General features: G+C 44.9%; 5 protein-coding genes, 1 long non-coding RNA gene and 1 pseudogene across 14 annotated transcripts; 3 read left to right on the top strand and 4 right to left on the bottom strand.

The window, feature by feature from the left end:
• Positions 1–10,645: 10,645 nt before the first annotated feature.
• On the bottom strand, positions 10,646–22,158 carry SPINDOC (spindlin interactor and repressor of chromatin binding). 2 transcript variants are annotated; one of them, XM_026483405.4, is made up of 6 exons: positions 21,816–22,158; positions 18,106–18,435; positions 17,849–17,998; positions 17,580–17,717; positions 17,212–17,412; positions 10,646–11,456 (listed from the first exon to the last, which is right to left on the bottom strand). In XM_026483405.4, exons 1-6 carry the CDS (start codon positions 21,940–21,942, stop codon positions 11,245–11,247), a joined length of 1,158 nt encoding a protein of 385 aa, XP_026339190.1. In that variant the 5' UTR covers positions 21,943–22,158; the 3' UTR covers positions 10,646–11,244. The 2 variants fall into 2 exon arrangements, with proteins under 2 accessions (XP_026339190.1, XP_057173087.1); XM_057317104.1 differs by lacking the exon at positions 10,646–11,456 and adding an exon at positions 14,454–15,682.
• Positions 22,159–47,344: 25,186 nt separating this feature from the next.
• LOC123000258 (uncharacterized) lies at positions 47,345–61,402 on the bottom strand. The gene is made up of 4 exons (XR_006408125.3): positions 61,243–61,402; positions 60,877–60,931; positions 48,514–48,650; positions 47,345–47,457 (listed from the first exon to the last, which is right to left on the bottom strand). It is a non-coding gene; the product is annotated as an uncharacterized LOC123000258 (long non-coding RNA).
• A 4,135-nt stretch (positions 61,403–65,537) lies between these two features.
• Positions 65,538–74,344, top strand: ZFTA (zinc finger translocation associated). Its single transcript, XM_026482881.4, has 5 exons — positions 65,538–65,721; positions 67,935–68,432; positions 68,994–69,380; positions 69,657–70,220; positions 70,459–74,344. The coding sequence occupies exons 1-5, from the start codon at positions 65,583–65,585 to the stop codon at positions 70,917–70,919; spliced, it is 2,049 nt and encodes a 682-aa protein (XP_026338666.2). The 5' UTR covers positions 65,538–65,582; the 3' UTR covers positions 70,920–74,344.
• On the bottom strand, positions 74,338–135,433 carry RTN3 (reticulon 3). Of its 3 annotated transcripts, XM_057317102.1 has the most exons (8): positions 121,747–122,224; positions 110,751–113,111; positions 83,300–83,507; positions 81,042–81,180; positions 80,525–80,594; positions 79,702–79,748; positions 77,928–77,986; positions 74,338–76,501 (listed from the first exon to the last, which is right to left on the bottom strand). In XM_057317102.1, the coding sequence occupies exons 2-8, from the start codon at positions 113,065–113,067 to the stop codon at positions 76,456–76,458; spliced, it is 2,886 nt and encodes a 961-aa protein (XP_057173085.1). In that variant the 5' UTR covers positions 113,068–113,111; positions 121,747–122,224; the 3' UTR covers positions 74,338–76,455. The 3 variants fall into 3 exon arrangements, with proteins under 3 accessions (XP_057173085.1, XP_026339192.1, XP_057173086.1); XM_026483407.4 differs by lacking the exons at positions 110,751–113,111; positions 121,747–122,224 and adding an exon at positions 135,036–135,433; XM_057317103.1 differs by having other exon boundaries at positions 110,751–124,699.
• A 6,444-nt stretch (positions 135,434–141,877) lies between these two features.
• On the top strand, positions 141,878–185,782 carry ATL3 (atlastin GTPase 3). The gene is made up of 13 exons (XM_026483408.4): positions 141,878–142,294; positions 152,828–153,042; positions 153,183–153,326; positions 161,132–161,236; positions 161,719–161,769; positions 169,506–169,562; positions 170,958–171,050; positions 171,754–171,892; positions 180,687–180,814; positions 181,434–181,490; positions 182,802–182,873; positions 183,253–183,684; positions 184,447–185,782. Exons 1-13 carry the CDS (start codon positions 142,249–142,251, stop codon positions 184,531–184,533), a joined length of 1,626 nt encoding a protein of 541 aa, XP_026339193.1. The 5' UTR covers positions 141,878–142,248; the 3' UTR covers positions 184,534–185,782.
• Positions 185,783–192,153: 6,371 nt separating this feature from the next.
• On the top strand, positions 192,154–222,702 carry PLAAT3 (phospholipase A and acyltransferase 3). Of its 6 annotated transcripts, XR_008961156.1 has the most exons (6): positions 192,215–192,368; positions 192,805–192,882; positions 208,319–208,421; positions 215,281–215,549; positions 217,986–218,170; positions 221,365–221,460. XR_008961156.1 is itself a non-coding variant. In XM_026483411.4 (5 exons), exons 2-5 carry the CDS (start codon positions 192,868–192,870, stop codon positions 221,464–221,466), a joined length of 489 nt encoding a protein of 162 aa, XP_026339196.1. In that variant the 5' UTR covers positions 192,154–192,368; positions 192,805–192,867; the 3' UTR covers positions 221,467–222,702. The 6 variants fall into 6 exon arrangements, 5 of the variants coding, with proteins under 5 accessions (XP_026339196.1, XP_026339197.1, XP_026339198.1 ...); XM_026483411.4 differs by lacking the exon at positions 217,986–218,170 and having other exon boundaries at positions 192,154–192,368; positions 221,365–222,702; XM_026483412.4 differs by lacking the exon at positions 217,986–218,170 and having other exon boundaries at positions 192,261–192,404; positions 221,365–222,702.
• Positions 210,977–211,554, bottom strand: LOC123000252 (peroxiredoxin-1-like; annotated as a pseudogene).
• Positions 222,703–226,539: the final 3,837 nt, after the last annotated feature.

Here is a 226,539-nt window from a genome sequence, read left to right as displayed (position 1 = left end):
AGACCAGGCTCAAGCAGCAATTTCCCAAAGGTACAGGAGCATAGAGGCCCCAGGAATTGTGGGGGAAAGTGCAGGAGGGACCTCTGACACTTGACTTTCAACTCCCATCTTGAGCAGAGCCCTTGGCCAAGTCACCCAGAGAAATAGGCAGCTGGACAGATGCAATGAGGGAGGGTATGGAGTACTTCCTAAGGCTACCAGTGCCACCTACAGTACTCCGGGGCACCTCCCCATGGCCCATTCTGGCTCCAGTCAGGCTCCCAGTCATTGAGGAAGAAGTTGATGAAGGAGCACACAAGGAGGTGAGAGGAAAAGAGAGGAAGAGGTGAGGACAGGGGATAGTCCATTCCCCCCACCCCAAATTCATCCAGAAAATCCATGAGAATGATCTGCCCTCTGGTGGCCAAAGGGAGACACACCATTGATTCCTGTGCCCCGCACGGCTCCCAGGCTTGGGTCTGGAAAAGAGGGGAAGGGGTTGGAGGAGCAAAGGAAGGTGCCCTCGGGGTCTTTCCTGGCCATGTTCTTGTCTGAGCAAACTCTACCTCCTCCATGCTTCTAACTCGCTCCAGCTCTCACCCTGCCCTCCGTCCTTTAGCACCCACCCCCAGCTCACCTGTCCCCTCCTCTTCCTCACAAGGCCGTCTAACTGGTCTCCCTGCCTAGACTCTCTCCGACCTAATCCCACCAGATGTGCCAGAATAGTCCGCCTAAAGTCCAGCTCCAATTACATTTCTGCGCTGCTAGAAAATCTCTTACCAGCTCCCGTGTAGGATAGGCAGAGCTGGCTTCCTGGGCCCGGGACCCATACAGTCACACAGAGCCCTACTCTTAGAAGGGCCTTGAGCTTGATTTAATACTCTGCTGTTACCCTTTTGAAATTTTTACCAAGGGGGCCCTGCATTTTCATTTTGCATCAGGCCCCACAAATTTGGGGGCCGGTCCTGGTGGTAAGAAAAATGTTAGCCTGCATTCAAAGCATTGCACAGTCTAGCCTCAACTTACCTTGCTAATATCCTCTCTAGCTTGGTATCATTGGTTGACACCTCCCCCAATTCCTGCCACCAAGCTCCCTCACCTGCGCCACCCTCGGCTTCCAGATGAACTTCAAGTTTCTGTTCAAATGTCACTTTCTTAAATCCCCTAACCTACCTAGTTCTCCTCAGAGATTAATTATTGCCACACAGTTACCCCTCTTCAATCTGCAAACTCGTCCATTCATAAATCTCTATGGAGCCCCTACTATGTGTAAGACATTGTTCTAGTTTCCTCAACTATGTCAGTGAACAAAATAGAAAAAGATCTCTGTGCTTAAGGAGCTTATATCTCAATCAGAGGAAGACAGACACCAAAATCACAGTAAGGATTAAGGGCCATGGGAAATAAAGGCAGTCAGCTAAAGACGATCAGAATTGCAGGGGTGAGTGGGAGGAATATGAGTTGCAGTACTAAGGTCCTCAGAGTTGGCCTCACCTAGAAGTTAACAGTTGAAGTGAGCTCCGTGGATATCTAGGGTAAGAGGTTTCTAGGCAGAGGGGACGGTCAGTGCAAAGGCCCTGAAGCAGGAGAACAAAAAGGCCACTGGGACTGGAGCAGAGAGGGGGTGAGTAGTAGAAGAGGGCAGAAAGGCATCCTGAGGCCAGGCCTGGTGGACCACTGCTCTGGCTTTCCCTCAGAATGGATGGGGAGCCACGGCAGTGACATGATCAGACCGGCTGCTGAGTTGAGAAGAGGGTAAAGGGGCAGGGCAGGAGCAGAAGCCTGGAGACCAAGAAGGAGACTTTTAGGATAATTCGAGGGTGAGGTAACAGCAGCTTGGAGAGGAGAAGCAGTAGCGGAAGTAGTGAGAAGTGGTTGGCTTTAGGATATATTTGGAAGATAGGGCTGACAGGATTTCTTGATGGATTGGCTTAGGGGTTGTGTGAGAGAGAATTTAAGGGTACCTCCAAGCTTTCTAACCTGAATAAACCAAAACAAACACAAAAAAGCCATCTACCACAGGCCTCAGACCAGGTAGAAACCAATCAACAGGACCAGGGTTCCAGAGCAGTCACGAGGCCCCCTGGAATCAGGGAAGGCAGGGTTGTGGGATTCCCAGCCCCAGCAGGCACAAAGGGGTTAGAGTAGCTCTCCCACCATGGGCAGGCAGTGAGGAAAGAAGTCAAAGGGAGGTAGGGGTGCTCAAATGGTACTACTCGCACCCCTACGAAACAATGCAACTCTTCAACTTTCTCCTCCCAAGCAGGGGGGCCAGAGAGCATGCTCATTCCAGGCAGGCCACTCTCCAGGGTGGGAGGCAAGGTCCAGAATTACTCTCTGATCAAGAGTCAGATGTTTGGGGTGAGGCAAGACCCGCACGTGCGCCCTCTGACTCGCCACAGACCCTCCCATCTCGCAGAGCTTTATCCTATTTTTCTTGATGTCTCTGAATTTCCATCATGCACTTTATCACCATTGCCAGACACCATACTGAAGTCAGGCCATTTCAGAGATGTTGGAGTGTGAAAAAAATGTGCATCGAAGCACTCACAGACTAGAATGTTCATTATCAGAGCCCCGGCCCAACCACCTCCAGGGCTGGCGCTACCATTCACATCCCCCGTCTTGGTTTTGCTAACAGGCCCTGAGAGCTGTGTACCGTGTGGACGCTATCGCAGTTACGATGAGCAGACAGCTCCGTGATTTCCCCCAGCCGACTAAGAAGGAAGTCAAAGTGCGGAGAAGCTCGGTTCCTTGATGCGGGAGTGGGACTAGGGGGTCACGCTCAGGCTTCCTCGCCCATGAGAGGCGAATGGGGTAGCCAGTGAACACACACGTCCTGCCACAGAGGTGCTCCTTTTTTTTTTTTTTAAAGATTTTATTTATTTATTTGACAGAGAGACAGCCAGCGAGAGAGGGAACACAGGCAGGGGGAGTGGGAGAGGGAGAAGCAGGCTCCCAGCAGAGGAGCCCGATGTGGGGCTCGATCCCAGAACTCCATGATCAAGCCCTGAGCCGAAGGCAGATGCTTAACGACTGAACCACCCAGGTGCCCCCACCGAGGTGCTCCTTAGTAGCTATGTGATCTTAGGCAAGCCTCTGAACCTCTACCTTCATTTTCCCATCTCTTAAATAGGGAGAATAAAAGTACCTACTTCATAAGGTTGATTGGTGAGGATATGAGTTAATATATGAAACATGCTTAGACAGAGTCCGGTGGAGGGCCAGCCCTTCGTGTGGGCTGCTGTGATTATAAGGCATATTCTAGCCAGCGTCCCTGAGTCTCCTTTCAATTCTCTCTGCTATAACCTCCCTACTTCCCCGGAGAACAACACTAAACTAGAAGTAAGAGAGCCCATTCTGGTCGCAGCTCTGTCACTAATGGATCACGTGAGCCATTAGGTAACTCGCTTCCCCCTTTGGGGTCTCAGGCTCCTTGTCTGTACGAGGAAGGGGAGCTAGACTCGCTGCTCTCTATGGGGTCGTCTATAATGGTATTGTCTGAGTGTCTATGTTCCCCCCGGGATTCCTATGCTGCAATCCTAACCCCCAAGGTGATGGTGATGGCCTTGGGAGGTGATGAGGTCGTGAGGGCCCTGCATGACCTACTGGGCAGAGTGGGATTAGTACCCTCATAAAAGGGGCCCCACAGGCCTCTCCAGTCCCTTCCACCACGTGAACCGGGAAGCAGGCTCTGAATCTGTCAGCGCTTTGATCTCGGACTTGCAGCTTTCAGAACTGTAATAGTGTATAAGCCACGAGTCTATGGTATTGTTACGGCAGCTCGAGGTCTAAGACAGTCTCTGAAACCCAAACCGAGCAACCCTATCCCTCTCTCCCTTCCTCAGCCATGGCCTGGGACCACCTCGCCTGGGATGGAGGGGACGGTGTCCCTGCCGGCCTCGCTCACGTGTGCTCCCAGTGCAGTAGGATGACCAGTGCGTACCACCCTGGGGGAGGGTTGGGTGGGGAAGGGGCATCATTGGGCAGAGAAGCCACCTTCAGAGTCTGTTCTCCTGGGAGCAGGTGCCCTTTGGAGCAACCCATGCTCCCACAGTGGGTCACTGTCCCTGGGCAGGGTTCTGCTGCCACTGTCACTGGAAAAGCTGGGCAGCCACATTGGCTGAGGTCCTGGGAGAAGCCCAGTTGAAAGCGGAAGTGGGCAGTTTTTAATGGGGCTGAGAGGGAGCATGGGAACTGGAGGGAGTAGCATGGAAGGCTGCTTAGAGGAGGTGATGCGGAGTCTGACCCCAAGGAGAGGTGAGCGCTGCAAGGAAGAACTGGCAGAAATTGGAGCAGCCTGCGGTGGCATGAAGAAGACATGCCCTCAAGGAGTTCCCGTCGCAGGAGGATGTCGGGGGGGCCTTGGACCCGCCGACTTGGAGCTGGTAGAGGAAGTTGGTACCAGCTGGTGTCCAGGGCTCTCACTGGCTTCCTGGCAGAGATGGGGGGCAGGCTGGGCCAGACTCCCCAGTGTGCCAAGGTGATGTCCCCACGTACCCACGGGAGTATAGTCACACCTGGAGCCATCAGGCAGGGTGTCTGCAGATGAAGTTCCCACTTTCCTCCCCTGCTGCCCTCCCTGGGAAGAAGAGCCCAAGCCCCAAGGACAGCAGGGACATGGTGTGGTTCCTGGGAGTAATTCTTGGTGTCTCCTGCAGGGCCTGGATGTAGCAGGCTGTCTGTGACTCCCTCGGGAATGAAAGCCACACAGCTTTGGCTCACCTTGTCCCCGCTGCCCGGAATTCCCTTTCTCCATTTAACTGCATGACTCCCTGCTTAAATGTCCCCTCCCAAGGAAGCGCTCTGCAGCCCCCACCTCAAAACCACATGCCTCCACGGATGAACATGCCAAATCGTGTCATAGGGGTGCAATCAGCCAAATCCCGAATGGAGGAAATTCTGTTCACAGAACAAGACACCATGGTTCTCAAACAAGAAAAGAGAAAATAAACAAGGGGAAAACAGGAAAGAAAGTCTGTCACAGGTTGAAATGCAACGTGTGGCCCTTACTTAGCTCCTGATTCAAACAGATCAGCTGTGAAGAGACTAACGGAAGATTCTGGAGATTGCTTGCGCACCACTGTGAGTGTACTTGCTACCCATACCCTTGCAGATGGTTCAGACAGCAAATTTTATGGCAGGTGTATTTTCACCGCAATTAGAAAATTAAAAACAAAAAGATATTGATGGACCAATTGGGCAATATGAACACTGATTGGATATTAGATGACATTAAGGGATTATTAATTTTTTTCATATATTTTATTTATTCATTTGAGAGAGAGAGTGCAAGTGAGGGGAGGGGCAGAAGAAGAGGGAGAGTCTCTAGCAGACAGGCTGCTGAGCAGGGAGCCTGACTGACTCGGGGCTCAATCCCAGGACCCTGAGATCATAACCTGAGCCGAAATCAAGAGTCGGGATGCTCGACCAACTGGGCCACCCAGGTGCCCCATTTTTTTTTTTTTTTTTAAGTAGGCCCCATGCCCAGCTTTGGGCTTGAACTCACGACCCATGTTCTACCTACTGAGTCAGTCAGGTGCTTTAAGGGATTATTAATTTTTATCTTTTTAATTTATTTTAATTAATTTATTTTTTAACTTTTTATTTATTTATTTGCCAGAGAGAGAGAGCATGAGAGTACCAGCAGGGGGAGCGGCAGGCTCCCCGCTGAGCAAGGAGCCCAACTTGGGACTCAATCCCAGAATCTGGTATCACGACCTGAGCAGAAGGCAGACGCTTAACTGACTGAGCCACCCAGGTGTCCCGGGATTATTAATTTTTTTTTTAAAGATTTTATTTATTTGACAGAGATAGAGACAGCCAGTGAGAGAGGGAACACAAGCAGGGGGAGTGGGAGAGGAAGAAGCAGGCTCCCAGCAGAAGAGGAGCCTGATGTGGGGCTCGATCCCATAACACCGGGATCACGCCCTGAGCCAAAGGCAGACACTTAACCGCTGTGCCACCCAGGCGCCCCTCAGGATTATTAATTTTTAAAGTGTGATATTGATGCGTTTCACTGAAGACTGTCTCTTGTAGATACAAGCAAACGTATTTACAGATGAAATGACACCCTGTCTGGGATTTGCTTTAAACAATTTTTTTTTAAAGATTTTATTTATTTATGTGACAGAGAGACAGCCAGCGAGAGAGGGAACACAGCAGAGGAATGGGAGAGGAAGAAGCAGGCTCCCAGCGGAGGAGCCTGATGTGGGACTCGATCCCGGAACTCCGGGATCACACCCTGAGCCGAAGGCAGATGCTTAACGACTGAGCCACCCAGGCGCCCCTGGGATTTGCTTTAAAACAATCCAGAAGGGAGGCGTCTGGGTGGCTTGGTTGGTTGAGTGTCTGACTCTTGAGCTCAGCTCAGGTCTTGATCTCAGGGTTATGAGTTCAAGCCTCAAGTTGGGCTCCATGCTGGGTGTGAAGCCTACTTAATTTTTTTTTTTTTAATTAAAACATTAGGGGCGCCTGTGTGGCTCAGTTGGTTAAGCAACTGCCTTTGGCTCAGGTCCTGATCCCAGGATCGAGCCCCACATCTGGCTCCTTGCTTGGTGGGGAGCCTGCTTCTCCCTCTCCCTGTTACTCTGCCTGCTTGTGCTCTCTGTCAAATAAATAAATAAAAATCTAAAAAAAAAAAAAACCTTACTAAAAAAATAGGAGCCCGATGCAGAACTAGATCCCAGGACCTTGGGATCATGACCCAGGCCGAAGGCAAACGCTTAACGGACTGAGCCACCCAGGCGCCCCTTCTCTTCTTTTGGGTGTGTTTGAAAATGTCTATGATCAAAAAAGAAATCAAGAAGAAAAAGAAGAAAAAATCGTGCCCCTCCATCATGCCCTGTCTTCCTTCCAGGCCCTCATCCTGGCTGGACGTACTGAGAACCTCGTTTGCCGCCCATCTCACCCGGAATGGCTCTTGGTTTTCTTGTCCACATCGGTGTCCCGAGTGCCCGGAACGGCGAGTGCGAGCCTCTCCCGCAGCACACAGCTTGAGCCTCAGCTTTGAACCACCAGACACGTGCAGTTATCTCGACCCCAGTTGTGACTTCAGAGGGCTGTGAGTGTGTCTCAGAGGCAAACGGCTCAGCCAGGAAGATGTGGGTGCCATGGGCAAGTGGACTTGCTCTAGGTCAGGGAGGGGTGGAAGGGAAAGGGCAGGTTCTGGGATAGGAGAGGCTCCCCCTGCCCTGCCCCCTAGAGCCCCCCAAGCTCACGTGGACACTGTTGTACGCGTCCCTGCTTTTGTAGCTCCCAGATACCAAGCCCAGCCTGTTTCAGGGTCAGAGGTCACTGAGTGAGGCCAGGACCAGCAAGCAGGGCCCACCCAAGGGGCCAGGAGGCATTTTCTGGAAAAGGGACAGGGGAGGAGCAGGACTCCTTCCATCTCAAAGCCCTCAGCTTGGTTCCCAGACACTGCCACCTGGGACGGGTGAGATGAGCACCGTTCTGCATCTGGTGTGAGCCCTTCTGTTGGCACTGCCAGGTGCCAGGTATGACCCCAGCAGGTGCTAGGACCTGGGGGGGCAGTCTGGAAATCGGCATGGCGAGGGCACTGGGCACCGCCCTCTGAGTAGACCAAAGGAGGTGCTGAGTGGGTTGTCACCATGAATGACCTTCCCCTCCTCCCGACTCCATTCCTGCCTCACACCCTGAACCCACTGCAGGTCCCCAGGCTCTCAAGGGAAGATATATCAGTCCTCCTGGAGCCGAAACAGGTCATGTGGCACGGGAGACAAGAGCTCGGGGGTCAGACAGATCCAGCTCAGCCTGGCTCGGCTCCTTCACCAGCCCCGTCTGTGCTCCGCAGTCCTAGCACGGTGCCTGGCCCCGGGGGCCCTCCGTCACGTTTGTGGGATCGGAGCCCTGCAGGGTAGTCGCCCCAGCCCCTGCTCCCGTGCTGCTCCTGCTTCCTCGGGCCACCCAGACGTGGGGTCTGAGGGGACCAGAGGCACTGATGGTGCTGGTGGGGAGACCAAAAGTCCTGCGCAGCTTCCTCCTGTGAAGACTGGTGCACTCTCCGGGGGGAATGAGGCTGTTCCCTCTAGAGGGGAGAGGGACTGCTTGGATTTGGTGTAAAGGCTCTGGGCCCAGGCACCTGGCTCCAGGAAGGCTGGAAGACAGACACACCTTACCTGTAGCCCCCTCCCTGCCTGGGCTGCCCCAGGGAGGTCAGCTGGTGCCTCCTTCCCCAGAGAGCCGGTGGGGTCTGCGGTCCTGTCACAGGTGCTCTCCCCCTCCAGCTCCCCATCCTTCAACCACACCTCGGGGGTGTGAGGACTCCACAGTCTCTGGTGAGCCGCACAGCGACCCCGCTGTGTGCGGGAGAGGCGGGGCGGGGCGGGGCGACGACCAGATTTTCTGCAGAGGAACGGGAGGTCGGACTGCAGAAGCGGCTCGGGACCAGACCAGTGATGCAGCTGGGGAGCCACACAGGGCCCAGCCGGTGTCTTCCCTTCCCAACCGCACCCTTACACACACCAGTCTCTCTTCGAGGAGGGAAGGGGCTGCTTCTTCCCTTGTCTTTGACCAGCTTGAACTATGCAGCTATTGCTGGTATCTAGAAAGATCTCCCCATCCTGGATCCTGAGGAGGGCAGCTGGGAACAGCAGGAGGTGTCCCTTTCAGAGAGCAAAGGGGACTAGAGGCAAGGGTATCAGGAGCTGGGGGCAGTGGCACCTTCTCCCCCCCACCCTCCCCTTCACTCAGCGTCGTGATTGGGCCTCAGCATCACAGCTGGAGAAAGTTGCCACCACCAGCCCTGGGTCGCTGATAGCGTGGGAGGTTTCCTTGGTGTTTGGGCAAACGGCTGCGGCAGCACCTGGTCTGGGGTTGGGGGAGATGAGGGGGAGGGCACACATACCCCCCAGAGCACTGAGTCATGGATGTTCAGAAACTTCTGCACTTGGGGCGGAGTCATGCCCTTGGCTCCTCTCCCCACCTCTCCCTGGAAGCGCAGAGGTGCGCTCTGGGAGCTCCCAGCCACACACACTCACATAGTCCCTAAGGTCCTGGCCGAGGCTGGGCAGACCGGGATGTGGGCATGAAGTCATGGGACAATCCTGCCACCCACAGCCACTGTGACCGCCAACCCTGTGCGGGGAGGCGCACACACTCTGGGGACCGCCTTGCGCTGGGAGAATGTCGCATAGGAAGACACACCAAGAGGGCACTTTACAAACATTTATTGAGCACCTACGATGTGCCCCAAGCAGGGCCCTAGGAAAACGAGGTCAATGCAGCCTAGTCCTTGCCCGAAAGGAGCTCACAGTCTAGTGGGCCGGCCACCAATCACATCAACAGCAGCAAAGGCGCATTGAACTTCACGACTTTACAGCGAGCTTTAGACGTTTTCTCACTTGTAAACACCCAGCGACACAGCCACATTGATTTAAAAGCACACTGGCATAAATGTAAACACAAGTCACACGATTGGAAGGACGGAAAGAAATCGCCTGCAATGACTCACATTCGTGTTTCAAAGCCCGATTCACAGCCTTATTTATTCCTTCCTGCTACGGGGGATGGAAGTTTTATCGATTTGCAGAAACGGGTGGAGACGCAGGGGAGTTCTGTGGCCCACCTGTCACACACCAGGGAAGTCACCCTAGACACAAGGTCTACTGCCTTTTCTCCACAATGTGCCACACCCATGTCTTGTAATTCCCCCCTGACAAGGGCCCCACATCCTTGCACTCCTTCCCCCAAGCTTGTCAGACAGGGAGACGGGACCACATCCCAGGAAGCCACCATGCGGAGATCGCCCACACCTGGCCCACACCAGCTCAGAGAAGCACACAGCACGGTGTCTGCTCATACCCAGATCCTTCCTGAGTTAAAGACGAGCTTTCTGGTTAGTCTCAAAACCTGGTTGTATCAGTGTTGTAGGCAAACTCCCCCTCTGGAGGCCTCCCCCTCCCCCGTCCCCAGATGCCCAGGAATTATGAGGAGCAGCGAAGCAGTCCCAGAGCTGGGGCTGGATTGTCCCGGTGCTCCCCGTGCCTCTGGACTCTACATGCGACAGTAGGGTTTGGGGTCTGACAGGGAGCTCCCCGTACCCCCTCTTCAGTGCCTCTCTCATCAGTGGGAGAGAAACGAAATCCCACATAGATTTGGCCTGCGACATTTGTTTAGGAGGACAAGTGATCTGGTGAAAAACCCAAAGTGGGCCATCTCTCGGATCAGGGAACAGGAAAACCGGGCAAAAGAGGGAGTTTCCTGAAGCCAAGGAGAGAGTGGGTTGGAGTAAGGTGCCACATGCCTGCCTCCTCATCCTGGGGCAGGGGAGGGCAGGCAGACCTCCTCCCCGCAGGCTGGCCACAACCACTTCACTTCAGAAAGGTCAGCGACTAGGGGGTAAGCGCCCCATCCCCCCACCACGGCCTCTCTTGGATACAGGCTTACCAAGACAGGCAGAAGGCACACAATGTTAAAGAAAAGGTGTTTCTGACCCCATTTCAAGGGCACTGGGAAGGGGCGAGGTGTCCCTCTGTGACTGGCACTGAGTCAGCCCCAGTCCTCCAGCCAATGAAGCCCTGCCCTGGCCCTGCTCTGCCCTCCCTCCCAGGACCATCTTTCGGCCCTCCTGCCCCTCAGGGTCGCTCCAGGAGCCTGGATATCCTGCGAGCAAATCCCTTCCCCCAATGATGGCCCAGACGGAACTCTCTTAATAAAAAAAAATAATTTATTGTCAACAAAGGAGATATATACAACAGGAAAACAGGTGAAAAGGAGGAAGTGAGTGAACAAAGCCCCCAGGTGGGCTGTTTGGGCCTCCTGCAGGGATGGAGCGGGAAGAGGTAATGGAGGCCTCCTGGTTTAGGAGCCTGAACGGGTGGGGGAGGAGAGGCGTCCCCCGAGGTAGTGGGACTCAGTTCAAACCCCATCGTGACCACCTCTTGTGTAAGGCACTGTGCCAAGGGAGAATGGTGGGGGGCTAAGAGGGGGAAAGGAGGGGGGACAGAGAGGTCTGGGTCAGCGAAAGGATTGGGGTAGGTGTTCTCCACAGGCCCAATGCCCTACCACGCGACAGCCCTGAGGCCAGCCTTGCCCATCTCAGGGCCTGGCCTTGTGCCTTGCCAGGGGTAGACACCTTCCAGGGCCCCCAAGCAGCAGTGGGTGCTGCCCCCTTTCCTCTCCTCCATCCTGCCTTGGCACCTGGTTTTACTCTCTCCATCAGGCGGCCGAGCTGGGCAGCTCTGAGTGATAAGCCAAAGGGGGACCCTGCCTCCTCCCTCCCTCCCTCCCTCGGAAAGCGAGAAACTACACACCACTCCCTGCCTCTGGCTGCCCCCCCACAGTGGTGCTGGAGTCTGACAGAACCGCAGGCCAGTTGGGGGTGTCACCTGCTCCCACACTCTTGGTGCCCTGGGGGTGCTTGGACCAGTCTTGCAGGAGGCTGACTGCCGGGGGCTCCTCCATCCGTACGCGGATAACCTGGAGATCCAGTGTCCCGCGAAGCCCCGGAGGGGGAGCTGGGCAGGGGTGGGGGCAGAGAGCAGAAGTCAGGGCCCTCGGGACCCCCACCGAGGATGTCCCCCAAAGGCCTCTGCAAACCGCACCTCCACTCCCAGGCCTTCACTCCCACGGTCCAGGGCCTGGTATGATGGGAGAGCCCAAGGGACAGGGGAAGCTCCACTCTTGGTTCATCAGAGGACCACGACCAACCAGGAAATGAGGTCACGGCCCCTTAGGCATAAGTCAGACCCACCCCATGGGCTTCCTCCCCCGTGTTTGGGTACACAGACGCTCAGTGCCATCTACTTCCCTTGGCTCTTCCCTTCGGGCCTCACCGGGCTCTTCCCCTCCTGTCACGACCTACCCCACGGCGATCAGATGTCCCCACCTCAGCAGTGGGGAGCAGCTGCTCAGAACAGGCAAAACCGGGCCCCAGGAGAGGGGAGAGCAGACTCCCCGTGGCTTTCACGCGGCCACAAAAATGTCCCCTGCTACATGGGCACGCACAAAAGTACTTTACGTTGAAAAACAAAACCGAACACTGCACCTCTCAGGACGTCTGTTTCGAGAAGGATCGTTTGCGGCCTTTTGCCTACACTGTCTTTAGAGACGCGACCTAATAGGTGGCCGGGAACCCAGGCACCGTCTTGCCGGACGTTTGCTGAGGTTCGAAACCACGTACTAGCGGCCATCGTCAATTCTGCTCTGTATCTGCATTAGCTGGTCTGCGTCGGACAAACTCTAAGCTCCGGGAGGGCAGGCGGGATCCCGAGCTCAACAGTAAGTTAGTGGGCACCCAGGCTGTGCCCGGCACTGCTCCTGCTGCCAGGGGTCCAGCAGCGCACGGAGCAGACCACGGGGCCTCCTGGGAGCTCCCGATCCAGTGGCGGAAGCCGAAAGGATGAACAAGCGCAAGATGCGATGTGTTACGTATGGACGGAAACAAAGTGAAATAAGAAAACACACCAGGGAAGGGGACAGGATAGCATGGAGGGCCTCATGGAGCGGGTCTGTGAGCAAAGATGTACAGAAAGTGAGAGTCTGCTATGCGGGTGGCTGGGGAACAGCACTCCGGGCAGAAGGAAGGGCAAAAGCAGATGCTCGGGGGTGTCTGCCTGCGGTTGTAGGAACAGCAGCCCCGTGCCTGTGCAGAGCGGGCAGGCTGGGCTAGGAGAGTCAGGATCCTGGGGTGAGCATCCCTGGTCACCATGAGGACTCTTTTTATCTGGAGTGCGAAAGGAACAGCAGGGACAGCATCCAACTTGGTTTACACTGGGGACCCTGGCTACCGGAGGAGAGGAGACCAGAGTGGGCAAAGACCAGAAGCCGGGAGGCCAGGGAGATGGCTGTTCAGGAACGAGGCAAGAGATGGCTTGGACCGGAGTAGCCGCAGTGGAGGGGGTGGCAGGATGGTGAATTCTGATCCGATTTTGGAGGTGGGGCTAACACGATTTGTCGAAGGCTTGATGTGGAGTCTGGGAAACGGGAAGAGGATGACTGAGGGTTTAGCCCAGCAAAGTGCAGAATGGAAAAGGGGAGAGGAGGCTGGGGAGGAGGAGAGTGGCTGAGAGTGGGGGTTCTGTTTGGATAAGCCAGTTCGACAATCTTATGGACAACCCCAGACATGTCACATGGGCATCTGGAAGAGAGGCTGGAACCAGGGGGAGCTGGGTGGGAGCTGGGGGCACATGAACTTGGACTGGATCCCTCCGGGAATGAGAAAGGCCCTGCCCCGGGACTGAGGCATCCAGTCCCTCACTTAACCACTCACTCACCGAACACATAAGCAGCACCTGGACCCTATGCCAGGCGCTGGGGAGATCACAGGAAATGAAACAGACACACATCCTGACCTGAAGCAGCGCACATTCGAGAAAAGAGGAGAGATAACCGTCAGATCTGACTTAGGGAGCCATGTGTGAAAGAACAGGCCCGAGAAACAGAGCAGCCAGTGAAGCTGGAAGGAGACCCGGCCAGTGGCCTGGGGAGCCCAAGATGGACAGGGTCTCCAGAAAGGAGTGAGCGCCGGTGTCACAGTTACAGTCACGTCAGGGAACAGCAGGCACTGAGAACTGACCGCTGGATTTTCATTTTGGGCAAGTCAATGGTGACCTTGCCAAAAAAGTAATTTTAGCACGAGATGGGAGGATGAGAATAGGACTCCCAGAGAGAGGAGGGCCAATTAGTGTAGAAAGTGCTCCCCAGCCTCCCTGAAAAGGTCTGGGGACAAATGGGACAGTGGCTAGGGCGGGATGAGGTCAAGAAAGGAGAAATCACAGCTCTGCATAGGCTGCCTGGTAAGATCTAGAGGAGAGGGAAACATGGACGGTGGACAAAGAGGAGAGGACAGAGAGGAGAGTGGCTGGCAGGGTAGGGGATGGGCTCTAGCGAGGGGTCCGGGGGGCCAGGCTTTGCCAGCAGCAGAGAGAAGGCAGAGAATGTGGCTTGGATGCTGGAGAGGGGTGGGCACAGGTGGAAACACATGGAGGCTGCCGCTTACTAGGTGAGGGGCCCTGAGAGAGGTGTGTGTGTGGGGGGGGGCCTGAGTCCTTTTCTTGGGGCGGGGGTGGGGAGCCCTCCGAGGCTGTGTCTTCTCCGAAATGGAAATCATAATACTGTGGATGGTGGCTGTGGGGATTTAAGGGGACAGATGACACGCTAAGATGTTGAAAGAGTTCAGCACGTGGTAAGAGCTCACTGACTTTGGGACTGTTCAAAGCAATGGAATTATGTACCAATTCTTGCTGGTGGCATGGAGGGCAGAGGAGAGGGTGGGTGTAGTAGGGAGCATCAGGACAGTGTGGCCTGACGTGCGATGCCCTTCCAGAAAGCAGGCATGATCAGAGCCCCAGGGTCATCCAAGAGCAGGCCAGGAGGACTACCAGTCCGGGGCCAAGCTGAGCCCCTTTTGCACTCCAAACCTAGGGCTGGCCCCCCTCCCTCCCGGGAAGCCCAAGCCCCTCTGCTTCCCCAGCCCCATTCCTCCCTTCCTCTACATCTGGGCAGGTGTGTGTGTACACACACACACACCTTCTCCAGAGGGTGGGCCCGAGTCCTTTTCTCTTGTTTCTCATTAAGGCTTGTTTCTGATCGGCGACTCTGAAAATGTCACCACACGTGACAAGCGAAGGCAGCCGCTATCCACCCTTCTTTTTCTGTGCCAGGCACGGTACTGGGCGCTGAGGACGTAGCAGTGAACAAAACAAAGACCCTGTCCCTGTGAAGCTCACACAAGCTCACACTCATGAGCACATGCACGTGCATACACATACACACACATCTTGTTTCCTGGTCCAGCCTGGAGACATACTGAGCCTGGCAGACGTATCCTAAGAGCGGCTGTCTAGGTCTTACTCAGATTAAACAGTAGCCAAGACCAAGAGGCTCTTTTTCGCACGATTTGTGAGTGGGGTCCTCAAGGCTCACCTTCTCTCCTGGCTTGGATGCCTCCCCACCCTCATCCTGCAAGGCCCTTGGAAAGTTCCAGAAAGTTTTCTCTGCTTTACACTCCTATCCATCAGCTCAGCTGACCTTACCACAGTGACCTTTTCCAATTTCTAAATCCTTGACTTTAGAACTTTTTTAAAGTGAAAGAATCTTTACTCAAAATCTTCCAGGAACTTCAATATGTAAAACAGCTCCATGTGAGGACAGTCTGGTTGAAGCCTCAGGGTTTGGAGAAATCTCTGGGATCCCCGAGACAGTCTGTGACCACCACTCCAGAGCCTTTGCTCTGCACAGAACTATAGTGGCTGCGTCACTGCCTCCGACCTGTACCCCCAAACAGACAGTAAGTTTCTTGGGGACAAAGAAACTCTGTCCTCACTCATGTCATCTTCCAGAGTGCTTCCCTCGGGGCTGAACCACTGGGGGTTCTGGCCACCTCCAACCTCCCTAGATCCTGCCACCTGCTGAGAAAAACCCTCTCACGTCCATCAGATTGGTGAACCCCAAGGCCTCAGAGACTTTGCCCACGTACCCCAAAGGAACCTGAGATCTCAGGGACTCCCTTCTCAGCTACTCACCACTCCAGAAAGGTGGAATTTGGGCACAGGGTATCCGAGGACTCAAAATGAAGGCTCCCTTTCGAGAATGAAACCAGAAGACCCACTAAACAGTGGAAGCAGTCAGCCATTTAGAGCAGTGATCCACCAAAGAGAACGAGGACGCTCGGGCAACGCTCAAGTCCAAGCAGAGCGCACAGTCTCGGGGAGGCAGGACTGGCATGTGGCTCAAGCTGAAACTTGAGACAGTTAAAACCGTGATCTACGTGAAGGGCTGACGCCTGCCTCAAGATGAGAAAAAGCGGAGCCCATTTCGGTAAAATAAAATTAAGCGAAAGTACGTGTGTGTGCATACACGCACACGCACCGACCTTCGTCTAAGGTCTCAAGGGTACAAACTGAACTATTAACAGTGCTCACCGCTGGTGAGTGGGGGGGGGGGGCACGACAAGGGGCACATTTGCTTTTTTCTTTCTGCAAGTCCACCTCCTTTTTGAGAGCCCTGCTCTGGGGAGCCCCTGGTACCTCCCGGGCTATCTTCCCTGGGCTCTAACTCCGAATGCACATTTCAGACAGGCCGGGACAAGGCGCTGTGTGTCACTCGGTCACTCCTTCAAGAGCCATTTCCCGAGCCCGAGATGCCTGGCATGGAGAGATGAAGGGGAACCAGACTCAGCCTCTGCCCTCCCAGAATGCACTCTGGTCTAACCTGAATCCTGCCACTGCTTGGCTACGTGACTGTGTTGCCAAGGACGTCCACACACTCATCCCCGGGATCTGTGACTACGGTATATTACACGGCAAGGAAAAATTAAGGCTACAGATGAAATTAATGTTGCTGATTCATCAGCTGACTTCAAACTAAAGACATTGTCCTGGATGATCTGGGTGGGCTCCATGTAATACCAAGGGTCCCAGTGGGGAAGAGGGAGGCAGAAGAGTCAGGCCAAAGATGGCATCCTCAGAAGGACTCTCCTGGTGGCTGCTGGCTTTGGGAGATGGAAGGAGACCAAAAGCCAAGGAATGCACGCAGCTTCTAAGAAGCTGGCAGGACAAGAAAATGGACACCCCTCACCCCTGCCACCGGAGCCTCCAGAAAGGAACGTGAGCCTGCCAACACCCAGATTTTAGCTCAGAGAGGCCCATTCCAGACCTCTGACCTCTGGAACTGAAAAGTAATAAAGCATGTTCCTGGAAGCCACTAACGTTTGTTATAGGAGCCACAGGAAACGAATAAAGGGAAGGAGGAACCAGCTCTGAGACTCAGCCTTCCCACTTCCTTCTCCCCTGCGGAAAACAGACTTTTCTAAGGGCCAGATGAATCACGTATAGAAGTTTCTGGAAATCGGTTAAACATGATACAAACACAAGCGCTTACTGCTATCATTAGACAAAAGTCACTGAATTGCTTTCTCCACGGGTCTGTTCTCCTGTTACAGTCCCACTCGGGCCTTTGCTCCAACAGGGCGAGCTGGGCACCTCAGGTTCCAGGTGGGATCAGCCTGAAGTATGGTGCTGGCTGTCTGGCTTTGGGGAGCACTGGCCTAGCCCAACCTAACGACCAATTCCAGGACACTCCCCAGGAGCTAGCAGAGCACCTCAGCGTTCTGGCCGGTCCCTGTCATTCAGGTCTGTCCTCGGCCCCCTCTCTCAGGGGACCCGAGGAGCTAACCACCCTTGGCTCTGCTACAGAGTAGCCTCGAGGAGGCCAGACCCCAGGGACGCAGCCTGCCTGACCCTCCCTTGTCGTCCCCTCTCAGGAGCTCACCTGGAGAGGGGCTTTCCGGCTGGGGAAGGCCTCCTTCTGCAGCTCTCCCCTCTTTGGGTGAGTCCTTGCTGTCTGAGGCCCTGAGCTGGGTGTGGGAGAAGAGCTGGAGGACGAAGCCCGGGGGGAAGCTGCCGTCAGTGAAGTGTCGGACCTCAGCGGGAGCGGCAAAAGTCTCCATGGGTGAGTCGGGTGACGGGGGGTCTGGAAGGAAGGACAGGATGGAACTGTGAGTCTGGGAGGCTGAGCTGTCTATCATCACTGAAGCCAGAATTCAAAGGCCTGGACCACCCCCCCTCCCCGGTTTGGCTTTCCCCCTGGGGCACTGTGGCCAGAGCCATGCCCACAGCCGCACTGGGCCTCCCTCTCACCTGGGTCAGGGTCTGGGTCCAGGTCCAAGTTTTTGGTCATGGGTCTGCCTCTTTTCTTTCTGACCGGCTCTTCCCCAGGGGGCTCCTTCCATCTCTGACCACGGGGCTTCCTATTTCCTGGCTCTGAGACAGGGGCAGCTGCAGAATGAGAAGACCCCAGACCTTTAAAAGGGGGTCACGCCTGAGCCGCGCAGCCCCTCTCCACACAGAACACAGAGTGCGTGCTCCCCTCTCCCCAGCTCAGCCTCAAAGGCTTCCTGAAGACTGACCAGGAAGCTCGAGGGGGCGGAGTCCCCTGGGCCGGCTCCTTTTTGGGAGAGCTGGGTTGTCCTCAGAGTCGAGGAGAACGACGATCTCTGCTGGCATTTTGGCAGGGTCTGGGTCGGAGTCCGGGTCAGCTTCGACATCCTGGCCTGAGTCTGAAGAGGGCAAACACCCAGTGAGCTCCAAATGCTCCGAGAGGCTGACTTCTCCCTCCACCCTCCACTCCTGCCCCACCCCCTGCCATCCCCACCATTCCAACTACCCGAGGTGGGTGAAGAAGGCTGCTCAGCTCTGACGTCTTGCAGAAGGGCCACGCCCTCACTCCAGGCCTCCAGGATGTTGCTCTTCTCTGAAGGGCTCAGGTCCAGGGTGTGAGGGTGCTGTTCCAGGATGTGCATGCGTGCCGTGTCCGCGGAGGGGGACCGGATTTCGGCCCCACATACCATGCACAGCGCCCGCCCGCTGCCTCCTGGGCTGTTTCCCACCAGGAACTCCTGCTCCCAAGACACCTGCTCCTTGGGCTCCTCACAGCCATCGCCGCCCGCCTCCAGCAGGTTGGGCCGAGGTGGTGGGGTCTTCTCCTGCTGGGCCACTACAGGGGAAGAGGGACAGGAGGGTGTCAGCAGTAAAGGCACCCACGGCCCAGAATATGTACAACATGGGCCCCCCAACTTGGTGGAGTGCTGCAGGGTGGAAGTAGGAACATTCCCACCCAAAGTCTTTCTCTCCCTTCCCCAGCAGCCCACAAGATGCTAACCGTATGAAACACAACCTGTGTGCCTGGCCATTCCGCTATCTCCCGGCATATCTCCTCTCAACCTGGGCTCGGACCACAGGTCCACGTGCTTTTCCAATAGGCTGTGTTCCTGCAGGTCTTCAGCCTTGGCACGTCCGTCCAGACCACCCTGATCCGTCCGACATTCCTATACTTCCTTCAGGGCTCTGCTCGCATCGTCACTCCTGGGAAGCCTTCCTGACCTCCCACCCCTGGTGGGGGAAGTATATCCACATCTGACTTCCAGGCCACACTGCGTACTCTCTTGAGAACAAGAATGGTACCTCTGATCATCTGTTGTCCCCACAGGGCCTGGCACGCAGGAGATGCTCAGTGGGCCTTCAGTCAGCCAGTGATGGGCATGCCTGTTTCTCTACCCGGCAAGGCCCCTTCAGCAGGCCACCTCGCCCTGTCACAATCCCTTCCCCATCTCCCAGGGCGTTTGCAGGTGTGATCTCGGGCCCACAGGTCTGCCTGGCATCTGCTGTGCGCACACGGACCACAAGCTCTGGCAGGACAGGAACTCTTCCCAGCTCGACAAAGAAGGCAGGCTTGGACCCACGTTAGCCTGGCAGCTCAGCGCTTCTGCGGAGTCTCTATGATCTCCCATGGCCGCACCTCTCTCCCACCTGAGAAGATGGGATGAAGTAAAATAGGGGAGGCCCTAACACCTAGGGACAGTATGGGGAGGTGGCATTTGAAATGGGTCTGAGAACAGGCCAGGACTCAGAAGATCCAGGTGCACGGCTGGGCTGTACCTATTTCCCACGTGACTGGGCACAGAAACCTTGACCTCTTGGTTGCCGTAGGGCTTTCTTTCCCACCATTCCTCCAAAGCAGCTCGCCAAGGTCACCAATGCTACACCCAGCGGTCAGTTCTTAAACTTCGTCATTTGACTCATCGCTTCTTCCACCTTGATTTTTGTCGCTCGGCTTCTAGGCACCACCTCCCATTGGTTCGTCTCTTACTTCCCTAGGACTCTCTTGGGGTCACGTGTGCTGGTTCCTCTCATCTCTTCTCATGGCTCTCTCACTTCTTCTAGGGTGTAGTTGAAGAACCATCTTCTTACAACGGCCTTCTCTGTCCCCTGCGGAAAGCTGGGCACCCCATCCCCCTTCCCCCCTCATGTCCTCCTTAGCCATACCGCCACTGGGCCTAACATGGTGTTACTGGTGCACGTGTCTCCCCACTGCACGGCAGGCTGCAGGACAGCATGACTTCTGACCGTCCACACCTGCACCCCCAGCATCAAGTACAGCGCCTGGCAGGTAGCGGCATTCAGAAATCTCTGATGAGGGACTGATGCCATCTCCAACGTGCAGTCGCCGGAGAGAGCCCCGCAGCTCCATTCTTGGACCCCTTCTGTCTCCCTCCTTCCTCTGATGGTCTCCTCCCATGGCCTGCCTGCTGATGACTCCCGTATTTGTACCTCCAGCCAGACTCTCCTGTGGCATCTAAACGCACGTGTCTGATGCCTATCTGGCCATACCACTTGAATGTGTCACAGGCATCTCAAACTCGCCCTGTTCAAACCTTAACTCCCTATCTCCACACGCCTGCATCCCGGTCCTCTTGTTTTTGTACGTGGGAGGCCCTCCTCCCAGGCGCTCAGGCCCAAGACCTTGAATTTATCCTTTCCCCTCTTACCCCAAATCTTTCAAAAAGCTTCTGCTTCAAGACATTTATACTTGCTATTCTCTCTGCCTAAAATGCTTTCCCTTGCATTACCCACACGGTTCATTCCCTCATGTCCTTTGGGTCTGTGCTCAAAATTCACATTACAGAAGCCTTTCCTGACCACTTGATATTCTAAGTATGACACTCCCACCCTCTTTTCTCCTCCCTTTGCTCTGGTGTTCTCTGAGCCACCTATCTGCACCTGACACCCTATGCGTTTAATTATATTTATGTTTGGTCATTCATATATATATATATATATATATATATATTCCAGAAGAGATGTTTCATCTTTGTTTACAGCTGTTTGCACGCCCAGCCTAAAAATGCCTGGTTTACAGTAGGAGCCTCATTAAGACCTGTTGAATGAATTAACTTCTCAGGACTTCCATTTCCTCATCCCCAACAGTGGGGAATAGGGTCTCTCTTGCAGGGTTGTTGAGAGGATTAACTGAGACAGCCTGGCATCCAGCACTCAGTAAATACAAGCACAAGTAGGGAAATGAACCTCTGCTGGATGCAAAGCTCTGAGGAGAGTAGCAGCCTTTATTTCCCTGACTTGTTTTATATCCCTCCAGATTCCAGAAAGGAGAGGCAGTGCAGGGAGACAGCGTGTGGGGCTGAGGTTAAACACATGGCCATGCTCTCAACCTGTTTGGGGTACAATCCCCCCATGGGAAGAGGTATTTGAGAATAAAAAGACATTTGCATTTCCATGAAATTTTTTGGGGGGTGCATTTTCATGAGTATTAAGTTTTCCACTGAAATGGCCCTTTGTTTTCCAATGGTCTGCAAGATCCTGCGGACTAAAGAAACTGGTAAAGGGGGAGGGGAAATCAAGTGTTCCCAGATTGTTCCTCGAATCCTTTCCCAAAGCCAGTCTCCTTTCTGCGTGGCAGAAGGTACCCCTAGCAAGCATTTCTCTTCCGAAACGGAGTATGCCGTATGCCATCCCATTCACCCCTGTAGCGCAAGAATCTGACACCTGTGGCTCACGCAAGCGGAAGGCCGGGGATGCAAGGGGAGTTGGGGGACAGGAAAGCTTTCTGCGTAGAGGACCCTGAAAAATCCTCCTTTCGGCGGGCGGCATCCTCGGATCTCTCCGGACACCAGGCTGCCGCGCCCAGCCTCGGGCCTGGAGGCCTTGCTGCCCCTCGGCCTAAAACACAGCCTGGCCCCTGCGTCTGCCTGTGCCTCCGCGGGGCGGGAGACCGCGGCCGCCGGTGCGGGGCCGGGAGAGGGGGCGCTCGGGCACCGGAAGATCCGGAGCGCGCGGGGTGTGGATCGAAGGCTCCAGACCCCGGACGGGGGCGGGGGAGAGGGAATTCGGGGAGGCCCCAGATTCCAAACCCTGGAGGGGGCGGAGCGAGAGCGCGCCCGGGCCCCAGGCCGGAGGGGGAGGGGGCGCCCAGGTCCCAGGCCGGAGGGGGAGGGGGCGCTGGAGCCCCTGACTGAGGAGGGGGAGGGGGCGCCTGGGCCCGGACCGTGACGCGGAAGTGGGGTCCCCTTCCATCCTCACCTCTGAGCATCGGCTCGGGCCGCGGAATCACGGCCACCACCATGGCCTCCTCCTCGTCCTCCCCTTCCTCGCATTTGAGCGTCACCTCGAAGCAGTCGAGCGCGGCGCCCTCGGCCTTCAGGGCCATGGTGCGGCCGGTGGGGGGGGGGATCGCGGTGACCGGACGCCGGAGGCCGGGCGCGCAGCCAGGGGCCGCCTCCCGCCCCGCGCAGCCCCCTCCCCGCCGCCCGCCGCTCACCGCCCGGCCTGCGACGGGCGCGTCCGGGCCTCCCCGAGACCGAGCGCGTCGGGACCCCGGGCGGGGAGGGCTCAATCCGGGGCCCCAGGCCCCCGCCGCTCCCTTTTATGGAGGCTCATTGTCGGCGCCCGCCCGGCCGGCCCGCCGCGGGCCCGCCCCCGACCCCGCGCGGCCAATCGCGCGTGGCCCCGCCCCGGGCACGCGGCTCCGTTAGCCTCCCGGGGACCCGCAGGGCGGCGGGGAGGGCCGCGGGCTCCCGGCCGGCCTCCAGCGCGGAGGCGGGCATTGCCGGCCGGCGGAGAGGCCCCCAGACCCCGCGGGCGGGGGGCGTCCTCCCTCGGGCTGCCGATCGGGCCCGATTGCGGGCGTCGAGAGCGCTACCAGGTGTCCTGGGGTGTTGCTGGGGGTCGCTTTTGCCTTTCCCGAACGAGCCCTCCTCCACCAGGAGATGCCCCAGGCGGGAAAAGAATCGGTGGGGCAGCGAGAAGGGACTTGCCGTGGAAAGGGGGGAGACGGAGTTCCTTTTGATGTTTGCCGGCGCTGTGACCTTGGGCACGTTATCTGTTTCCTTAGAAGACCTCATCCTTTCTCAGAAAACATTGTGGAGCCTTCTGGACAAGGGGATGCGAAGACGGAAGAGCCAAGTGGAGCGTGGGAACACGCAAACCACCCCCGATGGTTTTGATTTCCATTTTTTAAAACGTGAGTCTAGAGATTTTGAATCTCCCCAAGGGCACACAGATTCTTGAGAGCCCCAAGACCAGAGTCCAGTTGCCATGACGCTGCTACACCCTAATCCTACTCGGGGTGAGCTTTTTACGTCCGTGACATAGAAGGGGCATCTCCCTCTGCTGTAGTTCTCCTGAGATTTCGGTTGAGAAAATGTCTGACATTGGAAATCCATCTTAAAATGCCACCATATCAGACCAGACACAGGGGTAATTCAGAATAATGTATGTAGTAGGTTGGGGGCTGGAGAGCAGATAGGAACTAGAGTATCTGGATTACTGTAGGTCTTTAAGTGAATAATTTTGTTACTTCCAACTGTATCTGGTACTTTAAAGGTTTTACAAATAAAGGTATTAGCAAGCCGGTTTCAGTCCTTTCTATCTCATGATCGCCTGGTAACCCTTGCAGGGATCCCTTCCTTGACCTTCTGCTCTCCTCTGTACTGCCCTGTGCGGTGCTGATTCTCAGGCTCCCGGGACTGGGGCCTTCAGGTCTGGGTTTGGCCAGTGGGAGACAGTGGCAGGAGACTGGAGGATAGGAGGAAGGCTAAAGCCAGTGTGTTTGTTCTCTTTCTCTCGTTTGCCCGGGCTTGGGCAGGTCTCCAGTGGAGGTAAAGCTCCTCTGTGGTTCCAACTTCTGGGGAATGATCCTCTCTTCCAGGCTACATTCATTCCATCGCCTCCATTTGTCCCTCCAGTTTAAGAGTGGTGGGGAGTGTCCTGTGTTTGCTAATCTCTGGGTTGCCTCTCTGTCCCCTCTTAGATTGCTCAGCCCTTCCATCACCCCTGTCACCAGGGGGTCACCGATACCCTGCATTCAATTCTTTGTTTTACATACTTAGAGTGGTTCCTATTTCCCCCCTTGGACTCTGAGTGATACAGGCACTTTGTCCTCACAGGTCTTATGTGGTAGACTGTATTGTTCCCATTTTACAGAGCAGGAAGTTGAGGCTTAAAGGGGTAAATTACTTGCCCAAAGTAATACAGCAAGAATCCTATGTCATCAAATCTAAGATGAGTGTTTTCTCTACATTTTAACATCCTTGAAATGGGGATGCTTTCTATAATGGACATCACTGTGAAGTTTTAGGAATATCGAGAAAGTTTAAGATCGCCCTTCCGATATTCAGACCGTGGTGTTACCAGCAGAAATAAATCACGCCCAGAATGAGACATAGATGAGGCCCCTTGGTGACCACAAAGATGACTCTGAGTGGTTGCTGCTTCCTTACCACAGATAACTCCAACCCTGCTTGCACCCTCCTGCCTCCTAGATGAATGTTATAAAGATACCCAGTCTCCAAGTTGCCCCTGCTTTTTGACAGCATTCAGTCCACAACTGGTCCCCCACTTCCCTAATCCCTCCACAGAACCATGGCTTGCCAGCCCAAATTTAAAGAGACTCATATGAAGGTTTCCCTAGGGTACATTCTCCTTTACGAAGCAAGTTAAATAAACCTAACTTTTTTTGACAACAGCTGTGTTCCTGGTGGTCTTCGATCAGAGGGCTTTGACAACCTTAGCCAATTTATTTTGCATACATTTTCATTTTTATGTAAACGAAGAGTGATCTACACGAATAGACATTTTTCCAAAGAAGACATCCAGATGGCCAACAGACACATGAAGAGAAGCTCAACCTCACTCATCACCGGGGAAATACAAATCAAAACCGTGATGAGACAGCACCTCACACCTGTCAGAATGGCTAAAATTAACAACAAGGAAGCAACAGATGTTGGCGAGGATGCGGAGAAAGGGGAACCCTCTTACACTGTTGGTGGGAATGCAAATTGGTGCAGCCCCCCTGGAAAACAGTATGGAGCTTCCTCAAAAAGTTAGAAATAGAACTACCCTACAACCCAGCAATTGCAATTCTAGGTATTTACCCAAAGGGTATAAAAATACAGATTCAAAGGGGCACATGCACTCCAATGTTCACAGCAGCGTTATCAACAATAGTCAAATTATGTAAAGAGCCCAAATGTCCATTGACTGTTGAATGGATAAAGATGTGAGATATAGATATAGATATATATATATATATATATATATAATATTTATAAAAGTTATATAAAATGGAATATATAAAATGGAATATTACTCAGCCATCAAAAAAAATGAAATCTTGCCACTTGCAGCAGTGTGGATGGAGCTAGAGTGTATTATGCTAAGCGAAATAAGTCCATCAGAGAAAGACAACTACCATATGATTTCAGTCATATGTGGAATTTAAGAAACAAAACAAATGAACATAGGGGAAGGGGAAAAAAAAGAGAGGGAAGCAAGCCGTAAGAGACTTTTAACTATAGGAAACCAAACTGAAGGTTGATGGAAGGAAGTGGGGGGATGGGCTAAATGGGTGATGGGCATTAAGGAGGGCACTTGTTGTGATGAGCACTGGGTGTTATATGTAAGTGATGAATCACTAAATTCTACTCCCGAAACCAATATTCCACTATATGACAGCTAGCTAGAATTTAATAAAAATTTGAAAAAAGTAAAAAAAATTAAAAATTCAATCTTTGAATTGGGAAGGAAAAAAAAGAGTGATATAATAAAAGTCTATGTCAAGGGGCACCTGGGTGGCTCAGTTGGTTAAGCATCTGCCTTTGGCTCAGGTCATGATCCCAGGGTCCTGGGATCGAGCACGGCGTTGGGCTCTCTGTTCAGCAGGGAGCCTGCTTCTCCCTTTCCCTCTGCTGCTCCCTCTGCTTGTGCGCTCGCTCTCTCTGTGTCAAATAAATAAATAAAATCTTAAAAAAAATAAAAAATAAAGAAAAATCTGTCAAAATATCAAGAAGTCTGGAAGAGAGCTTTAACTATAAAATACAATGCAAAGAGATAAGAAATTGTGTCTGATGGGGCGCCTGGGTGGCACAGCAGTTAAGTGTCTGCCTTCGGCTCAGGGCGTGATCCCAGCGTTCTGGGATCGAGCCCCACATCAGGCTCCTCCGTTATGAGCCTGCTTCTTCCTCTCCCACTCCCCCTGCTTGTGTTCCCTCTCTCGCTGGTTGTCTCTATCTCTGTCAAAGAAATAAATAAAATCTTAAAAAAAAAAAAAAAAGAAAAGAAATTGTGTCCGAATTTGGCAGGTTGTTTTGTTTTGTTTTGTTTTTTAAGTAGGCTCCACACCCAAGGTGGGCTTGAACTCATGACCCGGAGATCAAGAGTCACGTGCTGTACTCTGAGTCAAGCAGGTGCCCCTTAGCACTGTTGTTTCTTAAGGGTACATAAGATAATGGCTTCCCTTGCAATCTGTGATAGCTCAGATTTAATGAAATATGGTTAGTTGCAAAAGCAGGACTCTGCTCTGGGTCTGCCTGTCCCCTGTCCTTGCTCTTTCCATCACCGTTCTGCTCTGCTTCTCAGTGGACTTGAAGCCCTTGTTAAACGAATGAAAGGGATGATACTATTAGCACCAATATATACACGAAGACATCCAATCTGAGAGAAATCAGTCCTTTGAAATCGAACAACTTGCGAGTCGCAGAGCAGTTCTGTCCCGCTGCACGACCTGGGCTCTTTTCCATCCCACCGGCCGCTGAGCTGGAGGGGGAGCTCCAGACCATCGTGGGTGGAGTTCCCACCCACTGGCTACGTAGTCAGTGCCTTGCTGAAGGAAGTGGAATCTTTTCTCTTTTTTTAAGATTTATTTATTTATTTGAGAGAGAGAGAGAGAGAGAGAAGGAGTAGGGGGAGGGGCAGAGGGAGAGGAAGAAACAGACTCCGGGGCGAGCACGGAGCCTGACGTGGGGCTTGATCCCGGGCCTCTGAGATCATGACCTGAGCCCAAGGCAGACACTTAACCGACTGAGGCACCCAGGCGCTGGAAGGAAGTGGAATCTCAATTGTTGAGCTAGCCCGCCGTGCAGGAGAGAGGGTAGGTATTTCCTGGGCAAGTACATCTGTAACTCGTCTTTTGACTTGGTAAATTTGGCTTTGGAGGATGAGATTCCTAAACAGGAAGGACAGCCTGGAGAGGAGAGGGATGGGAATGGACGGCCTGTTCCAGCAATTAGCTGCTCCAGGCCATTCTCCAGAGTATCCCCTGGGCTGGAGGCCCGAGCTGGGATGAAGCATTTCCTCTTAGTACAGCTTTTGCTATTGGTGGCGTTTTAGGGCCTCGGTGGTGACGCAGACAGCGAGCAGAGTGCTGTAGGTAATAAAGCCGTAGGAAGCTCTAAATGTGGAGAGGGCTGTCGAAGGCTAAGTAAGAGGATAGATGTGTGGATTCACTTCTAACTTGCTTGGCATTTTGTAGTGATTTTCAGCAAAAGCCATAATAAATATTTGTCCGTGCTCTTCGGCTCAGTAATCCTATTGCCAACAGGGCACTGGGTGGCTCAGTCAGTTAAGTGTCTGACTCTTGATCTCAGCTCAGGTTTCGTGAGTTCAAGCCCTGCATTGGGCTCCCACTGTGGAGCCTGCTTAAAAAAAAAAAAAAAGAGTTACCCTGAAGTCATCCAAAAGTAGAAAAATACTGACCCCACACAGATATATCATAGCAGTGTTTGCCACTTGAACTACTCATTCCCTAAAACTTAGTATACTCTCACTCCTAGGTGCTGGGTGAAATGTTACTCAGTTCTTGCACGTAGTCCGAGGTCCCCTTCTCTTGGCTCTTGACTCAGTTGGGACAGCTCTCCTATGAAACCGGGCATCACACACTCTGATGATTTGTTTGCGTGTCCCAGCCCTCTGTGGTCTCCGGGCTCCTAGAGGGCAGGTGCATTTTTCTGTCCATCTTTCTAGTTCCAGCGTTGGCCCGGGGGCTGGGGTGTCAGCACTGGCTTGGTGCCTGCACATCAGGGCTCTTGTTGCAAAAAATGTCAACTCAAAGGAGCTCAGACAAAACGGGGGGTTTGTGGATCGTGGATTTCAAAGAAGTGCTGAGTCCCCGGTCATGGAAGGGCGGGGACACAGGCAGGCTTTGGGGATAACTGGACCCAGGTTACGAATGCCACTAGGACATTCTTTTCATCTCTGGTCTCTGCCTCTTTCTGTATAGAAGCCTTATTTTCTCCATGTCAGTGGGCTTTTCCCACATAGCAGGCGATGTGGCTGCTCTTTCCCTAGACCAGCGTCTAGCTCTGTACATTGCAAATCTTGTTTCTCTTCCACTGCCCGCGTGACCTTCCGGTGCTGGGCTCTGTGTGACACACTCACATCAGCAAATGACGTCTGGCTCTGCACTTTGGTGCTGGGAAATGAGCCGAATCAACTTAACGGGCAGCAGGAGAATCTCTGGAAGCCATTCCTACTGAGGACGGCTATCAACCACTGTGTAGGGAAGTGGCTTCCAAATTTGTAAATCTAGGGCAGTGAACTGTTCTTCCTGACCTGCTGAACTACTACCGATCTCAACCGCTGGAAGATGCCAGCAACTGGCCCACCCCAACTCCACAGGAACGGAGGAATGGTGGAAAAGAAGGCAAAACCAAAAAACAATCAAAACCCCACCCAATCAATGCCATAAGAATTTCTGGGATGAATGAATATAACAGTGAAATACTAGCAATAACCACAGTGTCTAACAACAGGAACTGGCTGACAAATGATGGTGTGTTAGCACCAAAAAGAATATCCAGATTGTAACAACATGGAAAAGCATTTATGAAATGATGTGAAGTGTGGAAACCCACAAACACATACGCGATAATTTTGTTGAAGCAAAAAATTTAAAAACATTGATACAGATTGAAAGTAAACACGAGAAATGGAAATAAATGGGTCATGATCACAGAATTATTGATGAAAAATGTTTATAAACACATGCAAAATGTGGTAAGTACAGTAAGATTCATAAGAACATTAGAAATAATGATCTAGGGTGCCTGGGTGGCTCAGTTGGTTAAGCACTCAACCCTTGATTTCAGCTCAGATCATGATCTCAGGGTCGTGGGATCGAGCCCCACGTTGGACTCTGTCCTGGGCGTGGAGCCTGCTTAAGATTCTCTCTCTCCCTCTCCCTCTGCCCTTCTCCACCCCTGGTGACTTGCTCTCTCTCTAAAATAAATAAATGAATAAATGAATGAATGAATGAATGAATGAATAAATAAATGAAAAGAATAATGATCTAAGTTTTTTAAAAAAAGATTTTATTTATTTAACAGAGAGAGAGAGAGAGAGACAACAAGAGAGGGAACACAAGTAGGGGGAGTATGAGAGGGAGAAACAGGTTTCCTGCTAAGCAGGGAGCCTGATGCGGGGCTCGATCCCAGGACCCTGAGATCAGGACCTGAGCTGAAGGCAGACGTTTAACGACTGATGACTGAGCCATCCAGGCACCCCGTGGTCTATGTCTTTGTATAGAAAGGTATTCTCGAAATTTTAACTGACAATAGAGATTACAAAACAGTACGTCTATCATGACCCTGATTATGTTAAACATAGCACCAGTGTGAATATATATATATATGTTATATATGTATACATTATATGTATATATGTAAGATTACATAAGAATGAACAGGAAGCTATTAACATTGTCTAACCCTGAATGGTGGGGTTCTGGCTAATTTTTACATTTGAAGGTTTTCTGTATTGTCTGATATTTTTACTTTTATAATCATAATCTTAAGTATAGTAATTTCTATTAAAGAAAAAAAGATCCCATGCAGCAGACATTAGACAAATGTCTCATAAGGCAGGAATGGCAAGTATGTGGCCCAGTAGCTGTGGTAGATTGGCTTGTTTTCAACTATTCCACTCCCCCTGTAATAAGATTACACGCCCAGCCCCATTACCTTGAGAATTTTCAGTGCCTCTGACTAGGCGGTGAATATTTTCCCATCCCACTGACTCTGGGCTTGGCAACGTGACTTGTCTTGGCCAATAGAGCGTGAGCAGGGGTGAGGTAAGCTATATCCTGGCTGAGGCTTAATGGATATTTACATGGTGTGGCTTGGCCTCTCTTATGGTGCCGTCCACCATGAGAAGAGTGTGCCCTAGGGTGATGCTGCTCCTTCAGCCTGGGTCCTTGCATGGGAGACACCCCAGTCCCCTTGTGCCCAGCTGGCCTACGAGAGGCCCAGGTCACCCACAGACCTGTGAGCAAGAAATAAACGTTTGCCTCTGTACACAGCATTGCCACGACAAGCTTATACTCCAGGCTCTGCGTTCTCTCCCCAAACTCCTTGTTATTATTTTTTAAAATGTTTTATGGCTGCGGGCAGCCCAAGGGGAACCAGCCCTCCTGGTTTGCCCTAGTGACAGAGGGGTTTCCCGGGACATGGGATTTTCAGGTTATTATTATTATTTTTTAAAGATTTGTTAGGGGAGTCAGACCTGGGCCCGAACCCAGGACCCCGGGATCTTCACCCAAGCCGAAATCAAGAGTCTCTCGCTCAACCAGCTGAGCCACACAGACGCCCCTCAATAGAGCTATTTTTAATAACCTGAAAGGTGAGGGAGCCTGAGCGGCTCAGTCGGTTGGATGGGGCAATGGACCCTTGATTTCGTCTGGGGTCATGATCTCAGGGGCATGATATCGAGTCCCCCTGCCAATCTCCACACTGGGTATAAAGCCTGCTTAAGATTCTCTCTCTCCTTCTGCCCCTCCACAACCTCTTTCTCAAAAAGAAAGAAAGAAAGAAAGAAAGAAAGAAAGAAAGAAAGAAAGAAAGAAAAATAGCTTTATTGAGATCGAATTTACATCCCGTACAATTCACTCATCTAAAGCGTACAGTTCCACGTGCAATCGACTTCACTACGATGTGATTTTAGAACATTTTCGTTCCTCCTAAAAGAAACCCCGCACCCATTAGCAGTCACTACTCTGTCCCCAACACCACTTTCATCCCATAGCAACCGCTTGCCCATCTACTTTCTGTCTCTAAACATTTGCATATTCTGGGCATTTCATATAAATGGAATCATACAGTATGGCCTTTTGTGATTGGTTTTTAATTAGCATAATGTCTCCCAAGTTCACTCTTGTAACGTGTATCAGTACTTCATTTCTTTTTATTGCTGGACAAAATTCAATTGTGCACACACGCCACATTTTATCTACCCATTCATAAACGACATTTGAGTCGTTTCCGCCTTTCGGTTATTGTGAATAGCGCTGCTGTGAACGTACATGTACAGTCTTTGTTTGGACACCTGTTTTCAGTTCTTCGGGGTGTAGACCTAGGAGTGGAGTTGCTGGGTCATAGGCTGGTTCTAGGGTCAGCTTTTTGAGGAATTGCCAATATGGTTTTCCACAGCGGCTGCACCCTGCGTTCCCAGCAGCAGTGCGGGAGGGACCCAACTTCCCACAACCTTGCCCACACTGGTGATTGCCCATCGTTTCTATTACAGCCACCCTACTGGATGCCCGGTGGTCTACCAATCACACGGCTGATCCCATGAATCCTCTTGTAATGGATTGGACTCAACGGAGTGAACCTGAGAGTTCAGGAAGCAGACATTCCGGGAGCTCTCTGTGCGTTACTTCAAATCCTCTCAGCCGTGTCTATTTTTCGGTTTTTTAAAAAATTTATTTTTATATTTTAAATTTATTATTATTATTTTCTTTTTCTTTTTCTTATTTTCGTCAACTTTGCGTAGGTACAACCTGATGGCCCCTCCCCCACACCTTGTACCTTTCACACCGTGTACCTTTCACTTTTTGCCCTGGGGTTTCTGCGACAGCTGGGCACGGGGCGCTTGTGGGCACCTACTCAGCACTAACACACGTGCATCCTAAAAGTGGGTGGCCTGTGACCGGGACCAATAGGGACCGGAGGAGCTAATGAACGAATAAACGTGTTTCCTCAATGGATACCGAAAGACAGGGTGAAGGAGGCTGAACAGGTATAAACCACAGCTTCTACTCTTTCTACAAAATCAGAATCTATAGCAGGATTCCAGAAATCTGTATTTGTAATAAGCCTTATAGGTGATTCCTACGCAAGCTAAAAAATTTGCAAAACACTGAATTAGGCCGTTTTCAGAAGGAATTTACATTATAAAGGGAGCAATGATTATAATTCGGCTCCCTTGCACAGTCCCTTGTACGACACAGAAAAGCACCATAGGACGAGACTGCTTTCTGTCTTCATTCTCCGGATGCTTCTCTCGGTCTGACTGCTTTGCGGTCCTCAGGTTCACCCTGCATGTGTACGTGAACTTCCTTCTTAGTCTCTCAATAAGACAACTGTCTTCCTAAGGAAGACTCCACCCCTCTCCACAGGAGGAGATTGTGCTTCTGTGTTCCTTCCTGCATCCTGTTGTCTAGAGTGGGTCCTGGGCTTCAGCGGCAAGGTCACTGATGTTCACTTCCTGCAGGGCCAGCAAGCTCTGGGTGGTGAATGGCCTCTAGCACCCAGAGTAAGGATGAACGTGGAGAACCCACCAATTTTAACTCAGTTGAAAGAGTCGAAGCTGCAGAGCCTGCTGGTTCCTTATTAGGTTTCTTCTTAAGTAAGCACATCTTTCAACCCCCGCCTCCGAAGTTTCTGGAAGTAATAAGTATAGATATGTATCTAAAAAGACATCCCGGGGCGCCTGGGTGGCACAGCGGTTAAGCATCTGCCTTCGACTCAGGGTGTGATCCTGGCGTTATGGGATTGAGCCCCACATCGGGCTCCTTCGCTATGAGCCTGCTTCTTCCTCTCCCACTCCCCCTGCTTGTGTTCCCTCTCTCGCTGTCTCTATCTCTGTCAAATAAATAAATAAATAAAATCTTAAAAAAAAAAAAAAAGACATCCCCCTGCCCACTTGCATGGCTCTCAACTTATCTTTTCAGATAATATTCCTTCCTGCACTGCCTGGGTCTTGGGGGTGGTATAAATCCATACATACTTTTAATGGCCACTTGGTTTCTTACCCAGGGGGTGGTACCCACACTCATTAAAGTCTTTTGATTTAGAGTCTACCTCTGATAAAGCTGATGGTGGGATTTGGGATTTGAGGACCAGTGTAACGGGGAGTGGACCTGGCTTTGGCCTGGGGCAGAGGGATGGGCTCTGCAATTTCTGTAACAAGGACCATGTTTTTCCCCTGCTTAAAAGCCCTCCATGGTTCCCAGCTACCCCAGGCTAAGGTCCAAACTGATTAGCCTCACATTCCAGTCTTACAGGATCTGACCCCTGCTTGTTTCCCACATGTATCACTTGGGACTCTTCCATTGTAGACGATAGAAACCAAATGCCAACCAGATCGAGTGAAAAAGAGCAAGCATGGCTCATGGATCAGAAAGCCCTGAGCTCTGCTGACTTCAGACACTGCTGGATTCAGGAGCACACATGGTAGTTTCAGCAATGTCCTTTCTCTCCATCTCCAGGCTCAGGCTTCAGCAGTGTGTTTGTTTTCAGGCAAAATCCAGCATGCGGTGGCAAAGATGAACACCATAGCTGATGTGGAGAACAAAGGCGAAAGAAAAAAATGTAACTTCCTTACAACTTGTAGCCCATTGACAAGTACTTTAGACAGGCAGGTGACCTTCCTCAAGGAGCTTGGCTGCCTAGGGGCGCCTGGGTGGCTCAGTCAGTTAAGCTTTTGACTCTTTTTTTTTTTTTTTTTTAAGATTTTATTTATTTATTTGTAAGAGAGAGAGCGCGAGTGTGAGCACAAGCAAGGGGGAGAAGCAGGCTCCCTTCTGAGCAAGGAGCCTGATGTGGGAACCGAACCCAAGACCATGGGATCATGAATTGAGCTGAAGGCAGACACTTCACCAACTGAGCCACCCAGGTGTCCCAAGCTTTAGACTCGTGATCTCACAGGTCTGAGTTCAGTCCCCACATTGGGCTCTATGCTGGGTGTGGAGCTGACTTAAAAACAAAAAGGAGTTTAGCTGCCTCAATGTTAATACTTTGCTAGAGGCAAAAAGCAACCTTAGCTTGACATTAGCCCGACCTCCAGGATCCTGTAAAAAATCCCTTTGGAAACTTCCTTTATCTCTACCCGCTCCCCCCAAGATACGTGTTAGCAATCATCTAAACATATGGCGCACTGATCTACATCTGTGGGTCTCATGACTAAGGTTTTACTAGACAGTAGTACATGGCCTTTTCCGAACCACAGCCAGCCCCTCAAAGTCCTGGAAACCTGGAAACCTTGCTTCCAAATTCCTTAGAGACTTACTCTATCCCTAACTCCCTCCCAACTTGAAAGGATATAATCAGTCCCCCCTCACAAGCCCAGTGCAGCTCTTCCGACCCACGGGTCCTGTCCCTGTGCTTTAATAAAAAGCACCCTTTTTGCACCAAAGACGTCTCAAGAATTTTTTCTTGACTGTTTGTCCCTGACCCCAACATTCCACATCAATAGCCATCTCAAGTTTACAATCTGGTACTTCAGTAAGCTCAACACAGAGTAAATGCATCTTGCCCAGGAAATTCCAGGAAAGTTCAGAGGATACCTCTTAACTAGGGAGACTAGGTTATATGGCCAGCCTTGAACCATCACTGTGACTCTTGTTGTCCCCGCCTGAGGCTTGGGGGTAGGATCATCCCATTTGAACGACTTTTTTGAGAGTGATGTAGGGGAGTTTCCAACGTATCTGTGGGATGGTATTACCGTAGAAGAAGGATGTGGCATACCCCACCGTCCGCCTATCAAATAGCTTTGTCCCTCTTTTTCCTTGCTAAGAGAGTCCAAATTCTGTTCAGCAGCAATGTGCTAAGGGAAGGAGAGCCCTTCGCTCAGCCTCAGATGCACTGTAACTTGTCTAACCCAAGCACCAGAATCCCATTTCTTTGTAGTTTCTGGTTTATGGGTCTGCATGTGATGGGGCTTTAGTCAATGAGATTCTAAGAGACAGTCTGCTGGAGGGCTTTTGGAAGGGTTTTCCTCTCTAAGAAAAGGATATTGTCATGTGAGTATGGGACACTTTAAAGCTGTGGCAGCCATCTTGAAACCATTAAGGGGAAACCGATTCGCCAGCAGAGCTAACCTGTCAAGCTGCCTTTGCTGAGAAGCTGAATTATCCAACCTTACCGCTCCCTTTAAGACTTCCTTTTAAAGAAAAAAACTTGTGCTCGAATATACAGAACATAAATTCACCATTTTAACTGTTTTAAAGCCTATAATTCGGTGGTATTTGGTACATTCACAATGTATGAAACCATCAGGACAGTCTAGTTCCAGAATATTTTCATCACCCCAAAAGCAAACCCTCGTACCTATCAAGCAATCGCTCCCAATTCTCTTTGCCCCAGCTTCTGGCAACCACTGCTCTATTTTCTGTCTCTCTCCATTTGCCTATTCTGAATAGATCATATAAATGGAATCATACAATACATGGCCTGTTCTGTCTGGCTTCTCTCCTTCAGCATAATGTTTTCAAGATTCATCCATGTTGTAGCATACGTATCAGTACTTCTTCCTTCCTCTCTCTCTCTCTCATTGTTTGTTAGTTTGCTTATTTATTTATTTATTTATTTATTTATTTATTTATTTATTTATTTATTTAAAGTAGGCTCCATGCCCAGGGCGGAGCCAAACATGCAGCCCAATGTGGGGCTTGAACTCACAACCTTCAGATCAAGATCTGAGCTGAGATCAAGAGTTGGACGCTCAACTACTGAACCACACAGGTATCCCTGAAGACTTTATTTTTAAGTAATCTCTACACCCAATGTGGGGCTCGAACTTGCCACCCTGAGATCAAGAGTTTCACACTCTACCGAATGAGCCAGCCAGATGCACCATGCCCATTTTTTATTTATTTTTATTTTTTAATTTTTATAAAGATTTTTATTTATTTATCTATCTATCTGAGAGAGAGTGAGCATGAGTGGGGGGAGGGAAAGAGAGAGGGAGAAGCAGACTCCCTGCTCAGCAGAAAGCCTGTTGCAGGGCTTGATCCCCAGACCCTGGGCTCATGACCTGAGCTGTGGGCAGATGCTTAACCAGCTGAGCCACCCAGGTGCCCCCATGCCCATTTTTTAATTGGGTATTTTCTTTTTGTGGTTGATTTGTAAGGATTCTTTATACATTATAGGCACAGATTCTTCAGATACATAATTTGCAAATATTTTTTCCTATTCTATTGTCTTTCCACCTTCTTGAGAATGTTTTTCGAGTTTTAAAAAATTTCGATGAAGTCTCATTTGTCTATTTTTTCTTTTGTTGCTTCTGCCTTTGGTGTCAGATCTAAGACACCATTGCCAAGTGCAAGGGCATGATGATTACTGTAGGTTTTATTCCAAGAGTTTTATAGTTTTAGCTATTTATTATATATTTATATATAGTTTTAACTTATATTTAAGTAACTGATCCATTTTGAGTTAATTTGTGCAAATGATGTGAGGAAAGGTCCAACTTCATTATTTTGCATGTGGAAATCCAGTTGTCCCATCACCATTTGTTGAAGACACTGTTCTTTCCCCATTGAATGTTTTTGGCATCCTTGTCAAAAATCCATGGACGTAAATATACAGGTTTCTTTCTGGACTTTCAATTCCATTTAATCGATCTGTTTGTCTTTCCATGCCAATACCATACTGTTTTGATTACTATCATTTTATAGGAAGTTTTGAAATCGGAAAGTATGAGTTCTACAACTTTGTTCTTCTTTTTCAATATTGTTTTGGCTATTTGGAGCCCCTTGAGGTCCCACATGAATTTTAGGGTGCGTGTAAGTATCTGTGGTTAGACTCCTGATGTTGAGTGTGACCCACTCCCCTTCTCTTCTGCTGCAGTTCACAGTAGGTATGACAGCAGGTGTCCTAGGAGTGGCCTGGCTGCTGCAGCCCTCGCCAGGAGCCAGAAGGAAGCAGGAAAATCAGTAAGTCAAGGAATTGTCCTGATAGCAACAGTTTCTTGTGGAGAAATCTTGCTTAGCCAGCTGGTGTGGAATTCAGTTTATTGATTTCACTCTGTTCTGTGGTCACTTAGGCTTATTTTAAGGGAGCTATGTAAAAGCACAGAAAGATTTTATTTGGGGAAATGCAGCATAATGTGGTTTCTACATTAGTTGGACTCTGTTATGAACTGAAAACGCCCCCCCCCCCCCAGCAATTCATATTGAAGCCCTAACTCCCAATGTGATGGGACTTGGAGGTGATGCCTTTGAGACGTAATTAGGATTAGATGAGGTGAGGATGGGCCCCCCACGATGGGAGAGTGTCCTTAGAAGAATAAGAAAGACAAGAGTTCTCTTCTCCCTACCTCCTTGCAAAAACACAGTGAGAAGGCAGCTGTCTGCAAGCCAGGAAGAGGGTCTTCACCAGGAACTGTATCCGCTGGCCCCTTGATCTTGGACTTCCGGCCTCCAGAACAGTGAGAAGATAAATTTCTGTTGTTTAAGTCACCTAGTACGTGGCTTTTTTTTTTTTTTTTTTTAATGGCAGCCCTGACTGCCTAAGACACCCTTGATTTCCAGGGGAATAATTCTAATATTTCTCCTTTTAGGATGAGGTTTTCATTTATTTTAATTTTGAGAATTGATGTTAAACTTACATACAATGAAGCGTACAAAGAGTCCGTGTATACCTCGATAAACTTTTACATATCTGTACACCTGTGTAAACGAATCAGATCAAGACAGAACATTTCAAATACTCTAGAAGGTGCCATCATGTATCCTCCTAGTCAATACCCATTATTCTTTAAAAATTTTTTTTAAATTTAAATTCAATTTAATTAACATGTAGTGTATTATTACTTTCAGGGGTAGAATTTAGTGATTCATCAGTTGCATATAACACCCAGCTCATTACATCATGGGCCCTCCTTAATGCCATCGCCCAGGTACCCCATCCCCCCACTTCCCTCCCGTCCAGCAACCCTCAGTTTGTTCTCTCTCATTAAGAGTCTCTTATGGTTTGCCTCCCTCTCTGTTTTTATCTTATTTTATTTTTCCTTCCCTTCACCTGTGTTCATCTGTTTTGTTTCTTAAATTCCACATGAGTGAAATCATATGATATTGTCTTTCTCTGACTTATTTCACTTAGCATCATACCCTTTAGTTCCATCCACATGTTGATATTGGCAAGACTTCGTTCTCTTTGGTGTCTGAGTGATGTTCCATTGTGTATATACTGCGTCTCCTTCTCCGTTCATCTGTTGATGGACATCTGCGCTCTTTCCATAGTTTGGCTATTGTGGACACTGCTTCTATAAACATTGGGGGGCAGGTGCCCTTTCAAATCACTATTTTTGTATCCTTTGGATATAAAGCCTAGTAGTATAGTTGCTGGGTCTAGGGTAGTTCTATTTTAACTTTTTGAGAAAATTCCACACTGTTTTCCAGCGTGGCTGAACCAGTTTGCAGTTTCACCAACAGTGTCAGAGAACTCCCCTTTCTCCACATCCTCTCCAACATCTGTTGTTGCCTGAGTTGTTAATTTTAGCCATTCTGACCCGTGTGAGGTGGTACAATACCCATTATTCTGACCTCTAATCTATAGGTTAGTTTTGTTTGTTTTTAATGTAATATCAGTGAAATAAGCAAAAATAAAAAATAATAAAAACTGCTCTTTGCATCTGACTTTAAAATATTTATTTATTTATTTTAGAGAGAGAAAGAAAGAGCATGTGAGTGGGAGGAGGGGCAGCGGGAGAGGGAAAGAAAGAGGGAGAGAAGCAGGCTCCCCGCTGAGTGAGGAGCCCTACACAGGGCTCAATCCCACCACCCCAAGATCATCACCTGAGCTGAAATCAAGAGTTAGATGTTCAACCAACTGAACCACCTGGTGCTACACATCTGACTTTTTTTTTTTTTTAACTCAACATTATGTGTATAAAATCCTTCCCCATGTATGGACCAAAATTTCAGTAAGCTGTGAATAACAAAATATGATTAATGCAATTCTGTGATCTGGGATTTAAAAAAGAAAGAGAAAGAAAAAAGATGTGGGTGTATGTATGTGTTTCTGAAATGAGTAGTGTTTCATCAGAGAAACCTGGATTTTATCATTTTATCATGAGAGAATTCTACAGAAGCCATCTCATAATTAAAAAATAAATATGTAATATTACCAGTGTGATGTGATTGTGGGCAAAATATTATCTTCCAGCTGCTTCACTTAATAAAATATCTGTTTTTAACACTAAAAAAAAAAGTTCCTCCACATTATTATGTGTAGCAGTATTTTTTTGTTCATTGCTTTGTAGTATTCCATTGAAATCAGCATGGTTTTTACTTTAGAACTATTCATATAAGCCTGCTAGGAGCGTTCACGTACACATCTCTTGGTGAACATATGCAATTATTTTTGTGGAATTGCCAGATTATAGGGTGTAGCTATATTTAGTTCCACTAGGGCCTTCTAAACATTTTCCTAGTGTGGAGGTACTAATTTACACTCTCACCAGGAATATAAGAGTTCCAGTTGTCCACATCCTCACCCACACTTTTTATTTCCAGTCTTTTCAATCTGAGCCATGCTGGTGAGTACGCATTGGTATCTCCTTGTGCTTTTATTTCTATTTCTCTAATGGCTAATGATGCAAAACCCATTTAAAAATATTTACCAGCCATCTGAGTATCTTTTTTTCCTCCTGATGCAAAAAGGTGTTTTAATTAAAGCATGGGAATAGGACCCAGGGGTAGAAAGAACTGCCTGAATATCTTTAAAATTTTTTTTAACTTGTTCAAGTGTTTTGCCCATTTTTAGTGGGCTATTGGTTTTTCCTGTGAGTATTCACATGGAGCAAAACATCGTTATATTCTGTGCCCCTTCAGAGATTCCATCCACCCATCTCTTCCCTAGACCTCCTTGCTTCCAATTTTCCCTTCATGTTTCTCTAAAGTCCCTGACTAACCCATTTTTAAATCTTCATGAATCAGTGTATACCCGTACCTCTGGCTATCTCTATTTCTAGGAAAAAATGGGCCACCAAGTACATTTCTCGAGCTTCTGTCTCCTGGCAGTCTTCCCTTCACCCCAACTGTCAGGGCCAACCCCAAGTGGGGCTGTGGGGCTACAGGTGTGCACATTCAGACAGTGCCAACATCGTATGCCAAATAACTTGTAAACCAGGCCCAAAGGTTTTCTTCCTCAGTGAGCAGCTCATAGCAATATCCTATGAGGCTAGAAGGACAGTTTGAGAGCGAAGACAAAATGTATGAGAGTAGATGCCATGCGGATCTTGGAAGTCAGGCACAACCAGCTGCCAGACTTGGACCCGAGACAATAGCTGGTATAGATATCTATGGCAGGCTGCTGCCTCTGCATCGGGTGCTGGACTGGGTGTCACTGTTGGTAAGAGGCCAGGGGCTGGAAAGAAGAGCTGGACAATGTAGGATCCGCTGGCGTCTTTTTTTTTTTTTTTTTAATGTGACAGAGAGACAGCCAGCGAGAGAGGGAACACAGCAGGGGAGTGGGAGAGGAAGAAGCAGGCTCCCAGCGGAGGAGCCTGATATGGGACTCGATCCCGGAACGCCAGGATCACGCCCTGAGCCAAAGGCAGACGCTCAACGACTGCGCCACCCAGGCGTCCCCGCTGGCGTCTTTAACCAAAGTGCAGAGGCTGCTTTATCACTTTCGCCTTCCCAAATTCTCAAAGATGTCTCTTTGGGCCAACTTAAACCAGGACCACATGAGAAAGGGGACTTGGGGACACGTGGTTCTATCTTAGTCAAACACACAGCACAACGTTACTTACATCCATCCAATGAGTTCTTACTTTCGGAAACTATATAACTTCCATTTGATTTTTTTTGGTAATAGATTCTGACTCTTTATGGAAATTCTATTACATTTTTTCCATCTGTTTCCTTATTTTCCTGAACTTTCTTTAATATATTAATGGCAAAGTCCATATCTGTTTACTGCAATATCTGAATTATCTGTGAGCCTGCTTCTCATTTCTATTCTTATTTTTCCCTTTGAATAGTGGTCATATTTTCCTGCCTCTTTGCATGTCTAGTAAATGTTGACTGTATGTTGGACATTTTCTTTAAAAGAACAATTGTCTTTTTTAAAAAATAGACTTTAAGGGGCGCCTGGGTGGCACAGCGGTTAAGCGTCTGCCTTCGGCTCAGGGCATGATCCTGGAGTTATGGGATCGAGCCCCACATCAGGCTCCTCCGCTATGAGCCTGCTTCTTCCTCTCCCACTCCCCCTACTTGTGTTCCCTCTCTCGCTGGCTGTCTCTATCTCTGTCGAGTAAACAAATAAAATCTTTAAAAAAAAATAGACTTTACTTTTTGAAGCAGTTTTAGGTTCACAGAAAAACTGAGAGGAAGTTACAGTGATTTTTCACATACCTCTTGCCCTGTCCCCCTGCTTTCCCCATTATCAATACCACCCACCAGAGTGGCACATTTGCTACAATTGATTACTTACCTTGACACATCATTATCACCCAAACTCCATACTTTATGTTAGAGCTCACTCTTGGTGTTGTCCATTTTATGGTTTTAGACAAATGTATAAAAACATGTATCTGCCACTATAGTATCATCCTTAGTAATACATTGGCTTAAAAATCCTCTGTGTCGGGGCGCCTGGGTGGCGCAGTCGTTAAGCGTCTGCCTTCGGTTCAGGGCGTGATCCCGGCGTTCTGGGATCGAGCCCCACATCAGGCTCTTCCACTGGGAGCCTGCTTCTTCCTCTCCCACTCCCCCTGCTTGTGTTCCCTCTCTCGCTGGCTGTCTCTCTCTGTCAAATAAATAAATAAAATCTTTTAAAAAAATCCTCTGTGCTGGACCTATACATTCCTTTCTCCCCTCTAACTCCAGGAAAATAATGATATTTTTATGGTCTCCAAAGTTTTGACTTTTCCAGAATGTCATGTGGTTGGAACCATAATGTATGTAACCTTTTTAGATTGGCTCCTTTCACTTGGCAATATGCATTTAAGGTTCCTGTATGTCTTTCCATGGCTTGATAACTAATTTCTTTTTAGGGCTGAATAATATTCCATTATCTGGATGCACCACAGTTTATTTGTCTACTCACCTACTGAGGGATATCTTGGTTGCTTCTAAGTTTTGGCAATTATGAATAAAGATTCTACAAACATCCTTGTGCAGGGTTTGTGTGATCATGTTTTCATAAATACCAAGCACACAATTGCTGGATCATATAGTAAGAGTATGTTTAGATTTGTAAGAAACTGCCAAGCTGTCTTCCAAAGTGGTTGTACCATTTTACATTCCCACCAACAATGAATGAGAGTTCCTGTTGCACCACATCCTTGTCAGCATTTGGTGTTGTCATTGTCCTGAATTTTTGCCGTTTTATTTTTATTTATTTTTGTTTTTTAAAGATTTTATTTATTTATTTGATAGAGAGAGCAAGCAAGAAAGCAGGGGGGGGCAGAAGGAGGGGGAGAAAGAATCCTCAAGCAGACTCCCCACTGAGCATGGAGCCTGACACAGGGCTGGATTCCAGGACCCGGAGATCATGACCTGAGCCGAAATCAAGAGTCTGAGGCTCAACTGACTGAGCCACCCAGGCGCCCTGATTTTTGCCATTTTAACAGCTAGGTAGTGGTATCTTACTGTTTTAATTTGCATTTCCCTGATGACATATGATGTGAAGCGTCTTTTCATGTGCTTATTTGCCATCTGTATATCTTCTTTCGTGTCTGTTAAAGTCTTGGGCCCTACTATAGACTGGATGTTTGCGTCTCCTCAAAATTCATATGTTGAAATCCTAATCCCCAATGTGATGGCTTTAGAAGGTGGTGCCTTTGGGATATGCTTCAGTCATAAGAACAGAGCCCTCATGAATGGGATTAATGCCTTCACAAAAGAGACCCCAGAGAGCCCTCTAACCCCTTCCACCACATGAGGTTACAGTGAGAAGATGTCTATTATGAACTGGCAATCAAGCCCTTACCAGAACCTGACCATGCTTGCACCTTGATCTTAGACTTCCAGTCTCCAGAACTGTTAAGAAATAAATTTCTGTTGTTTATAAGCCACCCAATCTATTGTATTCTGTTATAGCAGCCCAAAAGGATTAAGATAGGCCCATATTTTAATCAGGTTGTTTGTTTTCTAATTGTTGAGTTTTAAGAGTTCTTTGTATATGTTGGGTAATGGTCCTTTATTACATATGTATTTTGCAAATATTTCTCAATGCATACAAATATCAAATCATGCTGTACACCTGAAACTAATATGTTATATGTTAATTATACCTCAATTAAAAACATATTTTAAAAAGATTAAATAATATCCCACTGTATGTATATACCACATTTGTTATCCATTCATCTGTCAATGGACACTTGGTTGTTTCCGCACTTTAGCTATTGTGGATGATGTGGCTATGAACATGGGTGTGCAAATATCTCATTAACACCCTGCTTTCAATTCTTTTGGGTATATACACAGACATGGAAATTCTGAGTCATGTAATAATTCTATATTTAACTTTTTGAGGAAATGCCATACTGTTTTCCACCACCACTGCACCATTTACATTCCCACCAATAGTTCCAATTTCTCCACATCCTTGCCAACACTTGACTATATGATAGATTACATTAATTTGATGTGATAGATTACATTGATTTTTGAATATTGAGTCTTATCCCTGTCTTGCATACCTGGGATAAGTCCTATTTGGTGGTGGTATATAATTCTTTTTGTACATTGTTTGATTTGATTTATTAATAATTTGTTGAGGATTTTTGCATCTATATTCCTGAGAGATATTGGCCTGTAGTTTTCTTTTCCTGCAATATCTTTGGTTTTGGTATGATGATAATGAATGAGTTAGGAAGTATTCCCTCTGTTTCTATCCTCTGAAAGAGATCATAGAGAATTGACATCATTTTTCCTTCAATGTTTGTTAGAATTCACCAGTGAACCCGTCTGGGCCTGCTGCTTTCTTTTTTGGGAGGTTATTAGTGACTGATTCAATATCTTTAATAGATAAGTCCTTTTAGGATTATCTATTTCTTCCTGTGTGAGTTTTAGTGCATTGTGCCTTTTAAGGAATTGGTCCATTTTCTATAAGTTATTAAGTTTGTAGCCATAGAGGTGGCTATAGTGTTCCTTCATTTTTCTTTTAATGTCCATAGGATCTGTACTGATGTCTCCTCTTTCATTTCTGATATTACTAATTTGTGTCCTCTCTCTTTTTTTTCTTAGTTAGCCTGGCTAGAGGCTTATCAATTTCATCGATCTTTTCAAAGAATCAGCTTTTAGTTTCATTGGTTTTTCTTTATTGATTCCTGATTTCAACTTCATTGACTTCTGCTCTAATTCTTTTTAAAAAAATATTTAATTAATTTATTTACAAGCAGGGGGAGCAAAGGGCAGAGGGAGAAGCAGACTCCCCACTGAGCAGGGAGCCTGATGCCGGGCTCCATCCCAGGGACCCAGGATCATGACCCAAGTCGAAGGCAGATGCTTAATCGACTGAGCCACCCAGGCACCATGTCTTGTCAGTTTTTCTTGAATATCAGACGTGATGTACTGGGTATAAGGAACTGCAGTAGATTAGCCTGTAGTAATGTGGTGGTAAGGTGGGGAGGAGGAGGCATGCTATAGTCCCATGATTAGATCTCAGTCTTTTAGTCAGCCCTTACCTCTAGACTGTGAACTTCACATGTGCTTCTTGAATCGTCATCATTGTTGTTATTGTTGTTTTCCCCTCCTCCCTTAGGTGGGACAGCATGGCTAGAGCTCTCTGGGGTGGGGTATTTTCCTTCCCCCAGGTCAGTTAGGCTCTGAAAAAACCCCAGCAGGTTAGGCTCTGGTTAAATAGTTTTGTTGTTGTTTTTTATTCTTTATGTAGACTTCGGGCCCCACATGGGGCTTGAACTATGACCCCGAGATCAAGAGTACTTGCTCTACTGACTGAACCAGCCAGGTGCCTCTAGTTTTTCTTGAAGGCAGATCTTGTTAAGAAGGACAGAATACTTGGCATATTTCAAAATGGTTACTTTTCCTCTCTCCCTGCCGGAAGCATGAGGGGATTTTTCTCTGATACTCACTGTGAAAACCAGGTCAAGTTCCTGGAGATAAAACTTACAAAAGTGTGGAGGCTCCCTTATGGCTGAGTTCCCCCCAGCGATTTTAACTCTCAGAGCTGTCCACACTGAGCCTCCAACAATTTGTCACTAACATTTCAGATTTCCCTACCCCTGTGCTGCTTCCAGAATGTGGAGGTATCAACTTGTGGGTTTCTGCTCTGGTAGGTTGTGACTCTCTGTTTTCATCTGTCAGTTTCTACAGTTCGTGAGGATGGGTACATACTGGACCCAAAGAACCACTGTCTTTTATACAGATGATTTTACCTCCCACCAGAGAATGGTCTACCTGTATTCTTTTAGGCTCATGCACTAAGAAACTGATCATATCCATCCAGTAAGGGATGGAGCTGGACTGGTGAGGAGATCCAGTTTTACCAAGACGTCTACCTTTGTTTCATCCTCATTCTCCAGGCATGGTCCTTCCTCGGGTCTGGAAGCTCTCCGTCTCAGCCTATGGACTGTGGGAGATTTTATTTTGAGTATTGGAGGTTTTGAGCTTAACTCTCCTGCCTCCTGCCCCACACATCCTCAAAATCTGGCAAATATCCTTTGTTTCAAGCGGCTCTTTCTCGAATTGGACTTTGTCTTCTAAACACCAGGAGACTGCAGAAGATTTCAGTCTTTTATTTAGGAGCTTGCAGGAACCTGCAGCTCCTCATGGCCATCAAAATCTCCACTGGGTTCTCTTTCTCCCAGTAGAGTCCCTTTGCCTGAGCTAAACTTTGGTGCCCAGAATTGGCAATTGCCCCAGGGAAGAATATTTGGGCAGTGATCCTCAGTTCATTCAGGGAGGAAAGCCTCTCCACTCTGAAATTTTAGTTCATCTCATTTATTCATAGCATTGCATTTATAGCTCTCTGCTATCTTTAAAAAGATGGTTCTTGCAATTTTTCTGCTTTTTCTTTTTTCCTTCTAATTCTTGCAGTGGGAGCACTGACCTGTTGAAAACTCTATATCTTGGTTGGAAACAGAGCCTTTAAAATTTTTTTAAAATTTAAATTCTAGTTAGTTAACATAAGTGCAATATGGTTTCAGGAGTAGAATTCAGTGATTCATCACTTACATACAACACCCAGTGCTCATCACATCAAGTGTCCTCCTTAATGCCCATCACCCATCTAGCCCATCCCCCACCCACCTCTCTCTATCAACCCTCAGCTTGTTCTCCATCATTAAGAGTCTCTTATGGTTTGTTTTCCGTTCTCTTTTTCCCCACCTTCCCATATGTTCATCTGTTTTGTTTCTTAAATTCCACATATGAGTGAAATCATATGATATTTGTCTTTCCCTGACTGACTTATTTCGCTTAGCATTATACACTCTAGCTCCATCCACGTTGTTGCAAATGGCAAGATTTCATTCTTTTTGATGGCTGAGTGATATTCCATTGCATGTATATGTGTGTGTGTATATATATATATATATATATATATATATATATATATATATATAATCTCACATCTTCTTGGACATTTGGGCTTTTTACATAATTTAACTATTGTTGATAATGTTGCTATAAACATTGGGGTGCACGTGACCTTTTGAATCTGTATTTTTACATCCTTTGGGTAAATACCTAGAATTGCAATGGCTCGGTCATAGTTTAGTTCTATTTTTAACTTTTTGAGGAACCTCCACACTGTTTCCCAGCGTGGCTGCACCATTTTGCATTCCCACCAACAGTGTAAGAGGGTTTCCCTTTCTCTGTATCCTCACCAACATCTGTTGTTTCCTGAGTTGTTAATTTTAGCCACTCTGACAGGTGTGAGGTGGTCTCTCTCAGGGTTTTGATGTGTATTTCCCTGATGATGAGTGACGATGAGCATCTTTTCATGTGTCTGTTGGCCATCTGGGTGTCTTCTTTGGAAGAATGTCTATTCATGTCTTCTGCCCGTTTCTTAACTGGATTGTTTGTTTTTTTGGGTGTTGAGGGAAACAGAGTCTTTTGATCTTTTAAAAACTTCTAGTAAATTCATCTTTTAAAAAATTTCTTCCAATATTTTCTCTTATCCATTTTTATGTTTCTCTTTTTGAAATGTTATTATCTGGGTATTTGTACTTCCACCTCTACCCTCTGTATCTTATGTTTTTCTTTTATATTTTCTATTATTTTTGTTTTTTGCTTCTTCCTTCTGGGAAAATTCCTCAATTTGATCTCCCAGTTCACTATCGTTTTCTTCAGCTGTATTCATTCTATTTAACCCATCTACCTTGACTGGTCAGAACTTCTGGTTTTAGGGGCACCTGGGTGGCTCAATCGGTTAAGCATCCAACTCTTGATTTCAGCTGGGATCATGATCTCAGAGTCATGGGATCAAGCCCCGTGTCGCCCTCCAATATCGGCAGGGAGTCTGCTTGGGATTCTCTCTCTCCCTCTCCCTTTGCCCCTCCCCCCACTCCCACACACTCTCTCTCAAATAAGAATAAATAAATAAAGTCTTAAAGAAAAAGAACTTTGGTTTTATTTTTTTTTAAAGATTTTATTTATTTATTTGACAGAGATAGAGACAGCCAGCAAGAGAGGGAACACAAGCAGGGGGAGTGGGAGAGGAAGAGCAGGCTCCCAGCAGAGGAGCCTGATGTGGGGCTCGATCCCATAACGCCGGGATCACGCCCTGAGCCGAAGGCAGGCGCTTAACCGCTGTGCCACCCAGGCGCCCCAGAACTTTGGTTTTAAAGGGCTACTAAGGAATAATCAGACTGCTATATTCATTCATTCATTCATTCATTCATTCATATGTTAATTGAATCCTTACCTTGTGCCAGGCTGGGCTCCAGGCATGAGGAATTTAATCACCATCTATAAAAGGAGAACTGTCCATTTAAACCTCCAGCTCAGACCCATAGAGGCAACAGCCTATTTGACATCAGAGGTATCTCAAAGTCAACATGTACAAAATTGAACCAGGGATCTTCCTCTAATCAGGATTCTCTTGGAGGCAAGTGGCAGAATTCCAAATCAAACTGGTTCAAGCCATAAAGGAAAGTTATTGGCTCAGTTAATTAAAAAGTTCAGGGTGACTTCAGACCTGGCTGATAGTAGGGGCTCATGTGATATAGACAAGACTCAGTGTCCATCTTTCTATCTCTTGCTCCTGCTGGCTTTCAGGCCTATGCTCCTCACATGGGCACCAGCAGCCCCAGGCTTACATTCTTCCAGTTCAGCAACACCAGAACACAGAGATATCTCTTCCTGATAATTCCATCATTAGCTCCGTGCTTGACTCTTGCTGACTTTGCTTGGAGTTGTGTCCAGCTATGAACCAAGCATTGTTATTGGAAGGAATATTCAGATGGGCCAGATCTGGGTCTCGGGCCCACTCCTGCAGTTGATGTTATGTTCCGCTAGCTTTACAACCTAGTGGAATATGAAAGTCTCTTTTCTGAGAGCTCCACTGAATGTCCAAAGGGGAGCCATCATCAGCCTGGCTTAGGATTCATGGCCTTTTCCAAGCCAACCTCTGTGTCCTCTTAGTAGGCCTGGGTCTAGAGCTGCCAGTTACATTTTAATTTCAGATAAACAATTAATAAAGTTTGAAGATCTGTACGTGCCAAGTGCGCTTCCTGTACTTTATTTGGCAGCCCTACCTGACTTACGCCACCTCTTCGGTCTGCAGGACGAGACCAGTCACACCCAAACCACTTGGTTTGAGTGTGTGAAGAGGAAGAATTTCAAAAGGGAAAATGGTGGTGCTGTTTCCAAAAAGAAGCATGGCTGTGGGCTGAACAAATGATATTTGTCCTTGCTGCTCCTGCCTGTCCAGCTCATAGCAACCTGCTAGCCCTTCCCCAGCAACTTTACCCCTGGAACCTCCCTCTCCTTCCCCAGTCCGTCCCCCTGTTGTGTTGAACGTACCCCTGCAGGAACTCTGGAATCTGCCTCCTTTCTGCATTTCTCACCACCACCGCTGTCTTCCTTGTGGCTCCTCATTTCTGTCCTGGTCCAATTCCATAGACTTCTATCCAGTCTTCCCGCCTCTACTCTTTGTTCTCCTGCAATATATTTCCACAGTTATCTTTTCAAATTATAAATCTGATAATCACACACGCACACACACACACACACACACACACGCACACACACACTGTTTAAAAACCCTTCAGTTCCCTCCCCTTGCACTTAGAAAAAAGATCAAAATCCTTAAGAGAGCCTTTAAAACCCTGCATGCTTGGCCCTGCCTCACACCATACCTCATCCAGGCTACTTCACTTTTTTTTTTTTTTTAAGATTTTATTTATTTGACAGAGACACACAGCGAGAGAGGGAACACAAGCAGGGGGAGAGGAAGAGGGAGACGCAGGCTTCCCGCCGAGCAGGAAGCCTGACACAGGCCTCGACGCCAGGACCCTGGGATCATGACCTGAGCTGAAGGCAGATGCTTAACCTACTGAGCCACCCAGGTGCCCCAGTTCTTTCTTCTTAATAGGAGTCTGTTCCCTTTGCACATGCTAGAATGCCTGGAATGATCTTCCCCACCTGCACTCACCTGATCCCCTCATGCCTTTCGATCTCTCCATTACTCTAACTTTCTCAGGTGAGTCTTTTTCTAACCACCCAGACCCACTGCTGGACCCACTTTTTCAGAGCTCAACAAACTTCTCCTTGAGTACAACCCACAGAGACCTTCCCCATTGCTCCCAAGTCCACAGGCATCCCTTCCCTGCCTCCCCTGGAATCTTCTCAGAACCTCCTTCAACTCCTGAGATCTTTCCCTTCTGGAACAATCCTGCTACTCTGCTTCTATTAACGCAAACTCAGTGGTCTTCAAACTCAGTGGCCTTCTAATTCTCCCACGGCAGTGAGAATAAAAAACAATACACCCTCTTCCCCTGAAAAAATGTTTTTAAAATCAGTTTGAGTTGGGTTTTCTGTCATTTACCACAAAAGTTGTTCTGACTCATACTAACAGCTAGGATTAATGAAACATTAAGCAACTATTGAAATGCTCTGTGTTGGGTGACAGGTTATGGAAAAGGGACAGAGGAATCCCAAATGGCCAGTTTTGACACATTTAAAGAGAGGCAGGAATGAAGACCTTGCTAGTCAATTACTCCTCGTTCTCCATTTCTACTTGTGGCCAAATCAAGGAGTTGGATCATTGGGGGACATGTCCTGAGTAGGGTGGAGAAGCAGTGGGAAGACTAAAATCCTCAAATGTTTATGCCAGATCCGGAAGAGTAGGACATTGGGACCATCTTGGAGACATCCCTGCAACCAGGAGCAGGGGACCCAGCAGCAGGCCAGGCTGGCTCTGAGGACCTTCCGATGCATCTATCTAAGGCTTTCTGCACTGGCGGGAGACCAGGTCACTTAAGCCCTAGCTCTTAGAATTATCCTTCCTTTGGATAGGGGCACGTAGGTCATCCTGTATGTTCTCACTGATCATGTCACCCCAATTAATTGTACAGCATGGGCCTTGAGTGCTTCATCAGACCAGGTGCTCTGGAAGCCGAATCAGAAATCAGAGAGCCAGAGCTAAGGTTTTTTTTTTTTTTTTTTTTTTTTTTTTTAAGATTTTATTTATTTATGTGATAGAGAGACAGCCAGCGAGAGAGGGAACACAGCAGGCGAGTGAGAGAGGAAGAAGCAGGCTCCCAGCGGAGGAGCCCGATGTGGGACTCGATCCCGGAACGCCGGGATCACGCCCTGAGCCGAAGGCAGACGCTTTTAACGACTGCGCTACCCAGGCGCCCACAGAGCTAAGGTTTTTATCTGTGAGTCAACCTCGGTGGCAATATCTGTCACAGATGTTCAAGACACAAGAGTTGCATGAAAGAGTAAATGAAAAAATGAACAAGTTTGAAAATAAACTCTATGGTGTGGGGAAGCACAAGAAATTTGGAAAGTTCCAGGATTAACACTATAGAGGGATACCATTTATTTAAACCTTACAAACACGAAAGTCATTGATTTATGTTGTTGATGGATACATGGGCAGTGAAAGTATCAGAGTGGTATGGGAATGACAAGCAGGGCACAGGAAGGGTTCTCCTGGGGAGGGAGGAAGGGGGGAAGGGAGCCGGAAGGCTTGGGGAGGAGCTCAACTCTCTCTGAAATACTTTCTTTCTTTTTTTTTTTTTTTTAAAGATTTTATTTATTTATGTGACAGAGAGACAGCCAGCAAGAGAGGGAACACAGCAGGGGAGTGGGAGAGGAAGAAGCAGGCTCCCAGCGGAGAAGCCCGATGTGGGACTGGATCCCGGAACGCCGGGATCACGCCCTGAGCCGAAGGCAGATGCTTAACGACTGCGCTACCCAGGCGCCCCTGAAATACTTCATTTCTTAGCAAATGTTATGTAGCAAATATGTCACAATGTTTAGGGGCGCCTGGGTGGTTCAGTTGGTTAAGCTTCTTCCTTCGACTCAGGTTATGATCCTGGGGTCCTGAGATCGAACCCCCACATGTCAGGCTCCCTGCTCAGTGGGGAGTCTGCTTCTCCCTCTCCCTCTGCCTGCCACTCCCCTCTGCTTGTGCTCTCTCTCTCTTTATCACTCTCACTCTCTATCTCAAATAAATAAAATCTTTTAAAAAATGTTTAGATTTGTAAAAGCTGAGAGGTATGAGTATATATATAATATATTATATATATATGAATATAATAGCTATTTTCCCCATACATTTGAAATATTTTATAATAAAAAAGTGTTTTTAAGTGTCAGAGATTTGGAGACTGCCAGTCTAGGGATTAAGTCTTCCCTACACCTATTACTAGCTGTGTGGGTTTTTAAAAGTCTTTTTATTTAAATTCAATTTCATTAATATGTACTGTATTATTGGTTTCAGAAGTAGACTTGAGTGATTCATCAGTTGCATATAAGACCCAGTGCTCTTATTTCAATTGTCCTCCTTGATGCCCGTCACCCAGTTACCCCTCCCCCCATTAGCTGGGTTTTTGGACAAGTTACTTCTTTCCCATCTGTAACTGTCCCTCTTGGGACGTCACATCCTATTCACCTGCATGGAACACTGGATTAAGTTAACACTGGGGAATAGCTTGCCAGTTTTCTCTTTTGTTAAAACAAAAGAGTTACTGGCTGCTTCATTTTCAGATTGAAGTGCTGGGGTTGAAACTCCTCTCCTCCTTCTCCCACAGGACACGCATACAAAGTTGGAAGTTTTACTTTACACTGGGAGATACTCTTTACATTTGCAATTCCTTTGGAATTTTACAAGGGATGATTTATTTTTTATTTTGTTGTTGTTGTTGTTTAAGTAATCTCTACACCCAGCGTAGAGCTTGAACTCACAACCCCGAAATCAAGAGCTTCGTGCTCCACCAACTGAGCCCGCCGGGCGCCCCCCAGGTGATTTAATTTACAATCTACATGCAAAGCCCCTTTGACACTCACAGGCTTCACGGCCAACTGACTCTTGTTTTGTTAAGATTTTATTTATTTATCAGAGAGAGAGAGAGAGACAGCAGGAGTAGAGGGCAAAGGGAGAAGCAGGCTCCCCTGCTGAGCAGGGTGCCCGACGACTTGGGGCTCGATCCCAGGACCCTGGGATCGCAATCTGAGCCGAAGGCAGACACTTAACCAACTGAGCCCCCCAGGAGCCAGCCCCCTGACTCCTGTTCTTTGAAAGAGTTCAGGTCTACCCTTTGGAGAACATGGCAAATCTACTTTTCGGAACCAGTATTTGCTTTATAGTTCTGAGACCTATTGAAAAGTAGAATCCAGGGGCACCTGGAGACTCAGTTGGTTAAGTGTCTGACTCTTGATTTGGGCTCAGGTCATGATCTCAGGGTCCTGAGACAGAGGCCCATGTTGTGCTCTGCACTGGGCATGGAGCTCGCTTCTTAGGATTCGCTCTCTCCCTCTCCCTTTGCTCTCCTACCCCTTGTTCATGCTCACATGCACAGGCTCTCTCTCTCTCTTAAAAAAAAAAAAAAGAAAGAAAGAAGAAAAGAAAAGAAAGAAAAAGGTTGAATCCAGAATTTGTGGCAAATTTGGGTCTAATGAGGTTGACATATGGCTGCCTTATAAACTTCCTTTAGGAGGAGCGCCTGGGGGGCTCAGTTGGTTACATGCCCGCCTTTGGCTCAGGTCATGATCTCAGGGTCCTGGGATCGAGTCCAGCATTGGGCTCCCTGCTCAGCAGGGAGCCTGCTTTTCCCTCTCCCTCTGCCTCTTCCCTCCAGTTGTTCTCTCTCTGAAATAAATAAATAAAATCTTTAAAAAACAAAAACTCCCTTTAGGAACATTTTCCAGCTCCTCTGTTACAGTTATCAGCCAGGCTCTTTCTTCAGTGGGACTGCCCAAGGAGCCCCTGAGGCACTGGGGATGGATGGCTCCAATGTGCCCTGAGTAACCCTGGCCCTTGCAGGCTGGGACCAGCCACCTCAAAAGGAGCCTGTGCTCGCTGCAGACACAACACAGTGGACTAAGGATCTGAGTCAGAGAATCAAAGGGAAGAGATGACGTGCAATAAACAAGGGGTTCTAGATTTGATACAGGCTCCAAAGGTTCTAGCTTGTGACCTGTTCACTGAATTAAACATGGCGGCCGTTAGACAGAGGTGGTTCTATTGGCGCGGCGCTTGCGGAAGCAAACCTAAACCCAAGCCTGTAAGTCCCTCAAGGTTATGAAAGCAAAACCTAAGAACCACCACTCACAATCCCTAACTAGGATGTAAGCTATAGCCAATCAATAATTTCCTCTCTTTGCTTCCACCTTTTCCCCATAAGTAAAGTTTCTCCCAGCTCCCCCTGATGGAGTGCTTCTAACTCATGTGGAGAACAAAGGTAAGAGAAATAAAGAAAAATATTAAACTTCCTTACAACTGACAGCCCATTGGCAAGTGCTTGGGGTAGGCAGAGTGACCTAGTGACCTTCCTCCAGGAATTCGACTGCCTCCATGTTAACACTTTGCCAGAGGCAAAAGGCAACCCTAGCTTGACATTAGCCCGACCTCCAGGATCTTCTACGTCTCCTTTAACATATGAAAATCCCTTTGGAAATGTCCTTCATCTCTACACCCCCCCCCCAAGATACATGTTAGCAATCATCCTCCAAGCATATGGGCCACTGATCTCCATCTGAAGGGTCTCATGACTAAGGTTTTATTAGACAGTAGTAAACGACCCCTCAAGGTCTCGGAAACCTTAAAGACTTACAGTCCCCCTAACCCCCTCCCAACTTGCAAGTCACTCCTCACAACCCCAGTGCAGCTTTTCCTGCCCACAGGTCCTGTCCCTGTGCTTTAATAAAACCACCTTTTTTTGCATCAAAGACGTCTCGAAAATTCTTTCTTGACCGTTCGCTCCCAGACCCTAGTGTTTCATATCATTACTACTTCCACTTCGGCGCCGCCCAGTTTGAGTTGATTTTTGCACGTATAAACACCTAAAATTGTAATATGCCTCAGTTTATCTTTTCATAGTTTTAGTCAGCAGGGGGATCCGAATGAGACCCCCAAAGGCCCAGGAGCAGCGAGCAGCCAGCCGCCGGCATTCACGGGCCCATTGAGCTCACTGCTTTCTCACTGGCTCTGGTGGTGTCCACGGGTCCCTCTCTGATTTGACCTCCTTAGGTTTTTGTGTTTAAAAGACCTCTCTGAATTTCTTCGTGTTTCCTTCTCCGGACTGGGCTAACGCAAAACAAACTGGACTGAGTCCAGGATCAGACTAGGTCCAACTTAGAAACTGGACTGGGTCCAAGGTCAGCCTGGGTCTGACTTAACCTGGACTGGGTCCAGTGCAAGGCCTCGGGTAACAAGGGAAAAAAAAAAAGAGAAAAAAATCTGTTCCTCTGAATCCAAACAATCTGGGCCTCCTGCACCTGGGACCCCAGCTGACTATATGTATAAAAATTATGGGCCCAGAACCTGTGTTTTTCTGAACCAGTGGGCTAACCTTACTAAAGATAATCTGAAAATTCCTCTAGAGAAAAAAGATCCCAAACTTCCCCAAAACAAAGGGTGCATTTTTTTTATTGGTATGAAGAAGCTTCTAAGAAACGAGGTGAATAAGGGACCTGGGTGGCTCAGTAGGTTAAGCGTCTGACTTCAGCTCAGGTCATGATCTCAGGGTCCTGGGATCAAGTCCTGCATCCCGCTTCCTGCTCAGTGGGGAGTCTGTTTCCCCCTCCCCCTCTACCTCTCCCTTCCCTGTGCTCACACCCTCTCTCAAATAAATAAATAAAATCTTAAAAAAAAAAAAAGCCAGGTGAATAAACAATTGCCTCTTTAAAAGATTCTTTACAAAAGGCAAATGAAAACCTCAAGCGAGAAGCCGATGGCGAATGTATGGGGCACACGGACTAACTTGTCCGAGTGCTCCTTCCCTCTACCCCTCTCCCTGAATATTCTGAACCTACAAATCCCTTTACTCAATTGCCTTTTCACTCAGATGAGCTAGAGTTTATTTCATCTACTTATTTTTTTTTTAAGATTTTATTTATGTATTTGAGAGAGAGACAGAAAGCTCACTCAAGAGAGCCCCAGTAAGGGGGAGAGGCAGAGGGAACGGGAGAAGCAGACTCCCTGCTGAGCATGGAGCTTGATGTGGGGCTCCCCACCTGGACCCTAAGATCACGACCTGAGCCGAAGGCAGACACTTAACTGACTGAGCCACCCAGGTGCCCCCATCTACTTATTTTGGAAGTAAATGCTACCCCCAACGTGGGACTTGAACTCATGACCCCAAGATCATGACCCTGCATGATCTACCAGCTGAGTCAGCTAGGCGTCCCAGGAATTGAGAATTCTAATTGGAGCTTACCATCTGGGGCTCCTGGATCTCTACCGAGTTATTAATATGACATTAGGACCTGGTGTCACCCAAAAATGGATGGCTGAAGCCAAATGGGAAGACACGGAGAGCCTATTAAAGACCCACATAGTACTCGCTCCACCAAGGACGGGCCAAACCGCGCTAGAAAAGTAATCCAAGACCTATCGGAGAGCATTGAGAAAACATTTCCTCAAAAGACTGACGGGTCTATCACCCGATCTTGCAAACAAAGGAAAGATGAACCAGTCTCCGACTATAAGACAAGTTTGGAAACACTTTTTGTGAAACACTCCAGGCTTTATGACACATGGGCACAGAAAAGTGTCCTGACTTCCTTACTCATTAGCAGGCTCCGGTCCAAACTAATCGCCCGATAAAAGGCACAGAAGCTGGGCTGGAAAGCCGCCCCCCTTGCTGAGCATTTTGAAAAAACTTCAAAGCCAGACACAATGCAAAAGTCAATAAGCTTATGGCCCTGAAGATATACAACAGCTCCAAGGGCGGAACCTGGAGGTTCACGCAGGAATACTGCACCCCGAAACGTCCGCCTGCGTTGTAACCCACCAGGGGCGTGGTCATTAACGCCCCCGCAGAACCCGTCTTTTCATAGACCTGCACCTACGCATCCAGATTGTTTCTCCACTGGGGGAAGTCTTGCAAAATTAGATTACCAGAATAATCGTAAGCATTGATGGGGCTCCGAGGAGCCTCGGGTAAATTGCTCCCCGCGACGCCTCTAAATAGAGCAAGGGGGGCACGAAGGTAAACCTTCGGGGAGGAGCCTGTTTGATACCAGTGGAGCCCAGAGCCACTTGATCTACGCAAGACCCTGCTTCATAAAGGGGCAAACCCCTCGGAGTAAAGACAGTATTTCTGTAGTGGGGGTTTCTAAGCAAATTCGAAGGATGAATCTCAACCAGTCCGATGACACCAGGACCATTTTCGGGGACCCATACTCTCTTCCCGTGTGGCACTGCCCCCAGTAAACCTGTGAGGACGAGATTTGCTTTCCAAATTGAGGAGTCATACCAAATTTAACTCAGAAGGAGGAATGACCTTAGGGGCACCTGGGTGGCGTTGTCTGTTAAGCTTCTGGCTCTTGAACTCGGCTCAGGTCCTGATCTCAGGGTCGTGAAATGGAGCCCGTGTGGGGTTCCCCGCTGGGCGCGGAGTTGGCTTGGGATTCTCTCTCTCCCTCTGTCTCTGCCCCTCCTGCTGCTCTCGTCCTCTCTAAATAAATAGATAGATAGATAAATAAATAAAATCTTAAAGAATAAGAAGAATTTAAAAAATAAAATAAAAAAGAAAGCATGAGAGCCCCGATCTCTCAGAAGTGCCTCAATCCCTATGGGCTTTTTCTTCAACCAACAAAGGCAAAATGTTAAGAGAGCTGAACCCATAAAAATATTCCAAGCCCCTGCCTAAATTGACTCAATATCCACTAAAACCAGAAGGTATCTGAGGCCTCTTGCCGATTGGAGAAGACTAAATGAAGCAAGGGAGCCTCCTGCAATGCTCCCATCTTACCCATTAAAAAGTCAAACAGGCGCCTGGGTGACTCAGTCAGTTAAGCATCTGCCTTCACTCAGGTCATGGTCTCAGGGTCCTGGGATCCAGCCCCGTGTTGGGCTCCCTGCTCAGCGGGAGAGTCTGCTTCTCCCTCTGCCTCTGCCCCTGCCTGTGTGCTCTCACTCTTGCTCACTCTCTCTCTCAAATAAATAAATAAAATCTTAAAAAAAATCAAATGGATGAGATTGGAGTTTTGCCCGGGATCTGGGTGCAGCCAGGAAAATTGTGATACCAAGGCTCCCGGGAATTCCAAATCCCAACACCTTGCTGTCCTAACTTACCTAGAGACTCACAATGGTTCACATCTCTGCTCTGCTTTCTGTAGTAGCCCAGTGGACAAGAAGAATCAATATTCATCCACCTTCACTTGGAAAAACCAACAAAATACCTGGATTGCTGAAGGCCTGTCCTTATTTTTCTATGGTTTTTGTTTTTGTTTTTGTTTTTTTAACATCAAGGCTCGGCAAACTTACAGTTCCCTAACAACTCCGCAGTCACTCCATATGTAGATAACCTACTGGTACGTCCCCCCCAGAAGGGAGGCCTAAGAAATACATTTGATTTTATTACAGCAATTAGCTTGCAAAGACCATAGGTCTCCAAGGAAAAACTGCGGTTCTCAAAAGGCAAGGCCCACAACCTAGGACATGATTTGATTGCAAAAGGCAGTCTCTCTCACCTGAAAGAAAAAAGACTATCCCAGACTTTCCCAGACTGACAGCTAATTAAGGAGTGTCCTTGGACTTGCAGGATACTGTGGCTCTTGGGTTCCAACTTTTTCTCTGATCGCAACTCCCCTGGATGAGCTTACAAGGATCCCAAATTCCAGAGCCCTTGCCCTGGGAAGAGAACCGTGAGCCAGGCTTTAGCCAACCAACATTAGCCCTGCAACAAATTCTAGCCCTGGGGCTCCTAAATTACACTAAATCTTTGATCTTATTTGTCCCCCAGCACGATAAGCAGGCTCTAGGAGCTCCAACACAGCAGCTTGGAGGAAAACAGACCGATTGCTTCCTACGGCTTACAGTTAGCCCCCGTAGCCATACCGTATCCAAACGGCTAGACAGCAGCAGCCACAGCGGCTAGACTGGCGGGACTGGTATTAGGACATGACTTAACACTTATGAGTACCCCATGCTCTCTGATCAGGCTCAACGTCTCTCAGCAGGCAGACTTCTGTCTTACGAGAACCTTCTCCTCTCATGTTGTAAGCTCCATCTTAAGCACCTGGCAACTTGCTTAGCCAGCTCTGCCGCACAACTGCCCCTGCCTGACAAAGGTACGGGCCACCACACCCGGGTGGCCGTGAGGTCGTGGCTCGTACTGACTCACAGGACACCCTGGAAAACCCAGATGTGATATTCTTGGTCGATGGGTCCCAAGCTAAGAATTCGCTAGGGAAATATCGAGCGCGATATGTTGTAACAACTCAATATAAACTATTGGAGAGGGGGGCGCCTGGGTGGCTCAGTCGATCAAGCGTCTTCCTTCAGTTCAGGTCATGATCCGGGGTCCTGGGATCGAGCCCCACATCGGGCTTCTTGCTCAGCAGGGAGTCTTCTCCTCCCTCTCCCTCTGCAGCTCCCCCTGCTCATGCTAGCTCTCTCTCTCTGTCAGATAAATAAATAAAATCTTAAACTATTGGAAAGGGAAATCTTCCCCAACTTAAGTCAGTGCCATGAAGCAGAACCACACGCCCTCCCTCGGGCCTGTCAGCTTTCCAAAGTAAAATCGGTAAGCATTTATACTGAGAGCAGATATAGTTTTGGGATGGTCCATGACTTGGGCATGTTATGGAAACAGAGAGGGTTCCTCACTTCTGTCGGAACCCCCATCAGAAATGGGCCCCAGCCTGCTATCCTATCCCCTAGTAACTTGCAATGATTAACACTGAAGTTCATACGAGAGACAGAAGCTGAGCATCAGGGAAGTGCTCTGGCGGCTTCTATGCTACATGGGCCAGCAACGACATTGTTCCAGGAGGCAGCATGAATGAACGAGGGTGCAAATTAACACTAGAGGAGGACTCACTGAGGGCCCAGATGGCTGCCGGGTTCTTTTTGAATGCCATCACTAAAAACCCTACATTTGCAACTTCTCACGGGACGGATAAAACGATCCAAATTACGGAAAAGCACGCGTGGGGTAACTGCTCTGATGTCGCGTAATTGGTTTATCAGTTTTGATTACCAAATTGGTTAGCCGGTTTTGGGGCTGATTTGTCCAACCCATAACCCTGGAAAGACCATTAAGGTAGTAGATGGAGCATTCCCACCACCTACTGGGCCTTGTGAAGACTTACAAATGGATTTCATTCAATTGCTCCCTGCAGTGGGTTACCAATGTGTTCTTGTGATTGTGTGTTTTTGTGATGGGTGGAAGCCTTCTCATGCAGAATGGCTGACACCGCAACCACAACGAAGAAACTTTTAGAAAATATATTTCCTTATGGGGTATCCCAAGAAAGATCTCCAGTGACAGGGGAACCCATTTCACTGGGTAAATAAACAAATAAGGCTCTGCTGACATAATGGCATTACCACTGTCCTTACCATCCTCAGTCATCTGGTAAAGTTGAATGGACAAGTGTTTACTTAAAATTAAAGCTAGCTAAATTAACAAAATCAACTGATTGCCACGGCCAAAAGTTCTACCATTGGCTTTGATGGCAATTAGATCACCTGTGGGAAAGCATAAATTAATACCTTGCAAAGGAAATAGTAGCAGAAAGACCTACGCCTTGGCTGATAGAAACCCATGTGTCTCCTGTACTCATAAATTCTGATATGACTCAGTATTGTAAAGCTTTCATGCATTATGCCAAAGTATATTTCCACCAGGTAAAGGAAGCTTTCTGTGATCCTCCTAGATGGTCAAACCTTCCACAACTTAGAACCTGGAGAGTGGGTCTTCTGGCAACAACACTTAAGAAAGATTGCCCTGGAACCTCGTTGGAAGGGGCCACACCAGGTTCTCCTCACACCCAGGTGGCAGCCAAACTTCAGGGACCTGAACCTTGGGTCCACATCACCCAATTGAAAAGGGCTCCTCCAGACTCTTGGAGCTTCATTCCAGCCAGAGATGTAAGATTAAAACAGACCGAGGAGATCCCTCCCGAGAAGCAGTCTACGTCTTGAGGCGGACAGCTCTCCCAAGATCACAGATCAAGATCTTCGTCTCCAGTATGGAATCTTTATCCCTTTTATCTATTTGCAATTTGCTTTTTCTCTCTATTAAGGCATGGGAAGACAGCACTATAATTAGAATTTCACAAATAATATTACCGCAGGAAACTTTGCTGGGGTCGTCATGCCGTGCCAACATCAGGATGTAAAGGGAGAGACCCCCTTAGTGCACCCTATATGTAATTTCACTGACACCCCACGTGCCACTGTATGCCTAAATTTCCCACAGCCCCCTTTTATAAAGTTAAAAGGCTAAATCCACAGACCCTCATTCTTTGCCTCAATTTAACCCAAGCCTGGGATGGGAAAATGAGATCCATTGGGAAAAAAAGATATATATATGACTTTGCAGAGCAGTCAGTGTTAATTAGACCGTTTTTAGGCTTGCTTTCGGGCCCATATATTTAGGTGGTCTTTCAATATGTGATAATATAGTATTTGAATCTTGGTTGAATGATGTTAACACCTCTATACCGACCAGTGGGTCCACCATAGGTGCTGATACTTCTGAGGGAGCCCTAGGTACACCTCCTGGCTACTCCTCGTATGTGGAGGCTTTGGCAATGGCCTCTGTGCTTGGCCAACTCGTTGTCTTGACAGCTAGAGGGTGAAAGAGCATGTGACTGTGCTGCTGGTGTATTTAGCTGTTCCATTGACCCTTCACCATACCTCAGAGACTCAACATTGGTCCGGTCCTTTAAATTTATACTATTGACCAAAAAGAAGTTTACCAGCAGACGTATCCCTCTGGAGAAGTGTCATTTGGATGGTCCCTTCTTCCTTCACCTGAAAGTAGTACAAACAAATATGTGATTAAAATCGTATCCTTAACCTTGGCAACCATCGCCGAGTCAACTGCAAAGGCCACGGCTGGACAACAGATGTCCCTAAACTCTCTCGCGAACGTGGTTTTAGATAACAGAATTGCTTTCGATTCCTTGCTTGCTGAAAAAGGAGATGTCTGTGCCATGGTAAAAACCTGCTACCGCACCTGGACCAACACTTCCGGTTTTATAGAAACTCAAATACGAGAAATTGACAACAAGCTCCCTGGCTCGAACAGGTTGCTGCCTCATCAGGTACATGCTTTGACTTACGTGGTTCCAACTGGATTGGCTCATGGGGGCCCTGCTAAGAGTAGACTCCAGCCTCTTGGTAATATCCTACTCATAGCCATCATCATCATCTCTCTGGTGCGCTGAGTTCTCTCCGAGATCGTCCACGCCATGCTTGCAGCCATCAGCACATCAGATAGTCTCACTGCGCTCGGAGACACAAGAAACAAGATGCACAATGGGGCACCTGGGGGGCTCGGTTGGTTAAGCATCTTCCTTTGGTTCAGGTCATGATCCCAGGGTCCTGCTCAGAGGGGAGCCTGCTTCTCCCTCTCCTCCCGGCTCGTGCTCTCTCTCTATCTCTGTTGCTATCTCTGTCTCTCTCTCTCAAATAAATAAATAAATTCTAAAAAAAGAAAAGATGCACAACAGACAAATGGCCAAAGCAATTCTTCAATGGATTTGACATCATAACCTACGAGTTTCATGATACAGTAAGAACAATTAAACTCTGATGGTGACTGAGAGTGGTACCAATACCGAGCTATGAAAGAATGACCAAATGAGAGAAATTCTTAAATTAATCGAACAAGGTGGCCACTAGACTGAGGTGGCTCTCACCCCCTGGCTCATGCATAAGCAAACCAAAATCTCAGCCTGTAAATATCTCAAGGTCACTAAAGTGTGACCTAAGGACAACCGATTGCAAACAGCCAACTAGGGTTTAAGCTAGAGCCAATCAATAACTTCCTTACTTGGCTTCCGCCTCTCCTCTATTAAAGTTTTTCTCCAGCTCCCGTTGACAGAGTGCTTCTAACCACTTCTGGTTTGGCGCTGCCCCACTTGAATCGATTTTGTGCAAATAAATTCCTAAAATTTTAATATGCCTCAGTTTATCTTTTACCAGACCTCATTTGGTCTCCACCCTCCAAATCTGCTTCCTTTTATATCCTTGTCCCCCGATCCTGAGACTTGGGAATTAGCCTGGCCTTTCTCTGATCAGCACGTTGAATCCTGCCACACGTCCTGTGGATTCTACCCTCTTGTTGGCTCATCTAGGACAGCGGCTAACCTCTAACGGGGCCTTTGTTAAAAATTAGTGAAAAGGGCCCCCTTGGGGCTAGTGAATTAGGGAAAGATGCCCCTCAGAGCAGAAGCAGCTTTCAGGTGCATGCTTGCCTAACCCATTGCTTCTTGGTGAGAAGAAGTAGCCTCTCCTCCTGGCAGACACCGGGGTGCATGACTCAGCGTGGGGCACAGGTGGCATTTTGCCCCCAAATCGCCCCCTTGTGTGCTGGGAAGATTGCACACACATACTGCAGCCCTGCTGGAACCTTTGGCCTCCCCTCGATGGGCCCTGCTGCAGCTGCCTTAATGTTATTCGTACTGCAGGCGTGGACTGCTTGACAGTGTCCCCATCTCTCTCTCTCTCTCTCCTCGCTCTCTCCCTCGTTCACAGGGCTGCCTCCAGAATGCCTTGCACTCTGGCTCCAGGCACTCCTCATGCCTTCAGGACAAATGCAGACTCTCAGCGCAGCACCCAAGGCCCTGGCCCTGCTCAAATCTGTTTCCTCTTCTGCCTCTCCCACCGGAAACCCTCCATCACTCGGCACTTCCCTGGCCTTGGCTAGGAAAGCCCTAGCTCCCTTCTCCTGGCAACCCGTCCTGGCCTTTCAAGACTTGTCTCAATATCTTCCCTAGAAGTCTTCTCAGATCGGGTGGCCTCTCTCTTGGCTCTTATCACCCTGTGTTGCAACCGAGCCTGGCTAACCATTAGACACCGAGGACATAGTGCCTAGAACCCACGATATCTATAGGGGCTCATGGAAACATTTGAATTTACTTTAAAATCAGAAGAGAAAAGTGACAATCAAGGGCCAAAGAAGAGGCATTATTTTTTTCTCACATCAGAGAAAATAAAGACGTTTGTAGGGCCCACAAAAAACTTTATTTTTTAAATAGAGGAAGATACCCATGGAGGCAAAACTCCATAGGTCCCATGAAAAGCCCCAGTTGGTCCTGGTTACCACTGTTCCCCCATCCCGCAGTAGACCCCGTAGAGGAAGACCTGCTAGAAAGGGCGGTTGAAACATCCCACCTCCTCCCCCGCTGTGTTAGGTAGTTTTTTAGGTGATGTGAGCGAAGCTTTATCTTCAGGGTGCCTGTGAGGATCAGCTGGTGAGAATGCTTCAGGACTACAGAGCTGGGAGCCGTTTCTGGAGCTGGGAGGGATGTGGGCAAGGAGAGAAGCATTAAAAAATGCTCCGGGTGGCTTTGACTCCTTTCTTTTAGTAACAAATAAAATGATCCTACTTAAGGGCACCTGGCTGGCTCATGGGTAGAGCGACTCTTGATCTGGGGGTTGTGAGCTTGAGCCCCACATTGGGTGTAGAGATTACTTAAAAATAAAATCTTATAAAAAATTTACCCTACTTATACCGGCAGAGAGAGAATTGGCAGGACATATAACCAAAGTGTCTCACAGTGGCCAGCCCTGATCGTGGGTTACCTTTGTGACTTTTTGTTAACCCATACTTAGCATTTGAAGGTCAGGTCTGTATCTCATTTTCCCTTCGTGGCCCTGGGCTCGGCACAAGTGAAGGACACAAGGAACGAAGGAATCCCCCATCTCATGGCGCCGCCTGGCATTGGCACCAGGGCCCCAAGTCCCCAGAGGCTGAGAGGAGTGCAGCCCCTCCCTGAAAGCCAGGTAGGCGGTGCAGAGAACAGAGCTGTAGGGCCGAGACTCAGTTTACCCAAGGTGGTATCTCTTGCGGGTCATCGTGGGGACAGCATCTCCAAAGGGTGACAGACACCTTCAGGCACTTCAGAAATTTTAGTTCTGAACACTTAGGGGTTAGGCTTTCTGTGTTCCAAGTAATTTAATATTTCCCATGGCTCCCCAAGGGCTGGAATTGTTTCCTTTTTATAAGCCGTTGGTGCCTGTTAAGTCATAAACAGTATCAGTCTTGTCTGTCTTGTTCACCGCCCAGCGCCTACAAGCGTGTTGGCACACAGTAGGTGTTGGGGGGGGGGCGAACGAGTCCGTCCAGGGTGACTTCTTTAACGGATCGCTGGGTACCTCCCCAGCGAAAAGCATAACCCCCACCTCTAGATAATAAGACCCTGCATGGCCTCCGCACCCTGTAATTTGGATCTCTAGGAATCGCCTTTGTTGTGGGCGACCAACCACAGGCAAAGCGAGCACCTGCTCCTCCAGCCGGTCCTCGCGGAAAGACCTCAGGCTGCCGCGTCCCTGGCTGCTGCTCCGGGTCCCTTCCCTCCGCTTCCCGGGAGCTGGGGGCCCCGAGGCATCCCAGGGCTGGCGGCCAGGGTGCGCCCCGGCGCTTCGCAGCCGTGGTGGCGTGCGTCCCCAGGTGCCCGACACCCCGCCCGGGGTCAGCGTCCTTCGCCTCCTCGGGCCGGGCGGGGGTTCTGGGGCTGCGTCAAGGGGGCCGGAGCCTGAGTCACGGCGGCGCACGCCCTCTCCTCCAGGCTCTCAGTCTGGGGACCCCTCCGTCCCGCAGCGTCGGGCCCCGGCACAGCCGGCTTTCCCCGAGTCGGCTGCGCGCCCCCTCTTCCCGGCCTGAGTCTCTGCGGCCGCGGCCCCCGCCCGCGGCCGGCTCTTGGGGAGCTTCGCCCGTCCGCCCCTCCAATGGAGAAGCCCGAACTCCCGGCGCTCCGGGGCGGCTCCCGCGGGAGGGGGCGCGGCCGCCCCCGCGGCTCCACCCTCTCCGCGGGGCCGCGGCCATCTGGGGCCCCTGCCAGTCGCGTCCGCTCTGGGGCCCGCGCCGAGCTCGCACGGGGAGGAGGCAGCCCCAGCGGGGACCCGGGCCTCCCACCAGGCGGTCTCCGGCCAGCGCCAGTGCGGGAAGCCAAGCGCTGAGATGCCCCGAGGGGGCAGTGGCTGCGAGCTAAGCCCGGGTGGAAGCGCGTCGCAGCGGACGCGGGCGCCCCTCGCCACTTCGGTGACCCTTCAAGAGCCGGGACCGGAGCCCCGGAGGCGGTGGTGCGGGCCCGCGAGGGCGGCGAGGTCTGTGCTCCTAACGTCCGGGGCGGGCGCCGGCTGCGGAGCCTCGGGCCAGCTCGTCGCCTCCCGCCTCTCCCCCCCAGCCCCCCGCGAGCTGGCAGGAGGAAATAGCGCGCGGCCCCTTTAAATTTACCCAGGAGCCCTTAAAGGAGCCCCAGGGGCCCCAGACAGGAGTCCCCACCCCGGTCCAGCCCGCGCCGCCGAGCGAGCAGCCAGCCGTCCGTGCGGCCAGCCGCCCCGTGCATGCGCCCCGCGCCCCGGGGCCCCGAGCACCGAGCGCCCCGCGCGGGCCGCCGCCGGCCCCGCGGCCCCGCGCCCCGCCGCCCCGGGGCCCCGCTCCGCAGCGCAGCGCATGGAGCCCGGCGGGGACCACCGGAGCCGGAGCGGCGGCGGCAGGGGCGGCCCCGGGCCAGCAGCGGCCTCGGCACGGGGCCGACGGCTGCCGCCCGCCGGATCGAGCGGCGGCGCGGAACCCGAGGAGGACGACGGCGGTAAGAGCTGGGGCCGGCGGCTCCGGCGGGGGCCCCGGCATGGGGGAGGGGAGGGCTGCGGCTCCGGGCTCCGGGCCCCTCTCCGCCGCCGAACAAAGGGGGGGACGCGGGCAGGGCGGCCGGGGGCGCCACCTGGCGGGCGCGGATCGAGGCTACAGGGCCAGCGGGGGAGCCCCCCGCCCAGCTCCCGGGGTCCGCCCGCGAGGCTCGGGCGGATTCCCTCCCCCTTAAAGGGCCCCGCGGCCCCCGCCTTAGAGGCCAGGCCGGAGGGTCCCCAAAGGGCCTGGCCCGGCGCCACGGGGCGCGCGCTGTGGGATGTTGGACTTGCGCCCCCGCCCCTTTCTCTTTCAGACTCCCAGGTGGTCTTCCTTATCCGCTGTCTCTTAAAAGTCTGCCCAGACTGGGGGGGGGGGGTCCCTTTCGGGGGACTTCCCCCCTAGAGGAGCTGAGCTGGGAACTCCGCTGCTTTAAGTCGGGCTGCTCCTCCCCTCCCATGGCCTTGCTTACAGACAGGAAACCTTTTTCTTCCCCCACCGCCCCCCCACGTTCTTTCTAGGAAAGCGCATGGCTTGCGCCTCGGGGGGCCCACCACTACCTTAACCCACTGCCGGTAGTTTTTAAAGGGATGGGCTCGCTCACAAAGGCAGACACCCCCTCCTGTCCGTGCGTTATCGCCTCCCTTCTTTTCAGAAATTTTTGCTACAATTTGTCAGCTATAGTAGGACCAGCCCGTCTTCCCCTTTCGCTCTCAGAGGACGCTGTTTCTTCATTCCCCTGCTGCGGGGTCACCGCCTTAAGACTCAGGACGGCTCTGTCCGGGCTAGGGAGACTCTGCCCTAATCTCGGAGCTCCCCTCCCAGAAACTCCTCATCCTCTTTTGTTTTTAAAGAATCTCAGCTCCTCCCCTTTTTTGGGCTCTTAAAGGGCCAACCCACCTTAGACTAGCTTAGATCCGGCGCTGGAAGGATGCTTAGAGACCAGCGAGCTATCCAGTGCCGTTTCAGACAAAGAGGCTGAGGCCCAGAGAGCCACATGACCTATCAAAGATCACAGAGCAAGTTACCAGTGAAACCGTACTGGAACCGAGGTCTCTGACTTTGAAGCCAATGCTTTTTTCTTTGGATCTACTTAAATCAAAACAAACAAAAAACACAATGGTGACAGGAGTCCTCTCTGGTCCTGTCTTTTGTTTCTCTGACCCTGAGATTCTCCAGTGGGAGCATGACCACACTTGTCCATTCAGCTTATGTGGCCAGGAAACCCTTTTCTAAATAAAATAGGGTCCAAACTGCAGGGAAGGTGGGGGCTGCTCGGGGTGTCTGCCTGTTTGGAGCAAGGGCACACCACTGGGTTACTGTGCTGTGCCTGGGCCTCTCCAGTGCCTGCCCCTTGATTGCTGGGCAGTGGTCGGCTCTCTGCCAGAGCAAAAAATAAATCCCCAGAAAGACTTAATGGGCTCCAGTGGGTGGTGGCCACTCCCTTCCGCAGAATCTTCGGTAGCCACTCTGGTGGCCCTCCTGCCATCCCCTTGCAGGGTCTTCGGCTCTCCCAGACTCTGGGAAAGTCAGGGTCCTAGAAACGCCTTTCCCTGGACGTGCTGACAGCTTTGTCATGGGGATCCCTCCCATGGGTGCTATATTTGGGGAACTGACAATGCTTAGCACCCCCTAAAAGGGGACTCTCAGAAGGCTGCCTTTGAGGCATTACTGGAACAAGGGAGATGTTTGGGTGGGGCCCTCCTGGCTGGGGCCTCAGACGGGTGGGTCCCGTGTGCAGCCCTGGATGCAGACAGATGCCCCCTTTGTTCTGCCACTGCCCGCTCTGCTCCGGCCGCAACCGCCCCGGCCTGCTGCTCTCCTGGCTTTCCCTTACAGCTCGCCGCCAGAAAGGGGGCCATACAGCGCTGGCTGCCGCCTTGGCCTTCACCTTATTTTTTAAAAAGTCAGAGCTAGTCCCTCAGCAGTGCCCTGCATCCTTTTGTTCTTGGTCCTCTCTTAAAGGGTCCCCACTCTTTGTAAAGGGCCGATGTTTTGACTCCGGGCTCTCCCACATCCCTTTTATTGCTGTTGCCATCCCTTTCCTCCCCCTCCACCACCCTGCCGAACGACCCCTCCCCCACCTGCCTTTCTTGGCAAAATCCAAGCCCTGGGTTCATTTCCTGGATATCGGGCATTGAAAAACTCTCTCCCTCCCCCCCCCACCCCACTCTTCAGGGCAAGATCTTCAGCTGGAAGGGGGTGCCTTGGGGTCCTGGGGGAGCACCCCCCTGCCCTCCTCCAGGGCCAGGGGCCCAGCGTCGTCAGGCAGGAAATACTCGGACCACTGTGAGGCCCGGGCCTCGAGGCCGGGCAAGAGCCGCATCCCTGGCCGCGACCACCGGCGCTACTACCACGACCACTGGCGGCTGGAGTACCTGATGGACTTCAACCCCGCTCGGCACGGCATGGTGTGCATGGTGTGTGGCAGCTCCCTGGCCACGCTCAAGCTCAGCACCATCAAGCGCCACATCCGCCAGAAGCACCCCTACTCCCTGCACTGGAGCCCCCGGGAGAAGGAAGTCATCAGCAACAGCTGGGACGCCCACCTGGGGCTGGGGGCCTGCGGAGAGTCGGAGGGCCTGGGGGCCCAGGGGGCTGAGGAGGAGGAGGAGGAGGAAGAGGAGGAGGAGGAGGAGGGGGCTAGCCTGCCAGCTTGCCCACCCAAGGGCCCAGGTAACAGGACGTGGAGAGGTGCGGGGGGGGGGGGTGGCGGGGGGGCCGGGGGGGGCCAGCCCTGGCTTCTCCGCCCACTAACTCATTTTCTGGAGAGAGTCACTGCTCTGTGTGGGGCGGGGTCTGCTTAGTGCCCTCATTGTACAATGTCGGGGGAGGGACCGTGGCAGAGACCGTGGCAGGAAGGGGTCTGCGACATCTCTGACAGTCTCGGCCTTCCGTGGTTTTAGAAGGACGAAGGAGAGTGGGGGGGATAGGTGGGGGAAAGGCTGGGAGTAGAGGGTGCTGGAAAGGGTTGACTTGACAGTGAAGTGCAGAGAAGGGGCGAGAATCTGGGTGGCAGGGAGGAGTGGGTAGAGCTTCAGGTTTGTGTGCAGGATGATCAGGAGGTGGGGGAGTTCAGGTCTGAGGAGGGAGGAAGAGCAGGGCAAAGGTTAGGCTGAGGGCTCGGAGTCAAGAGCGAGGGAGAGGCTTGTGGAGGACCTGGCTGTGGCGGTGGGGCTGGGGGTGCTCCCTGGAGGTCCAGCATCTCAGTTCCTTCCCTCCCTCCAACCCTTCCAGGCAAAGCCCCAGCTGGTGAGGGCAGCCGATGCCAGCGGCGAGGGGGCCCAGTGGCACCCCGCGCTCGGCGTCGGCGCCTCTCAGCCTCCCGGAGGGCCGGGGGCAGCAGGGGGCTGGGGGCCCGGCGGCTGGAGCGGAGGCTGAAGGAGTCCCTGCAGAACTGGTTCCGGGCAGAGTGTCTCATGGACTATGACCCTCGGGGGAACCGGCTGGTGTGCATGGCCTGTGGCCGGGCACTGCCCAGCCTGCACCTGGACGACATCCGGGCCCACGTGCTGGAGGTGCACCCCAGCTCCTTGGGGCTCAGCGGCCCCCAGCGCAGCGCCCTGCTGCAAGCCTGGGGTGGCCAGCCCAAGACACTGTCTGAGCTCACTCGATCCCCACCAGGTGCGAGGCCCATCCCAGGGCCGAGACCTACCCCCCATATGAGGGCTGCAAAGTGGGGTCTGTGGCCAAAACGGGGAGGGACTCCTCTCTGCACCCACGCACCCACAGACACACCCACCCCCACACCCCCCCACCCACCCACCCACACACACACACACCCACACACCCACACCGGCTGGGGCCTCTAGATTGGGGCTGGAGTGAGGACCCCTCTGCGTGGGTCAGGGCAACCCTGGCATCAGGCTGAGCCCGTCTCCCTCACCCCTTCCCCAACAGACGATGACCTCGTCCCCCAGGACCTGACCAGAAAGAGCCGGGACCCCGCCCCCCCTGCCGGAGCCCTCTCCTCTCAGGATGTCAGGCCCCCAGACGTAAAAAAGGAAGAGGCTGGCTGGGTCCCTGAGAGGCCCGGGCCCGCAGGGGCGGAGGCGGAGGAGGAGTCGGAGGAGGGCCAGAGGGTGGGGGCCCCGGGCCGGTCTCCGCGGGGCCGTGACCACCGCCGCCGCTACCAGGAGCGCTGGCGGCTGGAGTACCTCGTGGAGCTGGACGGCGGCCGGCGCGGCCTGGTGTGCATGGTGTGCGGGGGCGCGCTGGCCTCGCTCAAGATGAGCACCGTCAAGCGCCACATCCGCCAGCGCCACCCGGGCTCCACGCGCCTCAGCGGGCCTGTCAAGGCCCTCATCGCCCAGGAGTGGAGCGAGAAGGCCGCTCACCTGCTGGCCCTGGGGCTGCCCAGCCCCGAGTCCCCCAGGGACCCCGCCGCCCCCGGCACAGCCGCAGCCTCCGAGGAGGGGGGAGGGGACGAGGAGGAGGAGGAGCCAGAGGAGGAGGAGTGGTGGGGTGAGCTGGCGCAGGGCCAGAGCAGGTGGCGCGGGAGAGAGGGGGCAGGGGCCCGGGCCAGGCAGGGACAGAGGGCTGGGAGTGCTTGGGTGAAAGGGGGTGGGGAGAGTGGAAGGTTGAAGGGGACGTTGGGGAGGGTGGGACAGGAGGACCGAGGTGGGCGGCAGTGGAGCTGAGACGCGACACGCGGGCGGCTTGCCGTCTACCGGCTCCAATGCGGTCCTTTGTCCCTTCCTAGGTGATGTCCCGCTTTCCCCAGGGGAGCCGTCGGAACGGCCCGCCGAGGACGACGAGGACGACGAGGACGGCCAAGAGCCCGGGGGACTCGCCTTCCCGCCGCTGCCGCCGCCGCCGCCGCCCCCCCCGCCGCCGCCGCCCCGTAGCCGGGAGCAGCGGCGGAACTACCAGCCGCGCTGGCGGGGCGAGTACCTGATGGACTACGACGGCAGCCGGCGCGGCCTGGTGTGCATGGTGTGCGGGGGCGCGCTGGCCACGCTCAAGGTCAGCACCATCAAGCGGCACATCCTGCAGGTGCACCCCTTCTCCATGGACTTCACGCCCGAGGAGCGCCAGACCATCCTGGAGGCCTACGAGGAGGCGGCGCTGCGCTGCTACGGCCACGAGGGCTTTGGGCCGCCGGCCCCTGCGCCGCGCGACGGCGGCGCGGACCTCAAAGCGGGCGCCGTCTGTCGGGCGTAGCGGGCTCCCGGGGCGGGCGGGGCGGCTCCGCCCTGTGCTCCGCCGGCCCTCGGGCCGGACACCCTGCTTCCCGCGGCCCTGGCCGCCGCCGCTGCCCCCGCCCCGCTGGCCGGGCCGGGCGGAGATAGGAATTGGGTGGGGTCGCCAGCTTCCGTTCGGCGCCCCGGAGGGCCCCCCCGCCCCGGGCTGGTCGGTGCGCTGCGGGAACTGCGTGCTCCCCTCGGATCCCGAGGCCCGGCCCTCCCGGCGCTGGGCCCCACGTTTCCCGAGAGGCCACCGCGGCCTCCAAGCGTGTGCACCGAGGGCCTCCAGCCCCAGCCGGCGCCAGGCCGGGGTGGGGGAGCCGACAGTCAGTATTAGGGCCCCAAGGGCGGGGGGAGGGCAGGAGGGCCGCGCCGGCCCCGTCCCCTGGCGGGGGCCCAGCTCCCTGCGGCGTTGCACGCCGGCAGGCACGGCCCCCGGGTCGGGGGCGGCTGCTGCGGGTCCTCATTGGTATTCGCCGCCGCTCGGAGGCTTGGACTGCGGAGGAGGGCCTCCAGCGGAGGGCGGGGCGGCGGGGAGGACGCTTGGACCGCTGGCGGGCGGGCGGGCAGGCTGCCCGGAGGCGGGGGCGGAGCTGGGCCGGGGCCCCGGCAGCTGCGCCAGCTTCGCAGGCGGGCTGTGGGGACAGCGCGCCCGGCGGCCCCTTCCGCCTCCCCCGCTCCTGCCGCGCCCTCCCGGACTCCGATCTTGTAAAGGGATTAGCACTTTTCTCCTCTGCTCCGAAGACCTCCGTTTTCCCCTAAACCCAGTCAGGGACTCCTGCTCTGTCGTCCCCGTGGGTCCGAGCCCGGGGCACTGGAGGTCCCGGCAGTTGGCGTTCTACTCCCGTCCCCTCCCTGTCCCCCTTCGTACACGGTGGACGTGCCACCCATTCTCAGTCCCCAAGGGCCTGGGGCCGGGCCTCGGCCTTCCCTTCTCTTCCCCGCGGCAGCGCCAGGCCCGGTGGGTCCGGGAAGGGGCCCCGCGATCTCCCAGGCAGGTCCGAGTGGGATGTGTAGATTCATTCTCCTGTGGAGAACAGGTGGCCCCGAGATCAGGCCCTTTTTGCTCTTTGTATTTTATTTTGAAACCGTATTTAATGCTTTTATATGAAAGGGGCGGGGAGAGAGCTGTCCCAGTTACCCTTATGTGCAAATGTCTTATTTATTATACGTGTATCAGAGATAAGCTGTGAGGTGGTGGAAGAAGGACCTAAAGGAGAAAGGAGTGAGGACGGAGGTGGGGATGGGGGACCCCAAACACCCCACACTAATGTGTGACTCTCCAGGCCTCTCCTTGAGTCTCTGGGCCCCAGGGCCTGCTCTTCACGCGCCCGGGCCTGTTCCTTTGGTCTTACAGCCTGAGAGGGGGGAGGGGAGCGGGTGGGACTTGAGGGGGAGGCCTGGAGGCAGAGGGGCCCTGGCACCTGGGGCCAGGGGCTGCTTCTCTGGGTGGGAAAGCAGACAGCAAAGAGGAAGCCCTTCCTCATCCCAGCACCCCCAGGCCAGAGCCCAAGGTTCAAGTGCCTCAGGCCCCGCCCCCTTGACTCTTCCTGATTGGGAATTGGATTTTATACCATGGATTTTATAGCATTTTTATATAATTCAAGATTGTCAGAGGTGGAACGACCTTGGAGATCAACCAGTCCCCGCCCCCTTGACCCCTTCCAGACAGGTAGTGAAGTTCGGAAACTGAAATGATCACACACAGCCAGGTAGGAACAGTATAAAACTAGAGTAAAAAGCTCAACTCCCGACTCAGTGTTGTTTGCACTACACCACACTGCCTCCCAATCTCTGGTCAATTAAGATTTCTTTTCCCATGGGGCCTGCCAAAGTCTGGTGCATGCTGGGTGCTGCAGGCTGGTTCAGCGCCGTGGCGACCTCCGGGGGACGATGGCAAAGACCGGCGCGCCTCCCTGGGATCAGTGTCCTCAGGGGCAGCTCTGGCCGCCACAGGCTAAAGCCCCGGGGTTCGGGCAGCAGCCTCCTCCCTTGGAAGTCCGCAAGCAGGGCTGACTGCCACCCGTCGCACGGCCTCTCCAGTAGGGCGAAGGCTCTGGCATTGTTTTGTTGTAGGTGCTGCCAGGGATTCGGGAGATACCGCAGGAGCTGTCAGTTGGCTGAGAAGTGAATTCCATGTTTGAACCTCCAGGGGTTTGGAGTCAGTATTAAGAGCTTGAGAACAGGGATTATGGCTGGCACCAGGCTGGGCACTGCCATTCTTCTGTTTTCCTTCATGCATGTTGTTTTCAGATCCAGAATGAGTATTTTACTACTTTTTGCTACTCTGCCTGTTCAAAAACAGGAGGCAGACTGGGGCGACCTATTGTGGTCACCCAAGCCCACTGCCAAAGTTCAGGTAAGCCAGGACAGAGAGCCGGTCAGGAATGGCTTTTCCTTAGGAAGACAGGAATGAATGTCTTCACTGAGAGGCAGCCCCAAGCACTCCGGGGGTTCTCAATGGGTGGCCATCGGACCAGCAGCATCACATTAGGAACCTACTAGAAACACAAATCCTTGGGCCCCATCTCAATGAATCAGAAACTGGGGCGGCACCCAGCAATCCTTTGTGATAAGCCCTCCAATGATCACGAAGCTGAAGATCTGAGGAGTGGACTCAGAGCCACTGTAGTGATTCCTACTTTGTCCCTACGGCCTCTTGGGTTGGGGGGGGGGGGGTCAGGTGGTCCTCCTCTCTCTGTGCCTCCTCCTTGCCTTGGGAGTTTGACATGAACAGGTGAAGTTTCTTCATGAATTTTTTGTTAATGGTATGCTTGCTATTATGGCCAATAGTAAATGTTACTCTGAATCCATATTTATACGCCACGTTAGTGACATTACTCGAACATTTGTATGTGTATTTGTGAAGTTGTTTGCTTCAGTTATTTTTAAAAAATTTCAGCCTAAGTTTTCTGAGAGGTATGTTGAATAAATTTTTAAAATCCAGCGTAAGGGTCATGGCAGCCTTAGTTTGGGGGAAGAATAAATCCGAAAGCATCAAGTTCTTGGTGTATGTGGTCTCCACGTTGCACGGTGATGGACTCGAAGTGCACTGTGGCTCCAGGATGTACAGGCTGCGTCACGCTGCAGGCAGGCAACCCTCCAAGGGTGGTGTGCGGCCAAACTGGGACAGCTGACCCTCTGGCCCCTGCCACTCCTCATCCTTTCTCCTAAGGTCACCTCTTAAGAGGGTCTCTGTGATCTTTCAGAAACCAAACGCACAGCTTTGCTCTACTATGGAAATTCTGCAATCTTGGGAATCATTACCAGTATCAACCATTACTTGCTTTTTAAAGCCTCAAAAGTGGAGTGGGGATGGGGGCCGGTGGAAGCCTGGTTCTTACTTTACCCAAACTGTATGTATAAAGAATAAAGTTAGCAGAACGACACCACAGTCACTGTGTTTTGTTTTGTTTTATTAATACCACATCAATTTGCAGCTTTACAGGAACCAAGTCGAGTTCCTTAGGTGCTACTGTATTTTTATGTTGCACACACATACAGCACACAGTTTCATTAGTAAGAGTTCATCTATAGGTTTTCCTTAAATTAAAAAAAAAAAAAAAAAAAATTCCCGTGTGGCACAAAGATCTGTCCAATTACCTAAACACAGCAGTAACAAAACAAAAGAGCTAGGTGTGGAGGCTTCCAGCGCAGAAAAGGGTCCTTTGGAGGGGAAGCCCAAAAAGTTGATCAGTGCACTGACTTCCTGGGAGGGCGTAAGATAGGATGGAGAATGTGTTTCCGACTGAAATCAACTTAAAAATTAAAAAGGAAAAGGGGCAAAGTAAATAGGAAAATGGAGTAAGGCAAGGGTACCTTTTACCCATCTAAATGCTGAAGTGACTTTTCCAAAACAGTAGATAGAAGACTTCCACTACCTGCTACCGAGCTGCCGTGCTTGGCGACCATCGGACTGTAGCCCTTACTTCAAAGTCACCAGCGCACATTTCCCTCTGGATTATCATGACCACGGAGTTTTACAACCTGAAGGAACTCACAGATGACTTCTTTCAAGTTGACTGAATTTTCATGTTGGAAGGGGACAAAGACACTCGTCAGTCTCCGCAGGAATCAGATTCCTGATCACCCGCCATCTGATGTCTGTCTGGGTTGTTCTGTTTATCTTTTAATTCCACACGGAGCTCATCAGCTCAATCTGGTCCTGCCTGGTTGCCCTCACCTAAAAACTGCTTGGAAAACACTCTCAAAAGGGGCGCCCTGGGCCACGACAGAGGTGCTGAGACATTTTATGCACCTGCAGAGGAAAGGAACCCTCAAAACATTAACACACACCCATAAGCTAGCCTCCAAGTTAAAACTCCGTATGAACCACAGAACACACTTTCTTACACTAATTTGTGGTCTCTTAACCACAGACACACACAATCTCCTCTCAAGCCTGCTTGGCTTTTGGTCCTTCAGGTACAATGATGAGCACAGGTTAAAGATGGAGCATGTGAAGGAGGAAGCTGTGGAGAAAAGATAAAAGCAAAACAGGCCTTTTACATGTTTCTGTATTCACCTCTTGAGAATGTTCCCCCCCACGGACGGAGACAGGATGACAATAACTCAACAACGGAGGAGCCCACATGCAGATTATTTTTCCTCTAACGAGTTTACAGCAGTGTACAGCAGTTACAGACATTTATTTCATAATAAGAAAAGTATGACCATATTTATTAAACTGCAGGTGAGGCGGCAGGGAAGAGGGAGGAAAGCACATTCAGGAATGAGTTCTCAAACTAAAGCCCAGAACTGGTGCCCCCGAGAATAGGCACAGACGCCACCCTCCCAAACGGCAGAGACTTTCCTTTCCTAGGGGTGAGCAGGAGGGGAGGGTGGTCCCAGCCCCACCTTCCATTTCCATTCTTGGTTCCCAGATGGCATCCTGGGACTCGGGAACTCTCACTATCACCTACAGGTTACTCACAGAGTTGGAAGTTACAGCATTACAAGAAGAAGAAGAATTTTAGGAGTAGCTGCTCACATTGTGGGGCAGGAAGATGGGATCAGAGGGCTGCCGAAAACCCACGGGAAGGAGTCCCACTCTTGTCCCCAGATAATTTCCTCATAAGTTAATCATTATTTCTTAACTTAAAAATAAGGGTAAAACTCTGATGGGAAGCTGCGTAAGACTAGTCCTTGAGAACTAGACAGAAGAGTCCAGAAGCAGTGCTTTATCTTTCATTTTCTCCTTGACCTCCAATCTCTCCCCTTTCAAGCTCCAAGTAAAAGCTCCACCACCATTAGGGTACTGATTTATCCTATTAACTTGACTCTTTCTTTATTCTTTTGGGTCCTAAGATATCAGTTCTTTTTTTAGTCCAACAATTCTTGTGCTTGATAATGAGGGTAAAGGGAAAGGAGGGGAGAAAACACCAAATTAAGAAAAAGAAGCTTGGAATGCAGGCTCGAGCTGACACTGAGCACGTCCCTTCATAGTACAAGTAATAACGTTATAACTATTAAGTGGTGTTTTAGTAACTGTTGCATTTCTGGTTTCCATGTACTTATTCTGCCTTTTTTTTTGCGATTCCAGGGAGTTTTGCTTGTATCCTATTGAAGAAAAAAAAAAAAGAGAAAAAGGTGAAAAGAGCATTAGTTGTGGGTTTTTACTTTAACAGTGACACCGAAAGACAGCCCTGGGCTTGCTGAAGCAACGTGACGGACATTCTCCCGTCTCCATAGGGCTTCCTGTGGATGAGAAGAGCCAGGGTCCCAGTCTGGTCTGGGATGAGCCGAGGGGTCTGCAAAGAACCGTGCCCTCTCCCTGCCACCATGCCTGCGGCCTGTCCTCTTTCACTGCCTGAACCTCCTGGGTCCTTCAGTGGGGGTTCCAGAGAAGAATAAGGGGGATCTGGGCATAACACCTGCTGTGTTCCACACACCGGCAGCGCAAGAGCCCCTTTCTCTGGGAATGCTAGGTGACCCACTAGTGCCACAAAAGGAGCCAGGAGTCAAGGTCAAGGTGACAGATAAAATGACGACGGGAGCTGGCAACAGCCCCCGGCCCCTCACAGGACACCAAAGCTACCCTTCACTTTGTGCAACTGGGTTACCCATCACTAGAGCCACTCCTCACAAATATTAGATCCCATTCAGGGACTGACCAAGATATTCGGTTTAAAGCTAAGCTATGTCTATATTTCGCAATCAGGAGGAAACAGCAACCAGACACATATTTGTGCTAACTGTCCTTGCCCAGTTTTAGCTCTACTGTACACCTGAAAAAGCAAAAGCGCAAATAAAGACCCTGGCATCAAGCCAGAGCTGTGCACATATATTCCTAGTTTCCACTTACAAAACTGGAAAAAGCACTAAAATCTGAGGTGTGAAAGGGACTGGGGTGGGGGCGGTGGGACTGCACAAAAGAGATTTAGCTGCTTGTGATGTATTATTTCTTAAATATCTGAATATGAAAAAAATGTTAACATTTTAATTAGAAGTGTGGGTTCCTTAGTGTTTTCCATAAGTTAAAAAAAAAAAAAAAAGACAAAAATCAAAAACCAAAAAAACCCAAATGGTTCCTTGGTAGAGGGAGTCATAAAAATGTCTACCAATATTTTATTACTTGATTTTAATATTAAATTGGTTCCAAGAAAAGAGAAAACAGGGATTTGGTAGTTTTAAGAAGGTAGCAATGTGCCTTGAGTCATTTATCTGTAAAACTCTTATTTCTGAAAAAAGAGTGAAGAGTTTGGCTTAAAATTGATGCATGTGGGTGGGCAACTGCAGACACTTAAAAGGCTAATTCAGAAAGGAGAAGGTTCTAATTTCATCAATCCTTTTTAATCTAAAACACAAAGGATGTTTTTTAAGGAAGCAGGATGAAATAATTTATAGTAAAATCAAACTACTAACCAACACTTTTCTTCAGGATGAAAATTCCTTTCTTTGACTCAGTATTTTATAGAGGAGGCTAAAAATAACTGGGGAAGAGAAGCACATGTTCCAATAAAATGCGGAACTAAAGCATACTTACTTTTCAACAATCGACTTGGTCTGATCGCGGGCGATGCCAACACAGTGATCAATCTGGGTCTTTAAGGAAGGGAAGACACTCAGTTATGGCAACACACAGATTAACAATTTTCCTGAAGGTAATATTCTGTTGTCTAGTTTAACCATTTTTTAAAAACACTATTGCATATTCTGGGAAATGAAAATAATGCCAGTTTTTTAAATTTATTATTTTTTATTTTAAGTAGGCTCCACACCCAGCACAGGGCTAAAACTCATGACCCTGGGATCAAGAGTTGCATACTCTACCAACTGAGCCAGCCAGCTGCCCCAGTAATGTCCAGTTTTTAAGAGTATTTTAAAAACTTCAGGTATCAGGGCACCTGGGTAGCTCAGTTGGTTAAGCATCTGCCTTTGGCTTGGGTCATGATCCCAGGTCCCTGGGATTGAGCCCCAGACATCAGGCTCACTGCTCAGCGGGAAGGCCACTTTTCTCTCTCTTTCCCCTGCGTGTGCCCCCTTGCTATCTCTCTCAAATAAATAAAATCTTAAAAAACTAAACAAAACAACAAAAACCCCAAAACTTCAGGTATCAAGGGTGCCTCGGTGGCTCAGTCGACTCCTGATATCAGTTTATGTCTTGATCTCAGGGTCTTGAGTTCAAGCCCCACACTGAGCCCACATAAACCCAACCCAACCCAACCCCAAAAAACCCTTCAGGTTTCAGACTTTAAATAATGCCATGAACACCTTATAACACTCTGTTCAAGTAAAAACCACACATTTCTTTTGCTAAGGTCTTACTTGCTAGGTGTTTCCTTTACAGACACTGGAGTAAAGCATTTTTTGAATACTAAAAACTATCTATCTAATCTATATTCTGTAACCACAAATGTGTTTTGGCTCCTAGGTAAGACTAATTCATTTAATACCAAAAGACATTAAAAAGTCTGTGATTGATGACTTAATCTATAAAGAATAACCTCAGAGCATCTAGCAAGGCTCTGCATGCATCATTCCACAATGGAAACATCTCTTCACACAGATGGATTCCTGTAATAGCCTTGATAGTTTAAATTTCTTTTCAGACATCAGCTTTTATTTATTTAAGCATTTTTCAACTTATTTTTTTTTTAACAGATAATGTCCACTTGAAAAACTTAAAAGACACACAAGGCATAAAAATATACCTTCCTACCCTTCTCTCTCCTAAACATTCAGTTTCTCTTTTTTTTTTTTTTTGGATTTTATTTATTTGACAGAGAGAGACACAGCCAGCGAGAGAGGGAACACAGGCAGGGGGAGTGGGAGAGGAAGAAGCAGGCTCCCAACGGAGGAGCCCGATGCGGAGCTCGATCCCAGGACCCTGGGATCACGCCCTGAGCCAAAGGCAGACGCTTAACGACTGAGCCACCCAGGTGCCCCTAAACATTCAGTTTCTCTTGTACAGGAAACCACTATTTCTTACAGGCTCCTGACTTATAAACTTAGACTGCAGAAATGGTTACAAAATGATCGCTCATGGGAAGGCTTGGTGGCTCAGATGGTTAAGGTCTTGATCTCAGAGTCGTGAGATCAAACTGAGTGTGGAGCCTGATTGAGATTCTCTCTCCACCTCCCTCTGCCCCTCCCACTTGTGCACTCTCTCTCTAAAATAAATAAATCTTTAAGAAAAAAAAAAAGAAAGAAAAAGAAAGAAAGAAAATGATCACTCTAAATTTTCAATGCCTAAAAAATGAACTAAAGTTAGTCATACATCAACAGGCGTATCTGATTTGAAACAGGTAGGTGCTTACCTTGTACTTCTCATAGACAATGGGGACACTGAAAATGAGCAGTTCGGCTGTAAGAGAATCACAGGACATGGCAAGTGTAAATGTGAGACAGTCAAAAAGACCCAAGACTCAAGTAACACAGATCTGCAATATGAGAAATCCTACATAGGGCCGTAGGGCTCTCAATTAAGGAGAGTTAGCTATAGGTACACAGGCTTTCTTTGTATCACAAATAATTTCCAAATTATGAAATGATGTCTATAAGATCCCTATATTTAAACCAAATGTAGACAACTCTCCTTTACTTCTAGCTCTTTTGATATTTCTTTATAGTTAGGACCTTTCAAAAAAACCTATGGCCACAAACACAGGTTCTTCCAACATCTAACTCAAGGTTTATGGATGTTAAAGGTTGGGCCACATGGAAGGAGTGGAGACATGCTGGACATTCTCTTGGTTCCTACTTCTACCAATTACAGATCATCCTTGAACATTGTGGGGATTAGGGGCATGGATACCCCAAACAGTCAAAAATCTGCACATAACTTTAGACTTCCCCCGAAACTTTACTAACAGCCTACCGTTGGCCAGAAGCGTTACCAAGAGCACAAACAGTCGATTAACACACATTTTCTATTGTTATATGTATTATGTGCTGTGCTCTTACAATAGGGTAAGCTAGAGAAAAAGAAAATGTCAGTCAGAAAATCCTAAGAGAAAATACATTTACAACACTGTCCTGTAAACAATCTGCATATAAGTGGACCCCCACAGTTCAAACCTGTGCTGTTCAAGGGCTAGCTGTACTTCAAAGAGCATGGAGACATTTTCCTTGTCACCTTACCAAGAATCAGAAGGGTGATTCCATTGAAAACGGCACCGACATAGGTCATCAGCCACATGAAGACAGCCAGCTGTGAAGGCCAACACCAGAGGGTTAAGCAAGAATAATCATAATGCGAAATTTAGGTTAACTGCTGCCATTCTCCTCTTGCCAATTAAGTCTGCATACATTTCGTGATGTATGCCATACATAACTGTAATTTCACAACGAAGGTCACACCTCGTCTGCACCATATATGTGCAGGGTGCATCAGAGAACTCTGTAGTTTTCTTAAGCTCAAAGACAGACCGACTGCATTTCTGTCAATGACGCTGCCCTTGCTGGGAGGGCACTTAGTTCTACAGGTGTAGGACATGTCTTCTCCACTGACTCCTATCCCCACTTTTCACAGGTTGACTGAGATAAGCATACATTTGTTTTTGTGTGATAAAATCCTATTTACTATTTTTCCTCTCAATTATAACCTAGTCCCCGGTTTTCCTCAGCCTCACCACCAAAGACTGTAGAAGCAACTAACCTTTAAGGAGTCAACCAAATCTTCCACCAGAAAGAGACGAATAATGAGTTTCAGGGCTCTGTTGATGTGCACCATGGCAGCATTCACGTAATTATGGAAAGCTTCTGAGGACAGAGTAATGTCTACATCCAGGTAGGCTCTTCCAAAAGAAGAAACAACAGTCACACGTTTGACAAGGAAGATCTCTTTCTATTAGTAGAGCAGTTATTTAGAGTGTGAAATTCCCCCAAGGGCACATTTTAGAGACGTGTAGGGGCATGTTTTGCTGTCATGGGGTGGGGAGAGGGCACCGCTGTCTTCCTGCGGGCAGAGACAAGAATGCCAGATGTCTTCATACATAATAAAGACTTGTCCTATGCCCTGCATAGCTTTTATTGCCTCATAGGATATTCATGAAGGTAAACACATTTGTAATTATCAAAATCCAAGAACATATAAAAACAAGGTATTTTTCCCAGCTTTAACATATCCTGAATTTTCTAAAAAGACTGTATTTTGTTTATGCTAAACTTTTACAGAGATATTTTACACGACTTTGGAAAATCGTATCTGTACTGGAGATTACACATCTAAGTACAAGTATCTAATGTCTTTACTGTTTTGTGTGTGCGTGTGTGTGTAGTCATGTCCAAGCAGTTAAATACTGACTGGAATATATATTATTTTACTATGAATGACCTTCTATCTTATCATTCCTTTATATTACAATTATAGTCTATTTTTGAAATTTTGTTTATAGATATCTATGAATTTCATTTCGAAATGATAAAATAGGCATTATAAAATATTTGTTAACAAAAGAAAAAGGAGGGTAGAGACACTGAGTTTGCCAGGGTGGACAACTATAGAAAAAGACAGAAGGACTTGGGTTCTGTTCGCAGATGCACTACAGAACTGAGATGCAGCCATGTGCTCATAACTTGTTTATTCACTCAGTACTTACTGAGGGCCTACTGAGTTCAGCCCCTCTGCTATGTGCTGGCATATCAGGAAAGAGAAGGCTGCTTTTGCCTTAAAGAGTCTATAGTCTTGTGGGAAAAATAGGAAAGGAACAGGCATGCTTTCCTTTCTATTTATTAAGAAAATATTTACTACCAAATACAAAAGTTATAAAAATTAGATGGCGTAATTCATTCAACTTGACAAAACACATTTTAGAATCCCCAACAGTGTCCTGCAGAAGAGGGTGTCCTGCTAAGACATCTGAGCTTGTGGCAAAAGTCACATTTATTCACTCAGTGAACAGCTACTGATCTGTTAAAATTAATTTGCGATAACTTTTTAACTGCCACATATAGTTTAAATTGTCTTCTAGTTTCATCACAAGAAAATAAAAGGACCAGAGCTGCAGCCAGACACCTATTCTGTCATAGTCTTGAGAGGTCACATAAGAGTTTCTTTCCCTATGAGGAAAAGGTTTTGAAAAAAGTATCATTTGCAAATATTAAAATTGTTTATGGGTTAAGATTTCCAAGAGGAATAGTGTGAGGAAAACATCTGTTAAAGTTACAGCACAGTCAGAAAAGCTAGTGAGTGGATTCTAGAAATGCATGACCTATCGACCTCAAGACTTGCTCCCGGTATTAAGAAAACTAAAGGGGGGAAAGAAAAAGAAAAACTAAAGGAGAGATAAGAAGGAAATCAGTAATAAGACTAAGAGCAAACATATCAAATTCTGATATTGCCAAGAGCACAGCCTCAATACTGAGATTTCAAAGTTGTTTTAAGGTTTAACTATATGGGAGGAGGGGGGTGGGGGGATGGGGTAACTGGGTGATGGACATTAAGGCAGGCACGTGATGTAATGAGCACTGGGTGTGATATAAGACTGATGAATCACTGACCTCTACCTCTGAAACTAATAATACACTATATGTTAATTAATTGAATTTAAATAAAAAATGTTTAAAAAATCAAAACCAAACCCAAAACCAAACAAAAAGATTTAACTGTAATAGGGATCTTAAGCGTGTCCTTGGGACCCCATCTAACTGGGTGCTGTCCTGGAGGCCCTGCTCAGGAATTCAGACAGTCTTCTTTGATCTTCAAGTGTGAGCCCCTAGTTTGTCAAAAAGTTCCTGGCTCCTTAACTTGGTCCCTTTTGAAGTGACAAGGTTTCTAGTTGATGTTCACGCAAGGGGTCAGCTGCATCAGGCCCTATAATTCTTCTCGTAGTCAGGTCTGATTGGTCGACCTGCCCAGCCTCGGCCAACCCCTTCTCTAAACTGTCAAGTGTTACTTGTGATACTTCCACTCACTTGAACGGATGGCCCTCTTCTGATTTCTGTACAGCTTGGATGACAGACTTGTAGACCCTGAAGCTGATGGTGACAGAGAGAAGAGCCAGGATGAGGTAAGAAACCACACTGATGACGCTGAAGGCCGCCAGGGAGAGCAGCATGATCAGTGTGGTGCCAAAGACAAAGCCAGTCTTCTTCACATCTCGCCAGAAAATCAGATCGTGCACTGCCAAAAGAAAAGGGAACACGGGTTACGTGTGGTCACGTGGCCAGGACTGCTCTTTGGCTGTGTCCTGCACACCCAAGAAGCATTACACTAGTACACAATTACAGGCACATCCCTCCTTAAGAGAATCTGACAAATGAAAATCAAATTGTATGTCAGGAGTGAGGACTCATACTGCAAAAGGTTCCTGTGGTTTCTGGACAGGTTCACAAAAACTTAGAAACATTTTTTTAGAGATGGCTACTGAAGTACAACGGGATAAAGTGTCAATTTCTTGAAATGTTTCAGCAGAAAGGATGTAGAGTAAGTGTGATAAAATCTTAACTGTTGACTAAATTAAGCAAACCATGCTGATAAATTCGTTTGGTCACTATAAAACCAAAACTAACATATGGATAAATTGGGTGGGTGCAGAAGAGAGTGGTGGATAAAAACAAACCAAACCGTATTCGGTACAATGAAACACCGGTCTCCATGTTAATCTGAAGAGAATTCAGGAAGAATGATGGGTAGGGGACCACATCATTATCTAAATTGCAATACCTCTGAAAATGAATGGGGACACTATCACTAGTTGTTAGGAAACGGGTATAAACCAAGACTGTCTCAGGCAAGTGGGTCTTATGGTAGGGGACATCAAAACTGGAAAAATCTAAGGTCTTCTACTTAAAGACACCTTAAGAACTGTGTGTAAAGGTTGCTAGTAATTACCTTCCATCTAGCAACGACACTACATTTGAATTTCAATCTGTGAAGGTTAACTTCAACACTATTGGTTCTGTTCATAAAGGGCAAGGCTTTGGAGCTGGAGAGACAGGAGTTTGAGTCCTGGTAATTTTTAGCCATATTGTCTTAAATGACCTTTCTAAACCTTTGTTTTTTCTCTTGTAAAATGAAGTAACATCTATTTCCTAGAGTTGTTTTTATAGGAGGCCAATGCAGTAGAATGCTTAGCATTGTAAATGACACGCCGTAAACACTCAAATTTTAACTACAACCAAAATATCATAGCCTCTAAGACTGTGACTGAGGGTAAAATGAACTTGAATCTGTTCAAGTGGACCCCCTGGCACCTAGTTCTTCCCCATATTCCAGCTACAATACTCACCTCTGAAGCCTAACCTTGCTAGAGCCAACAGAACCTAACTTGAAACTCTCACACTAAAGGTATGCTGATGGTGCAGAAGAAATAATCGCTGGTTCAGAGATTCTAGCCAAGGGATGTGACACTAGGAGAAATAAGAGGCATTATGATTCCCGACGGGAAGCTGAGAGTCCCAGACAGTGACACTGCAAAGGAGAGAGAGCTGGGAGGCAAGTCAGGCTCACCTGATTGCACAGGAAAGCTGAACAGAGTGCTGCCTTCTCATAGGAGCAAATACTAAGCAGGATTCCTACAGTAAGAGTCCAAGTATACAGACGTCACTGTTCCTGAGACCACAAGCACAGTTTCAACAGAACGCTTCGGAATGGGACAGATACCATGTGCCTCTTGGTGAAATGCACCGAGGACACGACATCACTTCTGTGGTATTCTTGCCAAAAACACAGAACCTAGATCTAATAAGAAAACACCAGACAAACCCAGACTGAGAAATTTACAACAACATGGATGGACTTAGAGGGTACGACACTAAATAAAATAAAACAGAGAAAGACAAATACTCTATGATTTCGTTCATATGCGGAATTTAATAAACAAAACAAATGAGCAAAGAAAAAAGAGACAAAAAACCAGACTCTTAACTACAGGGAACAAACTGTGGTTGCCAGAGGGGAGGTGGGTGGAAGGGTGGCTGAAATACGTGAAGGGGATTTAGAGTAAGTAAACTTTCTGAGTAATGTACAGAACTGCTGAGTCACTACACTGTACCTCTGAAGTTAATGTAACATTGTACTTAATTATTCTTCAATAAAAAAACAGCAAAAAATAAAGGAGATAAGATTTGATAACACATAAATGCCAACTGTGATGAATACAGACTGAACACTGGATAAAGGGGTAAAAACGGCTCTGAAGGACACCACTGGAACAACAGGCAAAATTTGAATGTGGACTATATAACTGATAAAACCACAGGTGGGTCCGTGAACAACACGTGTTTGAGCTGCATGGGTCATTTTCGTGTGGGTTTTTTTCTGATAAATAGTCAAACCTACAATGATAACACATGTGAACGGTGTCCCCTAGACGTGAGCAGCACACGACCTGCACAAATACAGTAGAGTATTTGTACATGTATTTTTTTCTTCCTTTTGACTTTCTTAATAACATTTTCTATTCCCTGGCTTACTCTAAGAATATAGTATACAATGCATATATACAAGATATGTGTTAGCGGACTTCGTGTTAGCTGTAAGGCTTCTGGTTAACAGTATGCTATTAGTAGTTATGTCTTTGGAGAATCAAAAGTTATATGTGAATTTTCGACTACATGGCGCTCAGTGTCCGTTACCATGATGTTCAAGGATCAACTATACTGCATCAATATGAAATTGACTAAATATGATAAGTGTACTGTGGCTATGTAAATTCTTGAACAAAATTCTTGTTCATAAAAACGAAGACAAAAACACTCCAAAGCAAGGGTATAAAGGGGCAGGATGTTTGCAATCAGCTCTTGAATAGTTCAGGAAAAAACATGTATCAGGTGCCTGGGTGGCTCAGTCAGTTAAGTGTCTGCCTTCAGCTCAGGTCATGATTTCAGGGTCCTGGGATCGAGCCCCGTGTCGAGCTCCCTGCTCATCCAGGAGTCTGCTTCTCCTCCCTCTGTCCCGTTCATGCTCTCTTCTCTATCTCTCTCTCTCTCAAATAAATAAATAAAATCTTAAAAAAAAAAAAGGAAGAAAGAAAAAAACATGTATTTATGGAGAGGGGGAGGGAGAGATAAAGCAAAATAGGCAAATGTTGACAACTGGTGAACTAGAGTGAAGGGTATATGGAAGTTTTTTGTACTATACTGGCAATTCTTTAAGTTTGAAATATTTGAAAGACAGAAAGAGAAAAAAGAAGCTTACAGGGTAAGACTGAGGCCCAGAGAGAAAATACCTCAATGTATCGAAAAGGGGTAATGACACTTGCCTATATGCAAATCTAGATCAGCAAAAGCCACCCTGTCCTCATGAACCTTACTGCCATCTGCTGGAAAACTGTGGTAAGAAATAGTCAAACCTACAATGATAATACATGTGAACAGTGTCCCCTAGAGGTGTGCAGTACACAACCTGCACAACAGTACAGAAGGCCCTAAGCTGGGCCTTAAAAATCAATGGTAGAATTACGGTCTGGTCTAGAAAAGGGACACGCTGATTAAAGGGGGATTACAGAGCAAAATGAAAAGCTGGTTAATCCCTCAAACGTCTGGGATGCTCATCCTCCACAACGTCACATGACTTGCTCCTTCACCTCATTTGGGTCCTGGTTCCTGGGCTACTTCCCTCAGAATGCCCATCCCACCTAACATCCCTGTCCTTTGATCACACTCCATCTCCTTAGTCTGCTTTAATTTTCCTCAGATCTGTTGTTAAGTGCTTAAAACATGGGCTAATAATCAGTCTGCATTTGTTTCCTGATGATCTCTCTATGACAGGCCAAGTTTCTGCACCTGGAGCCTATCAAGTGCAGCGGACCAAGGATTTTGAGCACACAAAACCAAAGAAAGGAACTTGGCACAGTCTGGAAATGCTGTCCTCTGATCGTCGAGGAAGAGTTAGAAGGACGAAACACACGAAGAAAAAGGCAAGGGGGCACCTGAGTGGCTCAGTCGGTTAAATGTCTGCTTTTGGCTCAGGTCATGATCTCAGGGTCCTGGGATCGAGCCCACATCAGGCTCCCTGCTCAGTGGGAGCCAATGCTTCTCCCTCTCCCACTTTCTCTCTCAAATAAATAAATAAAATCTTAAAAAAAGAAAAAGAAAAAGGCAAGAAATGGGGCAGCTGCTGAAAGTTTAAAATGGTGAAGCCTTTAGACTTGGTTTTAGTGTTTGCTTCACAACCAGGAAAGCACCAAGAGGCTGCAATCGTCTGGTTCCATAAAATAGTTTTTCTCTCTTCTGCTTCTACTAGTTCAGTATAGAACTTTTTTAAAACAGCAAATTCCTTATTTTCAATGTGTTCTTTTCCTTCCTTTCCCACCCCTCTCTTCACAGCAAGCTTGATTTTTTATTTTCATTTTTTGAGAGAGAGAGAGAGTGTGTGCGCGCGCACGCAAGTGCGAGCAGGGGTGGGGGGGAAGGTTGGCAGGCAAAGGGAGAGAGAGAGAGAGAATCTTAAGCAGGCTCCACACTGAGCACAGAGCCTGATGCAGGGCTCGATCTCACGACCCTGAGATCATGACCTGAGCTGAAATCAAGAGTTGGATGCTCAACTGACTGAGCCTCCCAGGCGCCCCTCTCAGCAAGCTTTAATTAAGTGCCTACCATGTGCCAGGCAAGTACTAGGAACTGGGACTATAACAGTAAGCTAGGCAAACAAGATCCTTACTTACTTTCCAGGGGGAAAGAGAGGCATGAATAACGAACAAGCTAAGCGTCACCTGTACCAGAGCCCCATAAGGTTATGAATCCATTATGCCACGATGAGAATAATGTGTGTGTGCACAGGCACGACCGAAGCTAGCAGTCAGGAAAAGCCTCTTGGAGGACTGAAGTGAAAGGTGAGATATGAAAAATGAGAAGGAGCTGGCCATGCAAAAGGCCAGAATGGTGTGACAAGGCTGGAGAGACTGGCAGGAGCTAGATCATGCAGTACTTTCATAAAGCAAGATAAGGAGCTTGGATTTTAACTTCAGATGAAATGGGAAGCCACTGAAGGTCAAGCAGGGGAATAACACAGTATACTGTATTTTAAAAAGAGGAACACTTTTACTGCATAGAAAATGGATTGGGGTGGGGCAAAAGTACAGGCAGAGAGTCTCTGCAGGAAGCTAACTTGAAGGTTCAAGTGCGAGATGATGGTCATTCAGATTCGGCTGGGGGCAGTCAGAATGGAGAAGAGTGGATAGATTTTAGCTATATATTTTGGAAGTAGAACAGGGAGAACCTGGTGGTGGACTAGATATGAGAGAAGACATAAGGGAAGAAAGATGGATGAATCATAGGTTTGGGGGCCTGAACAAATGGATGGCTGGGTGTCATTTAATGAGGTGAGGTGAGGAAGAGCAGAGTACAGAGCATGTTAATTTTGGGACGGATGTTAGAGATACCCATAATTAAAGAAAGCAGTTAGACCCACCAGTGTACAGCACACAAATAATATTTAAAAGTCATAAAAATGGATGAGGTTACCTAGGATTGACAGGGAAGGCGGCCCAGGTCTTACTTAATTCAGTGGCACTCTAATATCTAGTAACTAGTAAAAAGAGTCAAACTAGAGCCAGCAGAAGGGAATGGAAGCAATAACCAGGGAGGTAGGGGAGAACCAGGAGTGTGTGGTATCACAGAAGTGGAGAGAGAAGTACTTTGAGAAAGTGTGGAAACTGGCGAATTCTGCTGAGCTTAAATAAGGAAAAAAGGCAACCGTGGACGTGGCAACATGGAGAGAGCTGGTGATCTGATTAAAACTATTTAGTGGAGAGGCACCTGGGTGGCTCGGTTAGTTGGGCACCCAACTCTTGATTTAGGCTCAGGTCATGATCTCAGTCAGGGTCATGAGACTGGGATTCTCTCTCCCTCTGCCCCTCCTTGTTCATGCTCTCTTTCTCTCAAAATAAAAAAATAAAATAAAATTAAATTAAATTAAAATAAAATCTTAAAAAACAAAAAAGCTGTTCAGTGGAGTGATGCAAACACAAGCAATTTGAGGGAGCAGAAGAGGAATTACTGGTGAGATGTGGAGGCAGTGTGAGAGGAAATGCCTATGAAGTCTGGCTGTGAAGGGGAGTAGGGACATTTGCGGCCAAAGGATAGTTTTTTAAAGATGGGAAACACTAAAGCATGTTTATATGCTGACACAAGAAGAAAGAGGCTGAAGGGGACAGAAGAAGTTCAGAAGAAGGGAGGGATAGAGATCCAGAACCCAGATGAAGGGGCTGATCCTTGTTAGAGCAACAGAGTGAAGAAGATGAGAAGAGACACAGGCCCATTCATAGATCTGAAGACTGCAAGAAGAGGGATTTCTTTCTGAATGCTTCTAGTTTCTCAACAAAAAAGTGCTGAGGTCATCAGCTGAGGTGGGGGCAAGGTGGTAAAGAAGGTTTACAGAGAAAAAAATAAATGATTGTTTCAGAAAAGTGAGAAAGTGTCTTAAAACTCTTAGAAGAAAACAGGAGTTAAATAGGTGATGGAAATGAAGGAGGGCACTTATCATGAGCACTGGGTGATGTATGAAGTGCTGAATCACTGTTCTGTATGCCTGAAACTGATTACTAATATAACACTGTATGTACTGTACGTTAACTAACTGAAACTAAAATAAAAACTTAAAAAAAAAAAAAAAAGAAAAGAAAACAGGAGTAAATCTTTGTGACCTTGGGTTAGGCAATGATTTCTCAACCAAAAGCACAAGTGACAAAGAAACAACAGGTAAGTGGTACTATTCAGAATTAGAAACCTTTATGCTGTAAATGGTACCAAGAAAGTGACAAAAGTAACAAAATGAGAATATATTTGCAAATCATGTATCTGATAAGGTATTTGTGTCCAAATATAGTACGAAGAATTTTAACTCAATAATTAAAAAACAGCCCAACTGAAAAACAAGGGATCCGAACAGACATCTCTCTGAAGACTACAAATGCTCAGTAAGCACATAACAAGATGCTCTGCATCATTAGTCATTAGGGAAGTACAAATCAAACCCACACTGAACCCACGAGGATAGCTATCATAAAGAATACAGTAACAAATACTCGCAAGGACATGGAGAAATTGGAACCTTCCTACATTCCTAGTGGGAATGAAGAATGGTGCAGCCACTTGGGAAAACAGTTTGGCAGTTCCTCAAAAAGCTAAACATAGAATTATTATATGACCCAGCAATTCCACTCTTAGGCAAACGCTAGAGAAATAAAAACATAAACAACACAAAAATTTGTGTACAGCAATATTTATCAGAAACATTATTCATAATAGCCAAAAAGTGGAAACAATCCAAATGTCCATCAACTGATGGAACAGATGAATAAAATGTAGTATATATCCATACAATGGAATTATTATAGGGCAATAAAAAGGAGTGAAGTTCTAACGCTACCTGTTATGACATGGCTAAAACATGAAAATATCAGGCTAAGTGAAAGAAGCCAATTATAAGAGACCACATATTACATGATTCCACTTATACAAAACATCCAGTATAAGCAAATCTATAGGGACAGACAATACATTAGTTGTTGTTTAGGACTGTGGTGGTGGTGGTGGGAAATGGGGGGTGAATACTAATGAGTATGGGGTTTTTTTGTAGGGGGACTAAAATGTTCTAAAATTGGATAGTGAAGATAAAAAAACATCTGGCTGTACACTTTAAATGGATGAACTGTACGGTATATGTGAACTATACCTCAATAAGTGTGTAATATATATAGGCATTTCAACATCCCTCTCTCAGTAATTGGTAGACCAAGTAGACAAAAAAATCAATAAAAATATAGAAGACTTAAACACTATTAACCAATCAGATCTTCTTGACATTTATAGAACACTCACACAACAACAGCAGAATACATATTCTTTTCAAGTACATGTGGAACATGCATGGAGATAAACCAAGTCCTGGGCCACAAAACAATCCTGATACGTTTTAAGATTTATTTATTTATTTTGAGAGAGTGTGTGCATGCACACAAGGAGGGGGAGGGGCACAGGGAGAGAGAGAATCTCAAGCACAGTCCCTGCCAAGCATGCAGTCTGACACAGGGCTTGATCTCATGACCCTGAGATCATGACCCGAGATGAAATCAAGAGCTGGATGCTTAGCCTACTGAGCCATCAGGTGCCCTCCATTACATTTTAAAGGATTCAAGTCACTTTTATGTTTTCTGACTACAAGGTAATTATATTAAAAACAATAACAAAAGATATTGGAAAAGAAAGATACTGGGCAAACCTTCAATATTTGTAAAATAAACACACTTCTAAATGAATCAAAGAAGAAATCAACAGGGAAATTAGAAAGTATTTTGAACTGAATGAAAATCAAACCTTGTGGGATCTAAAAAAAAAACCACCACCACCAACAAACAAAACTTATGGGATCCAACTAAAGTAATACATAGTATGAAAGTGCCTATGTTAGAAAAGAAGATGACAAATCAGTGATCTCAGCTGCAACCTTAAAAAATTAGAAAAAGAACCTGGACCCCAAGTAAACAGAAGAAAGAAAATAATAAAAATCAGAGCAGACATCGGGACACTGGGGTGGCTCAGTCAGTTGAGTGTCTGACTTCAGCTCAGGTCATGATCTCAGGGTCCTGTGATCAAGCCGTGTCGGGCTCCCCACTCAGCAGGGAGTCTGCTTGTCCCTCTGCCCCTCCCCCTGCTCTCTCTCAAATAAATAAACAAATAAATAAATAAATAAATAAATAAAATATTTAAAAAAAAATCAGAGCAGACATCAGTTAAACATGTAACAGAAAAATAACAGAGAAAATTAATGAAGCCAAAGTTCTTGGACAGTATCAATAAAACACAAAACTCTAACTAGATTAATCAAGAAAAGGTGAAAGAGTAAAAAAACTGCCAGTACAAAGAATGAGAGAGATGACATCACTACAGATTCTACAGACATTAAAAGGATAATAAAGGAGCATTATAAACAACAGTATGCCAATAAATTAGATAATTTAGATAAAGTGGACAAATTCTTCCAAAGACACAAACTACCAGAGTTCATTCAAAAAATGAACTGATAGCCTTATATCTATTAAGAGGTAAGACATAAATAAAATGCTTCCCACTCAGAAAATTCCAGGCCCAGATGGCATCACTGGGGAATTCTGCCAAACATTAACAAGAAATAATACCAATTCTACACACATTCTTCCAATAAAATGAGAAGGTAATGTCTTTCAACACATTTTAGAAGGCCAGGAGGTATTACCTGGACTCCAAAACTATACAAAGACATTACAAGAAAACTACCGAGCAATAAATATGGCTCATGAGCATAAATGCAAAAATTTCTTTAAGATTTTGTTTATGTGAGAGAAAGAGTGCACAAGCGCGAGAGCATGAGCAGGGGAAGGGGGAGGGGCAGAGGGAGAAGCAGACTCCCTGCTGAGCAGAGAGCCTGATGTGGGGCTCAATCCCAGGACCCTTGAGATCATGGCCTGAGCCAAAGGCAGATGCTTAACCAACTGGGCCACCCAGGGGCCCCCCCAGATGCAAAAATTTCTTTTTTTTTTTTTTTTTTAAAGATTTTATTTATTTATGTGACAGAGAGACAGCCAGCGAGAGAGGGAACACAAGCAGGGGGAGTGGGAGAGGAAGAAGCAGGCTCTCAGCCGAGGAGCCCGATGTGGGACTCGATCCCGGAACGCCGGGATCACGCCCTGAGCCGAAGGCAGATGCTTAACGACTGCGCTACCCAGGCGCCCCTAGATGCAAAAATTTCTTAACACAATTTTAGCAAATCAAACCCAACACTATATAAAAAGAATACACTATGACCAAGTGGGGTTTTTCACAAACACGCAAGATTGGTTTAACATTCATAATCATTCAATATAATTCACCACACTGACAAACCAGAACTAAAAAAGAATACCATACGATCTCTCAAAAGATACAGAAAAGGCATTTAAGAAAATCTAATATCCCCTCTGATAAAAACCTTTCAACAAGGTTTCAACAACTTTTTAAGTAGTAGGAAACTACTAGGTTATAGAATTTCCTCAACTTGATAAAGGGAATCTACAAGAAACCTAGAGCTAACGTCACATTTAATGAAAAGAGGCAAGGATGTTCTCTCTCACCACTTCTACTGAACACTGTGTTAGAGGTTTTAAGCCAGTGTAGTAAGTCAAGAAAAAGAAATAAAAGCTGTTCAAATTGCAAAAGAAATAAAACTATTATATTCACAGATGGCATGATTGCCTATTTAGAAAATTTGATGCAGGGGCGCCTGGGTGGCTTAGTTGTGAAGTGTCTGCCTTCGGCTCAGGGCGTGATCCCAGGGTCCTAGGATTGAGCCCCGCATTGGGCTCCCTGCTCCGCTGGGAGCCTGCTTCTTCCTCTCCCACTCCCCCTGCTTGTGTTCCCTCTCTCGCTGGCTGTCTCTCTCTCTCTGTCAAATAAATAAATAAAATCTTAAAAAAAAAAAAAAAAGAAAATTTGATGCAATCTACAAAAAAGCTGCTGGAACTAATAAACGAGTTTAGCAAAGTTGCAAGATACAGGGTCAACATACAAATCAGTTATATTTCCATATATTAGTGTTAACCAGAAATTGAGCTGAAAATAACATTTAAAAGAGCACCAAAATATAAGATACTTAGGCATAAATCCGACAAAAGATAGTCAAAATGCTCTACCACTGAGCTATACCCCCTAACAGATCTGACAAAATCTATATACTGAACTATATAATATAGCTGAGAGTAATTAATGAAGACCTAAATTAATGGAAAGCTATACTGTTTTTATGGGCTCAAAGACTTAAAATTGCTAAAGTGTTAATTGTCTCCAAGTTTATCTATAATTTGATATAATTAAAATCAAAATTCCAGAAGTATTTTTGTAGAAATGGACAAAGTGATTCTAAAGTTCCTAGGGAAATTCAAAGAACCTAGAAAAGCCAAACTGACTGAAAAAGAACAAAGGTGGAAGACTAACATTATGTAATTTCAAGACTTCTATAAAGCTACCATTATCAAGATGGTGTAGCAATGGCTTACGGAGAGAAAGAGCAATGGAATAGTATACAAAGTTCAGAAATAGACCCATGCATATATGAACAAATTATTTTTTGACAAAGTTGCAAAATCAATTCAGTGGAGAAAAGTATTTTCAACAAATGGTGTCTGAACTGGATACCCATATGCAAAAAAACCCTGAACTTTGATCTGTACCTCCTATGATATGCAAAAATGCACACAAAAGGATCAGAGACTTAAATGTAAAATCTAGTACTATATAACTACTAGAAGAAAATAAACATCTGATATATAATAGAAAAAACTGATAAACTGTACTTTATCAAAATTAAAAAAATTTTTTTTGTTTTTGTTTTTAAAGATTTTATTTATTCATTTGACAGAGAGAGACAGCCAGCGAGAGGGAACACAGGCAGGGGGAGTGGGAGAGGAAGAAGCAGGCTACCAGTGGAGGAGCCTGATGCGGGGCTCCACCCCAGGACTCCGGGATCACGCCCTGAGCTGAAGGCAGATGCCCAAAGACTGAGCCACCCAGGCGCCCCAAAATTTCTGCTCTTTTTGAAAGACACTTTTAAAGAATAAAAAGAGAAGTCACAGACTGGAGAAAGTATTTGCAAAGAATGTATTTGACATATCTAAATGACTTTATATATATACATATATATATACACACACACACATATATAATAGAATGCACATGGTATATATACACAATGGAATACTACTCCGCATCAAAAAAACTGAAATCTTGCCATTTGCAATGATGTGGATGGAACCAGAAAGCATGATGTTAAGCGAAATAAGTCAATCAGAAAAAGAATTATCATATCATCTCACTCATATATGGAATTTAAGAAACAAAACAGAGGATCATGGGTAAGAGAGGAAAAAATAAAGCAAAACGAAATCAGAGAGGGAGACACACCATAATAGATTCTTAATCAGGGGAAACAAACTGAGGGTTGCTGCAGGGGAGGGGGTGAGGGAATGGGGTAACTGGGTGGACATTAAGGAGGGCACATGATGTAATAAGCACTGGGTGTTATATGCAACTGATGAATCGCTGAACTCTATCTCTGAAATTAATAATACATTATGTTAATTAACTGAATTTACATTTAAAAAATTTTAAAAATGTTTATCTCTTGCCCGTATTAAGGATGCCAGCTGCAGTACCCTCCTTGTGCCAAAAGAGGGCACTAACACATCCAACAGCAAGCTCAAGGCTAAGGAGAAAGAAACTGGTACCTGTCCATCCAAGCTAAAACATCAGCAAATCTTGTTGAGTTCCTACCTACTGATTTTTATTACTAAATTTGGAGAAAGCTCCTGGTTTGACTCTAACTTCAGCCTTTCCCAAAAGTCAACTGACTTTACTCTCCAAAGTACATACTTCAAAGAAAGAAAAGAAGGGGCGCCTGGGTGGCACAGCGGTTGAGCGTCTGCCTTCAGCTGAGGGCGTGATCCCGGCGTTATGGGATCGAGCCCCACATCAGGCTCCTCTGCTAGGAGCCTGCTTCTTCCTCTCCCACTCCCCCGCTTGTGTTCCCTCTCTTGCTGGCTGTCTCTATCTCTGTCGAATAAATAAATAAAATCTTAAAAAAAGAAAGAAAAGAAAGGCTGTTGAAATGCTTATTCTGAAAAGGAATAAATATATAAGAAATTTTAGGTTTTAGCAGTTATCAACTTTAACTTCATTTTTAAGAATAAATCTCCAACTCAGGGCACCTGGGTGGCTCATTTGGTTAAGTGTCTGACTTTGGCTTGGGTCATGATCCTGGGGTCCTGGGATCAAGCTCAGCAGGGAGTCTGCTTATCCCTCTCCCTCTGCCCCTCCCCACCATTTGTACTCTCTCTCAAATAATAAATAAATAAAATCTAAAAAAAAAAAAAGAATATATCGACAACTCAAGAGTCTGTACAAATCGTTCTACATTCATTAGTTTTTCAAAATTTGTAATATACATGTCTAAGAAAATGTAAATGTGAAATAACTAAAAGAAAAAAAAAGCCAGGGTTTATGACAAAAGGGAAACTGTTCATTAATAAAGGGGAAACAGGCAGTTAAGGTTTTTTTTATATGAACAATTATTTATATAAAGAAAAATATGTAGGTATTTTCACACTCATTTTCTTTGATTACATTAATAGCTCATAATAAATGAAGCCACTTTTTGAGTAAAAGACGCTGGATAATGTGTTTATATATTCAGATCCAAATTTTGTGACTGCTGAAATGGGTTAATAGTCTGCTCTGCTGGGGCGCCTGGGTGGCGCAGTCGTTAAGCGTCTGCCTTCGGCTCAGGGCATGATCCCAGCGTTCTGGGATCGAGCCCCACATCAGGCTTCTCCGCTAGGAGCCTGCTTCTTCCTCTCCCACTGCCCCTGCTTGTGTTCCCTCTCTCGCTGCCTGTCTGTCAAATAAATAAATAAAAATATTAAAAAAAAAATAGTCTGCTCTGCTACAGATTTACCCTTAACCGAAAACATTCCCTTCAAAAAGGCACAGAAGGATCACTGCATAGCACAGAACTGTTATTGGCAGAGACAGCCGCATATGCCTTCAGCCATGAACGCACCTGGCAACAGGGCAAAGAAATTTGTAAGCGTCCCTTTCAAACTAGCACTCCTCTTAGACTGTCAAGAAAAGAGAGTTTTTCACTCATTAAAATAACATACCATTCCCTTCGCCTTTGATTTCAGATTTATAAATCACACAAAACAAAGCAGCACTACCTCTCCACAACAAAGTAGCTACATGGATCTGAAAATATGAACTTCCGAACTTAGTTACCTAAAGAATATAATTAAAGATAATAAATGAAGTGCTGAATCATAATGGAAGAGACACAAAACTCTGATTTTAGTTTTCTATCCTTTTTTCCCCTTCTAGATCTGGCTGGTTCTTTGCACACGTTAGACAACTACTAAATTCTTCGAATAAGAAAACTCTGAAATTAAGTCTGCAGAAGACATCAGACCCAATCTAAAACTAAAAACAAAACAAAACAAAAAAAAAAAAACAAAAAAAAAACCACAAAAAAAGACAAACAAACAAACAAAAAAACCTGAACAAAGCACTAGTTAATTGCTAATAATGAACACCAAATCAAATTTAAAAAGTAATTTTATGCCTTTTGCATACCTTTATTTCTTTTTTTTTTTTTTTAAAGATTTTATTTATTTATTCAACAGAGATAGAGACAGCCAGCGAGAGAGGGAACACAAGCAGGGGGAGTGGGAGAGGAAGAAGCAGGCTCATAGCGGAGGAGCCTGATGTGGGGCTCGATCCCATGCATACCTTTATTTCTAATTCTACCTTCCATGTTAATCAGGTTATGACACTCTGTTTCTGCTATAGTTACTGAAATACCTGGACTTGTACGTTTCTTTGATGATCTGGTAAGCGATACAGATTAAGTCTGTGGCTTCAGACTTCAACAGCACGTGACATAAAATTCTCTTCTTCTAAAAAAGCTGACAATCTCTAAAATCTTTATCAGTAATAAGCAAAAGACAATTAAAAAATAAAGTGCTGGGTCATACACATACCCTTGACTTTTGAGATCTTATTCTTTCCATTTCTCTACCAGCTCTACTCAGTGTTTCCCCCATAGAAACAACACAAATCTATTTAGTAACTGGAACAGCTTGTCTCCCCCCTCTGCTTTACTTCCCCTCAACATACTGCAAAGCTGAAGAGTTCAGAGTGAACACCCATAGAAACACTACCCACATTTTACCGTGAGTCTTATGTTTATTTTTTATCATGGTAAAATACACATAACATAAAATTTACCATCTCAGCCATTTTTAAGTATTCAATTCAGTGATGTTAAGCACATTCTCATTGCTGTGTGACCATCTCCACTATCTACTGATGTTTGACTATACAGGTGTCCCCTGCTTTCCGAAGGTTCACATTAAGCCACTTTGCTTTTACAAAAAACCTACATTAATATGGTCACAGCTTTTTCCATAAAAGCAAAAATCCTCTTTGGATTTCTTTCAGTAGGCGAAAACTGGTACTAATGTAGGTCTTTTGTAAAAGCAAAGTGGCTTAATGTGAACTTTCGGAAACGGGGGGATACTCTTCACTTTCCATTTTGGCTCACTGAAGGTTTCATAGGAATGCCCTACTTTTGGATAGTAGGTGAAACCTGTACGCAATTACATACTATACCTATCTGTCCATTTCATTTTTAAAAAAATGTATTCCAAAGTAAATCACAAATAGGAAATCTACTTCAGCTTCAACTGAAGTGCAATGTTTATTGTTTTTCTTTTGACATGAAATCTATATACACAGAAATACACAATACATTCACTGACTCTGGAGACATGAATACACCTATTTAACTCCATCAAAATACAGAATATTATCATCACCCCAAAAAGTTTCCTCATGTTTCTTCCTAGCCAACATACCAAGAAGTAACAACTGCTTTCTTTTTCCTACATAGACTAATTTGCTTTTTCTGTAATTTCACCTAAATGGAATCATGCAGTATGAATTTTTTGTATTGCTTCTTTCACTTGGCATAATTTCTGAGAATCATCTATACTGCTGCAAGTATCAAAAGATAACCAGCTGTATCACAGGTTATCTACTCCCTTGTTGATGGACAACTCACTATTTCCAGTTCTGAGCTATGATGATTAAACCTGCTATGAACATTTGCTGAATGAACACGTTTTCCCTTCTCCATAGTGGAGTTACACGGTCATAGGGTAGCTGCAGGTTTAGTTTGCTAAGAAACTGACCAACCTTTCTTCAGAGTATCTGTACATTCTTACCAATAATATATGAGCGTTTAAGTTGTTCCACAACCTTGCCAACATTAGGTCTTGTCAGTCTTTAATTTCAGCCATGTGGGTGGATGTGCAGTGATATGTTATTTCTATTTTAATTCTGGGAAGACTCCATTGTTGAACTTTTTTTTTTTTTTGAAGATTTTTATTTATTTGACAGAGACAATGCGAGAGAGGGAACACAAGCAGAGGGAGAGAGGGAGAAGCATGATTCCCACCAAGCAGGGAGCCCAATTTGGGGCTTGATCCCAGGACCCTGGGATCATGACCTGAGCCGAAGGCAGACGCTTAACGACTGAGCCACCCAGGCACCTGTTGAACACATTTTTATTGGATTATTGGTCATTTGTACATTATCTTTTGTGAAATGTCAGACTCTTTTCCACTCAGTTTACTGTGTTGTTTGTCCTTTTATGGTTGAAATGTAGTTTTTAATATTTCCTAGATGCTAGTCCTTCATCAGACACATTTTGTAAATACTTTCTCCCAGTCAACGCTTTGCCCATTAGTGGCATCTTTTAATGAGATTTTAATTTTGATGAAGTCTAATTTCTTGAGTTTTTATTTTATGGCTAGTGCATTCTATGGTCTAAAAAACTATGCTAAGCCCCCAATTCGTGAAGATCTTCTATGCTTTCTTCTAAAAGTTTTATAGTTTTAGTTTTTATATTCAGGTGTCTGATCCATTTTAAATTAATTTTTGTATATCGTGTGAAGTAGGGACTGTGGAAGGCAAAATGCTAAGATGGCTCCCTAGACTCTTGCTGACTGGTGTACGGGTCCTATATAATACTTTCTCCTGCCCCCGAAGTGAGCAGAACCTGTGCGTATGATGGGACAGTAGTCACTCTTGTGTTTGTATCTGTTATGTAAGATCTGGTAGTGGACTGGAGAGAAATTCTCCCGATAGCTTTGAAGAAGTAAGGTACCATATTAGGAGAGAGCTATGAGACTATGAGCGGAGCAGGATCCCCAGCACACAGCCAGGAAGCAAGAAAACGGGGATCTGGTCCTACAACCTCCAGGAATGGAACTCTGCCAACAATCCAGGAAGAGAACCCGAGTCTCAGATAAGATCACGATCCTGCTCACACCTGGTATTTCCAGAGCACACTTTATTTCAGCTAACCTGTGCCCAGACTTCTGATCCATGAAAACTGAGATAACTGAAGTGTTGATTTAAGTTCCTAAATTTGTGGTAAGTTGTTTCTGAACTCTGTTTCTTAGATCTATTTGTTGACTCCTTTGCAAGTACCACAACGTCTTCGTATGGAGTTTTATAATGTCTTGAAGTGAGTATTCCAAGTCCTCCAACTTTTTTCTTTTTCAAAATTGCTTTGGATTTTCTAGGTTGTGTGTATTTCTATAAACATTTTAGAACAAGCCTATCGATTTCTATAGCAAAAAATTCTTCTGGGATCTTGAGTTGAATCCACTGATGAATCTGGGTAGGTCTGACATCTTAATAATAATGAGGCTTCCAATCCATGAACACAGCATAGTTTTCCTCTCAGACAGTTCTTAAGCTTCTCTTTGCAATTTTGAGTATAGAGGACTTACTTGCACATTATTTTGTTAAATTTATTCCTATCTTATGCTTTTGATGCTATTGTTTTAAGGTTTCATTTTCTGGTCTCCCTTAGCTCTAGCGCCATCTTCTTGGAAACCTCTGCATCATGAGAGCCAAGTGGAGGAAGAAGCAAATGTGCAGGATGAAGCTTAAAGAAAAATATGAGGCAGAGGTCCAAGTAAACCACCAGCATGTGTACCCATGGAAGCCACGGGAGCAGAAATAAGGAAAGCCAGAGGTCAGGGATTCTGGTACAATTTGTTGGACCGGCATGCTTACTTTTCAGAGCTTGATTCAATCAATCTAGAACAACCATCACCATCTGACCATGACTACCTATGAGAGACCCACCTTGCTCACACAAAAACAGTCCCTTTTGGTCCTCTGCCCAGGGCTTGTGACTTTCAGGACTAATTGTTTTCATTTGTGGCTGAATGTAACATGTATAATACATCATCTGCTATCTTAGCTGAAGAAAAGAAATTTAAAAAAATTCCTTTTCTGATGATTTGCTGCCAGGACGTAACAAATCAAGAGTTTTGCGTATTAACCTAATATCCTATAACCTTGCTAAATCCACTTATTAGTCCTAGTAGTTGTTTTATAAATTCCTTAGGATTTTCTAAACAATCATGTCAACTGCAAACTAAGACAGTTTTAACAACTTCTTTTCCAACCTTTATTCCTTTTATTTCTATTTCTTGTCATAATTCAATGGTAGGACCTCCAGAGTGATCTTGAATACAAATGGTGAGAATGAGTGTTCCTGCCTTACACCTAATCTCAAGGGAAAAGTGCTCAACATTTTGGCATTAAGTATAATGTCAGCTGAGGTTTCAATAAATGTCATGTAGTATTAGACTGAGATTACCTTCTATTCCTGGCTTGCTGAAAATTTTTTATCAGAAAAAGGATGTTGAGCATTTTCAAATGCCTTCTCTGAATTGACTGAAATAATCACAGTTTTTCTATTATACTAATGTGGTGAATTACGTTGATTGATTCTGCAGTCTTAAAATAAGCTTGTATTCCTGGAACAAACTGTACTTAGCATGGGGCATTAACCTTTAGATACATGGTTGGATTTGATTTGCTAATGTTTTGTAAAGGATTTTTCATCTTATTATGTTCATGAGGGGTATTAGTCCAAAATTTTCTTTGCCATGTCTTTGTCCAGTTTTGATATTACTACATACTTGTCTAAGAGTTGGAAAGTATTCTCTTCCTTTTTCCCTGAATGCTTGAAAGAGTGCCAGTAAAACTCTGGACATGAACATTTTTGTGTGAGAGATTTTTGATAATGAATTTAATAGATATTGTGTTAGTTTCAATAAGTTCTATTTTTCAAGGAGTTTGTTCATTTCATCTAAGTTGATAAGTTTATTGACATAAAGTTGTTCGTAATTATCCTTTTAATATCTGTAGGATCTGAAGTGGCAACTGCTTTTTCATGTTTGATATTGGTATTCTGGTTCTCTTCTTTCCTTGATCAGTCAAAGAAATCAATTTTGTTGATCTTTTCTAGGAATCAAATTTTGGCCTTGTTAATTTTGTTTTTTATTCCATTGATCTCTGCTCTTATTTTTAATATCTCCTACTTACTCTGGATTTATTTTGCTCTTTTTCTAACTTCTTTCTGAAAAGACTATATATATATATTTATTTAATACTTATATTCATTCATTCATTTAAAGATTGTATTTTTAAGGAATCCCTACACCCAACATGGTGCTCCAACTTACAACGACCCTGAGATCAAGAGCTGCATGCTCTACGGACTGAGTCAGCCAGGTGGCCCTTTTTCTAAGTTCTTAAGTTGAAACCTTAGATCACTGAACATAGATATTTTTCTTTTCTAATATAAGCACTCAGAGCCATAAATTTCCCTTGTAGCACTGCATTCCAAAATTTGATATACTGTATTTTCATTGTCAGTTTAAAACATTAAAATTTCTTTCCTGTGATTTCTTCTTTGAGCTACGCATTATGTGAAAGTACCTTGCTTAATTTCCAAATACTTAGGAATTTTCTTAGGTATCTTATTTTTATTGTTTTAAAATCTAATTTCATTATGGTCTTAGAACATACTTTGTATGTTTTTAATCTTTAAAATTTACTGTTTTTTTTTAATGGTCTAGTATATGGTAAATATATTTCTTGTCTAATTGCAAAAGAGTGTGTATCCTGCCATTGTAGGACAGCGCTCTGTAAATGTTATCTAGGTCAAAGTGGTTGGTTGTGGTGCTCAGTGTGTGTACACACAGGAGTGGGTGGGTCTATCAATTGTTGAGAAAGAGGTATTAAAATCTCCAATTATGATTTAAGAATTACCTGTTTCTTTCCTTATTCTGTAAATTTTTGCTTCATGTAATTTGAAGCTGTTATTAGGCACATACATTTATGACTATGAAGATTTCTTGAGACCTTTTATAGTGAATCACATCTCTTCATTTCTGGTAATACCCTTTGTTGTCTTATGCTTAACTTTTGCACAGTATTCATTTATATATTTTTTTGGCATACATTTTTCCATCTGTTTACTTTTTATCTATCAGTGTCTTTAATGTACACCTTTTGTAGTCAGGATACAGTTGGGCCTAGCAGTTTTATGTCTGCCATTCTATTGATTGCAGTTTTTACTGCACTAACGTATCGATAGAGTTGACTTAATTCTCCCCCGCCCCTTTATGTTAGAGAGAGAGTACACATGAGCGTGAGCAGGGCTGGGGGGTGGGGAGGAGAGGGAGAGAATCTTAAGCAGGCTCCATGCTCAGTGCAGAGCCTGATGCGGGCGAGACTCCATCTCAGGACCCTGAGATCATGACCTGAGCCGAAACCAGGAGTCAGGAGCTTAATCCACTAAGCCACCTAGGCGCACTGCCGCACCGCCCCCACCCCCCTCAAAGTAAGCTCTACATCCAATGTGGGGCTTGAACTCACAACCCCAAGATCAAGAGTCATATGCTCTACGGACTGAGCCAGCGAGGCACCCAGAAAAAATAAATCTTTAATACTGTTTCAGATATTTAGCATTTCTAACCCTCTTCCTTCCTGAAGGTCTGAGTTTCTATCTGGTATCAATTCCCTTTAATCTGAAGAACTTCCTTTAGTGTTTCTTATAGTGCAAATCTTCTGGTGACAAATTCTTAGTTTTCTTTTATCTAAGGTCTTTATTTTGCCTTCATTCTTACAGGGTATTTTTGTCCAACAGAGAAATCTGGGCCAACAATTTTTTTCCATGTTCAGCACTTTATCTTATTTCACTGTCTTCTGGCATTTGTGGTTTCCACTAAGAAGCTAGCTCTAATTATAACTGTCATTCCCTTTTCTGTGTCATTGTTCTCTAGCTACTTTTATTTATTTTTTTTTTTTTTTAAAGATTTTATTTATTTGACAGAGATAGAGACAGGCAGCGAGAGAGGGAACACAAGCAGGGGGAGTGGGAGAGGAAGAAGCAGGCTCATAGCAGAAGAGCCTGATGTGGGGCTCGATCCCAGATCGCCGGGATCACGCCCTGAGCCGAAGGCAGACGCCCAACCGCTGTGCCACCCAGGCGCCCCTCTAGCTACTTTTAATATTTTCTCATCTTTGGCTTCAGTAACTTAACTATAATACTGTGTAGGAAAGGGTTAACTCAATTGGCCAAAGAAAGGTCTGTCTTTAGGACTGGCCCTCAGCTGGCTCCTGGGAGATGAACTTTGAGACCTTGAAATATTCTGGCTAAGTGCTTTTGCATGCCTGAGGACTTGACCCATGCTGTACCAGTGTGATCAGGTAAGCTTGCCCGAACAATATGATTTATGGCAAACATCTGTTTTTGCTCTGGGGGTCTGAGTAGCTGATATCAGTCATGTAGGCACTGCATGGCATTGTGGACACCAAACACTGAGCGAGCTTCCCGTGTTGGCAACACTGCACATGCTGTCACCTCACTGATAGGAAAATTAAGGGCATTCCCAGTGTGACTCCACTGGATACCTGGAAGCTTGCACCTGGTTTCTCCTGGACTTTATCCCATGTGCCTTTCCCCATTGCCAATTCTAATATGTCCTTTTGCTGCAATAAACTGGTAACTCTAAGTATAAGAGTTTCTGAATCCTGTCAGTCCTTCTAGCAAATCACTGAGCCTGAAGGTGGTCCTGGGGACCCGTGACACATGTACTAAGGTATGTTTTCTCCTTTGTCCTTATCCTAATAGGTGTCGCTAGGCTTTTTTATAAAATCTGAGAAAATTTTTTACTATTTTATCTTCAAATATATTCTTGTCTCTCATTTTCCTCTCCTTCTGAAACTTCCAATTATATGAGTTAGATCATATAATAATGTCCAAAAGGTCCCTGAGGTTCAGTAATATATTATTCTTTCTGTTTTTCAGGTTGGATAAATTTCTGTTCTTCTATCAGCAAGTTCACTGACTCTTCCCTTTATGATCTCCACTTTGTTATTAAGGCCACTTGGTGAATTTTAACTTCAGCTGCTGTAGTTTACAGTTCTAGAATTTCCACTTGACTCTCTTTTGTTTCTGTTTCTCAATTGAGAAATTTCCTTTCTTTTCATTCAATGCAAGTGTATTTTCCTTTATTTCATTGTAATAGCTGACTTAAAATCCATTTCCCAATTCTAACAAATGAAGTTGGTTTCTGTTGGTTGTCTTTTTTCTTCAGTTTGGGTCATCCTGGTTTTTAAAATGTGTGATTTTGCACTGTATCTTGGACACTGTGAATATTATGTTGTACATAATGGACTCTGTTATATTCCTCTGAAGAGTGCTAATATTTGTTTCAGTATGCAGTTAAATTTGGCTGGACCCAAACTATGAACTCTTGCCTCTTGGGCAACATCTCAATTCACTTCTTTTCTTTTTAGCTGAGCTGCTTGCAGTCAGTCTTCCATGCACATGCATGTTCAAGGATCAAAAAGAGGTGTATACAGAGAGTATGTGCACAGAATTTCAGGTTCTCACTCTCTGGATTTCTCCTTTCCAGGATTCCTCCAACCCTTTCCAGTGGTTGAATGACTGTGGCTGACCCAAATTCTGTCCTCTTACAAGTTTTTCTATGAGTTTTAGCCAACCTGCCTGGTGCCAACTTCAGTCTGTCATCTGGCTAAAACCAGTTAAAATGGAAAATACATTCCATGCTGATTCTTCTTAAAAGTGTCAGCTCCTTTTCAGAATCTGCCTGCTTTTGTTCATTTTGAGTGCCTTCAGGTCTTTTTTTTTTCCTTCCAATTTTGTCCAAAATATATAGTTATATGTCAGTTCCAGTAAAGCTTACTTGACCATACTGCAAGAAAAACCATTGTGATGTTATTATTATTTTTTTTTAATTTACTTCAGCTTCACTGTGTGTGGATATATAGATATATCTAAAGTTTTATTTATTTAAGTAATCTCTACACCCAACACGGGGCTCAAACTCATGACCCTAAGATCAAAAGTCACGTGCTTTTCCAACTAAGTCAGCTAGGCACCCCACTATAGGTTCACTTTTCTTTAAAAAAAAAAGGGGGTGGGTTGCCTGGATGGCTTAATCGGTTAAGCATCTGCCTTGGGCTTAGGTCAGGATCCCAGGGTCCCACGATAGAGCCCTACATCAGACTCCCTACTCACCAGAGAGGCTGCTTCTCCCTCTCCCCCTGCCTGCTGCTCCCCCTGATTATGCTCGCTTGCTCTCTCTCAAATAAAATCTTCAAAAAAATAAAAATAAAGAAAAATAAGAAAAAGCGTGCATGCGTTGAGTGGGGGAAGGGGCACAGGGAGAGGAAAAGAGAGATCTTAAGCAGACTCCATGCACAGTGTGGAGCCTGACGTGGGGTTCAATCTCATGACCCTGAAATCGTGACCTGAGCTGAAACCAAGAGTCAGATGCTCAATCAACTAACTGAGCTACCCAGGAGCCCCTAGATTCACTTTTAATAATTATTCCGAATACTTTCTTTTCTAACTTGTGTTTTCCTACGGTATTCATTCATCATATAACAAAAGTGCTGCTAGGTGTTCAATAATACAATTTTTATTAATAAATTATGAACATTTGGGGGCACCTGGCTGGCTCAGTCAGTACAGTGTGTGACTCTTGATCCTGGGGTTATAAGCTCGAGCCCCACATTGGGTGTAGAGATTACTTAAAAAAGAAAAAGTGAACATTTTCACATAATAGCAAATTGACAATAACTAGAAAAATAATGTACATACCTAGAATTTAAGTTAATAAGCAGTGGCACTCTGACCCTAGAGAAATATTTGTGTATGTGTAAAACCAGACAAGTACAATGTTAACTTCAGCGCTATCTGTAAGCGTAAAAAATGGAAAATAACCCACATCCTAATCAAAAGGGAAATAACATACATAAAATGAATTACTGCATAGCTGTTAAAATGAATATTCACTTCTTTCAAATTTTATATATTTCAATATGGAAAAAGTTAAAAAAAAAAAAACCCTAATGTCAAATGAAACAAGTTGCATAACAAAGATGGTAATATTAATAAAGGTTTGAAAACACAAAACAATACTACATACACATACATTTAAAACAAGCTGGAAGGATTTATCAGGTCCATGATGGTCGTTACCTCTGAGGAAGGGAAGAAGGGAGTAAGTGGGTCAGGTGGTAATCAAAGGGTTCTTTAGTTTGGAAGCAAATATGACCATTAATGTTAATTCACAGAAGTTAATTCTACATATAGAAATACGAGTGTGTTATCTTTTTGTACTTTTCTATATTTTTCCATTTCTTAAAAAAAAAACACACAAACCCATAACAACTCCAATGGCTGTATAATATTCGATTGCACAGATAGGTCATAAGACACCTGCCAATATTTTAAACAGCACTACAAAAAACATCTTTGTAGGGACACCTGAATGGCTCAGTTGGTTAAGCACGTGACTCTTGATTTCTCAGCTCAAGTTGTGATCTCAGGGTCATGAGACTGAACCCTGAGACTGGCTCCATGCTGGGCATGGAGGCTGCTTAAGATTCTCTCTCTCCCTCTCCCTCTGCTAGAACTTTCTCTAAATAAATAAAATCTTAAAAAAAAACCAAACAAACCCAAAACCTCCCCAAAAAACTCCACATTTTTGTAGTTGTTTTTGCATATAATTTTTTTTCCTTAGAATAAATTCCTAGAAACAAAACGGCTACATTAATTCTAGGACTCTGTTACATATTGCCAAAATGCCTTCCAGAAAAGTTGTAAAAGCTTACATCTACCTACCACCAAAACACATACCTGCCTATTTCCTTGCATTCTTGACAATCTGGATACTAAAACCCAAAAACCTGTCTTCACCCAATTAGGTGTATGAGCAGGGATCTAAATTTTCCCTAAATGATTAGTTATACCGTAGATCATACCATAATTACTGCACTATAGTATCATAAAGTAAATGAAAATTATGCTTCATTACGAACTTGTACACAATATACCATAAAACAGCAAAAGAAAAATAAAATACCATTAATATTTTTTATTGTTTATTTTGCCTATTTTCCCCAACAATTTCAGGCAGAACATAATTACAGAACTGGTTTTACTTTAAAGGGAAGACTACTTAGATGTACTACTTAGAACTATATACTGATGTATTTTGCTGAAGCAGTTATAGTTTAAAAGATTTATTCATAAAGTAAGACAATTTAAAAAGGTTTTTTATTTTGAAGTCTGCAAAGGAAGACCTTTTAGCTTCTCGGTCTAATTATACTGGTCTTTAATTAGCACCTAAAAATGTCTACTAATGACAGAATTTGGCCAGTGACAAATATCCTAAACTTCCATAGCCCTTTTCACCTCTCACAAACAGATTAGATAACTCACTTAAGAATTACTAATAATTAGTATTTATACAGTACTTTGTTTACTACAACACTATAAAGCCGGGCAAAATAATTACTACCATATTAACAAAGGAAGATGTCAAACCAGTTAGGTGAGTTACCTGAGGTCACACTAAAGCAGGAATTTGCCAAAATTAGACACCGAAATTCTTGTAGCCTAATGTAGCTTAATTCCCATATGCCTTATCACTCAAAAGAACAACCTGTAAGAATTACGACAACTCATAAAGAAACCTAGGATATACCAGAGTCAGAGAAATCATATTATTAAAATGATATTGAAGATCATCTCCTTCAACATCCTCACTCTACAGATAAAGAAACTGAGGCCTTAAAAGGTGATATAACTTAATTGTTCAAAGCCTTCTAGATGCTATAAAGCAACAATGAAAATTCAGCACTCCTCAATCCAAGCTCAGCAATCTTCAATTACTAGAGTATAACAGCTATCCTTAACTGCCACTTCAAATTTTTTAGTTTATAAAACAGTCTCAATGTTTTCATTGATACGAGCAATTCATTCACTTAACAATCAACAATTAATTATCTAGTATTTACTACATGCCAGGGCCTGTACTTTGTGCTAAATATTTATCATATGCTAAGCACTGCATTACTGCAGGTCTACATTCGATCCCCACAATACTATTATAAGGTAAGCACAATTATCTCTAAAGATTAAAATTTAGAAAGACTAAGTAATCTGCTTGTGGTCTTCAGTAAGGAAATAAAAAGTAAAAGCTGCCCTTCCACCGCAGCTGAAGAGCAGCAGCCATGGCTCTGGAGATCCCATGGTCGGGGGCCTCAACAAGGTGACCAAGAACACGAGCAAGCCGAGGCACTGCTGCCCATGCCGGGCAGCTCACCAAGCACAGCACACTGGCACAGGACAAGATCCGAGGGGTGTGTGGTTTCACTCCTTTTGAGAGGCACCCCAGCTGGAGCTGAGCAGTGCTCTGGGCTGCCACCAGGATAGAAAAGTGGCTGCAAAGGGCTGGACCTCCTTCCCATTCTGTGTATAATAAAATGTTTATAGAAAAAAAAAAAAAAAGGAAATGGTATAATCACTTTTATAAGTTTATCCTAACAAAGAAAAATCATCTTTTTATTTTAAGTATTATAACTCTGTATACGATTTCACTTGAAAAAAGGATTTACTGTCAAAGAAGCCTGGAAAACCATAGATCTTTACATAGCACTTAAGAGTGACCGTATAATGAATGCAGAACTTAGAAGTTGTGGGTCCCTTTTGGAAGCCTTTAAATATCCTTACACCTTCCAAGATCCCAGAACGAACATCACTTGCAGTAATTTAACTGAAGGCTGACTGAGAGAATAAACAGAAGACAATGGGAAGGGCTTCTAGTACCACATAATAAATTTGGCCTGAAGAGTATTCAATAAGGTCCAAAGTGGAAGAATGCAGGACTTCTCTTAAGCAATACTCACAAAACGGTACTATAATACAATACTGGTTACCTACTTTCAGAGCATAAAATCTCTGTAGTATAAGATCAAATTAATTAAAAGTTTCATTTGCTGTCGTTCCCAGCAGGAATTCCTTTATCTTTGATTGCTAAATAGATTTCACAAGGCCCACAGGAAAAAACCCAAGTGCTAAGCAGGTCTACTATTAAGGAGATTTAAAAGTAAGCTTTGTAAATAAATAAATGCCTAATGATATTCTTGACACAGCAACTGCTCTAAGGCCAACCCGCAAGGAAAGGAGAACCTTGAGGAAAAAAAACAACAAAAACTGTTTTAAGGAGAATATTAACAAGTGGTCTACTGCTTTGGGAAATACTTGTATAAGAAAAACAAATCAGGCAACCACAGAAAAAAAAATTCTACCTTTCCCCATTATGCATTGTTGTTTTTATCCTAGCCATAATTTTGGTGATATAAAATCAGAGACTTAGAAAAAATGACACTCTAGGGGCGCCTGGGTGGCTCAGTCGTTAAGCGTCTGCCTTCGGCTCAGAGCGTGAAAGCCCCGCATCAGGCTCCTCTGCTGGCAGCCTGCTTCTTCCTCTCCCACTCCCCCTGCTTGTGTTCCCTCTCTTGCTGGCTATTTCTCTCTCTCTCTCAAATAAATAAAATCTTAAAAAAAAAAAAAAAAAGAAGACATAAAAAAGAAAAATGACACTCTAATAAGTAATCAATCACAGCAGAATTAGTCACATGCAGTATTTCTAATGTAAATGATTACCTGAGAAGTCTGCGAGAAGTCTTGCTAGCACTTGCTTGTTTACCACTTCAGTCTTACTAAGGCTCGATATAGTATCTACCCTAGCAGTTTCTTTGCTAACTGTGGGCTTCTTGGAAATCCCAAGATCAGATCCAGTATTAACTTCTGTGTGTTCTAGGACATCACATGATCTCTGAAGCCAAGAAGATTCTGGATCACATGTGAAAGTCTGCTTGAGTATTTCTTCAGGAGGAGATTCTACAGTATCCAGTACAAAAGCTGACTTCTCAGCCTTCCTTTCACTCAGCTCCTTAAGGGCTTTGATTGTGAGCTGTTCCTGTTCTAAGTCAAGAGATGCTGCGGGAGTACCTTGGCCAGGAAAAACATCCAGAACCGCACTTCCATTAGTTTCTTTGCTTTGTTCAGTGTGTTTGCTTATTATGTCTTTAATTTCAGAACCACCTGATTCCTTTTCATGCAAGACTTCCACAGCAAGAGTTGTTTTATTAAAGTCCGTTGTCTTCTCCGATGTTGCCTGAAAGGCATTTCCTGCACCTTTATCTGCAATTCCTTCCTCTCCCGTTTCTGTAAAGGCTGCTATCAGGTCCTCTGGGGAAGAATCATCTGCATCTTTAATACTTTTTTTATGTAATGACTCCAAATAGGCAGACGTTGTCACATTTAGTGAGAATTCTGTCTCCTCAACACTTGGAGACAGAACTGAAGGAAGCTGGGGGCTCTCGATTCCATCAGGCTTTTCAGGAGCAACTTCACTCATGCTACCCAACTGCTCCACATCTTCCGACATGCCATTCAGAGCAGGTACTTGTGAACACGAGGCCTCACCAGCTGGACTCCTTTCAAGAGTATCAGGCTGAACTTGTGCTGCCTCAGAGCCACTGACTGGCTCTTCCAAGTTTTCAGAGATTTTATTTTCCCTATTCCAACTGAAAATCTCTTTGATTTCTCTTTCATCTCTTTTTACAATAGCGTTTGGAATGGAAACAGATTTTTCAGCCTGAATTTTGTTACTTTCAAATGAAATACTGGTTGTGATGTCCTCTATTACTGTGTCATCAGACTCACCAGAACTATCAGCCTCCGTGACTTCTCCTAACATAGAGCTCTGCCAGTTCATGTCACCTTTCAGGTGGTCACCAGGTAAGACCACTTTCACAGCGGCCACTCCAGAACCCAAAGAGACACCTTTCTCAAAAGGAGATCCAGCTAACTCTGAAAGTGTGTTATCTTGTTTCTGCACATTGCCTCCCACACCTTTGATATTGATTTCCTTTGTGGAACGGAGACAGTCTGGCACAGGTTTTTCAATGATAGCATTTTCTTGTGGGAGGGATGCCTGTGCCCAATTACCTGCTGATTTAATGATGGGCGTGCTCCCATTAATAGAACATACAGGAAATTTCTGTTGAGTGTTAGTTTTAAGATTTACAACTGGGATTTCTGAATTATATTCACTCATATCAAGTCCTGTAGTTTTTGTGATGTAGTCAGATTTATTTCTCTCTTCTTTCACTTGGGGAACCAAATCCCAAGTCAATATTTCATTAGTAAAGTTATGCATATCATTCACACATCTAGACACTTCTTCCAATGCTGCAGTTGTGTGAGAAAACTGTCTAGTGAGCAACGCAGAGGTTGGGTAACGCCCTGCCTCTTTACTTCTCAGTGGAAATACTTTGTCATTAGATTCCAAAATGTCTGCAGATGATTCTCTATCAATGTGCATTGCCCAGCTACCAAAATCATTTGTGCTCTCCTTATATGCATCTTTAAATTCTTTGTCAAACGCTTCTTTGTCAATAATTACTTCAAATGGTGACTCAGGGGAATCCTTTTCAATAATACCACCTCCTGAAACTTCAGATGGGGATAAGGAATATGCACAAATGCCTTCTGCCTTAGGCTGCTGGGTGAGTGGTTTCTGGGCTGTTAGCAAAGTGAACTTGTCATCAACATCCAAGCCAGTTTTATCATCCGTACCTGGTACCTCATTTGGGTTCTTGGACTCTTGATCTTTATTTATTTGCTGTTCCATCAGACCAACTTCCTTTGAGAGAAAAGCAGGACGATCTGGGAAACTGGCCGGAATGGAAGGATGGTCACACTGAACTCCTTCTGCAACAGAAACTGGGGAGTATGCTATGTCTTTACTGGTCCCTTGAGGCTTTTCCATCTTTTTCACATCTAGGAGAGCCAAACAGTCTTTTCCTTCTTTGGCTAAAATAGGCTGGCTGCCTAACACTTTGCTCTTTTCGCCATGTGGTACTGTAAGGTCATTATTACGCATTTCAGAAGACGGAAAAAGGGAGGAAGTCATAATTTCTGAAGGTGGCTCATCAGAGCAAAGAGAGCTCAATTCCTCTATGGTCAGAATTTGAAAGAAAAAAGTTGTTTACCAGGTACAATCACACATTAGCTAGCCAGGCCAAGCAGCATGCTTTTCATTTTTCAAGTTACATGTGTATATATACACACACACATATATACACATACACACAGGATGTATACACACACACACACAAATATGTAACAAAACAATGATCAACAGTTATCCTAAAAAACATGCATAAAAGTGCCCAGAGTGCAACAGAAAAGCTGTATCATGCTACAAATTGCAGATGACAAAAAATTTTCATGACAAATACTGTTTTCGGTCTACTGTTTCCATTATAAAGGTAAAACATAAAGAAGCGTAATGAAATTGGGGAATCTGGGGAAGTTTTTTTTTTTCCTGTTTTTTTTGGGTAGAGCTATTCAATGTAATCCATACAAAACAACTCAGTATTATGAAGTAATATGTACTTCATCTGCAAGCTGCATAATTCAGTACACAGAGCTTCTACAATACCCAGTTATAATCTGACAGTTTGAGAAGGAAAAAAAAAAGTGACCACAGTTCTTTTTGATTCTCAGGAGATACAGTGGATCCCTCCTGAGCCTAAGAATCAGACTAGAATTATTCTATTCTATCCACAGGGAAGACTGGTCTCAGATACAGATGGCCTCGTTTTAAACTAGAGAGTATGAAATGGTTGGCCTGCTCCAAAATCTCTTGCACCAACTTGCCAATTTAACCAACACTGAACTGTGCAAACTGGTGAGGCTTGTTCTGTGGTTAAGAAGAGTTAATGCCAGAAATTCTTTTAAAACAGAAAATATCCTTCTAAAAGTAACACATTAATTAAATCTTATCAGTTATTAATACTACAGCAGCCAGTGTTTTATCACATTGTTTTCCAACTTTCTAATCTAGCAAGTTTTTACTGAAGAAAAGATCAAAACAACTGTCCCAAGGGTAAGTGCTGTCTTTCTTGCACATTGTTGTCACCTCTGGAGTTAGAACAAAGTAGGTCTTAAATAAATAGTTCCGAATGAGTGAATCAAAGATTCAGTTTGGTCAGGTGAGACCTAAGCAGGAGTAACCCTGAATCTGTGAAAGAAAAAAACCTTTGGGATTACTTTTATTCAGCTTATATTTTTCTCATGTGATAAACTGAATAACAGAAGCAAAATTGTGACTTTATTCAAAATCATTTTATAAGGCTGAAAAGAAATAAAAACTTAGTATCTTACTCTAAAAAGTAAAATTTAACTATTATAAAAATGCTTCCAAATGCCAGATAAAGTTCCTCTATTTCAACACATCACTGAAATTCCATGTAATAGGATCTGACCTTTAGAATAGTTTAACTGTTATCTGGGTATTGGGGGGAAAAGTCTTTGTAAATTGAGGAAAAATAATTATAGCTTGGTGGTATAAATGGTACTAGTGTGACAGAAAATATTTGAAGCAAGTTGTAATTCACATTTACTTCTAATGTAGTAATGATGGTTTGCATCTATCATTATATAGCATGATATAGTATCATTATTTAGTACCCAGCAAGACCAGATTAAGGAGACAATATAAATGAAGCTCAGCATTATAGATTAAAAGGTTCAAAATCCCGAAATTTAAAGAACTACACTTTAGGTAGTTCATTTATAGGCTTCATTTAAATCAGAAATATTCCGCGATCTGAGCTATGTATTATTACTGAACTTATTGGTTACTGTTTCTACGAGGAAACACTCAATGGATTCAATCTGGATTAAGGCAAAACTGTTTGGGAAACCCTCCCTTCAAACATGAATGGAACTCTGACATGATCAAAACTGACTTCGCCTTACAGGGAATGCTCGGCTTATATATTTTATAGAGACTAAGATATCGGATGATTCAGACCAACCATCTTATAGACAAAAGTGGACAAAATGAATTAGTAATAATTTCACAAATATTGAGTGCCTATCTTGTGTCAGACACTGCCTCAGAAACTAGATTAAAAGCAGTGAACAAAACAAAAGATCCTTGTGTTTGTGGTGCCATAAGAGCACCTGTACCCAGAGCAGGAGCCAGACAATAAGCAAAATCAGTAAGTAAAATGATGATGATGATGATGAGGTGGTGGTGGTGGGCTTGAAGAAATGAAAAAGAAAGCGACCTACCCTGAATGCTAATAGAAGAATGCACACATTACTGGGGGGAAAATGCATGGTGGAACTGTTCTAACATGCTTTGTCAGGACACAAACTTGTCAGTTTTCCAAGCCTTGTTTCTCCCTTTTCTTCCTTGAACTCTTAATACTCCAAAAGTTTTAAGTTAGGTATATAATAATCTGAAGTAAAGCTAGAAGATTGGGTTAGGAATCTTATTCACAGAATACCAGCAAGTCCTGCAATAAATAAAACTTACAATATTCTTTAATTAAGACTCTTTAATATGATGTCACTATTATGCACACAAAAATAACTTCAGCCATATTCCTAATAATAATTTTGTGACAATATATGGAGTGGATAGTGCTTTCTGGGGGATTAGCCTAGGGGGCAAATAGAGCTCAATGCTGCATTAATTCCTCTGAGACTGTGAGATACAGGTGCTTTCACCACTGTCAATCAAGCTTTCCCACATGTAGCAAAATAAGTTATCATTCTCATCTGTGCTTCAATTTTAATTATCATGTTTAGAATTTCAGCAAATAAAAAGACGTTTCTTTGGTCAGTTGCAACCCTAACAAACTTGGACAGAGCTGACTTGTACCAAGACAATGGAAAAAACTGGGCTGGAAGTAAAGAGTTTATAAAGGCATGAAAACATTAAACAGAACGAGACCAGAATCCACTAATCCTTTTTTAGAACAGCTCCCGTAAGCGAAGACTCTTCCAATTAGTGAGTATAGCACTTAATAGTCACTGGTGTTGTCCAAGTCTGCAAAACAGCAGAGAACACCAGGGAGTTTGAAGGCTGTTAGTTTTTAAAATACCATACACTGTAAAACTGCCTGACAGAATAACTCTGGATTGTCTTACACCTCAGAAAATGTCCATTCCCTTTCCCTTTTCAAAAGATCCAACCCTTCACATGCACTACAAGAGACTTTCAACATTACTCAAAACCAATGTTTGTCAAAAAATTCCCTCATTATGAATATTTCCTAGTTTAGTTATCTGCTATAATAGGATTTAATGTGCATATTCATTTTCAAGAATTCCAATTACTTAAAAATATAGTATGGCTCTACGCACCTAACAGGTTTGTTAAAAAAAGGGAATTATATATGGTAAAAGGTGAAAAATGTTATAACCCCATAATAATCATGAGAATGTTCCCAAATTTATCCAGTACTGAGCTTCTTGCTTACCATCTTCCTAAGCTCTAAGTCTCCACTTAAGCAAAGTGTACTATCTGAAATAAGACTAGGAAATTAAGTTGGCAGTCTTAGTCTAAATTTCTAGACTGTTCCCAGACCAAAAATTCCTATTGAAAGATGAAAAAAAAAAAAAAAGAAAAGAAAGAAAGATGCAAAATCACTTCATCACACTTACTAATCTTGTGGTTTTGGCAAGTTAGTTGCTTAATCTCATCTAAAAACAGGGACACTAAAGCACCTAACTTGAGAATTGCTGCAAGGATTAAATAAGCTAGCACGTGAAAAGTGCTTAAAGCACTATCTGGCACTTAGGAAATCCTCAGTAAATGTCCCCAGACGCCACATTCTTAAAAAAAAAAAAAAAAAAAAAAATCTCCTGACACAGAGACTCCAGATCATATGCTTTTTTGATAGGGGAGACTCTCAAATAAAAGGAAATAATTTAAAGAGCTTTTATCTATTTCAAAAGTTTGGGTGATGCAACTTCTGAATCGGTTATTACAAGACAAATGCCTATGGCATTCCAGGAATCATTCTGGAGTCTATATAGGTAAAGACATTTAAAACAGCCCAACACATAAAAAATGTGAAGGAATGCTGAAAGAAAAAAGAACTTTTCCTGAACAAAATGTTTCATTTTACCACCATCAAGGTCAAAGTATATTTTAGTTCAATGTACAACCAGCTGAACAATATAACAACCTGCCACAAAAACAGTCTTGGGCACCATCTTTCACACTCCCTTTCAAACTTTAGTACTACTAGTACTTCATGTATTATCTCTGCCTGACTCAGAATTTCCTGAGACAGATGCAATCTGCATTACAAGTTTCCTAGGTAATAAACCTGGTTTGAAAACCAGAGCTTTACTGCATTTATGAATTTTAGAAAGGTAGAAAAAGTGAGCTGTACTTCAGAACTCTAGTCCTGTAAAAATCCCACAGAAGGTGAGCCTGATGCTTTTCACGCTCACTCTTGCCCCGTCCTTGTCCAGAAGCACAGCTTACAGGTTAGTAGGGCACGGGTGGTCCTTTTTGTGCCTGCTTTAAATACTTCCATCTACTAATTTTAAAGTATAGTAACTCGAAATTTTGGTTGGAATAAAGCAAAAGATCCATTTGATTGGAGAATAAGGTGTGGGAATTCAGGAAGAATTTTTCCTCTTCTATGCCCGCAGTATTCTCTGTCCCAGAACAAGGTGGGGAGTTAAAAATGACATGATAAAAAATCAACTTCCAAGTGCATACTGTGTTCACATCAAGTAAATCCACTCAAATTGAAAAAATCTCTTCATATACTGTTAATCCTTCAAAATAGTTTCTCTTTACTTTGTTTCTTATCCCCCAAACTGCCTTTTCAAAAAAGACAATATTTTTATTCAGGTGTTGGTAACTTAATTACTGAAAACAATGTGATCTAGAAATAATAATAATGAATGTTATATCCTATTATCAGAGATTTTCCTAAAAAGAGTGAATAGCTTAGAATTCTGTTTTAGATACCATTTGGTTACTTCCCCCTCCTCACTAAGGAAATTAATTTCTTTTAATTAAAAGGATAACTGTAACATGGAAAAACCATACACATCAGCGAAGAAATATTACGCATATTCATACAAGGGAGGCTTGAAATATTCAGGTATAGGTTTTCCTACACTTGAATTTTCTCATGTTCACAAAACAGGAAGGAAAGACAAATTCTCGTGCAAAACAGTATCAGCAACTTTCAGCCACAGCATCAAAATAGGAAGTTAGCCAGCAGACACTTTGCAGCCAAGCTAGATCCTAAACAAAAAGTCTCTTCTGTACAAAGAAAAATGTTTTGCTTTTGTTAAAAAAAAAGGCTGTAACTGGCAAATTTTTTCCCTCAAACGCTTGCCCCAAAGTTCAGTGTTTAACTTCCTATTCCAGATGCCTACTGCATTACTCCGATTGAATGCAAACGTTCATTACTGCAAATGTGCTTCCAGTTCTTCAGGTTCCTCTCTTTCCCATCTTACTTTTACCTACTTTTCTTCCATGTTTTCTAAAGAAAATCAGTGTATTTTTCAGCCTCCGCTCTGATTAAAGGTTTCAAAAGTAGAAACCAAATTTCAATTTGATTTTGTGTTCATGGAGGGAGCACAGCCCCCCAGTGATACTAAATCACATCACTAACAGCAGTTAACTATATGGTTAAAATAGTAATTTCTCCCTCTACCCCTGCTCTTATGATTGTAACATTAACTTCAAAATGACATCTCTAAAAATATCTGCAAACCCTAAAATACGACTATATACTTGATCATCTTTACCAACGGCAATGTTTATGAGCACGGACTTTGTAGTCCTACGTCTGTCACTTACTTACTCTGTGATCTTGAGCAAGTTATCGCACCATTTTAGACCCATGTCAACTGGTAAATGAGCTAGTACCTTTCCTCCACAAAACTGGCTGTGCGTATTAAATGAAACGATTTACATAAAGTACTGAACACAGTAAAAGCTCAATAAAAACGAGCTACATGTATACTTACATGTATCCTACAGGTATACCTCTGTTAATATCTTTATTTTACATTACAGGAAAACGCCATTAAAATTTGTGCCCCTATTTTGAAACACTTAGGGATTAGGCTGAAATTAAATTCTGCTTGATAAGAGAAAAGGAGACAATAAGAAAAGACTACAGGGGCGCCTGGGTGGCACAGCGGTTGGGCGTCTGCCTTCAGCTCAGGGCGTGATCCCGGAGTTCTGGGATCGAGCCCCACATCGGGCTCCTCCGCTAGGAGCCTGCTTCTTCCTCTCCCACTCCCCCTGCTTGTGTTCCCTCTCTCGCTGGCTGTCTCTATCTTGGTCAAATAAATAAATAAATAAAATCTTTAAAAAAAAATAAGAAAAGGCTACAAAGGACCTACTCAGGAATACAACTTATTTTAAAAGAAATTGATTATTCTATTGATATTGACATTACAAATGCATTTAATAGCTGTCAAAAAGTTTGCTTTGCTAACTTAAATAGCTGTCTACTTCAATGTAGTGCAATTTAATAAATATTACATAATTTTCTTTTGAAAAATTTAACTGCCCTGCCTTTATTTAGTCCAAATTAATGGCAGTTTTTTGTACATTTGATTCTCTGAAGGCCAATAATAACTATTTCAGGATTGAAGAGGTCATTCTAAGTATGAAAATGTCCTATTTCATAATTGCTACATATTGCTTAATTTGGCTTATAAAAGGCACACTTCTCCAAGGCTAAATAAGTGGCTAAGAGTTACGGAAGTCAGAGACAGATGAGTTAGTTGGGTTAATGCCCGTGATGGACTCAAGGTTCCTCTTGGTGGCAGCACTCACTCTGAAAGCCCTGCATTAGGCCAGACTGGTCCCAGCTATTCTCCCCCTCAAGGTTTTAATCCAGTTAAACAAGGACACCAACATCCTCTTTCCTTATTTTTATAAGGCGTATGAGAAGCTACCATTCTGGGCTGCTCCAGAATGCACCTAATCACTTGTCAAGGTGTTTCCTCAAACAACAGGCTGATCTCTATACCTGCCAATGAAGTAGAGCACCAACTGGGTTACTTTTCCATTATGTGCTTTTTTTGCAGGAGAAAAATGCTAGTAGTAACAGAGGCTAGACTGGAACACCTTCAGGGACATGGCTTTTTTAACTGCAATAACATTATCTTGAATCTGCGCTGCTCAAAATACTCATTTTAAGCAAAAAGGATAATGGCAAATCTATTTTCTTTCCCGAACTTTCACACTCACTGTGACACTGAAGCCTACTTAAACATTAGTTTTTAATTAGCAAAATCCTTTTTCTTTACCTCTATTCTACTTGAATGTATGTGTAATTTTTCCCACCAGAAACTAAATAATTTTTAGGCTATGACAGTTATCTTGTCAACATTCCATATATTAGGTATGTTGTACTTAGCTTGCATTGTTACATGATTTAGGATATCAATTATCCCCTTTTTGTATGAAAGTTATAACCACGAGGAATGTATTTTAAGAGATCTGAACTATTTACAATAGAGAAAATGTAATGATTTGTTCCATCTACATTATGCTATTTTTACCAGTTTGTCTTCCAGAGCAGAACACATGTAATACCTACTTGCCTAAATTACTAAATTCCTCATAAGGAAAAAAAATTCTAAAAAAAATCAGTCTGGTTGGATTTCAGATGTTGAGCCACTTTGTGGGTTTACTTTTCTAATATTCACAAAATATCTTTTAATGTAAACACTTAATTTCAAAGATCATGATTCCACCCATAAGTTACCCAAATTCACATAATGAGACACATTACAAAGGGGCTGGGGGACCTAATATTATCAGTCTGATTTAAATGCAACAAATTATCTACCATGTTTCATAAGAAATATACTACATTCACTTTATCCCATTATATTTTTATTCTTATAAAGTCAAAGTCTTCCTATCAAACCAGCATCCAGACTTAGCCTGTAGAGAATTCCAGCTGGGACAATAATCTGTTTGCACAGGGCTTCTCAGACCCGTCTAGTGAGTTTAATTACCTTTTTTAAAAATAAGGGTTTTCCATTGACCTATATTTTAGGCTGAGTACAACCACAAAAATGAAACTGCTTCATTATTAGTGCAACTCACCAGAGCACGTAGTGCTCTCTGTTGCAGATTCCTGGTAGTGCTACCCCACAAACATATAGCCATCACACTCGATTCCCTTCTTTACTGACTGGCAGATTAAACAAACAACCAACCCCACAAAGCTACAGCCGAAATCTCTAGGAAAACAAGCCTTGCTTGCCAAAAAGTCAACTGACTTGTTCAGTGTTCCTAGGCAATTTGGAACCATCCTAGCTCTTGGGACAAATCTCGGATAAATTCACACTAAAGTACTCTAGCTAAGTTAGTGTATTAGTAGTTCAGTGGAAGCACACTTTTATACTGTTTTTTCCCAAATCAACTACCTCTCCAAACCAGTTACATAACTGCAAATCAGTAGGTTAAATGCATCCTGCAGTGGGTTGTTTTATGAGCCACAATTCTGTCTGCTCTAAATTCTGTGGGTGAGTTTATAATTTTTAAGAAATGCTCAAAACTGCACCTAAAGCTTATGCGCTGCTAAAGGGTCCACCTACCTAGTCTTATCCTATTTTATTAACCTTTACAGGAAATCCAATGCAAACTACTAAATATGAAGGACTGGATTGTAGTTTTTATTTCAAGGGATTTGGGGGCAACAGAAAATTTGTGCCTCATATCCCCAGTTACAGCCTCTTTCTCAACATTTTTCTTTTATTAATGCACACAAAAAAATGACAGACTTGCCTTGTGAGGTCGAAAATAGAGATACAGGCTGAGAGGAAGAGGAAGAAACAAAGGAATCTGAAAGAAAATATACAGCGTGAGAATTTGACAACCTCACACAGGAATTTTAACTTTAACTCTCCTTTTTTTTGGCCAAGCATCATAATTTCACTGGGTTTAAGCAAGAGGGGAAAACTCAAATCTTTATTTCCATTTACTGTTTTCACTCACCTGGCAGCAAAACCTTATTTCCTTTTCAAGATGCATTTCTAAAAGTTAAGCAATTCAATTTTTTTGGTCAAATATTCTCACCTTCAAAGAAAGAACAGAGGAACCTCTAGCATTTTTAAACAAGCATAACCTCAAGAAAGATGATACTCCCCTGCAACTCTTTGTGGGAAAGGAAAAATAGGTACCTGAGTACTAACTGATAATTTGCTCTTAACCATTTTCAACTGCATTTTGAACAGTCACTATTACAAGCATTTAAAGTTATATACTTGGCAAATATGCAAAGTTGACCCTGTATACTTAAAAAAAAAAAAATCACAAATAATCCACTAGGAAAATAGGACTGCATGAGAAATCTTCCACCTTCTAAAATTATACTCCTCTAAATTTGGCAATATTTATCAAAATTTTAAATGCATGTACTGTCCCGACCAGAAATAGTTATTTTTTTAATTTGGCCAGTTAATTATGACTCAAGGAATTTAACCTACAATATTAGCATAGAGTACAAATACATGTATATGAGAATATTCATGAGAGCACTGGTTACAAATACTAGGAATACTCCTAGTGACCATCAATAGGAGACTAAATAGTTACAACCAAACAATGGAATACTTGCTGCTATGAAAGAGTAAAGTACAGCTATGTATGTTGATATAGTTCATTAATATATACACATGCCCCCCATTTGTTGCTAGCAAAAGGGACTTTGAGGTCTGAGGTAGGGGAGATTTGCCTTTCACTACCACCTTTGGCCCTTAAAAAACCAACCAACCAACCAACCAACCAAGCGTATAAATTACCTTTTCACTAAAAATGGAAAAAATAAAAACAGAATGTGAAAAAGCAGCCCCCCACAAAGTACCCCTAAATATACAGGCCTTTACTTGTTAACTCCTTTTTTCCTTCCAGTTATAAAAATGTTTTCACAAATATTAGAAATATACTTAAAATGGGGAGATTGATTGCTTTGAAGGGCTGGACTATAGCTTGTATTGGTAAGTACGAATTTATTTAGTCAATAAATATGGAGCACATTAACAGCAACAGAGAGTCAGTGGACCATAGGCACAATTCAGTAACTCAGGACCAGAATTTAAAGATTCACTGCTTTTTAATTATCTTAAGATGAAGCATCACTATTTACCACTACAAATGAAAAACCATTCTTTTTGGTTGTTTTTGTTTCGTTTGTTTTTAGTAATCTCTACCCCCAACGTGGGGCTTGAACTCTCCACCCTGAGATCAAGAGTCGCATACTCCAACTGAGCCAGCCAGGTGCCCCATCGCCTTTCCTTTTTTAAAGCAAGCATTTTTATCCATTTTTTTAATGTTTCCAGATGGGTTCATCCCTATACACATCTACCTTCAACATTAAATCTCTACCAGATGATGAGTTTAAATCTGAATAAACTGGAAAAACCAAACGCTAATAAGTTTAGCCCAATGCCAAAAAGGATCCTATGAACTTGACTATCCACCTCCACCTAACACCCCCTCATAATGGAAAATTTCAACATACAAATTCTTATACACAGCATCTATTCTGATACAAAACAGATAACCAGTAACAGTTTCCAATAATATTGCATGAGATCTTCTAACTTACAAAAACACACTATTCATATTTCATATTTATGCCACAGGGAACTAAACTCAAGAATGGTGATCTTAATTCTCAAATGCTATTAATTAAATCAAACATAATCATTTATAACAGTAATCATTAGCTAGGTCCAGGCACTGTATCAGCACTGGAATACAGAGATGACAGATATGCCCACAAGTAACTGAAAGAGAAATACAAACCAGTAAGACTGCATGAGTTGTGGAAGGGTACATTGCAGAAGAGATGGTAAACTTAGTCTTAATGGTCATCAGGTGACCAAGGCAGGGGAAGGCATTCTGGAGAGAAGAAATAACTTGCCACATTCCCAACAACTTTAAACATCATGTAATGAAATTTGGATTTTATCCTCTACATGATGAGGAATCACTGAAAATTTTAAGGTAAAGGAGTGACAAAATCACATGTGTTTTAAAAAGAACTATGGCAGCAGGTAGAGCATAGACTTAATTGAAAAGCTACTGCATAATCTTGGCATCAGTTTTTTATTTGTTTAGTAATCTTAGTAAAGATCTATGAGAGACTGATTAAATAAGTTTCAATGTATCCATACAATGGTATACTATTCGTTAAAAATTGTGCTGCAGGTAGGAATTTATTGACACTAAAAGATGTTGATAGCACACTGAATAAAAAAGAACACTATAAAAAAATTTAAACAACATGACCGCATTTTAGTAAAATAATACAAATTCATGTAAGAAGAAAAAGGAATAATGGTATTTATTCTCTGAGTACAGTGATTATTAAAATTTTTAAATATTTTATTTCTCTGTGCTTCTGATTTTGAAAATAATGAACATGTACTCTTATTTCAAAAAAGTTTATCATTTTGCTACAAATGAAAGGATATACATGAAAATGTTAACTGGGTAGTACTACTCACTGATTTTTAATTTTCTTTGTATTTTTATTTTCCTGAATTTTGTTATGGACATACATTTTTCAAGAACTATAAATTCCTGGGACGCCTGGGTGGCTCAGTCAGTTAAGCATCTGCTTTCAGCTCGGGTCATGATCCCGGGGTCCTGGGATCGAGTCAAACATCGGGCTCCTTGCTCAGTGGGGAACCTGCTTCTCCTCCTGCTCTCCCTGCTTGTGCTCGCTCGCTCTCTGTCAAATAAATAAGTAAAATCTTAAAAAAAAAAAAAAGGATTATAAATTCCTAACACGTACCTATTTCCCTCTCCTACAGGGAACAGGTTAGCAACCTTAGAGGAGAAAAAGGACACCTAAAATGGGATCTCTTACCAGGTCTTTCAATAAAACTTGAGTGAATAATCTTTTTAGTCTTCACATCACTAGATTTTCAATCCTCTTAAGACTTTAATCTGCAACAGAAAGTCAAAACTACCTCCCTCCCAAAAATCCTGCCTCTTTGGAAACAGGTCCTTCCATTTATGGAGTCCTGAATATCTGTAATAGACACTGAGCTAAATATTTATATACATATTCAATGAAATCCTTGCAAAACTCATTTAAGATTTAAAGACGCAAAAACTTGGGGCACCTGGGTGGCTCAGTCGTTAAGCATCTGCCTTCGGCCCGGGGCGTGATCCCAGGGTCCTGGGATTGAGCCCCGCATCGGGCTCCTTACTCCGCTGGGAAGCCTGCTTCTTCCTCTCCCATTCCCCTGCTTGTGTTCCCTCTCTCGCTGGCTGTCTCTCTCTCTCTAATAAATAAATAAATAAATAAATAAATAATCTTAAAAAAAAAGACACAAAAACTTGAAGCTTATATCAGTATTTAAACCTGCACTTTTCTTGAAAGTCTGTGCCTTTCTTTCTGTATCATTCTCTCCACCAGTTATACCACCTGTCCTTATATTGCTGATCTGAAATGTGTATGCTACTCACCTAAAAATTTACTAGTCAAGTTTATATTTGAAAACTCCATCAGACCAGTAAGATAAGATCTTGTCTCCTTACTTCTTAACCCTTCTCTCCAGCAGCATACTGAGTGGGTGAGAAGTGGAAAAACAGGAGGAAAAAGACCACATGGCACACTAGTGTAGGTTTTCAAATTTGGGTCAAGCTGTACTAGATAATTGTTGGGGGGAGAGGAAGAGAGGTGTGTTGGATTGGACATGAGACTCAAGTTTTGATTGAGATGGGGGAAAATAAATCAAATAAATCTGTTTGAATTTTCTAACCCCCAGTAAAAATACTATTCCAATGAATTATTCATTTTAGTGATAACTGTCCTTCAACACCAGCAAAATATAAACTATATTTTTAGGAAAGAAGCAAGGTTACTTTTAGGAACAACTTTGTACAATGAATGACTTCTATATTAACCTCAAAACGTCTGCCTTTGTGTTAGTTTCTATAGATTACTAAAGCATCTTCCAATACATAAGGAAAAGTAGTGTTTGAAATTTTATATAAAATTAATATAATGAAAATTAGAAATTCATTAGCTCTTTCAAACATCTTTTCTTTCTACTGTTAAAGTAGAAGATTTTTGTCACGGGGCACCTGGGTGGCTTAGTTAAGCATCTGCCTTTGACTCAGGTCATGGTTCCGGAACTCCCTGCTCAGCAGGCAGCCTACTTCTCCCTCTCCCTCTCCCTGCCGCTTGTGCTTTCCCTTGCTTGCCTTCCAAAAAAAAAAAAAAAAAAAAAAAAAAACCCAAAAGATTTTTGTCAGTTTTCCTTTTTGCCTATAAATCTAGGCTCTCTGAAAAGGCTTTTTCCAGTCTTTCTCATGACCACAATTCCTGATGGCAACTCCTGTCACTTCTGTAGAAGCTGCTAAACGGAGCCAATTAATACCCCCTGCCCTATCAGAATTCTAGGGATGGGCAGACCAATTTTTTCCCCCAAACTTTATGCCATTTTTTTCTCTTATATTTTTGTTATGACCTCCACTCTATTACTCAATATTAGTGGTAAAAGTGGACCTCCTTATCTTGCACAAAGCAGTTCCGATATCATGACTAAGGCTTTCTTTAAAAAACAAACTTTTTATTTTAGAATAATTTTAGATTTACAGAAAAGGCCCAAAGAGTAGAGTGTTGCTTTATATCCAGCACTCAGTTTCTCCCATTGTTAACAAGTTACATTAATATGGTGGTACCTTTGTCACATTTAAAGAACAGTGATATATTACTAATAAGTAAATTCCATACTTCATTCGTATTTCATTAGTTTTTCCTTATTGCCTTTTTTCTGTCCCAAAATCCCATTCAGGATACCATATCACGTTTTGTCATCGTGTCTCCTTAGCCTCTTTTGGACTATAACAATTTCTCAGACTTCCCTTGCTTTTAATGATCTTGATAGTTTTGAGGAATATTGGTCAAATATATGAGGAGGTCAGAATGTACCTCAATTTGAGTTTGTCTCATGGTTAGAATGGAGCTTTGGGGAAGATTACCACTTAGGTAAAGGGCCATCTTTGTCGTAACATATCAAGGGTACATGCTATCAATATGACTTATCGCTGAAGATGTTAACCTTGATCGCCTGGCTGAGATGGTTTGCCTGGTTTCTCGAGGTGGTACTTCTTCCCCATCCTTCCACACTGTACTCTCTGGAAGCAAGTCACTAAGCACTTCCCACTGTAACTCCTCTGAACCCTAAAAGAGTTGGAAGGCTTTCTTTGTACATTTATGGAGTAAATGTATATGCAGTCCAAGAGGAGAAACAAGCAGGATTCTTGTTGCAAAAGAAACACAATTAGAAAGTCTAACAGAAATAAAAAGGACTGTGTAAATAGGAAATTGATTACAAATATTTTAATGACCCAACTTTTTTTAAAGATTTTATTTATTTATTTGAGAGAGACACAAATAGCAACAGAGAGCACTAGTGGGGAGGAGAGGGAGAAGCAGGCTCCCCGCTGAGCACGGAGCACGACATGGGGCTCGATCTTAGGCCCCCGGGATCATGACCTGAGCTGAAGGCAGACACTTAACTGACTGAGCCACCCAAGCGCCCCTTAATGACCCAACTTCTAAAACAGTACATTTACTTTTAGATATGTCTTACCCTTTTCCAAATAATGTTTAAGATCAATGTATTGAATCAAAACCTCAGATTTTGTTAGAAATAAGATGGAAATTAAACCTATTTTAACATATTTTAAAAACCTGACATATCAGACCAGCCGACCACGGAGTCCTTATTGGAAATGCGGTCTCTTTATAACATACCAAAACATGGCATTCAAGTGATTATAAAAGAAACCTTTCTGGATTAAAGCCATTAGTGGAAAATACCACGAGTCCAGAAGTCAAAAGAGTAGTCAAAGAAACCAATCTTAAACATAAGATATATTTATCGCAGATACAGTTTTATGGGCTTACATAAAAACTTTCGTGGATATGTCAATTTCCATAGGGGTTAAGTTCTTGCAAAACTCATAATTCAATTTTCAAAAACCAAACATTCTTAATCTGCAGTCTATGAACAATTTCGTAGTAGTTCATGAACTATGGACCTTGTGAGAGCTTACGCAATACTTCGTTTATATGCATGTTTTTCTGGGAATAGAATTTCTCCATTCAGTCCATAAATATTTACTGAACACCTATTATGAACCAAGAAATAGTTTTAGTTGCTGAACAAAAATGGTTAGTTGCTTATTCAAAAATATCTGAGAGCCTGCTTTGTACCAGGTCCTGCTCAGACATTAGAGCAATGAATAAAACAGCAAAACCCCCTACTCTGTTGGAACTTATATCTAGTGTGCAAGACAGACAATAAAGTTAAGTCAGATTATATACCGTATACATGTAAATATAGAACGATTATGACAGAAAAACAAAGCAGGGGAGACCTATAAGGTATTTTTTCTTGTGCAATTTAGATAAGGTAGTCAAAGACCTAACAAAGGAGAGCAACAGAAAAGCTGCGAAGATGTACAGGGAAGAGCATTCTAAGCAAAGAGAACAGCAAATAAGACTCTGAGGTAGAGGAGCATTCCTGGTGTGAAGAACAGCAAGGGAGCCAGTGTGACTAAAGCTGGTGAGTAAGAGGAAGGTTGAAGCCAGATATCATAAGGCTTCAGAAGCCCTCTGAAGACTTTGGCATTGACTCTGAGGAGTGTGATAGGAAGCTACTGGACCATGTGCCCATGAGTGACATGATCTGACTTATTTTTTCACAGGCTTACACCAGCTGTTGTAAGGAAAACAGACTGAAAAGAGGCAAGGGATAAAGTCTAAAGACTAGTTAGCAGGCAAGTGCAATAATCCAGCCCGGGCCAGGGTGATAACAATGGAGGTGGAGAAAAATGGTTAGACACTGGATACAGTCTGAAGGTAGAATCAATAGGATTTGCTGATAGTTGTATGAAGGAAAGAGAAGAGTCAAGGATGACTCCGAGATTTTTGATTTGGGCAAAAGATGGACAACGAATGACCATTTATTGAGAGGCAGAAGACTGAGAAGAACAGACATATACAAGGAAAGATCAATTCAGGTTTAGACAGTAAGTTTGAGATGCCCATTAGACATGAAGACCAAAGATAAAGATTTGGAAGTCACCAATTTATAGATGGTATTTCAAACCACAAGATGGGTATCATAAATGAGACCAATACAAAGAGAAAAGTTCTGAGAAGTGAGTCCTGGAGTACTCTAAAAATGTTAGAAGTTCGGGAAACAAAAAAGAATTAGCAATATGAAATACCAATATTAAGGAAATCCACAGAGTCAGAAAGATGAGTGGTTGCCAAGGAATGGAGGGAGGGAGGAATGGAGAGTGACTATCACAGGTATAGAGTTTCTTTTGGGGGGAGGATGAAAATGTTTTGACACTAGACAGTGACAATGGTTGCACAACCTTGTATAAATACAAAAAAACACTCTAAAATGGTGCTTTTAATTATGTGAACTGTATCTTAAATAAAGAAAAAAAGAACAACAACAAGAACAACTGGCAAAGAACATAGGAGGAGCAGCCAGTGAGAGTATGTGGTGTCCTGGAAGACAAATGAGAAAGGTATTTCAATAAGGAAGCAAGTGATCCATTTTACCAGAAGCTGCTGACACGGCATTGAAGATGAGGACTGAGAGGTAGCGACCAGACTTAACAATGTGGAAAATAGCTAGTGAATGTGACAAGAGAAATTTCTGTAGAAAAGTGGAGCAAAAAGGCACCTGGCTTAGGAAGCATGGGACCAGAAATTAAAGTTTTTAACTTCAACCAGTAACTGAAGTGAAGACGGTGACCGAATGATTTTTATCACATGTTGTTTCAAATTTTAAAGACAGGCAGTATGTGTATTTCAAAGAGAACTGAATTGGCCCCTCAATCCCTTAGTTTTATCCTACCCTCAACGTTACAGCAACAAACCTTTAGACTTGTCACTTAATCTCTCTGAGCATGATTCCTCATCTGTAAAATGAGGCTTATATCACTACCTATGTCACAGATAAACATAAGGCTTTCTCCTATTGAATATAGCCTCTAGAGATCTAGATGATCTGTTTTGTTTGCCTATCTTCCAAAGAGCTTTACTGTATGCTCAAACATTTGTTAAGTTAATGTATGGGCAAAACTTAAACCATAAAGCAATACACAAATATAAGACTTTTTAAAAATCAAATAACCTCCTATGTAAAATGAAGACACTTCCTTCTCACTGTTGAAATGCTTTCAGGTAACAGGACAAAAGGGCCTCTGTATCAGTTTTGCTTAAAAATTTTTCCCCAAATACCCTTCAATATATCCTAAGGGCAAGCGGCCAATGAGGAATGTGTCAGAAAGTTGCACTTCTCCTGGTTGGGTTATGACAATGTCCTTACAGGGAGAAATAAAACGGTTGATTGGAGAAAACAGGAAAGCATATTTCTTTGAAATTAAAAAAAAAAAAAAATCACAAGAGTCGCTACCTACTGACAATTACACCCCTTCCTAACAAAATAAAAACACAAATCCTATACAGTATTTAAAGGGATTCTGAAAATTGCAGTATCACAGAGTAACATGTCTTACATACGTCACGGAAATGCAGTAAAAGACTTCAACGATGCAATCACAAGCAGTACTGATTATAGCTAAAATTACTTGGTATACACAATTTTTCAAAACATCTTTAGCATACCCAATGACCAAAAATAATTCTAGAATTAACAGCTGTTATAAATGAACTGAATAAAAAGTAAGTCAGTTTCCTGGGCAACTTCTGAATGAGATAATTACATGAACATAATGCCAACTTGATAATTTTTCTCTAAAAAGTTTTATTATGAAATTTATATGTTTTTCACAAGTTTATACAGTTTAGGAGGCAGTTATAAATTCATCATTAACAACAATAAAGTCTAACACAAACTATAAGCTAAGTACATACAACAAACATGTGCAGTTATTCGTTTATTTGGAGCCTTGATAATTCCACTTGGAATTACAAAAATGCTAAGTTCCAGGATTACTACTAAAGAGAAGTGCTTTTCTATACAACAAACAACCTCAAACAAAACCGGAAATTTTAACTTTCCCTAAACTTCAATGACATGTCACCAATTCCTTCACTACCAAACTTCATTTACAAGGGCTTGAAGCATGAACAGGATTAAACAGGTGAGTCATTCCCACGCCCCCCCCAAACAAAAACAGTGAGTCCTATTATCAGGACAAATATATAATTTCCTTACCACAGAACACAGTAAAAGCGGTGAGTCCTCTATCAGGACAAATATATAATTTCCTTACCACAGAATACAATAAAAGCAATGATATTCATTTTATTTTGTTTTCAGACAATCTCTAAAATTATAAAAATTAAAAACATGATGCACTTACCAGCAATTTAATCAGCAATGCTCTAGAAATTTCAATTTAGGGTTAAGGCATACCTTTCAAATGTATGAGACTGGTTTGTTTGATCATAGTGGCTAAATTATTTGTGAATGTGACTCTTAAGAGGAAAAAAGCATTAAAAAAAACTTTTTATTCCTGGGGAACAAAAAACCCATCCAACTCAACAGGCAAATGTAAACTATATTGACACCATTCTTGCTGTCTCCTGTACTTGTGCTTCCAGTGACAGTAGGTTCCTAGTGCATCAGAACTACACTTATGGTCAGAATGCTGCAGACAATACTTAAGCATTTCTTTTTTTTAAAGCTTTATTTACTTAAGTAATCTCTATACCCCACGTGGTGCTCAAATTCACCACCCCGAGATCAAGAGTCGCATACTTTCTCGACTGAGGCAGCCAGGAACCCCAATACTTAAGCATATTGGTGTCATGTTAAGCTATCCACAAAACACTTTGGGTGCCCCCACCTCCCTAACAGACCAGCTGAATGAAAGGGCTGGTAGCTTTAAGACATTTATGTGAATGGTCAAAAGCTGAAACAGATTCACTTTTAAAAAGAAGTCCTATCAGATCTTATTTCATCATGAAGAACATTATGGTATCTCACTTGTAATTCAACTACTATTTTGTATGTATGTGCAAACAGTTTGTAACCTGCAAACAGATGTATCAAATATTAGGTATTTTTCTCAATAGGAGTTTGGATTTTGGGGCACAAAGCAAATTTGCCTAGGTCATATTGCTGAGGCTAACGATATGCACCAGGTTATACAATTCTTAAGAGACAGAATTAGGCCTGAAATCTTTGTGCCTCTGGAACTCAAATCTGTGTGTTTATCACCATGTTATACTGCCACTGATAATCTGACATGAATATAATACAGCTAACATCACTGTGAACAAGTAGATTTCTAAGGGTTAAGAGGGAAAATGCAAATTACATACTCACATTTGATTGACATGATAGGACAAAGTGTGAAATAGTGCCATTAAACGACACAGGACAACTAAGTTTCATGAGTGAGAAAAATAAGCATTTAAAGCAAAAACTTTTTTTTGCATTGTCCGAGCCATTTTTGCTTTAATTTCCATGAACAGATAAAAGAGATGTAGCTTTAATTCTGGCATCATGATTTTCATAGCAATAATAATGAACAGTCTCTGGCAAGTTACAGAATTTCAAGTGCTATAAAAACAGTAAACTTAAAGTTCAGACAACAGACATATACTTGATGTCTAATAAAGGCAGTTCTCCTCCTGAAAAGAACACCAAATATTTAAGTCTCTTTTACCTTAATCTCAATTTTCTGCATTTGAGATCTTTGATTTTCTTCAAAGGTAGAAATCTGGAAAGCCAATTCTGGCCCTTGACCTCCTTCTCCAAGCATATTACAATGCTGGCTGCACCAGTACCTGAGGCACTAGACCAGAGTGCCAGCACTCATTCTCTACCTTTAGTAGGAACTAATTTTTCTAAAAGCTGTTACTGGACAGGTCAATCGAGACAAAACTTTTTCCTCCAGGACATCAAGCGACCACTTCTTTTACTTTTTCAAAGTCTCTAAAACCAAGAGGAGCTTGGTGAAAGAATGTGAAGCTGAAGGTCGACATCAACACTTGTAGATTTTTTAAACAATCAAGGTAGATTTTTAAATATCCATTACGGTAAAATTGTGGAGTAACAAACTTCATCTTATTTTCATAGTGCAGAAGCCTAGGACATTTCCTATGAGGTATGGAGAAAACATTCTGCGAGGAAGAACTTCGATGGAATAAATACACACTGCGATATCTTAAGCTAAGCTTTTCAAGTAGTGACCTGACAAATGAGGCCCACCAAAACTGTATTAATGCTTTTTAGGTAATATTAATACACATCTACAATAAATAAGAATTTAAGACACAGTATCTATTTTGCAGATGAATCAAAAATTAAAAATCAAGAAGAATCACAAGCTATGTACAAAAGGGCTAACAACCAAACGGTAAGCAATGGCAAGTGATTAAATCCAAAACACCAAGTTGCTAAGTTATAGGGAAGCTGCTGTTCATCTGGACCTTTGCCCAGAACACGAAAATTTGGAGGAGAAACACTGGTGGTTTAAAGGGAACAAGAGTTCTAAATTTGCTGCCTCATTCCTTTATCTGGATAGCTAATCTTGACCTTGCAGAAGCTTCCTTTGATACTGTTTCTACTGAAATGGCCAAAACCACACTGGAAAATCCGACAGAGTACCAAAGCTCTCATGTGGAAATCCACTGTTCAAAAAACACCTAGAGAAAAAGGGGAACCTGGCTGGCTCAGTTGGTGGAGGATCCGACTCTTGATCTTGGGGTTGTGAGCCCGAACCCCACGTTGGGTGTAGAGATTACTTAAAAACAAAACAAAACAAAACCGAAACACCTAGACATGTATTTAAAGTGAAGATGAGAAATTCTACATTCCTTACATCAACCTAAGATTCTGGCAAAGGAGACAAATATTCAAAAACCCCTCAAAATCCTTTAAGGTAACTAAATACAGGGCAAAATTATCTGTACTCTCCCGGGCTTATGGCCCACTTCTTTTGACAAAAAGGTTTTTTTCTTTTCTTCAAAGACTGCGTTCCTTTAAGAACCACCACCTGCTCATGGTGCATTTTTTTTTCCCCTCAAGAAGGCATCTGCACTGCAGATCTCTGCACGAGGGGAGCTTCAGCTTGCCAGCCAGCTCCCACCAGCAGGCAAACGCGTATACAATGGAAACTAAAAGCGGCCCGCAGCTTCCCTCCTAGTCTTTCACACAGATAGGAGAATGGGGTTCAACCAGCTCCTGCTTTGTCTAATTTTTCTCCCCCTCCCCCCTTTCTGCGCTAAACACGCCCTTTTGTTACACTGCGATCAATAACATCCCACAGAAAGCATGAAATCAAAATGTGTTGATTTCTTGGCATGACTCTATTATCTTCTAGAATATAAGCAACTGATTGCTTGTCCCCACCCCCACGTCGCGCCAGTGAAGAGCAGGCTGTGTTGCAGATGCAGCCGCGGATCCATCTTGGACCATCAGCTGCTCCCTCCCAAATCTTCCCTGAGCTGTTCTCCATCACGCCTCCTCTTACCTCTAAGCCTCAGAAAATCGGGCATTTAGAGAGTCTAGCCACAAAAAAAATTACAAGCAGATAAAAGGAGTATAGAAAACGGCTACAGTGTTTCCATTAAACTTCCTCATCCTCCCCATGGGAAATAAAAAATTTTTTTTGTAAGACTACCATGAATTTCTGATTATGCCAACATCCTCTGCAAACCTGCAATGCAACCCTTTCACCATCATCCCCTCAAAATCGTAACTAGTTCTTTCTCCTACAACCAACCTGCCCCAATCCTCTCAATCTCTCTAATCCTCCACTAAATCACCCCGGTTCAGCGGACCGCTCCCCCGAACTGGTGTTTTTCCCCACCTGGCCGGCCTCGGCGTTACCGCCCACTCCCTAGACTATCTCCCCGCCCCCAACCTGTTTGCCTCACACCCCGTTATTTCCTCACCGCCTGCACCACCTTACGCTCCCCTCCCCCTTAGCCCATTTTCCAGACGCTCGTTCCCGGGGGCTGAAGCCTCCAGTAAGAGCGGGTGATTTGCATTCCCCGGCCCCAAAAACAACCCCCGAGAGGGCGGGGTTCCCCCGGCGCGCCTCACCCGCACAGGAGGAGCCGCAGCTCTTCGCCCCCAGGGCGGGGCAGGATCCAGGGCTCCCGCCGCCGGGCGCCGAGGGTTCGGCCCCGGAGGACGACGAGGAGACGGACGGGGACTGAGTGGCCGCCGACGGCTCCGCCATGGCTGCGCGAGCAAGGGCAGGAAAGGGATGAAGAGAGATGTGGGGCGGGAGAGAGGGAGGGGAAAGAAAATAATCAAGCAGCTGGCTCTCAGAAGTCCCTTCGTTGCTCTTGCTCCGAGGACAGACTCCGACAGACTGACTGACTCAGCCGAGCGCAGCGAGAGGGCAGGAGCGCGAGCGCGCAGGCGCACAAAAGGCTCTTCGGCGGGCGGCGGTCCCGCCTAGGAGCCCAGCGACGCAGAGCGCAAGCGCAAGAACTGTCCCTCCGCGCTCCAGCGGGGAAGGAGGGGCAAAACTGGCTTCACGCTGCGTCCGCGCGAGAGGCGAAGGGGGGGTAGCGCCCCTCCGGGAACCAGACGCAAGGGGCGTGGCCAAGTGCCAAGCTCCGCCCACCACTGCGGCCGAAGTGGGAGGGGGCCCTGCAGGTTAGCGTCTGTTTAGAACTCTTTTGTGAATATTTTAGGGTCGGCGGATTATGTGTTTTAACGATATTAGTTTCTTTTGCTTCCATTAGCTGGAGTGTATCTTTCCCATACATTCCAGAGCGGGTGTCTATTGTCTGATGCGTTTCTGCCTTTGACGCCAGTGAAAAGTGAAAACCACAATGTGGATAGACCCTACAAGGTGCTTTATGAATTTTTCTGGATGTGTCGTAATATCACCATGAGGCAGAGATGGCACTATCTCCCGTTTGGTAGGTGGAGCAAGATGCTATACAGAATGAAAAGCTATTACGCATTCCAGTCACATTGCAATGCAGTCGCAGAACCTCCTACATATTCTTACGTTGTTTCTGTTCCCAAAGAGGGGTCCACCTTGGGTCTTAAGGTTGTCCTTTCCTCCAAGTGGGCTATCGGGTAAAGAAGACATATTTTGAAGAAAAAAGAGCTGAGCTAATGAGAAAAAGAAGAGCTAGGATATAACATCCTGGCTGCGGTTATGGAGGAGGGTAAAATGAGGTATTAAAAATTGAGATATGGCAGAAAATACACATAATTGAAATTTATTCACAGCCTAAATGGAGTCCTTAGCAGAGAATTTACTTGAAGCCAGATATCTAGCTTATGCTGAATTTTGTTCATTTTTTTGTCTTCTCTTTGGTTGGATTGTGAAATAGAAAGCCTTCTCCATATGCCTTGTTAAAATATTTGAAAAGTGCATAATTCTTTTCAAAAGGGGAACGTAAACTGGAAATGACCACAATCAAAACTGTAGGCCTTGTTATTGCTAAAGCAGCAATCGATGACCTGAAGGACAATTGCAAAATCAGCAGATCCTGTAAAGATGCAGCCTCATGAAGGGGGAGATAGTAAGCCAGGCAGCAACACAGAGGAAAAGCGATCTGACCAGTGGAAATCTTCTAGAACAGGAAGTGGACTATATCTGCCCTTGACAGTTTTTAAGGTCGGGTAAAGCTCAGATAGGAAAAAAACTGGCCATTGCAACACCCCGAAAAAAAAGGCACAGAAGACATTTCCTAAAATAACTTGGTGGCAAATATCTTACTCTGAGACTTAACAGCATCAGTTGATAATGCGGCAATCTGTCCTTTAGATGACAAAGGGAAATACGAGCCAATCGGATAACCAAGCTAGTTATCTATCCATTCTAATAAATGCATAAACTTTAAAAATGTTACTAGGAGCTGGGTAAGGAAATGCATGATGCTGGTCCCTCACCCCCACAGCGATTGCTAGGATCTGAAGACCCTGCTTGGAAAGGAAGCCTGTTTTCATTGTATCTAGAAGCAGAGAAAAGAAGCTAAAATCAAGACACTGATGTTGTCTTGGTGGTCCTTTCATACTCTTAAGATTTCTTACATCAGAGGCCTTCTCTAGGTCCAGTTCCTGAAGCTGCCTTTCCTTCCTGCTCCCTCTTGCTATACCAGTAAACTTCCCTGAGACTGACTCTTGCTTGAGATGTTATTTGTATATATGGTTTGTTCCACAAATGTTTACTGATCACCTGCTGAATGACATTGTCCTGGGAAATTTGGAGGAATCCAAAAAATGTTTGTCCTGTCTTCAGTGAGCTTACAAGCTAGTTGGGGCTTAAAACATACTCACATAAAAATAAAAATTAAATAGCAACCAAAACAATCCCCAGCAACACAAAGCTACAGTGTTCTGCTTGGATGGCAAGTGAATTGTATGGATTTAAAGGGAGAGGGAATCACTATGGAGTTGTTGTGGCTTGGGGAGGTTTTATGAAGAAGTGCAAAGTCAGATGGGAGTTTGGAATGGAAAGGAGGTCATTAAAGGCAGAGGAGAATGGTATGAAGCAAATGCCAGGGGCTGCTTTTGTGCAAGTGTACAATAAGACCTCCTTCTGGGCAGACCAGTCACAGAAGAGCGCCCCTTCTTCCCAGCCCAACCCATGATGCACTTCAGTGCTGGCTTGTTTAGCAGAACTTGGCCTAGTTTTGGTCCCCTCTTGCCCCTCCCCACCCCAGGCTGCCTTAGACCTACATGTAGACTGCACAGCCATCTGTGGTGGCTAGAGGGTCAGAAGTGTGACCCCGTGTAAGGTGTTTTGGGTGTGGTTAGCCCAGGTTGGCTGGAGCCAAGGGCTAACAAGAGGGAGATGAAATGGGGAACATGTGTTGGGGCCAGAGTGTGGAGAAGCAGTAACATAGCACTAAGGAACTGAGGCTTCCCTTTAAGGCTAATGGGGATTCAGTGAATGTTTGCAGGCAGGAAAGGGCTCAGATGGGATTTCTAAAGTGCTCACTGGAGCATAGCCACCTCTCAGTTCTGTGGAGCCATTTTTATTGCTGCGGCTCTGAGCTGGGCCCCTTCTTCCTTGGCCCTGTCCTTATAGGATCGGTATTTACACAGTTAATATCCCCCCTCAGCTTCTGGGCCATCTCATTATCCCATCTTTTCCTTACTAGAAAAAAAATTTTTTTAATTAACAAATCTCTTCAAATATGTTCATATGTCATATATATATATATATATATATATATTCATGTATATATGAACGTATATATACCTTAAAGTTTTCTTCTGTTATTAACCCCTTTCCAGCTCCTAGTCTCCCCCTCCAAACACACATAGGTAAGTACTGTTAGGAGCTTTTTGTGGCAAATGCAAAGGTGAATATAGCAAATCTGTATCCTCATTCACTCTTTTTTTTTAAATATTTTTTTTTAGATTTTATTTATTTATTTGAGATAGAGAGCATGAGCAGGGGGGAGCGGTAGAGGGAGAAACAGGCTCCCCACTGAGCAAGGAGCCTGGGATCATGACCTGAGCTGAAAGCAGATGCTTAACCAACTGAGCCACCCAGGCTCCCCCTCGTTTACTCTTTTTAACACAAATGATAGCATGTTATACACAGGTATGTTGCTTCCTTTCTTAATAGTAAATTCGAGTGATCTTCCGTAGTATCCTTTTGAAGAGACAGCCATGCTGTTAACAAGAACAATAATGAAGCAGCTGGTAGGTCTTGAGCTCAGTGTGTTACCACCATGTTGAGGGTCTGATATATCCAACTGTATAACAGTCTGTGAGTTGGGGTTGACTATTTTTTCTTTTCTTTTTTTTCAGAGAGAGAGAGAGGCAGGGGAGGGGCAGAGGGAGAGGGAGAGAGAGAATCTTGAGCAGGCTCCACGTCCGGCATGGAGACCAACTGGACTTGGGGCTCGGTCTCACTGACCCCAAGACTCCAGGCGCCCAGCTGGGCATCATTTAAATATTTGTACCCTACTTTGCTCTGTGTACAGAATGAGCTATTGACTTGGTGTCATAGTTTATAAAAAGAAAATAGTCGGGGCGCCTGGGTGGCTCAGTCAGTTAAGCATCTGACTCTTGATTTTGGCTCAGGTCATGATCCCAGGGTCCTACTGAGCAAGGAGCCCCATGCGGGGCTCGATCCCAGGACCCTGAGATCATGACCCAAGCCGAAGGCAGATGCTTAACCAACTGAGCCACCCAGGTGCCTCAGGCATATGTCTTATGCATATATCAGCCATAATGCCTAGCACTATGCCTGGCACATGACAGTTTTGGAAAGCTATTTTTGGAAAGCTTTGGAACCTGAGTCACAGTGGATGTCACTGCAGAAAACAATTTTGTTATTTCTGTGCTTCATAAAATACTTGATCACGAATATTTATGACTTTGTTTTGGCATTCCAGAATGAATATGATTACCAATTTTTGAGCACTAACTATGCATCAGTCATAATTGCCAAATACTTACATCTCATTTAACCCACAACAATTCAAATCATTTTGCAATAGATAATGAAATCAGTTCAAAGAGGTTAACTAACTCACCCAAGTTTGCACAGCTAGTAGGCATCGAAGCCAGAATTCAAAGCCAGGTGAGTCCGACCCCAAACCCTGTGGTTTTAACCACTCACACATGTCTGCATGTCACCTGCTTGTGGAAAACCACAAGGAAAGCTCAGCCTCCGGTCATACTACATGACTCAGTTCAGGGTGAGATGGCTGAAGTCAGGCCGTAATCAGTATTATCAATATTTAGCATTTTGAATGTCCACTGTTTTGATGATCCTGGTTATTTGAGAAGGAAACAACACTAACAACAAAACATATTTCTCATTTATAGGAGTAGCTATCTAAGCTGTGATTAATCCTAAAGTCTACCTATAATTTGTACTGTGTTGTTCTAAATGCCAAAAACTTCTACAAGGTATGGGGAAGGCTGATGTGCTGACACTGACTTTGATGAAATTAATTGAGATAGATGTAATGTCAGTGTTTGCTGGTCACTTCCTGACAGGATGGATTTCAGTGGATCTCTCCTGGGAGCCCTTAAAATAGAACAGCGTATTTTGTTTGAAAGCAAAAGTTAGGGACTTAATATTAAGGGAGCAAGAAAGAGTGAGCAGTGTTAGGTGTCTCATATCCCTTCTTTATTCATCCATTCAATAAATATTAGAGTTTCTACTATCTGCCTGGCATTGTATGAAGCACTGTGGATATAGCAGTAAATAAAAACAGACAAAAATTCCTATTCTAGTGGGAAGAGAAACAAAAAGATTATGTTTTACTGAAAACATGTCAGGGGTGCCTGGGTGGCTCAGTTGGTTAAATGTCTGCCTTCTGCTCAGGTCATGATCCCAGGGCCCTGGGATCTAGCCCTGAGTCTGGCTACCTGCTCAGTGGGGAGTCTGCTTCTCCCTCTGCCCCTCACTGCACTTGTGCTCTCTCTCAAATAAGTAAATAAATAAAAATAAAACAAAAGTCAGATGGTAAGAAGTCTAATGAAGTTGGATGGGGAAGGGGACTAGAGAATGCTGGGATGTGTGTGCAATTTTAAATTCCTATCCTGTGTGTTGAAATTGTGACAAGTCATTGGCCTTTGGCCCCTCTTTCTTTCTGAGCATGGCAACATAATGACCAGGACTTGTGTCACATCCTGTGGGTCCTGCCTTCTGCACACCTAGTGTGAAACCCCGGTATCCCCTTGCCCTGATGTTCGTGGCTAGTTAAGAAACTAGCTGGCCTGAGTGGACTAGATCTAATCTAGACTTAAATCTAAAGCCTAGAGGAGGGTATTCAAATAATCTTGAGAGTTTGAGGAGAATAAGAAAGCAGGGGAAAAGAAATCAAAACAGGATTTCTTTAGATAAGATTAGGCAGAATTATCTCTCTCTCTTCACCTCTGTCCTAATCACTCGGGAAGTAAGAACAAACAAACAAAAAAACGAACCAAAAAAAAAAAAAAAAAAAAAACAGCTCAAAGGCTTGGCAGGACCTAGAGGCAGCTGAAAGGAGGTTCTGGGTAGATTATAATAGTTAAGGCAGAGACAGAAGCGGGGCGCCTTGCTGGCTAGGGGAGCATGCCGCTCTTGATCTCCCAGTGGTGAATTCGAGCCCCACGTTGGGTGTAGAAATTATTTAAAAACAAACAAACAAACTTTAAAAAGTTAGAGGCAGAAGAAAGTATAATAATTTGTCTAATGAATGAGGGAATGGTGATGCCAAGAGGTGGTGGTGGTGGGATGGATGCTTTAGCCTCCCTTGAGCTCCACCAGCTACTTATCTCCGATAACCGTCCCTGCCCCAACAAATCCAAAACAACAAGATTCTTCATAACTGACATTGTCTTAATCACATATGAAGTGTGAATAAAAGCATTTTCGGAGAACCTTGTTTTGTATTGATCTAACACACAGTTTAAGTAGGGTGTGCTTGCAAAAGTATCTTCAAAGCAAGCCCCTGTAAACCTGACATTTACAAAAGATGGCCATGGCTTAGGCTGGACAGAGCCTGTAGAAGGAGTTTCACTAGAAGTTCTTAGCTATCAGAGTGGTGGTGATTGTCCATCACCAGGCTGGGCCAGTCACGCGATTACGGGATGAAACTGATGATGGTGGTAATGAAGTCACGTCCTGCTCTCCTTGTGAAGTCAAAATCGTTAAAAAAACCAGTGACGCTCACGTCATCCAGGTTTGAGGCCTCCCTTTGGTCCTGAAACACAGAAACCGTCAAACGCGGCAGGTACGGGATAGCGGCCGGTAATAGCAAGTCCTCCGCCCCGGGGCGGGTCTCAAGACTAGGATCTCCGTCGGGTGGCTGGCGGGCCCGGGCCTGAGCCATCCCACCCCTCCCATCCCCGCATGGCCTGCTGGGAGTTGTAGTTCAGTCGTCGAAGGGACACCCCCCCCCCCCCCCCAAGTCCCTTCCCTCTCTTCCGCTTCCTCCCCGCCCCGGATGAGTGCGCAGAATAGGGACTGCGGGCGGGGCATCCAGAGAGCGTGGGACTACAATTCCCAACGGACCGCCGTCCCCAGTGCGCAGTCCTAGGTAGCCGGCGGCGCGCTCGCGCGCACGAGCACAGGCGTCGGGCGGTGGCGGGATTTGGCCGCGTGCGCCTTTCCGCCCCGGCCCGCCCAGCGCTAGGCGGGAGTAACGCGGTCCGTCGGGCCTCGCAGACCCGCCCTATGTTCGTTCCCTCGAAGCTCTGCGCGCCCCTCCTTCTACCCAGTTTCTTCTAGAGCCCAGGCCCCGCCCGTTTCCCGCCTCCTAGGCCCAGTTTGTTCCCGACTCAGCCCGCCCCTCTCCGCGCCCCTGCTGCTTCTGCTGAAGGCGGAGGCTCCATGTTGTCCCCTCAGCGAGCGGTAGCGGCTGCCTCGGGAGGAGCAGGTGAGGCGCCCATTTTCCCCGGACCCGCTCCGTGGCCCGTCCGCCGCCCTCCCGACTATAGTTCCGAGGAGAACGCCCGCCCGCACCGCCGCCCGTTCCTCGTCCCGGGGCTAGGACCCTGCACCCCTCGCTGGGGTAACCTCGGCCCGCGAATTCGGGGCCGGGGGCTGCTAGCGAGGCCCGGCCGGTAGGGCGCGGGCGGCGCTTCCCTCGGCTCGCAGGGGGAGCGGCAGCCCTCGGCGGTCGGGCCCTGCGCTGGGGGGAGGCCGGCAGTGCTCTACGGTCGGGGGGCGGGCGGCGTCCCGCAGCCGCGGCGCCGCCGGCCCCGCCCTGGCTGAGCCGCGCGCTCCGGGGCTCCGGCTCCCTCCCTGCATGGCGCTTCGCAGGCTCGCGGGCCGGGAACCCGAGTCCCGGGCAGCGGGAAAGGTAGATGCTTTATTTTCAGCCTTTGACAAAGCGCTGGACGGCTGCGAAGTTCTTGGAGTTGGAAGCTTTTTTTTTTTTTTTTTAAATCTTAACGACCTCGAGGCGCTGACAACATGCATTAGGAAGGTTGATTTTAAACCCACACTTCTTTTTATTAACGAGATAAAAGAATGTGGCCTTAATTGCATTTTAGGAAGTTCTTTCAGTACGTTTGGCATCGTACGTTGTTCTCTTGCTTTCCTGAAGACATAAAAAATGGTAGAAGAATTAAAGATCAAGTAGTCATCAAAAATTGAAGGATACCTTCATCTGTCATTTTACCTGGCTTTATTCTTGCTTAATGTGTGTGCTATTGAAATCGCCAAAAGTTTCACTTGCGAAATCTAAAGGCAAAAAAAGGAAAGAACATTGAAGAATCTTAATAAATAAATCCCAGCCCTCAAATTTCAATACGAGGTTGGGTGGAATGTTTTGTGAAAGGGAGAAAAGAACTAACGGACGAAAAACGCAGTTTCACGTTTTGGCTTGGTTTTGGAGAAGCAAAACCTGCGTGGTTTTAATCCATGTCAAGTGTTCAGTATTGCAGTGAACTGAAATTCAAATTAGTGCTTTTTTTTTTCCTTCACTTTACACAGAAACTAGTTTGTAGTCTAGAAATCCCTGTTTCTGCTTTACCACCTGTAAAGGAAAGGCTTGGATGCAAAGGATCTCTATGTAATGAATAATTAACACTAGTACAGCGCATTGTTTTATTAGGTACCATTTACTATCTCAGTGGAGTAATCATGAAATTAGGGAAAATGACAACAGGATAAATATGTGTACTAGCATCCTTTTTGTAGTTTTCACTCAATGGGAGTTGTTTGGAGTAGGCTTTTTGAAATTGGTGTTTTACAGTGGAGCACGTGTGTTTTTCATTTTTATGATTTCTAAATCTCAGAATAAAGGATAAATGCACACTAATTTAAAATGAGATAGTAGAGAATTGTAAGAAGCAAGAAATTAGTATAAAGTTCTCTCTACCTCCCACAATCCCCAGTGCTAGGTTACTTAACAGTTTGGCTACATATTAAGATTCCAATGAAATAGGGAACCCCAGGTTGTGTGAACTGGTTGAGAACTAGAATTTGCCTATAATGACTAGGCATGCCTGTTAACAAAGTTTCTATGGCCTTGTGAACTGAGAAATTGTTCAAATAACGCAGTTGCATTTTAAAATTAATCTGAATTTTAAACTATTTTCCCAAGTTATCTTTGAGGTTTTGGGAGTATATTCTTTAAAAAACATCAAGGGGAAAGAGTGAGGGGAAAGCTTTTATTTAAAAGAAAAGAAAAAAAAACCCTTTAGTTGGGCTGTGGATCTCCATTCTGCTGCGTGATTAGAATAACCTGCGGTATTTTAAACCTGACAATGCACTGGGACCCACAGATGCTGATTTAATTCCTTGAGGGCCAGGCAAAAGTTAAAAAGAATCCTGAGTAATTTAATTTGCATACAATAAATTTTCCCTATAGGTGGTTGCTTACATTTGAATTGATTTGTTACTTAATAGGAAGTATAGTTTATAATATCAGTGTATTGAGAAGTTGATGCTCTTTGCAACTTCGTAAAGAATGCTTTTTATTAGCATTTATTTTGATAGAACTTGTTGATATATTTCACAGCTAAAGTATAAGTTAGGAAATAGACTTTACTGGTATAGTCGGTGAAAAAACAAAGTAGATTAACTGTTTTTATGTCTTGAAATCATAAGGAATCCAAGTCAAATACTGCCAATTAAGAAAGCCTTATTCATCTGGAACACAGAACCTTCAGGTACCGAAATTGATTTTGGTATTTTTTTTTTTTTAAGATTTTATTTATGTATTAGAGACAGAGTGCTCGAGCTCACTCGCTCGTGCACAGGAGAGGGAGAAGCAGGCTCCCTGCTGAGCAGGGAGCCTAGTTCGGGGGTGCATCCCAGGACCCTGGGATCAGGATCTGATTTGAAGGCTTAACTGACTGAGCCACCCAGGTGCCCTGATTTTGGTGATTTTTTTATTTTTAGGGAAGAGTCAAGATGAATATTGAACTCATTCTATTAATAAAAATAATTTTTTTCTATAGCATAGCCTGGAATCATTTTTAGATTTAACCTAGTCTCAGCATTTCTGAGTCTGAAGTAGTGTTTAGTCTTAATTGGTCTTTATAAATCCATAAAGCACAACAAAATTGATAAAGTGTGGTTTTATTCAGTATTCTGTGCTAAAGTATGATTTGTTATGACAGATGAATTGAGAAAGTTTCCTCTTAAGCCCTTTGATTCGAATGTAAATTTCCCCCAATATTCTCTTCTGTTGGGTATAAGTAGTATTTTTATTGAAACAACTTTAAAAATGTACATGTATCTACCAGCATACTTACTGCCTTAAGACAAAATAGACTATATAAAAGCGCTCCTTCACCATCAGCAAAATGGAACCACACCCAGCAGTTTGAGTTGGCTGAGGGCTTACTGTCATATATGATGATGTGTTTTCTCTGGCCTTGCCTGAATTAGGAACTTTAAAGACTGCCAGAACAAGGCATGAAATGGTATGCTTCTGTTTTTGGGTGTGTTCTTGCCCTTTAGTAAATGTGTTTCAAAAGGAGAGTGGAAAACTCAGGTCATAACTTTACCCTGAGTCATACAGTCTACTTAGTGAAATGTTTCTGAAACTGTAGTTAATTTGCTTTTTGGAACTCTGAATAGTAAAGACGAGCGGTGGGGCTGGCTCTCCCGTAGTGGTTCTTAACCCAGGGTGATTTTGCTGCAGTGAGACATTTAGCAATATCTGTAGACATTTTTGGATCGTACAGCCAGGCGGTAGCACTACTGGTATCTAGTGGGTAGAGGCCAGAGCTGCTGCTAAGTATCCTACAATGAATACGCTAGCTCCGTACAACAAAGAGTTACCCAGCCCAAAATACCAGTAGTGCCGAGGTTGAGAAACCCTGGTCTGCACTGTCGAATTGATCAACTAAATTCCATATGAATTTCCTGAAATAGCAGTTGTAACTGCTTCCAGGTAACTAGTTTCATTGAATTTATCACTGTTCAGATGGTCTTTTCAAATATTTGAGGGGAATTTAAACTTTTTTTCTGCTATAATGTTTTTTGATAGAATTTATTTCTTAGAATGTATGTTTTCCATAGGACTGAAAAGGCCAGTTATGATTCAGTAGTCTCACCGACTTTTATTTAGCCTATGCAGCCACTTTTGAATTTTTAAAACTTTTTTTTTTAAGATTTTATTCATTTATCTTAGAGAGAGCATGAGCGGGAGGGGCAGAGGGAGAAAGAATCTCAAGCTGACTCCACACTGAGTGTGGAGCCGGATGTGGGGCTCCATCCCAGGATCCTTCCATTGTGACCTGAGCTGAAACCAAGAATTGAATGCTCAACTGACTGCACCACCCAGGCACCCCTAAAAGACTTTAAAAAGTAGCTGCAGGGGCTTCTGGGAGGAGCAGTCAGTTGAGAGTTTGAGTCTTGGTTTTGGCTCAGGTTGTGATCTCTGGGTCATGAGATGGAGCCTTTTGGGCTCCTTACTCAGTGCAGGGTCTGCTTGAGATTGTCTCTCCCTCTCCCTCTGCCCCTCCTGCTCATGTGTTCTCTCTTTCTCTCTCTCAAATAAATAAATAAAAAATCTTTAAGACAAAAATTCAGATCATTCTAGAAGAATTAATGCTGTAATTTGCTGAGATCTCTACAAAGTTTCCCCTATGATAATTAGTTTCACCTGTTAGTCTTTCACCTTCTTTCTACTTGGGTTGTCTGTTTTTGTCATTTTAGTGCAGAGCCAGTCTATTTGAACAGGCATATTTAAACCTATTGGTTAGTGTGGGTTAAGGTGTGTTGTGCCAAAAGTAAAGGCTAAATGAGTACTTTAAAAGTAATTAGAAAAAAAGTTGTAGCTGCCACATAAACTCTTGAAAGGCTTTTTAATTATCCAGATATTTTCAGCACTTCCTACATAACTGAAATGAAGGCTGATTCAGTATTACCATTTGCTATTTACAGCAATAGTCAGAAATGGCAGTGTGATACAGGGTTTGTTCTACTCATCTTTTTTTAAAAACATAGGTTTTAAGTTCACTTACGTGAATATGGATGACAGATGTGACTATGGTCAGGTCATATCTTTGTATGTGTACCAGAGTGTCTCATCTGTTATTCATTCATATAAATGAACATAATACAGCATTAACTCTGCATCTAAATAAGCATTAACTGTTCATATAAGTGAGCATTACTGTTGTCTCGGAGTGGCTAATTGCTTCACAAAAGGGAGAAGGCATGGAAGGATGTCATCTAAAGGTGTTTCTAATACCATTCTTGGAGGTTAGCTCTCCAGAGTTTAAGATTCCTGAGAAGTGGGAGTAATTTCAATGCAATTGGGGTAACCCCTCCCCCATCCTCCCCCAAACCCTCAAAACAAAACCCTAAACCTCAAAAGCTTTTGTGTGTGTCCTTACTGAGCAAGTTGCTTTAATGTTTTTATCATTATAAATTTTGATCTGTTCTTTAGCTGGGCCAGTACAATTTAAATAAAGCCAAGGAATGCATAGGTTACCTAGCAAGTTTGGCCAATTTAGACATTTTGCAGGAAATTTTCAATTGTTAAAGAGTCATTGAATCTTAGAGCTACAAAATAGCTTCACCTAACTGCCTGGTTTTGTAGAGGAAACTGAGACACAGAGAAGTTAAATGATTTATTCATGGTGTTGTACAGTCATTGTACAGCTGGGCCCTGAGTGTTAGGGAAGGCCTTTCTCCTGTACATTCTGCCTCACTAGAGAGTAACAACCTTTGCTAAAACAAGCTTAAGTCCTAGAAGGAGGAAATGAGGGGTGCCTGGGTGGCGCAGTGGGTTAAGCGTCCAACCCTTGGTTTCAGCTCAGGTTGTGGTCTCAAGGTCATGGGATCAAGCCCCACATCGGGCTGCATGCTCAGTGCGGAGTCTGCTTAAGATCCTCTCTCCCTCTTTCTCTGTGGCTCCCCCCCCCCCCCCGTGCTCGCTCACTCTCTCAAATCTAAAATAAAGGAGGAAATGATTGGATTTAGAGCTATATAGTATATAAGAAGGTAGAGTCAGGGAAGATATGGAGGCCGAGAGGTAGAGATTTGAGAGAAGTGGAGTTAAGTGAGAGGATTCATTGCGATAATGCCACAAGTAGACATAGAAAGTGTTAGTACTGGAGGGTTTCTTTCTTTTTTTTTTTTTTTTTTAAAGATTTTATTTATTTATTTGACAGAGATAGAGACAGCCAGCGAGAGAGGGAACACAAGCAGGGGGAGTGGGAGAGGAAGAAGCAGGCTCATAGCAGAGGAGCCTGATGTGGGGCTCGATCCCACAACACCGGATCACGCCCTGAGCCGAAGGCAGACGCTTAACCGCTGTGCCACCCAGGTGCCCCAGTACTGGAGGGTTTCTAAACATTAAATCTTGACTCGTTTCACTCTTGAGACCAAAGACCAGACATGCCCAGAATCACACAGGCTGTTAGTGGTAGAACTGGAACAGGAACTCGTCTCTTGACTCGTATGCCCATGTATTTCTACATATTACTCCTGAGAAGGAGGTGATGGTGGAATATCCAGGTGCATCTGTCCCTGAGGCAGTTGTATGTTTGGACCTGAATGCAGGTTAGAAATTAATGAAGTTGCATCACCGAAAGAGGGTAAAGTGAAATTATGAGTAAAGAGCTCATTGCAGGGGTGAAGGAGAACTGCAAGACTGAGGCAGAGCACCAGTGGAGCTCACAGGAGGCTGAAGAGAAAAAGAAGTAGTGAAAGGAGACGGTGAAGAGGTTGGGAGGAAGCTAGAAATGGTCACTGTCACTGAGACCAGAGGTTTTCAGGAGTTCTGGAAGCAGGTGGCAGTTGTGTTTTTTGTAGAGGGTGTTGAATGAGAATGAAGAAAGGGCCGTTGGATTTGGCAAGAGAGGTCATGGATAAACTAGCTAATAGTTTCAGTAAGAAGATTGAGAGGGAAGTTAGGTTGTAAGGCAATGAGAAGGGAATGGGTAGGTAAGTGGTTGAAGACATACCTTCAAGGAGTTTGGCTGAGAAAGAAAGGAGACCACATGGGGGAAGGGAAGAAACTGGTTTTTATTGAGGTGCTTGACAAGTGTTACTGGGTTTAGTGTTCACAATACTAGGAAACTGTTATTCTTCCTTTTAGATACTGGGGCTGAACGTGATAGTTTCCCCTACTCCCTAGAAGTTCCCAGTTGGGTGATAAATCATGATTACAAATGATAATATTATACTGGGTGGGATAATATAGTATGTATGAGGTTTTAGTGGAAATAGGAAAGTGGGACCACTTTATTGAGTTCCTAATATGTGTTAGACTCTGGGCTTTGAAATGAGTATTCAATTTCTAAATGGAGCTAAATGGTTAGAAATTTATCCAGTCACATCGAGACTAAGTGGTGGAGTTTATTTAGTTATTCCACAAATATTTATTGGGTATCTACTATGTCTGGATACTGAACAGAAGAGACAAAAATTCTTGTCCTCATGGAATTTACATTCTAGAGGGGAGAAAGTAAGCATTCAAGCCCTGCTGTATCTTGATTCCAGAACCTGTTTTCTTTTTAGTATACCATGTAAAGTGATACGCAGAGGATGGGGCCAGAGGGAGGATTGAGCCCTGCGTCCTGTTCCATGCTCAGTGTGGTGTCTGCTGGAGATTCTCTCCCTCTGCCCCTCCCCCCGCTCGCTCACTCTCTCAAAATAAATAAATCTTTTAGAAAAAAAGATACTGTCTTGTCTTAGGAAGTGAGAGAGAAAGATGATACGGTGAAAAGTGAGCAACTCTGTTTGTTTAAATTGAATTGTTGGTGATGTGTGCAGTTCACAATGATTTTTCCCTTAAGTGGACCAAAACCAAAGGAACAAGATCTTTTTAAATCCAGCATGCCCAGTAAACTGTTTGAAGAGAAATGCAAGATCACCCCAGCTCCTCCAATTAAACATAGCCTGGTTCTCTCTTCCTTTTCACTGTACTGTAGGCAGAAAGAAAGGAAGAGATGAGTGAAGGGCCTTATCACCTTTTTCCCCCCAAGTGTCCTCAGTGGTCTTCCTCTTCTCTTGAAGTCCAGTTCATTGTGCACAGCTGCATACATTCTTGTCATTGGATTATTCCATCTTGTCAGTAGCCCAGGTAATCTTATCTTCTGTGCCTGTTGCTCTGGCAAAACCACCTGCATCCTCAGGGCTGTGGCCTTCAGCTATATTACAGTACATATGATTCATTCTTTTTATGATTGTTTATTGTGTGCCTGCTAAGTGTCAGGACATTCACATTGCTCAGTAAACTTGAATGGTTTAATAGATGGAAAGAGCCAGTATCATGAACTTAATTGTGAAGTCCTGGGGGACTGTTGTACTGGTTACTGGGTTTGGTCATACCTGATACAGCCTTTGAATTAGTTATCTAAACAAGGTAGACATTTGTTTATATATTTCACATAAAAGTGAGCCAGCAGGGCAGTTCTGCTACATGAAGTCCTAAACCCTCCCTCTCTTGTTGCTCCAGTATTTCTGGGGCATTGCCCTCATGTGCCTGGTGCAGGATGACTCCCTCCCACGAATGCATCCAGCTAGGAGGAAAGGGGAAAATGCATGTCCCAGAAGTTGCTATATCATTTTCAGTCAGAACTTAGTCATACAGTGATACCCCTGCTACAAGATTGGGTTGAAAATGGGTTTCTTTTGGGCAGTTTTTATGCCCAGCTAAAAATCAGTTGCCATAGCAGGAGGGGAAAATGAATGTTGGGGGAGCAACCAGCCATCTCTGGGACTTTGGAACCACTCTGCATCTTGCACAGTACTTGACCCTGAGGCTTATCCATAAGATCTGAATGAATTGTTCTCGTTAGTTCTTTTCTATGAAAGATTGAAGGTCTTTAGGTCCTGGATTCATCTGCTGTTGTGGCAATGAAGAACCGTAAGAGGTTATTCACAGAAATGTTTCCTTTTTATCCAGGCAGTAATGGGAAAGAAAAATAGTAATATACATTTATTACAACCATATCATGACAGTTAATGTATATTTTTAACTTGTTTTCCACTAGTTTGATAAAAATATAAAATGGCAAGAACCTTTTGTTGCTTTCTGATATAGTTTAAAAAGTGAGCAGCCGTTCCCATAGCTTAATGGGTAGAGTCTGGCAGTCAAGCTGTTTTGTTGATTTTTGTCTGCTGTGATCATGCAGCCTTCAGTGCTTCCGAGACAAAAGTAATTTGGGGACTATATTTGTGATTTTGGCCATATCTGCTTACCTTACTGTGCTTTGCTTCATATTTGTTTTTTAATTTACTCTGAATTGATTCACCTTTTAAACTTAGCATCCTTCTAAGTAATAATCCATTAAAACATGGTTTTGTTTCCTTTTATACATTAAAATACATAATTAATAAAATAAACAAATGTCCTTTTAACTACATGAAAACGTCTTTAATGCCAGTGACCAGTGGTACATACTCACACTTAGGGAAATAGTGCTTTGCTTCTAGGCTTTACTAGGTCACACTGGTAGTTTTTCATAAACTTCCCATAAATCCATAGCTACTAAGTGGCTCTGTGAATTTCAAAAAATTGATATCTTTCTGCTTTCAACTCTGGTAGGGAAACTATTAGTTGGTGCTTAATTTTGAGCTAAAGAATTAATTGCCCCTAAAATGTTGACTAGGTTATTAAGAATGATCTGCAAGTCCTAGCCACCTAAAGATCCTTTCAGGCTTTTCTCCAGAACCCGTTGGACAAGATGTTTAACTTTTGTAAGCCCTAGTTTCCTTATTTTTAAAAATGAGGTAGTAGTATTTACCACATGGGGTTGTTCTGAGGATTAAATAAAATGTATGTGAAAGGCTTAGCTGTGGCAGGCACCCCTTTCTACTGCTGGTGGACATTTGAATTGTTTCTAGTTTTGGACTATTTTGAATAAAGTTGATGTGAACTTTTTTTTTTTTTTTTTAAAGATTTTATATATTGGGGCGCCTGGGTGGCTCAGTCGGTTAAGTGGCTGCCTTTGGTTCAGGTCATGATCTCAGGGTCCTGGGATCGAGCCCCACCTCAGGCACTCTGCTCATCTTTATATGGTTATTAGAGAGAGAGCATGAGCACAGAGGAGGGGTAGAGGGAGAGGCAGACTCCCCGCCGAGCAGGGAAGCCCCATGTGGGGCTCAATCCCAGGACCCTGAGATCATGACCTGAGCTGAAGACAGCTGCTTAACCGACTGAGCCAGCCAGGCGCCCCTGGTGTGAACATTCTTGTATTTATGTCTTTTGGTGGGCATAAGCACTTATTTCTCTTAAGTTATATACCTAAGAGTAGAATTGCTGGATCATAGGTATGTTTAGTTCTAGTAGCTACTGCCAAGCACTTTTCCAAAGTGGTTATATTCCCATTAGAATACGCGACAATTTCAGTCGTACCACAGCTTCTCCCATGGTTGATATTGTCAGTCTTTTCAATTTTAGCCCCATTCTGTTGTGACAGGTAGTGGTATCTCATTATGGTTTTAATTTCTATTTCTTTGGTAAGTAATGGTATTTAAGCATGTCTTCATAGGATTATAGACCATTTGGGTATCCTTTTTTTAATGAAGTGCCTTTTGCTTATTACTATTTTAAAAATTGAAATATTTGACCTTCTGTTACGGATTTCTGTGTTGATTCTGGATATGAGATTTTGGATATAAGTATTGTGAATATTTTCTCCTGGTCTGTGGTTTTCATTTTTACTTTATCTTGATGTCTTTTTTAAAAATTTAAATTCAGTTAATTAACATATAATATATTATTGGTTTCAGTGGTTAGAGGTCAGTGATTCATCAGTCTTATATAATACCCAGTGGTCATTACATCACATGCCCTCCTTAATATCTATCACCCAGTTGCCCCATCCCCCATTAATGATGTCATTTAATGAGCAAAAACTCTAATTTGTCGTTTTTTCTTCTGTGGTTAGTGCTTTTGTGCCATTTAAGAAGTTTTTGCTTTTCCCATGTTCAAAAATACAAATTTAAAAAATATTTGAAACTAATTTTTTTTTTCTCTACAACAATCTAGGTGATGCCATGGAGAGTGGAAAGCCTGGTCCAGTGCAGGTTGTTTTGGTTCAGAAAGACCAGCATTCCTTTGAGCTAGAAGAGAAGGCCTTGGCCAGCATTCTCTTGCAGGACCACATCCGAGACCTTGATGTGGTGGTGGTGTCGGTGGCTGGTGCCTTCCGAAAGGGCAAGTCCTTCTTCCTGGACTTTATGCTACGATACTTATATTTCCAGGTAAGCTCGAATTATTTCATTTCAGATTGGAAAATGAGACTTTCGTGTCCAAAAGAGCAAAATAAGCTCAGGTATTATCCTTGATAGGTAAAATTACTCAAAATTTAAGATGTAATGGAGATTTCTTATTTTTCCTATAGAAGGAAGGTGGCCATTCAAATTGGTTGGGTGACTCAGAAGAACCATTAACGGGGTTTTCATGGAGAGGGGGCTCTGACCCAGAAACAACAGGGATTCAGATCTGGAGTGAAGTTTTCACCGTGGAGAAGCCGGGTGGGAAGAAGGTAAGGAAGAAAAGACTTGTAAATTAACAAAACAACCACAGAACGAGAACTTTAATGTGTACTCTGATAATCAAATTAAAAAATAATTTTTATCAAAATGATGTAAGTGCATGGTTTAAAAATAACACGAGTATATTTTAAAAGGTCAAGTAGTAATATAAGGTTTCTTTTTTTTTAATTTAAAGATTTTATTTTGAGAGAGAGAGAGAGAAAGAATGCACGAGCAGGGGGAGGGGCAGAGGGAGAAGTAGGCTCCCCACTGAGCAGGGAACCCGATGTGCAGCTCCATCCCAGGACCCTGGGATCATGACCTGAGTGGAAGGCAGAGGCTTAACCGACTGAGCCAACCAGGCACCCCAGTAATACAAGGTTTTTAACAAAAAATAGCTGTCAAAACCAAAAAGTAGCTATCAAGTGCCCTGTTCTTCCCTCTGCTTATTTTTACTTCCCAGGGGTTAATGATCTCAACTGTTTCAGATATTACTTCTGTTCTTTGCTTTCTTACCCTGTGCGGGTGACATAGACTTGGCCGCTACTTTTCTGGGAGCTAAGCAGATACAGGACACTAGGGCGTCTCACATGCAGAAGGTGAGCACCCACTCCTGTCCCCCAGCCATCAGTAGACCTCTTACCCCATCTCTTCCGTGCCCAGTAAGCTATAGTCCTACAGCCTGCCCTACATTTTTTTGTCAGGGGCAAGTCATGTGTCTTCTCAAAGTGGCAGAGAGAATTTGGGGCTATCACTGTTTCTTAAACAGTTTTTTTTTTTAAAAGATTTTATTTATTTATTTGACACACAGAGAAATAGCTAGAGAGGGAACACAAGCAGGGAGAGTGTGAGAGGCAGAAGCAGGCTCTCCGCTGAGCAGGGAGCCCGGTGCAGAGCTCAATCCCAGGATCCTGGGATCACGACCTGAGCCCAAGGAAGTTGCTTAATGGCTGAGCCACCCAGGCGCACCCCCCCCTTTTTTTTTAAAGATTTTATTTTATCTATTTGACAGAGAGAGAGACAGCCAGCGAGAGAGGGAACACAAGCAGGGGGAGTGGGAGGAAGAAGCAGGCTCCCAGCGGAGCATCCTGGGATCACGCTCTGAGCCGAAGGCAGCTGCTTAACGACTGAGCCACCCAGGCACCCCTTCCCAGGCGCCCCTCTTAAACGGATTTTAACCCATTCCTTCTGTTTCTAGTTCCATTCTAAAGCATGCTTTCACAGCTATTGCTGCCTTTCATTCTTGAGTCTTTCCAGGGCTTAAGGTTTCAAATCCCCCCTTCAGATTGTTCAGTTTCAGCCTTTTCCTAAATGCTACGCCATTTGATATTTTGGGAGCTGGAGAGTTGATGCACAAGTCTTGATTGCTGTTTCCACATTTTTTATTCTTTTTCCTTATAAATTTCCTCATTAATTCTTTTACTGTTTATTACTCTTTCTCTTTTAGTGAGATTCCAGGAGAAAGGTATATTGGAAAACCCTCTAATTTTTTTTTAAAGATGTTATTTATTTATTTGTCAAAGAGAGAGAGAGTGCAAGCAGGGGGAGTGGCAGGCAGAGGGGAGAAGCAGGCTCCCTGCTGAACAAGGAGCCTGATGTGGGACTTGATCCCAGGACCCTAGGATCATGACCTGAGCCGAAGGCAGATGCTTAACTGACTGAGCCACGCAGGCACCCCTCTAATTTTTTTTTAATGCATAGATGCACATACAAAAAATATGCAGCAAAATGGAGAGGTTATCACATATATTTTAAAGAAAAAGAATCTAGGAGAATAAGAAGTTGTAACATTGAATTATTACATTATAAATTTTTTCTTTGGAAGGTCTTTAGATATTATTTTATCCAACCTTTAATTTTTTAACAGCTTTATCTTGATATAATTGACATTCCATTTCTCCCCTCCAACTTTTGGACTGTTGTCACATATTTTACTTTAATAACATTGTATTTATTTTTTGTGTTTAAATGATCAGTTAAAACATTCAATTATCTTTTAAAGATATTTAAATAGTAAGAAGGAAGCCAGGGGTGCTTGGGTGGCTCAGTGGGTTAAGCATCTGCCTTCAGCTCAGGTCGTGATCTCAGGGTCCTGGGATCAAGACCCAGAGGCCCATGTTGGGCTCCCTGCTCAGCGGGAAGTCTGCTCCTCCCTCTGCCCCCTCCCCCCCATCATGCTCCAGCATGCTCTCTCTCTCTCTCTCTCTCGCTCTCTCTCTCAAATAAATGAATAAAATCTTTGGAAAAAAAAAAAGAAAAGCCATATATTTACCCATGTAGTTATCATTAACTGTGCTCTTCATTTTTGGGTGTCTATATTTCTATTTTTTGTGTCCATTTTTCCTTCTGCCTAAAGGACTTCCTTTAATGTTTCTTGTAGTGCTGTTCTGCTGGTACTGACTTCTTTTAGGGTTCATATATCTGCAAAGTGTTCATTTTGCCTTTTTTCGGAAAATACTTATGCTGGGTATGGAATTCTAGGCTGGCAGTTTTTTCTTTCTGTGCTTTAAGATGTCAGTTCTTTTGTCTTTTTCCTGATTGTTTCTGATGACGAATCTGCTGTTATCCTTATCTTTGTTCTTGTGCGTGCTTCACCTGTCTTTTTTTTTTTCTAGTTGCTTTTAACAGTTAGCATTTTTTTATTTTTGGAGCAATTTGATTATGATGTGCCTTAGTGTAATTCTCTTCATGTTTCTCGTGTTTGGATTTTGTTGAGCCTCTTGAATTTGCAAGTTCATAGTTTTTATCAAATTTTTACATTTTTTGGCCATTATTTCTTCAAGTTTTTTCTCCCTTATTCCTTTTGGGGACTCCTAGTATGCATAGGTCAGGCTGTCCCATAGCTGATCGATTCATTTTTTTAACTTGCTTTTCTCTTTGTTTCTTTTTGGGCAGTTGCTGTTGCTAGGCCTTCAAGTTGCCAAGTCTTTATAATCCAGTGTATTTTTCATGGTGGAAGTTGTGATTTTTGTCCCTGGAAGTTAGGTCTTTTTTATGTCTTTCATGTCACTACTTAACTTTTTGAATATATGGAGTATAGTTATACAGAATGCTGTTTTAGAGTCATTTTCTGTTAATTTTAACATCTGTATCTATTCTGTTTTTTTTTTTTTCCCCCTTAAGTAGGCTCCACGCCCAGCATGGAGCCCAACTCAGGGCTTGAATTCACGACCCTGAGATCAAGACCTGAGCTGAGATTAAGAGTCTGACGCTTAACCAACTGACCCACCCAGGTGTCCCTGTTCTGGGTTAATTTTCATTGATTTTTCTCCTCATTGGGTCTTATTTTCTTAATGTTTTCCCTGATTTCCTGCAGTTCCCATATTTTCCCTGACCTTATTCTAGGCTGCAGTTAAAAAATTTGGAAACTGTTGGATCCTTTCTGTTCTGTCTTTTAAGGTTTATTGAATGGCACCAGGGTAGTATTTAATCTAGAGCTATTTATTCCTCACTTATTATTATTCCTCATTTATTGAGGCAGGTACTTTTCTGAGTACTCTAGAATTATGGGATTTTTTTTCAGTCTGGTTGGAGGGAACAGGCCCGTTGTTGGCCCTCTGTAAGCACTGGGTACTGTTTTCTCTAAACCTTTTGATTGGTTGTCTCTAGCCTCAGGTAGTGTCCTCCCGTGCACGTTCTTGTCAGTCCTCAGCTGAACTCTTGAACGCTTTTGTGGCTGAATAATACTTTGTTGTGTGGACCAGTCACACTTTATCTTTTCATCATTTGAAGGACATTTGGGTTATTTTTACTTTGTGGTTATTATGAATAATGCTGCCATGAACATTCATGTACAAATGTTTGTGTGAACATATCCTTTCTTTTTCCTTGTTTTTACTGTGGTAAGAGCACTTAACCTGAGATCTACCCTCTTAATAAAATTTCAAGTACGCAGTATAGTACTGTCGGCTGTAAGCACTCTGTTGTGTAGCAGATTTTGAGAACTCATCCATCTTGCATAACTGAAACTTTATACCCATCAAACAAGTCCTGTTTCCCCTTCTCCCCTGCCAACCACCATTCTACTCTGTTTCTCTGAGTTTGACTATTTTAGATACCTTGCATGAGTGGAATCAAGCAGTGTTTGTCCTTCTGTGACTGACTTATCTCACTTAATATCCTCTGGGTTCATTCATGTTATCACATATGGCAGGATTTCCTTCCTTTTTAAGGCTCAGTAGTATTCCATTGTAGGTAGATACCACATTTTTTCTATCCATTCATCAGTTGATGGGCATTTAGGTTGTTTCCATATCTGGGCTGTTGTGAATCTTGCTGCAGTGAACATAGGAATGGAGATGTTTCGAGATACTGGTCTGAAATCTTTGGGGTATATACCCGGAAGAGGAATTGCTGGATCATAAGGTAGTTCTATTTTTAATTTTTTGAGGAATTTCCATACTATTTTCCATAGCAGCTGTATGATTTTGTATCAGTGTGCAAGGACTCTGATTTCTCTACATCCTAGCCAACACTTACTATTTCTTTTTTTCTAAGTACTCTCTGTGCCCAACAGGGGGGATTGAACCCATGGCCCTGAGATCAAGAGTCATATGCTCTACCGACTGAGCCGGACAGGTGCCCCTATTTCTCTTGGTTTTTTTTTGATAGTACCTATTTTAATAGGTGTGAGATGGTATCTCATTGTGGTTTTGATTTGTATTTTCCTGATGATGAGTGATACTGAGTACCTTTTCACATACCTGTTGGCCATTTGTATGTCGTCTTTGGAGAAATGTCTATTCAAGTCCTTTGCCTATTTATTTAATCAGATTATTCCCTCCCTTCCTTCTTCTCTCCCTTCCTCCCCTTCCTCTCTCCCTCCCTCCCCTTCCTCTCTCCCTTCCTCCCCTCCTTCCTTCCTTCCTGTTGAGTTGTAGGATTAAGCATGTTTTCAGTACTTCTGGGTATATACCTGGGAGTGCAGTTTCTGGGTCATATGGCAACTACATATCTAACCTTTTGAAAAACTGCAAAAATGCTTCCCAAAGCAGCTGTAGCACCCTGCATTCTCACTGGAAAGGCTCCTAGCATCACTGGAAAGGCTCCTAGCATCACTGGAAAGGCTCCTAGCATCACTGGAAAGGCTCCTAGGCCTGCCATATGCTTGCCACACCCCATCTTGTTTGTCTTTTTGATTACAGCCACCCTAGGTGTGAAGCAGTATCTCACTGTGGTTTTATTTTTCTAATTTTTAAAATTTTTTGGAAAAGTTTTTTTTTTTTAATTCTTGAAGTATAATTGACATACATACAACAAAACTGTTACATTAGTTTCAACATCTTGATTTGATAGTTCTATACATTATTCATTGCTCACCATGTAAGTGTAGTTACCATTGGTTGCCATACAATGTTATTACAATATCATTGATTATATTTCCTATGCTGTACTTATCATCTTCTTGACTTATTTATTTTATTACTGAAGTTTGTACCTCTTAGTCCCCTTTACCTGTTTCATCCATTCTCCCATCCACCTCCCTCTGGCAACCACCAGTTCTCTGTATTTAAGAGTACTTTTGTTTTGTTTTTTAGATTCTACATACGAGTGAAATTACATTTGTCTTTCTATGTCTGACTTATTTCACTTAGCTTAATACTAACTGGGTCTATGCATGTTGTTGCAAATGGCAAGATCTCTCTCTCTCTCTCTCTCTTTCTTTTTATGGCTGAGTAATAGTCAAAGATGTATACCACATCTTCTCTATCCAGTTATCTGTTGGTGGACACTTGGGCTGCTTCTATATTGGCTTTGTAAATAATGCCCCAATAAACCCAGGGGTGCATGTATCTTTTCAAATTAGTGTTTTTGTTTTCTTTGGGTAAATACCCAGAAGTGGATCATATGGTATTTCTATTTTTAAATTTTTGAGGAACCTTCATTCTGTTTTCCAAAGTGGCTGCACCAGTTTATATTCCCGCCAACAGTGCATGAGGGTTCTGTTTTCTTCACATTGTCACCAACACTTGTTATTTCTTTTCCTTTTCTTCTTTAGTAATCTCTACACCCAATGTGGGGCTCGAACTCATGACCCGAAGATCAAGAGTCTCATGCTCTACCAACTCAGCCAGCCAGGCGCCCCTTGTTGTTTCTTTTTGATACTAGCCGTTCCGACTGATATGTCATTGTGGTTTTGATTTGTATTTCCCTGATTAGTGAATGAGGTTGAGCATCTTTTCATGTGTCTGTTGGCCATCTGTATGTCTTCTTTGGAAAAATGTCTATTCAGATCCTCTGCCTACATTTTAATCAGATTATTTCCTTTTTAGTGCTGAGTCGTGTAAGTTCTTTATATATTTAGACATTAACCCCTTACTGGATGTATCATTTGCAGCTATCATCTACTCAGTAGTGCCTTTTTGTTTTGTTGATGGTTTCCTTTGCCGTGTAAAAGCTTTTTTTTTTTAATTTAAAATTTAAAATTTTGTTTGTTCAGAAGCTTTTTATTTGGTTCATTGTGGCTTTGATTTGCATTTCCGCAATGACTAATGATGTTGAGAATATTTTTATGTACTCATTAGCCATTTGTATATTTTCTCGGGTGAAGTATCTATTCAAATCAAATTCATTTTTTAGTTGGATCATTTGTCTTTTTATTGTTGAATTGTTCTTTGTATATTCTGAATACTAGACCTTGTCCAGATAGATAACTTGCAATTATTTTCTTTCATTCTGTAGGTTGTCTTTTTATTTTCTTGATAGTGTCTCTTGATGTGCAAAAGTTTTAAATTTTGATGAAGTCCAATTTGTGTATTTTTTTCTTTGGTTGCTTGTGCTTTATGTGTCATATTTAAGAAACCATTGCCTATGGTGCCTGGGTGGCTCAATCGGTTAAGCATCTGTCTTCAGCTCATGTCATGATCCTGGGAGTTTGGGCATCCAGCTCTGAATTGGGCTCCCTCCTCAGTGGGAAGTCTGCTTCTCCCTCTGCTGATCTTCTCCCCTCATGTGCAGGCGCGTGCTCTCTCTCAAATAAATATAATCTTAAAAAAAAAGAAAAAAAATAAGAAACCATTGCCTAATCCAAGGTCCTGAAGATTTACACTTCTGTTTCCTTCTAGGGGTTTTATGGTTTTATCTCTTACATTTAGGTTTTTGATCCATTTTGAGTTAATTTGATCCATTTTGTATATGATCTGAGGTTGGGATCCAATACTGTTCTCTTGTGTGGATATTCATTTGTCTCAGCCATGATTAATGCTGATTCCTTGTTTAGTTTGACAGTATCCTCTTCACAAACTGGATAAAGTGTGGAAAGGATAAAGCCTTCATGTCTGTCATTAGGTTTCAGTGCATTGAGGCTGGCTGGAAACTTTATTTGGTTTGGTTTTATCTCTCTATTTTGCATTATACTTTCTTTTGCGTGGATTTATATCATATCTGTTTTACCACAGTAGAGGATTGGGGATAAGAAAATAAACTAAAAAATATAATATGTGATTCATGGACTTGATATGTAAGTTACGGAAAAGTGATAACATATTATTACTTTCTGAATAAAAATATCTGAATGGCTTGCTAAGTGAGCTAATTGGTCTCACCTTTTGGCTCTTTTAATTGGTGGGGCACGTTCCGTGTCTATACATACTGCTTTGTAGGTCTCTGTTTCATGCCATATCATCATGTCAGAGCAGATAATCCTCTCCAGAAAAATTCTCTGATCAAGACAAGGCACTTCAATAACTACTTTTCTGTAGAACTACAAACAGGTGCCAAAGCCTCATGTAATTGTTACCTGTACTTCTCAATTTCTTTTCTACATTTTTCCCCTTCTCAGTCTAACATATTTTGTTGTTATTTCCCTTTCTTTTAGGTTGCAGTTGTTCTGATGGATACCCAGGGGGCGTTTGATAGCCAGTCCACTGTGAAAGATTGTGCCACCATCTTCGCTCTAAGCACCATGACTAGTTCTGTTCAGGTATCACCACTTGATTAAGATAAAAGTTTGTGGAGGAAATAAGATAAAGGGAGTACATCTATTTTCAGTTCTGTTATCAGAATCCCTAGGTGATGTGTAAATGTTCTTTTTAAGCTATAGATACAACTTAAGCTCAATAAGGAGCTTTAATTATTTTTCCACTTTGGTCATCAGTATGTATAAAATACTCCAAAAAAAGTCTGAAAAGTGGAACATGAAATTACATTAATTACATCACACTGGAAATGGGGATTTGGTGAGAACTTAGGAAAACTGATTTTTAAGCTGTAAAGGAAGAATTAGGTGATTTCAACATCATATGCAGTTTTCCAAAAGACAGATAATATTACTGTTTGAACAGACCTTATGTTCTTATATGTAAACCTCTAGTTGTACAAAGTTTCTGTTAGATGGTTTAGCTTATTTGGGATTCCTTTGAAGTGAAACTAGAGTGGTTATCAATCTGGATTTTTGTTTTCTAGATTTATAATTTGTCCCAGAACATTCAGGAAGATGATCTTCAACAGCTGCAGGTATATGTTCATCATAAAAAGTTTAATGTCCTAGTGTATCATTTAAAAGTTTTAAGACTAAGAGAAATTTTACAGCTGAGTAGGTTTAGCAACAGATTGAACTATGGGGGAAGGTTTTTGGCTCACAGCGGTCCTGCACCCTGTTACTGCTGGGTAATCAGAGAAGGCCTTACTGAGTTGAGCACAGAACCCAAGAAAGTGGGTCAGTAAGTCCTGCAGTATATCTGGGGGGGAAGTGGTATAGGAGGGGGGGCAGCAAGAAGAAAGAACTGAGCTGGAGGGTGCTTGGCAAGATCGAGGAACAGCAGGGAGGCCAGTGGTTAGGACTAGGAGGTGTGACAGGAGGAGGCTTTTTTTTTTTTTTTTTTTAAGAGAGCACAGGATGGGTTGGGACAGAAGGAGAGGGAGAGAGAAAATCTTAAGCAGACTCCCGGCTGAGTGCAGAGCCCGACGTGGGCCTTGATCTCACAACTCTGAGATCATGACCTGAGCCAAAATCAAGAGTCAGACTTTTTTTTTTTTTTTTAAGATTTTATTTATTTATTCGACAGAGATAGAGACAGCCAGCGAGAGAGGGAACACAAGCAGGGGAAGTGGGAGAGGAAGAAGCAGGCTCATAGCTGAGGAGCCTGATGTGGAGCTCAATCCCAGAACGCCGGGATCACGCCCTGAGCCGAAGGCAGATGCTTAACCGCTGTGCCACCCAGGCGCCCCAAGAGTCAGACTTTTTTTTTTTTTTTTTTTAAAGATTTTATTCATTTATTTGACACAGAGAGAGACAGCCAGCGAGAGAGGGAACACAAGCAGGGGGAGTGGGAGAGGAAGAAGCAGGCTCCCAGCAGAGGAGCCTGATGTGGGGCTCGATCCCAGGACCCCGGGATCACGCCCTGAGCCGAAGGCAGACGCTTAACCGCTGTGCCACCCAGGCGCCCCAAGAGTCAGACTTTTAACCACTGAGCCACCCAGGTGCCCCGTGACAGGAGGAGGCTTAGTGATAAAGTCAGAGAGGCATTTAGGTCCTGCTGATGCTTGGCCTTCGCCAAGGGCTTGGGCTTTTCCTCTGGGCGATGGGTATAGGAGCTGTGCTTTGAGCAGAGGAGTGACGTTATTTGAGCAGAGGATCACTCTGGCTGTTTAGAATAGATTTTTAGGGACAGGTGTGCATTCAGTGAGACTGGTTGTGAGCTATTGCAAAAATCCAGGTGTAGCTAAATAAATCAGCATTTATAAAATGCATAGCAGTATGTGCCGAGAAAAGAGTATGTGCTTAATAACTGTGAGCCATTATTTATTAATACTACTACTACTGCTGCTATTAGTCATTGTCTTCTGTTCTCCATGCAGCAGTTCTTATATGTTATCCCTGTAAAATACTCTTCCATGGGTATTCCAGAGTTGAATGCAATTCTTGGCACGCCTTTCTGATCCCACCTGTCCCAGTGACGTTCAGGAAAACAGATCAGCATGCACAGGAATGTGAGGGAGTCATTTATTATGGGAATTACTTTGAATTAGTTCTAACTTCAGTTCCTTTAAAAAGCAAAGAAAAGAATTCCTCACTTTGGCTTGCACTTTATAACTTGTGGTTCTACTCTGGTGTCACGACCCCGGGGTTGGGAGCTGTTGTTCCTGAAACATTTCCATCAAAACTTGAGTTTGACACCTTGTCACCTGAAACTTCTTTCTAGGCTCCTTCCTTTTGCACGTTGTTTTGGACACCTAGCTTGTGTGAGGCAGTGGACTCTGAGCTGTAGACACACTCACGTCTGAGGTAGACCGTGTTGTCAGTCAGTGAGAGGTCACGCTGAGTAGGCCCGGGTGCTGTGTGAGGCCTGCTGTGACAACGTACCACAGACGAGGGGGCTTAAGACAACACAGCCTTATGGTCTCGCGGTTCCGGAGTCCAGCCGTCAGAACTCAAGCTGTCCACAGGGCCGCACCCTCTCTGGCCTGTGGGGAAGAGTCCGTGCTTGCCCCTTCCTCGTTCCTGCTGGTTCGCTGGCCGTCCTCGGCGTTCCTTGGCATTAGCCGTAGGCCTTCAGTCTCGGCTTCTGTCGGCCGTCTGTGTGTCTCTTTTCACGTTGCATTCTTCTCCCTGTGTCTGTGTTACCTTTTCTGATAAGGACACAGTCATGTTGGCTTAGGGCTCACCCTGATGACCTCGTCTTAACATGATTACCTCTGTGAAGACCCTGTTTCCAATAGCGTTTCCTGGTGGAGATCCTCCTTCCCTCTATGCCTTCTTCCTAGAGGCTGCATTTAGCTCTATCATTAGTAAGATGACATCTGTCCCTCTGGTCGTTTCTGTATTTTTAAAAGTTAATAGTGTAATCATAATGAAATTAGAAATGATGTTCTTGCAAAAAATTGGGACACCTTGGATAAAACTGAAGTCCCCCTTCCTGATTCCCAGAGGTAACCACATATCAGGTTTGAATATAGCCTTTGTGTTCTTTTTCTTTGTGAACACATAAATATCTCTATAGGAAATAGGTAACATGTGACAACAAGCCTTATGCAAACACTTTGAGACTGTGTTTTGGGATTTGAAATTTTCTTGATTTTAGATAGAAAATATGCTGCGTATAAGCATGAGGTCAAGGACAGGAATGGGCGTTCAGGTAATAGCTCCTAATGAAACATGCTACTATTTCTGCAGTGAGAGGTATGACTGATTCATGAAATGGGATAAATAAAGCTTATAAAAAGCCTCACATCCGTTCAAGGCAGGTTTTCCTCTAAGGGAGTTTGCCACCTAGCTTGGGTTTTTAGAGCTTTTTGGATTTCAGAATTACAGAGAGAGATCATGGGTTTTGTAGTTTTGTATGTGTGTTTTGTTTTGTTTATATATAGTATTTTATACGTGTTAGGTGCTTTCTTTTTCTTAAGTATCATTTTATTGTTTTAACAAAGTAATATATATCTATACACACACATACTTTAAATGTCCGTAGTATTGCAATGTTCATAATAAAAAAGAACATTCTTCCAACCTTTTACTTCCTTTCTCCAGAGCCAATCACTTGTCCTTTGGGCTGTGTCTTCTTATTTGCTTCTAAATTTTTCAAGAACATGGTTATGCTGTTCCTTCTGGATTTTTATAATTTTAATAGTAATAACTTCTTGTATAAAATTAGGGTTTAGCATCTTTACCACTCTCCCACCCTCACCCACAGCTTTCTTCCCCTCATCCTTCCAACAGTTAGATCACAATATTTGGCTAAAAAAGTATTTGTTATTTCCTTATTACATGGTTGTATTTATATGTTCTTCCTCACTGAGGTTTCTTGTGAATTATGATTGCATTTCTTGTAATGAATTACCTGTATCATGTTTTTTGCTAGTTTAGTGTTCTGTGTGCTTATCATTAATGTATCTCAAGGGATAGACTCCTAAAACCTCTCAGTATGGTCTTCATACTTCAGGTTGTTTTTTTTCCATGGGGGGAGGCATCACTCCTGGGCATTGTGTTTTCCTCCTCCATTAGTCCTGGTGTACAGCTGTCCCACTGGCAATTTCTTTCTTTTTAAAAAAATTTATTATTTTTTCCCTTGTGATGAAAACATTTACGATCTACTCTCTTTGCAACTTTTAAGTATTATTAACTGTAGTCACCATGTTGTACGTTACATCCCCATGACTTATGTATTTTATAGCTGGAAGTCTGTACTTTTTTTTTTTTTTAATTTTTTTAAGATTTTATTTTTAAGTGATCTCTACATCCAATGTGGGTCTCGAACTCACAACCCAGAGATCAAGATCGTATGTTCTTCCGACTGAGCCAGCCAGACACCCCTGGAAGTGTGTACTTTTAATCCCCTTCACTTTTTGTCCCCTACCACCATTCCACCTCTGTATCCATATGCTTCTTTGTTTTTTGTTTTTAAGTTGTTTGTTTTTCTCGGATTCTACATATAGGTGAGATCAGATTCTACATATAAATGAGATCATACAGTGTTTGCCTTTCTCCATCTGACTTAGTAAAACTTAGTGTAATGCCCTCAAGGCCCATCCATATTGTTGGAGATGGCAAGATTGCCTTCTTTTTTATGGCACATAACATTCCACTGAATATATGCACCACATTTTTTTTGTATCCATTCATCCACTGATGGACACTGAGGCTGCTTCCATATGTTGGCATTTGTGAATAAAGCTGCATTGACTATGGGGGTGCATATGTCTTTTTGAGTTATTGTTTTCGTTTTCTTCAAGTAATTATGCAGAAGTGGAATTGCTGAATTGTATGGTAGTTTCATTTTTAATTTTTTGAGGACCCTCCATACTGGTTTCATAATAGTTGCCCCAGTTAAATTTCTGCCAACAATGGACAGGAGCTCCCTTTTTGCCACATTCTCACCAACACTTAATATTTCTTTTCTTTTTGATGAACATTCATTCTAATAGGTGTGAGGAGGTATCTCATTATGGTTTTTATTTTCATTTCCCTGATACTATTGATGGTGAGCATCTTTTCAGGTACCCACTGACCATCCTTGCAAAATGTCTATTTAGATCCTCTGCCCATTTTTTAATTGAATTGTGGGTTTTGTTTTTTCCTATTGAGTTGTATGAATTCTTTATATACTGTGGCTGTTAACTTTTTCTGATACACGATTTTCAAATATTTCCTCTCACTTGGTAGGTTGCTCTTTCATTTTGTTAGTGGTTTTCTTTGCTGCACAGCTTTTTAGTTTGATGTTGTTCCACTTGTTTGTTGTGGCGTTTGCTTTTGTTGCCAAATCCAAAAAATCATTGAGACTGACGTCAAGGAGCTTACCACCTAGTTTTCTTCTAAGAGTGTTCTGGTTTCAGGTTTTATGTTCAAGTTTTTGATCCATTTTGCGTTAATTTTTTTGTGTGGTGTAAGAAAGTGGTCTAGTTTCATTCTTCTGCAGGTAGCTGTCCAGTTTTCCCAGCACCATTTACTGATGAGACTGTCCTTTCCTCATTGTATATTCTTGGCTTCTTTGTCATAAAGTCAATTGATTATATATACCGGGGTTTATTTCTGGGAGAATAGAAAGCTATTCTGTTCCACTGATCTGTGTGTCTGTTTTTGTGCCAATATCATACTGTTTTGATTACTATAGCTTTGTAATATAGCTTGAAATTAGGGCCTGGGAATTTCAATTCTTTTTGCAGTTGGATCCTATTTAATCTTTTATTTGTTTATTCTCTATCCTCTCTCTCTCTCTCTCTTTTTTTTTTTTTGGTTCTCTTTAATTTTATACATTCTCCAGTAGCATTCTGTGAAAGGATAGAATGGATGCATAGGAGATAACTTTTCTGAGTTCTTGTAAGTCTGAGAATATTTTAATTTTATCCTAGAATTACAGGGTAGAAATAACTTTCTTTTAGAATTGAGGGCATTGCTTCATTGCCTTCCAGCTTCCAGTGTTGCTGCTGAAGTCCCACACCATCTGATTCCTGATCCTTTGTATGTGACCTTTTTCTCTCTGAAGCTTTTAAGATCTTCTTCTTGGCATGAATTTTCATGGTAATGTACCTTAGTCTGGGCTTTTTCTTCATTCTTTGTAAATGCATATGATCAGAAAGATAAAATGTTGCAGCTGTTGTAACCAAGAAGAAACAGGATCCTGTTAAAATTCAGAAAACAAACAGAAGCTTGGAAATGAACACCATGTCACTAAAATCAGAAACTTCAGTAGAGAAGGAGGTGGATGCTAAATTGGAGAAAATCTCCCTGGCGGGCTGAATGAAACGACAGAGCAGAAGTCAGACCAGAGGAAGGGAGTGAAGCAGAGAGAGAAGAGCAGGGCAGGGGAGGAGAGAAGCGGGGAAAAAGGGAAGAGAGGAGAAGGTGAGGTGGAGGAGAGGGAGAATGGGAGGGCACAGTAAAGAGGGAAATTTGAGCCTCAGTTCAGGAGAGGTTACACCTGTTAATAATGAGAGGTGTTTTAGTAAAACGTAACAGAGCAAATGGAGGGGAAGAAATTATAAAAGGAATAATATAGTATGATGTTAGAATTGAAGGACACAAGTTTTTGTCTTTCTTGCTAGTAGCTTCTCTCAAATTTCTGGTGTTCTTGGCCACGTGTATTTAAGAGTGTGCTGTTAAAAATCTGACCGGGACCGTTGGTAAGAGGGCGGCCTGGTGACTGCTTTGGATCACAGTGAGGTGACTGGACAAGATGATTTGGGTGTTTGTTGCAGCCCCTGAATATCTGTATTTGCAGCCTGTTCTTGGGCTGTCATTTTCTCCAGAGAAGAATTCTTTAAACTCTTGCCGGGGGGTGGGGGGGTGGGTAGAAGCTTGCAGTGGCTCCAGCAGGATGGGAGGCTGAGTCTCACTGTTCAGTGTGTAGACCTTAACCTAAGTGCCCATTTCCAGTGAAGTAGGGGACTTACCTTACTCCGCTCGGCTGCGTTTGGTATCAAAGTGTAAATTCTTCCCGGTCTATCCCTTCCAGACAGTACACTTCCCGTCTTCTGTGGGGGCAGGAAGAGGATTTGGAGCACGGGGAGGTAACAGGATCTGGGAGTGTAGATGCTCCCTCCGAAGACTTTGAACCGTTTCTTCAGTCGTTAGCCTCGCTCCCTCACCCTTTCCTTCGTGGTGACTGGTGCTTCTAATTTCTGAGCCTTCCAGGGATTCTGCTGAGAAAATCTGCTTGTTTCTTGTTGGCCTGTCTGTCACAGATAAGGCAGAGAAATCCGAAACCTGAGATAGTTTTCATTTTTCTGTTTTCCTTCCAGAGTATTTTTGACAGCTCTTCTTTGTTGCCATATCATTTCTCATCCTCTTTATTCTGCGAGTTTATACCTTTTAAACTGTTAAACTTCATTTTGCTATATTTTTAGTGAGAGGCTTCATGAGGACTTGGAGATGAATGTCTGTGTAAACCCTGACCTTAGAGAATTTGGTCATTCGGTCCTTTGCACTGCGTACATGCTCTTGGCCCAGTGCTCCTCCTGCTGTCAGAGATACAGTAGTGCAGGGAACAGACCAACACCCCTGCCCTCCTGGAGCGTAAATTCTAGTAGTGAAGACAAGCACTAATCAAAATAAGTAAATATAGCATGTTAGATAGTGAGTCAGGTTAAGGAAAGATATTTAAAAGAGATGTGAGGTAAGAAGAATTGTGGGGAAACTTGTAATCTTTTGAGGTAGAAGGTTGGTAAGGCTTCTTTGAGAAGGAGCCATTTGAATGAAGACCATGAAAAGTGAGGGAGCAGATTGTACAGTTATTTGGGGGGACAACCTTACAGCCAGAAGGAGGGGTTGGAACAATGGCAGTAAGGCAGCAGTGTTCACAGCATATTTGAGGAAGAGTGAGGAGGGCCAGGGTGGCCAGATCTCACTGGAAGGGACTGCCTTTTCTGCTATGAGGTTGGAGGGTTTTAAGCAGAGGTACGATGTGATCTAACTAACCTTATCACAGAGCCACTGTGGCTGCTGTCCTGGGAATAGTCTGGGGACAGAGCAGGGGCCGAGGCAGGGAGACCAGTTAGGAAGCTGTCGTAATATTCCAAGTCACGTGGAAGCTGTGAGCGGTTGGATTCTGGGTTTGCTAATGAATTGGGATATGGAATGTGAGACAGAGGAATAACAGATTATTTTGAGGTTCATGGCTCTCCAGGCTTTTGAAACTGTAGAACTTTGGTCTCATAAGTAGCATTGAGTCTGTTAAATGAATTCTTTGCTAAATAATAGCTGTAGAAATACTTTAAATAATTTTGCCTAACAAACCATTAACTCTTCTTTTTTAAAGCTCTTCACGGAATATGGTCGTCTGGCAATGGATGAAATTTTCCAAAAACCCTTCCAGGTAGAATGCTAACTGTAAATGTAATTCATGTCTTTGTTTTATTTATTTTTTTTAAGATTTATTTATTTATTTTAGAGGGCACAAATGCAAGTTGGGGGAGGGCAGAGGGAGAGAGAGAATCTCAAGCAGATCCCTGCTGAGTGCTGAGCCCCACATGGGGCTTGATCTCACAACCCTGAGATCATAACCTGAGCCAAAACCAAGACTTGGATGCCTAATCAGCTGAGCCACCCACATGCCCTTCACGTCTTTGTCTTAGTTCAGAGATCAGCAGGCTAGCTGCCTGTTTTTATATGACCTGTGAGTTAGGAATGGTTTTTATATTTTTATTTCTTTATTTTTTATTTTCAAAGATTTTATGTATTCATTTGACAGAAAGAAAGCAAGCACAAGCAGGGGGAGCGGCAGGCCCAGGGTGAGGGAGAAGCAGGCTTTCCGCTGAGCAAGGAGCCCAGTGTGGGGCTCGATCCCAGGACCTTGGGATCATGACCCAAGCCGAAGGCAGGTGCTAACCAACTGAGCCACACAGGCACCCTGGTTTTTATATTGTTAAATGGTTGAAATAAAAAAAGCAATACTATTTCACGACATGTGTAAACTAGCTGTGGCCACTGACATTTAAATTGCAGATAAAGTTTTATTGGAACACAGTTACACTCATTTGTCCATAGCTGCTGCTTTTTTTTTTTTTTTAAGAGTTTATTTATTTGAGAGAGAGAGCACACACACAAGCAGGGGCAGAGGGAGAAGTGGACTCCCCACTGAGCAGGGACCTTGATGTGGGACTCGATCCTAGGACCCTGAGATCCTAACCTGAGCCAAAGGCAGACGCTTAACCAGCTGAGCCATCCAGGCGCCCTCCATAGCTACTTCTTGTTGTAAGAGTCTAAGATACTTACTCTTAGGTCCTTTATGAAAAAGTTTTCTGGCTCCTGCTTTATTTAGCCAGTTGTTTCACAAGGATGAAAATGCATAGCTACCTCAATAAGATTAGCGAAGCTTTAAGTATTATTATTTGTTTATTATTTATAGTTTTTCTTTCTAACATTAAAAGTAGATCTGATTTCATTATTCGCTTGTACCATGCTGTTTTCTTGTCCTTTACCACGTTCCTCATGCTTGCCTTTAGAGCAGAGTCCTGAGTTTAACATCTCCTCAATCTCTTCCTTCTGCTCTTATCAACCCATGGGAACAAAAATATATTCACCTCACATTTGATTTATACATGTCCTTCTAGTGTTTATAAGGTTTCTAAGACTTTACAGAAGAAATAAATCCTTCACAATTTCTTGCCCCCTTTGAAAAAGCTGGCTCTATGCAAGGAAGTATTTCAGTTGTTATTTTGAAAATGAATTTATGCAACCTTATAATATGTTCTGTTCTTTTCCTAAATAGACACTGATGTTTTTGGTTCGAGACTGGAGTTTCCCTTATGAATACAACTATGGACTACAGGGAGGGATGTCCTTTTTGGATAAGCGTCTACAGGTAAGTAGAAATATAAACTAGTGGTAACTTTCTCATTTGCCTTTAGCTGTAGTATTTAAGGCAGATTATATAAAATTCTATTAAGTGTGTTAAATACTTATGAATATTAGTACACTAATGGTATTCACGTAGGAGTGAAGAGCCTGGATATGGAGCGCACAGGGATTGCAGGGAAGGACTCTGGCTTTGAAGGATTTTTGAAGGTCTCCTGACTCTGGCCCAAGCTTTGATCGTGGTTTCTGTTTCATATTTTGCACCAGGTTCTGTTATGTGCCTTTAGAATGTCATATTCAGAACTTCAGTTCTGTTGTTGTTCTTCAAAATTCTTACTTGTTTTGGGGTGGATATAAACAGGCTTAGCCCGATCTCCGAAATTAAAATACAGGAGTCCTTTGTCAATCACTGCTAACTCGTTAGATCCTGCTTCGTGCCCACAAACCTTCCCTTGTTCTTCCGAAGTATTGTGCAATGCTGTTTTTTAAGAAACTCTTTAGTCCCCTGTTCTTTGGTTGCTATGGGAGCCAAACCATGGTTAATCAAATGTATGCATTTATTGGTTCTAGGGTTCTGAGTTTTCTCATTGGACAAAACGTAGGCTGCTCTGGTCCATCAGAGTTGGGAAATCTTTCCTTTGTCCTATACTAGCAGTTCCTAGTGAAGAAAAACAAATGGTCTTTTGTCAATTGTTGGTCTTCATTGGCAGGTAAAAGAACATCAACACGAGGAAATTCAGAATGTCCGAAACCACATTCACTCTTGCTTCTCCAGCGTCACCTGTTTTCTCCTACCACACCCAGGACTCCAGGTGGCCACAAGCCCTGACTTTGATGGGAAATTGAAAGGTGTGTTACAAATGATGTTACTTTAGACCTGTGGTTCGATGTTTGGAATTAAGCAATGATCTGAGAATGTCACTTACGGTTCGGTGAATGCTGAGAAGGGGCAGCCCATTCTCCTAGAGAGAATGGTATTTAGAGTCCACTTCAGGTTTTGCTTCTGCCTTACTGTGACCGTTAGAGTTCACCTTAACTTTCCATCTGAGATGGGGGCGGTCAGATTCATGAACGATCTTTCTAAGAGGCCTGTTGTAATTACTGGTTTACAAGAGATAAAAGCGCTAAATGAAGGAACACTAAACATTGGTCAGCTGTTACTTATCAAGTACAGTTAAGGCCCCAAAGGAAGGTATGTGATACACGGCATGGCTGTGTTTTCATCTTCTTTGTAATTAGCGCAGAGCCTGGTGCCGGGTCACGTGAGTATCAGGAAGTGGTGACTAGGTGGTGGCTTAGAGAAATTAGAGTTGGGACTCTTGGATTCCATTCTCTTATTTTCGTTCCTTATTCATTTAGACCTTGAGTCACGTAATGCCCGGCCTTCAGTTTACACATGTGTTAAACTAGCACCTTTGTTTATAAACTTACCTGAGCTGCTCTGCTTCCCAGTAAAGTAGGAATAAAAATAACTGCCATTTCCTGAGGCTCCGCTGTATTTCCCGCCGCCTGTCTCTTTGGGCTGCTATAACAGAATGCCATACACTTATCAACAACAGAAATCTATTTCTCATGGTTTTGGAGGCTGGAAGTCCAAGGTCAGGGTGCCAGCACGGTTAGGTGAGGGCTGTCTTCCTGTTCTCAGACTTCTGGTTGTACCCTCATGCGTGGAAGGTCTAGGGAGCTCTGTGGGGTCTCCCTTACAAGCGCACTAGTGCCATTCACAAGGGTTCCTCCCTATGACCTAATCACCCCTCAGAGGCCACGCCTGCTGATACCTTCACCTTTAGGGGTTATGATTTCCACATACAAATTTGGCAGGGACACAAACATTCAGACCATAGCACCAACACTGTGCTAGCTTTCCTACTTCATGCTCCCAGTGCTTCCAGAAGCTGATACTGTCTCCTTTATCTCACAGATGAGCAAACTGGCTTAGGAAAGTTAAGGAACTTGCTGAAAGTACTCTGCTAGTAAGTGGGGGGCCGGGAGGGGGCAGAGATTCACATCTAGATTCTTTTTGCCCCAAAATCATATTGGGCTAAAGCAGAAGTTCTGTTACTTTGCAGACATAATTTAGAGGGTATATAATGTTTAGGTTCCAGGAGAACTTACCTTTTGAAGTGGAAGTTTTTCATAGCCTCGTAATAAACATATGTCATTTTCAATTTATTTGACTTACTTGATCCAAGAACATTAATGTACTTTTTCAGTTTAAGATTTACATTCCAGCTGGGCTTCGTAGTGCAGAAGAAACTGAGTTTGAGAGACTTACCTTTACCTTCTGTTTGTCACTGTGTGATATTTTTATGTGGTTGGCAGCTTTCCTGAGCAGGAGACTTCCAGAGCCTATTAGATGGCAATGCAGAAATCCAAGTTTGGGGTCTGGCTTTAGAGAGAAATCTGCTCAGGCCACACTGGAGCTAGAACCTTTTCCTTCAAAAGCAGTTGCAAGTGACTTTTCTGAGTGGAGTATGGAGAGAAAGTTGAGTGTGTAGATGATGTGTTCCTTCAGGCTTTACCACTCTTACTAGACTATTAGACATACCTTCACCAAACCTAAACTCGGGTTTGTTCATCACTGGGAGGGGAGGTGTCCAGGGCATTCCCAAATGAGGCTGCTGAGGAGGGGGTGGGTTCAGTGACTCCCGTGTACACTTGAGCCTCAGCGTGTTCTCAGGTTATCAAGTATAAACCTGCAAAAAGGCATTTCGCTGTGTTTTTAAGCATTTTAATGTTTCAAAAACATTGTTTCAAAATTCACTTTTATTATGTCATTCCAGGAAATAGGAAGAGCTTTTTAACATTTTCTAACCCCGATTTTTGAAATTTTGTATGACTGTTGGGTGTGCATTTGTATCTGTTTCCTAGGACTCTTGTAACAAAGCACCACAAACTGGGTGGCTTAGGACAGCAGAAATTTACTGCCTAACAGGTTTAGGAGACCAGAATTCTGAAATCATGGCGTCTGCATTGATTCCTTCTGGCGGCTCTGAGGGGGAATCCGCTCCCTGCTCCTCTCCTAGCTTCTGGGGTTTGCTCGGAGCTGCGTGCGTCACTCCGGTCTCTGTCATCACATGGGTGCCTTCTTTCTGTGTCTCTGTGCGTTCTCTCCTCTTATAAGGACACTGCTGTGTGGATTTAGGTTGCCCCCCAATCTGGTATGATCTCAACTAGTTATATCTGTAATTTCCAAGTAAGGTCATGTCCTGAGATTCCAGGAGGATGTGCATTTTGTTGGATAGTGTTCAACCCTGTATGTATTTAAAACTTATGAACAACTTATCACTAAATATTCATTGTGCTAATTTTCCTATTTTATTTGTAAAATAGGGAACAGTTCTGTATAAGCAGCTGTTAGTGTCATAATTATGTACTATTTGTTTCCCTCATCCATCATTGAACTTTAAAACACACTTATGGGATTAAAATCTTACTCTCTTACGTGAAAAGGCAAGTCACAAAGGAAGAAGTACAAATGGTCAGTATATACTCGTGAAAATATGCGTAGCATCACAATAATTGAGAAAGTGCAAATGAATTGGTACGAATTCATAGTCTTTATGGGTTAGTATCAAAATTTAAAATGTTTACATCCTTTGATCCAGTATTTCTCTTTTAGGAAAGTATCTTAAGGAACTATCCAAATAAGTGGGTAAAAATACATGGACAAGGGTATATATTACTGTACCGTTATTACGATAGGGAATAATTCGAAACAAATGGGTGTTTTTGAGGAATTGGTTAAATTATGGTACATTTGCACCTTTAAAAGTTAATTTTAAAAGTTATTTAAAGTCCTTTTTTTTTTTTTTTAAGAGAGCAGGGAGGAAGGGCAGAGGGAGAGGGAGAGAGAGAATCTTAAGCAGGCTCCATGCCCATTGCAGAGCCTGACGTGGGGTTCCATCTCATGACCCTGAGATCATGACCTGAGCCGAAATCAAGAGTCAGATGCTTAACCAACTGAGCCACCCAGGCGCCCCTATTCAAAGTCCTTGAAAAGGTTAAAGTATAGATAGATCTATCTGTGTTTGCACAGATGTCTATGACATCTTATTAAATGCAAAAAGGTTGCATAGTAGTATATGTTGTATGATCCTATTTATTTAAAAATGTATATTTATAATTATGTTTTTAAAAGAAAAGATTTGAAAAATAAAAATTTCCTTTTTTGTTTTACTTTAAAAATATATTTAGGGGTGTCTGGTTGGCTCAGTTGGTTATGCGTCTGCCTTCAGCTCAGGTCATGATCCCAGAGTCCTGGGATCCAGTCCCGCATCGGGCTCCTTGCTCAGTGGGGAGCTTGCTTCTCCCTCTTCTCCCTCTCCCTCTGCCTGCTGCTCCCCCTGCGTGTGCGTGCGCTGTCAAATAAATAAATTCTTTTAAAAATATATATGTATTTATAGTCTGCCTTGTGTGTCTGTTTCAGGAACTATAGTCGTTAGGAGGATTGTTCATAAAGAATTCTTATTAGCTCTGCAAAGGTTTGTGTACTTTTTAGGGGCTTTGCAGATGGATATTTTGTAATTTTAGGGAACCTTTTAAACAGGGTATTGAGGGGTTTTGAGTGAAGCATAAACTGGATGCAAAATTGCAAACACTTGGTGGCTTGGAGTATTTGGCAAGTGCTTGATTGAGAACCACATAAACTTTATTTTGGGGGACCTGTAAATGGAGCCGATGTGTTTTTCACAGTTAAAGAAAATGCCTGCATGTTGTCTTTTCTGAAGTATATACTTGCAGGGTGACTTGGTTGAGATCCGGCAAGCCCCATTCCACATAACCTGGAAAAGACAACATTAACTTGAGAGCAGTTAGGGCTGATCCACAGAAGGACCTTAAAGTAATTACTGTAGAACATTTAAATTTAACGAGTTAACATTTTCTGCAAATGTCTCCCAGATACTTCAGGATGATTTTAGTGGTTTTATTTTGCTGTTTTTTGTTTGTTTGTTTTTTTAAAGAATGACTGTTTATTCAGAGGTGAACACTTGCCAAACAATCTTAGTTTTGGTACAATCGCTGCTCACCTGCTGCTTCCTGTCAGCTAGATTAGCTCACTTTTGAGACCCTTTCATCAGACACAGATGACTCTGCCATAACCATAAAGAAAACTGTCATCTTCATATTTTCTAGCGCAGAGAGACCTCATGCAGTAACCACTGAGTTGTTTAGCTAGAAATTAAACAGAAGAGTTTTAGGGCACAACCTTCTTTGATGCCATGAGATTTTGAGATTGTCTGTCAGGAGCTGGTTCTTGTCTGTTCCGAGTCTAAAACTAGTGTTCTGGTACAGCCTTTATGGAGGCATGACTAGCTGAGGGTCTGTTAAATCTGGGTAAAATCAATGTAGGAACAATCTGTGGTGTCTACATTGTGCTAGTTTCTAGTATGATAACAGTTGGCACCATAAAAAAAGGGTTTTTTGTTTCGTTTTGGAATAGGTAATACATTCACATGTTTAAAATCCCAAAAAGGATTAAAAGGTATTCAGTGAAAAGTCTCTTCCATTTTTTTTTTTTTAAGATTTTATTTATTTATTTGACAGAGAGAGACAGCCAGCGAGAGAGGGAACACAAGCAGGGGGAGTGGGAGAGGAATAAACAGGCTCCCAATGGAGGAGCCTGATGTGGGGCTCGATCCCAGAATGCCGGGATCACGCCCTGAGCCGAAGGCAGACGCTTGACGACTGAGCCACCCAGGCGCCCGTCTCTTCCATTTTTTTAAGGCTCCCAGAGTTTCTTTAGTATGTGCAAGCAAATATGAATATACACAGAATAGCATAGTGTGTACACTATTTTGTGGTTTTTCACTCCAAGTTATAAAGAATTTGTCCCACTTTTTTTCTTGAAATTTTGTAGTTTTATTTTTCACATTATAAGTTACGATCCAGTTTAGATCCATCCTATTTTCTGAATAGCTACCCGTTTGTCCCAAAAGCATTTATTGAATAGTCCAACTTCCCCCACTGGTTGAAATATCACCTTTATCATATATGAAGCCACTAGACAATGTGTAATACGGGTAAAATTGGTGAAAGCTGTACTTTGGCGCCATCCTGAGGAGACTATAGAATCAAGAGTATTTGGATGGGAGATTGGTACCCATTTATTTAGGTGAGACGATTAAAAAACCAAAATTTTTTTTTGATGTCTTGAGATCTTATAATTGATCAGTTATTTAAGCTGGGATGGGAATCGGTAGAGATGAGGAGTACATATTTACTAATCAGAGAAAAATGTCATGTAGATTTTAATTTATGAGGCATAAATAAATTCTAGGTAGATTACAAAGTTAAATTACGAAAATTAAAGCATGGGGGAAATTTTAATTTTATTAGACCTCTGGAATTGGGGAAGGACTCTTTAAAATTAGGAGAAATAAAAGAAATTGCCAAGGAAAAATGGTATAGGTTTGAATATCTAATAATTTTATGCATATTAAAAAAAGGGCAAACAAACTGGAGAAAATATTTCAGTGATTATAGTATACATCATAGAAGATAGTGTATTTGTTGACTTTGTGAAGAGTGACTATATTCTAAGATATAGGCCCCTGGTAGGGGAAAAGGAAATCAGCTGACGAACCAAGATGGGAGAAAGTTTGGTCTAACTAGCAACAACAGAAATGAAAGCAAATTAAAATAATGAGCTATCATTAAATTTTAAAATGTACTATTAGGTATCCAAAAGAATGCAAAAGTGTTACACATATGAAAGGATACGTAGAACTTATATATGTAAGATATAAAACCTCAGGTAATGAACATCATGAACCTACTACCCAACTTATCTAGAACCAGAAGTGGCAAATTTTTTTCTGTAATGGACCAGGTAGTAAATATTTTAAGTTTTGTGGGCCATGCAATTATTCATTCATCTTTGCTGTTAAAACAAGAATGCAGCCATAGACAAAGCATAAATGAAGACATGGTTGTGTTTCAACAAAACTAATGACAATTACAGTTAGGCTGTATTTGGCCCAAGGGCTGTAGTTTGCCAGTCTATTGTCTAGAACATTACCAGTACTATTTGCTATCCCTGTGTGCTTCTTCCTATCCCATCTCCCCGCCTCTCCACAGAAATAACCACTATTCTAAATTTTGCTTATTTTGCCCTTGAATTTTTAAAAAAAATCATTACTTGTGTTTGAATCACTTAGTCTGTTGCTAAGTTTAATTTTGAACTTAAAAAAATAGTATGTGGCCAACTTTATTTTCATTGAGTGTTTTATTTCTTATTTTTTATTAAAAAATTTTAGGGGCGCCTGGGTTGCTCAGTTGGTTAAGTGTCTACCTTTGGCTCAGGTCATGATCCCAGGGTCCTGGGATCGAGTCCCGAGTCAGGCTCTCTGCTCAGCGGGGAGTCTGCTTCTCCCTCTCCCTCTGCCCTTCCCCCCTGCTCATGCTGTCTCTCTCTCTCTCTCTCTGTCTCTCTCTCTCATGCTGTCTCAAATAAAATCTTCTAAAAATTAAAAAAAAAAAATTTAGTTGAGAGAGAGAGAGAGAGTGTGCGTGCGAATGCAGGCGAGAAGAGGGACAGAGGGAGAGGGAGAATCTTAAGCAGACTCTGCGCTTTGTGCAGAGCTGACACGGGGCTCAATCCCATGACCTGAGCTGAAATCAAGAGTTGGACACTCAACTGACTAAACCAGCCAGGCGCCCCTGAGTGTTTTATTTCTGAGATTATCTGTGTTACTGCATGTAGTTTATTAGTTCATTCACTTTTACTGTGGTATAACTGTGCCTTCTGCGAATATAACACAATTTAATCTCCATGGAAATGTGAGCTTTTCCCCTTTCTTGCTGTTATGAACAGTGCTGCAGACATTCTAGTGTATGTGGATATATGGGAGTCTCCCAAGGGTATGTGCTTTAAAAGCAGGATTCCTGGATGTTAGCATTTGTGTATTTTCACCTTTACTGGATAATGCCAGATTGTTTTCCAAAGTGTCTGTTCCAATTTATGCTCCCTTCATCGGTATATATAGAAATTCCTGTTGATCCATATCCTAGGCAATGCTTAGTGTTATCAGACATCTAATTTTTGCCAAATTAGTGGTATAAAACAGTGTGTCACTGTGGCCTTAAATTGTATTTCTCTGGTTACTAATGGGATTGAGTATCTTTTCATATATTTATTTACATTTATGGTTCCTTTCCTCTGCAATTCCTATTCACGCCTGTTCAGTTTTAGATTGGGTTTGTCTTTCTCTGCAGTGTATAGATCCTATATGTGTATTTTAAGATATGATTCTTTGTTAGTTATATGTTGCAGATATCTTCTCCCATCTTCTGTCTTGTCTTTTTTTTTTTATGGTGCCTTAGTTTTAATGTGATTTAATTCATTCACCTTTGATCTTATGTAGTGATTTTTTAAGTCTTGTTTAGAAAATCCTTTCCTTTCTCCACGCACACACCCGCACACACTCTCCCTTGCTCTGTTTGTCTCTCTCTTTCAAGTATTGTCTTTCATATACGTGTTTAATCCACTGGGAATTAATTTTGATACGTGTGAAGTAGAGACCATTTTCTATTTTTCTGTAGATACCAATACTTTGACATCATTTATTGAATATTCTGTCTTCCCATTGTTTATAATTTCTGTTACTGTTTAAAAAAAAAACAGTTTTCATTGGGGTGCCTGGGTGACTCAGTTGGTTAAGCATCTGCCTCTGGCTCAGGTCATGATCCCAGGGTCCTGGGATCTAGTCCCGCGTCAGGCTCCCTGCTCAGTTTGAACCCCACACTGGGTGTAGAGACCGCTTAAAAATAAAATCTTTTTTTTTTTTTAAAGATTTTATTTATTTATTCATGAGAGACAGAAAGAGAGGCAGAGGCAGTGGGAGAAGCAGTCTCCCTGCTGAACAGGGAGCCCAATGAGGGACTCGATCCCAGAACCCCGGGATCACGATCTGAGGCAAAGGCAGATGCTTAGCCAACTGAGCCACCCAGGCACCCCTTAAAAATAAAATCTTGAAAAAATCTCTAGTGTGTTGAGAGTTGTAATAGCCTTCTTACACATTGGTGGGAGAGGTATAAATTGGTACAGTCTTTCATAAAAACAACTTAGCAATATAAAGGAGCCTTGAAAAGGAAGGCAATACTTTATTTTATTTTACTTTATTGTATTTATTTATTTTTAAAGATTTTATTTATTTATTTGACAGAGAGCACAAGCAGGAGGAACTGCAGAGGGTGGGGGAGAAGCTGGCTCCCTACCGAGCAGGGAGCCAGATGTGGGACTCAATCCCAGGATGCTGGGAGCATGACCTGAGCCGAGGGGAGACACTTAACCAATGAGCCACCCAGGCGCCCCTTATTTTTTTTTAAGATTTTTAAAATTTATTCATTTGACAGAGCGAGTACAAGTAGGCAGAACAACAGGCAGAGGGGGAGGGAGTCGTAGCAGGCTCCCTGCTGAGCAGAGAGCCTGATGCGGGGCTCAGTCCCAGGACCCTGGGATCGTGACCTGAACCGAAGGCAGATGCTTAACTGACTAATCCACCCAGGCGACCCAACCCCCTCACTTTTAACTAGCAAGTGTTACAACAGTTAAAATAGACTGAAGATTGCATTTTATGCTCAGCTTGGTTGAATAAACCTGTTTGGCTTACTGTTTTCTTCTTCATGGTCTTGTGAACAGATATTGCCAGTGAATTCAAAGAGCAGTTACAGATCCTGATTCCATATGTATTAAACCCAGCTAACTTAATGGAAAAGGAGATCAATGGGTCAAAAGTCACCTGTCGGGGGCTTTTGGAGTATTTTAAGGTAAATATCGGTTTTAATTATCAAAATATTTGACTTTTGGTAAAACTGATCTAGGTTGTAAACTCACTTGAATTTTATTATTTTAAAGCTTAGGGGCAAGTTTCATGGGGGAGATGGCGAGAGGCATTTTCAGAGCCTCCAGTGTCCTTCCAGGAGTGGGCCACTGGGTGGCAGTATCGGTCTAAGAACCAAATGGATGTTCTTTGCACTTTCTTAGAGGAGTAATTACTGTGGCTAAAGGAAGATTGTTCCTCAAGGAAGATGGTGTGGACAGGAGGTGGTTAGGAAGTTGCCGTGAGTAGGAGGAGACGGTACCTAGATGTGACATGGCTACTTCAAGGCGGACGGTCACTGTGCCCACAGGTAGTGGTGAGGCCAGTGTGCATGGGGAATCTGGTGGGACTCCTAGCCTTGCTAGGCTTGTGCTGCTTGAGAACAGTTTTAGTTAACTAAAAATGCTAACATGCACTCCAAGGTGTGTTGTGTTTTTGCTAATTCCTGGGTGTTGATCTAGGTTTTTAGGAAAATGCAGTTGTATGGCCACTTTCTAAAAATTAAAGTATGATTAAATGTGACAGAATCACATTTTTCACAGTTGTTTTTATGTTTATATTCTAAGGCATATATTAAAATTTACCAAGGAGAAGATCTGCCTCATCCCAAATCCATGCTTCAGGTAAGCAATTGTTTGACATCCTAAATGATACTGTTTGATTCCTTGTTGACCCATACACAAGAAGTAGCATCCTTTAAGAAGAGAATGCAGGCCGCCTGGGTGGCTCAGGCGGTTAGTGTCCAGCTCTTGGTTTCCGCTCAGGTCATGATCTCAGGGTCCTGGAACTAAGCCTTGCGTAAGGACTCTGTGCTCAATGGGGTGGTCTACTTGAGAATTCTGTCTCTCTCTCCCTGTGCCCCTTCCCCCACTTGTGTACATGCCGTCTCTCTAAAATAAATAAATAACTCTTTAAAAGAAAGAAAAGGAAAGAAAATAATGCCATTGCTCTCCGTGCCTGTTATGCTGAAGTATGTTAATTTTTAGCACATTCTTCAGCATTGTGACTGCCCTTTTTTTTTTTCCTTCCTTAATTTTTGTTTGTTTGTTTGTTTATTTATTTAAGATTTAATTTATTTATTTGACACAGAGAGAGAGAGAGCACAAGTAGGCAGAGCAGCAGGGAGAGGCAGGGAGCTGAGCTGGGAACCTGACATGGGGCTCGATCCCAGGACTTTGGGATCACGACTGAGCTGAAGGGAGATGCTTAACTTACTGAGCCAACCAGGCGCCCCCGCCCCCTGGGGTTTTGTGCATATTCATGGGGGTACAATTAAAGCAGAATGGCCCCTCACTGGGTCTGGTCTTGCCACCAAACACACTGTGAGAGCACGGTCTTATTACACCCACGTAGAACAGACCCAGTTATCTTAGACAAATTATTGTCCTGTTATCTGTTGTCTACTTTAGTAGGACACGTCCTGACATACCTATTTACTACTCGCTGGCCAGGTTTTTTATTTTCGGCGACTTTTATTTTCAACATTTTGCTGTTTTCAAGATGTCATTTCATTAACACATAATTTCTGACTTTCGTGTGGAGAACATAAGGCCGTTTACTGCCAGATGTTTATTTCCTTAGTAGCAAAACATTTTCACAAAGGAAGCTAGAGTTGGAATTCATGAAAGATAAATTTTTTTCCCTTTTTTGACCCATGTCTATTTCTTAGCACTTAAAATTGAAGCAAAGGGAATGATATTTGCAGAGGTTTAATTGACGATAGAGACTCATGTATAAGAATGATTTTTGGCAGAAACTTTGGCAGAAAAGGAGTATTTTATCTCATAAATTGGGCTATATGGAAACCTAACAAATGGCAGAAGGATCCTAGAAAAGGAAGAATGGGGACAGGGTGAGAGGACATTGGCACTTGGGTATTTGTGGTAGAATGTTAAAAGAGGGGACTCAGAGTTCATGCTTTCCTTTCTTAAAAGGCCACTGCTGAAGCCAACAATTTAGCAGCTGCAGCATCCGCCAAAGACATTTATTACAACAACATGGAAGAGGTATGTTGGGCACGTGTCTTACTCTGACTAATCTATCACCTGGGCGTGTTGCTGACGCCAGAAGCCCAAACTGATCCTGTGTAATGTATGTGAAGATGACAAGACAAGAAAGCTGTGTTCAGGTCCCCTTGGTAGTTGGGGTCTTCTGGTTCTTTCCATTGCGAAGCAAGCCTTTCTTCTGGTGCAGTTAATGTCACCCTGCCTATTTCAGTGCACTTTTCAGAGGAAGTGAACCCAGACTCTTACTGGTTTTGGTCATCAATTTAAAGTTAATTTCTAATATCTTAAAATGTTCTGACTTTTTCAGTGTTTTCGCTTGTTTCATTGGGCACTTGTTTTCAAAGGGATCTTCAATACGTTATGTCTTAATTCTTTTTAGGTTTGTGGGGGAGAGAAACCTTACTTGTCTCCAGACATTCTAGAGGAGAAGCACTGTGAATTCAAGCAGCTTGCTCTGGACCATTTTAGGAAGACCAAGAAGATGGGTGGGAAGGACTTTAGCCTTCGTTACCAGCAGGAGCTGGAGGAGGAGATCAAGGAGCTCTATGAGAACTTCTGCAAACACAATGGCAGCAAGAATGTCTTCAGCACCTTCCGAACCCCCGCGGTGCTTTTCACGGGCATCGTGATTTTGTACATAGCCTCAGGCCTCACTGGCTTTGTTGGTCTTGAGATTGTGGCCCAGCTGTTCAACTGTATGGTTGGACTGCTGCTAATTGCACTTCTTACTTGGGGATACATCAGGTATTCTGGTCAATATCGTGAGCTGGGCGGAGCAATTGATTCTGGTGCAGCGTATGTGTTGGAGCAGGTGAGTGGTGCCCGCTGACGAGGCCACCGGTTGATCACACACAGATGTTTGTGCTTTTATTGTAAAGTATTTCCATTTGGAAGAGTTTCACAGTGAAAGAAGGCACGAGAAACTTTCCCTGGCCATTTTTGTTTTTCGATAGGTAGTACGTTGTATCATCCTTCCTTAGGATATTAATATTTATTCCTAATATTTTGTTTCCATGCCTTAAAACTGCCCTCTAATGCGAGGAAGTTCCCACTTAGGCATACTGTGTTACTCATGGGAAGCTTCTAACTGCTTGCTCTTCAGTCACAATTCCTGTGTGATTCTCCCCCATCCAAGGTTAATTTGCTTCACTGAAAATCAGGAGCTTTGAAATTTTTGTTTTGAGTTCTGCTAATGGATGGCATCTCTGTTGCTTGAAATCTTTCGGAGAGCCAGTGGTTTTTGACACTGACGTGATCTCCAGGTGTACAGATCTTTGAGACTCTGATTGATTTCTTTTTTTGAGTACCAGGAACGGATCGGTTAAGTCAGATGGCTGTGAGGAGCCAAGCTGGCTTCCCACCCCACCCCAGTAACAGAGCAGAGGCTTAGCTAACTCTTTTGGGAGTCAGCTGCTGCCACAGTCTCCCCCGACACCTGCATTTTCATTTCCCGATTTTCTGGTAACCTACCCATGATGTAGATGGAGATTTCTGAAAGTTTCTATCTGAAGTCTTTCTCTTGATGTTGTGTTGTGTTTTATTAACTTACATGTTAATAACTGGACTCTTGCAGGCTACTTCTCATATGGGTAATTCCACTCAGGCCGCTATGAGGGATGCAGTTGCTGGGAGGCCACCTGTGGACAAAAAAGCTCAATAGCATCTTGAGAAGAGGATCCAACGAGAATGCGGCCAGCCCCTCCTGATTTCTGGGTTTCTGCCACGGCCACAGGTCCAGGTCCAGAGGAACGCAGATCTGGGATCACCCGGGAAGAGCTGAAACTCAGCAGTAATAAATTAATAGACAGACCTTTCCTGTGGCTTCAAATTCTTAAACATACTTCCATTTCTGTTGGAAGCATTTCTTTTCCTTGCTGATATAGATCCACGCCTGCGTCTATTTTCTTATTACTCTGCTTTGTGCACTTTATGGGGGAGAAAGCTAAAGGAAAAACTGCAGATGTGGTTTTAAATCGTGTATGTGCCACTTAGTGCCTTTTCAGATTGAATTCAGGCTTTTGAAGACATGATGGGGAGGGAATCAAGAATAACCTCATGAAAGATGCTGTTTTGGGGTGAAACCTGTTTGTTCTTTTATACCTTACTATTTTAAAAATGTTTACAAAACTTGCAAAAGCTTCGGAACAAAAGACTGAAAATGACGCCATTACACTTTTAAAATCTTACAATGTTAAAGAATCCTGCTTGCCACATAGTGTGGAAAAACCACATCCTATTTAAATCCACCATACACTGAAATTTACGGTCTTTTACTGACATGGTTACAGTTTTGTCGGAACATGCTCTTATTTTATTTTTGTCTTCATTCCTGTAGCTTCTTTTTAGAAAAGAGGCAAACATGCCTTGAAGAGCCAGAGGGGCTCATACTGAAAGGAGTGAGCTTGATACTTTAAACAAAAAAGCTTGAGTTTAAATGAACCATGTGACCTCTGATAAGTCCCTGGAACTTGTGCCTTCAGGTTCACTGTTTGCAGGTTTATGTGCACGTATGTATGTGTGTAACCCACGGCTGTCATTTGAGAGGTCTGGTTTTCAAGAGTTCTGCATAAGAACAGAACTTTATTAAGGATTGGAGGAAGGACATTACCAAACAGTACTGTCTTGAGTTGTCCTGTTTCGTGTGGCCTCGCAGTAAATCAGGTCTTTATGCAAAACATTTATTTGCGTTTTCCTAGGCACTGTCTAATGTTTTTAATAATAAAGCTAAAATTGTCAGTTTTGCTTAGCAAATCTTCCTTTCTTTAACCTCGCTTGACTAGTCTGGTAGCTTTAAAATAGCTTTGGCTTAGTGAGGACTGAAGTCCCACCCAAATATGGACAGTATCTAGAAGTAACTAAGAAATCTTTTTTATTTACCTTGATTTGGTAATAAAAAAACATTTTATCTATTGGTTGCCTTTTCCTTTGATTTATAATATAATGGTGAATTATTGTGGATTTTTCAACTTCATAAAACTTGCCTGTAAGTATTTATATAAACATTCAGGTATGAGAGTCTTAATTCTTGAGATAATTTTTGTTGTGGGAGGGAGGTAAGAAGGCTTAGGCAAAACCCAAGTGTAGACTCTGTACACATGAGGAAGTCTGAACGGAAGGCAGAAGAAAAGCATGTAATCTCTTTATCAAAGAATTTTCTTTTTACTACTTTAACATTTCACCACTGAAGTATTTTTATGAGTTTGAATTAATTCTGAGCATTTTATGTTATTTTTTCATATCTATGTACCATCTTGCCCTGAAGTTCTTGCTAGTTTATTCAATTGCCATTAAATTTTAGGAAAATTCCCGCTTGTTCTAAAAACTGTTTACTTGCATATCAGTGATGCTTGGTGTTGACTGTTAGATTGAAAGCTTCTCTTTGAAATTTTGGTGCATTATCAGGTGGCCTCTCATCTTCCTGAAGGTTCATACTTATTCGCTAAAGGCCTTACAGATGTTGAGATACTTAGTTTTTAGTGCATTGTGGAGGCATATTTATAGATTTTAGAATAATTGTCTAGAGTGATGCTTTTAATGGTGAGAAAAGGATGACGTGTCCAATACTTAATACTAACGTATTCGAATTTTTAAAGTAAAACGATGTGATAATGTATGACTTAGTGAAATCTTACAATTTAGTTACTGTTCAAATTCATTTCTGTTTTGATCTTAAAGAAATAATTTGGTTTAATTCCCAGGGGGAGCCTTATTATTTTTGTCTTTATTAACTTATTCTGACTCTGGAAAGTGTTGATAAGATTTTCTCAGTGAAGATCCTTAATGAGTTTTCTTTGGCTTCTTTTCTCTACTTTTACAGTAAATTGGTGGTTTTACATCAACTGTTTCAATAAGAGATGCATTCTCATTGCTGGGTTTAAATAATCCGGGAGATTTATAGCCAGGTTGAAAAGTATGTCTTGTACGTCTTAACTTCCCTCAGCCTTTAGTTTGTGGGTCAGAGACGTTGCTTAGATGTGCTCACTGGAAGGGTTGGCGTGACGTGTGTAGCTCTGCCGCTCCTGACCAGCCTTCTCACACAGCGTTTATGGTTTGCCCATTTCTAACGGTCATATGGGGCACAGCCCTATTAACGTATAAAAGGAGGTTTTCAGAATTTCTGTGAGAAGTATTCATTTCAGGAAAAAAAATTTTTTTTAATCCAGTTAGCTTTTTATAGTAAAAACAATAGAATCAAAATTTCAATTCTTTCATGAGTAATCTTTCTGGATTGGTTTGTGGGTACAATGAAGGCAAATGACCATGTGTGATGGTCGGCATCTGCAGAGCCATGCCCCATTTTAGCAATGTACCAACAAGTCTGTTCTGTGGCGCCTTCTTTGTACTTGGTAGAATTGCCTGTGAATATTGTTTTGCTTTATCTGCTCTTTCTTTTTTCTCTTAACATGAAATGAAAGGCTTTAGGCAAATAAACAGACAAACTGCACTGTTACTGGCAGGGTGTTCCCTTAGCAGGTCACAGCCAGTGTTTTACTTACCTTAGAAAAGTGGTGTCTTGGATAGGGTGAGTGTGGATGGGTATTTATGTATTATGGATGCGTTACAGATAAGTAGGTTGGCCTAAGCCCAGGCAAAAGTGATAAAAAAAACACAGCAAAGTTTTATTTTTTCCTAGGGTTTTTTTTTTCTTCTCTTATATGGAAGTCTTCATAGGCCTTTTTTTCCCCCATAGAACTATTGAAATGTAATTTAGGATGATTTAGGATGATTACCATCCAAGGTTAGCCAGTGTGGGCTACATCTTTCTGGCTTACATTTAGATCAAAATTTTAGTCAAGGAATAGGGCATAATGAAGACAAGCTTCAGTCACGAAAGTACAAACTGTTTGGGTAATGATTTTTTAAAAACGTGAAGCCCATTGTAAGAGTCCATCTGCTGCGATAGGTAGTTTTCCTTAGGTCCTGTCGTAGTTATGTTTTGGGTAGTGGCTCTCAGCTATGTTAGAGTGCCTAGGATGTACGTGGGAGGCTTGTTTAAAACCATTCCGATTCCTAGCTTTATGTTGGGGATTGCCTCCGTGGCTCTGGGTTTTGGCCCTGGAAACACCGCTTTGATAGACAGTCTTGTGGTGGCTCAGAGGCCTGTGAGAGAGATGCTGCCTGGGATGGGAGAGTGCAGTCAGTATTGTCTGGAGCCAAGTGGATGGACAGCTTCTGCCTGAGGCTCAGAATAGGTGCTCTGCTACCAGGACTACTCCTCAGGGTTCACTGTATTCGGAGTAATAGGGCGATGTCGTCCATCTAGAGGATTAGCTAAGCTCGTTAAAGATGTTTTTCTGAATTAAGATATCATAGTGCCTTCTCTGAAAATGAATGTACAAGTGTCCTATTTACTAACAGGTGTAATTAGGATTTTAAAAAACCCCACTTTTTGAAAGGTGTTTTTCTTTTAAAACGCAAAATTCAGCACTGTGACTTGAACCCCTCATCTTTCGTGCACAGAACACCTTAAGCCATAAATAAATATTAATAACAAAAAGGAAGGAGAAAATAACTTTGAAAATTAGTGACAGAAGTACCCCATAACAGGGACTTTTCAAAACAGGTCTAGGAGCAGAAAGATCTCAAAAGAAAATGTTCTTCCTTGGAAGGAATTTTCATGTACACAACTAAAATTGAAATGCAGTGCTCTTCTGACCAAGGAAACGTTGCATTCGATTCCTGAAGCTTTCTAATTTAGATGGCTAAATGCTGCCATGGACTTGAGCCTTAAAGGGGTTCATATTAATCCTGAGCATCTACAAGTTTTCTTTCTCTTTTCTTTAAAAAATGATTTGTTGAAAATTCTTATTCCTAGACCCTTGCCTTTGAACGGCTTTAAAATTTAATATACTTTTTAAAAAGTGCAATGGGATGAGATTATGCTCTTAGTTTATTAAAAGCATGTTTTCTGTTTCTTAGTTGTAAGGTCATTTAATTGAATAAAGATCATAGCACCGTGTCTGTGTTTTGTTTCTCCATTCTTTAATATGGGAAGGTCTGTGAAATAGATTTGGGCTTGGCAAAGTGAATGGGATATCTAAGGGGAGGGATAGCCCATGTCAAAGGAAGTAGTGGTAACGTGGTTCGGGTGCCTCACCTTTCTCTGTCCTGCGAAACCATTCTGAACAGTCTTGCTAGCTTAGTGCTGGAGAAGGCCGTGGACCTGGAGGTGGTGTTTAAAATTGAACACAGTGTTATTTGCAGTAACATGATGGACTTGTGAGGATCCTTGAACTTGTAGCACTTTCATTTGGTTGCCCCATCTGGTTAAATGGTTCCTCTTTGGGAGTGAGTGAAGCTCTGATGGAAAGCTTTCCCTTTCACTGGTGACCTTTGGAGCCAGCGGAGAGGTTGCATTGAACTGCCCAAATAATGACTAATTGCTAGACATTTGGCCTGCTGTAAGATTTATAGTATGTTTCTAGTTTGAAACATATACTTGGTGTGGTCTGTAGCCATCCATCCCTCCCTCCCTCTCTCCCTCTCTCTCTCCCTGATGGTGATCATGTTAGGTGTCAGGCTAGCTGTTCTCTTGCGTTCATCACAGTATAGTTAGGAAAGGTGCAAACTCAAAAATTGATAGGATATGAAGAGTATTGTGAAAACTTGGGGGCTACCATCAGAGTGGTGATGCCCCCAATAGCATAAGCTGGGGAGAAGGAAAGATGCGTGAGGAAAGTGGGTGTGTGTGGATGGGGAGAAGTCAAGCAAACTATGGTTTGCCCTTGGTGCATTGACATTCTTGCCTTTGATTACCATATATCAGTTCGCAAAGATGAGTTCAATTCCAGCTGAATCAAAGCGATGGTAACTGGATGTCTAGGAGCAAAACTGACGTCAGGCACTGGAAGAACTCAAATGTCAGCAGTGCTATTATCTCAAGTATGTGGCGGCTGTATTATCTGCTTTTGCAGATGGATTTCTTCCATGCTTCAGGGGGAGGTAAGGCACAGATGGTTCCAGGCTTACATCATACCACTTCAGTGTCTCCAGGGGAAAGAGCCTTTTTTTTTTTTTTTTTAATTTGACTCATTGCCTATTTAAAATGTGTGTGTACATAGCTCCAACTTAGAGAAGGCTTCTGATTGGTCTGGCTTAGGTCATATGTTCCTTCAGGGTCAATTGCTATAGCCTGGGGGCTGGGGCCTGATAGCTGGACTGAGGTCACATGTGTCTCTAGTCAGGGTGATGTGGTGCCGTGACTTGGCAGGTCTACCAGAACCACACAGTCACCAAGTGAAAGACTGCTGGACAGACAAATGTAAATGTCCACCAGCATTCCCAGTGCCCGGGACTGTTGCTCCATTTAACAAACGGGAATGAGAAAGCCTGGAACATTTCAGGAATGTTCTTTCAAAAGAAAGTATGGTGGTTATGCCACACATTTATGCAGGGGAAGCTCTTCAGAGCCTCTCAGTATGGCTTTGTTTTCATTAGGAGGATTTGAGGGGTTTCAGAAATGGGGTTCAGGAGGAAGTTACACTTCACCTTCCTTTTCTTTCATAAACCCACCTGATTTTTCTGGTCAAACGGTCAGAACTGGCATATTCACAGAGCCGCACCAGAATAGCCTTGGATAAATGTGAAAAAGCCTGTGTTCTGGGGCACCTGACTGGCTCAGCAAGCAGTGACTCTTGATCTCAGGGTCTTGAGTTCAAGCCCCACGTTGGGCACAGAGCCTACTTAAAAAAAGAAAAAGAAAAAGAAAAAAAAGCCCGTATTCAGTTGACTGATGGAGTTTTCCCCAGAAGAGTGTTCAGGTTTTGAGAGGTAATGTCAAGCAACAGAAAACCTGATGTTCTCACAAAATGCTCCTAATGGATTCTGCTCCTTTAAATGTGCCTGCCCTCTCTCTCCTTCCCCCTCTCCCCTTACCCCTTTCTTTCTCCTGCCCTGGCCTTGCTGCCTCTCCTACCCCACCTGCTCCGAATCCCCACAAGGTCTCATGCCTTCAGCATAAGCCTGAGCCATTTTCTCCTTAACGTTCTCAGAGACCGCAAAACACTGGATTCTCCTGGAGGAGCCATCCTCCTCAGAGGGCAGAGAATGGAGACGTTGCAAATAATGACTATTCCCCTCCCCCGCCACAAGAAGAACAGGGCTCCAAGGCTGTGGTTGCAGAAAAGACCAGAGGCTCTGGAGTCAGCTCTCGGTTTGATCCTGGCATGGCTTCCTACCCAAACAGTGGTGATGGACTTGGGAGGGGGCCTAGGGACAGTCTTGCTGGTGGCAGTACCAACATTGTGGGGTAGCTTCTTGGCCAGGGGTCCGAGCTCCTCTTTTGGGCAGTGTGTGGAAGGTGAAAATCACTTTCCTGACATCCTCATCCCTCACTATGGTTTTTGTTCTGTTTTCCCAGGCACAGCACAGGGAAAATAGATAAGGGAAGTGATGCCTGGGCAGTTCTGCAAGCAGAGAGTAAGGAGAAGCAGAAGTCAGTCTGGTGTTCTCAAACCCCAACCCCTCCACCTTGCATCTGGACTGCTTTACAGATAGTCCCTTGCTTAATATGCAAAACGATTTGTTGGGTGAGTAGCACTGCCCATAAAGTTCTGGTATGAATTTGCATTGCCTCTGACTCTCCTGTTGGGAAGCTAGTGAATGAAGTGTGATGATCATGGGTTTTTCCTCATGTTAACAGCCAACATATCCTGGTGAGGATTTACCACGAGCCACACACACATCAGGCTCAGTACTTTATAAGCATCATTTCATTTGTGGCTCTCCCTTCAGGGAATGTATTTTTACATGGGATCTTGTATGTTGTCCAGTATCATCATCACTCCCATTTAAGAGGTGACTAGACTGAGGCTCAGAGAGAGAGCCAGCAAGTGATCGGGCCAGGATGTGGCCCAAGCATCTCGACTGCAAGGCTCAGGCCTGGCTGGGAGTGAGGGAGAAGAGAGACGAACAGAGATGACTCTTTGGGAGTCACAGTCCAGCCGAGCCAGGTGCCAGGAAGGGCCTATGTCTGGTCATTCATTCACAGAATTTGTGCTGTGGGCCAGGTTTGGGGGGTATCTGATGGCTTAAGACCCAATAGTTAAAAGGGCTTTCTTTCTGCCAGACCTCTGAAAGCCTTCACATGGCTTTCAAATTTAATATAGTTTTAAACTGTAAGCCCACTCGAATGGAGGAGATAACATTGATTACGCTCCAGCATGGTGTATACAATGGAGTATAATACAAGATGGCCTTCAATATTGGGCGGCCCCAAGCTCGTGTGTGGAATCGGCCAGGAGGAGGTGGCGCTGGGACTGGGTTCAGGGGGGCCTCTGGGTGGAGGAGGGCGTGGGGAGTGGCGGCGAGTGGGAGGCATCCTGGCCTGTCTGCCCCAGAGGCTGGAGCAGGCTGTCCCTGTCGCCTGGCAGGGAGATCTGCGAGGCTCTCATTAGTCAGCCGCGCGGGGAGGAGCCGGGTGACCTTACGCTGGCTGGAGCCTCTGCGGCCATTAGCCCCGGTCCGCTGGCGGCGCGCTGCCTCCAAGTTCCAGAGGTGGGTGGAGCAGTACTTCCCGGAACTTAAGGAACGGTGAGGTGCCCGGGGTGGCTCTCCGGGCCCGGACGGCTGCATGGGAGACGGAGAAGTTGGGTGAGGCGGGCGTAAAGAAGTTAGGGGGCTGCCCGGCCAGCACCTGCAGGCCGGGAGCGCCACCATGGGCAGGCGACACTGATCGTCCTCCCCCGGCGGCGCCGCCGCCTCTCAGGTGTCTGGTGAGCCTCCCCTGCCCTTCAAGGGATTCATCAGTTGACAGCCAAGTTCAGGGGCAGGGAGGGGGCCAGCCAGGACCTCGAAGAGTGAGGTGGTGATCCTGGGAAGGGTCAGAGGAGAACCGCGCACGGTCTCCTTGCTAGAATGCACGGTACCCCGGGGTCCTGGAAACGCTGTTCCCTATTAATGACATAATGAATCCCTGCTCCCCCTGCCTCAGGCCTTTACAGAGCGGATATACCGAACTCCAGCCTGAAATCGAGGGTCCACAGCACGAATAAAGATGCGGGCGTCCATCGTAAGTGAGGGGCGGGGCGGGGGCGGGGATTGGGGCGGCGGCTGTGTTTTACTGGGGACTCGTCCTGGAGCCTGAGTTAGTACCGGGGAGTGAGGATCCTGGAGGTGGGGGTGGGGGTGGGGCACACTTCCCACAGCCGCTGGGCATCAGGTGTCGGATGTGGGTTAGCCTGCTCCTGGTCCAGATGTCTCAGTATTTGCCCTTGCGTGGGAAGCACGGGCAGGCAGGACCTACAGGAAAAGGGAGGCAGCAAGGGGACTGGCTCCTGGGGCCAGATATCTGGGGCTGGACTTGCTGCCCCACGCCCTGCTTCGGTCTGACCTTTTTCTGTGGGCTTTTCTGGCCTCGGCTGTCTCACCCCATGGCCAGCCCTGCCAGCAATTTGTAGGTTTTCACTTTTCCTTTTTCTAATCTGTGATGTGGTTCAGAAATCATAAAGGGGCTTAGCAAATGCTTCCTTTCAACCTAGCAGAACCTGCGACGGAGAGATTCAGGGCACTGGCGGCTGATGTAGACCCACCTGAGGTTGTGTTCCTGCCCAGCTCGTGGCCATGGCACAAGCGTGCGGGGCTCTGTTCTGAGCACTTTGTGTCCCAAATCCACTCCGCTCCCCAGAGTGAAGATTATATGACTTAATACATAGGACGTGCTCAGAATAGTGCTTCCCACACATAGTAAGTGCTCAACTGCGATTCACTGTTATTATTATTTCAGCCCACGAAAAGATGCCACGGGGACCGGCATCAGGGCGGACCTGGCGTATATGATAGCTTGAGTGGTCATTTTATTTTATTTTTATTTATTTATTTATTTATTTTTAAAGATTGTATTTATTTATCTGACAGAGATAGAGACAGCCAGTGAGAGAGGGAACACAGCAGGGGGAGTGGGAGAGGAAGAAGCAGGCTCATAGCGGAGGAGCCTGATGTGGGGCTCGATCCCATAACACCGGGATCACTCCCTGAGCCGAAGGCAGACGCTTAACCGCTGTGCCACCCAGGCGCCCCTTGAGTGGTCATTTTAAACATCCCTCTCCTTTATCTGACAACACTGTTTTCAGTAATAATCATGAAACAGATAGCAATAATATCCAGAAAAGAAACAGAGAAAATTTTCTTTTATTGAGGTTTGTATATGAAATCATGCCAGTGCAAAAGTAAAAAAAAAAAAAGAAAAAAAAAGAAAGAAAGAAAAATAAGGTAAATATTAATGGAAAAAAATAGGAAAAAGTAATAGCTTAGGAGCTTTAAATTCAGGGCACCTGGCTGGCTCAGTCAGCAGAGCCTGTAACTCTTTTTTTTTTTTTTTTTTTAAAGATTTTATTTATTTATTCGACAGAGATAGAGACAGCCAGTGAGAGAGGGAACACAAGCAGGGGGAGTGGGAGAGGAAGAAGCAGGCTCCTAGCGGAGGAGCCTGATGTGGGGCTCGATCCCATAATGCCGGGATCACGCCCTGAGCCGAAGGCAGACGCTTAACCCCTGTGCCACCCAGGCGCCCCAGAGCCTGTAACTCTTAATCTCAGCATCGTGGGTTTGAGCCCCATGTTGGGTGTAGAGATTGCTTAAAAATAAAATCTTAAAAAATTTTTTTTAATTGCATGAACGTACTTTTGAAAGAAAGTTTACTCTTGCATGTAGGTTGGTCACAATCATGAATAATAGCAACATGACAGTTTCTGTTTTGCAACTTCGGGAAAGTTGTCTGTGACTTTGTCAAGATCGATCTTTGCACGCTCATGTTCCGTATTCAGCTGAGCTCAATTTGTCCATCTGTCTTTGCTTACAGCTGACTGAAGAGAGCTTTTTATTAATTTTAATTTCGAAAGCTCTTCTACATGAAACCACAGATACTCAACAAGGCAAAGTCTTAAACATTAGAAGAGGGTTGTCAGAGATTCATAAAAATCACATTTCAGAATCAATTCCAGAAATTGCAATGCTGCCTATGTCTTAAAAAAAAAAAAAAAAAATCCAGGGCGCCTGGGTGGCACAGCGGTTAAGCGTCTGCCTTCGGCTCAGGGCGTGATCCCGGAGTTCTGGGATCGAGCCCCACATCAGGCTCCTCCGCTATGAGCCTGCTTCTTCCTCTCCCACTCCCCCTGCTTGTGTTCCCTCTCTCGCTGGCTGTCTTTATCTCTGTTGAATAAATAAATAAAATCTTAAAAAAAAAATCAATCTAGTGGCTTTTAAATATCTCCACATGTGAAACATTTTCACTAAAACATCGTCACCAGAGAATTCATCCTAAGTTTTTATCTTATTTGGCAAAATTCTGCCAAGTTTTCCTTCTTCTGAGAAGAATCAGAGAAAATGGTTGAGTGATAGTGGGCACTGATACTTATTTAATCCATTGCTTTAGAATGAGGCTAGTTCTGGGTGAAAGGGATCCAGTTCTCTTTTAGTTTCTCCTGGCACAGGTCAGTGCCCGAGCTGACCATTTCTCTCCTGTCCGTGTTTCAAATTTGCTTAGAACGAGCAGGCCAGGAGGCTTTGCCTCCGTGTCTCCAGCCCTGCCGTCCTTAAATCTGTGGCTAGCTGCTGGGGAAGCGGATATCCAGAGGGAAACTGAGGCTCCCGGGTAGTGGTACTGAACTGGGCCCTTGGGTTCTCTAAACAAGAGAAATCGGTAAGAGGCCCACCGGGAGTTCCAGGCATGGCTTTACCGGGGCTTGTGCTTGAGCGCAAGGGAGGCAGCAGGAAGGAAAGAATCCTCCGGCTGACTCCCTGGAGGAGAGGTCAAGGAGAGTTTTTAAAAGAAACTTAGGTGGGAAAAGGGTGCCGACGAAGCACGTAGTGGATTATTCGCACCTGCGCACGTAAAGATCATGCTTCTCCATGTGTCACATGTCTGATTAGCATGTTAAGTCTCCGTTCCTGGGCGTGATTTTGAGTATTCTAATGAGAAGACAAGTCTGTGAGAGTTCAGCGCTGGGGTCCATCTTGGTGCAGACCGGTTTGGTCTGGTCTTGGCCGGTCTTTGCAGTAAACATCGTCCCTTCAGTGAGGTTCCTCAAGAGGCACAGAGTTTAGCTTTTTTTTTTTTTTTTGTCCGCTTACAGAGGCCCCCAAGGAGTCCTGGATTTCATGGTCAGGGTTGAAGGGACCTGAGTCCAGTCCTTGCTCTGTCTCAGTATGAGGAAACTGATGGGCCTGCTCTGACCTCTGGCTCTGGGCTCCCTTAGCACAACTTCGTGAGCCTCTAAGTGTGCCTGATGTTCTGACAGCTCTCTGCAGGGCTTGTTAAGGAGCTTCGGGGGAGGGAAGAGAAGAGGACCTTCTCAAGTAGCAACCGAGCTCCAGGCCCCACAGGGATTCATCCACATTCTGGAGGGGCCGTAGCAGGGAGGGGCTTCAGAAGGAAGGTCACAGCCCTGGAGGTCGCAAACCTCTGCTGGAAGCACTGTACGTGCCAGACCGGCTGCTCGGTGTAGCTGGTGGGCGATCACTGACCACTCCTCCCCGTGGGCTCAGCTCAACATTTACAGCCCTCGGATAAAACCGGGCCGTGGCCCGTGGAAGCAGCGGCAGCGCTCTTTGCTGGAGCGTCCTCTTGAGGGATGAATAGGAGTTTGCCAGTGAATAACCAAGGGCATTGCTGGCCTGGAGAACCGTGATGTAGAGGCAACGCTTGCCACGCGGGGTGTTATCAGAAGTCAGGACCTTTGTGCCAACTCCTTGGTACCGTGGAAAGAATTTTGCCCTTGGATTCAGGAAAACCTATAGTGGAATCCTGGCGCTGCTTCTTGGAGAGGTCTGAGAACGTGGGCGAGGTTCTCCCCATCTCTGAGCGGTTTCCTGACCTGTAAAATAGGGCAGCTGTTAAGAATCCCAGATAACTCGTGTGTGCGTGGTGGGTGGTGGTGGTGGCGGTGGTTTCCAGACGAATTAGGAGGCAGTCCTAATTCATGTAGAGTGAGGCCGGACTCATCCACAGCATGGCCTTGGGCCTGGAGGTCAAGAGCCTGGGAGGCCCCATAAGTGTTGCCTCCTTTTTCAAGGATCCTCATGACCTTTGGGGACATAGGGGCTGGACCTGGTACCCACTGGAGCTGCCACTGTTCCTCTCCCAGCAGCTGGCAAGGAAAGAGGTGATGCGTCAGCCCAGCCCCTCCTCTACCTTCTCTCTGGGGCTGAGGCTGGGGAGTGTGGGCAGTCAGGCCTCCCGGTCATGCCTCCTGCACCCACCCAGCTCGGGGTCCAGGGTCTCAACTCCCTCACAGGTACTTGGTTTTACAGCTTTTGCCCCATGATCTCATTTATTCCTCACACAAACTCTGCTGGATGGGTCTGTATGGCCCCATTGTACCAGAGAAGCTCAGAGATGTTCAGTGATTCCTGAAGGTCACACAGCAGTAGGGCAGAGGGGCTGAATCTTGGCTGGACGTGGGCTCTCCTTCTGAAAACACAGCCTCGGATACACGGGATTGGCGCCCAGCCCCTCACAGGTTTCTTCTCTTCCTTGAAACTTGGTACCAAACTCCCAGCTGTTTGCTGGAAACGCCCCTCTCAGCACCCACGCTGGACTTCGGTCTTTCTTATAATTTTCCAGGAGTTCCCCAGAGCATCAGGAATGAAGGGGCTGAGATCAGAATTTCCACACTTGCCAGAGCATGTGGTTTGGGGAACAAGGAGAACCTGCTCTTGGGCTGGGTTTCACAACCTCCCCGGCATCTCCAGCTGGTCCTGGAACTGAGAACTTTCCAAATCAAACATAATGAAAACACACCCGAGGAAGTGGCAGCAAAAACTGCCATTTACAGAAGTCTTCCAGTGTGCCAGGCAGTATTTGCTCAGTGTTTTATAGGTATTAACATACTTGATCCTCAGGACAACCCCATGAGCTATTCCCATTTTACAGCTGGGGAAACTGAGGCTGGGAGAAGTTGGGTAACTTGTCCAAGGCTGTCCAGTTAGGAAGTAGCAGAGCCTAAATTTGAACCCAGGCTGTCTGGCTCTGGAGCCCCAAGGCTGTAATCAGTATGCTTTTTCTGAAAACGAAATCCATCTGGATTTAGACATGCTTATGAGTCATGCTCAGTAGCCTACTTTCTGTACTTTTTTGTAATCTGAAATATTTTATTAAAAAAACAAAATCTTAAAGCTCTGACCAATGAGGCTAAATGAGGCCTAATGTGTGCAAATCAGAGCACTTCTGTAGTGGCCTTGAATTAAAGAAAAACATTCTTTTTTAAAATATCTATTTCATTTGCTTTTTTTAAAATAATAATTTTGTATTATGTTAGTCACCATACAGTATATTTATTTGCTTTTTTTAAAGTAGTCTCCACACCTAACACGGGGCTCGAACTCACAACCCTGGAGTAGCACACTCCACTGACTGAGCCAGCCAGGTGCCCCAAGAGACACATTCTTTTCGTTTTGTTTCACCGCTTGGGTTGAAACTTCTTCTGCAAGTGCTGTCGCTGTGGTCTCTTGTCCTGTCCCGGGCCCACAGCCAAGTGTCTCACACTGGATTGGAGCTGCAGGGGTGAATGTGGGCGGCTGTGCAGGGGCTGCAGGCGGAGTCATCTGCTGGAGGGCTCGGCTGCCTCCTTTCTCCCTGCGGTTGGGGAAGAGGCTGGGGTTCCAGCTGCCTCTTTTCCACTTTCAGGCTGACCCTGGGTAAGTGACGTCATCGCCCTTAGTGTCAGTTTCCCTGCCTGCAAAATAAGGTGTCTGCTCATCTCAGCCTGACATTCAGGCTCACAGCTCTCTCCCCTCAGGTACTCTCTCCTCTGGTTCTCACTCTGGGCTGCACGGTAGAACCACCCAGAAGCTTTAAAAAAAATGCCCCCACGGGCACCGGGCAATCCCCTCACAGCTATGTTTCTGCTTCAGTCTGCCCCGCACCCCTGCTTCCCTCTCTATCACCCCCTTAAGGCCACTCCCTCCCCACCATCTTCTCTGATTGCTGGAGGATGTAAGGGTTAAGAGTGTTGGATTCGGGTTTGAATTCTGTCTACACCACATACACAGTCCTTCTCACCTTTCAGGACTTCAACAAAAATCTCAGGTGCTGCTTTTTCTTTTTTCTTTCTTTTTTCTTTTTTTTTTTAAAGATTTTATTTATTTATTTGACAGAGACAGCCAGCAAGAGAGGGAACACAAGCAGGAGGAGTGGGAGAGGAAGAAGCAGGCTCCTAGCGGAGGAGCCTGATGTGGGGCTCGATCCCAGAACGCCAGGATCACACCCTGAGCCGAAGGCAGACGCCTAACCGCTGTGCCACCCAGGCACCCCTGCTTTTTCTAGCATCATCTGCGGCTCCTTTCCTCTTCCTCTCTACGTCCACTCAGCTGGAATTTGGCCTCCAACTCTGATAGGAGCTGTGCTCATAAAGGCCACCAGTGACCCTCACCCTAGAGCGCACTCCTGACCTTCAGAGGCCCGGATTCAGCTGCCTCCCTGGCCTCTCCACTTGGCTACCTGGAAGCTGGTTCAGCCCAGCGCCCCAGGCAGGAGCGCATGCTCCTTCCTAGCCCACTCTGTCCACAGCCTGCTCGTCCTGCCTCCCACTTGCTCTGGCCAGAAACCCTGGGGTGATCTTTGACTCCACTTTCCTTCATGCCCCACCTCATTCTATCTGCAAATCCTGTTGGTTTGACCTTCCTAAAAATCCAGAACCCGTTACTTGTCACCCCCACTGCCTCGTCTCGGTTGAGCCGTTAACACCACTCTCCATCCTGCATTCAACACCTCTCTTCCTTCACCACCTCCACTCCAGCCACACTGGCCTCCCGGCTGCTCCTCAACCATGCCCCTACCTGGGGCCATTGCTCAGGCTGTTACCCTTGCCTGGATGTTCCAGATGTCTGCAGGGCCGGCAGCCTGCCTTCCCTGACCCCTCACTTAATATTGCAGTCTCTGCCTCCACCTGGCCCCTCCAGCTCCTTTAACACTGCTCTACCTTTTCTTTCTTTCTTTCTTTCTTTCTTTCTTTCTTTCTTTCTTTCTTTCTTTCTTTCTTTCTTTCTTTCTTTCTTCTTTCTTTCTTTCTTTCTTTCTTTCTTTCTTTCTTTCTTTCTTTTCTTTCTTTCTTTTAATTTGGTATCTCTTCTAATATTCTAGATGATTTACTTATTTACTAAGGCTCAAAATAAACTAAAAAATTTCTGTCTCTCTCCCTGGTACTGAACAAAAGCCCATGAAGGCAGGCATCTTCACTTTATCCCAGACACAGCACAGTTGCCTGGGTTGGTGGCTGGCGTCTGGCTCTGTGGGAGCATCCGTTGTGTGAATGAGCAGATGAACGAGTTCCTTGTCCCTCCCAGGCAGATGTGGGCATCCTCAAGGTGAAGGGGTTCTCAAGGGGTGTCATTGGCCCCTTGCACCACTGCCCTGGGGTGGAGTGGGGGTAGAGTATTTGTTAAAAATGCACGGTGATTCTGCCAGCATGCCAGCAAGCCCCTCTCCTGTAATCTGTGCACAGGCTTGCGTCCGAGAACCACAGCTGGGAATAAAGCCTGCAGGCTCGGAGTCAGGAACCCAGTGGGTTCTAGAGCTGAGTTAGAGCACATCACACAGCATTATTGCCATTGTCATTGTCCTGGACTCCCTCAGTGCTTAACCTCTGCTTTTCACAGAACACTGATCATAGGCGTTTAAAAGAAGAGTTTAAGGGGTGCCTGGGTGGCTCAGTCATTAAGCGTCTGCCTTCGGCTCAGGGCGTGATCCCGGCGTTATGGGATCGAGCCCCACATCAGGCTCCTCTGCTATGAGCCTGCTTCTTCCTCTCCCACTCCTCCTGCTTGTGTTCCCTCTCTCGCTGGCTGTCTCTCTCTCTCTCTTAAATAAATAAATAAATAAATAAATAAATAAATAAATCTTAAAAAAAAAAGAAGAGTTTAAAGATACTCGACAGGTGGAATGAGTAGGTGGACATAGGATAAAGCAAATGCAGTAACATAAGAGTAGCATCTAGGTGGCTGGGTATACAGATGGTCAATAAACAATGCTTTCAGCTTTGAACGCTTGAGACTTTGGATGTTTGAAAATTTTTCATAATAAAATGCTGGGAAGCATGCTATTATGAACTTAAAAACGCTCATTGCAGGAAAACTGGAAAATACAGAAAAAGAGAAGGGAGCAAAATAGTTCCAGAAACCACCCCTAGCCCCAGCACCCAGAGGGATTCTCCGTGAAGACGTTGGTGTATATCTTTCTAGTCTTTTTGTCGTGTGTGTTCATTTTGTTACATAGTAGTAATTGTATAGATTACCCCAAATTGAACACACTGATGTTTGTCAGGGGTGTGTGTGTGTGTATGTGATTCTAAAATGAATATATGTGTATTTAAACATTTCGAAAAACTAGAAAAGAATTGAAAAGGAAATTAATACCCCAAAATGTCATCATCTGGTAATGAACACTACTTACATCTTGGTGTATTTCCACAGCTTTTCTTTATTTAAACAAAGTTAAAAAATACACTGTTTTGTATAAAGCTTTTTCATTAACCGTTATGTAATGGGCATTTATTGCCATTAAGTACTCTTTTAAAATAAAACTTTAAAACATAACATATAGTATGCTACTATATAAATATGGCAAGAGTAAAATAACCTTTTTATGTAAGATTTTTAGGTATCTAATGTTTTGCCATTAAATGTCACTTTTTGATGGGCGTCTTTTGTGGGCATTTCAGATTATTTCCTTAAGATCTGGTCTATAAATAGAAATTGGGTAAAGAGTATGAATATTTTTAAGGTTAGTGATACAAATTGCCAAACTGCCCTTCAGAAAAGCTATACTGATTTTTATTCCCATCAACAATGAATGATGGTATGTATTTACCTTTATCTTTTCTTATATTTAATATTAGTATTTTGATTTCCCCCCAAAACCGGTTTTTAATTTGCATTTACTTGCTTGCTAGTGAGGTAGGATATGTTTACTTATATCAGTGGTCAAATGTATTTCTTTTTTTAAAATTATTTATCATGCCCTTTGTCCACTTTTTTCTATTTTGGTATTTACATCTTTTTTATTGATTCGTAAATTTTTTTATATATTAAAAATATTAACTGTCTTTCTGTCATTTTTCTTCCAGTTGATCATGATAGCTTGTGGTGTTTTGTTTTTTTCCAACGCATAGAACGTTTGGCTCATTTGGCTATAAGTAACAAGCAACCCACGTAAGCCAGCTCAAGTAAAGAAGTTTGAGTTTTAGCTTTAGTTTAGTTTTAGTTTAAGGACACATATGGAGGATCATAGGATGAGACCTGCTTGCCTTCTTCAGGTCCAGCTGGCTGAAGTGGGAGGCAGTGGTCACAGGGTATAAAATATGATGGCTATCTAGGCAGCTGGGACTGCAGGCAATCATTTTCTCTTAAAAGGGAGTATGAACATAACAGGCAATGATAGAAACTTCTAATAGTAAGACCTTTACCATTTTTTAAATTGGAAAACCTTTTGCTCTTTTCCTTTGTGCCTTTTTCTTTGGCTTTTATCCTTCAAGTGTCTTTATTCTAAGATCTGATACATATGAGGCGCCTGGGTGGCACAGCGGTTAAGCGTCTGCCTTTGGCTCAGGGTGTGATCCCAGCGTTACGGGATCGAGTCCCACATCAGGCTTTTCTGCTATGAGCCTGCTTCTTCCTCTCCCACTCCCCCTGTTTGTGTTCCCTCTCTCGCTGGCTGTCTCTCTCTCTGTCCAAAAAAAAAAAAAAAAAAAAAAAAAAAAAAAATCTGATATATATGCATCTATATTTTTTTATGATTTTATATCTTACATTTAAATGTTACTCATTCTTAAGCATCATTAACACGGTCATATTTACAGGTTCCAGGTGGAAGATGTTTTCAAGAGGTTTTGGTGACAGTTAATATCCACCTTTTCCAATGAAGAAACTTCAATCTTGGGGCTCCTGGATGGCTTAGTTGGTAAAGCAACTGGCTCTTGGTTTTGGCTCAGGTCATGATCTCAGAGTCCTGAGACTGAGCCCTGTGAGCGCGGAGCCTGCTTGCGATTCTCTCTCTCTCTCCCTCTGCCCCTCCCCCTCACCGGCAGGCTCGCTCTCACTCTCACTCTAAAATAAATAAGTCCTTAGAAACTATTTCAAAAAAATAAAGAAGACAAAAAACTTCAAGCTCATCAACATGAGGGACTCTTTCTCTCCATCTAAAAATCTTAAAAAGTTTTTATTATAGAAATAACTCATATTGGTAAGAAAAACAAACAAAATAATATAAAATGTAAAAGTCTGAATCCCAAACCCTCACTGTATATAATATACAATAGTTTGCTGTTTTTTCCTCAGATCATGCATAGTGTATAGTACATTTCGTTTATAAACGTATAAAAAATGTACTTTATTTTTATTTTTTAATTTTTTAAAACGTATTTTAAGCAAAAATGGGATAATAATGTTTTTCAACGTGCTTCTTTCAACCAGTTCCATGTCTGCTCACAAAAATCCACCTTGTCTTCTCTAACGGCTGTACGTACATATGTACATATGAATGCAGGATCATTTGTTTAACTGGTTCTTATAAATGGTTATTTAAGGTTGTTTTTCCAATAATTTCAGGGGCCAGAAATTGTTCCTCAGTTTGCTTGCTAAGGAAAATAGTTGTTAAGCCGTTCTTTGTAACCCTGCTTTTGTGGGAAGGATAAAGACTTTTTGTTCTGAAATCTCATGGGCACAGAGTCTCAGCTTTGCCATTGTTAGCGCCTGTGTTGCGTAGTCGAGCCCTGGTTACTGTGCGGGCTGGGGGTCCCCTGAGCCCTGCCCTGGAGAGGGAGCTCTCTTCCTGGGGCCTCCTGCTGGCCCCCTTCTTCCAAGAGGAAGAACCACCTAGCAAGGAATCCCTCCCTAGGACTGTGGATCACGCTGAGTGAGGGAGGCATCACTGTCGATCCTTTTATAGCAGGAGCTGGCAAGCTGTTTCTGTAAAGGGCCAGACAGTGGAAGATTTCGGGGTTTGCAGGTCACACGGTCTCCAGTGCAACCGCCCAACTCATCGGCTGTAGAAGAGAAAGCCGCTCAGGACAAATGTAAATGAATGGGGCGTGGCCGCTTTGTGGACGATGAAGTTTGAATCTCATATAATTTCATGTGTCACAGAACATCCTTCTTCTTTTGACTCTCCCCCAACCATTTTCAAAATGTAAAAACCGTTCTTTGCTTGCATACGAAAATAAGCAGAGGCACCAATTTGGCACCTGGACTGTGGTTCTCATACTTCTAATTTTATAACCTGGTTCCTGGAGTTCTACGGGTTGATTCAGCTGAGTTGGCTCCTGTGTATCATTGAGTTTATGATAGAGGGTGACGTCATTCATATTCTTAGTTCATGGCACCCTGTCCTCGCTGGTCCCTACGAGACCCCCTCTCTTGCAGGTTTTTGGTTTGGGTTTTTTTGGGTCCCTGACATCATCATGCCTTGCTCCCTCTTCCCAGCGGCCAGCATCCTGATGTGTTTAATGTGTGTTCTTTAGTCCATATGCTTCTGTTCTTCTTGTTTTTTTAAAATGATGTTTTCAGTTATGGTTCTTCTAAGATGTGTATCATTGGTTTGCGTGTGTGTATCTTTAATTTATATAAGTGGTGTTGCTTTGCAGAGCTCATGCTCATTTTTCCACTTAGCTCTGAATCTAAAAGATTATCCCTGTTGCCATGTGAGCATCGAGTCCTTGCATTAGTTAGAAACTAGTGGGCAGGGCTCCCCAGATGAGTCTACCACCTTTCACTTCATTTTTTTTTTTTAAGATTTTATTTATTCATTTGAGAGAGAGAGGCAGAGATGGAGAGCATGAGCAGGGGGGAGAGGCAGAGGGAGAGGCAGAGGCAGACTCCCCGCTGAGCTGGAAGCCCAGTGTTGGCTTGATCCCAGGACCTGGAGATCATGACTTGAGCTGAAGGTAGATGCTTAACCATCTGAGCCACCCAGGCACCCCCTTTCATTTCATTTTTAAAAAGTGTCCTTGGTATTATGTTTTGACCTTGTGCATATTTGGAAATAGGTACCTTTGCCCTTACAAGGGGCAGGCAATTTGTGTATTTTAAAAATCAAAATTTTTTTCTTTCAAACTATAGATATCTATTAAAATTTTAAAATTTCTAGGGGCCCCTAGGGGGCTCAGTCAGTTAAGTATCTGCCTTCGGCTCAGGTCATGATCCCAGGGTCCTGGGATCAAGCCCCACATCAGGCTCCCTGCTCAGTGGGGAGCCTGCTTCTCCCTCTCCCTCTGCAGCTCCCCCTGCTTGTGCTCTCTTTCTCTTGCTCTCAGATATCTTCAGAGATTTTATTTATTTATTTGAGAGCAAGAGAGAGAATGACATGGAGGAGACAGGGCAGATCTCAGGACCCTGAGATCATGACCCAACTGAAGGCAGATGCTTAACCGACAGCCACTTAGGCGCCCCAAAATTAAAAAGAATTTAAATACATTAAAAATTTTTTGTGCTTAAAAAAACTGAGGTCTAATTTATTCCTTTTAGTGTTCATTTCTTTTTTGAAAAATAATTTAACTTAAAAAAATTTATTTGTTTGTTTTAGCAATCTCTACACCTAGCATGGGGCTCGAACTCAGAACCCTGAAATCAAGAGTCGCTCACTCCACTGACTGAGCCAGCCAGGTGCCCCATTAGTATTTGTTTCTATGAGTTTTCATCAACGCATACAATTGCATAACTGTCACCGCCATCAGACACAGAACAGTGCAGAAAGTTTAGTTGCCCTCCAATTCCCTCCTGCCCCTTTGTTGTCAGCTCCCCTCCTCACTCCTAGCCCCTGGCAATCACTGATCACTTTCTGTCCTATAGTGATGCCTTTTCTGGAATGGAACATAAATGGGATACCACATTGTGTTGCTTTTTGGGTATGGCTTCTTCTACTCAGAACCATGCATCGGCTGCTCCATTAACTTGTGGTGTTTATGGTGATAAGGTCTGAATTTCTTTGTAGATATTTTTGTCATGGTAATAAAAAATTTTTTTTTCAGGCATCTTTCTATGTGCAGGCCACCTTTCCTTGGTATTTGTCTGGAACACAGGGAGCTGCTTGTGTCCATGTACCCACTGACTGCTCATGTCTTGACATCATATTACTATGTTCACACTGTCTCCTGTTCAATCGGTAGCCTTCCCGAGGCCGGGATCCCTGCCTTGTCTTTATGTCCTTGCTTATTCGTGGAAACCCCCCACCCCAGTTAAAATCCCTTTTGGGGATTTCTGAAGGCCCCCTAATTCTTACCGAACAATATATTTTTTCTTTTATTCTGGAAAACAAGCAGGATTCATAAATTGCAACCATTGTCCGTTGTTCTGGAATAGGTTCTCAGTAAGGTCTGGGTGCCTTCTTTTTTTCAGACTAATTACAATTACTGCATAAGAGAACATGATTTATCCATAACATTTCTGTGAAAAGATTTTTTTCCTGCCATATGTATTTGCAGTTTTAATGTTTGTATAAATAGAAATGAACTGCCATTGACTTTGCTTCATAAGCCTTGTGGAGTTTGTGATTGGCTATTCCCACTGTCCTTTGTTTTATTTATTTATTTACTTAAGAAGATTTTATGTACTTATTTATTTATTGGACAGAGACAGCAAGAGAGAGAGAGAGTGCGCACAAGCAGGGGGAGCAGCAGAGGGAGAGGGAGAAGCAGGCTCTCCATTGAGCAAGGAGCCCTATGTGGGGCTCGATCCCAGGACCCTGGGATCATGACCTGAGCTGAAGGCAGCTGCTTAACCGACTGAGCTACCCAGGCGTCCCTGTCCTTTGTTTTTTATCCAAAGGGAGGCCACGCAGAGGTGAGTCCTCCCCATGTGTCCTCGATGGAATCTCTCAGTCAGGTCCATGGAGCTTGGTGATGGAATGTGGGCAAATCCCTACGGGTCTGCCCATGAAGAGCAAGCAGGCCACGTCTCCCTCCCTAGTCTTCACTTGCTGAAGACTCGGGCAAAGGACAGAGGCGATCCTTCTCTAGGTGTTCAAAAGGAATAGTTTACTTGCTCACTAAAGAGATTGAAGATTGGCTTGGACCAGAGAAGCTTGTCATCCCCCGATTCTGGTTCAAATCGAGTGCCCCCACCCCCAGCACTCAGCACAGTGTTGGTCCTTGGCACCTCAGCAATGCTGAGTGAAGTAACCTTGAACCTCTCGAGGTTTTCTCCAGCTCTGCTCCACACTCCCTGCTCCCCAGCAGGGCAGGGCTCTGAGCCACTCCCCACCCCCATAGACACTCACCCCTACACACACTCCTTGTGAAGCAATAAGAAATATAGTTTTGGGGGCGCCTGGGTGGCGCAGTTGTTAAGCGTCTGCCTTCGGCTCAGGGCGTGATCCCAGAGTCCTGGGATCGAGCCCCACGTCAGGCTCCCTGCTCCGCGGGCAGCCTGCTTCTTCCTCTCCCACTCCCCCTGCTTGTGTTCCCTCTCTCACTGGCTGTCTGTCAAATAAATAAATAAAATCTTAAAAAAAAAAGAAATATAGTTTTGGTTTTTGTACCCAATTCCCAGCACTGGGCTTCCACAACCCTTGTAATTTCCTGAATGATAAGAGAAGAGAGTCTTTTGTTATTCATCACAAACCCCCTTCATCCCCACCCTGAGTTTATGCTAATGAGGTGATGAGGAGCCCACCTGATTAGAGGGCTGGACATTTCAGACCCACCTCCAACCTCCTGGGAGGGGTGAGAGGCTGGAGGGTGAGTTAATCCTTAAGGACCAATGATTTAATCAGTCCTGCCTGTGTAAGGGAGCCTCTGGGAGCTTCTGGGCTGGTGAACACATGGAGGTGTGGGGAGACTGGCCCGAGGAGAGGGCGTGGCAGCTGTGCCCCCCCCCCCCCCCCGCCCCATACCTTGCCCTCCCCCCCAATCTGGCTGTTCCCGAGTTGTATTCTTTATGACAAGCTGGTAATCTAGTAAGTAAACTGTTTTCCTGAATTCTGTGAGCCATTCTAGCAAATTATAGAACCTGAGGAGGGGGTGCTGGAAACCCCTGATTTATAGCTAGTAAGTCAGAAGCACAGGGGACAATCTGGACGTGCGACTGGCAGCTGAATTTGGGGGGGGGGAAGTCTGGTGGGACTGAGCCCTTCACCCTTGGGGTCTGCGTTAACTCTGGGCAGTTAGTGTCAGAATTGAGATAAACTGCAGGATATCCAGCCCATTTCCACTGAGGACTGGATTGCTTGGTGTGGAAAAAACCACATATCTGGTGTCAGAAGTGTTGGTGTGAGTGTAGTGTACGGGAGAAAGAATTCTCCTTTATTCACATACTCACACTTACTCGTGCACACACACAGCAACTCATCGTCGGGATGAGCAGCAGGAGGACATTATGGCCAGAGACGTGCCAATTCTTGGTCAGGCCCTAGGCCGGGTTGGGGAATGTCTGGGAGACACCCTCCCAATTTGACGGCCTCTGGCAAGGGACCCCAGGTCTCACTTGTACCACCTCTAACAGCCTTGTTCTTGGTTTTGCAGCCAGAGCCCAAAGTTGGAGACCTGATTGAGATTTTCCGCCCTTTCTACAGACACTGGGCCATCTACGTTGGTGATGGATACGTGGTCCACCTGGCCCCCCCAAGTAAGGTGCCGAGGGCCTCTGCTGTGCTGGGTCTGGGAGGAGAGGGACATGGGGCAGCTGTGGGTAACAGGTGACCCCAGCTCTCTCATTGATCCCCGACCAGTGGTTGGTTCCTGAGTGCTGCAAGGAGGCAGGTTGGTGTGGGGAAGTGGTTATCAAACTCTGCTCCTTGGAACCCTAGGGGTTCCCTACAGGGGCTGAGGTGGGCTTCTAAGGGGATGGCTCTGTTTTTACGGTTTTAAATACTATGGGTTTTTATAAAACATATTCAATTCTTCAGTGTAAAATTCCCTGAGAGAGCATGAGGTTTTGGGCTGCAGGCTTGGTGACGAATCCAGTTTCTACTCTCCGGTTTTGGTTTCCTGATCTGTAAAACTGAGGCTAAGAGTGCTTCCTTAGGGGAATCGTTGTGAGAATTCCCCCACCCCTTTTCTTCAACCTGTTACTTAAACTGAGGTATAACATAAATACGGTAGAGTGCACAAATATAGTAAAGTGTATAAAAAAAAAAGTCTCCATCCATGTGACAGTGTCCCAGATCAAGATCTAGAACCTTTCCACTCCCCTACGAGGCTCCCCCATGCCTCTTCAGCACCCTGTCCTCTTCCCTAGAGACAACCGCTCTTCTAGCTTCTCTTGCCCTAAATCCATTTCGCCTGTTCTGGACCTTCGTGGGGGAGGAGCCGCATAGCCTGGGCTCTTCTGTGTCTGGCTTCTTCCCTTGCCCCTGAGAGTCATCGGTGTGCGAGCAGTAGGAGGAGTTCTTTTTCATTCTGTGTGTTTTCTGATTTATGAAAATACCTCGCTTGCTAGCCATGCTTCTGCTGATGGACATTGGATTGGTTCCCGTGTTTGGCTGCCGTGAATACGGTAGCTGTGGACACTCTTGGACACGTCTTTTGCCACCCCTTTACCTCTAACTAGTGGCCTCACCCGGTACTTACAGAGGAATCAGAAGGAACCAGAGTGTCTGGCATCCATCTGCACCCACCTAGTCTGCCTTTCTTTGGTTAAGGGGCAGAAGAATGCCCCTGTCCTTGTTTCAGAAGCCAGCCCCTGTGTGTGGGTCCTGGACCCCCACTCTTACTTTCCCGAGCACTTTGCTCCTTAAATTCCTCGCTTCCTGTATTAGCACGGTCCCCCTCTCTGCTAGGTTATTCTGCCTGGCATAGAAACCACTGTAATACCTCCTGTTGATAAAATGAACAAACACCCCCTCGACCTCACGTCTTCTCTAGCTAGTTCCCCATAGAGCGAATCTTCGATTGTCCACCATGGCCCTCAGCACTTGCCATTCTGTCTTCAGTTCCCTCCACCAGGCTCTCTTTCTCAGCCTCCTCCCGAAGGAGCGCTTATCAAGGCTACCAAAAGACCTTGACAACTTTTTTTTTTTAAAAGATTTTATTTATTTATTCGACAGAGATAGAGACAGCCAGCGAGAGAGGGAACACAAGCAGGGGGACTGGGAGAGGAAGAAGCAGGCTCATAGCGGAGGAGCCTGATGTGGGGATCGATCCCGTAACGCCGGGATCATGCCCTGAGCCGAAGGCAGACGCTTAACCGCTGTGCCACCCAGGCGCCCCAAGACCTTGACATCTTGACAAAGCCAAAGGTTAACTTTCTGGTCAAGGCTTACTTGGCTCTCTGTAGCATTTGACATGAGTGACCACTCTCTGATCTTCACTTGGCACCTGTCTTTCTTCCTTTCTCACTGGGCCCTTCCTTCGTGGTCTCCTGGGTGGGGTTGCCCTCGTCCTCTCCCATATCCCTCATTCTTACTGTCCCCAGGTGACCTCATCGGGCCCCTGGCTTTCAGTACTTTCCATTGGTGGATGTTTCCTAAGCCCGTCTTGGCATAGGCCTCCCCACTTGGCTTTGGACTGGTATAACCTCTTGGCTACTTGGCATCTCCATGTGGGTGTCTAAGCGGCACATTGAACTTGACATGCCTGAAAGAAAGGCTCCAGTGGATGGCACTATCCAGCTGCTTGAGGCAAAAGTCTAGGTATCATCCTCAATCCTTTTCACTCTGTATCTAATGCAACAGGAAATCTGGTTGCCTCTCTCTCCAAGAGAGACTCCGGGTCTGATCACTTCTCACTGTCTACATTTTCATGCCTGTCTGAAGCTCTTGCAGCTTGTGGCTGGTCTCTCTGCCTCTTGCCCACTTGTGGTCAGCCCCTCCTTCCATGGGCAGCCAGCACGATCATTCTAGAGTATGAATTGGATTATGTTACTTCTCTCCTTAAAATTCTTTTTTTTTTTTTCCTCCGTTCAAGTTTAATAGAAACCACTAAAGATCAAAAGTGCTGTCCCACTACTGGCCACATCAGTTGACCTGCCCCATAGCACGGCTCAGGCCATTCTCTCCAGAGGAAGAAAGGCTGGCCTTCCAGGCCCTGCAGAAGAGGCCTGTCCTGTCCCATACCACAGCTGCACTGAATCCAAAGTCTTGTGTTTTCAGCATGACAGTGGTACAAAAGAGATTTTGTTTTCTTGGCTGCTCAGTGCAGCCTGGCCCTGAAATGGCCCAGCGCTCACTTCTGCTCAGGGAATCATTCTTCGCTCTTCTGCACGGCAGGCTTGATGGTATCGTTGCCAGGCTTCCAGCTAGTGGGGGGAGGGGAGGGCACTTCCCCATGCTTGGGCAGTAAGCTGGAAGGCCTGAACTAGTCTCAGAGTCTCACAGAGCAGCTGACAGGTGGTCATCCTCAGTCATCTGCAGAAGGAAACCTGTATCATCAATAATAAAGAAGCCCCTGAACGAGATACCTTCATCAGCCTTTAAGACCTCCATCGCCCTGAGCGATGTACGCGTGAGGTCTGATACCAGGGGAATGTTCATGGGTCCCGGTCCTCCTTGTTTCTTGGGTGTGTTGATCCATGCCGGGTGACAGAAATGAGAATCCACAGAAGCACCAGACACTTGGCAGTTGAGTTTCTTAAGTTCTTCCGCCTGTACTGAAAGCAATGATCTCCATGGGGCACACAAAGGAGAAGTCAAGAGGGCAGAAAAAGAATGCAATGTCTTTTCCTTTGTAGTCGGAGAGGCTGATGCCTTTGAACCGGCCATCTGGCATAATGGCTGTGGCTTGGGGGCAGGGTGCCCAATTTTGGCATTTCCTGAAGACATCTGGCTTTTGGCACCTAACCACTCTTGAGTGCCAGACCTCGCCCGGCCATCTCCCCAATCTGCCCCCAACTTGGGAGTTGAGTTGGGCAGGTTGAGGAAAAGGCAGTGACCAGGGTGTGGGGGCGCTTCTTACAGCTCGGAGACAGAGCTCACCAAAGACCAGTCAGGAAGAAGATGACCCTTAAAATTCTTGATTGGCTTTTCCATCACACATAGAGTAGGCTTCAAGTCTGTACTGTGGCCCATGGGGCCTGGTGTGGTCTGGTCTCTGCCTGCCTCTCTGATCCAGATCTTTCTCTCCAGTCCTCCTGGGTCTCTCGACGTCAGCCACATGGGCCTTCCTGCAGCCCCTGGAGCATGCCGTGCTCTTTCTTCCCAAGACCCTCGCCCTTGCTCTTCCTTCTGCATGTGATGCTCTTCACTGGATCTTAGCACGGCTGCCTCCTTTCCATCATTCCAGACTCCACTCAATGCCCATTCCCTGGGGTGGTCCTTTCCATGCTGGGCTTCCCCGAGTCTCCTCCTTCTGTAATATTTCACTTAGTCTAATCCATAGCACTTTCACTACCGGGAAGTACCTGATTTTGTCTATTTGTTCATTGTCAGGGTGGGTCCTCTCGCTGGAATGTGAGCTGCTTGAGGGCAGGTGCCCTGTCTAGTTCATGCCACTACCTCCAGCACCTTGGACAGGGTCTCACACACAGTAGGGCCTCAGCGTTGGCTGACTGCCCTGAGAGGATGTACCTGGTGGATGGGAGGGAAGGGCATGTCAGGGATCCTGGGGACAGGCGTGCCACAGTCATTGTGCAGGTGACGCTCCTTAAAGGGAAAAGATGCTTCCACATGCATCTTCTCACTAGAGCTTCGTGGGCACCTTGCCAGCTAGGTCAGGACTGACCTTGTGCTACTCGGAAAATGGTATAGATTAGAGTTGGAAGGAAGCTTGGGGAACAACCCTGATGATGACAGCTGACACCTGCTGGGCACTCACCCTGTGCCAGGCACTGGGGAAGACACCTTATGTGGCCAGCTCCCATAATCCTTGCAGCCCCTCCCCCTGCCATGGTGCTGTAGGGACAGGTAGGGCTGTTATTGTCCCTGCTCTACAAGGAATTGGGGACTCAAAGAAGTTAAGTACCTTGCCCAAAGTCCCAGGGCAGGTAAGTGGTGGAGGTGGGACCTGAACTCTGGCTGTCTCTTGACTCTGTGCCTTTTCCCACGATGCTGCACTGCCCAGTCTGGCATTTCCCAAAACTCATTCATCACTTGTGGGCCCTACCCAAGTGCTCTTTCTCTGATTGTTTAACTAATATTTTCTTCAATGGACTCACTTTAAAAATGGAAAGAATTCTTTTAAAAGGAGCCTTAAATGACTATTGATACGTGTTTGTGTATCAATTTTGTTATGTATCTAGGGACTTGCTCAGCGTCGGCTCAGCAAGGTTAAGTGGGATGTCAGGACCGCTCAGTGATGCAGCCAGAATCCAAACCCAGAATTTCTTTTTTTTCTTTTTTAAAGATTTTATTTATTTATTTGACAGAGATAGAGACAGCCAGCGAGAGAGGGAACACAAGCAGGGGGAGTGGGAGAGGAAGAAGCAGGCTCATAGCGGAGGAGCCCGATATGGGGCTCGATCCCATAACGCCGGGATCAAGCCCTGAGCCGAAGGCAGTCGCTTAACCGCTGTGCCACCCAGGCGCCCCCAAACCCAGAGTTTCTGATCATCAGCTGGTGCCCCATTGTACCACCCACCAGAGTGGCACCCACAGAGGAAAGCTTAAGGAAGCCTCACTCCTAGGGGTTGACTCTGTATGTGCCTGGCCATGAGAGTTGGAGCCTCCTTAAGTTTGGTGCTATAGGCACCCTGCTTACCTCACCCCTGTCCTAGCCCTGCCACCCTCCCTGCCTGGGGGCTGAACCTCACCTGGTCCCATTCCCACGCTGACCCTCTCCACAAACTCAGAGCTCCGCATGGTACCATCTCTTTTCTTTACTCCAATGGCTCCTTCAAACACTTTCTGCCCTATTGGTAGCAAGTCTGCACTCCCCTGGTCTTCTAAAATCTCAGGAATCTACTCAGGGTAAAGGGGTTTAGTCCTCTTTGGAAAGACCTGGAATCTGATCAGCCCCTCCTGCCATTGCTTATTGCTGTCACATGGTGTCATGTGGAAGACTGTCTGTGCCCCGCCTAACAGGAAACCTCCCCTGCGGGAAGGGCCTTGGAGATCCCATCCCAGCAGGGGCCACAGAGGCTCTTTGAGGGTTAGTGGGTCTCTCTGGGGCCCCCTCTTTGGTGCATACCCACTTTTTTGGCCATCATACCCAACTGTGTAGGTTGTTTGCCTTGGGAGAGCCCCCCAGTCTTGTGCTGACATCAGCCTCCCCTCCCCACCATCCTGGTCCTTGTATTGACCCTAGACGCCCACCCCTCCTTCCTTCCTTCCTTCCTTCCTTCCTTCCTTCCTTCCTTCCTTCCTTCTTTCCTTCTTTCTTTTTTTAAAGATTTTATTTATTTATTTATTTGACAGAGAGAGAGAGCACAAGTAGGGCAAGCAGCAGGCAGAAGGAGAGGGAGAAGCAGTCTCCCCACTGAGCAGAGAGCCTGATGTGGGGCTCAATCCCAGGATGCTGGGATCATGACCTGAGCCAAAGGCAGCTGCTTAACTCACTGAGCCACCCAGGGGCCCTAGACTCCCGTTCTTTGAGTTTTCTATTTTTTACTTGAAGTGTAGTTGACACACGATGTTCCGTTAGTTTCAGGTGTGCACGGCAGTGACTGGACAGGTCTATACGGTACGCTGTGCTCACAAGTGTAGCCACCCATCTGTCCCTGGACGCTGCTAGTACAACACCATTGACTCTATTCCCTGTGCTAGGACTTTTAGCATCGTGACTTATTCATGCCATAACTGGGAGCCTGTATCTCCCACCCCCCTTCACCCATTTTGCCCATCTCCCCTCTCCTTCCCCTCTGGCAACCACTGGTTCATTCTCTGTCTTCCAGGTCTGTTTCTGCTTTTTGTTTATTTCTTTAGTCATTTGTTCTGTTTTTGAGATTCCACGTATGAGTGAAATCATATGGTATTTGTCTCTCTCTGATTTATTTTGCTTAGCATAATACCTTGTAGGTCTGTCCATGTTGTTGCAGATAGCAAGGTCTTTTTTATGGCAGAGTAATATTCCATAGGCTGTTTAATTTCTGGAGCTTTGTTGTACCTTCCACCCCTCATTTCAGCCAGGGCTGTGCCAGTGTTCCTACTGGGCCTCCCTGGCAACACATCTCGAGGAGCTGCTGTGGGGTTTTGGTCCCTTTGCTCCAAGAAGAGTGGGAACTACTCATCCATCCATCTCTTCTGCAGTAATCAGCTTCATATTTGTCAAGGGAGTGTAGAGTTGATGGAATCACAGAAGGTTCATGATCTGTTCCCCCTGGCAGAAGGGTGTGCTCAGGGCCCATATTTGCACAACCAAGAGGGCCACTGAGGAGCCCCGGGTGTAGAAGGCCAACTTCTCTAGAAACTTCCTCACTCCTCATTTCAGATAAGGAAGCCAGGGCCCAGAGACCACAAGCACCTTCTCCAAAGCCACACAGCATGTGTCTGACCCTGCTCCCTTTTCCCTTCCCTTCTGCTCATGCTCTTGTGGATGGTGCTGGGGACCTGTGGATGGACCCCTATGGGCCCGCCCAGGACCAATCCCTCCGTCTCCTCTTTGTGAATCCTTAGGCGAAGTCGCGGGAGCTGGTGCGGCCAGCATCATGTCCACCCTGACTGAGAAGGCCATAGTGAAGAAGGAACTGCTGTACGATGTGGTCGGGAGAGACAAGTACCAGGTCAACAACAAACACGATGGCAAGTACTCGCCGCTGCCTCCCAGCAAAATCGTCCAGCGCGCGGAGGAGCTGGTGGGGCAGGAGTTGCCCTATTCGCTGCCCTGCGAGAACTGCGAGCACTTTGTGAACGAGCTGCGCTACGGAGTCGCCCGCAGTGACCAGGTGGGTCCTCAGCCTGTGTGCCCGTCCCCGGGAGCCAGACTGTTCCGTCAGCTGGCCGTGGGGGGGCATCAGGCCCCTAGAAGACACATGGAAGTCACACTCGGGGTGGGGACAAAGGTGTGGAGACTGGCAAGTTGGCACTGGCTCCGTGGACCAGCATGGCTGTCCGCCATGGCCCACGATGTGAGTCACTGCCACTGGAGAACCCTGTGTTTTGAATAACACTGTTTGTCTTTTACCCACTTAAACATTGCTCCAAGTGAAGAAAGCACACAAGAAGTTTCATTTTCCCAGAAACCATTCCAGGGCTGTAACACAGAGGAGCTGAGTAGCATAAACAGCTCATTTTCTGTGGTCTCATAGAATTTCTGTTTATCCACATTAAAAAAAAAAAAAAGGCAGTTTTCTTAGCATTTCTAATATTCTGCGGTAAGAACTTGCCTCACATCAGTGGCCCTTTCCGAGATCAGAGCTCCTGTAATTCAGCGCCGAGGCGGGGCTCACATCCCCCCCACCCCCACCACCAGGAAATCAGCCACAGCGACGTCTGACATCTGAACGCAGTGCTGACTCTGGGGCGGGTCACGTCCCCCTTGTAAAATGTGCACTCTCAGGACTAACCGGGGCCCCCTGTCTTGTATTTGATTATACTCTCTGACTCTGTACTGAGCATGCTCACAGGGGGGCTATTGTTAATTTCCTTGACAAAGTGCCTTTTGTATGAAGTCGCTGCCTCATGCGTTCTCGCTCTGTGAGGTTCTGTAAAGATCTGGGGGCACATTGTTCCTCCTCCATTATCTGCAGACTGTTTCTCCCACCCTGACAAATCGTTTAGCAAGGAAAATGCTGGGGACAAGAGCTTGCGTGCAGGCGCCCCCTGCCACAAAGCCACGCCTGATGACCTCTAACAGGAAGGTTAGAGACTGACGCAGGTCTGTAGCTTTGTCTGAACCTTGTCATCACAGCTTCCGGCTGCTAGGAACCTCAGTTCTGGGTACTGCGTGATGTGAAGTGACACGACATGTTTCCTGGCACCTGACACAGCCCTGCGGGGCACAGTTATGGGCGGTGCCAAGTCATTTATATTTTTAACCGTCGAAGACCTCCAAGCTCTCTATGATGGTCATCAGGGCTTTTGGCAGCCACAAGCATACAGTGCAGGCAGACTCTGTGCTTAGGGGAGCAAGGGCGGTGTCGGCCGTGTCAGGAAAGGGTGTTACTTTTGGGTACAAAGTTCATATTTTCATCCTCTTTATTCCCGGGATTTGGGGTACGTGGTCTTCACTGGACTTCTTGGCATAAAATGATGATGAAAAATCTTTTTCTTTGTTTGTTCTTGGTTCTGCTTAAATGCCTGGCTTGATTCGTGGGCGAGATTTCTTGATCCCTGTTCGTGACACTCTTTCATGCTCTCATGTGGGAAACAGTACAGTTTTGCTGATTTGGGGCATCGTGACTTCATTGGGGACAGTGGCTCTGAGAGCAGACTCTCCCTTTGCATCGTCACAGGGGCTACTGCCCCGAGAGCTGCACCCAGATAGTGCTGGGCATAGGAAGAGGCTGAACTTTCTCGCTGTTTCATGCTGATCTGAACTGTTTCCACTGAGTTTTGTTCTCTTTACTGTTGCTGCTGGACCTGATAAACCATGAAGGGGCTGGAAAGTCGGCCATAAGGACATTGGGGTTCGGAGACTGGGGAAGAAGCAGGGGGACAGGGCCACCAGCTACACTGGCCTTGCAGCCACACTGCGAATTAGGGCAACAGACTTCTGTGTTGGGATGTTTTCTAAGCTTCGGATACATCTTCAACACTCACTCATCGAGGCTTTTTACTGGTACTGAATCTGAAGCTCTTGATGCCTTCGGAGCTCAAGTCTATGGCCACCATGCTTCTGTTCAGTGGCAGACTGTCAGGTTCTCGAATCGTCCATGGAGAGTGCTGCGCACATCAAATGGACTTGAACGTTGAGGTCAAAGTTGAGCCACCCAGGTGCCCATATATTATACATTTTTATTAAATTAATATTCAGTGTTTGTTTTATGTTTATGTAAATTTTACTCACAGCTGAGTGTTGTGGTGTATTATGAATTTCCTTTTGGGGTTGGGGAAGGGCCTCTTCTCTTCTCGAAGATCATTAGTATTTCCTTACATGGCTCAGTTTTCCTTGTACCTGTTGTCAGTTCTCAGTACGGTTTTCCACAAGGGAAGTCCCATCAAGTAACCTCTCAGTTCCAGAGTGTTCTCCTTGGACACATCCATCCCCGAGATGGGCATTCTGCTGTCTGTGCTGGTTGGCTCTTGGCTGACTGCTTGGCTTTACCCCAGGACTTCCCTTCGCTGTGGTGTTTCAGACTTCCTTTGCCTTTCTCCTGGGTTGGATTCCCTGGGTCCATGATCTCCTCATTTCTTATTTTTCTGTCTTTCTCTTAATTTAGGTGGACCGCATCCCTCAGAAGTGGCTTTAGGTTAGAAAGACAGCACGTGGAATAAGGAGCCACCAAGCTTGGGAGTCACACCTCTCTCCTCCGGATTGGTTACTGTATGAGCTTCCTATGGCTGCCGTGAAAAACTACCCCAAGTTTTAAAAACACCCCAAAGTGATGGTGTCACAGTTCTAGAGGTCAGAAGCCTGAACATGGTTTCACTGGGCTAAAATCAAGGTGCCAGCAGGGCACTATTCTTTTCTGGAGGTTCTGGGGGAGAATCTGTGTTCTTGCCTTTTCCGGCTTCTAGAGGCTTCCTACGCTGCCTGGCTTGTAGCCTGTCCTCCAACTTCAAAGCCAGCAATTAATTGCTGGTTGAGCCTTTCTCACACCGCATGACACGGACTCTTCTGACTCCCTCTTCCATCTTTTAAGAAACTTTGTGATGACCCTGTGCCCAATGGGATAATCCAGGATTATCTCCCCCCTGCCTTTTTTAAGATAAATTGATTAGCAACCTAATTCCATCTGCAACCTTAGTTCTCCCTTAACCATGTAGCACAATATACTTAGAGGTTTCTGGAATTAGGACATGGACATCTTCAGCGGCGCCGTATGTCTACTTACCAGTTACTGTCTACAGCTGGTACAACGTTGTTGCCCTGGGGTCTCCCCTCCCCGTCACTCTGGAGACATTCTCTTCTATCCTGTCCTGCCCTGGAGCACCCCTCTTCTGTAGCTCACATCTTCTTTCTGGGTTCACTCCCTTGTTTTGGTGGAACCTCCTTCAGTAGCTTCTTGAAAAAGGATGTATGTGGGCGCCTGGGGGGCTCAGTTGGTTGAGCGTCTGCCTTCAGCTCAGGTCATGATCCCAGGGTCCTGGGATCAAGTCCTGCAATGGGCTCCCTGCTCCCTGGGGAGCCTGCTTCTCCCTTTCCTCCTCCCCCTGCTTGTGCTCTTTCTCTCTCTCTAAGAAATAAATAAAACCTTAAAAAAAAGAAAAAAGGGATGTATAGAAGGTACATTCTTAAAACCCATATTTCTGACTTATCCCACTTGATTTGGTAGCTTGGGTAGAGAACTCCAGGTTAGAAATTGCTTTACTTTAGATTTTTGGAGGCAATGTTCCATTGTCTTCTTGCTTCCAGCATTGCTTTGGAGAAATCTGAAGTTATCCCAATTCCTGATCTTTCCTCTGCTTGCTGTTTCCCTCCCCTGCTCTAGCAGTTGCAGTCTCTTTTCTTTACCCAGTTTTCTAGAATTTCACAGTAATGTGCCCTGGGGTGGGTCTACGTTTATCCATTAAGAGGGGCCTCAGAACACCATTTCAGTCTGAAAACATATGTTCTTTAGTCCTGTTAATTTTCATGAATTATTTTGCTCTTGATTCTCCTCTGAGTTTCCTGTGTTATCTCTTTCTGGAAACTCTATTACTCAGACGTCAGACTGCCTGGATTATTCCCTATTTTTTAACCTTTGGCTTCTGTTTTCTGTGTCTTTATCTTCTTGCTATATTTTTTTTTCCTGAGAGATTTCCTCAACTTCATCTTTCAAACTTTTTATTCAGTCTGTCATTTCCATTGTATTTTCTAAGAATTGTTTGTATCTCTCAATATTCTATTATTTTTTATGGTTCTGTGTTTTTTTTTTTTTAAAGATTTTATTTATTTGAGAGAGAGAGAGACAGAAAGCATAAGCGGGGGGAGTGGCAGAGGGAGAGCGAGAAGCAGGCCCTCTGCTGAGCAGGGAGCCCGATTCGGGGCTCGATCCCAGGACCCTGAGATCATGACCTGAGCTGAAGGCAGATGCTTAACTGACTGAACCACCCAGGCCCTATAGCACCATGTTCTTATTTATTGGAGGTAATATGTTCTTTTATTCTCTAGTGATAATTTTTAAAAAGATGTTTTCTAGATATGATTTCTGTTTCTTTGGATTGTTTGTTTTGCTCTCTGTCTTCTGTTTTAGAGGTCTTCCTCAGATGACTGGTATCTTGGTCATATGCTCATGATTAGGGTAGGGGGTTTGCTGCTGAATGGAAGCTCTGAGTGAACTGGGAGGGGACAAGTGGCTTGTTGACTTTGAGTTTCACTTCTGGATGATATAGGTGGATAGTCTGTTTGGGAATCCTTGGTATTGGTATTTGTTGTTGTTGTTTTAAGTTTTATTTATTTATTTAAGTGATCTCTGTATGCAATGAGGGGCTTGAACTCATGACCCTGAGATCAAGAATCACACACCCCCACGACTGAGCCAGCCAGGTGCCCCAAGTATCTTTTGTTTCCATTTGGGCTGGTCAGATTCCCCAGGCAAGTTTTCCTGACTTCTGTGTGGTAAGTAGTGTTCTGGGAGCAGAGACGGGTAGGAAGGCCAAGAGTCTCACAGTCAGCATGTTTGTGGTCTCTCAGTCCCTTGTTTTTGGCATGACATCTGCATCCTCACATGTGTTTCTCAATTCCCAGGCCCTCAAGTCTTCTGTTTCACCCTCTGCAGAGAATAAACTTTCAGACTTCTGTTACGGTTGGGGGGGGGGGTGTTCCAGGGACCTAGCTAAAGCTCTTTCTCTGCCCTGTTTCCAGAACGATTTGGTGTTGCCAGTAGCTGACCTTTCCTGAAGACCCTGTTGTATGATTCCAATTGATCCTCAACTTTCCCACTGCTGCCTTAGAATTTAGAGTTCTGTGGGTCCTTGTGAAATCACGCCTAAAACAAATGCCTTACTTTACTCTTGGTGAAGTTTCAGGGGGGAGTGACATTTGACATGGGACTTTTTACCCTGAAATCTACTCTTATTTTTGCAACACTTCTTTTTTCTAGTATGAGCTAGTGTAAGTCAGAAATACTAATAATTTAAGGTAGAGCGTCACCGCCGCTCCGAGTTGGGTCATTTCTTTAAGAACTCGTAAAGAGCACCTCTGTGCCTGGCAGAACCAGGTGTGGGGGATGGAGCGAGGAACAAGATGAGTGACACACGTGAGGTCCTTGCTCTCCCGGGGGCACGGGTGTGACATGGCAAGATTCGAGAGCCGGTTCCTGAGCCACCTCGCACTTGCTGCACGGGCTCCCTGATGGCCGCAGGCTCTCAGCCATCCCGCCTGCATCTCCTGGGCCTTCCCACCCCGCGCTCTGGGGATTCAGGTGCTTTAAATGCCCAAAAGTGGACGGAGTTGCCCTCAGGCCCACATACAGCCCTGGCCAGCGGGCTCCATCCAGCGGCTCTTTCCCCTTCCAGCCCTCTTCTCCCCGTTTCCCTGCCAGTATTGGTAGACTCCTGAGTTTGTCAAGTGGGCCAAGGGGCCCGTGAGTTCCCTTGAGCTGAATGTTATTGTTGAATGTACAGCCTGTCCTCGGATTCCCGACGGAGTGTGACCTCCCCTCCTCTCTCCTGCAGGTCAGAGATGCCGTCGTGGCGGCTGGCATCGCAGGAGCGGGCTTGGCAGCCATGGGCCTCATTGGAGTCATGTTCTCAAGAAACAAGCGGCAGAAGCAATAAGCTGAGGGGCCCGTCCGGTCAGCAGGGACTTTACACATGTACGGGGTCTGGTTGGGCCAGAGCTTTGATTTGTGGATTTCATTCAGTTTTATAATAAGGCTTATTTTTACAGAATAAAATAAAGCCCAACAAGGGAGCCCTTTACTGGAGGAAATGCAGCAAGAACTGCCTGGTGTGAAGTCTGTGGAGGGCGCGGCTGGGCTCCGGGACTGGCCACACCAGGTGGCGCCCTGGGCCTTCGGTGCTTTTCTCTAGCTTTCTCTCTGGGGCTGTGTTCGCTGTCTTGCAGGAGCCCGTCCAGCTCCGCTATTTCAAGTTGTGGGTATTTCTGGGTGTGGGGAGACGGGGGAGCAGGGGGAGACACGCGGCCCTGGCTGAGAGGCAAGAACAGGAACCATCAGACAACCAGGACCCTTGGCCTGGAACTGGAGGCAGCCGGCTTCTCGCCTCCACGGCTGGTGTCCGCAAGTTCCGCAGAGTCAAAACCAAAGCTCAGCCAAGCTCTTCCAGGAGGAAAGTCAGTCTCGTGAGGTCCTCTCCTTCTCCCTCAGCTCTGCACACCTTTCCTCAGCCTCGTCGCGTCCACCCCCAGCCCTCCTGCTTCCTCTCCACGTGGGCAGCTTGCGGACACACACACACAAGTACAAAACCCACGCTCTCTCTCTGTAATTCTGAAATCCAAAAAGCTCTACAAACCCAAGTTAGGCGGCAAACTCCCTTGAAGGAAACCCCGCCTAGAACGGATCTGAGGCTTTTCGTAAGCGTCATGTACCCCATTTCGTGACTCGGTCACACCTCTCACTGCAGAAACAGCAGCATGTTTCCTTAGGAGCAAACACCTGAGCGCCCATTCCCATCCTTGACCTCATGCACCATATTTTCCATCGGAAACCCAAAAATATCAAATCCCAAAACACACGTAGTCTCAAAGGGTTTGCGTGAGCCTTGTTGTCCCATGTTTCCTATTTCCTGTAGAGATAGCTATGTGTTTACAAAGAAACAGAACACAAAGGCTATATTCAAACCTAATATGTGGTTACCTCTGGGGCCCGGGAAGGGGGACTTCAGTTTTACCCGAGGCGTCCTGAGTTTTTGCAAGAACGACATCATTTCTTATTGCATGGAGCACTGGGCGTTATACGCAAATAATGAATCATGAAACACGACATCAAAAACTAAGTATGTACTGTATGGGGACTAAGCTAACAAAATAAAAATTATTATTAAAAAAAGAAAGAACAACATCATTTCTCATTTCATCATATTACGCTATTAACTCTTAAAAATACAGAAACGACCAGAGTGACAGATGTCATCTTACTAATGATAGAGCTAAATGCAGCCTCTAGGAAGAAGGCATAGAGGGAAGGAGGGTCTCCACCAGAAACGCTACTGGAAACAGGGTCTTCACAGAGGTAATCATGTTAAGACGAGGTCATCAGGGTGAGCCCTAAGCCAACATGACTGTGTCCTTATCAGAAAAGGTAACACAGACACAGGGAGAAGAATGCAACGTGAAAAGAGACACATAGCTGGCTGACAGAAGCCGAGACTGAAGGCCTACGGCTAATGCCAAGGAACGCCGAGGACGGCCAGCGAACCAGCAGGAACGAGGAAGGGGCAAGCACGGACTCTTCCCCACAGGCCAGAGAGGGTGCGGCCCTGTGGACAGCTTGAGTTCTGACGGCTGGACTCCGGAACCGCGAGACCATAAGGCTGTGTTGTCTTAAGCCCCCTCGTCTGTGGTACGTTGTCACAGCAGGCCTCACACAGCACCCGAGCCTACTCAGCGTGACCTCTCACTGACTGACAACACGGTCTACCTCAGACGTGAGTGTGTCTACAGCTCAGAGTCCACTGCCTCACACAAGCTAGGTGTCCAAAACAACGTGCAAGAGGAAGGAGCCTAGAAAGAAGTTTCAGGTGACAAGGTGTCAAACTCAAGTTTTGACGGAAATGTTTCAGGAGCAAGAGCTCCCAACCCCGGGGTCGGGACACCAGAGTAGAACCACAAGTTACAAAGTGTAAGCCAAAGTGAGGAATTCTTTTCTTTGCTTTTTAAAGGAATCGAGGTTAGACCTAACTCACAGTAATCCCCATAATAAATGACTCCCTCATCCCGGTGCATGCTGACCTGTTTCCTGAACGCCAGTCGGACGGGGGGATCAGAAAGGCGTGCCAAGACTGGGGGGAGGTTAAGATGGCGGAGGAGGAGGGGACCCTAAGCTCATCTGGTCCCTGGAATTGAGCTCGATAGTCGGGAACTCGTTCTGAACACCTGCAAAACCAATCGTGGATCTGAGAAAAGAAACGGGGCAAACCTACAGATAGAAAAAAAGGGACCACTTTTTGCGAGGTAGGCGGTGTGGAGCCTTGAATCTGGGGTGACATGTTGGAGGATAGGGCAGGGGAGGTAGCGCTGCTCTTTGGAAAAGAAAAGATTGGAGTCCAGCTCTTTCATTTAATTTTTTCCCGTGTGGCATGTCCACTGCATTAGACGGCGTCAGGAACGGTGAGGGAGAGGGGGATGCTGTCCCTCCACCTGCCCCTTACCTGGCCAGCCCCCGTCTGCGCTGACGGCCCACCCGTGAAGGGAAAGGGGGCCGGCACCCGCGAGGGGCCTGCTGTGGCCCCGGAACCAGCTCTGTGAGCCGGAGCCTGGCCCCCGCGGTGGCAAATCAGCTGAGCGGGCACCTCCCTGCCCAGTTGGCGCCTCACGGTAACCACGGAGACGTCTGAGCGCCTGCGCGTGAGCCACGGCCCCAGGCCTCCCCCTCGGCTGCTGACGAAGCAAACCTTAGACCGATTCCATCGCAACTGAGGCACCGATGCCACACGTGCTCCCCGAGGAGGCAGCGAGCCCCATCCCGCCTGCTCTGAGCTCAGAGAGGAGATGAGGAGAGGCCAGGCCCTGGGCGCTCGCCTGGGTGGCCCAGCCGGGGGAGTCTGACTCTTGACTCTGATCAGGTCTGGATCTCAGGGTCGGGAGTTGGAGCCCCGCTTTGGGGTCCAAGCTGGGTGTGGAGCCTACTTTAAAAAGAAAAGATTCCTATGTAGCAGTTTTTAAATAGTGTCCGAGGGAAAGTGAAAGCAAAACTCTCAACTTTGGTATAAAAAAATCGGTCCACATGCCACAAAAGACCCCACCATGGCTGAGGTAAGCCCCCTGGAACTTTCTATTTGCGGCTCTCCAGCAGCAGGGCAGCCCCCTCCTGTAAAGGCCTGAGTCTGAGTGTCTGGTCTGGGCCACACTGAACTCCAGAGTTTGGAAAGGCTTTCGAAGGAGGTTATGGAAAACTCTTGGTTGTTTCAAAGTCCCTTTTCCTGCACGACAGTGAGGCCTTCGGGCCCAGTGAGCCTCCCCTCTCATCTCAGCGTGGGGGGCTCAGGGGCTCTCGGGGAAGGAGCTGTGGCTGCCTGGGGGCTTTGCCTACCTGAGCTGGGAAGCACCTGGTGTGCGGGCCGAGGGGAGTGCCCAGGACTGGGGAAGTGAGGGGATCCCCAATGTGCCTGTCTCCCTCACTGGGAGAGTTCAGTGCCTGCTCAGCTCTCTCCTCCTCTCTCCTCTTCCCTCCTTGGCATCTGTCCTGTCTCAGTAAGTATGCTGCAATTCCAGCTTTCTGACTCTGGACCTCCCTTCCTTTTTTCTTTTTTAAGATTTTATTTCTTTATTTGACAGAGAGAGAGAGAGCACAAGTAGGGGGAGCTGCAGACCAAGGGAGAGGGAGAAGCAGGCTCTCTGCTAAGCAGGGAGCCCGAACCAGGACTGGATCCCAGGACTGTGGGCTCATGGCCTGAGCCGAAGGCAGATGCTTAACTGACTGAGTCACCCAGGTGTCCCATGAATCTCGCTTCCTGTCGGCCCCTATGTGCAGACACTTATGGTCCAGGCAGGGGTGGGCCAGACTCCGTGGTTCGTGTGCACTGAAGGGGAAGGAGTTGAACTCAGGCAATTCGGGGAAATGAGGCCATTCTGGGAAGGAGCGGCCCACTCCGCACACAGGATGGCCTGGGGTGGGGCCAGGCCTGATTGCTGCCAAAAGAAATCTGGCCTTTGTTGCCTGGGCAGCCTCTCCTCCTGCAGGCGGGGCCCAGGGTCACATTTGATCGGCCACCAGCTACTGTGCAGGGTGTCTGGCCCTGACCCTAGCCAGACGTTGATTCCCAGAGTGAAAAATCCCCTTTTGATTCCCCCATGGCGACTGTCCCTGGGCCTGCTGTGCCCTGGCCGAGAGAGGGGAGGCGCTGGGCGTGGGTCCTGGCCCCGCTCATCCTCCAGCCCCTCTTCCATGTAGATTCCCTCGGCCCCGTTCCAGGCCAGGCCCTTCACAGCTGCTAGAGAGGAAGGGGCCGGGGGCAGCACCCAGGATCCTGCCCCAGTGGAGCTCGAAGCACAGAGGGAGGTGCAGACAGACACAGGGATCCCTGCAGGATGTGATCCATGCCGAGGGAGGTGGCGGCTGGGCCAGGCTGGGCTCATGGTCTATGGGCCAATGTAGGAGCTCAAAGGTTTGCTTATGGAAGATCTGGGGAACAGCTTAACCCCCTCCTCCACCCCTCCAGGCTGCCACGTTTGTCCCCAAAACACAGCTAGGAAGTGGCAGAAGTAGGATGCCAACCCCAGCTCCTTCTCTGGAGTCTCCACTCCCCACCGCCGAGCTGCAGCACCCCAGGGCTCCAGGTGCAGGAGACTGAGTGGATGCAGGCCCCTGAGGAGAGGAGGGTGAGGAGGGGAGGAGCAGGTGTGAGGAGGGAAAGGAAGATCTTGGATGTGGTTGGCGATGCGTGGACATTAGAGCTCCTGGTGGCGATGTTGAGTTGCAGTCCGACCTCGGAGTCTGGAGCTCAGAGCTGAGGTGGGGCTGGCGACAGAAGTTTCCAGGCTGCAGGGTGCAGCACTCAGTGGACCCAAACTTCGCTTCCCGTGGCCACGGTTTCCGGAAGCATCTCCTCAGCTTCTGCTGCAGCCCCTCCCTCCACAGGGCTGCAGTGTGGCCCAGACTGCAGAGCAGTTCCCAGGCTCAGCCCCGGAGCTCTGCTGGACCCCAGACACAAAGCACAGGCCTTCCTCCC

The sequence above is a fragment of the Ursus arctos genome, unplaced genomic scaffold (assembly GCF_023065955.2).
Source record: "Ursus arctos isolate Adak ecotype North America unplaced genomic scaffold, UrsArc2.0 scaffold_23, whole genome shotgun sequence".
NCBI classification, from domain to species: Eukaryota; Metazoa; Chordata; class Mammalia; order Carnivora; family Ursidae; genus Ursus; species Ursus arctos.
Note: the sequence above shows the minus strand (reverse complement) of the source record. Positions and strands in the feature narration are given on the sequence as shown.

Bases quoted from the DNA above. Each gene is read 5' to 3' on its own strand.
- RTN3 (XM_057317103.1), bottom strand. From the start codon at position 113,067: ATGACTTCCTCCCTTTTTCCGTCTTCTGAAATGCGTAATAATGACCTT. The intron at 77,987-79,701 runs GTAAGCACCTAC...CCTTCCTTAAAG, and splicing joins TTGTCTATGAGAAGTACAAG to ACCCAGATTGATCACTGTGT. The intron at 76,502-77,927 runs GTAAGTATGCTT...TTTCTTCAATAG, and splicing joins ACCAAGTCGATTGTTGAAAA to GATACAAGCAAAACTCCCTG.
- ZFTA (XM_026482881.4), top strand. From the start codon at position 65,583: ATGGAGCCCGGCGGGGACCACCGGAGCCGGAGCGGCGGCGGCAGGGGC. The intron at 68,433-68,993 runs GTAACAGGACGT...CAACCCTTCCAG, and splicing joins TTGCCCACCCAAGGGCCCAG to GCAAAGCCCCAGCTGGTGAG. The intron at 70,221-70,458 runs GTGAGCTGGCGC...GTCCCTTCCTAG, and splicing joins AGAGGAGGAGGAGTGGTGGG to GTGATGTCCCGCTTTCCCCA.
- ATL3 (XM_026483408.4), top strand. From the start codon at position 142,249: ATGTTGTCCCCTCAGCGAGCGGTAGCGGCTGCCTCGGGAGGAGCAG. The intron at 153,327-161,131 runs GTAAGGAAGAAA...CCTTTCTTTTAG, and splicing joins AGAAGCCGGGTGGGAAGAAG to GTTGCAGTTGTTCTGATGGA. The intron at 171,051-171,753 runs GTAAGTAGAAAT...CTTCATTGGCAG, and splicing joins TTTTGGATAAGCGTCTACAG to GTAAAAGAACATCAACACGA.
- PLAAT3 (XM_026483411.4), top strand. The intron at 208,422-215,280 runs GTAAGGTGCCGA...GTGAATCCTTAG, and splicing joins GGTCCACCTGGCCCCCCCAA to GCGAAGTCGCGGGAGCTGGT. The intron at 215,550-221,364 runs GTGGGTCCTCAG...TCTCTCCTGCAG, and splicing joins GAGTCGCCCGCAGTGACCAG to GTCAGAGATGCCGTCGTGGC.
- SPINDOC (XM_026483405.4), bottom strand. From the start codon at position 21,942: ATGGCCCTGAAGGCCGAGGGCGCCGCGCTCGACTGCTTCGAGGTGACG. The intron at 18,436-21,815 runs GTGAGGATGGAA...CTTCCCCTGTAG, and splicing joins GCCCGAGCCGATGCTCAGAG to TGGCCCAGCAGGAGAAGACC. The intron at 11,457-17,211 runs GTGAGCTCCTGA...ACCCCTGCCCAG, and splicing joins GCCGGAAAGCCCCTCTCCAG to CTCCCCCTCCGGGGCTTCGC.